The 275,337-nt window shown below is 46.0% G+C and overlaps 16 protein-coding genes, 1 long non-coding RNA gene, 1 other non-coding gene and 4 pseudogenes across 44 annotated transcripts; 14 read left to right on the top strand and 8 right to left on the bottom strand.

The window, feature by feature from the left end:
- Nucleotides 1–8,331: 8,331 nt before the first annotated feature.
- On the bottom strand, nucleotides 8,332–10,870 carry LOC105873547 (uncharacterized). The gene is made up of 2 exons (XR_001155104.2): nucleotides 10,785–10,870; nucleotides 8,332–8,521 (listed from the first exon to the last, which is right to left on the bottom strand). It is a non-coding gene; the product is annotated as an uncharacterized LOC105873547 (long non-coding RNA).
- Nucleotides 10,871–11,037: 167 nt separating this feature from the next.
- On the top strand, nucleotides 11,038–17,130 carry B4GALT3 (beta-1,4-galactosyltransferase 3). Of its 5 annotated transcripts, none has more exons than XM_012768548.3 (8): nucleotides 11,038–11,160; nucleotides 12,075–12,149; nucleotides 12,507–12,781; nucleotides 13,330–13,565; nucleotides 14,195–14,385; nucleotides 14,514–14,636; nucleotides 16,182–16,286; nucleotides 16,602–17,130. In XM_012768548.3, the coding sequence occupies exons 3-8, from the start codon at nucleotides 12,520–12,522 to the stop codon at nucleotides 16,921–16,923; spliced, it is 1,239 nt and encodes a 412-aa protein (XP_012624002.1). In that variant the 5' UTR covers nucleotides 11,038–11,160; nucleotides 12,075–12,149; nucleotides 12,507–12,519; the 3' UTR covers nucleotides 16,924–17,130. The 5 variants fall into 5 exon arrangements, with proteins under 5 accessions (XP_012624002.1, XP_012623998.1, XP_012624005.1 ...); XM_012768544.3 differs by having other exon boundaries at nucleotides 12,484–12,781; XM_012768551.3 differs by lacking the exon at nucleotides 11,038–11,160 and adding an exon at nucleotides 11,255–11,415.
- A 449-nt stretch (nucleotides 17,131–17,579) lies between these two features.
- PPOX (protoporphyrinogen oxidase) lies at nucleotides 17,580–21,901 on the bottom strand. 6 transcript variants are annotated; one of them, XM_076000314.1, is made up of 13 exons: nucleotides 21,502–21,512; nucleotides 21,234–21,315; nucleotides 20,934–21,068; nucleotides 20,678–20,793; nucleotides 20,368–20,500; nucleotides 19,925–20,069; nucleotides 19,266–19,456; nucleotides 18,760–18,820; nucleotides 18,463–18,581; nucleotides 18,273–18,383; nucleotides 18,025–18,174; nucleotides 17,849–17,891; nucleotides 17,580–17,764 (listed from the first exon to the last, which is right to left on the bottom strand). In XM_076000314.1, the coding sequence occupies exons 3-13, from the start codon at nucleotides 20,934–20,936 to the stop codon at nucleotides 17,622–17,624; spliced, it is 1,215 nt and encodes a 404-aa protein (XP_075856429.1). In that variant the 5' UTR covers nucleotides 20,937–21,068; nucleotides 21,234–21,315; nucleotides 21,502–21,512; the 3' UTR covers nucleotides 17,580–17,621. The 6 variants fall into 6 exon arrangements, with proteins under 6 accessions (XP_075856429.1, XP_012623995.2, XP_075856426.1 ...); XM_012768541.3 differs by having other exon boundaries at nucleotides 21,234–21,859; XM_076000311.1 differs by lacking the exons at nucleotides 20,368–20,500; nucleotides 20,678–20,793; nucleotides 20,934–21,068 and adding an exon at nucleotides 20,544–20,598 and having other exon boundaries at nucleotides 21,502–21,854.
- A 602-nt stretch (nucleotides 21,902–22,503) lies between these two features.
- On the bottom strand, nucleotides 22,504–28,686 carry USP21 (ubiquitin specific peptidase 21). 2 transcript variants are annotated; one of them, XM_012768538.3, is made up of 13 exons: nucleotides 28,510–28,686; nucleotides 27,079–27,699; nucleotides 26,214–26,273; nucleotides 25,920–26,040; nucleotides 25,585–25,696; nucleotides 25,239–25,394; nucleotides 24,650–24,714; nucleotides 24,287–24,390; nucleotides 24,018–24,104; nucleotides 23,644–23,722; nucleotides 23,294–23,401; nucleotides 23,077–23,191; nucleotides 22,504–22,871 (listed from the first exon to the last, which is right to left on the bottom strand). In XM_012768538.3, exons 2-13 carry the CDS (start codon nucleotides 27,676–27,678, stop codon nucleotides 22,781–22,783), a joined length of 1,698 nt encoding a protein of 565 aa, XP_012623992.1. In that variant the 5' UTR covers nucleotides 27,679–27,699; nucleotides 28,510–28,686; the 3' UTR covers nucleotides 22,504–22,780. The 2 variants fall into 2 exon arrangements, with proteins under 2 accessions (XP_012623992.1, XP_075856424.1); XM_076000309.1 differs by lacking the exons at nucleotides 27,079–27,699; nucleotides 28,510–28,686 and adding an exon at nucleotides 26,432–26,513.
- Nucleotides 28,687–29,337: 651 nt separating this feature from the next.
- UFC1 (ubiquitin-fold modifier conjugating enzyme 1) lies at nucleotides 29,338–33,247 on the bottom strand. The gene is made up of 6 exons (XM_012768570.2): nucleotides 33,055–33,247; nucleotides 31,105–31,172; nucleotides 30,806–30,869; nucleotides 30,429–30,505; nucleotides 30,106–30,196; nucleotides 29,338–29,789 (listed from the first exon to the last, which is right to left on the bottom strand). Exons 1-6 carry the CDS (start codon nucleotides 33,175–33,177, stop codon nucleotides 29,709–29,711), a joined length of 504 nt encoding a protein of 167 aa, XP_012624024.1. The 5' UTR covers nucleotides 33,178–33,247; the 3' UTR covers nucleotides 29,338–29,708.
- A 12,784-nt stretch (nucleotides 33,248–46,031) lies between these two features.
- On the top strand, nucleotides 46,032–59,898 carry DEDD (death effector domain containing). 4 transcript variants are annotated; one of them, XM_012768566.2, is made up of 6 exons: nucleotides 46,032–46,438; nucleotides 48,155–48,187; nucleotides 56,994–57,382; nucleotides 57,587–57,694; nucleotides 58,007–58,153; nucleotides 58,695–59,898. In XM_012768566.2, the coding sequence occupies exons 3-6, from the start codon at nucleotides 57,058–57,060 to the stop codon at nucleotides 59,069–59,071; spliced, it is 957 nt and encodes a 318-aa protein (XP_012624020.1). In that variant the 5' UTR covers nucleotides 46,032–46,438; nucleotides 48,155–48,187; nucleotides 56,994–57,057; the 3' UTR covers nucleotides 59,072–59,898. The 4 variants fall into 4 exon arrangements, with proteins under 4 accessions (XP_012624020.1, XP_012624019.1, XP_012624022.1 ...); XM_012768567.2 differs by lacking the exon at nucleotides 46,032–46,438 and adding an exon at nucleotides 46,542–46,598; XM_012768565.2 differs by lacking the exon at nucleotides 48,155–48,187 and having other exon boundaries at nucleotides 46,033–46,438.
- A 275-nt stretch (nucleotides 59,899–60,173) lies between these two features.
- On the bottom strand, nucleotides 60,174–63,156 carry NIT1 (nitrilase 1). 3 transcript variants are annotated; one of them, XM_012768561.3, is made up of 7 exons: nucleotides 63,038–63,156; nucleotides 62,360–62,458; nucleotides 61,842–62,093; nucleotides 61,627–61,730; nucleotides 61,270–61,403; nucleotides 60,979–61,104; nucleotides 60,174–60,717 (listed from the first exon to the last, which is right to left on the bottom strand). In XM_012768561.3, the coding sequence occupies exons 1-7, from the start codon at nucleotides 63,097–63,099 to the stop codon at nucleotides 60,451–60,453; spliced, it is 1,044 nt and encodes a 347-aa protein (XP_012624015.2). In that variant the 5' UTR covers nucleotides 63,100–63,156; the 3' UTR covers nucleotides 60,174–60,450. The 3 variants fall into 3 exon arrangements, with proteins under 3 accessions (XP_012624015.2, XP_075856423.1, XP_012624018.2); XM_076000308.1 differs by lacking the exon at nucleotides 63,038–63,156 and adding an exon at nucleotides 62,951–63,032; XM_012768564.2 differs by lacking the exons at nucleotides 62,360–62,458; nucleotides 63,038–63,156 and adding an exon at nucleotides 62,707–62,900.
- PFDN2 (prefoldin subunit 2) lies at nucleotides 63,156–73,756 on the top strand. Its single transcript, XM_012768571.3, has 4 exons — nucleotides 63,156–63,293; nucleotides 72,205–72,293; nucleotides 72,733–72,856; nucleotides 73,458–73,756. The coding sequence occupies exons 1-4, from the start codon at nucleotides 63,219–63,221 to the stop codon at nucleotides 73,632–73,634; spliced, it is 465 nt and encodes a 154-aa protein (XP_012624025.1). The 5' UTR covers nucleotides 63,156–63,218; the 3' UTR covers nucleotides 73,635–73,756.
- On the top strand, nucleotides 63,308–67,815 carry LOC105873544 (ADP/ATP translocase 2 pseudogene; annotated as a pseudogene).
- A 124-nt stretch (nucleotides 73,757–73,880) lies between the features above and the next one.
- KLHDC9 (kelch domain containing 9) lies at nucleotides 73,881–76,566 on the bottom strand. Of its 4 annotated transcripts, none has more exons than XM_076000306.1 (5): nucleotides 76,434–76,566; nucleotides 75,857–75,955; nucleotides 75,121–75,280; nucleotides 74,831–75,029; nucleotides 73,970–74,238 (listed from the first exon to the last, which is right to left on the bottom strand). In XM_076000306.1, exons 1-5 carry the CDS (start codon nucleotides 76,496–76,498, stop codon nucleotides 74,072–74,074), a joined length of 690 nt encoding a protein of 229 aa, XP_075856421.1. In that variant the 5' UTR covers nucleotides 76,499–76,566; the 3' UTR covers nucleotides 73,970–74,071. The 4 variants fall into 4 exon arrangements, with proteins under 4 accessions (XP_012624011.1, XP_075856421.1, XP_075856422.1 ...); XM_076000307.1 differs by having other exon boundaries at nucleotides 73,972–74,238; nucleotides 76,455–76,566; XM_012768557.3 differs by having other exon boundaries at nucleotides 73,881–74,238; nucleotides 75,857–76,541.
- A 10,465-nt stretch (nucleotides 76,567–87,031) lies between these two features.
- NECTIN4 (nectin cell adhesion molecule 4) lies at nucleotides 87,032–105,642 on the top strand. 2 transcript variants are annotated; one of them, XM_012768534.2, is made up of 9 exons: nucleotides 87,032–87,378; nucleotides 96,918–97,277; nucleotides 99,367–99,657; nucleotides 100,707–100,827; nucleotides 102,110–102,258; nucleotides 102,507–102,663; nucleotides 103,079–103,154; nucleotides 103,555–103,629; nucleotides 103,966–105,642. In XM_012768534.2, exons 1-9 carry the CDS (start codon nucleotides 87,294–87,296, stop codon nucleotides 104,188–104,190), a joined length of 1,539 nt encoding a protein of 512 aa, XP_012623988.2. In that variant the 5' UTR covers nucleotides 87,032–87,293; the 3' UTR covers nucleotides 104,191–105,642. The 2 variants fall into 2 exon arrangements, with proteins under 2 accessions (XP_012623988.2, XP_012623990.2); XM_012768536.2 differs by lacking the exon at nucleotides 103,555–103,629.
- Nucleotides 98,869–98,975, top strand: LOC142869686 (U6 spliceosomal RNA). The gene has a single exon (XR_012918260.1). It is a non-coding gene; the product is annotated as a U6 spliceosomal RNA (small nuclear RNA).
- Nucleotides 105,643–106,413: 771 nt separating the features above from the next.
- Nucleotides 106,414–124,901, top strand: ARHGAP30 (Rho GTPase activating protein 30). Of its 4 annotated transcripts, none has more exons than XM_076000301.1 (12): nucleotides 106,414–106,770; nucleotides 112,941–113,043; nucleotides 116,018–116,162; nucleotides 117,085–117,167; nucleotides 117,357–117,464; nucleotides 118,078–118,205; nucleotides 118,704–118,875; nucleotides 118,956–119,059; nucleotides 119,136–119,213; nucleotides 120,036–120,437; nucleotides 122,144–122,409; nucleotides 122,502–124,901. In XM_076000301.1, the coding sequence occupies exons 1-12, from the start codon at nucleotides 106,674–106,676 to the stop codon at nucleotides 124,131–124,133; spliced, it is 3,318 nt and encodes a 1,105-aa protein (XP_075856416.1). In that variant the 5' UTR covers nucleotides 106,414–106,673; the 3' UTR covers nucleotides 124,134–124,901. The 4 variants fall into 4 exon arrangements, with proteins under 4 accessions (XP_075856416.1, XP_075856418.1, XP_075856417.1 ...); XM_076000302.1 differs by having other exon boundaries at nucleotides 106,418–106,770; nucleotides 122,144–122,238; XM_076000303.1 differs by lacking the exon at nucleotides 116,018–116,162.
- A 1,253-nt stretch (nucleotides 124,902–126,154) lies between these two features.
- Nucleotides 126,155–132,349, top strand: USF1 (upstream transcription factor 1). 4 transcript variants are annotated; one of them, XM_012768526.3, is made up of 11 exons: nucleotides 126,155–126,292; nucleotides 128,188–128,280; nucleotides 128,683–128,732; nucleotides 128,890–128,974; nucleotides 129,413–129,514; nucleotides 129,749–129,944; nucleotides 130,502–130,589; nucleotides 130,723–130,781; nucleotides 130,931–131,025; nucleotides 131,272–131,400; nucleotides 131,589–132,349. In XM_012768526.3, exons 5-11 carry the CDS (start codon nucleotides 129,416–129,418, stop codon nucleotides 131,676–131,678), a joined length of 756 nt encoding a protein of 251 aa, XP_012623980.1. In that variant the 5' UTR covers nucleotides 126,155–126,292; nucleotides 128,188–128,280; nucleotides 128,683–128,732; nucleotides 128,890–128,974; nucleotides 129,413–129,415; the 3' UTR covers nucleotides 131,679–132,349. The 4 variants fall into 4 exon arrangements, with proteins under 4 accessions (XP_012623980.1, XP_012623977.1, XP_012623978.1 ...); XM_012768523.3 differs by having other exon boundaries at nucleotides 128,890–129,005; XM_012768524.2 differs by having other exon boundaries at nucleotides 126,180–126,236; nucleotides 128,890–129,005.
- A 255-nt stretch (nucleotides 132,350–132,604) lies between these two features.
- On the top strand, nucleotides 132,605–134,076 carry TSTD1 (thiosulfate sulfurtransferase like domain containing 1). The gene is made up of 4 exons (XM_012768528.3): nucleotides 132,605–132,712; nucleotides 132,920–133,042; nucleotides 133,615–133,777; nucleotides 133,866–134,076. The coding sequence occupies exons 1-4, from the start codon at nucleotides 132,643–132,645 to the stop codon at nucleotides 133,921–133,923; spliced, it is 414 nt and encodes a 137-aa protein (XP_012623982.2). The 5' UTR covers nucleotides 132,605–132,642; the 3' UTR covers nucleotides 133,924–134,076.
- A 13,852-nt stretch (nucleotides 134,077–147,928) lies between these two features.
- F11R (F11 receptor) lies at nucleotides 147,929–170,224 on the top strand. The gene is made up of 10 exons (XM_012768522.2): nucleotides 147,929–148,104; nucleotides 165,730–165,792; nucleotides 165,963–166,070; nucleotides 166,255–166,401; nucleotides 166,689–166,891; nucleotides 167,047–167,149; nucleotides 167,253–167,360; nucleotides 167,572–167,584; nucleotides 167,880–167,928; nucleotides 168,063–170,224. Exons 1-10 carry the CDS (start codon nucleotides 148,044–148,046, stop codon nucleotides 168,096–168,098), a joined length of 891 nt encoding a protein of 296 aa, XP_012623976.1. The 5' UTR covers nucleotides 147,929–148,043; the 3' UTR covers nucleotides 168,099–170,224.
- Nucleotides 170,225–183,161: 12,937 nt separating this feature from the next.
- LOC105870430 (intelectin-1) lies at nucleotides 183,162–216,937 on the top strand. Its single transcript, XM_076010430.1, has 8 exons — nucleotides 183,162–183,194; nucleotides 207,177–207,240; nucleotides 210,818–210,896; nucleotides 211,767–212,037; nucleotides 212,372–212,530; nucleotides 213,270–213,390; nucleotides 215,453–215,556; nucleotides 216,670–216,937. Exons 1-8 carry the CDS (start codon nucleotides 183,162–183,164, stop codon nucleotides 216,820–216,822), a joined length of 984 nt encoding a protein of 327 aa, XP_075866545.1. The 3' UTR covers nucleotides 216,823–216,937.
- LOC142869793 (uncharacterized) lies at nucleotides 193,254–193,443 on the top strand (annotated as a pseudogene).
- A 17,908-nt stretch (nucleotides 216,938–234,845) lies between the features above and the next one.
- Nucleotides 234,846–241,446, top strand: LOC105873588 (intelectin-1-like). Its single transcript, XM_076000300.1, has 7 exons — nucleotides 234,846–234,899; nucleotides 235,072–235,135; nucleotides 237,274–237,521; nucleotides 237,861–238,019; nucleotides 238,710–238,830; nucleotides 239,731–239,834; nucleotides 241,258–241,446. Exons 1-7 carry the CDS (start codon nucleotides 234,894–234,896, stop codon nucleotides 241,408–241,410), a joined length of 855 nt encoding a protein of 284 aa, XP_075856415.1. The 5' UTR covers nucleotides 234,846–234,893; the 3' UTR covers nucleotides 241,411–241,446.
- Nucleotides 241,447–243,006: 1,560 nt separating this feature from the next.
- LOC105862674 (stress-associated endoplasmic reticulum protein 1 pseudogene) lies at nucleotides 243,007–243,701 on the bottom strand (annotated as a pseudogene). Its single transcript, XR_001150136.3, has one exon. The product of XR_001150136.3 is annotated as a stress-associated endoplasmic reticulum protein 1 pseudogene (transcript).
- A 19,959-nt stretch (nucleotides 243,702–263,660) lies between these two features.
- Nucleotides 263,661–268,114, top strand: LOC105862670 (intelectin-1-like). Its single transcript, XM_075993338.1, has 7 exons — nucleotides 263,661–263,763; nucleotides 264,874–265,121; nucleotides 265,457–265,615; nucleotides 266,366–266,486; nucleotides 267,492–267,629; nucleotides 267,726–267,857; nucleotides 267,975–268,114. The coding sequence occupies exons 1-7, from the start codon at nucleotides 263,661–263,663 to the stop codon at nucleotides 268,112–268,114; spliced, it is 1,041 nt and encodes a 346-aa protein (XP_075849453.1).
- Nucleotides 268,115–270,293: 2,179 nt separating this feature from the next.
- Nucleotides 270,294–272,912, bottom strand: LOC105862671 (non-selective voltage-gated ion channel VDAC2 pseudogene; annotated as a pseudogene).
- Nucleotides 272,913–275,337: the final 2,425 nt, after the last annotated feature.

Below are 275,337 nucleotides of genomic sequence, written 5' to 3'. Positions count from 1 at the left end.
CCAGCACTTAGCAAGTGCTCAAGAAATGGCAGCTGCCGTTACTTATTATTACATTCTGTGTGCATCCATCCTCCATAGGGTCTGCGATGCACTCGCAAGTGTCAACGATCCGTGCCAATGGTGCCTGCCTTGCCCCCAGGTTCCATTCCCTTAGTTGGCAGAACCCTATCTTGGAATCCAAGGGACTATCAGAGAAAGGACGATTCTGTCTCTCACCTCTGGTGGCTCCTAATCACATGAAGGAGACATGATAAACTCTTGGTGCTGGGTATAGTGGCATGGCACCCATAGTCCAAGTTACCTGGGAGGCTGAGGCGGGATGATGGCTTGAGCTCAGGTGTTCAAGCCTTCGGTGATGTATCTGGAACAAAGAGTAATCACAACAAAAAAGGCCGGGCGTGGTGGCTCACGCCTGTAATCCTAGCACTCTGGGAGGCTGAGGTGGGCGGAATGCTCGAGGTCAGGAGTTCGAAACCAGCCTGAGCAAGAGCAAGACCCCATCTCTACTATAAATAGAAAGAAATTAATTGGACAACTAACATATATAGAAAAAACTAGCCGGGCATGGTGGCGCATGCCTGTAGTCCAAGCTACTTGGGAGGCTGAGGCAGGAGGATCGCTTGAGCCCAGGAGTTTGAGGTTGCTGTGAGCTAGGCTGACGCCATGGCACTCACTCTAGCCTGGGCAACAAAGCGAGACTCTGTCTCAAAAAAAAACAACAAACAACAACAACAACAACAACAAAGGCTTCAGTGAGCTATGATTGCAGCTGTGACTAGCCACTGCACTCCAGCCTGGATGACACAGTGAGACCCCCATCTCTAAAATAAATAAATAAATAAACACTTGGCCACAAGTACAATTGACAAGAACATGAAGGTGCAAAAATAACAAGAAAAACAATAACATACATCAACATGAGCACAGACTTGATTGTAAGAGTGATAGTTGAGTGGCTTGGGGGAACTGTTATAGTGGAAAGAGCACCAAAGTGGGAGCCGAAGGTCTGAGCTTGAGTTGGGGTTCAGCAGCTCATTAGCTGGGTGATGTTGGGTCAGCCACTGGTGCTGAGCCTTAGATTGCTCATATGTGGAATCAAACTAATGATCCCTATTTCCACAGATTTGTTCTAGGAACAAATGTTAAAAAATTTTCAAAACAGTAAAGGCTCTAGCCACATGAGAGTTTCCCCTTATGACTGAGTGACTGGGACAAGGTCTCCTGAATCATCCATTGTAAACTGAGCCAACTTCTTTGGGGATGTGAAGTTAGAATGGAATTTCATAAAAATGAACGGGACATAGTTTGGTAGGAAATAGGCAGGAAGGCAGAAAGAGTAACATGGAGAAGGACCTGGGGGTGCAGGTGTGCAGTGGTGACAGAATACTTGAGGAGAGGTAGGGTACTGCAGACAGCTCTGCTCTTCCTTCTGAGCAAGGAAGAAAGAACTTGGGCAGTCCCGTGTGTGTCAGGGATGGAATGCGGATGGCAGGTAGCCCCAGCAAGAATTTGGAGTTTCGAATGGCAGAAGCAGGACTGCTAGGGATTGGGGAAGGGAGGGGCTGGATATGGAGTAAGGGAGGAACTGTAGGGAACGAAGACACTGAGGTGGGGGTACAAGAGGAGAGGATGGGGAGCCAAGGGCACTTGACTGTGCCATAGCAGGCCCGAGCTGGCTGCTAGACATTGCTTGGGGTATGGAGCGGGGAGTACGGGGTTGAGGCAGGCCATGGAGGGTTGTGGTAGGAATGGATGCTGTGCTCACTGGGGCTGGGCTCTGCTAACCGAGTTCTGTGCCAGGCAGTGCCTTCCACAGCACCCTGTGCTTTACACAACCCAGCACAGCGCCTGCTCCCTGTGCAGCAACGAGAGAAGGGCCACCCACACTCTCTTCTCTCTGGTAAACATGGCTCCCCGCTGCTGTGCCTGGCCCACTGGCCTTTCTTCTGGTCCTCCTACCAACCAGGCTGGAGAAGGTAGAAACAGGACAACGGGACAAGGCCAGAGTAATCTTCACTTGTTTCATCTAGTTAGTAAAATTGGATCACCAATGTTATGTTTATGAAGCTTAAATACTGTGAGCCCATGGTACAATGAGCAGAGCTCTGTGAGTATATGTGAGGTACAAACACAAACAATATATGACCTTGCCCTAAAGGAGTTCACACTGCATTGTGAGCCAGGGAGATGGTGTACTAAACCTCTACAAGACAAACAATGGGACCTTACAAGGAACTGTCCCATTGTAAGATAAGGTCCCAGTGAACTATGCAGAGACTGAGCTCCAACTTAATGGGCTATGAGGGTTAAGGAAGGTGAGTGTTGGGCTGGGCTCAGGATAGCAGGAAATCACAATAGTCTTTCTTACCTTTCTGCAAAGCTAATGGCGATTTACACTTTGTAAATCACTTTCATGTGTGTTATTTGAAGAGGAAGCCCTTTACTCACTAAGTGGAGTTCTCACTGGCAAAAAGAAATTTTTCTGAGAACGGGACTAAGCTTAAGGGGTCCACTTCTGTGATTGGGTGGGAGCTAGAGTGAAAGGGGCACAGAGAGAGCTAGCCCCATAAAAACAAGTGATTTGCATCATAGCCCACAATTCCAGGCAAGACCTGGCCCCATTCTGGGATGGTCTCCATGCTGGGAGGCGCTGTGAACCTCCCATATCACCCCTCCCAGACCCAGGTTGTATGCAGGCTCTACCTAATATTCTGAAACCAGGAGTCCAACAAATTCTTGCGGGGCACATTCCTCCCGGTAAGAGCCAAGATGATATTGCTCTCATGGGCCTGAGCTGGGGTGTGAATATACAAGCTGGAGCAAAAACAGGAATAACATGAAAGAGTCACTGAGACAGTTTAAGTATCTGGTCCTGGCAGTGGAAAGAGGGAATAACGTGGAGATGGAAAAAGAAGAGGCAGTGACTGACAAGGGAGTGAGCACCCTGTTCCTAGAGAAGTTCAAACAAAAATTGGACAACCATTTTATGGGATGGCAAGTGTGGTATGTAACTATGTGTTTGAGGTAGGGGAAGAGGCTGAAGCAATAACTGAGTTGGGCCAATTTCTTTTAAGTTTCTTCTGCCCCTGAGGTTCTCTGCTTCTGTGGTTAGAGCAGAAGAAATCTGGGCATTTGTTCAACCACTATTTTCATGATGGAGGTGGGAAAGCCAGAGTTTCTGGAGGGTGCTATGGAATGGGCACTTCTACTCCATCTCTAGCCCCACCTCTTTAACCTCCACATGGTATTATAGTATTTCGTTTTCTAAAATACAGGACTGACAGTAAGTGACAAAGCCACCATCTCATTGGTCAGGGCTTGGGGTGGGGGAGGAAGGAGGAAGAAAATTGATTTCAATGTATTAACATTTTATTGGCTAAGAGGATGTTGCTGAACCAATTGAATATCTTCTCCATTGACTGTTGCTGGGGGGAAGCCAAAATCATTGGCAGCAAGAGCAACCAGATGATAGCTGGAGGAAACCACCAGTTCTAAAAATGCTCAGAAGGAGGGGGGGTTGGGGAGGTGGGGGAGCAACAGTACTGAACAACTTCCCCAGACAGGACCTTATATGGGGACAGACCCAGAGTACTTAAGTAGCCATAGGAAGGAAAGGGAGGGGAGGAAGTAGTGCATCCTCACAGTTTTTGGGCAACCAGCAACAGGCCCCACAAACCCATGTAAACAGTGACACATGCTGACATGCACACACACACACACATCCAACTTCATAGAGATACACTATCACATTCTCCTGATAATGTAGATGCAAATAAGCAGTAGGAAACTAAAAATGTAAGAATTTTGGCCTGAAAATAAGTCTGAAGAGTAAAATATACTAATTGGCCTAATCTCTCATTGAGAATTAACTATTTATCCCATTTATTTGTTTGATAAATAAGTCATTGGATTGTGAACTGTTGTAATCATGCCCTCATAGCATCTGGAAAGGACACAGATTTTTGGAGGAAAACCAAATCCAAGCCTTGCTACATGCATATAATGATGTGGCCTTAAATTAGTTGATCTCTATGAACCTCAGTTTCCTTGTCTGTAAAATGGGTATACTATCTGCCTTATGGAAAGGTTGTTAGAACTTAATATAATAATGTAAATGTTTAACACTATGTCTGGCTTCTAGTAAGTGATCAATACATGCTGACTCTCCTTCCCTTGAATCTCTTCCTTTGCCTTCCCCCTGCCCCCAAACTCCTGCATTAGCACGAGAAAATAATTATACTAAAGAACCATCTAGGCCAGATCTAAAATGGGCTATTGTAGAATTTGTGCCAAAGTCCCGGGTTGTATTCAGGGAATGACAAAAGGGAAAACATGGTCCCTAGTCTCAGAGATTTCACAATCTGTTTTTTTTTCTTTTTATTATTTTTTTGAGACAGAGTCTCGCTTTGGTGCCCAGGCTAGAGTGAGTGTCATGGCATTGGCCTAGCTCACAGCAACCTCAAACTCCTGGGCTCAAGCAATCCTGCTGCCTCAGCCTCCTGAGTAGCTGAGACTACAGGCATGCGCCACCATGCCCGGCTAATTTTTTCTATATATTAGCTGGCCAATTAATTTCTTTCTATTTATAGTAGAGATGGGGTCTCGCCCTTGCTCAGGCTGGTTTTGAACTCCTGACCTTGAGCAATCCACCCACCTCAGCCTCCCAGAGTGCTAGGATTACAGGCGTGAGCCACCTTGCCCGGCCGAGAGTTCACAATCTGATGTCTGAGACAGTCAGGTAGCACAAAAATTCCAGTCTTGTGTGATAGGTACCATGATAGAGGAGGGGCACCTAGCCCAGAATGTGCAGTCACAGAAGTGTTCCTGGAGGAGGTGTCTGCCTCCCTGTCTACAGTAAGCTGAAAGACTGCAGGAACCACATGAAGAGCTGGGGAGAAGGAAGGATTTCTGTTTTCTAGGCCAGTTCCAGGGCTCTTCCATGTTATGCAAAACCAAAGTGAAGTAAAGAGAACAGCCCTGAAGCTGGAGGGTAAGATAAAGAGCTGAGTGGGGAGAGGTCTGGGAAAACTGTGTGGGGTCAGGGGGTGGGGAGGGATCGTTTTGGGGATAAGCTATCGTCCAGGTGGAAAACGTTAAATGAGAGAGAAGAGGATTTTTTTTTTTTTTTTTTTTTTTTGAGACAGAGTCTCACTTTGTTGTCCAGGCTAGAGTGAGTGCCGTGGCGTCAGCCTAGCTCACAGCAACCTCAAACTCCTGGGCTCAAGCAATCCTGCTGTCTCAGCCTCCCGAGTAGCTGGGACTACAGGCATGCACCACTATGCCCGGCTAATTTTTTATATATATATATCAGTTGGCCAATTAATTTCTTTCTGTTTATAGTAGAGACGGGGTCTCGCTCTTGCTCAGGCTGGTTTTGAACTCCTGACCTTGAGCAATCCGCCCGCCTCGGCCTCCCAAGAGCTAGGATTACAGGCGTGAGCCACAGCGCCCAGCCGAGAAGAGGATTTTTAAGGACTTTGGGCTGTACATTAAAATGTGCTCCTGCGCCACTCCCCCTCTCAGCTGCCTCTGAGGTTTCCTTGAGAAACTAAGTAGAGATTTAAATTAGTTTTGGATTACTAGACTGGCTTTCTTTTATATGTGGTATGTGTCATGACTGGGCCACTAGAGGCCCTAGGGCTTATTCAGAATATGGAAAGACAGGATGTTGTGCTGGAAACCAGCATATTAGAATTTAAACTTTCAGAAATGTAGCAATTGTAGATGATGCCTTAGTCCAGGGTGTGGCCAGGGTGAAATGGAGTGGAAGTGAAGGTTCTTGAGAACAGGGAGCTTAGAAATGAATGCAGGGGAGTAGTCAAAAGATGGCAGATAGACAAGGGAAGCTGGGTGTGGTGGTGTGTGCCTACAGCCCCAGCTACTCTGGAGGCTGAGGTGAGAGGCTCACTTGAGGAGTGCTGTATCCAGGAGCTTGAGGAAAGAGGGGGTACAGAAAGTGAAGGTCAGTTCTACATGAACAAAACACCATGGAGGTGGTGCATGCCTGTAGTCCCAGCTACTCGGGAGACTAAGGCAGGAGGATCGTTTGAGCCCAGGAGTTTGAGGTTGCTGTGAGCTAGGATGATGCCACGGCACTCTAAGCTGGGCAGTACAGTGAGACTGTCTCAAAAAAACAAAACAAAACAAAAAACAAACAACAACAACAACAACAACAAAAACACCATGGAAGAGCAGAGGCTTAGAGGAAGGGTCCTCTAGGAGAACCGCATTTCACTTATCTGCATAAGTCTGTCTTTTCCACTACACAGTGAGCGCCTTAAAGGAAAATCAGGGCTTTTACTTGGCTCTTATTTGTGCTCAAAATTCAGATGTATTGATTATTTTGTCTGCTGACATTTTCCCATAGTTCTTACTAACAATCACGAAACCTCTTAAGATGGGGTTCAATTTATAGATGAAACCCAGAGAATGTATTGCTCAGTCACACAGTCTATGGGTTTCAAAACTGGTGTTGTATTCAAACACAGTATTATCTTATTTTAAACCTCCATAGGTACCTCAAACTCATTAAGTCCAAAGTTTGTCATCTCTACTCCTCCCCACAAATGTTCTTCCTAAAATTTGTTTCTCATTAAATGGCACCACCCAGTGGTCCACATTAGAAATCCAGGAGTCATCTTGAACTCCCTGACTTGGCCCATCCAGTCAACTACCAAGTCCCGTTTGCCTCCTGAAAGATTCACAAAGATACTTTCTTCCCTCCAGTCCCACTGATATTACCTTACTTTGCAGGAGCTCCATCCTACTCCTGGATTCCTGCAGAACATTCTAGTCTCCCTGCCTCCAGCCTTGACCACTTCAATTTTGACCACATTTCCACCAAAGTAAAGTTCCTAAAGTTCTCATCATAGCACTCTCTGTTTGGAGCAGTTTAATGCCTTCTGCTTGCCCTCAGGATAAAACCCAAACTCTTTTAATATAGTTTATGGAGTCTTTTATTATCTGGCATCTGCTTACCCCTCCAGTCTTATATCTCAACATTCCCTTCAATCTATTGTCTAACCTTTCTGAATCATTTTTAATTTCCCAGACTTCCTAATTTCTTCCTCATTTCCAGACTTTTGCACTTCTATTTTCCTCTGCCTGGAACACTGTTCGTCTGTTAAAAGATAATTTTCAGGCCGGGCGCAGTGGCTCACGCCTGTAATCCTAGCTCTCTGGGAGGCCGAGGCGGGTGGATTGCTCGAGGTCAGGAGTTCGAAACCAGCCTGAGCAAGAGTGAGACCCCGTCTCTACTATAAATAGAAATAAGTTAATTGGCCAACTAATATATATAGAAAAAATTAGCCGGGCATGGTGGCGCATGCCTGCAGTCCCAGCTACTCAGGAGGCTGAGGCAGGAGGATTGCTTGAGCCCAGGAGTTTGAGGTTGCTGTGAGCTAGGCTGATGCCACGGCACTCACTGTAGCCTGGGCAACAAAGATAATAAAGATAATAAAAAAAGATAATTTTCAGAAAAGGTAAAATTATGACTCTCCTACTGTTAAAGAAAAAAATTATTCTGACACTTGTTAAAACAGTAAGGAAGACTTTATTCAGGACTATCGTATTAGGTGAAAAGTCTATCCCAAAAATGGAGACAGAGAGATTGGGGTCAAATTCCAATACAGCAAGGACAAGTAAGGATTAACAGTCAATAACTCAGTTTGCACAGTGACTTTTGGGTTAAAAAAAGAAAAAAAACATAATCAATGAGCAGAATGAGGGAGTCAGTGGATGGATGGAAAATTACACAAAAGGGGGATTTTTTTTTTTTTTTTGAGACAGAGTCTCACTTTGTTGCCCAGGCTAGAGTGAGTGCCGTGGCGTCAGTCTAGCTCACAGCAACCTCAAACTCCTGGGCTCAGGCAATCCTACTGCCTCAGCCTCCAGAGTAGCTGGGACTACAGGCATGTGCCACCATGCCCGGCTAATTTTTTGTGTATATATATATATATTAGTTGGCCAACTAATTTCTTTCTATTTATAGTAGAGACGGGGTTTTCCGCTCTTGCTCAGGCTGGTTTTGAACTCCTGACCTCAAGCAATCTGCCCGCCTCGGCCTTCCAGAATGCTAGGATTACAGGCCCGGCCTAAAGCGGGATTCTTGCTAAACCGATTTAACAGGATTGTTGCTGAAGGCAGGTGAGGATGATCAGATATCAAGGATGCGGGGGTGGGGATTCCCCTTAAACTTACTTGGCAGGATCCTGGCTAAAACTGGCTAGGCAGGCCCCACACAGGGCCCAAGGACAAGACCTAGTCACAAAGAGGGCCCAGAGGAGCCTATTTAAAGTTTGGTTAAGGAGAGAGTCTTTGTCAATAGCCATATAAAAATGAACACATGTTGATTTTATTTAACTCATGAAGGAACTGGGAGATGTTGAAACTGGTACAAGAGAAAATCTAGAGAACAGACACATTTACAGAGCAGCAATACAGAAGTGGGCACTTTTTCTTGCTGGTGTATGAGGATGCTGCTGAGGCACTGACACGGCACAGCCATGGCCGCTTGGAGCTCCTGCTGGCAGAGAACATCAAGTCGTGGAGGAACCACCAGGTCATCGGCCCCTTCAGGAGGTTCACCTGCACCATCAGCCCCGACGGGCACAGTAACTGGGCATTGCCCGTTGGGTGGGACCGGAAAGCCTCCACTCGCTGCAGCCAGGCGGCACTTTGCCTGAGGGGACTTGAGGGGGACCACGTGGCCTGGACTGTGGGCGGCTGCTTAGGTGCCAGCCCAGACTTCTCCCGTCCCAGGCCTGGACCCCAGGCCTAGACCCCGGCCCTCGACCTCCACCCCACCTCATCTTGGACTCAACCCTCCACCCCAAAACCCGGGTTCTGCTCTGGGCCCTCTTCTCCTTGCCCGCTCCTCCTGCTTTAGGGGCTTTCTCTCTTGCTCTTCCTCCTCTCTATCCCCTCTACTTCTCATCCAGAGATTGAGAGGAAGATTGGGGGAGGTTATTGGTTCCAAGGAGCCTGAACAACCATTTGGATCCAGGGAAACTTTGACCCAGGAATATAGTGATAATGGCTCTGTTTATTGAGCTTTTACTAAGTTCCTGGCACCACTATTTTTTTTGAGACAGAGTCTCACTCTGTTGCCTGAGCTAGAGTGCCGTGGCATCGGCCTAGCTCACAGCAACCTCAAATTCTTGGGCTCAAGTGATCCTTCTGCCTCAGCCTCCCGAGTAGCTGGGACTACAGGCATGCACCACCATGCCTGGCTAATTTTTTCTATTTTTGGTAGAGACAGGGTCTCCCTCTTGCTCAGGTTGTTCTCCAACTCCTGAGCTCAAAGGATCCGCCGGCCTCGGCCTCCCAGAGTGCCAGGATTACAGGCATGAGCCACGGCAACTGGCCTGGCACCACTATTTTTCTTTAACGCTAAAGGATGGGTATTTGCCCATTTTATAGCCAAGAAAACTGAGGTCCAGAGAGGCCAGATGACTTACCAAGGTCACCTAGTAAGTGGAGAGCCTGGCAGGTTCCCCTCCATGCAATGTTGCACCATGAGAGGAGCAAGGCCCCAGCAGATGGAGTAGGGCCCAAAGTGGCAGTTACCTCCCTGTCTCTCCTTTTGGTTCTCTCAGCTCAGGATATTCCTTTCTTAGCTCAGAAACTAGATTCAAATTGAAAGTTAACTGTTGCCTCAATAAACTAATTTATTTGACAGATAAGAATAGAACAGTTAAATATATGCTGTCCTGGCACAGGAAAAAAAAAAAACCAAAAAGAATACAGAAATGATTATGAAAATGGAGGCAAAAACTGTTTTTCCCCCCACAATATGGGAAGTAGTAGGTTAACTGAATCTCCACCAGACAGCACAGAATTTGCATACGGATCAGTTACCCACACTGAGTTGTGAAATAAGTCCCATGAAAACAGAATCTTTAGGCTGGGCGTGGTGGCTCACGCCTGTAACCCTAGCACTTTGGGAGGCCGAGGCGGGTGGATTGCTCAAGGTCAGGAGTTCGAAACCAGCCTGAGCGAGACCCCCCCCCCTGTCTCTACCAAAAATAGAAATAAATTAATTGACCAACTAAAAATATATATACAAAAAATTAGCCGGGCATGGTGGCACATGCCTGTAGTCCCAGCTACTCGGGAGGCTGAGGCAGTAGGATCGCTGAGCCCCGGAGATTGAGGTTGCTGTGAGCTAGGCTAATGCCACGGCACTCACTCTAGCCTGGGCAACAAAGTGAGACTCTGTCTCAAAAAAAAAACAACAAAAAAAAAAACAGAATCTTTAAAGCAGAAGGATATGCTATAGACGGGTCCTTCAGGTTTTCTCACTAGCCATCACTTCTGGAAAGCCTTTCTGGAATCTCCACGTGTGAACGAGGTGCCATTTCTGGGCTAGCATATTTATCATGCTGTATTGTTTACATCTCTCCCTCCCCCAATACACGCACAGAAGACCATGAGCTTTTTGAGGCAGATTCTGTGAGTTATTCAAGTCTCTTACTGTTTCCTGAGCGTGAACATCTGCTTCTAAGAAGCGCGGTATGTCCGGGGATAGTGGAAGCCCCAAGATCAACATACTGCATATATGAGAAAACAGATTTTTACATTAAAGCAGACGCTGCCTTCCCCTCCTTCATTGTTTTATTAACTAACCATTTCTATTTCGAGGCCTGCGGGATATACCATGGGAATACAAAAATGCGGTAGAGCGGTCTGCAACGCTCTGGCCTGCGCGAGAAACAGTTTCGATACTAAATGGCACTGGGCTGCAGGGGGCGCCGCTGACACGCTGGGAGAGGGGCTCAGCTTACCCCGGGGTGACAGTGAGGTCACCGGACGCCCCAGAAGCTGTCCCACTGGCCTCTTGGTAAGTCTCGGCCCTGAGGAAAAAGAAGAGCTTGAGCTGCTGCTTTTACAAATCTGAGGGGTGGGAAATGGAACCCCGCTAGCAGTCTGCGAGGTGGGGATGAGCCCCCGCGCCCGCTGCCCGCGGGGTCGTGTCCCTTCCGGCCTCCAGCCTACGCCGCAGCGGACCCCGGCCGGCCGGGGGCGGCGCTGGGACCCTGCGCTCGGCCGGCCTGGGCGGCTCCGCCCGAGGCCCCGCCCCCCGCGCCCGCTTCCAAGATGGCGACAGCGATGCTTGCCCGGCTGCCGGGGTGGCGGTGACGACGGGCAGCAAAAGACCAGGTATGTGGGCCAGGGATGATGCAGAGAGAGGCCCGGAAGAAAGGTTCGGGCGGTCGGAAGGGCGAGAAGTTTGGGTAACGCCTGGAGACAAGCTTGAGCAGTGACGGGGTCCCAGGTGGAAGTAGGGACGGGGGCCGGGCGGGCTCATATTGCAAGGTAGGGCAAACGCAAGAAGAGATTGGGACGGAATGGGCGTGCTTCGAAAGAACTGGGTTTTAACCTCCTGCACAGCGTACCAGGACCACACCCCTCCAGGTGAGCCTGCCCAGGTACCCCCGACCGTCTGTGCTCCAGCCCCCTCTCTGCGCTTCTCACTTCAGCAGTAATCCTCTTCCCCACCCCCGCTAGGACTGGGGAAAGGTAGGAAAGGTAGAGGACGCCACCCCCACCCTTCTCCCCGCCGCGCTCCGCGGCTGTTAGCTTGCAGCTCCCAGGTGGTCACACTCCCTGCACTTGCGGAGCTAGCTCCCAGGCACGTGAGGAACTGAAGGAGACTGTTTCCTACTTCAGCCTGGGTACTCCTGAGGCCACTCCACGGTCCTGTCATGACTGTCTCACCCTTTGAACAGGCTCTCGATCTGGGAGAATACAATGTCTACATTAGCGGACCTGTCCCCACTCAAACAAGTTCGTCCTGTTGGAGTGGGGGTAAGGGGGTTTAAATAGAAATCTGACACTATCACGCCTGGGTAGCCTGAGAGAGAGGCCAGGGACTTAGCATCTGCTGCTCCTCCTCTTTTCTCTCCAACCACTTTCCTTCATTTCCCCTGCTGGGAAACTGGCTTCCCCCTGATCCTGATCTCTGTGCAGGTAGTTAGTTATCCTTTACCACTTCTGTTCCAGCTGGTCCCAGATTCGCTGCTGGAGTGCTGGATTGAACTTTTCTCTGTCCTATGTGACATTTCCAATTTTAGATAATGCCTCACATCTCTGTCCCCCCGGGACCCCCTGAAGCCCCCATGATCCCGAAGAAGACAGCTTGAGCCTAGGTGAGTCTGTCTCTTTTCCTCTAAAATTGGAAGAGGGGTTCTCCAGAGACTCTACTGAAATGAACATGGGACTTGAATGATGTAAGCATTCTTGGGGGTGGGGACTTGAGAGTAGATGGCGGGTGTGGTTTGGGGGGAGGTGGAGGAGAGTGGAACTTGGGCTGAAGTGACAGGTGGTAGGGCTGCTAGTGGTTACATTCTATTTTGCTTCCTAGCGCAACTGTACACCTGTGTGCTCCCTTCTGTGACTTTGTTCTCTGCCTGTTTTTCTTCTTTACCCCTGGCACTACCTTCATCCCTACCTGCTGCTCGCTCTCTTCCTGCCTACCCCCAGAACCCCCCTCTCTCCCTCCCCAGACCTCACCCCAGGATGTTGCGGAGGCTGCTGGAGCGGCCCTGCACGTTGGCCCTGCTTGTGGGCTCCCAGCTGGCTGTCATGATGTATCTGTCACTGGGGGGCTTCCGAAGCCTCAGTGCCCTATTTGGCCGAGATCAGGGGCCGACATTTGACTATTCTCATCCCCGTGATGTCTACAGTAACCTCAGTCATCTGCCTGGGGCCCCTGTTGCCCCAGGGGGTCCTCCAGCTCCTCAAGGTCTGCCTTACTGTCCAGAAAGATCTCCTCTCTTAGGTGAGTGCAGGAGAAAGAAGGTGAAGGAAAGGACAAAGTAGTAGGGCAGGGAGGCTTGGGAAGGCATGGAGTGGGACTCAGAAGAGGAGAATAATGTACCCTGAAGTTGGGCTGAGGTTGAGATAGACTCTGAATTTGGAATTTAGACTAGGCTCTTGGGTTGGGCCACAACTTTTCATTGCCTGCCCATTTATGGGCTTTTCCTGCCCCAGGTTAGGAATTGTTTTCCTTGTAGATGAGCCCTGGTTTAATTAGCTGGAAGTCCTGTTCTCTCCATCCCCCAACTATAGCTTCCAACCTTGTGAGACAGGAGGAGATTATGGTACTCTAAAATAAAAAAGTAGGCTAGGTAAGGAGCCTGCACCTTCCAGGCTTTGTAGAGCTGTCCCAATGATGGGGACCCCAAGGCTTGTGAGATTTCTGGTTGAGCCCTTGGGGGACTGAGTCCCAGAACCAGACTGCAAGGGTCGGAGGTATTCCTAGGCCATGGTGTTCATTCGTTTTTCTTTGCCCCTCTGATCCCTGAACTTGCCATTCCTTTCCAACAGTGGGTCCTGTGTCAGTATCCTTTAGCCCAGTGCCATCACTGGCAGAGATTGTGGAGAGGAATCCCCGGGTGGAACCAGGGGGCCGATACCGCCCTGCAGGATGTGAGCCACGCTCTCGAACAGCCATCATTGTGCCCCATCGTGCCCGGGAGCACCACCTGCGCTTGCTGCTCTACCACCTGCACCCCTTCTTACAGCGCCAGCAGCTTGCTTATGGCATCTATGTCATCCACCAGGTACCCGCAATCCCCACCTCACTCTTTCTTATATGGAAGCTTCAAGCAAATGCCATTCCAGTCTCAACTGATGGGTCCGTAGAGTAATTTTAAGAAGGCCAGACTGTTGAATGTGAAGAAGCACCTGGCCCTGTTCTTCCAAACTTGTTAGTCCCATTCTTCTCATTCTGTTTAGGGTATTCCACTGTCATACTCTTCCATGATTTTTCCTTTGTTGAGTGGCTTGTGCAAATTTGGAATTGCACACATTTCTAAAATTCTAGTTCTAGAATTCTAAACTAAAATTCTAGTTCTGCCATTTGTTACATGTGTGACATGTAACAAATAGAGGGCAAGATACTTAACCCTCCAAAATGAGGCAGATATTAGATAACTAATGTGCTATCTGTTTCACATGGTTGTTGGTTGTCAGGATTAAATGCTAAACAGGAACATGTAAGTATCAGGCACTGATATGCAAGAAAAACTTGAATGACTAAATGAAAAAACAAAAAAGGCAGTTTGTTTTTCTCTTCATTTTCTTTGACCTGCATCACACTTTGATTTACTTCTTTTCACTTTTATCCTTTAGCCCTCTCTTCTCCATGCTACCTATAAATGTAGTCTGGTCTGCCTCCATTATCTTCCAGGCTGGAAATGGAACATTTAACAGGGCAAAGCTGCTGAATGTAGGGGTGCGGGAGGCTCTGCGTGATGAAGAGTGGGACTGCCTGTTCTTGCATGATGTGGACCTCTTGCCAGAAAATGACCACAATCTGTATGTGTGTGACCCTCGGGGACCCCGCCACGTTGCTGTTGCCATGAACAAGTTTGGATACAGGTACAGGGCATGGAAGGATGCTGGGAAGGAGGGAAACCCACCATCCAGTGAAAGGAGAGCCAGGGGGCTTGTGGCTGGGGATGTCTCCCCAGAAGACTTGTGGAATGCAAAGATCTTTCTCTCCCTAGCCTCCCGTACCCCCAGTACTTTGGAGGGGTCTCAGCGCTCACTCCTGACCAGTACCTGAAGATGAATGGCTTCCCCAATGAATACTGGGGCTGGGGTGGTGAGGATGACGACATTGCTACCAGGTCAGACTTCCTGCTACCACCTCCCTCCCCACCCCAGCCTGGAACCTTGTCTTCTAAGACCATCCATTGCCATAGACTTCAACACTAACTTTAGCTCCCTGGTCCTGCACTGAGCCCATTCCTTTCCTTTAATCTTTTCAGTATACCAAGTCAGGCTCTGCACGCTACTGCCTATTCAGTCATCCTTCAGTCTCCTAGATCTGGTTAGTTATATTCCTAGGAAAGGAGATAGACCAATAGGAAATAGTATCATGGGATCCTAGAGCTGGAAAGGGGCCTAGAGATGGTTTAGTCCCATCTTCTGCTAGGGTCGCATCAAGACTACTTCCTGTGGGGATGGGGAAGGGGCTCCACTCCATGTAGCCCAGAATCACTTTATGTTAAAAAAAAAAAAAAAAAAAGAAAGAAAGATCTATGCCATTGGCATGATGCCAGATATGTTTTAGCATGAGAAACATTCTGACCTTCAGCCTCAGCTGACCCAATTTCATGTCTGGTGTGAGTATTTGGGCTTGGTATGCTGGACCAATTTCCTCCCATCCCCCTTGTGTCCTCTGGGATGACATTACTATGTGAATTCTCATCCTCTGTATGTGTGTAAAGCACCCAGCAAATTCTAAATGTACATCTTGCAATTCCTTCCCAAGCCATCTTTATTCCATGTTTGTGGGTATCAGAGTTGGGGTTTATTTCTTTCAAAGTCCTCAGTACCTGGTTCTACCCTTTTCTTAACACAGGAGCAGGGAGAGAGAAATTGGGGGAGCTCAGCCACTATTCTAAATAAGAATCGCTGAGCTTTGGGCTGCAACTCCCAGTCTTATCCTTTTGACAAAATATCCTATCTCCCTTGTCCTTCCCAGACTGCAAGGGCAGCTCCTGGGAGCCATTTAGGAAGCAAAGGGAGGAGGCACAAACCTACCCCTGCCAATTGTTTTTTTGTTTTGTTTTTTTTTGAGACAGAGTCTCACTTTGTTGTCCAGGCTACAGTGCCGTGGTGTCAGCCTAGTTCACAGCAACCTCAAACTCCTGGGCTGAAGCAATCTTGCTGCCCCAGCCTCCCGAGTAGCTGGGACTACAGGCATGCACCACCATGCCCGGCTAATTTTTTCTATATATTTTAGTTGGCCAATTAATTTCTTTCTATTTATAGTAGAAACAGGGTCTCACTCTTGCTCAGGCTGATTTCGAACTCCTGACCTTGAGCAATCTGCCTGCCTCGGCCTCCCAGAGTGCTAGGATTACAGGCATGAGCCACCGCGCCCAGCCTTCTGCCAATTGTTTAAAGGCCCCAGGGTGCTGGCACTGGGCCCTGGGGATTTGGATATATCCAGCTTTCACATTCTCTTTAGCCATTTCTGTCTTTCTCTTTGGCTCCACCTCCCTCCCTCCCTGGTACTTGGCACGTTTTTTGCCTAACTAGTAATAATTGTTCTTTGTGTATGGAAACATGCAATCCCTTACTTTCTGGCCTTAGCTCTTCTTGTTCACCTGTGAACCCCTTTCCTTGACTCTGGATCCTCCAAGATTCCCTCCTTTTTCTCATAGGGTGCGCCTGGCTGGGATGAAGATCTCTCGCCCCCCCACATCTGTGGGACACTACAAGATGGTGAAACACCGAGGAGATAAGGGCAATGAGGAAAATCCCCACAGGTAGGAAGGAAGGACTGCCTGCAAATCGTTACTGGATCCTCAGGGTTTTGTTCCCCTAGCCAGGAAACTCCTAAAGGTCCCTAAATTCCTGGCTATTCCTTTCTGGGTCTCAGTCTCCAACCTCTAACCCTCAGATTTGACCTCCTGGTCCGTACCCAGAATTCCTGGACACAAGATGGGATGAACTCACTGACATACCGATTGCTGGCTCGAGAGCTGGGTCCTCTTTATACCAACGTCACGGCAGACATTGGGACTGACCCTCGGGGTCCCCGGGCTCCCTCTGGTCCCCGTTACCCACCCGGTTCTTCCCAGGCCTTCCGTCAAGAGATGCTGCAGCGGCGGCCCCCAGCCAGGCCTGGCCCTCCACCTACTGCCAACCACACAGCCCTCCGTGGTTCACGCTGACTCCTCCTTCCTGCCCACCTTAATCATGAAACTGAATTTGAGGGGTTGTATTGTCCCCACTCCCCAGCTCCTCACTGCTCTTAGAGGGATGTGGGGGGAACTGAACTCTAGTGCTATACTGGGGGGGCAGGGGCCTCTCCTCACTGCTGGACTGGAGCTGGGCTCCTCTAGACCTGGGGGGTCCCTCTTTCTAGGGTCTCCTGCAGGGCTTATGACTGTGAATCCTTGATGTCATGATTTTATGTGACGGGCTGGACCCCAAGCCCCTTCTTCTTCCATGGAGAGAAGAGTGATCTGACTTCTCCTGGGAAGTTGTTTGGTGAAGGAAGCCCCTCCCTGGGTACTTTCTGCCAGTGCTGGAGTAGCTCCCTCTCTGGTCCTGGCTCAGGGGGGTAGGATTTTGATATATTTTCTAATAAAGGACTTTGTCGTCTTGCCTCTGCTCCTGCTTTCTGCATCCCAGGCACACTTTGTCTTTTTTTTTTTTTTTTTTTTTTTTTTTGAGACAGAGTCTAGCTTTGTTGCCCAGGCTAGAGTGAGTGCTATGGCGTTAGCCTAGCTCACGGCAACCTCAAACTCCTGGGCCCAGCCAATCTTTCTGCCTCAGCCTCCTGAGTAGCTGGAACTACAGGCATGCACCACCATGCCTGGCTAATTTTTTCTATATATATTAGTTACCCAATTAATTTCTTTCTATTTATAGTAGAGACGGGGTCTCACTCTTGCTCAGGCTGGTTTCGAATTCCTGACCTTGAGCAATCCGCCTGCCTCGGCCTCCCAGAACGCTAGGATTACAGGCGTGAGCCACCGCGCCCGGCCACACTTTGTCTCTCTTTACTCCCCTCCACTCTTATGCCCATAGGTGACAGAACAGCCAGACCAAGCCAAGCTCCAGCAATTTTTATTTTCATGATTGAGAGTTGGAGATCAGCTTTGAGGTTCTGTGCCCAGGACACTGACTGCTGCCTGGCGCCCACTCTCTATACAATCATTAACAGCAACCCCCTCATATGAGGCTCCAGCCAGAGTTAAAGGCAACCTTTGAGCAGCCAGGAACTGCCTAGCTGACTCTGGAAGGAAAAGATGAAAGGACTGTTATAGCTGGGGGTCTGATTTCCTTGACCTTCCTCCACCCAGCTGCTTTCCCAACTTACCCAGTTTTTGCCAGTGACCTAGTGTATACTGGGGGATGCAGTTCTGGGGAGAAAGGAGAGGATGCAAGGAATAGTTTATTATTGATGTCCCAGGCCTTGACATACAATGACAAATATACCAGTCCTTGCCTTCAAGGCTTTCAGTGAAGAGCTGAGGGGAGTTTACCCCAACTCACCTTGTGTAGATGGACCAAGCAGTAACTTGGTGGCTCCTTCAGTCCTAATTGTGTGGCAGCTGCTTTCTGTGCCTGGTGTTGGAACAGCTCCTGAGATAAGACACAGCCACTGGCCTCCAGTGTCTGTAACCAGGAACCTCCCATCATTACCTAGGGAGGGAATATAACACCAACCAGTCTTGGCTTTGCCTATACTGGGGCACAGAGGAGCCCTTTGGAAACCCCACTAAGTTGTTTCCTCCTCTCACAGTCACTCTGAGGTCAGAGGAGCTCCCATTCTGCTCAGGGAAAGCAACTGAGTCATACACAATTCCCAGGATGCCTGGGTCTTCTGAGGATGGCACCAAATGTCCAAATCCCTGGGGAAAAGGAAATCCACAGGTCAGGAGGGAAGAGCTCCAGCTAAGCCCATGTCTCCTCTTCCCCTCTGTATCATACCTGGACAGGCAGACGAGCTCCTCGGTACTGCAGATTCACCACAGCTACAGACACAGCAGTGATGGCACTCAGGGCACAAGCCACAGGAGCAGCCTCAGCAGGGAGCAGCTTGCTGAGCACTGGAAGAGATCAGGCAGAGGCCTGATTCAGGAGGCATTGATGCTGCAATTTCATCAATCCTCTTTGGGATTAGACTGCTATAGGGATGACCAGTTCAGGGGCATAATGTGGTCCTGCTGGCCCGGGGAGGTATTGCTATTGCCTCACACTGGTTGAGGAAGGTGGCTACTCCATTACCTGAAGCTGGAATGGCACTAATAACGTGGTCAGCCTCCAGACTGCTGTCCCCTAGAGACACCTGAGAGGATGAAAACATGAGAGACACAGATAAAGAGAATTTTATGGATAAAGTGAGACTTGCTGCTTCAGTCTCAGTTTCCCAGGCACCCAAGTGGCAGGAGAGACTGGGTGACTATGTAGACTGCACAAAAATTACTCTTCTATATACTCTAGGAAGCAGGTCACACAGAAGTCAGTGTGGCTGCTCTGAAATATTCAGTGAAGCTGGGTGGTTCTTTCCCCTATCCCTGAGCCACTTGTAAGCGCTACTTCTATCCACAGATTTGTATCAAAGGGGTCTTTGAAGAAGATCCACAAATAAGGCCTAGGACCCTGGGGTAGCCCATGTCTAAATAGCTTCTATAACAGGAAAACAATGAGTAACTCCAGTCCTATCAGCCCTGGCATGGTTAAGCCACTTAGACAAATACAGAAACAATGACAGGTTCATTGGACTCTCCTACCTTCCAGCGCCCTTCTGCCTGGAGACTGAGCCCAGAGACTGGATGGCCTTTGAGAACAATGACCCCCCTACTAGTCAGGTGGGTTTCAAGGGCCTGGGGTAACATCTCTAGACCTCCACGGAGTGACCACTGGCTCCAGCGCTCAGCCTGGGCCTGGCGAATGAGTGCTGAGTCCAGCTGTGGGCTCTGCCCTGCAGAGGAGGAAAAGAAGAATCATCAACAAGCCATGATTTTTGAGTGTATAAAAATCTTAAAGAAAAAAAGTGAAATAAAATTTAAAAGAAAAGAAGAATCATCAAAATAGCACCCCTTAGGCCCCCAGCACTCTGGGAAACTGAGGCAGGAGGATTGCTTGAGCTCAGGAGTTCGAGACCAGCCTGAGCAAGAGCAAGACCCCATCTCTACTAAAAATAGAAAAAATTAGCTGTGTGTGGTGGTGTGGGCCTATAGTCCCAGCTACTGGGAGGCTGAGGCAGGATGATCACTTGAGCACAGGAGTTTGAGGTTGCGGTGAGCTATGATGATGCCACTGCATTCTACTCAGGGTAACAGAGCAAGACCCTGTCTCAAAAACAGAGAGAAAAAAAGCACCCCTTGCCCCAAGTCCCTCACTTTGGTAGTCCTTAAGATCTTCACCTTTGAACCAATCCCCTCCTCACCTGCTCCCAGCAGCATCCCCAGTAATATGGAACGATGGGTTTGCTCAGCTTGAAAGAGACTGGGAAAGCAGGACCTGATGCTGAGCTCACGGCTGTTGCCTGCAAACACTCCACGGCAGAGACTGTCCATGGCTAGAGACGCCACCTTAAGGGTAAAACAGGGACTGAGAGGCCAAGGAATAAGCTGCACCGATTTCTACTGCCCCTGCTTGATAGAGAATGGGGGTGGGTAGAATTTGGTTTTGGGGGCATTCCCACTTTAACAGGAAGATGAGAAGAAAGTGAAGGCATTCACCCCCAATACTGAGTTTTGGGAATTATGGAAGAGGCAATGAAGACAAGAGTATCTACAAATGATACAGAAGAGCCCCTAGGTGGAAGGTTTAAGTAGAGGGCTTTGAAGCTGGTTCAGGAGGATGTTTGGGGCCTTTGAGCAGTGTCACCTCAGGTCCAAGGCGGCGCTGGGCAAAACTGTGCACAGTCTCATCAGGCTCTTTGCCCCGGGGCTTGGTCAGATCCCTCAGCCCAGCCCAAAACAGTGGTTTGGAGAAGGGGGGTGAAGGGCGGAGGAGCCCCCTGCATGGAGGAAGGCATAGTGAGGAGGGAATTTCCGATTTACCTCTCCAGATCCAGGGGGTCATTTCCATTCATTTGGCCCCCTTTTGCTGAAAGGGCTGACAAGGGGAGGAAAATGGAAAAGATGTGAGGATGATGGCAAAGTAGAAACGTGCAGTAAGGAGGTGATGGTGTTACCTGAGACCAGTGGGTAAGGCATGCAGAACACCGCCTACATACAGGAACCTGTTCTGGGCCGCTGGATGGTCTCCCCGGACGGGCAACACTTCTGAGTCCAAGCCAAGTTCAGAAACCTACTCTCCATGAGCCCTCAGGAAGAGGAGAAACTAAGGAAAGGTCTGACCCACCAAAATATACTTCCTCCCCTAAACTCTATCCCCTAGTGAAAGCCCCCTCTCCACAACCTCTCCTAGACATTCCACAAGCCTCTCACCATGAGCAAAGTTCGGGCTCCCAAGGCTCCCGCGGGCCTAATTCCCCGAGGTCCAAGTTCAAAAATAGCACCATCGCTCCCTCGGACTGAGCGAATCCAGCCTCCCAGACGCTCGCTGCCCTCCACCAGAACCACCTGGCGACAAAAGGGAGGAGACACTGCAGCACCATCTGTAGCCTCGGGCGAGAGGTCAGGGGAAGAAGAGGTGGCGTATTTGGGAGCCACGATCCATCCCGCTTTCAATGGGAATGGGAGAAGAGTATTAAATGAGGCTCCCTCCGTCACTGGTGGGAAACTCACCTTAGGGGGGTAAGGGGCCCGGCTCAGGTGGTAACTGGCAGCCAAGCCGCTGATGCCTCCGCCCAGCACGACCACGGTCCGGCTCATTGGGAAACGTGGGGGAAAGGGGACGGTATGGACAGGCAGACCGGGGGACACCCTGCGCTCCAGAAGCCCGGCTGGTTCTGTGTTCCACGCCCGGCTGCTCACTGCTTTAGGGGAAACTTAGGCAGTGCGCGCGGATGGACTAGTGGAACAGTGAGGTCCCTGCCCAGGGGCCAGGACTCACCCACGAGAGGTAGGAAGAAATGAGAGAAAATGTGGAAGAAAAAGGTTTAGTTGCTAAGACCTCACTCCACAGGCACTTCGCTGGGTGCAGATAAGGGGCACACCCACACTATCTGCCCCCGCAGGGCTCAGGCGGCAGGCTGGCTGCGGCACTTCTGAGGCGTTTGGCCTCCCCATTCCTCAGTAGGCCAACAAGCGCTTCAAACCCGCTTCTCCTGCCCCTAACCCTTTCGGTCGCTCCGACTTTCCGTCCATTCTATTCTCGCGGCATGCGCATGTCCGTATCCTTCCTGCTTCTGGATTGGTGGGTCTTGGAAGGCCCCGGATCACGTTCACCAATGAAAACACTGAACTGGCAGGGGCAGTGACTCTGCCAGGCGGAGGGAAGGCGCGGTCAAAAGCTGTTCTGTAGGACTGCAGGTTAACCGCTTCAGTGCCAAGTAGGAGTAAGCGGTCGTAGATGGTGCTGCCCTCCCTAGGGCCGAGGCTGCGAGAGCGTAATCCTGGAGTTAGCATTCCCCAGCTCAAGCTTCCCAGGCCCGGCAAGGGTGAGAACCCTGGAGGGAGGGCCCCAGGAGCTTTGGTTGTAGGGAGAGTAAATAGTGACACTGGAGGCCGGTCCGCTGGGAAGCGGCTCCATAAACAGCTCCTTGGTTAGCAACAGACAGGGCCTACGGGAGCTAGGGCCGCCCGGCAACGTATCCAGTGTTTGTCAACAGGGGTTCTTGGGTGTCTTGCTCTCGAGGGGCAGCCCCCGTCGTCGGCAAAACCCCGTCGCCCCAGTGCCTGAACTCAAATCTCAAATTTGCCTTCCTCTCTTTCCTCCCAGTACTAAACCTTCACTGTTAGGGCGCACATGTCCGGATGCAGCACCATCCTGGAAACCTTCCCCCTTGCTCTAAGAGCGCCCCCACCTGTTCAGAAAGGAAACTGGGTCCCAGAAAGACTCCAGCCCAGCTCTAAGTCATCACCCCCTAAGCATAAATACAAATAAACACATCACTTTTTCTTAATAAATTTATTCACAAAAAGTGAGATTGCAGAGGGTGTGGGGCTGTACATGGGCAGGGGCCTGGTGAGCTCTATACATGAGACTGGGAGACAAGGGAGCTTCCAGGTGGAAGGGTACTTTTTAATAAAAAAAATAATGGGAGCTACAACCACCCCTCCCCCCTCCCCGATTAAAAAGACACAAAAATAGACGTCTCTGAGGTAAATGGGGAGCCTGGGGATTAAGGGTGTTGAAAGGGTTTCACAGGTGCCAAGGTTTAAAGGGGGTGTCACAGGCACCGGGGTGGTTCCTGCATCAGTTGGTAGAACAGCACGTAGCCCTCACTGGATGCCACCTGGTTTTCACTGACAGGGGAGACACTAGGAAGAAGGGAGATGGGGAAAGGGTTGTGGTCATTCCTGTGTATTCCCTCCTCCCCACAAGACTCAACCTCAGAGCATCTAGGAAGAGATCAGGAGAGCCTCCACCTCTCCTTATACCTGACACTCTGCTCTCCTGGGGCTTTACTGAAGGGAAGGGCTGCGGTGGGAATGGGGTAGGAGTTGAATAGGAGGCTGTTCTCACCGAGAGTCATTGTAGACATGCCAGCCAGTCTGGCACCGGCACAGGGCTGTGTAGTGGCCATAGTGGACACTGCCAGAGTGGTTGCAAAGGGCATACAGCTGGTATACAGGGCTTCCTGTGAAGTTAGAGATGATTAGGTTCTACAATTAGAGCTGTGCCCCGCCCACACCCCCGCCCCCATCCCAGGGCTCCTTAGGACCTTCCCCACCAGACTCACCGGCTTTGTCACTGGCAAAGTCTCCTAGGCTCAGTCGCTGCAGCGGGAAGTCTACACCTACTGAACTTTTCTTGATGGAGCCTCGGGAGGCGGAAAAGCGATTCAGATCTAAGCCCTAGTTAAGGAGCATTTGGGAGGCAGAGGACCTCTGAAGGAGACTTTAGTCCTGAAGGCTGTCCTCTCCCCTCCCTCAACACACACTGGGAGCAGTGTGGGGAAAGGTGGGGTGGCAGACCTTTCCTAAGGAAAATTCAATTTTCAAGTGGCCAGCCTTTGCAAACATGGAAAGTGAGGAAAGAATATTTATGGGAGCTATCCTAAGAGAGGTAAGAATTTGAGGATTAGGATATGGAGCACGAGGATTCGGGGGAATCTTTGCACTGTCAACTTTTTGGTACTTCGTGTTTTCTGCCGACATCGATCACACACCTGAATAAATACCAAATAGTGTTAGGTTTATGTGCTCCTCACCACAATGGACTTTTCTGACACTCTGATCCACATACAAATTTATTAGATAGTATTCTCCCCATTACTTCTGGGGCCACTCCCCTTTGGGCCATTCCCCTTTGCCCTAGGAGTACTAGGACATATCTGAGACTCCAACACAAACCCAGACAGAAATATTATTTCTCATCCTAAGGCATCACGCAACCCCTTTTATCCATATGGAGTTTCCCCAGCTTTCCTGCCCTTACTATATCCCTTGTGAACTCCCACATACTGGGGCATTCTCGGATTCTAGCTCTTCTTCCTTGGTGAAAAGGCTGAAACAATCCCGCAGAGAAACCTTGCCCCCAGCAAATCCTTTCTGGGGGGAAAGAGAAAAGAAGGGTCAGTATGTTCAGAATTTCCTTTTCCAACTATTCTCAATCAATCTAGGCTTCAGTTCTGCTCCAGACCCACAGGGTTCCCTCCCACACTCTGGGGGTGGGTAGGGTTGGGTCGCAGAACCCATGTTCCATCCACCCCTGGAATACTCTGGAATCCCACCTTGGGGATGGGCAGGGACAGGTCACAAAAAACCTCGAAGGTCGTGGAGCGATACCCACAGGCCTGGCACTTGAGACAACTTTTCAACTGGCCCACAAACAGGTCTAGACAGAAGCAAAGGAGCAGGAGAAAAAAAGTCATTGTTGCATGGCTGATTTCTTGGATTTCCATCTCTTCCCACCCCTTGGCCTGACCCTTCCTGTCTCACTACCAACAATCCCAACAAACTTCATACTATTTCATGTTTTTATCATTCAGTCCTATTCCCAAACCCCTTGAGAGTATCAACTTTTTTCTCGAAAGCCTATACCCCTCCCCCCCACATGCACTAATTTTCCTTCATTCTTTTGCTCCATTCCATACCCACAATCTTGCTGTCCTCTCGCTCCAGGTAACGCTTCCACATTAGGTTGGCTCGGTCATCATCACTACCACAGATCAGGGGAAGTGGGAAGCACCCATGAGACAGCAGGAACACCAGGCACCTCCACTACCCACTGAAATGATCCATAGAGCCCTGTACCCCACCCACACCCCAGCTCTTTCCCTAAATTAAAATGAAAAGTCAAAAGAATAATGTTTTAGGGAACTTTCTGGGGAAATATAAGGTGAGGGGAAAAGAAAGGAATATACACAAGGGAAGAAGATGCTATCTTCCTTCACCTGTGAATTAATTATCCCCTCTTCCCTCGATTTGGTGACATCCGTAGAATAGAGCATGAGGATTCTGGGGAATCTTTGTACTGTCAAATTCTGCCTCCATCTGCTCCCCTTAGCCTCCCTCCTCCTCCTCCTTTCCTTCCTTCTACTTCCACACTGCTTCTCAAACCATTTTCTACACTAAAGTGTTTCCCTGGACCCTACATCCTCAATCTTAACTAGCTCAGTTCTGTGAAGTATAAATGCTGCTGACACACTACTTGGGAGAGGAGGTAGGGGGAGCAACCCTTACCTTAACTCAGGTTCTTCTAGCAGAGCCCCTCCTCGGCGAGGTGGAGCAGGAGCTGGGCCGTTGGCAAGGATTGGTGGAGCCCGCCGGCCTCGTCGGTTGATTTCAAGGTGTAGCCGTTCCATAAGGAGCTTCAGGAACTCTTGGGCATCCTGCTGGCTACAGCCAGACAGAGAGTATGGGTAACTGACCTTTCCTTGTCCACAGACACTACCCCCTACCTGGATATTGGTCCCCACTTCCTGGATGAAGAATACCTCAAGGCTCAAAACAATGCTGCGGGGGCCCTTGCTTGACCCTACTCCCAGAACCAACCCCTGAGAAATCCCATGCCCTCTAGCTCTCCCACCTGTATCCAGAGAAGGAGGGAACATATTTCTGGAAGACAGCTCGGAATCGAGTAGGATTCACAGCTTCGCAGGAGTCGGGGTGCCAGAGGGCACCAATCACATCTGCAAAGGCTGTTGGAGTGGGGTAGGTAAGGGAAACAAAGGTTAATGTCTAGAAGAGGCATACAAGAGGTGGCTCAGAGGGTAGAAAACCACCTCTAGGAAAGTAGGCACTGGAAAAAACGGATACAACTGCCACATTTAAGGGTTGGGGGCCACCAGCACTGACAGATGGACCTCCAAGGAGTTGGGGAAAAAGGGACTTGAATGGAGGGAGCAGAAGTTGTTAGCCCACCTTCAGTGAGTTCTTGAGCTCGGCCTCCTCCAGGCACTTCTTGCCGAAAGTCCCTTCTCAGACAAAAGTCCCGAAGAGGTCGAGTGCTGCTCAAACACTGTAGCACAGCATTCAGGAAGCACTGAGGAGCAGTAGGGACACTGGTGTTTATCTCTCCAGACCAGTGTTCAGGAAGCCTTAGAAAAGCTTCAGTCTACTCTTTCTACACACTTTCCCCAAGCCTGCAGGTTCTCTCCGCCCCCAGCAACGTTTCATATTCCTTTTAGAAAAGAAGGACAGGAGAATGGCTCTCACCGTGTTTCCCAGATTTCGGAGGCCAACATGACCAGAACCCAGAAGCAGTGTGTGATGAGCCTGGAAGGTCAGAGTATAATCAGGAAGTTCCCATATATCTCTTTATATGGGCACTTTAACCTTTCAACAGCATGCTGCCCACTGCCTCCCCCACCCCATATGTGCTTCACCCTCAAACTCTACCCTCTTCCCCTCACTGGGTATTCTGGTCTCCCTACCTCACTGGTCATGAGCAGTAAGCCCATCACAGCTGAGTGTACCACGGACTCAGCCATGGCTGTCCCACATGTTCCCCACTTACTCCTCTGCCAAGCTAGTCGACGTTGCAGCTCCTGGGGCAACTCCCCAAGCACTGGCATGGTTGCCCAGCTGCTCCCCACCCCCACCCTGCTGCCCCCAAAGCCCCCTCCTGCCCCCGTGGCCTCTTCCTGCACCCTCTCCGGCTGGCTCCAACTGCAATCAACCTAGCTCACTTAGCTCAGGAAATGGGCAACCACATTAGCTCAGATGTTCTGAACCCGCCCCTCTTCAGCTCCAGAGATTAATTAGACCTAGGCAGAGTCCTAGGAGAGAAGGTGCAGCAAGGGAAAGGAAGAGCCTGGGGATCCAAAGAAGAATTCTAAATAGTTGGGCTAATTCCCTGGGGGCCAAAAGGGCACACCGTGCTAGAGAGTCACAGACAATCCAGAAAAGGGTCTAGGAGACTCAAGGGTACTTAAGTAAGAGAGAGGAGAGAGTCCAAACTGCAGTGATGAGGGCTTAAGAAAGGAACCTGGAGAAAAGGGGGAGAGGAAAGCCATAGGATGGCAAGAAAGCATACAGGAACATGGGCATGGAAGCCTGGCAAGTCCTGGCAAGTCCTCACCATCTTGTCATCAGAGTAGAAAGGCTCAGAGGACCGGGCAGATATCACGTGGAAGGAGCCATGGGAAGTAGGGGGCTCTGTCCGTATGGTGAGCAAGGTGGGAGGTCCAGGAAAGCCCCCCAGGCGGCGGAGAGAGGTGCTACGTCTCAAGGTGGGTGGCTCAGGCCTGAGGGCCAAGCGGCTCAGTGCAGCCCCCAGCTCTCCAGTGCCACGGGGCCCTCCCAAGGCAATCCCCATTGGACGCAAGTCCCCACTGCTCACAGACTTGGACCGGGCTAAGTTGCTCCTGGATGGGAGAGGCAGAGCCACAGCTGGGGGTGGTGAGCCAGGCAGGGGAACCCCATGATCTGCCCGAAGGGGGCCTCTGGGACGAGGGCCTGAGGTCCGTCCCCGTCCCAGCTCCAGTTTCTTGAGCCGTTCATCAGGGGGACCTGGCCGGGGAGGCAGAGGTCGTAACATGGGGTTTGGCCCAGGGGCTGGGTTGCGGCGCTCCTTGCTGCGGGCCCTGGGAGCAAATGGTAGCTTGGATCCCACTCGGGGCTGGACAGTAACAGGTGGCTCTCGCGTCCGGCCCAGGCGGTGCTCAGAGGCCTGGGGCATTGTGGATACCACAGGCTGGACCTGGGAGGAAAAGAGAGCATCAACATTTGAGTAAGGAGGGAGATGGGAACCTAAGCTACCATACTAGCTTTTACATGCACTGAGGGCAGGAACCAGGTCTATCAAATCAGCCACTGTATCCTAGTACCCAGCATAGTGTTTGGCACAAGTAACTACTTAATATCTGTTGAGCAAACGAATGAATGATAGCAACCCTTTATATGTATCCTCCCACTTCCTCCCTACAGAATACACCTTTATTGAAAAACCAGTTATAATTCTTGTCTTGGCTATCTTTATAAGCTCATAGCAAGGGCCCCCATACCTGGCTAGTCAAGTGGGATTCGCCCTGGGTCACTTAGGACCTCTGGTCAAATGGCAGTGTGAATGCTAGGATAATAGCCCCAAAGACAGCATTCCATCCTCACATCCCTACCCCTCCGGGCTGCAAATGAAGCAGCCTAAATGGGTGACTTGTGATCCATTCCCTCCCCCACCTCCGAGCTCCGACATAGTGTTGGAGGGCTCAGGGAACAGTGGTCGGGGATGTAGGACAAATAACTCCTTGACCCCTAATCTCTGCACTTCCACCACAGCAGGGCTTTAGCCGGATCCGCCCCCCTTGAGGGCAGAAAGGCCGAAGCCGCTGATTGGCTACGGGATCCGACGGCGTATTCCCAGCGGTCCGCGGATGCTGTCCCTCCAGCCCAGTTCTCCCAGGCCCTGCCGGGCCCCCAGCGCCTCTGCCTTTGTGGAGAGTGCCCTCTCGGGTCTGGAGCAGTCTTCCCTCAGCACCCCCACCTCCCCATGCCATAACGCCCCGGCCCGTACCTGTCCCCCGGTGAGGCGGCGGGGGAGGCCAGCTGGGGGCCAGGCCCCAGCTCAGGGCCACCCCCTACTGCCCCTGTGCAGCCCCCCCGCGGGCCTGGCTGCAGCTTTAGCTGCAGCTGTTTCCCAGATCGCTCCCGCCGCAGGGGCCGCCGCCATCTTTGTTGGTCCCGCCCGGCCACCGGCTTCACCGTCTTTCAAAGCGCCTGCGCACCCACACTCGAACTCCTCCCACCCAGTCCCGTAGCGCTCGTGTGAGCCCGCCTTCACAGCGCCGCGGCCGGCAACTGGGAAACGCAGCCAACTTTAGGACCGCTAGTTCTCAGTCCTGCCCAGAGTGATCTTTAAACCACGGCTCCACAGCAAGTCCCTCAGGTATAGAGTACCGTCGCCCCATCCTGTGGCCCATAGGGATATACATCTGACAATCGTAGTATAGCTCCAGGCTTGCAGCATAGATCCTACCCAGACAGCAAGGGTGCCAGTGTGGCAAGCTGCAAGCCTACGTCCAGCCTGCAGACCAGTGGAGAAGCATCTAGCACTTCACATAGGGACGAGAGGATCCCTGGCGGGCGGGGAATGCTGGCCCTGCAAAACCATTCTTCAAGCTCCTTTCAGGCCAAAGCAGTAGGGTGAAGCATGGCTCAGCAATGAAGGACAAAGGCAGATCTCAGCAGCAAGGAGGGTAGTCACATTTCCTTTCATTCCCCAGCTCCTGATCAGAGCATCCTCCATTTACCCCCCTCCCTCCCAATGTAGCATAGCTGTTCATGTGCCTCAGGTTTTAGCCTGCTCACCCTCTGTTAACAGCCACCAATGAGAATCACAGGCTAGCAGAGGAAGCAGCTTTTATTGGGTTATCTCCAGAAACCAGAAAGGCTATGTACTCACTTTAAGTTACCCTCTATGCCTCCAGGATCTCACATAGTTCCACCTGGGGAGAGGATACAAATTGCCTCTTGGTTTCCAAGGCCCAGTCCTTCTCATCTCTGTGCAGCCTTAGAAATTCAGTGGCAATACTGTTGGGTGATTTTGTTGTTGTTGTTGTTGTTGCTGTTTTTCTTTCCAGCAATGTCTTCTGTAGCTACTTAGTAACAACTAATGGTGGAGGGTGTGGAGGGAAGCAGGTAAGTAAGATGCACAGGAAAATAGGAATGTAGCCTATCAAAGGTCCCTCTGCCCTGCCTCAGTGGCTTGATCCTTCATTGGTTGCATTTCTCTTTGTGCTGGATCACGCCCTTCTGAATCAGATCAGGGATTTCCACTGCCAGCCATGGACCCAGCTGCAACACAAGGGAGACCCTGTGAAATTACTAACATCCAGTCAATGCCTTTTGTTCCATCAGAAGCTTCCCCCAGGTAGGCCCAGGTGGCTCACACCTGTAATCCCAGCACTCTGGGAGGCCCAGAGGGGGCAGATTGCTCAAGGTCAGGAGTTTGAAAGAAGCTCCCCCCTAGAGAGAGATTCTGGGGGAACATGCCCAAGGGACAACATTACTATTTCTTGTTTACTCTAAGGTAGTATCTTATACTGCTCAGGGCCTAAGCCCCTTCTCCCTCCCCCTTTTATACCCTTTTATACCAAATACACCAACTTACCCCCAGAGCCATGAGATGAGCTAGTCCAAACTTGGGCACATTCCTGGCCCACAAAGGTTTGAAGTGATCAGTCAGGCATATTTTGCCACCCCTATGAGAGGGACAAGAGGAAGGTATTCACATGCAAAATTTACCATAAAACATAACAACCACTTAGGAGCACAAGAAGACTATCAGTGATCAGAATTCAGCTAAGTACTTTGTCTATGCTTGGCAGAGGGAGGCTGGTGCCCCTGTAGGCCAGCAGACCCTGGGAAAATCTCCCTCCTGAGTTCTTCTCTGAGTTCTTCTTTGACCCTTTTCCATCTCCTATTCAGTCCTACCTGTACATCTTTGCTGTCTTTCCATCCAGTTCAGGGACTGCAATTTCTGGAGCAGTAGCAGGATATGTGACAGGAATCTGGAGGAATTATAAAGCCTTAATATAACAGAAAATCAGGACTAAAAGGAACTAATCTAATTAGACATACATGTATCTTGGTTGAACTGAAATATTCAGTGAACTCCTCCAGCAGCATGTACATACCAGGATTCTGAACATAGAGATGACTGGCTGTAATTTATGCTTGCTTGAAACCTCAGCTTTCCCCTCCCATTTTAAAAGTTTTCTTTGGTCCCTCCAAGAAAGGTTAGCTTATTAACAATCACCCAATACCTCCCCTTCTACTAACCTTCTTATTTCCCACTCTATCACACTCACGTCAAACTCGATGTCAAACTCATATTTGAGGAGGTCATGGATGTACCAGCATTTTCCAAACCACCTGTAACAAAGACCAAACCTCAGTCCAATTTGCCCATTCTTCTCATACTAAAATGACATCTTGGCTTAGGTCAGCAGCCTGGCAAACTCATGGGATGGGAACTGGGGAACTCTGGAGCTGTGGGAGTAGAGACAGATAATATGAGGCAGGGCAGCTCTGGCAGTGGGCACTGGGATACCAAATTGCTTAAGTCACATAGACTTCCACCCCACACCTCCCAAGAAGGTCTGCTTACCGAGTCCCTTCCTTGTTGGACTCCAGTCGGAACCAGTCATTGTCTGCATTCTTGTTGTTCTCCACATACTAAAAGCAGAGAATGAAGTCTTTGAGGAGGGAGTTAGGGCCAAATGCCAAAGGCAGTCCCCCTCCCCTCAAAAGAAAAGTATGTGGTTACTTTCTATTAGTATGTTTATCTTATTTTTCTGACAAGCAAAGTTGAAGACAAGGCTACACTGGTAAGTAGGGGGCTTGCCTAGAGCAAAGAATAGAAAGCTTGTGTTCCATTTAATTTAGCAAACACAAAAGACTTGAAGATATCAACCAAGGCTCTCTTCTCACTCTTGATAGTGTCTGCCCTCAGCTGACAACTCATTTCAGGGTATACTCCTACCTCGGGTGACTTCCTCCCTTCCAGCCTCATATAGTCCTGGTTTTGACTAGCACCCACAGACTGATGATTCCCAAATCTTTATCTTTATTCCTGACCTTTCCTCAGAGCTTCAGACTCCAGTATCCAACTAGATGTTGAAATATCTACCTTCATTTCACAGGCACCTCAAACTCAGCATTTCTACCTGGAATTTATAATATTCCTTCAGACCTGTTTCTCTTGCTGAATTCTCAATCTCTGGTGGTAGTGTCAGCATCCACCCAATTCCCAAACCTAGGAATCGTCTTTGACCTCCCCTATCCTTTACTCCACCAATCCATGATGTCATGCTGATTTCACCTTCTGAATATTCTAGCCTACTTTCCTATCTTCACCACAACTGCCTAGTTTAGAACATCTTTCTTTTGCTTGGATTAATGGCTGCTTCCTAACTTTTCTTCTATCTTCAATTTTATCCCTGTCAATTATATTTTCCTCTCTACTGCCACTGTGATTGAGCTAAACTCAAATCTATTCCTCAGCTTAAAATCTTTAAAGGCTTATTAATGCCTCCAAGATAAAATCCAAGTGCTCAAACCTATCACCCTAGCCTTGTCTACCACTCTGCCTCACATCTGATGCTCTAACAACTCTGAACTATTTGTTTCTTCACATACAGCTGCCATTTCTAGCTTCTATACCATTGCTCATGCTGTCCCTTTTACCTTGAATGTCTTTCTCCTACTCTTATGTTTTATCAAGCTAACTTATATTTACTCTTTAACTTTCAGTTTAAGCATTACCTTTTTCAGGAAGCTTTCCTTGACCAAATCCAAGCTGGATATGGTCTCTCTCCTTATGCTTTCAAAACATCCTAGCCATTTATTTCTATATATCTGTCTCTCTCTCCACTAAACACTGTATTCTATGATCTGTTTTTGTCTGCCTTAGTGGGCTCCACCTTATTTGGCTTTGTATCCCCTCCCTAGGTTCTAGATGCACAATAAATGTCTTTTTAGTGAATGAATACATGCAGTGGAACTACTGGTCTTTGAAGCTGAGAGAGACAATGCAAAGAAGACAAAAACTTTCTTGTCTTTTACAGTAGAGAGATTAGCTGAGGAGATGGCCTGTTTCTAACTACGAGCCCAGCTCCACAACCCTCTGCAACTAACACCTACTTGAATTTTCAGTCCTAACGTACCTTCCTACCTCAAGAAGCGTGAAGGAGGGAGCAGAGAAATGCGGACTGGGACTTAGGACCCCCAAGAAGTACTTTCGGTCACCTACCTCTCCTACATCCAGGAGAGCAAACACCTGGAACCGGAGAGACACGTCGCCTTCTGGGGAGGCGTATCCCTAAATTAACTGCCACTTTTAGTCACAAGGTCTGGCCTCACAGTACTCCTAACCGGAGTATCTTCTGCCCCCTCCCCACCAACCTCGTTACTCCCCCAGCCCCGCAAACGTCCCATTTCTATTAAATTGAGAGCTAAACTTAAGAACCGGAAGCGGCTTCCACACGGAGCCTATTATTGAGGACACTTAATTATCCGCAACCTCTGAGATGCGTTCCGCTGTAGAAAAACAACTGACCCGGATAAGAGATTGATATTCCTCTTTCAGTCGCTGCACCCACAACTCTCGATCTCGGGGTCCAGCGTTAGTCTTCAGCACCGGGATCTCGGACACCACACGCCGAGTGGCTTCGTCCGCCATCTTGGACCAAGGCACAAGAGAAACACGGAAGTGATGTTGCAGGCAGTGTACACTCAGGGCGCCGCCATCTTTACTATGGGAAGAGGAGGCGTAAGGTTGCCTTAAGACCTCTCTGAATGCTATCTTTATTTTCTTGTCACCAGGTTACCGGCTAGTGGGTGCAGCGGAAAGAACAGAACGGAAACAGATTACTCTGTCCTGAATATGGTACCTATCATTAAAGTCCCCGCAGAGGGCTCAAAGGGTGACTTCCGTTCATGCTCAGAGACGTATTCTCAGAAAACCCTTCTGGACACCGTCCCAAACTTGGAGAGTTGTTAGAATTTCAGGCTGTTCTAGGCACTCTTCAAGGCAGTGTCTTCCAAAAACGCGCGATTCTTGTGTTTCCTCTTCGAAGAAGTTTTCTTAGCTTATATGTAGTTTGGCTGAGGTAGCAGTTACCCAATAAAAGAGTGTTTCACTCCTTATAATTATGAGAAACCATCCAGAATCAAATAAAAATATACAGTCTCTTCTCTGAACAATTAACACAATTAAATTAGACAATTCTTAATAAATGACAAAAGAGTTTAGAGGGCATAGGAAGATTTGCTTTAGGCTAGCCATTCACTAAGTCTTAACATTTTTTTTTGTCTGAAATTAACTCATCTAGGAAGGAATTGTCAACAAGAAGCCAAACTGTAAATTAATTTAAAGAGGTTTATTCTGAGCCAAATTTGAAGACCATGGCCCAGAGCCATGCCCAAGAAGCCTTGAGCAAGTGGACTGGCTGTTGTTGGGTTACAGTTTGGTTTTTATAGATTTCAGGAAGAAAGGAATTACGATAAAGTCATAAATCAATACACGGAAGGAATACATTGGTTTGGCCCAAAAACGTGGGCCATCTCAAAGAGGGAGTTTACAAGTCATAGATGGGTTTAGGAATTCTTTAGTTGACAGCTGGCTGAAAGAGTAAAGCTTTTCAGGAGTCAGCTGAAAGGAATGCTTAAGATAAGGGTCTTTTATCTTTCCTGTGATGCTATACCAGAATCAGGTTGGGAAATAAACCACATTATTTAGGTTAACAAAACCTGTTTAGTGAGATTTTATCATTTATAGGCTTGACTCACCAGGTCCCCTTAGAAAGGAATCTGGCCAAAAGAAAAAGATCAGAGTTTAGTCCTCAGAATAATATCTCTTTATCCCCAGTGGATGGCACATAGTAGGTACCCAGTAATCCTTTTGCAAAATTTTGTATCTTCCTGTTGGTTTTAAAACTTAAACACATTAATTTTGGCTTTTTGTTGTTGTTGTTTTGAGACAGAGTCTCACTCTGTTGCCTGGGCTAGAGTGCCATGGCATCAGCCTAGCTCACAGCAACCTCAAACTCCTGGGCTCAAGTGATCCCACCATGCTTGACATATATATGTGTGTGTGTGTGTGTGTGTGTGTGTGTGTGTGTGTGTGTGTGTGTGTGTGTGTGTTCGTTGTCCAGCTAATTTCTACTTTTTTAGTAGAGATGGGGTCTCACTTTTGCTCAGGTTGGTCTTGAACTCCTGAACTCTAATGATCCACCCACCTTGGCCTCCCGGAGTGCTAGGATTACAGGCGTGAGCCACCACGCCCAGCCTAATTTTGTCTTTAATTTAAATATCTTGTTTATTCAGTGAATCATTCTAGTCTGTGGCAGTAATTTTGGATCTGGTTCTAGCAATCATCAAATTTTATGGTCCATCTACAAATTTGATAAGCATGCTATATCTTGTCTAATTGCCCTGGCTGAAATTTCCAGTACAGTATTGAGTAAAAGTATTGTGAGCAGACATCTTGTCTTGTTCTGATTTTAGGGGGAAAATCAGTCAGTCTTTCTCCATTAAGTATGATGTAGGTTTTGAAGAAGTTCCCTTCTAATCCCAGTGTGTTGAGGGTTTTTATCATAAATGGATGTTGGAATTTTTTTCAAATGCTTTTTCTGTGTTGATTGAAATGATAGTGTGGTTATTATCTTTTATTAGCACATTATCTATTTTATTAAAATACTGGACATTGGATAAGGCTAAGACAAAGCTTTGCTGTATTTCTCAATAGAGATTTCTCTCTTAAGGGAAATAGAGATTTATTCTCTTTTGTATGTAGGCACTGTAGTGTGGTACAGAGAGCAGAGATTTGGAATGAGGCTTTACAATTTAATTGTCATAAGACTTTAGAGAGTTATGTTAACTGAACTGGATTTTCTCACCTATAAAAGGAGGATAATAATGCTTATATAGTTAGTTTAACTATATATGCAATGTCCCTTCATTCATTCATATAATAGGCTTTCAGGATGAAAGTCAGATAAATTAGATAAAGGGTAGTAGTTTTCAAACTTTTATGTAGTAGTGAAGCTAGGGTTACAAATAAAATCTTAACTTGGAGTCTCAAAATACAAGTGATCAAATTCAGAGCTGCTCTTGTTCAAGTGCAGGCAGAAGACCTCTATACCTGAGAATACTTCCCCTATGATAACCACTCATCACACTTTATTGTTTAATTGTTTTGATAGCCTGGAAGCTCAATGAAGATAGGGATTGTGTATTTCTTATTCAATGCTGTATTTCTAAAACCTAATACGTACCTGGCACAGATTAAGTGTCCAATCAATATTTTTAAAATAAATGAATATCTTGATACATAAAGTAAGCACCAGAAAAGCTGTATTTTTAAAGCTGCATGTTATTTTGTTTCATTATTTTGGAAAATCATCTTATTAAACCACTTAGTAAGGCAGAGCTCCTAATATGTATGATTATACAAAGGGCTGTCTCTATTATAAACATAGGGCTGTCTCTATTATAGGTAGTACAGTTGCTTCTCTGTAGACTATATCTGTTTTAGAGAAATGTTTCTTTTTAAATTATGTACATAGCTTATTCTTGCTTAAATAAAGAGATCAGAAATTAAAATTGAGGAGACTGAAGGAATAGTATGTAGGCGTGAACCTCACCTTTTTTCAGAGGAAGAACTCATTCATGAGCAAATGATCATGGAGTTCCTAATTTGTTCCAGGCATTGGAAATCCAATAGTGCATGAGATAGGCAGAGTCCCTGTCTTCATGGAAATTATCTTAAAGCTATAAAAAGAAATTGGACAGGATTGGTTGAATAGCTCAGTTCTAGGAAATGCACTGATGGCAGACTATTGTTTTGGTGGGATAGTACAGTTAGGTACATTGTGTACATGGGAGAGCCCCTGAAAGTAGCTGAAAGTCTCATTGTCAGTCATCATGGGAAAAGGCAGCTCCTGGGACAGAGGGAGAAACAAATATTGAATTAGAGAAAAAAACTTTGGATTAGGGGGAGAAAAAGAGAAACTTTTCTTCTCTCTGGTACTTAAGGCATTGGTCTGGACTCTAATATGCTGAAAGATACCTCAGAATGGTGAAAGGAATGCTGGCTCTACTTACAGGGAGGAAGCTACCCTATAGAGGATCAGTGTAGATGAGTAGCCAGTTCTGGAAATTTTTGTCTCCTTATTGCCTTTTCTTTTTCTTTTTATTTTATTTTATTTTTATTTTCATGTAACCAAGATGTTTGTACTTATTGCCTTTAATTATCCTGGAGACTTCAGCAAAGAATCATTGTAAATTATAGCTTGTCTCTGTTACGCTATGGAAAATTGGGTTCATGCTTAAAATCATTTGGTAAAGAGAATGGTAATATTAAACTAACATTTATACAATGTTTATTATGTGCTAGGCACTGTCCTAACCATTTTAGAAACATTAGCTAATTTAATTTGGCAACAACCCTAGGGTGGGAACTCTCATTATCATTTACATCTGAAGAAACTGAAGCAGTGAGGGTCCATGAAAGAAAGCCCTATCATGCAGCAGTTAAAAGGTAGACCTGGAATTCAACCCAAGACACAGTCACACTCTAGAAGTCACAGACTTAACCAATTGATATGCCTTTCTACTATCTCTAGGCCAATGTGAAATTAGCAGCAGGGATCTGAGGGGTTTGGGGCAGAAGCAGGGGACACCAATAGCCCTAAAATGGCAGATAGTGATCAGTAATGAACCTGTTTCTAAAAACACAAGGAGAACCTGGTGGTTCTGAATTAAGCAGAGTAGAACTGCAGGAACACACATGAGACAACCACCCCTTCCTTGAATGGGCTGAGGTGTGCACAGGACCCTCTGAGATGTTATCACTCATAGGGACACTGGAACTATGGATTTTGAGTTTATCTATTAATGTGACTTCATCTCTACCAACTAGCTAGTAAGATGTGGACAAGGATTGGGGGTGCCAAAGGATTTGGTTAACAAAGATGAAACAACTTAGTCTTTGTGGAGGAGAAACTAATATGCAGACAATTACCATAAAATAAGAAATTCCTATTCTGGAGGTATTCAAAGTACTGTCTGAGTAACTATGCCTGAGAGAATCAGATAAGGCTAGCATTTGAAATGGAACTCTTAGAATGAGTACATTAAATATACAGGTAATAATTTTTAAGTTGATTCTCATGAATTACCTATGTAAACAAGCTACTACCTGCCACAATAACTGCATTATTTTGATTATGTAAAAACATGTATGAGTAGCTAAAGCTTAGATGAAAACAAGAAGAAATGAGATAATATGAAGATTTTGAAAAATCCATTTTGATTAAGTATAGTAATGATTAAAATGACAGGATTCTTGGCATTTTAAATGAGTTAAAGATCCTAGGTTTGGACACATAGTATTCCAGAAATCAGAAATATTATGTAAGTGAACTTGTGTCCCCTTTAAGTAATCTGAGAACTCACAATATTACAAATGCCCACATTTTCAAACAGGAATATTCTAGATGGTGAATTCTGGAAACCAAAAGAGCTAAGATGATCAATTCTTACTAAATTTATAGAATAGTTAGTAATAGTTAGTAAAGAATGATGAATAGTTAGTAAAGAATTATGAACAATTAGATTAAAAAGCAGTGATCCCCAGAAACCTGGAATGGTTCATCATGTGATTCATTCCCCCAAGTTGTCAGCTCTTCCTTGCCTCCAGGCCTTTTGCAGGTATCCTTTTCTCAACCTAGGATATTCCTCCCCATTCTCCACAAAATGGCTGGTTCTTTCGTGTCTTTTTTGGTTGTAGCTTCCACCTTACCTCCTTAAAGAGAGGCTTTCACTGGTCATTCATTTTTCTATCATAACGTTCACTTCTTTTCCTTTATAGAACCTATCTCTATTTAGAATTATGTATTTATTTCCTAAGTGTCTGTCTACCCATGTAAATGGTGAGCTCCACGAAGCAATGGACCCTGTTTTGTTATCTAATCCTATATGTCTATCACAGTACCTGACATTAATAAATGCTTAAGATATAGATATAAAATAAATGACTGAATGACTTTCCTTTCTTGCCAGCGTTACTAGATTAACAGATTAGGAGAATATCATAGAGGCAGGGTATCTTGTTTTTAGAAAAATATTAAGTTTCCTGATATGTTATTTGAAAAAGAGAAGAATGGGCTAGAATATAAGAGCATTTGTATTTATTTGAACAACCAATCAAAGAAAAATTGCTAATTCTCTAATTAACTGGCCATGTTGGTAAAACAGCTCTTTTTTGCCATGGCTTTTAGAATAATCAATGACTTGGAAAAAGTCATCCCCATGGGGGCAGCAGAGAGTCAATGAAAAAGAGCCTGTTAAAACTTGTTATGTATACAATATTTGGTATCATTTAGCACTAGGCCCTGTGCTAACAACACTTCATATATAATATTTAATATAATCATTACAATGACCTATGAGGTGGTTGTTATATTTCTCTCTTTTACATATAAGAAAACAAGCTTAGAGAGGTTAAGGAACTTGCTTGGTCATATTGGTGAGGGTCAGAGCTGGGGAATGAAGAAAAGGGAACAGGTTGGGGAGACTTTTGGACAGCAGCTCATTAGGACTCAGCAAGTGATTGTGGTCCCTACTCTTCTATATTTAGGAGCCAAGAGATACAAGAATTATAGCTAAGGGCTTACAGCTAGTTTGAAGCTTAACTGAAATTAGGAGCCAGTAGTATAATGCTTGGGTGAAAATGAGTACCTGGAGTTAATCAGGAACCAATAACTAGAGCAGATTAACAGGTCAGCAAGTCCCTGCTGGATAAAGTTCAAGCCCAGGCAGGGACACAGGGATCAGAGTGGTCCTGGAAGAGTCAAGAAGATACTTGTGACAATAGGCTGCTAACAAGATATAGATTTCTTTAAAGGAGTATTTGGTTTGAAAAGATTAGTTTTGGCACAGGTGGGAAACAGCATGGACTGGGAAGAACAGCTTTAATAGTACTCAGATCAAGAAAGATAAAAGGTGCTTTACTTAGGATAATGGCCTCTAGAAAAAGAAAAAAAAGGCCGGGCGCGTTGGCTCACGCCTGTAATCCTAGCTCTCTGGGAGGCTGAGGTGGGCGGATTGCTCGAGGTCAGGAGTTCGAAACCAGCCTGAGCAAGAGCGAGACCCTGTCTCTACTATAAATAGAAAGAAATTAATTGGCCAAATAATATATATAGAAAAAATTAGCCGGGCATGGTGGCGCATGCCTGTAGTCCCAGCCACTTGGGAGGCTGAGGCAGAAGGATTGCTTGAGCCCAGGAGTTTGAGGTTGCTGTGAGCTAGGCTGACGCCACGGCACTCACTCTAGCCTGGACAACAAAGTGAGACTCTGTCTCAAAAAAAAAAAAAAAGAAAGAAAAATTAAGAAAAACTCTTCCCTCCTTGATTTTTAGAAAAGAAATAAAAAATTAAAAAAAAAAAATTAAGAAAAAAAAAAAAAAAAGAAAGAAAGATAAGAGGCCAGGCACAGTGGCTCATGCCTGCAATCCTAGCATTCTGGGAGGCAGAGGCAGGAGGATTGCTTGAGCTCAGGGGTTCGAGACCAGCCTGAGCAAGAGCGAGACTCCATCTCTACAAAAAATAGAAAAAATTAGCTGGGCGAGGTGATGTATGCCTTTAGTCCCAGCTATTTAGGAGGCTGAGGCAGGAGGATCACTTGAGCCCAGGAGTTTGAGGTTGATATGAGCTAGGCTGACTCCATGGCACTTGCCTGGGCAACAGAGTAAGACTGATCTACTGTATTCTGATTTGGTACTACCATTGACTTGTAAAAAAAATATTTAGTGGGGACATGGTTAACTATTTGAAAAGCTGACATTCAGCTATGATGTGTTGATCCAGAGAGGAAAAAACAGGACCAATAAGTGGAATTTACAGAGAGAGGTTTCTCTAAGTATAGAAAAAGGCCTTTCTTCTGATCATTGAGAATTACAAGGGAGTTGAGAGGTATACTGCAGGACATAGTAGAAATGGGAGCAGGTAGAAAGGTGCCAGGTTAAAGACTCTAGTGAAGAAAAAAATAATTGTGGGAATAGTTGTTGAGAAGCAGAAAAGGATAGGTATCAGGGTAGAGCTGAAGGGGCTAGTCTTTTTTTTTATTTATTTCGGCATATTATGGGGGTACAGATTTTAAGGTTTCAATAAATGTCCTTTCCCCCCCTCCCCCCACAAGTCTGAGTCTCCAGCATGACCATCCCCCGGGGCTAGTCTTTGAAAGCTAGAGGGATGTTTTCCTAGCTGAGGAAGAGACAGGAACTGATGTAAAGGGAGGGATATAACAAGTAGAGAACTTGCACAAGAGAATACTACATAGGGTTCTCAATCGTCTCTGGAGAGTTTCCCCAAGTTTTTGGTTGAAGCAAGGAGAGGATGGAAAAAGAACATAAGGCAAGAGATGAAGTTTTTTTCTTTTGAGATACAGTCTCACTCTGTTGCTCAGGCTAGAGTGCCATGGGGTCAGCCTAGCTCACAGCAACCTCAAACTCCTGGGCTCAAGCGATCCTCCTGCCTCAGCCTCCCAGGTAGCTGGGACTACAGGGATGTGTGACCATGTCTGGCTAATATATATATATATATATATATAGTTAGTTAGTTAGTTGTCCAGCTAATTTCTATTTTTTTAGTAGAGATGGGGTCTCACTCTTGCTCCAGCTGCTCTCAAACTCCTGAGCTCAAATGATCCTCCTGCCTCAGCCTCCCAGAGTGCTAGGATTACAGGCGTGCCGGGCCAAGAGATGAAGTTTTAACTGTACAGATGACATACAGTTTAAGCCAAGGAGGGACTATTAGCTATGGCTAATAAAAAATTCTAAACTGTTTGAAATATATATATAGGGTCTTGCTCTGTCACCCAGGCTAGAGTGCAGTGCCATCATCATAGCTCACTGCAACCTCAAACTCCTGGGCTCAAGCAATCCTCCTGCCTCAGCCTCCCTCGTAGCTGGGACTACAGGTACACACAACCATGCCCAGCTATTTTTTCTTCTCTGTGGAGATGGGGTCTCTCACCCTTACTCAGGCTGTTCTCAAACTCCTGGCCTCAAGCAATCCTCCCACCTTGGTCTCCCAAAGTGCTAGGATTACAGGTGTGAGCCACCACACCCAGCCTGAATTTTGTTTTTGTTTTGAGACAAGTCTCACTCTGTTGCTGGCTAGAGTGCTGTGGTGTCAGCCTAGCTCACAGCAACCTCAAACGCTTGGGCTCAGGCGATCCTTCTGCCTCAGCCTCCCGAGTTGCTGGGACTACAGGCATGAGCCACCATGCTTGGCTAAGTTTTTCTATATATTTTTAGTTGGCCAATTAATTTCTTTCTATTTTTAGTAGAGACGGGGGGGGGGGGGGCGGGGGGGGCGGGGTCTCACCCTTGCTCAGGCTGGTTTCGAACTCCTGACCTTGAGCGATCCTCCTGCCTGGTCCTCCCAGAGTGCTAGGATTACAGACGTGAGTCACCACACCGGTCAATTTTTGTTTTTTATTAGCGATAGGCATGAGAATGCCCATCTCTACACAGGTTCCTTTTGGTTTAGCTAGTATTTTACTCCATTCGAGCTCAGGAAAACTGCTTAGCTCTCTTTATTGGCATTAGGATCTCTAGGCTTCATATTGAAAGAGTGAACTTCCAAGGCTCCCCAAACAGAAAACATCCCTCCAAACGGATGACAAGCTTAGAAACGGCTGGCCGGGCAACTGTCCCAATGTTTGGAATTTGGAAAATTTGGTTGTTAATGTCTGGCCCCACGGAAGAGGACTTAGTCTATGAGTCCTGTAGAGGAAGAGGGATTAACTTGGAAGGTCTAGTGAAGACAAATCCTAGCTCTTCCTTCAGTTTTCCATTCTGAGCGAAGAAAGCAAAGGTTTTTTCCCCCATAGGCTGCAATGAGCAGAACGGACACCATACTATCACTAGAGAAGACAGTCCTTAGCATGGACTCTCTTCTCTAATCCTCTAAATGGGGTTGGGTTAGGTTTGGAGAGGAGAGGTGGGCTCATGGAAAGGAATTACCAACACAATGCCAAAACTGCTAAGTGTCAAACCACTTCAGGGTATGGATATGAAGGGAAAACATGATTCTACTTTAGGTGGTGGCTGTGTCTGCCTCTTTTGTGGGCTTATGTGGGGCACATCCCCATTCCATACATCACAGCTACTTCTGTCCTGATGACTATTCTTCTAGGAAAAGCTAAGGAGCAATCTGGGAAGAAAATGAGGATATAGTTGAGGTTGTCTACAATGGAACGAGGGTTCCAGGGAGTATAGAGGGAAAAAATGGTCAGAGGTGGGATAGAAATTTTTGGCTTTTTCTGATGAATACTTCTTTCCTTCAGTCTACTAAAGTAGAGGCTGTTTACTCTTCCACTGCTGCAGAAAGAGACAGCAAGGCATCAGCCTTCTCTTTGCTACTCACTGCTTCCAGACCATTGTGCTTCCATGCCCTTGCAAAAATGCTTCCCCCTTTGAAGCTTATGCCATCTGGCTCTGCTACCTTTTAGCCCTCATACTTACTGAAGTCTTCAGCACCTATCAAATAACCTCTTTTTGCCAACTCTTACTATCATCCTTTGAGGTTTTAGAAAAACCCATGAAATACAGTTAATTCTTGACCTTTTCAACTTTGACTTTACTCCTACTTTCAATTCCATAATGTCGCCATTTCTAGAAAAACAAGTTTTCTTTCTTTCTTTTTTTGAGACAATCTCATTCTGTTGCCTGGGCTAGAGTGCTGTGGCGTTAGCCTAGTTCAGAGCAACCTCAAACCCCTGGGCTTAAGCAATTCTTCTGCCTCAGCCTCCTGAGTAGCTGGGACTACAAGCATGTGCCACCATGCCCGGTTAATTTTTTCTATATATTTCTACTTGTCCAGCTAATTTCTTTTTTTTTTAGTAGAGATGGGGTCTCACTCTTGCTCAGGCTGATCTCTAACTCCCGAGCTCAAATGATCCTCCTGCCTCGGCCTTCCAGAGTGCTAGGATTATAGGCATGAGCTACCGCGCCCGGCCAAAACAAGCTTTCTTGATGGCAGCTTCAGGGTCATAGTAAGAATTGGAGAGGGTAGCATTCTTGAGTGTGTTAAGATTGGTGGTGCCAGAGCCAGCTGGTGTGGACTTCAAAATCCTCTGAAACACTGGGCCTGGCAGCCATGATGCATAAAGACAGAATAGCATGGGGGCTAGAATGCCCCAGTGACACCTGGGGTGAAGGTTCACAATGTGGATTTGACTCTTGTGCCAAGCTTCCAAGAAACCTGGGACTAGAGCTAAAAGCACCTTTTGTATTGCCTCTTTGGGGATATCTGACACTTTTGACAATTTCCACTCCCTTGAAACATTCTTCTCTCTGATTCTGTGACAAATATCTCCCAGTTTTTGTTCTTCTTCACTTGCTGTCCCTTTTCAAAGATTCTCCAAGGACTTTTCCATTTGTGCTTAAATGTTGGAATTACACAGAACACTCTTCTTAGTCCTCTGCTCTTTTCTAGGGAGCGAAGCCAAATCTATGGTTTCAACTACCACTGGTATGTTGATGTTTCAGAATTTCCGGCCTATACATCACAAGAGTTTTTAAAAAAGTCTTTTTTGATGAAAGTAATATATGTACACAATAAAACAAATTCAAGCAGTAAATATGGGTTTAAAATGAAAAATATAAGTCTCATCCTTTCTAGGCCCACTCTTCAGAGTTAGTTTTTTAACGTGTGTATAAATGTGTCATATTTATTCTTCTGCACTTGCTTTTTTCCCCACTTAATATATTATCCTACTAAGTTTTAGATCTGTATATTAACTGTCATTAGGCCATATCCATCTACCTATCCCACCGGTACCTGAAACTCTTTCCTTTTCTTTGGAATTCTCCCTCATGCAACATCCTACTGCTAACCTTTTTACAGTCAAGACTATAAAAAAAATTGTCTTTATACACTGTGCTTTTCCAGTTCAATCTAGTTTCTATCCACCATATCTATGAAACAGTTTTCTCCAAACTACTACATGTCCTCCTTGTTGCAAAATCTAAGAGAAACATTTTAGTCCCCATCTTACCTGACCTCTGTTACATTTAACACTTTTACTAGTTTCCTTGATACTTCTCACCTAGTCTTCGTCTTTCCTTTCTTTTGGCCCTTCTCATTATCCTCTTTTCAGCTTCTTTCCCTCATCCCATGCCTCAATTGCAGGTATCCCTCCTCTAGGACACCTTACCCTCTTTATGACTTCTATCTATTTCTATCTGCATTCCCAGACAGACCATCATCTCTTGCCTGCATATGAGCTTCCCAGTTGTTCTCCCTACTTCTAACTTTGTCCCCTCAATCCACTTCATAAAAAATGATCTTTGTTTTTTTTTTTTTTTTTTTTTAGAGTCTCACTTGTTGCCCAGGCTAGAGTGAGTGCCGTGGCGTCAGCCTAGCTCACAGCAACCTCAAACTCCTGGGCTCAAGCGATCCTCCTGCCTCAGCCTCCCGAGCAGCTGGGAGTACAGGCATGCGCCACCATGCCCGGCTAATTTTTTCTATATATATTAGTTGGCCAATTAATTTCTTTCTATTTATAGTAGAGACGAGGTCTCGCTCTTGCTCAGGCTGGTTTCGAACTCCTGACCTTGAGCAATCCGCCCGTCTCGGCCTCCCAGAGAGCTAGGATTACAGGCGTGAGCCACCGCGCCCGGCCTGATCTTTGTTTTTTTGAGACAGAGTTTCACTCTGTTGCCGGGGCTAGAGTGCCATGGCGTCAGCCTAGCTCACAGCAAACTCAAACTCCTGGGCTCAAGCGATCTTTCTGTCTCAGCCTCCCAAGTAGCTGGGAATACAGGCATGCGCCACAATACCTGGCTAATTTTTTCTATATATTTTAGTTGGCTAATTAATTTCTTTCTATTTTTAGTAATGACGGGGTCTCGCACTTGGTCAGGCTGGTTCGAACTCCTAACCTTGAGCAATCCGCCCGCCTCGGCCTCCCTGAGTGCTAGGATTACAGACAGGCAGGAGCCACCGCGCCCGGCCCAGCACTGATCTTTCAAAAATGCAAATATCGTTGTTCACACCTCTGCTAAGACCCTTCAAAGCCTCTTCGTTGCCCTTAGGATAAAAATCAATTAATTAATTTACAAGGCCTTGAGTAATCTGGTCCCTCTCTATTACCTCTTTCTCAAACCATACTAGGCTGTTGGCATCTCCAGGACCCCACACCTCACGCTCGTCCCCATTCCCAACAGTCCTTCACGATTCAGCTGAGGCGACACTTCCTAGGGATAACAGGCGCTCAAAAAAGCAAACTGAAAAAATGAATTCCGAGAGGGAATGTGAACAGCGCTTTCAGGTCCGGCTCCGGGTTTACGGAACGTCCGGGTTAGCAGGAAACTCAGAGCAAAGGTCAACTCCAGATCTTGACCTTTCACCCAAGTTCGCGAGGCAATCCGTCCCCCGTGCTATTCCGCCCTTATGCGTCATGGCTGCCAGGCCCAGTGATTCAATGGGTCTTGAAGTTGGCACCAGCCAGCCCTGGCGCCATCAGTATTTCCACATTCAGGAATGCTATCTTCTCCCCTCCTTACTACCGCCCTAAGACGAGCCTGCGTTGCCAGCTTGCCCCAAAGCAAGATGGCTGCCAATCTCTATTCTGTCCTCCCAAATTGAAGCTATTCACTCCTCGCTTAATGCCGCTGCCAGGCTGCCCTCACCTAGTATGGCTACCTCGGCTCATGCCTCACTATGGTCTCGAAGCCGCCGCTAACCGGCCAGGTTCCGGGAGGCGCTGTTCAGGACGCAGCCACCTCCGCCCGCCTCTCCCCTCCCCCACGCCCGCGGCGGCGGCGGCGGCGGCGGCGGCAGCTGGAGCCCGGATGCGGCGCCGTGAGACTGGCCCGGGAGAGCGGCGCGGATGGATCCAACATGGCGGCGCCGAGCCTGAGCCGAGAGTGAGGCGGCGGGGCGGCCGGAGTGGGGAGGGGGAGTAGAGCGGGACGGGGCGGGGCCGGGCGGGGCCGCAAAGGGCTTGGGGAAGGAAAGTGGAGGGGGAGGCGGTGGCGACGTCCAGCCTGAGAACCTCAAGAGAGGGAGGTGACGGGACGCTGCGAGGTGGGGGAGGGGAGCAGCCGAGGGGGGCGTGCAGGGGTGATGGCAACTGTGGGAGAGGGCAGGGGTCGAGGCGGAGGAGTGGGGGCATTGGGAGGGGCGTAAACAAGGGCTGAGACTGGGCCAGGCCAGGGGTATTAGAGAGGCCGAGGAGAGGAGTGGGGCTGCGATCCGGCCGTACTGAAGGGGTAGGAGCAGGAAGGAGAGACTAGGGGTGTGAAGGGGAAGGGGGCTTGTGGCATGTGGTTGGAGGGAGGACCGGACTCTGTGAGGGGTGTTGTGAGGTGGTGGGAAAAGGTGAGATTGGACTTAAGACGTTTTGGGGGAAGAGTTGAAAGTGAGTGTTAAATTGGAGGTGGGAGGGGGAAGGGCCCAGAGGAGAATTTGGGTGGAAAAGGAGAGAACAGAGGTTTGGGGGATAGAGAGAGTGTCGGTGTGACGAGGTAATAGAGAAAGTGAGAGACTGGGAGGAAAGTTTAGGAGGAAGGAGAATGGGATGGGAGATAGGACAGTGGAGCAACACGGGTTATAGAGGTTCGGGGGTTTCCCTTTCCCTGTGGAAAGGAAGAGAGCAGAGTTAAGCAGCATCACTTGCAGCCAATTCTAATTGCCAGGTCCTTAGCTTTTAATAGGGTGGGAAGGGCAGAAGGGAATGGTCATGTGGGTTTGGAGAATTGGGGTTGGATGAGGATTCGACTGGATTTGCTTTCCAAAAGGCTCCTTAGCTTTCTGCTCCCTTGTTTTTCAAGCTGGTGTTGCCTAAGTGTGGAGGAGCTAAGGACTTTTGTAGTTTTCAGAAATTAGCAATACAGGAGTAGGGAAACAGACATGACCATATTGGAACCCTATATGCTAAAGTGAAGGCTCTGGAAGTCTGATGAGGGAAACAGAAAAGACAGGATGGCATCTAGGCAGCCAGGCTAATTAAATGAGTGCTTTAATTTCCAGACCCTTCTTTTGCTGTTTAAGTGCTAGGAGGGAGGGGGTCAGTATGCAATACTGTATATAGAAAAACTTTCCCTGGTGAAACATAGATGTATGAGTGGATGCTGCCCCAGTGGATATTTTGTTCTTATTGTGTGCTAGTTAAGGGAAAGGGCTGAAAATAGAATTTGGAGGATAGTTGTGGTCTGATAAGTGAAGTGATGGGAAGAAAATGCCATTTTTGTCTGTAACCACTTTCCTCTCAGTTCTCTCTAAAGATGGAAGTTAATATTGTAACAAAATAGGTGGAATAAAGAATTAAGTTTTCCCAGAAGTTGTGGAATTTGAGACCTTTCTTACTATGAACCATTGAGACTGGAAATTCTTGGAGTTGGTATTGGTTTGTGAATTGACTAGCAGAGAGTTAGGGGAGCCTGGAGGCTTTGTTGGGGGTGAGTTCTCTCCTTCAACTTTTGAGTGGATCATCTCAATCAAAATGGCTTCAGGCTTGTCTGTGTATTTTTACAACTGAAATTGACCAACTCTATGGGCCTTTGAGGTTCAAAATAAAGCTTGAAAATTGACCCCCGCCCCATTTGTTTTTGTTTTGCTGCTGGCTTTGAAACTTGTGCTAGGAAGAGACCTGGGAAATTAAGTTTCTTGCAGAGGTAAGTGCGTAACTTTCTACTGTTTTCAAACAATGGAAGGGAATGGAAATGACATGAGAAGTATATTATTGGGGCTGGGCCCAGTAATAGGGTAGATGCCAGGGAAAATGAATTTTTACTCAAGTGGGTGCATGAGATCTGTTGCAATCACCATCTCTTTAGTTAACTGGAGATATAGGAGAAGAGGGGAAATTAAATATCTTGAGACAAGCCCTCAGCTTTGGTTTATTGCCTGGTTGTCTTGTCTTGGTCAGCTCTGAGAGAAATATTTTTTAATATGTAGAATGCTGTACTAGTCCCACCAGCAAGAAAGCGCTTTATGTACTCTTAGCTATCCTTAACATTTTCCATTTTCACTTCAAGTTTCAAGACACCACTCTTTTTTAGTTCTTTTGCATGACTTTTCTTTCTTTTTTTTTTTTTCTTTTTGAGACAGAGTCTCACTCTGTTGCCCAGGCTAGAGTGAGTGCTGTGGCGTCAGCCTAGCTCACAGCAACCTCAAACTCCTGGGCTCAAGCAATCCTACTGCCTCAGCCTCCCGAGTAGCTGGGACTACAGGCATGTGCCACCATGCCCGGCTAATTTTTTCCTTTTTTGGTGTAGAGAGGGTCTTGCTCTTGCTCAGGCTGGTCTCCAACTCCTGAGCTCAAATGATCAGCCCGCCTTGGCCTCCCAGAGTGCTAGGATTAGAGGCATGAGCCACTGCGCCTGGCCCTACATGACTTTCTTCTAAGGACTTCTAAGAGAATCAAATAGTTCTAGTTCTTCTGTGAAAATACAGATATCATTCCTGTTGTGAAGAGACTAGACTATTGATTTCAGTCTTTTTTTTTTTGGAGACAGAGTTTCGCTTTGTTGCCCAGGCTAGAGTGAGTGCCGTGGCATCAGCCTAGCTCACAGCAACCTCAAACTCTTGGGCTCAAGCAATCCTCCCACCTCAGCCTCCCGAGTAGCTGGGACTACAGGCATGCGCCACCATGCCTGGCTAATTTTTTCTATATATTTTTAGTTGGCCAATTAATTTCTTTCTATTTATAGTAGAGACGGGGTCTCGCTCTTGCTCAGGCTGGTTTTGAACTCCTGACCTCGAGCAGTCCACCCGCATCGGCCTCCAAGAGTGCTAGGATTACAGGCTTGAGCCACTGCACCCGGCCTTCATTTCAGTCTTGAGTGACTTCAAGACGTCACTCTTTTTTTATTTCTTCTACATGGCTTTCCCCTAAGGGCTTTTGAGAGAGTCAAGTATCTCAAAAAGTACAAATACCATCTCTGGTTGGGATGAGACTATGTCTTTCATGGAAGGGAAACCTAATAGAGAATGACCACTCAGGAGGAAATCCTATAGATACATAGAGACTGTCAGTTGGTCCTTGACTGACTTGGACTTCCCTAAAGAAAAAACAAACAAAAAAACTAGAACTCCAGGAAATACAGCAGTTCATTGGAATCAAGAATTATTCTTGGGAAATTGTATGGGGGAAACTCATATGCTACTATTGCAAATGGACCCAAACCAGTCCAATGGGATCCGGACTCTGTTTACTGGAGTGTTTGTCTTTGGGTATGTGGCAGTGTTTCAGATACCAAGATTCAGGTACTTTCTAATCTTCTGCTTAGTGGGATATATTCTCCTCACCACTCTGATACCTCTCATCTAGGACTGCTGTACATTTTAGGCTGAGCTCCCTTGCTTCACTGCCACAGAAAGCTGAATATATTTTATTTTAAGAGGAAATTGGTCATGTTCTTTTATTTTATTTTTTTGAGACAGTCTTACTCTGTGGCCCAGGCTAGCGTGCCATGGCTTTAGCCTAGCTCACAGCAACCTCAAACTCCTGGGTTCGAGCAATTCTCCTGCCTCAGCTGGGACTACAGGCATTTGCCCATGCCTGGCTAATTTTTTATATATATATTTTAATTGTCCAGCTAATTTCTTTCTATTTTTTTAGTAGAGACGGGGTCTTGCTCTTGCTCAGGCTGGTCTCGAACTCCTGAGCTCAAACTATCTGCCTGCCTCAGCCTCCCAGAGTGTTAGGATTAAAGGCGTGAGCCACCATGCCCAGCCAGTCACATTCTTTTAATGCTTAAGTTAGATTCATGCCTAGGACCCACATATGGGTTGCACAGTAAGTGAACTCACCATCCTAGATGATAATTAAGGAGGGAGGACTGCCTATTAGTCTGCATGTCAGTCTCCTGACATTTTTCCCAAAGACATAGCTTTGGGAAACTTATATACTACTGCTATATTTTGCTTCACTGAATAAGCAATATATATCTGATCAGTGGCCTAACTAATAGAGTCTGCTACTGGTCTAGTTGAGGACTTAAAAGATGGCCCTGAGGCTTATGACCAGGATTTTTTGTGTCTGTCTTGTAGATGATTGCATTTCTCTTTTCACAGAACTCTAGATTGAACTAGGTCAAAGTAGACCTCCTGGGATGGGGTAGAAGGGAGTGTAGCCCTAGCACCTACTGTGCACCTGAATGACAACAGCAGGTGATAGAGGGGGCCAAGGTTGGAGTGGGATGAAACACCTTAGTGCTAGTTGGACTTAAAAGTTAAATGAGCATATATCTGACAAGACTTTCTTCTAGAATATTGTTTGATGGGTTTGGGTTTGAGAAACAAAATGACTTCTTCCTCCAGATCTAGTGTGAAAAGTGACATCCATTCTTTTTTTTTTTTTTTTTTTTGAGACAGAGTCTTGCTTTGTTGCCCAGGTTAGAGTGAGTGCTGTGGCATCAGCCTAGCTCACAGCAACCTCAAACTCCTGGGCTCAGGTGATCCTTTTGCCTCAGCCTCCCGAGTTGCTGGGATTACAGGCATGCGTCACCAGGCTAATTTTTTCTATATATATTAGTTGGTCAATTAATTTCTTTCTATTTATGGTAGAGACAGGGTCTCGCTCTTGCTAAGGCTGGTCTCCAACTCCTGACCTTGAGCAATCTGCCCTCCTAGACCTCCCAGAGTGCTAGGATTACGGGCGTGAGCCACCGCGCCCAGCCGATATGCATTCTTTTGCCCCTTCATCCTGCTCCACCTAGAACAGAGTTTCTCATCCTCAGCATTATTGACATTTTGGGCCAAGTAAATCTTTGTTGTGGGGGACTGTCATGTGCATTATAGGAAGTTTTTTTCTTTGTTTTGAGACAGAGTCTCACTTTTTCTTGCCCGGGCTAGAGTGCCGTGGCAGTCAGCTTAGCTCACAGCAACCTCAAACTCCTGGGCTCAAGCGATCCTTCTGCCTCAGCCTCCCGAGTAGCTGGGACAAGAGGCATGCACCACTATGCCTGGCTAATTAATATATATATGTGTGTTGGCCAATTAATTTCTATTTATAGTAGAGATGGGGTCTCGCTCTTCCTCAGGCTGGTTTTGAACTCCTGACCTTGAGCAATCCACATGCCTTGGCCTCCCAGAGTACTAGGATTATAGGCGTGAGCCACCACGCCTGGCCGTTATTGGATTGTTTTAAAGTATCCCTGGCTTCTACTCATTCCATGCTGGTAGCAATCCCACTTCCCCACCAGGCATGACAATCAAAAATGTCTCCAGACAATGCCAAATGTCCCCTGGGAAGCAAATTTGCCCCTGGTTAAGAACCACTGATCTAGAAGCTGTGAAGTGATAATTCCTAGTACCTTGGATGATCCAATCTGGAGGCCAGGACTTAAAGGTGACTTTCCTGCTCCCCACCCTTCTCAGGTGTAGGGAGATAACCCTCTGGATATTGAGGCCTATTATAGAATTGTATCTATTGATGCATAATTAGGATCATTGTGCTTTCCCATATTTTCTAGTGGCCGGGTACTTGGGAGTAATATTTTTTCATTTTCTGGGGCTTAAGGATGCTTTGAGGAGTGGGGGAGATTATAACAACCGTTTCAAGCCTTGGTCTGAGTGGACTGTCCCACAGAGACTCCAAGTGAGGAACTTGGTAATAGCTATTTAGAAGAGATTTTGAAAAGCATTCCTGCCTCCCTCCAAAAAGGATGATTTGAATTAGAAGCTGTGGAGCAACCTGCTCTTTTGACTGGTTGAATATGAAACATGCCCATTTGCTTTCTGAGGTCCTCATAATCAACAGCTGGTCAAGGGGAACAGGTGGGATAGGGAACAAGAAGAAGTTGCTTGGGCTCTAAGGAAGCTCACTTTTCTTGTGTTGCCTGCTATGAGTAAGAACTTATTTTCCTGGCCAGGCATGGTGGCTCATGCCTGTAGTCCCAGCTACTCAGGAGGCTGAGGTCGGAGTATTGCTTGAGCCCAAGAGTTCTGTGCGGCATGAGCTATGATCATACCACTGTACTTGAGTTTGGGTGACAAAATGAGACATCATCTCAAAAAAAGAATACAAAAAAACCTTATTTTCCTTTAACACCTTCGTTCATACCCAGTGACAGCAGCAAGTGAAATGAAAGGGAGAGACAAGGAAAACCAGTCTGTAGTTGAATAGCTATTTTCCCAGCTGTTTCCCATGTTTTGGGTGGAGCATCTGGACTCTCAAAACTATATATTGTTTGTATTTCCTTTCCTCATATTAGAACCCATGGTATAGGGTTAAGTGATTCCAGGGTTTACCTTGTCTTCTCTTTTTCTTTCCTTTCTTTTTTGAGGTAGGGTTTCACTCTGTTGCCTAGGATAGAGTACATCATCATAGCCCACTGCAGCCTCAGCCTCCTGAGTAGCAGGGACTACAGGCACATGCCACCACATCCAGCTAATTTTTCTTTTTCTTTTTTTTTTTTTTTGAGACAGAGTTTCACTCTGTTGCCCTGGCTAGAGTGCTGTGGTATCAGCTTAGCTCACAGCAACCTCAAACTCCTGGGCTCAAGCAATCCTTCTGCCTCAGCCTCCCGAGTAGCTGGGACTACAGGCATGTACCACCATGCCTGGCTAATTTTATATATATATATTTTATTTTATTTTATTTTAGTTGGCCAGCTAATTTCTTTATATTTTTTTAGTAGAGACAGGGTCTCGCTCTTGCTCAGGCTGGTCTCGAACTCCTGAGCTCAAACAATCCTCCCACCTTGGCCTCACAGAGTGCTAAGATTACAGGCGTAAGCCACCATGCCTCACCTAATTTTTCTATTTTTTGTAGAGATGGCATTTTGTTATGTTGCTCAGGTTGGTCTCCAACTCCTGGCCTCAAGTCATCCTCCTGTCTCAGCCTCCCAAAGTGTTAAGATTACAGGCGTGAGCCACTGTACTTGGCGTACTTCGCCTTTTCTTAAGGGGCTGAGTTTCTCTGTGCTTCCATCTCAGGTTTACTGAGGAAGAGAACCAGGTCCTACTTGGCTGTCTTAGCTTTCTGAGTTCCCATCTTCTGAAGTAGTCTATTATTTTATTCTCTTTCTGAATCTAGCCTCAGTTTCCTGGTGTATAAAATGGACAGAACAACCTATCTTATTGTTGAGTAGGGTGGTGTGGTGTGAGTAGTTCTGCAGTGTCGAGGAGCCAGAATATATGCATGGTAACTGAATTACCTTTGTCTGTTCTTAATGGGGTCCGCACTCTTGGACTTTGGTGAGTTTGTTTCTGCCTTAGTATTGCTTGTGGTGATCTCTTGGAGATTAAGTTCAACAACAGGTTGCTCCTACTATATGCCAGGGTCTGTCTGTTAAAAGGTACTAGGGATATAAAGATAAATGTGACTTAGTCTCTCTCTCTCCATGAGTTGAGTAGGATCTAATGGGATAATAAATACACAAATAATTTTAGTACACTGCGATAAATGGTATAAAGGAAATATGCATAGTGTTCCATAAGAGCACAGAAGAGGACTACTTATCCCAGCATGGGGGTGTAAAGAATGCATTTTGAAGATGGCATCTGAGCTGACTCTTAAAGGATGAGTAGGAGTTAGCCATCTGAAAAAGGGTGGTGATGGGGGTGTGTGGAATAGAGAAGGGAGAGGGGCATTCAGGCAAAGGGAACAGCCTAAAGTATAGTATAGAGAAATTAATTGTTTGATGTACATGAACTATAAGCAAACTGATAATATTAGAGAATAAAAAGTGGGACATGGTGGGAGATGAGGTTGGAAAGGTAGTAAGCCTGCTCTTAGAAGGCTTGATGTGCTGTGTAAGGAATTTTGAGTGGTCTTATAGATAAGGAGGGGGCTGTCGATGGGTCTTAAGCAGAAAAGTGATATGGTCAGTTGTGTATTTTATTTTATTTTATAATGAGGCAGGATCTTACTCTTGCTAAGGTGATCCTCCTGCCTCAGCCTCCCAGAGTGCTAGGATTACAGGTGTGGGCCACTGTGCCTGGCTTGTGCATTTTAGATGGCTAACTCAACTAGATGTGGGGGATGGATTTAGGTGGGTTAAGATTGGTGATGGGGCCGGGAGTGGTGGCTCACACCTGTAATCCTAGCACTCTGGGAGGCCAAGGTGGGAGGATCGCTCAAGGTCAGGAGTTCAAAACCAGCCTGAGCAAGAGTGAGACCCTGTCTCTACTAAAAATAGAAATAAATTAATTGGCCAACTAAAAATATATAGAAAAAATTAGCCAGGCATGGTGGTGCCTGCCTGTAGTCCCAGCTACTCAGGAGGCTGCGGCAGTAGGATCGCTTGAGCCCAGGAGTTTGAGGTTGCTGTGAGCTAGGCTGATACCATGGCACTCTAGCCGAGGCAACAGAGTGAGACTCTGTCTCAAAAAAAAAAAAAAAAGATTGGTGATGGGGAAAACCTTTAAAGAGGCAGTTGCAGTAGTCCATGTGAGAGATTATAGGGATCTGAACTGGGGCAGTGGCAGTGGAGGTAGAAAGGTGGGGCAGATTTAAGAAATATTTAGAAGTATCATCAACAGGAATTTAGAATTGAGTGACTGGAGGTTGTGGTCAGAGGGAGGACCAGTACTTCCTCTGCACTCCGTCAGTACGCCCAGATGGTACTGTCTGGTGGGGCAGTAAGTTTGAGTGACTAGAGAGGAGTGAAACTTGTTGGACTTGAGGATTGGCTGGGTCATTGTTGTTAATCAGGATGATGGAGGACTTTTGTGAATCAAATGCTAAACTATATCATGAATGTAGGGCAGTCATTGGGCATTGACAAGGGATTGGCAAATGACATCCATGAGGAAAGGTTAGAAGTTGGTATATCCAAATGGTGTGAAGATCAAGGGAATACAAAGGAGCATAGAAGAATTACAAGAATGCTCATTTTGGGAACTTAATAAATATTAATTTAAATCTGCAAGTTTTGGTGAATATTATTGATTAGCCTTCTGAGCAGTTATGCATCTGGACTTAGATTGTAGGAAAAATGGGGATAGGTTTCAAGAGAGATGAGTCTGGGCTGCAGAGGTCAAGGATGCCTATTTCTTTGAAATTTCTTTCATGGCCATTTATATAAGGGTTACAAAGTGATCTCACATGTATTTTCTCATTGGATTCTTAACTCTTGAGGAATAGGTTCTTTTATCGGCATTTTATATATGAGGGTACTAAGACTTCAAGTGATTTGCTTAAGGTCACACAGCTATACAGCTTGTTAATGGTATAGTCAGAATTTAAACTAGTTTTTTTTTTTTTTTTTTTGAGACAGAGTCTCGCTTTGTTGTCCAGGCTAGAGTGAGTGCCGTGGCGTCAGCCTAGCTCACAGCAACCTCACACTCCTGGGCTCGAGCGATCCTTCTGCCTCAGCCTCCCAAGTAGCTGGGACTACAGGCATGCGCCACCATGCCCGGCTAATTTTTTATATACATATCAGTTGGCCAATTAATTTATTTCTATTTTATAGTAGAGACGGGGTCTCACTCTTGCTCAGGCTGGTTTTGAACTCCTGACCTTGAGCAATCCGCCCGCCTCGGCCTCCCAGAGAGCTAGGATTACAGGCGTGATAAACTAGTTTTAACTCTAAAGATTTTCAGTTTCCCTATTGGCAGTCCCTGAGTTCATGTGGTGCAGCTTCCATATTAGAGTTAGGAATGAATTCTTGGCTGGTCTAAATGCAGTGGTGTTTACAACTAATTGATCACAACCAGTTATGGATTTCTTTTTTTTGAGACAGAGTCTTGCTTTGTTGCTCAGGCTAGAGTGAGTACCATGGCGTCAGCCTAGCTCACAGCAACCTCAAACTCCTGGGCTCAAGCGATGCTACTGCCTCAGCCTCCCAAGTAGCTGGGACTACAGGAATGAGCCACCATGCCCGGCTAATTTTTTCTATATATATTAGTTGGCCAATTAATTTCTTTTTATTTATAGTAGAGACAGGGTCTCACTCTTGCTCAGGCTGGTTTCGAACTCCTGACCTCGAGCACTCTGCCCACCTCGGCCTCCCAGAGTGCTAGGATTACAGGCCTAAGCCACCCCGCCTGGCCAGTTACGGATTTTTTTGCTCTTTCTCCACTCCCACCTTTTCACTTGACTAGCTTTTAAAAAAAAAAGTGAATTCTCTACTTCTTCCCAATTTTGTCTATATTTAAGAGGTGAACTGGTTAGGGGGTGAAAGGAGCAGTTTTCAAGGGACCAAAAGCAGTGTTTTGGAGGCAAGAGGAACAATCACAGGATAATATCTAAAAGCAACCTTTGCCAAATATGTAGCATCAAAATTATATACAAGATTCTCATGTAGAGGAAGTGACTATATTTTTCCAGAAGTGTCTAGACTTAGGGCAGCATCTCTTAAGCATGGATAACTCTAGAGTTTACTTTTTAACAAATAACTTAAAAATTTAATAAACATATATTAAGCACTATGCTGTGCCAGGCATTGTGTTAGGCATTAGGAATATAGGAATGAATAAGACTAGTTCCTGCCATTGAGTGACTCACAGGTTCTTTCCTTGTCCTTACAGTACGGTGGGAATTGCAGCTGCTGAGCAGGGATTCTGGAAAGTATTGCGTACCTGAGCCCCCAGCATGGCGGGCCTAAAGCGGCGGGCAAGCCAGGTGTGGCCAGAAGAACATGGTGAGCAAGAGCATGGGCTGTACAGCCTGCACCGCATGTTTGACATCGTGGGCACCCATCTGACACACAGAGATGTGCGCGTGCTTTCCTTCCTCTTTGTGGATGTCATTGATGACCACGAGCGCGGACTCATCCGGAATGGACGTGACTTCTTACTGGCATTGGAGCGCCAGGGCCGCTGTGATGAGAGTAACTTTCGCCAGGTGCTGCAGCTGCTGCGCATCATCACTCGCCATGACCTGCTGCCCTACGTCACCCTCAAGAGGAGACGGGCTGGTGAGGGTGTATTGGGGGCTGGGGACACTGGAATCTGGGAAGAGTTGTGGGAAGCCAGGAATGAACAGTATAGGGGCCTAAGGGGGAGAGGAGGCATTGACCCTGGCGAGTACCTAGGAGAATAAGTTATAAGGCCCATTGGAAGTTTGGACTGGGAGAAGGGAGGGGTGTATCTTTTCCTGAATGACTTATTCTCCCCTATAGTGTGCCCTGATCTTGTAGACAAGTATCTGGAGGAGACATCAATTCGCTATGTGACCCCCAGAGCCCTCAGCGATCCAGAACCGAGGCCTCCCCAGCCCCCTAAAACAGGTGAGAAGATACTAACTCCCCCTGATTTCCATTATCAAATAAGAGGACACAGATCCCATTACATTCCAGCTTTGCCAGAGTAAATGAAAGGATGCTGTCTCCCCACATCTAGCCCCATAAAAAAAACCAGTTGAGGTGTTAATGCTTCACCTAGGTCCTGTATTTGCTCCCATGTTGTGTCTTCCTTTCAGGTCACGTTATTGACGCTGCTTTTAGTGCTAAGTCTAAATGATTCCTTCTTCATTTCAAGAGAAGTGTTTGAATTTCTGCTTTTACCCTACTGTGTTTTCTTCCCTTTTACCTTCTTGTCAGTGCCTCCTCACTATCCTGTGGTGTGCTGCCCCACTTCGGGTCCTCAGATGTGTAGCAAGCGGCCAGCCCGAGGGAGAGCCACACTTGGGAGCCAGCGAAAACGCCGGAAGTCGGTGACCCCAGATCCCAAGGAAAAGCAGACATGTGGTGAGGAAGTTCAGGGTTCCAGAGGTGGAGCAGACGTGGGGGAAAATATAAAGAACTGCTGGGATACTGGGCAGTTTGTTGTTCAGTACAAGGCTCACTTTGATTGCCATTGCAAAGTGAGGGTGAACGGTTTAGTCTCTGGCAGGTGAACTCCTCTTTATATTTGTGGCAGGGTACATTTCAACTCTCTTTAGTTACTAGTAGAGCAAAGGGATGCCATTATGACATCCTTATTGTAGGATGAACCAAATCCAGATGGAGTATTAAATGAACTTCTGTGCCTATTAATTAAGAAAATATCTCCTATAAACAAGGTGCTGCTTGTGAGTTGGGGACAGTGTTGACGTGGTTATGTCCCATTTAAGAGAATCTCCTGCATTCAGGCAAGGATTTCAGAAAACATAGAAAGAACTAGTCCTAGGAAAGAAGTAGAGAAGTTGTCAGGTGATGGTCCCTCCTTTCCTGTTCTGCTATTCTTTTCAGCTTTTCAAACTTGGGTTGTAAACTCCATCCCTCACTGTAACCTCTTCTCTTCCCACAGACATCAGACTACGGGTTCGGGCTGAATACTGCCAGCACGAGACTGCTCTGCAGGGCAACGTCTTCTCTAACAAGCAGGACCCACTTGAGCGCCAGTTTGAGCGCTTTAACCAGGCCAACACCATCCTCAAGTCCCGGGACCTGGGCTCCATCATCTGTGACATCAAGTTCTCTGAGCTCACCTACCTCGACGCATTCTGGCGCGACTACATCAATGGCTCATTACTAGAGGCACTTAAAGGTGTCTTTATCACAGACTCCCTCAAGCAAGCTGTGGGCCACGAAGCCATCAAACTGCTGGTGAATGTGGATGAGGAGGACTATGAGCTGGGCCGACAGAAACTCCTGAGGAACTTGATGCTGCAAGCGTTGCCCTGACCTCTTTCCCTTCTCACTTCTCTGGGGACTGTTCCCACCACCCACCTCTGGAGCTTACATACTGTTCTGGGGTTTGTTCTCTACCCTTCCAACCAATCACAACCCCCTCTTTTTTTTTTTTTTTTTTTTTTTAAGAAAAGACAAAGGAAAGTGGAAGTGGTGTTCCCTACCCCTCCTTGCACCCATGTGCCTGGGCTTCCCCTTTGTTTCCCTCTTCCACTTACCCCCTAATGTATGTCTCTACAGCCACCTTACCACTGAGCCGTAAGACAAATGTGTAGGGAGAAGCAAAGTCTATAGAACATAGTCTTTGTGAGGGATTGAAGTGAACACTGCTTTTGGGTGCATTGAGGGGTTATCAATACTTCTGGCTTTATGAGGGCTCTTAAATTTTGTCTAAAAAACCAAAGGGCTGTGAGTAAGGGAGCTATGTGGAAGGTGGGACTCTGAAGTGTATTTTGGAAATTAATCAACACCCTCTTCCAAATTATAGAATTTTTAAAAAACAAAGAAGCTGTGGCCCTTTCCACTCTCTCCTGGCATCTGGTGCTGCTCCTCTCTGCCTTCTTTCCTCCATTCCATGGCTTGAAATCTCTGCCTGATTTGGCTCCTTCCTTTTTCCCATTTATCAGACCCTCTTCAAGGGAGTAGATAAAAGGACTGGGTCAGCCTATTCCCCCCCCCAGCTGTGGTGTGTGTGCATACACACATACACAGGGTGGATGGAGAAGAGGTTGCTGATTAAAATACACTCCCCCTATAAAGGGGAAGGGGGAGTGTGACACTTTCCTTCCATGTTCAAGTGAAAATAAATAATGTACCCTGCAGCCCTTTCCCCCTTTGCTTTCTTCTGGCTTGGGCAAAGGGCATCATCATAGGTGAAAGTGAAGTAATTCAGTATGAACTCCTTTTTCCTTCTCCCTCCTCTTACCCCTATTCCCACTCCCATGCTTGGGAGAATGGGGCTGGAACATGCACTGAGTGTTGCACTTTTATTTAGGTAGGGAGGCATGTTGAATGAGCCAGGAGGCCTAGAAGTGGAACCTAGTCCAGCTGGTACAATACCACCTCCCCTTCCAGCTCCCAAAGATGTCCAGGCACAGACTTTATGATTATTATATTTTTTTCAATGCCAGTGCTGCTCAGCCCTCAGCATAACTTCAGTTTTCATGAAATAAACAATGACTGTATAAAATTCCATCTTTCTGAAACTGAAATCTGAGCTCAGGTGAAAGTTTCTTCTTTCCCAGTAAGCTGAGCCTGTGTTCCATCAAAAGAGTCAAGGTTCTCCAAGTGAGGGGAGCTGTGCCTGCGTCCTGCCTACAAGTCACAGCAGCACCAGCTCACAATGGGTGTCTCAACTCACAGAAGTCAAAGTCTTAAGACAGCGGATGACCCAGATTGCCATAGAGATCAGGTCTGCGGTGCTGGAATACAGGCAGGTGTTGGCGCAACTGTCGGAGATAGTTGAGGTCGATCCGGGCAAGGCAGAGACCTGGTCCCTCAGAGCAGCGGGCCACCACTGTTCCCCAGGGGTCTACCACCATGCTGTGGCCATAACTTGCTCTCTTCTCATGGTGCCGTCCACACTGTGCTGCTGCCACTACATAGCACTGAGTTTCAATGGCACGGGCCCGCAATAACACCTGGAGATGAGATGTGTGTGGCAGCTAATGGGGAAGTGACAGGAGATGGACATTTCAGGCCAATCTTCCCGCTGTGACCATTCTAATAATTGCATAGGAATGATTTACTGTGTTAACTATTCTGTACCACATGAGAGACAACTATCTGGGGAATGAATTTTCTCAGCAGGTGGGAAGGAGAAGAAAATCTTTTAACTGGTAGGGCCAAGGGAGGAGAATGAGGTGAAGAGGCCCTTATGTTTTGAAGAGGTATCTTCTTACCTCCCAGTGGGCTGGGCCTGTAACAGATCCAAAAGCTGAAGGGTAGGTAAGTATTTCTGCTCCAGCCTGAGCCAATGCCAGAGAGAGTTCAGGGAACCGCATGTCATAGCAGACAGCTAGACCAATCTGGAATGAAAAACAGCCTACTTAGCCTCCCTGTCCTGTTTGTCACATCATCTAGTCATACCCCCATTATCCCACTCCTTAGGGCTTTCTATACTACTACTTCAAAGTATTCCTAATTCCTTCCCTCATATTTCTCTCCCACCCTCATCCTCTCACAACTCCCACCTTGCCTGCCGGTGTGTCGACAGGTGACTCAAGACTGGGCCCGGGCATGGTAGAGTTGCTTTCACGCATAGGCCCCTGCCCTGGAATTTCTACATCACACAGATGCGTCTTCCTGTAAGTGGCCACTACTGATCCTAGGGTAAGAGGGAGAAGAAATACTCAGTGCTTTAGAATCCCAGCCTAGTTCCTCTCCTCCCAAGGAGGAGGAGAGGCTAGAGTTTATAGGCTAGAAACAGAAGTACAAACTCCCCTAAAACCTTGGGCCAAGGAAATAGAATTGAAAAACAAAATTCTGGAGAATCTAATTTAGGTAGAAGAACCTGGGAAGAGGCAGGCTAAAGGGTTATGAAGTCTCACCCTTGCTGTTCAGAATCACATGACAATTGTAGATTTTCTGAGTCTGCTCCCAGTCTTGGCCACGCTCATGGAAACCACCCAAGGACAGCCAGAGTCCACATTCCCTGGGGGGAGGGGACACTGACAACTCTTTTCAAGGCTCTACCCTCATATCTGGCAATCCAGGGGCACTGCCCAACAAAGATTCTACCTCTCCCTCCCCCTTTCCCTGATACCTGGCAAGCTGGGTATATTCTCCCAAAAGGTTCCCACCCAGTGGCTCAGACAGGTGCAGCGTCTCCGCAGGGTCCCGTGCAATGAAGTCAAATGCCTCAGGCAGGAAAGCTAGGCAAGCACCCAGTCTGGCAGCTTCTCGAACCAGCTCAGCACACGTTTTAAAGTTCTGTTGCTTGTCTGGTGTCGATGTTACCTGGCACACAGCGACCAGGGGCAGTTCCCAGGAAGAAGAGCTAGCCATGGCTCTGGGCCTGTGAATGGCACGGGCAGGATTCTCAGATTTCCTAGCATGGGGAAACCCAAGTTTAATGATCAGGGGCTCAAATGGGTAGGCAGGAAGGTGGAACTTCCTTTTGATTCTGCTCTTACAGGCCACACTGACCCAGGGCTAATGGGGCTCATTAATCAAATGTTCTGAGGATGGTTGACATGCATATGTCTTCTGCTATCCATTTAACAAACATTTACTGAGCATCTACTATGTGCCAGGCACTGAGGACACAACGAAACATGTTACCTGGGCTGAGCACAATGTACTGACTGTCGAAGTATCCGGAGTCCGGGACACAGAAGAAGGGACAGGAGTTGGTGAGGAGGCCTGGTGATGAAGCCCAGCCTGAGGAAGGTGAGAAATCAGGACACCAACCCCTTCCCTTAAGCAATACATTTATAGGATTCTCTGACTTCTCCTTACATACTGTGAGGCTGAATCTGGGCCCTGCCAGTAAAAAAAAAAAAAAAAACCCAAGTCTTCAAAAACACTCTTTATTATAATTATAGGCTACAGGAAGAGATCATAAAGTGGGAAGATGGAGGAAGGGGGTCTGCTTGGCGCCCGAATACCTCAACTTCCAGCGATCTCACATTAGACTGAAGCCCTTTTCCTCTGCCAAACGTTTCGGCAGTTCAAAAGTCATCTCCCGGAAACTTCCTTGTTTTTCCCAAGCCTCTCTTCTTAACTATACACTTGCACAGCTTACTGACTCAAAGCATATTTTCCCCTCTTACATCAGAATCTCTGAGGGAAAGTTCACCCTCCCTCGTCTGCCACCACCCCAACCAAGGTGGGCAGGAAGCACAGCAACCCAGACCCAACCCGCGCTCCCACCCTCCAGTTAGCCCGTCCTTCCGGAACAGCCTCTCCCAGGGGCAGCATTTCTGTTGCACAAGTTAAAGCACCGCAGGTGAAATTCACCGCGGCCGACGGAATAGAGAGTAGGTCCTACATGAAGGTACAGCCGACACCATTCGCAGCATCCGATCCGAAGAGCGGCCTGGAGCCAAGGGCGCCGGGGCGAGTGGGCGGTAACTCCCAGACAGGACGTGACGCAAGGCGGGGCTGAGTGCGCAGGCCGGAAACCCAGCAGGCGGCAAAGATGGCGGAGAACAGCGGTCGCGCCGGCAAGAGCAGCGGGAGCGGTGCGGGGAAGGGGGCGGTGTCGGCAGAGCAGGTGAGAAGCCGAGAGCGCGAAGGAGGGCACCTCGCTCTGGGTCCGGAGTCCATGAGAGAAGTGGGAGCCCGTGGCTTACGCAGACCTTTCCGCCAGTCCCACATTTGCGTGGCTGCCTAGAGAGGAGAGGGTCCCTGGAGAAGCTAGCCCAGCCCCCAGGGAGAGAGTAGGTGGTTGGGTAGGTGAGAGCCACGCCTCCCTGGGGTACTGAGTGAGCCTGGCGAAAGGGAAAGCCCTGAGATTCAGGGTGTGGGAGGATGGGGAGATGGTAGTCTGAGGGGAGATGGTGGTCGCTTTCCCCATCCCTCCTCAACACCTCCCAACCAGGATATGGCTGCGCAAGGCAGCTCGAAATGAATCCCAGAGGATTGGTCAATGGGGTGGTTGTGTAGTCTGTTACCTGACTCTGAACCCACGTTGACAGTCGCCGTCACGCTTCATGCCACGTGACTCACATACTCAAACAGTGTAGTTGTATACTGTTTTGACTGGGGAGTTCATTATTAGGTTGAATTTCTTTCGAGACCAGAAACCCTTTTCTAATCCTAGTTTGTATTTCCCCCAGTGGCTAGCATTGGGACACGTTGGATAAATTAATCAGGAAGCCCTTTGTGGTTTAGGAACAGTGATTTGCTAATAGTGGGGCTAGTGTCTAGTGGGAGTGGGAAGAAATCTACACAGTAGAATTGAAAGCAGTTAAACAACTATTTTAATTATAGATTCAGTTATCAGTTTTTTGTTGAACAATAAATACAGGAAAATGCAGGCATAAAGATTTTAAAGACTGTCCTCTGCCATCAAAGAGCATAGTCTGGTGGGGTAAAAAAGATATGCAGGCCGGGTACGGTGGCTCACACCTGTAATCCTAGCACTCTGGGAGGCCAGGTGGGAGGATTGCTTGAGCTCAGGAGTTTGAGACCAGCCGGAGCAAGAGCAAGACCCTGTCTCTACTATAAATAGAAAGAAATTAGCCAAACAACTAAAAATAGAAAAAGTTAGCTGGGTACCGTGGTGTGGTGGGTGCCTGTGGTCCCAGCTACCTGGGAGGCTGAGGCAGTGGGATCGCTTGAGCTCACGAGTATGAGGTTGCTGTGAGCTAGGCTGACGCCATGGTACTTTAGCCCAGGCAAGAGAGTGAGACTCTGTCTCAGAAAAAAAAAAAAAAAAAAAGATATGCAAAATGCTAATAAGAAGCAGAATATGGGTCCTAAGAGAGGTATAAAGTGCCATAGGATAGAGATAATTTCTGATGTGGGGGAAAAGGCGGGAAGAAGGGACCTAATACTTTTTGATGGTCTACCATGTGCTAGGCATTCTGCTGGGTACAGGGAAACAGGTACAGTAGTTCCCCACTACCCGTGGGTGATACATTCCAAGACGCCCAGTGGTTGCCTGAAAACCACTGGATAGAACTGAACCCTAAATATACTATGTCCTTTCCTATACATACATACATACCTATGATAAAGTTTAACCTATAAATTAGGCACAGTTAAGAGATTAACAATAACTAATAATAAAACAGGTCAATTATAACAATATACGGAAATAAAAGTCATGTGAATGTGGTTTCTTTCTCAAAATATCTTGCTGTACTGTACTCACCTTTCTTGTGATAATACGAGATGATAAAATGATGAGATATCAAAGGTTGGAAGTCAGGAGCAGATAATGTCAATGACTAATGGTGTTGGTTGGTAGTTTATATAGCATGGCTACAATGGACAAAGGGATGATTCGTGTCCTTGGCAGAATGGAGCGGGATGGAGTGAGATTTTATTACAATACTCAGAATGGTGTGCAATTTAAAACATACGGAGCCAGGCACGGTGGCTCACACCTGTAATCCTGGCACTCTGGGAGGCCCAGGCGGAAGGATTGCTCAAGGTCAGGAGTTGGAGACCAGCCTGAGCAAGAGTGAGACCCTGTCTCTACTAAAAATAGAAAGAAATTAATTGGCCAACTAAAAATATATAGAAAAAATTAGCCAGGCATAGTGGCACATGCCTGTAGTCCCAGCTACTTGGGAGGCTGAGGCAGAAGGATTGCTTGAGCCCAGGAGTTGGAGGTTGCTGTGAGTTAGGCTGATGCCACGGCACTCTAGCCTGGGTAACAGAGTGAGAATAGAGGTCTTTGAGTCTATGGCAAGGAATTTGGGACTTTTTAACATAAGCACTGAGGGAATCATAGAAGCATATATGTTATATTATTAATTTATTTTCCTATTATAGAAAATAATGCATGTTTATTGTAGGAAATGTAGAAAATAGTAAAAAGTTCAAACCAGGAAATAAATTATCCATAATTCTATCCAGAGATAATAACTATTCTTACCATTTTCGAGTATATTCTTTGAGAGAGTTTTTTCCCACCTCCTTTATCTTTTTGTATATATGCATGTGGACAGAAAGGGAGGGCATGTTTTTTATATTTACACATTTTATTTTACAAAATTAGGATTATACAGTATGTACTATTTTATAATCTGCTTTTGTAGCCTAATAATACATCATGAACACTTTTCTGTGTCATCCAAGTGTTAGGAAGATTAAATTAGCAACAGTGTGTAGGATGGATTTGGAGAGACCAAAAATAGGGAGATCATTTAGAAGACTTTTGCAGTAGTTTAGACAAGAGGGTAATGAAGGCCTGAACTATGGTGATGTCAGTGAGCCTAAGAGAAATCAGCTGAGGTAAGTGCAGAAAGTTTGGCAGTTGATGGGATTACTGTGTGTTCAAAGATGAAATGAGTGTTTCCTACCTGGAGGGCTAGAGTGATATCATTAGCAGAAATAGAGGAAACAAGATTAGTTCAGCTTTGAATGATCTGAGTTTAAGGTATCCATGGGACATTTAGGCAGAGATGATCTGTAATAATAGCAGCTACTATTTATTGACAACTTGTAAAGGCAATTGTTGAAACTATAGAAGTTGCTTGACAGCCACGGAGTCAAAGCTGGTTCCCAGCTCAGTTTTGTCCCACAGTCACCTGCCTCCTCTTTCGCTTCAACATGACAGATGCCGATGTGTCCTTCCTCATGGACTTCCTGGCAGGTGGAGTGGCCGCGGCCATCTCCAAGACTGCGGTAGTGCCCATCAAGTGGGTCAAGCTGCTGCTGCAGGTGCAGCATGCCAGCAAGCAAATCACTGCAGATAAGCAATACAAGGGCATTAAAGACTGCTTGGTCCGTATCCCCAAGGAGCAGGAGTCCTGTCCTTGACATGGTAACCTGGCCAATGTCATCAGATACTTCCCCACCCAGGCTCTCAACTTTGCCTTCAAAGATAAATACAAGCAGATCATCCTGGGTGATGTGGACAAGAAGACCCAGTTTTGGCACTACTTTGCAGGGAATCTGGCATCAGGTGGTGCCGCTGGGGCCACATCCTTGTGCTTTGTGTACCCTCTTGATTTTGCCTGTACCTGTCTAGCAGCTGATGTGGGTAAAGCCAGAGCCGAAAGAGAATTCGGAGGCCTCAGTGACTGCCTGGTTAAGATCTACAAATCTGATGGGATTAGGGGCCTGTACCAAGGCTCTAATGTGTCTGTGCAGGGTATTATCATCTTCCGTGCTGCCTACTTTGGTATCTGTGACACTGCAAAGGGAATGCTTCCAGATCCCAAGAATACTCATATCATCAGTTGGATGATTGCACAGTCTGTCACTGCTGTTGCTGGGTTGACTTCCTATCCGTTTGACACTGTTAGTCGCCGTATGATGATGCAGTCAGGGTGCAAAGGAACTGACATCATGTACACAGGCATGATTGAGTGCTGGAGGAAGATTGCTTGTGATGAAGGAGGCAAAGCTTTTTTCCAGGGTGCATGGTTCAGTGTTCTCAGAGGCATGGGCGGTGCTTTTGTGCTTGTCTTGTATGATGAAATCAAGAAGTACACATAAGTTATTTCCTAGTTTCTGCCTGTGAACAGGCATGTTGTATTATATAACATGTCTTGAACATTCTTGACAGACTCGTGGCTGTCTATTTATCAATGGCAACTATTTACTGGTTGAAAATGGGAAGCAATAATATTCATCTGACCAGTTTTCTCTTAAAGCCATTTCCATGATCATGATGAGACTCAATTATATTTTTATTTCAGTCACTCCTGATGAATAACAAATTTGAAGAAATAAAAACATCTGAAATACAAAATAAATAAATAAATAAAAAGAAATTGCTGGCCGGGCGCTGTGGCTCACGCCTGTAATCCTAGCTCTTGGGAGGCTGAGGCGGGCAGATTGCTCAAGGTCAGGAGTTCAAAACCAGCCTGAGCAAGAGCGAGACCCTGTCTCTACTATATAGAAAGAAATTAATTGGCCAACTGATATATATATATATATATATAAAATTAGCCGGGCATGGTGGCACATGCCTGTAGTCCCAGCTACTCGGGAGGCTGAGGCAGAAGGATCACTCGAGCCCAGGAGTTTGAGGTTGCTGTGAGCTAGGCTGACGCCACGGCACTCACTCTAGCCTGGACAACAAAGCGAGACTCTGTCTCAAAAAAAAAAAAAAAAAGAAATTGCTAAGAATGACAATCGAAATAGTACAGGTAGGGCAGCCATGGTACACACCTGTAATCCTAGCATTTTAGGAGGCTAAAGCAGGAGGATTGCTTGAGCCCAGGAGTTGAGGTTGCTGTGAGCTAAGCTGATGCCATGGCACTCTAGCCTGGGCAACAGAGTATGAGACTCTGTCTCAAAAGGAAAAAAAAAATTAAAAACCCAAAACATATTATCTCAGTTTAGTTCTCATTGTTACCCTATAATAGTGGTTTTCAACCTGTGTGATTTCCCCTAGGAGATATTTGGCAATGCTTAGAGAAATTTTTGGCTTTTAATGGGTAAAGTCCAGGGATGTTGCTAAACATCCTACAATGCTAAAACAGCCCCCACAACAACAAATTATCTGGGCAATGTTGAGAAACCCTGCCCTATGGTAAATTAGCTCCATTTTATAAATGAATAAACAAGAGAAGTAACTCAGTCACATAGCATGTAAATGGCAAAACTGGGATTTGTACCCAGCTCAAACTCTAGTTTGGGCTTTTTCCACTATACCATGTTGCTGCTCAAAGAGTTTCAAGAAGCAGATTGAAAACTGAGAATAGGTGGTTGGAGTGTGCAATTAGGTAGAAGGCTATTCAAGGTCTTTGAGAAGATAGTTTGACAACTAATAATAGTTTAATAACTAATATAGATAGAAGACAATTAGAAGGCAATTTAAAGTGAGTTGGGAGTGAATGGGAGGTGAGGAAGTGGAGGCTGTGAGTATAGACTAGTCCTAAAAAAATTTGATGAAGAGAAGGGATGAATGTCATTATTTAATGAAATAGTAAGGTCAAAAATGTTTTCTTTGATAGTTTAGTATGTTTGTAAGAAAAGGGGGCACTGAAGTGAAAAGAAGGTACTTAGTGGAGCAATAGCCCAGAAAATGCTTTTCCAGATGCATACAATCATAATTCTCTACCTCTTCTATTGTTCCATTGAATCCAGTAAGAGTAAATGTTGGCTGGGAACAGTGGCTTATGACTGTAATCCTAGCATTCTGGGAGGCCAAGGTGGGAGGATAGCTTGAGCTCAGAAATTTGAGAACAGCCTAAGCAAGAGTGAGACCCCATCTTTACCAAAAATAGAAAAATTGGCCTGGCATGGTGGTGCATACCTGTAGTCTCAGCTACTCGGGACTGAGGCAGAAGGATTGCTTGAGCCCAGGAGTTTGAGGTTGCTGTGAGCTAGACTGATGCCACGGCACTCTAGCCCGGGCACCAAAGTGAGACTCTCTCTCAAATAAATAAATAAATAAAGGCTGGGATCATTGGCTTATACCTATAATCCTAGCACTTTGGGAGGCTGAAGTGGGAGAATCACTTCAGTTTAGGAGTTTGAGACCAGCCTGAGCAAGAGCAAGACCCTGTGTCTACAAAAAATAGAAAAATTTAGCTGGGCATGGTGGCAGTGCCTGTAGTCCTAGCTACTCAGGAAGCTGAGGTGGGGGAGTTGCTTGAGCTCAGGAATTTGAGGTTGCAGTGAGCTATGATGATGCCACTGTACTCTAGTTGGGGCAACAGAGCGAGGGATTCTGTCTCAAAAAAAAAAAAAAAAAAAAAAGAAACAGAAAAAAGAAAAGTTGTAGTTTAAGAGTAAGAATGTGGGAGTAATGTGGAAGTAGAGGACACCCTCTCTGTTTTTATTACCTGATAGACTCCAGAGATGGCAGGTTAATATTGGCTTATTTTGCATTTACCTTACATTTAGGTTGCAATTAGCTGCTAAGAGATTTCATTTCCTGTAAATACACTCATGGCTGAAATGTTCCTTAATAACTGGATAACTCACACATTTAAATAGATTTTAGTTTGGTATTTGATTAAGTTCCTAAAATAGAACAAGAGATAACAGGTATGTTATTAGCAAGAATGTTGAAGATAAGTTGGAATTTAAAAAAATCTCTTTGCCTTTAGTTGTGTTAAATTGGTGGTTGAAAAGCAGATTCCTATTAATTATTACGGAAAATAAATTCAGGCCTCAGAAATTCTGGACACTTAAGCTAATTTCATTGGTTTATATTTAACAACATACATCCAGGCTGGGCTTGGTGGCTCATGCCTGTAACCCCAGCACTTTGGGAGCCCAGTGTGGGAGGATCCCTTGAGCCCTGGAGTTTGAGACCAGTTTGAACAACATAGCAAGATCCCATCTTTACAAAAAAAATAGAAAAATTAGCTATATGTGGTGGTGTGTTTCTGTAGTTCCAGCTACTTGGGAGGCTGAAGCAGGAGGATTGTTTGAGCCCAGGAGTTTGAGGCTGCAGTGAGCTATGATGATGCCATTGTATTCTAGCCAGGGCGACAGAGTGAAACCCTGTCTCAAAAAAAAAAATTCCAGAAGAATAGATCATTTGGGTCCTAGGGGGACATCTAGAATCTGCTTTAGTCATGTTGTTTTCTTAGATGAAATTATTTTGATCTGGCACATTAACAGTGGAGAAAAAGCTAACTATAAATGGAATGGTTTTGGTATAGGCAACAAAGGTGAAGGAAAAACAGCCTGTAAATGAGTTAGATTTCCAAGGTATTTGTTGAAATGAATGGATGAAATAGATTGACATGAAGGGGTGATGGATGGGAGAAGAGAACAAACTGCTGGATTGACAAGTTATTGGTCAAATATTCCTTAGTGTATTGGTAGTACAAGGGATCTGTAGGGGTGGTGCAGTTCAGCCATTTGGGTTATAGTAGCTGAATATGAACCTTGCAGAGAAATAAGGGACCCTAGTAGCTAGAGATAAGAGGCCCTAGTAAAGATGAAATGGTTAATCATCAATACCAGGGCAAGGTTTCTGGCAGTGTGATTATAATTTATGTAAATGGGAGTGAGAGATTTGGCAGTGGTTTGAATGGACTGGGTTCATTGCTTTCACATGACCAGGAGGGTCCAAGAGAGCACTTCTGGATTTTGGGAGAAGGCCATGATAGTAATTAATGTACTTTACTGTTTACAAAGCTGTTTCATATTTATTGGTTCACATGCTACAACAACCTTATGAAGTATTTATCATTGTTATCTGCATTTTGCAGGTAAGAAAAGTAAGGCTCAAAGAAGCTAACCCAGTCGTTCTCAATTCTGGCTTCATGTTAGAATTCTGTGGGAGATCTTTTTAAAAATAGTGAGGCCTAGGCCTTACCCTCAGTGATTGTGTAGTTGTTCTGAAGCTCCACTGTTCAGGCTTTTAAAATGCTCCACAGGTGATCCTAACATGTCGCCATGCTTGAGAACTGTAGTGTTAAATGTCTGTCCCAGGCTATAGAGCCAGTAAGTGGCAGAGGCAGAACTTGAGACCTTGTCTTTTGTCTCTGAGCCTCATGTTTTTCATTTTTTCCCCAACACTGCGCAACCTACCCATTTACTTTCCTCATTACATCTCTAATCAGAGCCCCATACTGGAAGTGATGGTGAGGATAGTATTAGTACCCACTCTGGTTTTCACGGTTTTTATTCTCTGCTCGGTTTCTGGGCATCTAGGAGGTGGTAGTAATCACTTCTTTGTGCCTTTACATATGTTATTTCTTGTGCTGCTTTTGAGCCCGTTCCCCTCCCCCTGGTTTCTCAGGTTTCAGTTAAGACATTATCAGTTAGGGTTTATAGGCTATAGAAACTGACTCTGGCCAACTTACAATTTTTTAAAAATGAGTATTTTTGAAGAATAGTGGGTAGTTCACAGAATTTAACACAATGAAAAGAAAGGCCAAATAACTAGACTGTCAAAGTTTAATTACTAGGGCAGCTGTGGGGAACTCAGGAATAGGAATGGAGGGTCACCTCTACAGCACCACTAGGTGTCTTAGCTCCAACTGCCTTCTCTATCTGTTTGTCTCTACCCCAAATTAAATCCCTGTAGAGAACTTCGGCATAAATAGGTCAGTGGCCCTGGGTAAAGGGTCCTATGATCAATGGTCCCACAAGAACCCTACCAAGTTAAGGAGGAGCAGTTCCCCAGTGAATAGCATACTAGGCAGACCCAAACAAGAGTCACTTGTTACAAAGCTCTTCCTGATAGCCCTCTTTAACCTGCAAGTCTGAGCTCCGCTGTAGGTACTCCAGTAGCTCTCCACCCCATCCCTATATTATAAGTGCCTATTTCCCACGAAATTATAAACTACAAGAAGCCAGAGGCCAAATCTATTCTGTTATATCCCCCAGATCTTAGCATGTAGTAGGCTCTCAGTGTTTGGTGAATGAAATTCCAGAAAGATTTAAATTAGAAATAGTAAACTTGAGTTGTCTTTTTCCAAGGTAGGTATCCACTATTGCATCTTTGTAAAGTCTCCACCGTATGTACTGTCTTGACCCTCTGCCATTTTGACTGTCCCCTCTCTCATCTGTTCTCCCTCTCATCTTCTTAGGTAATTGCTGGCTTCAACCGCCTCAGGCAGGAACAGCGGGGCCTGGCATCCAAAGCAGCTGAACTGGAGATGGAGTTGAATGAGCACAGGTGAGAAAGTCAGGGAGAAGCAAACAATAGGACAGTAGCATGGGCCATTTTGTAAGAGAGGGCCCTGGCATGGTGGTCATGCCTGTAGTCCTAGCACTCTGGGAGGCCCAGGTGGGAGGATCGCTCAAGGTCAGGAGTTCAAAATCAGCCTGAGCAAGAACAAGACCCCGTCTCTACTAAAAATAGAAAAAATTAATTGGCCAACTAAAAATATATAAAAAAAAATTAGCCGGGCATGGTGGCGTGTGCCTGTATTCCCAGCTACTCTGGAGGCTGAGGCAGAAAGATTGCTTGAGCCTGGGAGTTGGAGGTTGCTGTGAGCTAAGCTGACGCCACGGCACTCTAGCCCAGGCAACAGAGTGAGACTGTCTCAAAAAAAAGAGAGAGGGTTGCAGTAGAGTAGGATTGAATTCTCAGGTCCTGCCTTGTCCTACCCCAGCCTAGTGATCGATACACTGAAGGAGGTAGATGAAACCCGGAAGTGCTACCGCATGGTTGGAGGAGTGCTGGTGGAACGGACTGTCAAAGAGGTGCTGCCTGCTTTGGAGAACAACAAGGAGCAGGTAAGCAAGAATCCCTGAGTATAAACTTTAGGCAACAAAGGGATAAGACAAATGGGGAGGCCATAGATTTAGGGAATATGGTGAAGGAAAGTCTAGGTAGAAACTCATGTTGAAGACAGCATACATAGCCTGTTAGCCTATGCTCTTTATGCTATGGTAAGTCTGGCTCCTTAGGCAGGAGGAGTTGCTGACTGTATGCCCTTTGCATGGGCTCTGTGACCTGGCTAAATTGGGTCAGGGGTTAGAGTAGGGCTTCTTACAGTTTAGTCCATGGATACCTGCATCAGAGTCACCTAATGGACAGATTTGAAATGTAGCTTCCTGGACCCTCTCCTGGACCTACTGGATCAGAACCTTTGGGAATGCCATGAAGTGACATTTTAAAAATCAGCAGATGAGGCAATTCTTATATACATTAAGGTTTATAGACCACTGTGTTTGAGAAAGGAATAATTTCAGTGCCTGGGCTCCTCCATTAATACTTGGTTAAAGGTAAAGGTAGAAGTATCATCTCTCCTTCACTTTCCCTGATCATAGTCCATTCCAGGTGGGGGAAGACAGTCCTGAAATCCTTATATAATCTCTGTTGCTTGCCCTCTAGATACAGAAGATCATTGAGACGTTGACACAGCAGCTTCAGGCAAAGGGAAAAGAACTAAATGAATTCCGGGAAAAGCACAACATTCGTCTCATGGGGGAAGATGAGAAGCCAGCGGCCAAGGAAAACTCAGAAGGGGCTGGGGCTAAGGCCAGCTCAGCTGGAGTGTTGGTCTCCTAGAGACCAAGGCCTTTGCATTTTTTTCTACCCTGACTCCCACTTCTTCTAATTTCTCTTTATTGTTATTATTATTTTCTCTGCTATTGTAATATTTTTTTGTTAATTAAATGTTTTGGTCAGAATGCTTAGCTGTATCCTGAAGCTTTCTCCCAATTAGGGCTGGAAATTGTATGGGGCAGGAGACAGCATATGATTTATGGTTCCATCAGGTTAATGCTCACAATATCAGAGTAGGACCCATATTTTATCCCTTCCCTTGCAAATAAAGACATCTACATATTTACTGCCCTCCCCCCCAAAAAAAGATTCAGAAACAAACGTTGACTCTAAGATTGAAATTTAATAAGCATTTTAATTAAAGTAGATAGCTCTGGTGATAATGCTTTATGGGTTTGCAAGAAAACAGGGGCTTGGTGGGTGTGTTTTGGCACTATTCTTTAGATAAAGAGGTCCAGGATGCACACCTGTGGACTAGCTGTCCTGCCATCCTCACCAAAACCCCCAAACAGGTAAAGCTGATCATTCCAAAGGCAGGTACGATGGCCCACACGTTTCAGCCCGCGGTCTGCACAGGGAAAGTGGAACCACAGAGGAGGAGTCTTGCCTGTTGGGTAGGGGCAGAGGGTGGTTACTGAGGCAGAAGCACTTTGTCACCCACGGAATTCTTTTTTTTTTTTTTTGAGACAGAGTCTCACTCTGTTGCCCTGGCTAGAGTGAGTGCCATGGCGTCAGCCTAGCTCACAGCAACCTCAAACTCCTGGGCTCAAGCAATCCTCCTGCCTCAGCCTCCCGAGTAGCTGGGACTACAGGCATGTGCCACCATGCCCGGCTAATATTTTCTGTATGTATTACTTGGCCAATTAATTTCTTCCTATTTATAGTAGAGATGGGGTCTCGCTCTTGCTCAGGCTGGTTTCGAACTCCTGACCTCGAGCAATCCGCCTGCCTCGGCCTCCCAGAGTGCTAGGATTACAGGCGTGAGCCACCGCGCCCGGCCTTACCCACGGAATTCTTAACCAAAGTTTTGCCCATTATTTTTCTCTTCACTTGATTCGTGGGTTCTTCAAATGTTTGATATTCTGTGTACTTTAACTTTTGTCAACTAATTCTTCCTTCTCCCTGTTCCATCCTCCGTAATCTTTAGATTCTCCTATCTTCCCACCTTTTTCCCCTTCAACCATTAGTCTGGCTCTCACGGGTATCATAGATGTAGAGGTCATTGCAGATGGTGTCTCTAGCTCTGGTTAGAGTTTCTCCACCAAACAGCACAGCAAAGGGCCCCACCACAGAACACGAGTGATGCCGGAGTCCATGAGGTCCATTCAGGGACCCCTGCCCACTGCTCACAAGCCTTGCAAGCTGTTCCATCAAATGAGGGGTAACAGGTGGTTCCTCCTTGGGGGAGAAAGAAGGGACTGTCTGAAGGGATTTGGGCATCACAATTTTAGCCCCCTTCTACCCTAAGCAAGATATGAGGAGATAATACCTTAATCTTCCCATGACTCCAACGCCCAGCTACTTCTGGTTCACCTGAGTTGCAACCCCCAAAGAGCAATAGCTGATGACCTGGGTGGGGCCCAGGAGATGGGAGCAGGGCAGCACAGTGACCTGAGCGTGAGGCTGTGTGGCATCCTTCTTCCTTGTAGCTGTGGATATGCAGAAATTCAGGCCTGAGTGGGGTTTTCTGGAAAATCTAAGTGCCACTGCCCTTGCCAAGGATAGAAAGGAGGTGTGGGGCAGTGCTGTAGGTCTGATGAGAGGGAGGGCAATGCTGTAGAGCAGCATTCCCCACGTTTTTTGGCACCAGGGACCATTTTATGGAAGACAGTTTTCCCATGGATGGGGGCCAGAGCTCAGGTGGTGATGTGAGCCATGGGGAGTGGCTGTAAATACAAATGAAGCTTTGCTTGCTTGCCCACCGCCCCATCTCCTTCCGGCCCCCAGTTCTCAAGTTTCGTGGAAGACAATTTTTCCACAGAAGGGGGCGAAGCGTGGCGGCAGAGCTCTTTGGCCTGTTCCTTAACAGACCACTGACTGGCACTGGGTCTGCAGCCTGGGGTTGGGGACCGCTCCTGTACAGGGAGTTCGGGGGGTTTTAGGGTAGGTGCCAATGGAATGAAGGTGCTAAGGTAAGCTTGTGGATAAGTTGCCTGAGAATTTAGCTTTTGTTTTTCCCGAGTAGATGAAAATAGCGTGAAAGGTTTTGGGAAAGGGGGCCATACCAATAGGTGCGAGCGCGGGGGTCCAGCCTTAACGTGTAGATGCTTCCATATCGGCGCTGAGTGCGGGTGCCTCCCTCTCGGCCAGCCACCCGCAGCTCTCTATCGGAGAGGCGGGTGCAGGTGTGACTACTGAGGCCGGCAGGAGGGCAATCGCCAGGGGTCGCTGTCCACGCCTCCCATACTCCACGCTCTGTGTCCAGCGCAGTCACTGCGGCCAGGCGGCGCGACCCGTCCCAGCCGCCCACCACGCAGAGCCAACGCCCGCCCACCGCTGCCGCGTCGTGGTGACTGCGCTGGGGGCTGCCTCTGGCTCCCAGTCGCACGGCCTGGCCCCCAGCCGGGTCGAAGACCACGGTATCACTGCTGGGCTCTCTCGCTCCTCCTACTAGGAGACCTCCCACCAGATAGAACCGTCCCCGCAGTTCAGTGCACGAATGGAAGGCGCGAGCCAAAAGCGCATCCCGCGCCACCGGCCGCCAGGCCCAGCCCGAGCTCCCCGCCCGATTCGGGGGCATAGCCACCGCCATGGGCTCGAGGGAGGGGAAGGGCGGCAGGGTCTGCGGCTTGGAGCGCGCACCTACATGGGAGGGACAGGCACCTCGCTTTCCGTGGGCTTCCCCGGAACGTCCCCCTACCGGACATCGGTCCTGGTTCCCACCTCAAGCGTCTGCCTTCTCTCCGTTGTCGCCCAGCAACCACTGCACCGGCTGCAGGGCGACCGCTGCAAACTGAAGGTCGCAAAGCACCGGTTACCGTGGATACAAGAGCTACCGGGGACCGTACAGTGGTGTCACCAAGGCGACAGGAGCTGTGCCAGATCAATAAAAATCCTGATGGATTGTTTACCTCAGAAAGTCAGGGAACAGCCAATTCCTCCGAAGAACCCCAGTTATCTGCGAACTGACTTGTAATTAGGGCATTTGAGGTTCAGGTGTTGCTTCACTGGGGTGGGGAGGGACCGTGTCCTTTTGGCTTTGGGGGTTTAACTGGTACTGACCTCCCCTGGGATAAAGCTAGGAAGGGGAAACAAAAGTCAGAGGGCGAGGAAGTGAAAATAGACTGAGCACTGGCCTGGGAGTCATGAGACTTAGATTCTAGTCCCAGCTCTGCCCCTGACTATCAAGCGGAATATTTCAATCTAGGCCTCCTCAGCTTTCTCATTTATAAAACGAGCTGTTGATTTATCCCTTACAACATTCTGTGGTAAAAGTCTTGAAGATTCTGACTGATTGGGTGGGGGAGTCCTTTCAGCTCTGGCCGCTAGAGGGAACCAGAACCCACTCTCGCAGGGCGCACTGTTAAGAGAGCGTGTGCGCGCGCGCGCCGTGAGTGTACGCACGCGTGTGCACGCACGCTTGGTTGGGGTAAGAGAGGGAAAATACCTTAGGCGTACTTGAGCCTTGGTTGGACAACTTTTCGCTTCTGAGTCCTGGGAAGAGTAATTCTGTATTTCATCTTGCCTCATCAGGCTCATACAACACAAGGAAGCTGAAGCACTGGCATCTGGAACTCAGGATTAAGGACCGGGAGTTTCTCCTGATGAGATCCAGGGCAGAAGCTGCCCAGCCTTGGAAGCTGGATGGGGGTTAAATGGGGCAGGGGTGAGAAAAACAGACTCTTCTTTCTCCCTGATATCTTCCTTTTATTTAAGCCAGGTTCCTGATCATTTTTTTAATAATTTTTTTTTTGAAACTTATTTTACTCCCTTGTATTTTATTTTTTGGGCTGTAAAGTTGCATCATGTAGGAAGATGTTGAATGGGAGACTGTCCCTGTTAGTGCGGATGAGGCCTAAGCCACTGGCTCTCACACAGGTTCCTGATCTTAACTCTGTCCTCCCCAGGACCCAGTGAAAAATGAAGAGGCCCAGATGCAAGCAGATTAGTTTCAGGTGCAGGAGGAGGAAATGCAGACACATTTCTACTCCCAGCACAGCTGGGGTGGGATGGAAACAGGATCTGTCTCCTTTGGGGCTGGGCTCTAAGTGGAAATGCTGACTGCTACTTTTTGCCTTTGGTTTTTCACATCAACTTCCTCCCCATGGTCAAGAAACTGAGGCCATAGAGGGTGGCCAGGGCTGCAGTAGGGGTGTGCGGGGCATAGCAGGGCTTTCCTGTCCTGATCCCAACTGTTGGTCCTCAGAGAAAACAGCAGGGGAGGGCATGAGCAGAAAGGTACAGCTAGGGAGACTGGAAGGTTACCAGGACCTGTTCCCCACCTGTACCTTAAAGCTAAGATTCAACAATAGATTTGAAAATCTCTGCCCTCCCAACTATAGTGTTCCCTGAGTATGACAAGCAGGATCCAAGATCATGGTAAAAATTTCTAAAAAATTACAAACTTCTACCATCCTTGGCTGAAATCTGAAAGTTAGTCTTCTCCCTAAGGCTCATCACTGGCTAACCTCCCAACAGCTGGATTCAGATCTGTCACACTCCTAGGATTAGGCAAGGGCCTGCCTGGGGGGTGGGGTGGTTTTGCTTATTGGCCTATATGTTCATTTTAGGATCTTGCTTTTGCCCAAGTCTTTGCTGCTCTGTCAGGCTCTTATTTTCTGCCTCTCCTGGGTAGAAGTGGGAACTCCCCACCCCAGGGGCCTTTACAGTTCCTCTCTCACAGCTTTGTTTTATTTTTCCTCCCAGCTTCCACTCTGATTCTGAGTCCTTAGCAGTAGGCATCTCCCTTACACATTTCACACACTCCTTGGCTGTACCCCCTCCAGTTGTGCACCTCCTCCAGTTAGTTCTGCCTAGTAGCTAGAAGCATCTACCCATTGCTGAGCCAACCCTGGACCCCAGGAGAGGAACTGCCCAGGACTCCTACCTCCTTTGGTAAGTTTGGACTAAGCCCATATTTTGGAGAGAGAGAGAAGAGAAGAAAGAAAACTAGCCAATTTACATTTGTATGGCACATACTTTACACCCCAGGACAGCATCTGAAATGGTCTATAATGACCCTGCCAATGATACACAAACTGAAAGGGCATTCAGATAAAGTGAAGGGGCCAAGTACAGGGGCTCTGGCCTGTAATCCCCGGCACTCTGGGAGGCCGAGGCGGGAGGATCGCTTGAGGTCAGAAGTTTGAAACCAACCCGAGCAAGAGCAAGACCCCATCTCTACAAAAAATAGAAAGATAGCCTGGGTGTGGTGGCATGCCTGTAGTCCCAGCTACTTGGGAAGCTGAAGCACGAGGATCGCTTGAGCCCAGGAGTTTGAGGTTGTAGCAACCTATGATGATGCCACTGCACTCTATCCCAGGCAACTGAGTGAGAACTTGTCCTCCCTCCCCCACCCCCCAAATAAAGATAAAATGAAGGTAGGAGGTCTGAGAGAAAATCATGAGAGGTAAGGAGAAGGGCAGCCTGGGCTCTTTGTTCTCTGGGCCTGCTTTCACCTGCTAATAATATCCGGGACAACCTCTGTCCAGGAGCAAGGGTGGGGACAGAACATCTTGAACAGCTCATAATCCTGATGTGATCCTATGATTTTGGTTTGTCTCAGTTATCCAAGAGTCTAGTTGATCTCTAGCAAGCGAGCATCCCTAGAGCCCAGCTTCCCAGCCTTAGGTGTCTGTCCTAGCCCCAAATCCATGCCTCTTGTCTCAAACCTTCACAAAGCTCTTACTCTATCTTCTCCCTCCCTTAACCCCATTTTCTGACCCTGAAGTTATCCAGTTCTAAGCATTGTTCCTATATACACAAATCCAACGATTGCACCATGGGGTCTTAGATACATGCTCAAGACTCCCACAATTCCCTCTGCCTTTGTCTCCCAAGCTGTCCCATCCTTCAGGCCCTCTCTGTGGCTCTTTCTCTACTATCCTCTGACCCTTCTATATTTCTCCGACAGCTCACTCTGGCCACTTGACTTCCTGGATGGACCCAGGCTATCCTGGCCCCAATTCTGGTGCTTTGCTTTCAGCTCAGCTAGAATAAGGACATGGACAAACAAAAGGACAGAGGAATGACCAGGAGAAGAGATTGTAGAAGGCCAGATCTTTTTTTTTTTTTTGAGACAGTCTTTCTCTGTCACCTGGGCTAGAGTGCCATGGTGTCAGCCTAGCTCACAGCAACCTCAAACTCCTGGGCTCAAGCTATCCTCCTGCCTCAGCCTCCTGAGCAGCTGGGACTACAGGCACGCACCACCACACCCAGCTAATTTTTTCTATTTTTCAGTAGAGATAAGGGTCTCACTCTTGCTCAGGCTGGTCTCGAACTCCTGACCTCAAGCAATCCTCCCACCTCAGCCTCCCAGAGTGCTAGGATTACAGGCATGAACCACTGCACCTGGCTAGGAGGCCAGATCTTGAGAGTTCCTTTGATTGGATGTGAGCTAGAAGGAGTTTGAGAGAAAGGTGGAATCGTAAGCAGACGTGGAGTGGAGAGGAGTGGGAACCAGCCAAGTTAGAGAATGATGGAGAGATGGGATAAGGACGGAGAAGAACTTGTGTTGTTGGGGGACTAGGCAGTGTTGAGTAGGAAAGTATCACTGAGTTATTGTTGAGTGGTGGGAATTAGGGGCAGAATAAGGAAGTACCTGAGTGATCCTAGCAGTGAACAAATAGGCATCCAGAAATTTCTCTGGTCTTTCTGTTTCAGATTTTGTCTTAGCCGCTTTGTCTCTTTGAATTCCCCCCTTCAATAACTTGTGTGTGTGTGTGTGTGTGTGTGTGTGTGTGTGTGTGCTTCTCCTCCTCTCTCTCAATATAGATGGTCCCCGACTTATGATGGTTTATTTTTTTGACTTTACGATGGTGGGGAAAGGATATGCGTTCAGTAGAAACCATACTTCAAATTTTGAATTTTAATCTTTTCCCGGGCTAGTGATAGGTGTATTAAATGCATTTTTTACTTACGATATTATCAATTTATGATGGGTTTATTGGGCCATGATTCCATCATAAGCCAAGAAGCATCTGTCTATCTTTTTGTTCCTAAGTTTTTGTCTGTCTCACTTGAAATCTGTCTCTCACTGTTTCCACTTTTGTGTTTCTCTCTCTGGGTTGCTGCCCCTTTTTTTCTGCTGAATGAAGCCAGCCATCTGACTTTTCTGCCAGGAGCTTTGGGACTTTCCAAAAGTGGCCAGACTTCTTCCCTTTGGCTGCATTCTAGAACTGTGGCATCAGTTTGAGGTCCCCGGGCACAGTTATAAGGTCTTGATTATCGATGAGGACCTGAATGAGTTTCAATGTGTATGGCCCACTCTAGCCCAGGCAACAAAGTGAGACTCTGTCTCAAAAAAAAAATAATAATAATAAAAAAAATATATATATATATATATATATATATATATATATATATGGCCTTCTCAGGGAGTGGGATTTCCCCCAGAAGACCTTAGTAGTGAAAGGGCCTGAACCCATGGTGGAAAGCAGACTGGCAAGGGAGGTTAGACTCCAGTCTTTGTTCTCTACCCTTTCCTTATAGCTCATGGGCCAGTGTTTCCAAACTTGCTAATTATCACTGGCAAGGGACTTGCTCTGTTTCTTGATTCCTAGCTCTTCCTTTATGTCACTTCTGGAACTGAAGGACAAGTTGAGGTTCAAGAAGCCTTCAAGGTGGGGCTGGAGGGCAGTTACTTGGGGTTCCTGCAAGGAAGGCATGAGTTATGTTTGAGGGGTGTGGTGGCAGGTGTTCAGAGGGGAGTCAGGGGCATACCTGCTTGGCTTCCACCCCCAGCTCCTCCCACAGACTGGGACTCACATCCTCCATCCTCAGCTCAAAGGCTCTCAACCTTACTGTCTTTTGGACTGAAAACTGGTGTAGGACACGGTCCAAGTCTCCAGATGCCTGGCAGCAAGGCCAAGAGCTAGTCTTGCTGCAGCAGGGCCTTGAGGGTGCCATGGAACCGGGAGATCTGGCCCCTGCTTTCCAGGACCAGGCAGAGATGGAGCCTTGGGCACCTGGGATGAGGGCTCGTCTATAGCTGCACCAGATCCTGGCCTCTAACCAAGGCGACTACACCTGCCCACTGAGCCCCGAGCACTGCCGACAGAAACAGGGTGGAGCTGCAGGTCTAGGTGACTTTGGAGTCCCAGTGGGAAGAGCAAAGAGGGCATTAGGGCTTACAAGATGGAGAGATGGATACTCCTGGGACATATAGAAGGGAGATTATGCTAAGAAACTTCAAAAGAAAAATCTACCTTCAAATCACAGGAATCCCTAGTTCCTATTCCATCCTCAACTCCCCACCTCTCCCTGTGTCCTCTCAGCTTCTGCCCCCTCTCCTCTCATGCCTTGCAGCTCCTTCTTTTCTCCCCCCAGGCTCCTTGGAATACCTGCCTTCTGTTCTCAGGGTCTTCCCCACACTTCCCCTAAGTGCCCATCCCTTCCAGTCTCCTCACAGGCCCTGGGTCCCATGGTCTCCTTCCTGACCCACAGCCCCATGTGCCACTCTGCAGCTGTCCTGTTGTCCCAGTGCCTGGTCCAAGGGTGAGGTTTGATTGTAGGGCCTCTGGAGGCTTTCCCCTGGGGAAGCCAAGTTGCATGGTAGCAGGAGCTCAGGCAGTCTTTGGTTTGGAGATAAACCACACCCTCAGCATCCAAGCTGGACGCTTGGAGACTGGAGTGTGAGAAGCTACAGAGGACTAGTGTCACCTGAAGATGTCCCTGGTGGTGTAGACTCTGCAGGTCAGGCTGGCCCCTGAGGGTGCTTCCATGTTGCCCAACAGGTAAGCTCCCTGGGAGGAGCCTAGCTCTTTCTTGGGTGTGAGGACAGGGGGAGAATGCAGGGAGCACACCTGGGGTCCTCACTAGGACCCATTCTCTCACCAAATTCTCAGGACCCTTCTAACCTTTTGCTCTTACCTCCTCTACTCTGCTACATCTTTTGCTGCTATTTTCACCACCTGGACGTCTCTGATTTCCATGAGGTTTCCTACTCTCATTTGTGGCAGCCAGGACGTATTCCAAGAGCTTTCTAAAAGTGCCAGCTCATTCAGAGTCACAGGGTCAAAAAATAAAAGTGTGTGTCTCTTAACCCATATTCTGGTCCCTGATTTTGTGGTAGCATGTTTATAGAAGCTTGGGAAGTTCATGGGGTGAGAGCAAGGAGGCAGGGGCTCTGTTCACAACTGGGCCTACTGAGAAACAGGACCCAAACGTGCCTTGTGTTCAGCCACCTCCTCCCCTGGGTGGCACACTCCAGCTTTAGGGCCCTTGAAGAACAAGCAAATCCAGCCCCCTGAGCTCCAAGGGGTGTTGTTGCAACCAGGAAATGCTGTCATTAAAGGATGGGGCTGGGTATTGGGGAATCAATGGGCTTGCAGGATAGGCAGATAAGAACAACGCAGCACATGGCAACGTTTAGATGGAATCTCCTGGAAAACAGGATGCCATCATCCTAATATGGGGCAGAGTGAAGCTCCAGCTGGAGGGGAACAAATATGTTTTCCAGTGGATGACAGGCTGCTGAAGCCCCTGTGTTCTGTATGGGGATCCCTCCTTACACCTCCCTGGAGGGTGGGGGGGCATCCTAGGGAGGAGTGGGAGTGACATTGGAACCTCTGTCCTAAGGGATGGGACAAGTGCCATATTGGTTATCTTCCGCTGCATCAATCAACTCCCCAACTCCATTCTGTACAAAGTGTGCAGAAGCTAAGGCAATGAGCAGATTAGGAGTAGCTTATCACACTGAGAGACAAAGCCGCACAGAAATGATCAAAAACATTTTATCCACGCCCACGCTTCCAACTGGTTCCACTCTGATTTATTATTCACGCTGTTCTCTCCTAAAGCCCAAGGGTCTGCCCCTCCAGCCTCTGACTCTTCTCTGACCTGGGATCACACTGCAGACAGACAGGAAATTACTCAATGAGGAGCTCTCTCATCTGTCCCTACCCCCAACCCATCCTCCTGCCAGGCCACCCCAAGCCCTTCCCACCTTAGCCCACTCCCTCCCTCCCCCACTCCCTCAACCTGACCCTCACTCTCACTCTTTTTCTCCTACACACCACTCCACCCATCGTTGTCCCTCCCTGACTCACCTCAAGTCCCATTGACACAAACAAAAATTTCAGCACAACCCACTCCAACCGGTTTGGCTTAGGCGTGCAGCCTGTCATGAGGGCAGAGATGGGTATAAGTGGATGCCTGGACACATGCAGATCATGACATTCACTGCTACACACAGAGACAGCCCCACATGTGCGCGTGGCACGTACACACACAGAGACACATAGGGAACGCATGATGGAGGGATATAGGGTGTTATCGTTGTTCATGTGTCTGTCTCCTGATTGGGTGCTCCTTGAGGGTGGGGACTGTGTGCTATGTGTCTCTGTCTCCTCCCTTGAGCCTGCCACAGAGTGGTACTCACTAAGTGTCTGTTGAATGAATGCGTGTGCGCAGGCGTGCGCGCAGTGATGCCACGCATGCAGGCACAAATACACATTATAAAGATGCTACCGAGGCTTGAATTGTTCCCATTCTTAGGACCCAGAATGTGGGTGGGAGGAGGGTAGGTAGCGAAGCATGAGGAGAATGGGATTCAGTGTGGAAGAAAGAACCGAACCCAGGATGCCAGGCCTTGGTCTTGAAATTTTTCCCCAACCGATATTTTCTTCCAGTCCCAAGCTCGGTATAATCCTTCCCCAGGTCTCATTCCAGAAGAGAGTGAGAAAAGCTTAAGGATGAGGGCATATTCCCAAGAGCCTGGCCCTTGTGAGACATACAGGATCGAGGAAGGAGGAGACAGAGGGATTGGGAGATTGATGTTTGTGAAATGAGGAGAGAGAGATCCCTGCCTCCATCAAAGGCTGGAGTAGCTGCCTGGCTCTGGCGCTCCCTCGGGCCCTGCGGTGCCCTCAGCCCTCTTGAAGGCTGCATCTGGTGCTTATTAGGGCCTGAACAGACCCATGAACAAATGGGTATGGCCATACCTTAACACCACCTCTGGAAAGTTCTGCCTCCTTTCAGTGCCCCATATGGTTGGAATTGGGGGTGAGTGGATGAGGGTCCCGACCAGGGGCTCACAGCCATCCTGACTGGCAGCACTTCGGAGGGAGGGGTATGTCATGAATGGAAAGGCTGAAGGAGAGTGGATACTCACTTGTGATCTAACTGCTTTCCCACTCCCATGCCTCAGTTCCCCCTGTGGTTTCCTGTACCTGGAGGGGCGAATCCGTGGGAAGGGAAGGAGCTCCTCTGAAAGCATGCGATAGGATCCAAGGTGTGATAATTATAACACAGGATGCTCCCTCCTCCCATTCCCCCGGCCCTACCCCACCCCTGCCACGGTGGATCTCAAAGCAGCATCTGGGTGGGGCTGCTCCCCTGGCACAGGTGGGGACCCGAGGCCTGAAGAGGGGAAGGGGTTTGCCAAGGTGGAGGTGGAGAGAAACTGAGGAGTTTTGGCATCCAGCCTGGCCCTTGAGGCTACTTGTGACCTGCAGGAAATAATCCTTGATGAAGAGGTCTCTGCCATGGTCACTGCGGAGAGTTGGGATCTAGAGCCAGAGTTGGGGCTCCAGGGTCAAGTCCAGGTCACGGGCCAGATGCAGGATGATAACTCACGCTCAGTCAGGAACTCGGCTTTTCAGACCCTGCCTCACCAACTTTCCCATCCTGACGCTCAGAAAGTCATGCCTTCAACAAAAATATATTCCGTTCCCGTTAAGTGCCGTGGACTGTCCTATCGTGGATGACTGAGACAAGATTATAGAACAAGCCCAACTTTCAAGGGGTTCGCAGACTACAGCTCTCATTCTGCCCCTCGAGTTTACACATTTCCTGAATCCCTGACACACAACAGGCCTCAACCAATGTTTCTTGACTTGAAGCTTACAATTTAGTTAAGGAGATAAGATGTGCACAAATTATGAGCACATAAGCTATAATAAAGGGACTAGCAAAGGCTGAGGAAGAATAGGGGCAAGATTAATTCGGGGTGGGAGGAGCTGAGAAGGCTTCATGGGAGATGTGGCATTTGAGGTCAGCTTTGAAAGATGAGTAAGATCTTGACAGGTAGAATTGGTGGGGGAAGGGGTGTGTGTGAAAAATATTCCACGTGAAGTAGCCCTCCCTTACTGCTTCTAGATTCCTCCTTCCTGCTCCCTTCTAGACAGAAGGGTCCTGCTGTAAGATTTTAACTTGTTACTTTTTCCTTCATTCAGGTCTATCTCTATGTTTACCTGTTGTTTTTGCCCTTGCCTGGGAGCCATCTGCCCTTCTTCTTCCCTAAATGTTCAGGGGCCTCAGAATATGCCCCCTTCCTCTGGCCATCCTAGCTTGGCCAGTGAGGTTTTGTGTAACTTGGCAGTCATATTTTATGCATCCCAAAAGGAAACACACGCTCTGAGAAGTATGAGTATACTTATAGGAATACAGGGACAAAGGTTTGAAATCAAGATTGTCCTTGCAAAGTCTAGATGTGTGGTCTTGTCCAGTGACCATGGGATACAATGGATAAAATGACCATGGAGACGGTAAAAAGGAACCACTTTCTACTCAAGCTGTGCTGATGCCCTTTCAGGACTCGTGGCCATGAAACAAGGTGCTGAAGCAGAGAGAGGGCCCTGCCAGAGAAGCCAGGCATCTCTAGGGCTCATTCCTTTGTCAGTCCCTTGACTTCTTCTATGGGGCCAGGGCAGTCACTTAAGCTCTTTCTCAGGGGGCTTTGAACTAGCTCCTTGCCTCAGGGATAGAGGTGACTGAGCAAATGGTGATACTAAGCCATTTGTCCTCTGTCCCTTCCCCTGGCTGGGCCTCAGTTTTCTCACCGAAGAATGAAGTATACAGGCCAGCACTGGCAGAATCCTGCTCAGCTCTGGTCTGCTCTGAATCTGCGCTCCAAAGCTGAGCCCCTCCAGATTGGGGTCAAGGTCCCCAGGAGGCAGCAAGGCTCGCTGCGGGTGGGATGCTTGGGTTCCTTTCCACCCACAGGGCCTTGCCCCTGTTGTCCTGGCCTGGTGCCTCCCTCTTTGAGACAACCTGGGCCTCCCCTCTGCCACCTTCGCCTCTCCTGTCACAGCCCCTTCCACACACGTGCAGGTAAAGCCAGCAGCTGAGGACGGGACCCCACTGTCCGCACCCAGGCCCTTCCCTCCTTCCCTCCCTCCCTGGCGCCCATTAGCCAGCCCAGGCCATGGGGGCGGTGGCTGCTGAGTCTCCGTGCCAGGCCCGCCCCCGGAGACGCACCTGTTCTGACCTGCTGAGCAGGTTCCCAGGTTTCTGCCGTCGTTGTTGGCCACGGCGTGGGAAGCAGCTCTGGGGGAGCTCCGAGCTCCCGATCACGGCTTTTTGGGGGTAGCTACGGCTGGGTGGGCAGCACGGGGTCGGGTCCCCGAGTGGAGACCCAACTGGGATAGGCAGGTGCGTCAGTGCCTCGGGATTCCACGGCTTCCTGCCTTCTAGGTCGGTGCCTCATCCAGCTCTAGAGCCGGCTCCCAGGGAGAAGTCGGTGGAACTTCGGAAACGCCGGGCAGATCTGCCTTCCGACCAATGCCCCTGTCCCTGGGAGCCGAGATGTGGGGGCCTGAGTCCCCGTTGCTGCTGCTGCTGCTGCTGCTGCTGGCATCATTTCCAGGTAGGAGTTGCCTGAGCCATCAGGACCCTTGCTTCCAAGCCTGGCCTGGCACAGACTCGCACGCACAAACACACACGCATGCACGTACACAAACATTCTCTTTCCTTTAACTCTGAACTGAGGAACTGATCTCTCTCTCCCACATGCAGCTGCCAGCAGTGCCCCCAAAAGAGCCAGCATAGCTATTCCCCTTCATGTCCCCTCCCACCCCCCAGGCCAGGTCACCATGTCTGGGATCCTGACGATCTCTGCCAAAGCCTTGCCGAGGCCTGAGCTGTCTCAGAGGGAATAGATGCGGCGACTCAGTGCAGGTGGGCAGGGAGGTGAAACTTGTGAGGACCCTGGTCACCCCAGGGGTTCCCTGAGGCTCCTTGGCCTACCCCCCGGGCTCCAAGACTGCTGTCTGGAACTAGGGCCGACTCAGGGCTGTGCTGGTCTCAGTAATCATCAGAGTGGGTACACGAAGCCCGATGCCCAGAGAGTGGACAGGGCATTTCTATCCCCTTCTCTTCTCTCCATGATGTTCTGGAGTGCCAGGGCCGGGGCACCTGTCGGGGCCTATAGGAGAGCTGGGAACTCCTCTCCCTCTGGCCCTCTCTTTCCCTGGGCACAGCCGTAAGTGCCAGGGTGGTAATAAGGGGATTCAGATGAGCAGGGTCTAGGGTAGGGTGCCTTCTACATAGGGTGTGGTCCCCTTTTGTTCACCTCCTGTCCCCCCATTTTCTCAACTAGATATTCTGCATTACTCTTCACCTCCTGCCTGTCTAATGTATGCAGAGCAGATTCAAATTATAGGAGTTTATAATCTTCAGAGTGGAAGAGAGAGAGAAAGAGAGAGAGAAAGTGTATGCACGCACAATGAGACTGCAATGGGATTCCATAGGCTGTTCCCAGGGTAATGAGTAAATGAGAAATCTTTCTTTTTGGAAAGATGGGGCCCTATTCAGATAGGATAGTTTGATTATCAGCCCCAGGGGCAGTAGCAAGGGAGCCTCCGTTGTCCAACCACGGGAAGTGGCAGTGATTCCCCCACCCCATCCCCTGCTGAGGCTCTAAGGAGGAGAACAAGGCCTAGATGTGTAGATTGGTGAGGGTGGGGGCTGCTCCCACTATGGTATTGTAATCGAAGGGTCATTGGCCCAGCCTCCAGTCACAGGATATTGAGCTCCTACCCCTGCCATCCCCCTACCACCAGCCCCGTGTCTTAATTCCCATCTTCCAGACAACCCTTCTCATTTGTTTAGGCCAAGGGTGGCGGCCCAGTTGCTGGGGTCAGGAAACCCCAAAGTCACTTTCCTATAGGGTCTACTCACACCTAAAGAGTGGAGCCATGCGGTCTCAGGACTTGGAAGGGATCAAAGAATACACTACTCCACCCCCCTTGTTTCACAGATGGGAAACTGAGAGAAACAGATAGGCGAGTGAGATCTGCAAGATTCCTCAGTGTTAGAAGCATAACCAGGGTGAGTGTCTTGGTCTCCTGACTCCTAGTTCAGTACAGCATAGTACATTTGAGTGCACACTGGGTACAGCCGGAGTGCTAGATGGTGGAGCTGTAATGGTAAGACACGGTTCCTGCCTTGCTTTTCCATGATGCAAAACTGTTCTCTCTAAGAGAAGCCCAGGGAAGGGGAATGGAGACTCCCTTCTAGTTAGGAAACTACCCCTGGCCTCACCCAGGGCCTGCTTAGGAGGTGCTGCAGTGAGGGAGGAAGCCTGGCTCCCAGATTGCTAGGAGGAGACCACTCTGCTGCTGTTGCTGTCGCCACCACAAGCCTCCACAGAGATGCAGGTTGCTCTGAAGGCCAGAGACTCAGGCCCCAGGTTCCTAGCCTGAGGATTATATGGTCCCACCTCCACTGCCACCCCCATTCTTCTCCTCTGTGTGTAGGTATCTCCTTAATGATCCCCCCAAAACTGGACTGTTACATGCTTCTGAAAAGTCTTTGCACTGGGAGGTCAGGAGCCTTCGGTCCAGACCCCCTTTTTGCTATTAATTTGTTGGATGGCCTTGGGCAACCAAGAAACTAGACTTCAGTGGAGCAAAGCTAGGATCAGATGATCTCTATGGACTGTCCAGCTCTGAAATACTATGACTGTGTGATTGTCCAGGCTCTAGCTGAAGGCAGATGCTGGGGTGTGAGAAGAGTCACTCAGACTGCAGAGATAGAAGGGGAAGGGTCCTGGCCCCGTCTCTCAGAGGGGACTAGAGTACCTTTTCCCAGGATACTGCTTTCCTGGCCCCACTGCAAAGTCACCCCCCCACCCCAAACTCCTGGGCCATTAGAGCTCTGAGCCCCAGGGCCCTGCCCCACCCCTGACAGGGAGAGGAGCCCAGGCTTGGGAGGCGCCTGACACCACAGCTCTTTGTTTCTCCTTAATGGGATGAGTTTCCGGGTGAGGTCCTCTCCCTTCTCCCTCCCCCATCTCCTGCCCTGAGGCTCGGGGACCCAAATCTACAAGATTCTCCCCCCTACACACCCCAGGATCCCAGTCCCTAGCTCTTTGTCTGGGCCCAGCAGGCCCTGCAAGACCAGAGGGTGAGTGGTTCTCTGAATTCCAGGTCTGTCTTCTGAAGGCTAGGATCGGCTTCTGTCTGAGGTTAGTTTCCTAGAAAGGGAGGGGCCCATCCCTGCTTTTCTGCTCCTATTTACAGAGGGGGGCAGGCCCTTTCCTGTAGGACCAACCCAAGCCCAGGGAAGCCAGCAAAGGAGGCTAGCTTCCCCGCCCAAGGTGGCGAGAGACTAGGAGAATCCCAGGGAAGCCCTGTGGCCCCAGTGACCTGGGTCCCACCCTACTGTTTAAGGGGGCTGGGTTAAGGAGACCCCATCCACAGAGATGGAGGTGAGGAGCTTAGAGTCCACAGTCCCGTTGTGTGGACCACAGCCTAAGGACCCTGGGGTCCTCCAGGCACAGTGAAAGTGGCTCAGCACTGAGGGGAGGAGTCCGGTGAGGAGGGAACACCTGGGTCTCCAGCCTCCAGAACTCGCCCTGGCACTGGCCAAAGTCTAGGCAGAAGGAAGTGATGGAGGTGACCTGGGGTCAGGAGGGAAGGGAGTGGAGGAACCTGGGGTCTGGATCTGGGAGCAGGATCTAAAATGAGGAGGTGAGGTTCAGAACCGGGAGTGGCCACCATGCCTCCTGGGGGGACGGCTGCGAAGAAGGCAGCTGGGATCCCTCTTTTGCTGGAACCAGGAACCTCTGGTCTCAGGAGCTTTTCCTATACTTTTCTGGTCACCCCCCACCCCCTTCCCTCTAAAGCTGTTGTGTCTTGAGAGCTGGGGTTGAGACTGTGATCTGGGGCGGGGCAGAGCTGGCCATAGTGGGTGGAGGGGCGGCATGAGGGAGGTGGGATCTCAGGAGTTTGGGAGAAGGCAAATTCTGGGTCTCCCACCCACAGTGTGGCTGTCGTGGTGACTCAGCCGGGCTCAGACTCTGGCTCCGGGGGGTTTAGGGGACTTATCTGTGCTGGGAGCTGTGTCTGGGCCAGGGCTGGGGCTGCCTCAAGGCCTGTCCTCCCCCATTGTTCTCATCTCCCTTTGTGATTGGGGTGGCCCCCCTCCCCAGCCACTAATCTGCAGGTGGGCACTCTGCCCGGGTTGGGAAGCTCTCACTAAGCTGGGGGGCTTAGGACAATGGGGGGTAAGTGAGGGAGGTGAATGAAGGTGGAGGGAGAATCTTCTTTCTGGTTTTTAAAAGTCCTTAGTGCTCCTAGGCCAAGGTTATGGGGGAAAGGCTGGATGAGATGGGGCTCTTTGGGTTGTTCATGTCACCTGTCCTGGATGGGGAACTTCACTGCTCCCCTCCCAGGCCCTTTCTTCTCCCAGACTCGCCCACAGACTCCAGCTCTGTCTGGTGGAGGCTGTTGAAAGGGGAGGCAAGAGTTAACAAAGGAGAATGAGACCCTAGACAACCTGGACCCCTCCCCCCAGCCCCAGGCGGGATCCCCCCCCTTTCCCACCAAACCCACACCAGACAACCTTACCCCAGGCCTGAGCCAGAGCTGGTTTTTCTGGTGGTGGCAGCAGCAGAGCCCTGACAGAGATTCCCAGGGAGAGAGGCCTCCTTGGGGGGCCAGAGGTGCTGGGGGGCCCAGCGGAGTGGGGGTGGTGGTTGGTGAGAAGGCCAGGAGTCCCTTTAGTGAGAACCTGAGGAGCAAGGGCAAAGGGAGCTTTTGTTTTGTTCTACTGGGGAGCCCTTGATGGCAATTTCCCATCACCTGGAGGGACAGTGACCTCATCTCTGGGTACCTCCACCTTGAGCCTCAGATGAATCTGCCCTCAAGTCTTGGGGTGAGGTGGGGAGAGATGCCGGGGGTGACATTCCAGACAGGATCCAGAGGCGAAGGCTCAGAGCCACACACCACTGACCAAGGGCAGCCGGGATGAATAGAGATGCAGAAGCCAAGATAAACCGACATCAAAATATTTACTATGTGTGCAGAGTTCCACGAGACAGGAAAGCACGCCATGCACAGAGGGTGTGAGACACACATGGAATGGTGTGTGCACACATGTTCACGCCACCAACACATAGCTCTTCCCTCCGGACACAGACAATTAGTGCATATACTTCCCCGAAGATAAGACGTGAACTCACATATGTGCCAAACACCCCCAAATTTATGCAAGGAGACAGCCTTGAATGCATGTGAACCAGCACTAAGACTGGCCAGGCCCTCACCCAGAGATCCCCATACATTTAAACACAAATGCCAGGCCAGGTGTGGTGGCTCACGTCTGTAATCCTAGCACTCTGGGAGGCCGAGGCGGGAGGATTGCTCAAGGCCAGGAGTTTGAAACCAGCCTGAGCAAGTGTGAGACCCTCATCTCTACTAAAAATAGAAAGAAATTAGCCGGACAACTAAAAATATATATAGAAAAAATTAGCTGGGCATGGTGGTGCATGCCTGTAGTCCCAGCTACTCTGGAGGCTGAGCTAGGAGGATCGCTTGAGCCCAGGAGTTTAAAGTTGCTGTGAGCTAGGCTGATGCCACTGCACTCTAGCTGGGGCAACAGAGCGAGACTGTCTCAAAAATAAAAAACAAACAAACAAAAAAACCCCACAAATGCCTCATGCCTATTCCCTTCCTCCTTCTCGCAGACCCACCTCTAGGACCCCCACAAGCATGTCCGTAAGTACCGGCAGGGGATGCTGGTGGAGGAAGGCCCCTCAGAAATAAAAGATGCTTCCTCAAAGATGCTGTAAATAGCTGGATATCTGCAGGTGCCACCTCAGTTTCACCCCAGCCCTCACACAGAAAGGAAAGCCGGGACCCAGGCACAGGGTGGGGAGCAGCCAGCCAGCCCAAGCCAGGAATGGAGGGCCTGTCTGGGAGCGGGCGGGGTACACAAAGGGCTGGGCTCCGAAGAGGCCCGTGGGGGCCTGGCCAGGGGTGGGGGAGGCCAAGGGCAGGGATCCCGTCTGGCCAGTTGGGCCTGTTCTCTCCCTTGCGCAAGGTGGTGGCGGCTGTGGCTAGGCTTGCTGCTGTGTAGCAGCTTCTGAGTCACCAAGGCTCCTGACCAGCGTCCTGGTGCTCCCTGGAGGAGGGGTGGGAGGGTCGAGGGAGGAGTGCCCAACTAGCCAGAGTCCACCAGCTTCGGCAAACAATTTGCAGCAGAAGGGTCTGTGGGCTTGGCTTGGCCTGGCTACCACATGTCCGCAGGGTGACCTCACCAGGGAGGCAGTGTGTCTCCCTTAGTATGGTGACATCATCATGCTGACGCCAAGCTGGCACTGGGTGGGGGAGAGAAGGAGGAGGCAGTCCTGGCCTGCCCTGGCCTGGCAGCCTGGCCTCCCAGGTCTCTTTAGCTAGGGACAGGGATTCTAGGGCCCCAGTTCTATTTTCTCTTCTCTTGCAGCCTAGGGGGCTGGGGGGAGGTACTCAGCTAGAGAAGGGCCTTGCTCCAGGCTGAGATACTCATACTAAATGGTAGATTTAGCATAATGGGGGGCTATGGAGGACATCCAGAAGGGATGTTCCTGTTTTACTGGGTTCCTCATTCTGCAAAGCTTGGGCTTGTCCCTTGAGAGTGGGTATCTTGGACTCACAGGTAGGAAGGAAGATGGAGGATTGGGATTCAGGCATACACTGGGTACTCAGTGCCTGCTGTGCCCTAAAGAGGTAAATACCTAAAAGAGGTATTTTTTGAGGGAAATATGGGTGGAGTTCAAGACCAGCCTGAGCAAGAGTGAGACCCCATCTCTATGAAAAGTAGAAAAATTAGCCAGGTGTGGTGGCACATGCCTGTAGTCCCAGCTACTTGGGAAGCTGAGGCAGGGGGATCGCTTGAGCCCAGGAGTTGGAGGTTGCAAAGAGCTATGATGATGCCACGGCACTCTACCTGGGGCGACAGAGTGAGACTCTGTCTCAGGAAAAAAAAAAGGAAGAAAAAAAATAATCTTTAGAAGGGTTTGAGTGTCCCAGTAGGGCAGGGCTTGGGATCCCTATGACCTGCACAGATGCTAATGTTTGAAGCAGAGGATGTGCTGGGGCTCCCCTACCCCAAGCCCACTCCTAGCCCTTCCTTGGCAGCTCTGCTCTCTCCAGTGCCAGGAGGAGGGGCCTGGGAGGGGTGCCGGTGTTTAGCTGGACTCCTAGGCTGGGCTGGGTGGAACTAACATCAGCTTAGGCAGGTCAGGGCCTTGGTATCTGGCCCTGCAGGTCTGTCCTGTCCCAGCCAGGCCCTCCCAGTTCCCAATAGCATCCTCCCTCCCTCTACCCCCTGCCAGCAGGGCCACAGGACCCCCTTCCTCTGCCCCATGCTTTGCCTCACGGGAACCCTCTGGTCCATTCCAGGGAGGCTTCACCTCCCTCCATACCTCCTTCCCCTCCATCCTGCCTTTCTTCCTCTGTCCAGTCTGGAGGTGTCCCCTTTTGCAGGGAACCCAACCAGCAAGCCGATCCTGCCTCCACCCCAAGATTGCCATGTCAACGCCCTCCCTGCCCAGCCCAACCAAGGACTGCTCGCTCCTCCACATTCTATTATTTCCTTCCTTTGCCTGATTCTCTCATTCATTCACCCATTCATTCATTTGGTCAGTCCATAAATGTTAATTGAGTACCCATTATGCGCCAGGAATGGAGGCCACATGCCAATGAGCACGAAATCAGAAACCACAGTTACTGAGACTCAGTTTCTGTTCTTGAGCTCAATCTGGCAAGGGAGGCAGACAAGGAAATAGCAAATACAAACTGTGGGGTAAAGTGCTGTGGCAGGGGTGAAGGCAGGGAGCTGGCAGGTACAAAGGAAGGGCACCTAAGGCTGCCTGAGGTGGGGGTGGGGAGGGAGGGCTCCGGGAGGAAGCGATGCCTAAGCGGAGTCTTACAGGGTGAGTAGGAGTTACCCAGACAGTGATGAGTAGGAGCTCCAGACGCAGGGAGGAGGGCATTCCAGGCAGAGGGAACAGTGTGAGCAAAGGTGAAGAGCACCAGGGTGTGTGAAATGCCAGGCAGAGGCAGGGACTGCTCACTGTTGGGAGTTGCTGGGGTACACGACTAAGGCAAGGAGCTCTTGCCATCCCAGAGTGCCCTTCCACTCTGCCCCAGGCCCCAATCCCTGTATTTCACTTTTTATTCCATGACTCTGAATTTATTTCTACCCAATCATGAGCTTCCTCAGGCCCTGCCTTCCTCATAAGCTACTCATCCTGGAAATTTAGGAGCTGTGTGTGTCTTTTCTCTCCCTCATCACTCCTTATGGTCAGTGACCAAATCCCTGTCAAATTTCCCCCAGGAACTGTCGTCTCCTCTCCACGGTGGCTCCACGGTGGCACCACGGTGCCAGGGCTGCAGCCGCAGCCTCCTGGTGAATGTCAGTGTTCAGTCTCCCCACTTTCTAGTCACACTGCACAGCACCACCTGCCTCGCGACACTCCCTGGCTAAGAAAGCTTCTGTGACTCCTCATTTCCTCTTGACCAAGTCTGACCAGGTTCCTTTGCCTGGCATGGAAGGTCCTGGGTGATCTGGCCCCACCCTACCCCAACCATACTTTCCAGTCCTGCTCAACTCACACACCCTGCCCCAGCTCAGTCCTCTCCTCTCTGCTTCCCGAAGCAGCCAGCCTCTCCACCTCCTCAGTGTTTGCTCACCTTGGTCCCTCACCTGGAATGCCTTTCTAGGTCCTTCCTTCTTCTAATTCCTACCCAACTCATGCATGAGGTCCTTCCACGTGACTTGGTCCCACGGAGACCGCCCCGTCCCACAACTGGCCTGCAACACACCACTGAGCACTAAATCAGGAACCATCATCACGTGTTTCCCTATGTGTCTCCATGTACATATATATCTTTTTTCTTTGAGACAGAGTCTCACTTTGTTGCCCAGGCTAGAGTGAGTGCCGTGGCGTCAGCCTAGCTCACAGCAACCTCAAACTCCTGGGCTTAAGCGATCCTTCTGCCTCAGCCTCCCGAGTAGCTGGGACTACAGGCATGCGCCACCATGCCCGGCTAATTTTTTTTTCTATATATATTAGTTGGCCAATTAATTTCTTTCTATTTTTAGTAGAGACGGGGTCTCGCTCTTGCTCAGGCTGGTTTCGAACTCCTGACCTTGAGCAATCTGCCCGCCTCGGCCTCCCAGAGTGCTAGGATTACAGGTGAGCTACCACCGCGCCCGGCCTGTACATATATATCTTGCTCCTGAACAGACCTCAGGTTCCATGAGGGCAGGGAACGATCCTTATCTGCAAATAAGGTTACGTGATGGATATCTCTAATTCCAGAATCCTGGAGTGCTTCTCTCAGTCCTGAAAACACTAGTCCTTTGTCCCTGGTCCTTTGATTCTGGCTCAGTATTCTAAACCTGTCGCTGTGTGTCTATCTTGACCTCATCTCTCGGAGCCTCTGACCTGGGCCCTTTCTGTCTTCGGTGACTTGCTCATTCCTGCCTTCGAGCCTCGGGTCATGCCATTCCTCCCACATGGAATACCTTCTGTTCTCTGGGAATTCAGGTCTTTCATCTTCAAGCCATGAAAAGAATGTTCCAACATTCTTCCCACCCTACACGTCCCATCCCAGACACCAGTGGCTTCTGGACCCTTGCTGTGGTTCCGGCCACACTTCCTGAAAGCATTCACTTTTGCCCTGTTGGTAGATTGACCCTTTTGTGAAAGTTTGTTCATTCCTGGCTTTCCCCGTTTCTGTGTGCATAAAAATTCCATTTCCCTGATGACGGTGAACTCCCTGAGGGCAGGGGGCCGTGTCACTGGTCCTGTTACAGCCTCCCACATTGCAATTGCTCAGGATACAATCTTAGTCTGCAAGAGGGTGTTAGTCTTCCATAAATCATCTGTATGGCCTTAGGCAAACCACTTCCTCTCTCTGGGTCTCAGTTTCCTCATCTGTTAAATGGTGATAATAACGCCTACCTCTTGGGAATGTTTTGTGGCTCTAATGAGGTAATGAACAGAACGCGCTTTGCAAGCACAAAAGGCTGCAGAGGAGTTCCGGCTGCCTTTGCTGTCATTATCATTATGACTGTGTTCCCCGGGCTCTGGCAGCGCCCCTAATCTTGGCTGCTCCTGTCTGCCCCCTGCAGGTCGGTGCCCCGCGGGTGAGCTGGAGACCTCGGAAGTGGTGACCGTGGTGCTGGGCCAGGACGCAAAGCTGCCCTGCTTCTACCGAGGGGACCCCGACGAGCAGGTGGGGCAGGTGGCATGGGCTCGGGTGGACGCCGGCGAGGGCGCCCAGGAGCTGGCGGTGCTGCACTCCAAATACGGGCTACATGTGAGCCCTGCCTACGAGGGCCGCGTGGAACAGCCGCCACCCCCACGGAACCCCCTGGACGGCTCCGTGCTCCTGCGAAACGCTGTGCAGGCGGATGAGGGAGAGTACGAGTGCCATGTCAGCACCTTCCCCGCCGGCAGCTTCCAGGCGCGGCTGCGGCTCCGAGTGCTGGGTAAGTGGGGCTGGCTGGGCATGGTCAGAGGCTGCTGTGTGTGTGCAGAGGGCCGGGGGGACCCCCAGGCCAGGCGTCTCAGAGGGGAGACGCAGGAGGCAGGGGGAAGCAGAGATGGATACAGCAGAGGTAGAACAGGAATAAAAGGTGGGGTCCTATAGGGGTAAGGGACTTCATCTAGCCCGTGCATCCTTGCACTCAATCCAGAAATTCTCTCCAAGTAACCCCCAAAGCTGGGGAAGAATCATTTATTAGGAAGTTCTTCCTTCCAATGCCTTGAAATGTCCCCCCCTCTGTTACTATTGCTCTGTGGAACGCAATATGGCAAGGGCTTATTCTCTTTTCTGCACAATTGCTTCTCAGAGAGCTGAGATTCTTTGTCATGCCCTGCCTAAAGCTACTCTTCTCCAAGCTAAACTTACTGGTTCCTGCCACAGTGCCACCCAAAGACACTGACCCCAAGCTTCCCTTTGACAACCTGGGCTCCATGGTTTTTAAAACGTGGGCCTGGGGCCAGGCAGTGGCTCACACCTGTAATCCTAGCACTCTGGGAGGCCAAGGCGGACAGATTGCTCGAGGTCAGGAGTTCGAAACCAGCCTGAGCAAAAGGGAGACCCCCATCTCTATTATAAATAGAAAGAAATTGATTGGCCAACTAAAAATATATAGAAAAAATTAGCCGGGCATGGTGGCGCATGCCTGTAGTCCCAGCTACTCGGGAGGCTGAGGCAGAAGGATCGCTTGAGCCCAGGAGTTGGAGGTTGCTGTGAGCTAGGCTGACGCCATGGCACTATAGCCCCGGTGACAGAGTGAGACTGTCTCAAAAAAAAAAAAAACAAACAAAAAGCGTGAAACGTGGGCCTGGGTGAGGACCCACAGACCCAGCTTTATGGCCATACCTGACCAGTGGGGCTAAAACTGTCCTTGATCTGGATCTTTGGTGAATGTGGTCTGAGATCATAATCACCCTTTTTTTTTTTTTTTTTTTGAGACAGAGTCTCACTTTGTTGCCCAGGCTAGAGTGAGTGCCGTGGCGTCAGCCTGGCTCACAGCAACCTCAATCTCCTGGGCTCAGCGATCCTACTGCCTCAGCCTCCCGAGTAGCTGGGACTACAGGCATGCGCCACCATGCCCGGCTAATTTTTTGTATATATATTTTTAGTTGGTCAATTAGTTTCTTTCTATTTTTGGTAGAGACGGGGTCTCGCTCAGGCTGGTTTCGAACTCCTGACCTTGAGCGATCCGCCCGCCTCGGCCTCCCAAAGTGCTAGGATTACAGGCGTGAGCCACCACGCCCGGCCTCATAATCACCCTTTAAACCACCACTTTGCACTATGGGCACTTGGGGTCAACCCTGGACCTATGGTCAAGTTAAGTCTTTTCCATTCTGTGCTTGGTCTGTTAATATTTTGAAGATGAAAATAAAAGCCTTTATAGTAAGCAGTTTCCCTTTATTCACATGGAAGTTCCTAACATCAGCCTTAGAGTAGAAAAACCTTGGTGTGAATCTCGGCTTTTCACCCAATAGTTAGAACAAGTCATTTAACCTCCCTGAGCTTCAGTTTCTTCACCTATAAAATAAGGATAATATGTGCTCGCTTCGGCAGCACATATACTAAAATTGGAACGATACAGAGAAGATTAGCATGGCCCCTGCGCAAGGATGACACGCAAATTCGTGAAGCGTTCCATATTTTGATTTAAAAAAATAAGGATAATAATACCTACCTCACTGGCTTGTTGACAGAATTAAATGAGATAACGTTTAAAAGTGTTTAGCATAATAGTTGGCACATAGTAAGTGCTTACTAAATGGTGGCTATTATTATTATAATTATTATATAGATGATATCTGGTTAGTTTTTAAATTACTCCATTATTTTTATTTAAACAAATGACCCATGTTCACTGTAAAAAATTCAGACAATGAAGAAAGATACAGAGTCACCTGAAATTCTGCTACTCATCTGGCATCTTGGTGAAATAAGAGAAGGAAAGTTTGCACTTGTGGGAGATTGAGATGGGATGGGGCGGGGCCTCCTGAGAGGGCTTGTGCAGCCCTGTGACTCCTGCCTCCCCCCCTCTGCAGTGCCTCCCCTGCCCTCACTGAATCCTGGTCCAGCGCTAGAAGAGGGCCAGGGCCTGACGCTGGCAGCCTCCTGCACGGCCGAGGGCAGCCCAGCCCCCAGCGTGACCTGGGACACAGAGGTCAAAGGCACAACCTCCAGCCGCTCCTTCAAGTACTCCCGCTCTGCTGCTGTGACTTCAGAGTTCCACCTGGTGCCTAGCCGCAGCATGAATGGGCAGCCACTTACCTGCGTGGTGTCCCACCCTGGCCTGCTCCAAGACCAAAGGATCGCCCATGTCCTCCATGTGGCCTGTAAGTACTTGGACGATTGAGTAGGGAGGCCCCTTGGGTTCCAAGAGGATTGTGAGACGCTGTGAGGCCCTGAGCCACACCAGGCTGGGCAGCCTGGGTCCTGGAGGCTGCAGTGTGTGAGAGAGCACTAGTCCAAAGGTAGAAGATCTGAAACCCGATCACAGATGACCTTGGCGAATCACTTAGACCTCGCAGAGCTTCAGTGCCCTTGTCTTTACGAAAGAGATTGCCCTGCTTCCCGGGGTTGTTGGGAGAATCAATTATAAACATGGAGTTGAAAGCACTTTGTAAAATTATAGTTTGAGGTTTGGAGACAGATGGACTTAGGAGAAGCCCTAGTTCTTCTATTTACCAGCTGTTATTTAATCTTGTCGGGCTTCACTTTCTTCATCAGCAAAATGAGTCTAATTATACCAAATTTACAGGGTTTTGATGAGAATTAGAAACCATGAATGCAAAGCAACTCGCGCAGTGCTTAATGTATAGTGCACTGAAGGCTGTCAGTAAATGGTAGATATTGTTTTCCCAGGATAAGATTTCAAGCCTCTGGGGGGGGGGAGGGGTGCAGGGGGGATAAGACTATTGTCAGCATTTTGTACAAAGTAGGTTGTCAAGTGTGTTGGTGGTATGGCAGTGAGCATAGCTGCCTTCCAAAGTAGGTTGTCAACAAATGTTTGTTAAAGAAGTGAACTAGTAGGATTATTAAGCCTTTGAAGAATCAGGCAGCATTTATGGAGCACCTGTTCTGTGACTGGCACTATGCTAGGCACCACAGGATAGCCAGAAAAAGTGTGACACATCACTACCCTGAGGGGCTTAAGGGCTCACGGCACAGGTAAACCAACACGGGCTCTGAGCTTAGGGAGGGGAGGGAACTGTGTGGCCAGGAGTGAGGTGGGGCGCAGCTAGGTTTGGCAGCAGATGAGTAGGATGGAGGAAGGCAGGGGGAGGCTATTCCAGGCAGGGTGGGGCAGGGGTGGTGTCCCTTAGAGGTACCATACAATCAAAGGCATCATTCCCATTCTTTCTCCTCCCACCTCCCATTCCAGTCCTTGCCGAGGCCTCTGTGAGGGGCCTTGAAGACCAAAAGCTGTGGCAAGTTGGCAGAGAAGGAGCGATGCTCAAGTGCCTGAGTGAAGGGCAGCCCCCTCCCTCGTACAACTGGACACGGTGAGTGCCTGGGCCTCAGGGAGGGCCTAGCGTGGGACCCAGTACCTTCCTTCTCAAGGCCAGGATGTACTAATCATGGGCTGGGACAATATAATCTGAACCCCAAATAAATTGGGGGACATGTTCAGACCAATATAAGAATATGCACAGTCACCAAACATTATTATTGGCTTACCCAGGGAATCTAGGACATGTGGTCATTGGTAGGGAGTAAATTGATAAGCTCTTAGATTATTTTTTCTAACTTGTTTTGGGGGTCAGGGGAGAGTCTCACTCTATCGCCCTGGGTAGAGTGCAGTGGTGTCATCACAGCTCACTAAAATCTCAAACTCCTGGGCTCAGCGATTCTCCTGCCTCAGCCTCCCAAGTATCTGGGATTACAGGCACGTGCCACCATGCCCAGCTATTTTTTTCTATTTTTGGTAGAGACGGGGTCTTGCTCTTGCTCAGGCTCAGGCTGGTCTTGAACTCCTGACCTCAAGCAATCCTTCTGCTTCAGCTTCCCAGAGTGCTAGAATTATAGGCGTGAGCCACCACACCAGCTTTTTTCTAGCTTTTAAATTGTGGAATATAACACAGCATTTGAATATTAATATTTTATATATTTATGTGAGTTCATAAAGTGCCTAAGATAAAAAGACACAGCTGAATTTGTAACTGTTGTTAAACCAACACTACTGTAAACACCACGATCTTGCCAGAACCTTGAAAATACCCACGTACCTCCGCCAATTCCCTCAAGGAGTTGTTGGCTTTTTTCCCAGGGTTTGAGATGTCCAGAGAATTGGGGAGGGGTCAGGCACACACATATGTGAGCCCCTGACAAGCATGTTCTCACATGTGGGCATGGGAGCGATGTATGTGGCCTTGTGCCTGGAGCTGTGTTCATGTACCTTGCCATATAACATCATGGGTGTTGGAGCGTGCAGTCACATTTTCCAGTTGCCTCCAAGCGCAGCTAGGAGTGGAGTGTCCTGCTGTGTGGACTTTATAACATGTGTCCCTGGTACCCAGTGCTGGGTGACGTGATGCCTGTGGGAGCATGTGGGATGGCACACATGTGGATCTTCCCGAGTGTGTGGGGGGTGCCCGGGTCAGGCTGGGCAGCAGGGAGAAGGGACCTCTGCCTGGACCTGCCTAGGGGAGGGAGGGGCACCGTGGGAACAGCCGGCGGCTCTGGGTGACGTCATGGGGGAGAGGGGTGGAGAGCTGCCTGGGCACGTTGGGTGGTGGCAGCCTCTGCCCTCCCCAGCCAGCACCCTTAAGCTTCCCTGTCCTCCAGGCTGGACGGGCCTCTGCCCAGTGGGGTACGAGCGGAAGGGGACACCCTGGGCTTTCCCCGGCTGACCGCTGAGCACAGTGGCATCTACGTTTGCCACGTCAGCAACGAGCTCTTCTCGAGGGATTCTCGGGTCACTGTGGATGTTCTTGGTAAGCACAGGGGGCAGAGACGAGGGACCTGGGCTGAGGGCCTGGTGGGGGCACCAGGAAGCAAGACAAAGAGAGTGAATGGGGGAAGTATGTATTTGGAGGCGGCTGACTGTGTGTATTTTGCAGAGGGCCAAGCTGAGGGGGAGGTTTTGGATGTGTTTTGTGATCGGAGGCGGGGGGGCGCTGTGTGTTCCGGGGTGGGTCATGGATCTGGGCATCCCCCTCAGCCAGTGGCCTGTCTCCAGCAGACCCTCAGGAGGACACGGGGAAACAGGTGGACCTGGTGTCGGCCTCGGTGGTGGTGGTGGGTGTGATCGCCGCACTCTTGTTCTGCCTCCTGGTGGTGGTGGTGGTGCTCATGTCCCGATACCATCGGCGCAAAGCCCAGCAGATGACCCAGAAATAGTGAGTACTGGCCGCTCCTGGGCGGTGGAACTAAGCTGGGAACAGAAAGGAGGCAAGCAGGAGGTGGGCCAGGTGGGAAGAGAGGAGACTGGGTGGCCTGACAGCTGGGGGGCTTACGGACAAGGGGTTGTGGGGTCTCTTGGGAAGTGAGGAGACACTTGGGGTCTGGAGCACAGCTGGATGTGGGGAGCCCTGCTGCCTGAGTGAGGATCAGATGCACTTGCCAGGGCATCACCAAGTATGTGCACACATGCTCGGCACACACATACGCTCTTCAGCCACACTGCCCCCTGCAGCCACACACTCATGCTTGCAGGGCTAGCATAGCACCCACACCCTCCAGCCCGTCTTGCATAGGCTCACCCTGGGAGGCTGCCACTACCCTCAGCTCCTGACAAGGGGGTGTCTTTCTCAGTGAGGAGGAGCTAACCCTGACCAGGGAGAACTCTATCCGGAGGCTGCATTCCCATCACTCGGACCCCAGGAGCCAGGTGTGTGCCAAGGCTGGTGCATGCATGGGGTGTGGCTGCACTGGGGTCTGCTTGTGCCTGGGCCCCCTCTGCAGAGCGGGAGCACAGCCCTCTGCCCGGTCCGACCCTGACTCGGAGCTGGGCTGGGGGCAGGGTTGAGGGGGCGTAGCTGCTTTGTGCCTGCTAGGGCTGCTCCAGAAGGCCCATCAACACTGGCCTAGGGGCTGCTCTGGGAAGCCACCATCAGCACTGGTTCCAGGTGGGCGTGGGGTGGCAGCAAGGGAATGCGGATGTTTGTGTCCAGGAGAAAATGGACCTGTGCGGGAACGGCGATTAGGGAGGAGGCTGGTGGAGGACAAGAGGGGAAGACTGAGGAGGCTGAGCTCTGTTCTAACTCCTCCCCCATGTCTGGGCCCTGCAGCCGGAGGAGAGTGTAGGGCTGAGAGCCGAGGGCCACCCTGATAGTCTCAAGGACAACAGTAGCTGCTCTGTGATGGTGAGGCCCCCGGCCCCACCGGTGTCCCCACCACTCTCCTCAGGCCCCTGTCCTGGTCCCAGACGTGATGCGTCAGCAGCTCCCTTACCAGTCCCTCCGGCCTCAGCCCTGGCTCACCTTGCCCAAGACCGCTTGTCTGCTATGCCTTTGTTCTCCCGCCTCCCCTCCCCATGCCTGACACTTGGTCCTGGCCTCTGACCTCTGAGCCCCTGTGCCTCAGAGAAAACCATTACCCCTGCTTGTGCCTGACCTCTGAGCCCACCGTGACCCGACCGTACCCCACTCTGTCTGGCTGCCCGGCCTGGTCCTGACGTGCCCTCTGCCCTTGGCCTGCAGAGTGAAGAGCCAGAGGGCCGCAGTTACTCCACGCTGACCACAGTGAGGGAGATCGAAACACAGACTGAACTGCTGTCGCCCGGCTCTGGGCGGGCAGAGGAGGAGGAAGATCGGGATGAAGGCATCAAGCAGGCCATGAACCATTTTGTCCAGGAGAATGGGACTCTGCGGGCCAAGCCCACGGGCAACGGCATCTACATCAATGGGCGGGGGCACCTGGTCTGACCCAGGCCTGCCTCCCTCCCCTAGGCCTGGCTCCTTCTGCTGACACGGGGGATTTCAGCTCATCTTGGGGGTCTCCTTAAAAGACCCCACTTCTTGAGGAAGATGCTCCCCACCCCACTGACTGCTCGACCTTTTCCTCCAACCCGTCTGTTCATCGGGAGGGCTCCACTGACTGAGCCCCTCCCACCTTGTGTGCAGGTCACTGTGTGTGTGTATTTGTGCTGTGTGAGTTTCATCGACTGTGTGTGCCTGGAGGGACTGTGGTGCGTGTTTGTGGTGCGTGTCACGCGGTCATGTCAGAGTCCAAGTGAAACACGGTGTGTGTGCCGTGGGTGTGGTTTGTGTGTTGCGTGGCTGTGTGTGACCTCTGCCTGTAGAGGCAGGCATTGTCCTCAGACCCCGGAGCAGTATTAATGAGGCAGAGGTTGGAGGTGAAAGGTGGAGACTGTGGGTCAGATCCAGATATGCGGGCGTAGCTGGAGCTGGAATCTGGCCTCTGGAGGGGGGCAGCACGTCCCCTGTCACTGGGAGCTGTCAGGACAAGTGTGAAGCAGCCGCCCAGGGGGCTGCCAGAGGCTCGAACTGTTACAGAAGAAGCCCTCTGCCCTCTGGTGGCCCCTGGGCCTGCTGCATGTACATATTTTCTGTAAATAAACCTGCACAGGGGAGCGTCTTTCAGAAATACTGCTCTGAATCCTTTAATAAGAGGAAAAACTGTTAAAATAGTTTTTGATTAACCCAATGCTTGTCCCTGGGTTTGCTTAAAGTGAGGCTAGACCTCACTCAGACCCCACCCCAGGAGGTTAATTCCTGTGGTTCTGAAAGGTGCTCCTTCTAAGGCATCTTCATCTAGTCGGCCCCTTGGGAGCGAGCCCGAGAGCTGGTGGAGTCTGGTCACTGGCTAAGGGAGGGTCCTTGACCCTACTGGCCCCTCACCTCTCCCCTAGCCTTGTCTCTTTTTTCCGGTTGTATCCACAGTCATTTGTGGTCCCTTGGGGAGTTGCGGAGACTTGGTGGTAAGGGCTCCTGGTTCAGTGGTGGTGTAGGGGAGAGGGAGTGGTGATTATAGACTGAGGGAGGGTGGGAGTTCAGGTGAGGTGCCGGAGGTGCCGAGGGTGAGAATGTTGCCTTTTCCCCCAGGGGTTTCTGGGTCACTAATTCAAGGCTTTTCCAGCAGTTTCTCTGGGTGGGGGCAGGGGTTAGATGAGGTTTATTTTTATGTAGCCCACCCAACACACTCAGCCAGAATACCTAGATTTAGTGCCCAAACCCTTTTTGCCCCCAAATCTGCTGGATTTCTGGATTAAAGGAGAGGTTCCCGACCCCTGTTCCTCAGCCAGCCCAGGACTTTGAAAGTGGGGTCTAAAGTTCTAAGACCCTAATATGTACATTTTGTGTAAATATGTGCATATTTGTACATAAAATGATATTCTGTTTTTAAATAAACAGGCAAACTTGTTCTGTCTGGTTCCTGTCTTGCCCCCTGAACTGTGTGAGCCCTGAATTCCCTAACTGCTGTCTCAGTGCCATCCTTCTCGAAGTCCCAGGTAGGGTAGGAGTTAGGATGCCTGTCGCTGGGAGGGAAAGGTCAAAGATTGGCCTCCACAAGAGCTTCAGCCATCTCTGAGGGTTCCAGGTAGGACAGTGGAGCTAAGAACCCATTCTAGGATAGCCGATGCTTTAGTTTGCACAATATTTCAGATTCTTTGTTTTACTGGAGACTCACAAACAGCTGTGTGAAATACCCTTTATACAGAAAAAGCAACTGAAACTCAAGTTAAATGAGTTTTACAGACTGTTGGAGGATTTAAAGATCACCTTCATTTTCATATGAGTGGGAAATGAGGCTCAGTGAAGTAATACGACTTACTGAGGTGACAGGCCCCTCAAAGGTGGAGCCGGGACATCCTCCCTCCCGGGTGTGCTTTGCACAGCTCTGTGTCGCCTCGCTCCCAGGCACGCTTCATGTCTCCACCTCGGACCCAAGAAGTCTGGTCTCTGAGGATGTCAGTCACCTGCTCACACCCCAGGCGCCATCACCCCACCCCAGGGCTCTGACATCACCTCCCCTTGACCAATAAGTGAAGTCTCAGCAATGGGTGAGGATGTGAATGTCAGCTACCTCCCCCACCCCAGGCCCTGTGGTTGCAGAGATGCTCTATCAGGAAGTGGGTTTGAGGAGCTGCACAGCTTCCTGCCCCCCCACCCAGAGCTGAGCAGGGCGAGTGCCAGTCTGGGCCACGAGACACAGCTTCTTGCCGGGGTCCTCGCAGCTTCCTCTTCCCCAGCCACTTCCGTGAGGCCGGGGCCCCAGTGGCAGGAGCCGCTGCCCGTTGCCCAGGCCACCCTCCACCCCTAGTTTGGAGCCCTGCCCCTCTGGGGCTGGGCCAAGCCCAGTGGCCAGCTGGGATCCCATGGGGGACTGGTAGGGCAAAGGTCTTGGGGGACAGAGGTGGCCGGGCCAGAGTCCTGGGGCTCCGGCCATGAAGTCTCGGCAGAAAGGAAAGAAGAAGGGCAGCTCGAAGGAGCGGGTGTTTGGGTGTGACCTGCAGGAGCACCTGCAGCACTCAGGCCAGGAGGGTAAGGACCCAACTCAGAGCTGCTGTGGGGTGGGTGGGGAGGCACAGGGCGTCTCCAGCCCGATCCAGTCTAAGGGGCAGAAGCAGCTTCCGGTGCTCCTAGGGAAGGGGCAGTGGCCGGGGGTCACCACTCAAGAGACCTTATGAGCAGGCAAGACAGGAAACGTGGCCCAGTGAAGAAGATAGGGTGGCTTCCTTGTGTAACTTTCTGGAAATGTTGGCTGAGGGGATGCGAGCACCGGGAGGATGGAGAGATTGGGAACCTAGGAAGAAGCAGAGGCGAAGGACCAGTGATCCAGGACAGGAGAGGGAGGCTGAGCCAACAGGGTCAAGAAAGGAGTGGCTTGAAGGGGTAATGTTTGTCCTAGTGTCTGAATGAAAGGACGGGAGATGGGCTCCTGGGGAGTCTGAGGATGGCGCTGGTGGAGGAAGGGGGTTTCCTGGCTGGAGGAGAGCCCCGGGGCAAGGTTGTGGGCTCTGGGCCCGCTGCAGCCTCGCTGGGCCTCAGGTGAGGATGTGGGGTGGGCACAGCCTCCTCCCGCAGGCTCTGTGACTCTCCCACTCTCGCTGTGCAAAGGAGAAACATGTTGGAAGTGAGGGCTTAGAGGAGAACTGCTGAAATGGGGAAGAGTGAAAGAGATGGCCATGGCCCAAGACCTGTTTGAAGCTGGAGGGGAGGGGAGCGTGCAAAGGAGGGTGGGTGTGGGGGCTGTCCGTGGAGCTCACCCAGATCCATCCCTGGGTTACCTTGGAGAGGGCTTTGAAGCCAGCAGGACCAGGGACAACACTGGGCTCGCAACTGGGCCCCACATGGAGTGTCCACTCAAAACCCCACTTCTTGCTTTGATTTGAAATTGAAGCCAGGTATCCTGGCGGCCCTGCCCAGCTTGTTTTTGGCACTTCAAGCTCCTCCCAGCGAAGAGCACAAGTCTTTACCCCCCCCATCCTACCCCACCCCAATCTGTCATTTCCTCTTTGTGCCCTCCTCTGCTCTGAGCTGAGGCGCCTGCAGTGGAGGGAGGGTGATGGCGGTTCTGGTTCGCAGCTCATTTCCTGCTGTCAGCCCCGCCCCTGCATCCCCAGACACCTCCTTCCCCTTTTCTCCTCCCCCAGAGGCCCCCATCCCCACCCGCCTCTGTGAAGGGAAAGCCAGGCCCCAGGGAAGAGTGTTGAACAGCTGAAGTGAGCTTCTCTGCGCCTTCCTCTCTTGCTGTGTGGAGTGGATGCGGCACGGTGGTCAGCACAGGGCTTACTCCTTCACGAGAGATTCCTCTCAAGAGTGGTGATTCTTGGCCAAGGACCACACGATTTAATTGGGGGTGATGTTCTTCTCCTAGCTCTCTGCAAACCTTCAGTGCAAGCTCTCCTGGCGCTGCCCTTTCCTGTGGCTCACAAACCAGCCCTATCCTGAAACACTCAACCCACAGCCAGCCCAGACCCTCCTGGCTTCCATTCCCTCTGCATTCCCATCGTTGAGAGGCATGCTCTCCAGAGAGGATAGACAGCTGGTTGCTGGATCCCGAGCCTGGGTGAATCCCAGAGCAGGAGAGAAGCACCTCCTGCCCCTCACCAGCACCTGCCTCCTCACCTGAGCCCAAGGGTGGAGTGATCTTGGGCACCAGAGCAGCAGTGGTGGCCCCTCACCTAGCCCCAGCTCTTCCCAGTACAGAGTGGGGGAAAGTGGAAGGACAGACAGAGGCTGGTGATGGCTCCTCTTTTTAACCCAAGACCCAGCAAAAAAAAAAAAAAAAGAGAGAGAGAGAGAAAGCCCAGGCCAGAGAGATCTGTGTTTCTGGTAAATTATCCTCCCTGGTCATTCCGGTTTCCCCCACCCTCACAGCCTTGCTCCATCTCAGCCCTGTCTCCCAGCTCTTTGCCCCCTTTTAGGTTTCTTCCTTCCCCAAACCCTCTATGTACTGAATTCTTCCTTTCCCTAATTTTTATTTCTTGTTTATTTTCTTTTCTTCTTTATTTCTTTTTACTTTCTGTTCAGGTTTCTGATTCTTCCAAGTCCCTAAGCTTTAGGCCCTCCATCCTGATTCTACCCCCATTTCTTTCATGTATCCTTCCCTTTGACACCATCATTTCAACATTGTCTCTGGCTTTTATCTCTGACCTCATATCTCTGATATATATATATATATATTTTTTAGACAGAGTCTCACTCTGTTGCCTGGGCTAGAGTGCTGTGGCGTCAGCCTAGCTCACAGCAACCTCAAACTCCTGGGCTCAAGCAATCCTTCTGCCTCAGCCTCCCGAGTAGCTGGGACTACAGGCATGCGCCACCATGCCCGGCTAATTTTTTCTATATATTTTTAGTTGGCCAATTAATTTCTTTCTGTTTTTAGTAGAGACAGGGCCTCACTCTTGCTTAGGCTGGTCTCAAACTCCTGACCTTGAGCGATCCTCCCACCTCGGCCTCCCAGAGTGCTAGGATTACAGGCCTGAGCCACCACACCTGGCCTGTCTCTTTATCTTCCTAACTCTCCCATCTCTCTGATCCTGTTGTCTCTTCCTGTTGTCTCATCTCCTTGACCCATTTCCTCTATGGCTCTGACTCCTTAGCCTCTTGAATGTCCTCTTTTAAGGCCTTCTCTGGAGGTTCAAAATCAACAGAGAAGGACAGGATGGAGAAGACCTGTTTTGGTTGCTGTTCACATGACAGCAGACTACCATGGGTTAACCGAGTAATGGGGTGGCCAAAAGGGTTGACATAGCATGAGGCACCCAAGAGTAGAGTGGCAGCTTGAATGAGGACCTGCCCCATCTCTGCATTCAGTGCTAGGAACCTGAGGTCAGGAGGATCCTGGTCAAAGGGATCAGGTACTGAAGGCGTGGACTGTGAATGGCTGGGCTGAGCCTAGGGTGAGGCAAGAGAGATGGCTAGGGTGCAAAATTTAAGGAAAAACTCACTCTCGGGGTCGTGCAAGTGCCTGAGATGCCTCATTCTAAAGGAGGTACTCACTCTCAAGACTGTGCAAGAGGCCAGACGCGGTGGCTCATGCCTGTAATCCTAGCACTCTGGGAGGCTGAGGCAGGAGGATCGCTCAAGGTCAGGAGTTCAAAACCAGCCTGAGCAAGGCCCTGTCTCTACTAAAAATAGAAAGAAAATAATTGACCAACTAAAAAAATATATTAAAAAAATTAGCCGGGCATGGTGGCAAATGCCTGTAGTCCCAGCTAGTCGGGAGACTGAGGCAGAAGGATCGCCTGCGCCCAGGAGATTGAGGTTGCTGTGAGCTAGGCTGACGCCACGACACTCACTCTAGCCTGAGCAACAGAGTGAGACTCTGTCTCAAAAAAAAAAAAAAGACTGTCCAAGGGAACTGTTTGGCACTTGCACAGCCCTGAGAGTAAGTGCTTCCTTAAATTTTGCACCCTAGATGCCTCCCTTGTCCCACCAAAGTCCTGGCTGTGGTGTGCAGGAGGGCAAAGATCTGGAAACCAGGTGACCAGGTTATACGAGGACAGTGAAAATACTGTGGTTGGTGGATTTATTGATTGCTTCCTTCATCCTATACTTTTAGCATACTTTATTCCACAAAAAGCTTGGGATGCAAAACTTCACAAAAATATAGAATAAATGATTAAAGGAATTGGGTTGAAGAGAAAACAATAGGAAAAGGAAGATCAACTCCCAGAAATGCAAATCAGATGGTTCTATATGGTTCCTAAAGGTAGGCTCTGAGCTTCCTAGTGGTTAAAGAGATAAATATAATCAGGCACAAAACCCATAAGGCCCCTAAGAAAAAATAAATAGGTGGCTTAGGAGAAATACAGGTTTTTCTGACACTGGCACAAGAGAGATTTCTCTGGTGAGTCCTAGTTAATAGGACTCATTGCTTTGTCATAGGCAATATTATCTATTCAATCTCCAAGAGATGTCACCAATTCTCATAATTGATTGATTAATTCACTGAGGCATTTGACAAACATTTATTGAGTATCTGCCCTGTTTCAACATTGTGGTAGATGCTGGGAGGATGTTACTAATTGTCAGGAGGCATAAATACAAAACAAACTAATGATAACAAAGTACAATAAGTATTATTATACAGATATGAACAAAAGACCGCAGGAACTATGCTATAGATATAAGCAAAAGGTATAGAACTGGAAGTGATGTTTGAGATGTATTTTGAGGAATGCATAGGAGTTTACCAGGCAGAGTGAGAGGGTAGGGTATTTCCAGATAAAGGAATAACATGAGTAATGGTACCAAGGCTTGTTCATAGACTAGCAAAGAGCTAGATCATAGATTTTTTTTTTTTTTTTTTTTTTTTTTTTTTTTGTGAGACAGAGTCTCACTTTGTTGCTCAGGCTAGAGTGAGTGCCGTGGCGTCAGCCTAGCTCACAGCAACCTCAAACTCCTGGGCTCAAGCGATCCTCCTGCCTCAGCCTCCCGAGTAGCTGGGACTACAGGCATGTGCCACTATGCCCAGCTAATTTTTTCTATATATATATATATATTAGTTGGCCAGTTAATTACTTTCTATTTATAGTAGAGACGGGGTCTCGCTCTTGCTCCGGCTGGTTTTGAACTCCTGACCTTGAGCAATCCGCCCGCCTCAGCCTCCCAGAGTGCCAGGATTACAGGCGTGAGCCACCGTGCCCGGCTAGATCATAGGATTTTTAAGGGAATTGGCTGGAGTCAGGAAGGAATGGTGGCTGGACCTGGTTTGTGAAGGGTCTTATACACCATGCTGAGAAGTTTACATTTTATTCTGTTCCTGTAAGGTAAGCAAGGGGATTAAGGTGGGGTGGAGCAGGGTGTAGGTGGAGCAAAGGATCTAAAGTAGGGAAGTGCTTTGAAAAGATAACTCCATGGCATTGAGAAGATGGAATCCAACACATGATTTTTAAGGCTCTATCACCTCTGAGACGCCATGTCAGGTGATATGAGGAATACCAAGGTAGATCACAATTAGACCTTGTCCTTAAGGAGCTTACAGTCTAATAACAGGAGGGGACCCAGGGTTGAGAAGGATAATATATTAATAGCTTTTTGCACTCTTTGATTTGAATCCTGCCTCTAGCTGGGTGCTGCTGGGCACTTGTTACGTCTTTGATTCTCAGTTTTCTTATCTGTAAAATGGGAGCTAAAATGCCTAATTTATAAGACTTAATGATAGAACATGTATAAAGCAGGCAGTGCAGTGCTTGGCATATAGGTGCTTCTCTCCTGAATTGGCCTATTTGAAGGTCTGTCACTAATTTTTTTTACTTTCCTACGACAGAACTAATAGCCGTGAGCTTTATTATCAGAAGGTGTGCTTCAAAATAATCCCCATCAGCCCTGTTCCATTTTGGTTGAGACAACTAATGATCCTTTATCTTCTGTTGAGTGTTATGTAAACTCACTCTAAAGATGAGTCCTTGACTCTGCCTCCCCTACCAACCGGATTGCTGCCCCTTTAAACATTCTGGCATACATAGCAACTAGTAATTACAGAGAGATAAATTTCAGGTCAACAAACGCAGAACTTTCTAGCAAAGGACTGACTGGGTAGTCTGGAGAGGCAGTGAGCTCTGCACCCCAACCCAAGACTTTATGCCCAGGCTCTAAGACCCAATGGGCAGAGACACTGTAGAGCGGTTGGAGCCGATGACCTGTAAGAATCTTTCTCACAGGGCCGGGCCCGGGGGCCGGTGGATGTATCTGGAGCAAAGAGTAATAACAACAAAAAAGGCTGGGCGCGGTGGCTCACGCCTGTAATCCTAGCACTCTGGGAGGCCGAGGCGGGCAGATTGCTTGAGGTCGGGAGTTCGAAACCAGCCTGAGCGAGACCCTGTCTCTACTAAAAAAAATAGAAAGAAATTAATTGACCAACTAAAAATATATATACAAAAATTTAGCCGGGCATGGTGGCGCATGCCTGTAGTCCCAGCTACTTGGGAGGCTGAGGCAGAAGGATCGCTTGAGCGCAGGAGTTTGAGGTTGCTGTGAGCTAGGCTGACGCCATGGCACTCACTCTACCCTGGGCAACAAAGTGAGACTCTGTCTCAAAAAGAAAAAAAAAAAAAAAGAATCTTTCTCACAATATTTTATTCCATGAGCTTTGCCCTCAATCTCCCCAAACCCCCTTCCCCAGTGCTTCCATTTCTCAACCCCCCTGGAGTCTCTGACCTCTCAGACCTGATTTCTCCTTCTCTGTCCCGTCTGTGTCCCAGTGCCCCAGGTACTAAGGAGCTGTGCAGAGTTTGTAGAGGAGTATGGAGTGGTGGATGGGATCTACCGCCTCTCAGGGGTCTCCTCCAACATCCAGAAGCTCCGGTGAGTCAGACAGAGCGGGAGGCCTCTGCAGCCCAGAGGCCAGGGAGCCAGAGGGCCGTGGTGACAGTTGCTGTGGAGAACAGAGAGGGTAGGCGAGGGGATGTGGGGAGAAGGAAGCACAGATGCTAGGCACTGACTTACCGAGGAGCTCTAATGTCTCTTCAGGAAGGTGGGGACCACCGGCCCCCTCCCCCATCATTGCATGTGTACCCGTATGCGTGCGCGCGCACGCACGCACACACACACACACACACACATTTCCACTTCTACATACACCATTCCCACATACACCCACCCAGATTTTTAAAAATTCAGATATTATTTACATACCATAAAATTCGCCACTTAAAAATGTATAATTCAGTGGTCTTTAGTATGTTCACAAGGTTGTGCAATCATCGTCACCATCTAATTCCAGAACATTTCATCATCCCCCAAAGAAACTCTGTACCCATCAGCAGTCACTCCACAGTTCCCCTTCACCCAGCCCCTGGCAACCACTAATATACTTTCTGTCTCTATGGATTTGCCTATTTTGGATATTTCATATAAATAGAATCATATAATGTGTGACTTTGTGTGTCTGGCTCTTTTCACTTAGAGTGTTTTCAAGGTTCATGCAAGTCGTAGCATGTACCAGTACTTCATTCCTTTCTATGGAATAATATTCCATTGTATGGAATTTCTGTGGAATAGTATTCCATTGTATGGTTATATCACATTTTGTTTGTCCATTCATCAGTTGATGGCTATTTGGGTTGTTTCTACCTTCTGGCTATTATGAATAATTCTGCTATAAACATTTACATACAAATTTTTGTATGGACATATATTTTCTTTTCTTTTTTTTTTTTTTTTTTTGAGACAGAGTCTCGCTCTGTTGCCTCAGCTAGAGTGCCATGACATCAGCCTAGCTCACAGAAACCTCAAACTCTTGGGCTCAGGCAATCCTTCTGCCTCAGCCTCCCGAGTAGCTGGGACTACAGGCATGCACCACCACGCCTGGCTAATTTTTTTCTATATATATTTTTAGTTGTCAAGCTAATTTCTTTCTATTTTTTTTTAGTAGAGATGGGGTCTCGGTCTTGCTCAGGCTGGTGTTGAACTCCTAAGTTCAAACCATCTGCCCACCTTGGCCTCCCAGAGTGCTAGGATTACAGGCGTGAGCCACTGCGCCCAGCCTGGACATATATTTTCAATTCTTTTGAGTACATATCTAGGAGTGGAATTGCTGGGTCATATGGTAACTTTGTGTTGAACTTTTTAAGGAAATCCCAAATTGTTTTTCATAGCAGCTGTATCATTTTACATTCCCACCGGCAATGTATGAGGGTTCCAATTACTACATATCCTTGCCAACAATTGTTACTGTGTGTCTTTTTTTATTATAGACATTGTGGTGAGTGTGAACTGATATTTCACTGTGATTTACATTTGCATTTCTCTAGTAGCTAATGATGTTGAACATCTTTTCATGTGCTGATTGGCCATTTGCATATCTTCTGTGGAGAAATGTCTATTAAAATCTTTTGCTCATTTAAAAAAATTATTAATTAATTAAATTTTTTTTTTTTTAGAGAGGAGGGTCTCCCTATGTTGCCCAGGCAGTCCTCAAACTCCTGGGCTCAAGCAATCCTCCTGCCTTGGCCTCCCAAGTAGCTGAGACTACAGGCATGTGCCACCACTCCCAGCAGCCTATTTTTTAATTGGGTTATTTGTCTTTTTATAATTAATTTGTGAGACTTCTTTATATGTTCTGAGTACTAGCCCCTTATCAGATATATGATTTGGAAATATCATCTCCCGTTCGGTGAGTTGTCCTCGCTTTTTTTGTTGTTTTTTGAGACAGAGTCTCACTCTGTTGCCCCAGCTAGAGTGCCATGGCATCAGCCTAAGTCACAGCAACCTCAAACTCCTGGGCTCAAGCATCCTGCCTCAGCCTCCTGAGTAGCTGGGACTACAGGCATGTGCCACCATGCCCAGCTAATTTTTTCTATATATTTTTAGTTGGCCAATTAATTTCTTTCTATTTTTAGTAGAGACAGGGGTCTCACTCTTGCTCAGGCTGGTTTTGAACTCCTGACCTTGAGCGATCCTCCCACCTGGGCCTCTCAGAATGCTAGGATTACAGGTGTGAGCCACTGAGCCAGCAGTCCTCACTTTTTTGATAGTGTCCTTTGACATACAAAAATTTTAGATATGGGGCCAGGCGTGGTGGCTCACACCTGTAATCCTACCACTCTGGGAGGCTGGGACGGGTCACTTGAGGTCAAGAGTTCAAGACCAGCCCGATAAAGAGTGAGACCCCGTCTCTACTAAAAATAGAAAAATTAGCCAGGTGCAGTGGCATGCGCCTCTAGTCCCAACTACTCATAAGGCTCAGGTAAGAGGATTGCCTGCGCCCAGGAGTTCAAGGTTGTACTGAGCAACGATGATGCCACTGCACTCTAGCCCAGTTGATGGAGCAAGATTCTGTCTCAAAGAAAAAAAAAGTTTTAAATTTTGATGTTCAATTTATCTATTTTTTCTTTGGTTGCTTGTGGTTTGAGTGTCATACATAAGAAATTGTTGCCTAATCCAAGGTCTTGAAGATTTCCATTATGTTTCTTTCTAAGAGTTACACTTACTCATTTTTATTATTACACATGTCCAGAGGCAGGTTCTGGGTCCCTTCCCTACTACTGCTGACTGCTACATACCCTTGCATTGCTACTCACATCTACAGCTACATCCCTAACAGACCCCTGTTCGTGCACAGATCCACTTACCCTCACATCCACATCTACACATCAGCACATACAACACCTTACACTTGTTGCCTCATATACATATATGTATATATACATGCCTCAACATTCTCCTTCCAAGTCCCACACATACTGACCCATGACCCTGCCTAGTGCCCATCTCCATAGCTCCCCCCTTTCCACATCACCCCAACCCCTACCCTCCTGACCACTCTGCACCTCCCCAGGCAGGAGTTTGAGGCAGAACGGAAGCCAGACCTGCGGCGGGATGTTTACCTCCAGGACATTCACTGCGTCTCCTCCCTGTGCAAGGCCTATTTCAGAGAGCTGCCAGATCCCCTCCTCACTTACCGGCTCTATGACAAGTTTGCTGTGAGTTGAGGGGTAGGGATGTGGAACACAGGGCTCATGGGTGGCTGCTCTGGTTGTGACAGCCCAGGTGTGTCACATGCCAGCCAGGGTCCTAGTGAGGCAGAATGGCAGAGACCACAGCGAAGCATTACTGGGGGAAAACCCACTCCTCCCTAAATCCCCCAGCCCCTGCTACCTCTGCCCTCCCCTGCCCCCTTCTCTTCAGTCTCCCCCCACTGTGTCCTCCCGCTAAGGCCTGCACACGCACACAGCACGCGGGAGACTTGGGAAGGCGAGGCCAGACTGTCAGAGCTGGAAGGCCCTGGGAAAGCATCTCAATCAGCACTTCCCTAAACTTAAGAGAATGGGAACACTTTTTAGAAGCCAAACATTTTTTAAGTGTGCCTTCCATTAACTGTAATTGATGCTGAACATCTTCTAAATGAGAAAACACATGGCAAAAATGCTATCCTGAATTAAGTAACACTTTGAAAATAAGTTGCATTTTATGGAGCACAACAGCATTGAGAAACCCTCAAGAGCAGTGGCACCCCTCTCAGTCCACACAGGCAACATGGGGTGGGTGTAGGCACACTGAAGTGACTCCACAGTCCCTGGGGCACCTACTGGGTGGGACCACTAATGTTTCCCAGTACCAGGACTTTACCGATGAGGATGCTAAGGCAGGGAGTGGCAGTGAGTTGCTCAAGTTCACAAAAATTATTAAGTGGCATAACCGAGATTCAGCTGCCATCTTTTGTGGGCCCCAGATTCTGAGCTCTCTCTACTATGTTAGTGTGTCTCAGAAGAACCAGGGTCAGGGCAGCACAGGGGCGCAGTGCAGATCGATACTGAGGGTTTGGTTCAGAGCTCTGGGGAGTAAGCAGGGGCATTTCTGGGTCACTGACTCCTGTTTCTTGTACCCTTCTTCTTCCCCAATCAGGAGGCTGTGGCAGTGCAATTGGAGCCTGAGCGCTTGGTCAAGATCCTAGAGGTGCTTCGAGAACTCCCTGTCCCAAACTACAGGTGTGTGGGACTCCCCCTCACAGCCCCACCCCCAGGAGTCCTGGCTCTGCATCTCTCTCTCCACCTAGAGCCTTGACTTGTCTGTCCCTCCTGGCTCTCAGGCCCCAGCCATGGAACACCCTCCCCTGGGTATTCCCTGTGTGATCCCTTCCCCCACTTTCTTTCCCCTTCCCCCTACACTTTCTGCAGGACGCTGGAGTTCCTCATGCGGCACTTGGTGCACATGGCCTCATTCAGTGCCCAGACCAACATGCACGCCCGCAACCTGGCCATCGTGTGGGCCCCCAACCTGCTGAGGTGGGTGTATGTGTGACGTCTCATGGGGATCCTGGGAGACACTAGCCTCTGGGAGGCTGCTCCGAGGATGGGGTGCAGCTGTGCGGGTGCACTGGAGAGGGGTGTAGGGCCTCATGAAGCCCAGTGAGAAAGAAATGTTCAGGATTGTGTTGAGTGTGATGGGGCCCACCTATTTGAGCCCCTTCTCTGAAATCAAATAAAGTCCCCTAAGGGCAGGGCCTTTGTGTTCTCCTACACTGTGTCACTGAGCTCAGGGACTGGAACATAGTCTTTGCCAAATGTTTTTTCAGCAAATCTCTTGCAGTCTATTGGAGAACTGGCCTACATATCACTCACTGTGGTAGCAGGCAGACTACGAGAAGTCCTCTAATTCATTATAATCAAGGCACCCTGGTATGCAAAGGAAATAGAGATTATATACCCAAGGAGAGTGTCCAAGAAGTCTTCCCAGAGGAACCTTGAAGGAATCATGCATACTGTTTAAGAGGTAGAAATGGGAAGAATGCAAGGGAATTAAGGGAATGCAAGGAAGAGAGTAGAAGATATTTTCAGGGAGAGTTTGGACAGGAAAATGTGGTAGGCCTGAGGGGAGAATAACTCCACATCTTTACAGGTCTAAGGACATAGAGGCCTCGGGCTTCAATGGGACAGCAGCCTTCATGGAGGTGCGTGTGCAGTCCATCGTCGTTGAGTTCATCCTCACACATGTGGACCAGCTCTTTGGGGGTGCTGCCCTTTCTGGTCAGTGTCCTTCCTGCCCTCCACATATCACCACTCTCTGTCTGGGAAGTCACGTCAGTTATAGAGGGCCTCAAAGATCAACTAGTTCAGTTTCCCCATTTTGCAGATGGGAAAACTGAGCCACATAGAGAGATGTTGGTGATAGTCACTGATATCTCTGGAGAACCCTGGAGAGATGACGGTGGGTGCAGTCAGGACTACAGCAGGCCCCTTCTGCTGTCCAGGACATAGTTTGACCTCTGAATCACCATCCTGGCTCCCAAGGCTAGTGATGGCTCATACTTACCTCCCATCCCACCCCAGTCAATGTCCTGGGATGTCCTGTGCCTCTTTGTCCATGAGGATATCTTCTTGAGGAGCTGGACATGGAGGTATTATCTCCAGGGGCCTCCGAGTGTATCCCTAGCCTGGTAGTTGATGAGGGTAATGAAGGGCTGGGTACTTGAGGTCCCTCTCTCAGCTCTGTTCTTGGCTGGCCAATTCCTTTTCTTTTCCCAGGTTGTCGGGTGGACAGTGGATGGCGACCACTTCCAGGGGCCCGGGCATCAGGCAGCCCTGAGGACCTTATGCCCAGGTCCCTGCCTTACCACCTGCCTAGCATCCTGCAGGCCGGCGATGGGCCCCCACAGATCCGGCCCTACCATACTATCATTGAGATTGCAGAGCACAAGTAAGCCCTCCTTCCTGGGCCCTCCTCCCCTGCACCAACCACCAGGCCCCAACCCCCAATGACTTCTCCATTCCTTGCAGGAGGAAGGGGTCTTTGAAGGTCAGGAAGTGGAGATCTATTTTCAATCTAGGTCGTTCTGGCCATGAGACAAAGCGTAAACTTCCACGGGGGGCTGATGACAGAGGTAAGTCTGGGAAGGTGGGGGGACCTCTGCTGAGGGTGTACAAGGCCCTGGCTCTACACACATCCCTGTCTTGCAGAGGACAAATCCAATAAGGGGACACTGCGGCCAGCCAAGAGCATGGACTCACTGAGTGCTGCGGCTGGGGCCAGTGATGGTGAGTACAGGTGTGCACTCCTTCATGTGTATGTGTGTGTGCTGTGTGACCAACAGCATGGGCCCATGAGTGTGTGTCCATGTGGCCAACTGGGTTAAATTATTTCAAAAAATATTTAAAGAGAACCTATTATACATCAGCCACAGTGCCGGATGCTAAATTTACACTGGTAAGCGTGTTGCCTAACCTATGGGTGTGTTGATGAATGTTTGTACATGAAGGGACAGCACGGTGTGTGTGTGTGTGTGTGTGTCTGTCTGTGTGTGTGTAATGGTGATGTCCAGTGACTGCATCTGCAGAGAAGGAAAAGAATTCCCTAGGTATACGTAGGAGGGGTAAACTTTGACCTACTGGCTGCTTGGAGAGTTTGCAGTAAAAGGCCCAAAGAGGCCGGGCATGTTGGCTCACACCTGTAATCCTAGCACCCTGGGAAGCCAAGGCAGATGGATTGCTCAAGGTCAGGAGTTCGAAACTAGCCTGAGCAAGAGCGAGACCCCATCTCTACCATAAATAGAAAGAAATTAATTGGCCAACTAATATATATAGAAAAAACTAGCCAGCATGGTGACACATGCCTGTAGTCCCAGCTACTCAGGAGGCTGAGGCAGGAGGATTGCTTGAGCCCAGGAGATTGAGGTTGCTGTGCCCTAGGCTGATGCCACGGCACTCACTCTAGCCTGGGCAACAAAGCGAGACTCTGTCTCAAAAAAAATTTAATAAAAGGCCCAAAGAAGTTGGGCCTGAGAAAGCAGAGAACATTCTCCAGAGCCTTTCTGAGGCATTTAGGCTATTGCCTACCTGGCTTTTCTCTCTCCTCCACAGAGCCAGAGGGGTTGGTGGGGCCCAGCGGTGCCCAGCCATGCCCACTGCTGCCTGAGAACTTGGAGAACGATTCTATGGAGGCAGCAGAGGGTGAACAGGAGCCCGAGGCGGAAGCACTGGGTGGCGCAAACTCTGAACCAGGCACACCACGAGCCGGGCGGTCGGCCGTCCGGGCTGGGGGCAGCAGCCGTGCAGAGCGCTGTGCTGGCGTACACATCTCAGACCCCTACAATGTCAACCTCCCGCTACACATCACCTCTATCCTCAGTGTGCCCCCGAACATCATCTCTAACGTTTCCCTGGCCAGGCTCACTCGTGGCCTTGAGTGCCCTGCTCTACAGAACCGGCCAAACCCTGCTTCTGGCCCTGGCCCTGGCCCTGGCCTTGGCCCTGGCCCCCCAGGTAAGGACTGAGAGATTGCCCAGGACTGGCTGAGGGGACGAGGGCTCTAGGTGGAAGTTATGATGCTGGATGATCCACTCTAGGAAGGGCAGAGGCCTCAGCCCTTGGGCTCTGAGGTGTTTACCTTCAGCTGCCTCCCTGGATTCACAGCCGGGGGGAATCCAGTAATATTATCAGGTTGTATAAAATCTATAGACTGGAGGCCGGGCGCGGTGGCTCACGCCTGTAATCCTAGCTCTTGGGAGGCCGAGGCGGGCGGATTGCTCAAGGTCAGGAGTTCAAAACCAGCCTGAGCAAGAGCGAGACCCCGTCTCTACTATAAATAGAAAGAAACTAATTGGCCAACTGATATATACATATAAAAAAAAATTAGCCGGGCATGGTGGCTCATGCCTGTAGTCCCAGCTACTCGGGAGGCTGAGGCAGAAGGATTGCTTGAGCCCAGGAGTTTGAGGTTGCTGTGAGCTAGGCTGACGCCACGGCACTCACTCTAGCCTGGACAACAAAGCGAGACTCTGTCTCAAAAAAAAAAAAAAAAAAAAAAAAATCTATAGACTGGAGATCTCTGGTAGCCTTCAGATCACTGATGTTCCCAAGAGTGGGGGTCTGTGATAGACATATACAGCAGAGATTACTAAGTACAAGTATGAGAATATATTATAGATGATCATCATAACAACAACAACATCATACTAAGAGCTAACATTCATCAAGAGCTTATTATGGGCGGGGCGCAGTGGCTCATGCCTGGAATCCTAGCACTCTGGGAGGCCGAGGCGGGCGGATTGCTCAAGGTCAGGAGGAAACCAGCCTGAGCGAGACCCCGTCTCTACTAAAAATAGAAAGAAAATAATTGACCAACTAAAAATATATATACAAAAAATTAGCCAGGCATGGTGGCACAGGCCTGTAGTCCCAGCTACTCAGGAGGCTGAGGCAGTAGGATTGCTTAAGCCCAGGAGTTTGAGGTTGCTGTGAGCTAGGCTAACGCCACAGTACTCACTCTAGCCTGGGCAACAAAGTGAGACTCTATCTCAACAAAAAAAAAAAAAAAGAAAGAAAGAAAGAAAAAAGAGCTTATTATGTGCCAACGGCATAAGTGTTTGCAGGCATTAGCTTGTTTCGTTTCCTCATAACCTTATGACAAAGGTGTTGTTATCCTTAATTTACAGCAGTGGAAACTGAGACTTAGGTTAAGCAATTTGCTATTGATTTAGGTAGAAAGTGGCAGAGCTGGGATCTGATCCTTGCTCTGACTCAGTTCCTGAAATGTCACTGGTGAGAAGCCCTGAGGCAGCATAGGATAGTGGGTAAGAACATGGGCTATAGAGTTAATTACACTTGGGTTCAAATTTTGTGCTACTTATTGGCTGGGTGACCTAGGACAAATTGCTTAATCTCTCTGAGCCTCAGTTTCTCATATGTTAACGGGGACTATACCCTCACATAATAATTTGTTTTGCAGAGAAAATAAGGCAATGCATTATAAATGTATGGCACAGTGCTTGGCCCTGATAAGCTTTCAATCAAGGTAGCTATAAGCCAATAATTAGGGATGTTGGTCTGAGAGGATCAGCTACGTGGAGTTATCTATGCAGAAAGTGTTGGGCCCTTACCATATCAATACTAGGAAGACCTATATTGAAAAGAGTCAGAGCTGGCCTTGCTTGACCATTGCATTCCTAGAACTACTTCTCTCCCAACAGATGAGAAGTCGGAGGCAAGTCCAGCCTCAGATTCCCTGGCTGACTCAGGCCCAGAAGACATGGCTCCTGCCCTGGAGGACTCCCTGTCCCAGGAGGTGCAGGATTCCTTCTCCTTCCTAGAGGACTCAAGCAGCTCAGAGCCTGAGTGGGTGGGGGCGGAGGATGGGGAGGTGGCCAAGGCAGAAGCAGCAGGAGCCGCCTTCTCCCCTGGGGAGGACGACCCTGGGATGGGCTACCTGGAGGAGCTCCTGGGAGTTGGGCCTCAGGTAAGGAGAAGCTGTGCTGGGTTTGAGGGTGGCATGGAGTCCAGAGGGTGAACAGGGCCTCCTGGTCCTGAGCCACAATGCTGTGCCTACAGGTGGAGGAGTTCTCTGTGGAGCCACCCCTGGATGACCTGTCTCTGGATGAGGCGCAGTTTGTCCTGGCTCCCAGCTGCTGTTCCCTGGACTCGGCTGGCCCCAGGCCTGAAATAGAGGAGGAAAATGGGGAAGAAGTCTTCCTGAGTGCCTATGATGACCTAAGTCCCCTTCTTGACCCCAAAACCCCAACCTGGGAGGCTGCAGAGAGTCTGGAGGAAGAGGCAGCAGGGTGCAGAAGGCAGGCTCCAGGACAGGCTGAGGAAGAGCAGGCATGCTGCGCAGTGGGAGAGGACAAGGAGGCTGAGCCTGGAAGCAGATGGGATATCAGGGAAGAGGCTGAAGGGAGTCCAGAGACTGAGGTGGAGGCTGGAAAGGGTGGTGAGGACAGAGGTGAGGCTGTAGGAAGCCAAGAGACAATGGCCAGTTTGAGAGAAGGGAGTGGGGAAGAGACAGAGGCCAAGGAAGAAAAGTCCAAAGGTCAGAAGGAGGCTGAAAGTACAGAAGAGATTAAGGGTGTGGAGGAACCAGGAGGAGAGCAGGATAAAGACAAAGAGAAGGAAAGAGAGATTGAGAAAGAAGAAGAGGCTGAGCAAGGAGAGAAAGCCCAGGTAGAAGATGGAAGGGACCCAGAGCACAGGACCCAGGAACATGAAGTTGCTGAGGAAAACTGGGAAGTTGTACACAAACAAGAAGCTAAGGGAGACAGAGAGGATGAAGTCAAAGAACAGAAGGGGAACAGGGACCCTGAGGCAAGAGAAGACCAAGGAGATGGTGAAGACAGCAGAAGTCCAGAAGCAGCTGAAGGAGGAGCAGGGGGAGTCAGCAAGGAAAGGGAGAGTGGGGATGGAGAAGCTGAGGGAGACCAAAGGGCTGGAGGTGACCATTTAGAAGAGGGTGCCCTCTCTGAAGGTTCAGATGTAGAATCCTTGGAGGCTGACTGTGCCAAAGATGGCAATGCCCAGTCTTCTGAGATGGAACAGGTAGCCCCACAGCCACCTCCTCCAGAGGAGATGGAACCTGAGAGGCAGCCCAGTCCAGAGAGCTGTAATCTGTGCCCCTGTCCCCTTGGCTCCACTGGTGGTGTGGGCATGCGCCTAGCTTCCACTCTGGTTCAGATCCAACAGGTCCGCTCTGTGCCTGTGGTGCCCCCCAAACCACAGTTTGCCAAGATGCCCAGTGCAATGTGTACCAAGATCCATGTAGCACCTGCAAACCCATGCCCAAGACCCGGCCGGCTTGATGGGACTCCTGGGGAAAGGGCTTGGGGGTCCCGGGCTTCTCGATCTTCTTGGAGGAATGGGGGCAGTCTTTCCTTTGATGCTGCTGTGGCCCTGGCCAGGGACCGCCAAAGGACTGAGGCTCAGGGAGTTCGGCGGACCCAGACCTGTACTGGGGGTGGGGACTATAGCCTCATCCCCAGAACCTCCCCCTGTAGCATGATGCCTGCCCATTCTCCTTGGCCCCTTAGCTGCATGGAGCTCCCATCTGAAGGCACAGAAGAGTCTGGACCCCGAAGTCGGCTTAGTCTGCCCCCCAGAGAACCTCAGCTTCCTGACCCTCTTTTGCCCCCCCAGCGCCGATCATATGCATTTGAAACACAGGCTAACCATGGGAAAGGTGAGGGACTGTGATTAAGATAAGAGCCCTGGGCAAAGGGGACCAGTATATTGTCTTGAATCTCCAGGGTCCCTGACTAGCTATCTCTTCTGCAGCCTGAGCAGCTGTAGTGCCCAACTCTATAGGCTCTGGCTCTCCTACTTTCTCTTTTGACTGTGGGAGGCACTGCCTTGGTTGGTTTATGTTAGGTTGTCTCAGACACAAAGTACTTATCTCTTAGGAGATTCCCAAGAAAGTCACCAAGATCCTGTTCCCAGGGAGTGGGGTCATTGGCCAAAGGGAACATAGGGTAGGCAAAAAACTTGGGTTTCTCAAAGTGAAGACCAGAGGGAGGATTCCAGCCAAGTTCCTGCCGTCTTCTGAGGCTGTGAATTTCTCTTCATTGGAGCCCAGGGTAGAGATGGAAAGGAGAGTTCCAGGTTAGAGTCTTCCATATACTTCTAGAGTTACCCAACCTTGTTCTATTCCTGAACTCTTAGATGCTTCCTGATCCTTTTAGCTCCAGGTTAGGAGGAACATATCCAGGGAGCTCTTTGAAGCCCTCAGTGTTTGCTGGAGGGATGGACCCCTCTCCAGCTCCCCTACCTTCTGCCCCCAGGGACCACATGGAAGAGAGGTTCTGTACAGATCTCTCTGGCCTCTCCTTTTCCCTTTGGAATAACTTTCACCTATTTCAGGAAAAGGGAATTGTGTCACTTAGGCTCTGGGACTGCATCCCCAGAAAGGCTGGGGCCATACACTCTAGTAAGGGCCAATGTCTCAGAATAAAATATGTATTTTTACATGTAGTGTGGGGTCTCATTATTCTTATTAAAGTCTTGGGTGACAGATGCCATATTTTCATATATTTGTACACATACTGTCTTTTCTTTCTTGCTGTTTAGGTGCTTGTCCTCAGTTGTTGTCATGGAGACCAGTGGCTAGAAACTAGAGCTGGGTTCATGGTGGTCAGGAAATAGGGAAGAGAAACTTACATTTACATAATGCTCATTATATGGCAGGAACTGGGCTAAGAATTCTATGCACCCTTGGCTGGGTGTGGTGGCTTATGCCTGTAATCCTAGCACTTTGAGAGCAGAGGTGGAAGGATCACTTGAGGCCAGGAGTTTGAGACCAGCCTAGGCAACATAACAAAACCTCATATCTACAAAATAAATAAATAAATAAATTAGCTGGACATGGTGGCCTGAGCCTGTGGTTCCAGCTACTTGGGAGGGTGAGGTACAAGAATTGCTTGAACCCAGGAGTTTGTGGTTGCTGCAAGCTGTGATCATACCACTGCACTCCAGCCTGGGCTACAGATGGTGACCCCATCTCTTAGACGGAGAAAAAAAATCTATGCCCTTGATCTTACTTAATTCACATAACAATTCTGTAAGGTTTGTATTGGTATCTCATTTTAAAGAGAAGGAAACTAAAATATAATTCAGTCAAAATGCTCGCAGAGATCAAAGATCTCAGGTAAGAAGTGGCAGCCGTAGGTTTGAGATCTGGGTTTGTGTGGCCCCAGAGTCTGAATTCTTATTATGCCACAGTGCTCCAAATCCATTAAGGGTAGGTCGGGACTGAGAAGAATGGGAGTCAAGATTCCTGTCACAGAAAGTGTGAGCCTCTGAAAAACCAGAAGCCTTGGGGTATTTGGGTGAGTGACTGCTGATCAAGGAGTATGGCAAGATCTGTGTATGCCGTTAATATCTACTAATCTCTAGTAGTAAACTCTTCAAAAAGATGCCCTGATCCAAGATGGCCTCCCAAATAGCCCTTGTTAAAGATGGCGCCTCCGTTGGTCGTCCCTCCCTTGGTCTCAACTAGCCTCCCTCTCTTCTTTTTCCTGGAACCAGAAAGGTCCATCCTAGCACAAAGATGGTAGTACATGTTAGTCGTCTTTCTCCTGTGCTAGGACTTCAAGTATATTCTCCAGGACAAAGCTTCTCTTGCGGCCCAGAGATAGCCCAAACCCCCTCTTCCTTCAGCCCTCAACAAGGTGGAGCAAACGGAAGTGGGGCGGCTCAGAATCTACGAGTAGACAGGGTGGGCCGAGAGCGACACTTCCGCCCCTCACCAACATGGCCGCGGGCTGGAAGTGCGCATGAGCAGCTGTCTATGGAGATACCCAGGTCGGGTGAGGGAGAACACGGTCGGGGAAAATCCGCGGCTCGGGCGGCCTTAGCCGGTGAGTGTAGGGCCGGATGGGAGTCTGAAGGCTCGGTGGACCGTCAAGGCAGGGCAGCTTTGATTTTGTTTCAGCTTTTCAGGTTAGGGAACTCCTGGGAAAGAAGCCTTTGTTTTGGGGGAGGGGGCCGTGCCTGGTTCTTTTATCTCCTACCGGGCTTTGTGGGCCGAACTGGCTCCCAGTCCCCCAGTGCGCGCGTCTCCGCCCTCCTGTGCTGTCCAGCCCCAGGCCGCAGCTGCGGACGCCGGGCCCCCGAGCCCCGGGCTCCCTTCCTGCCTCCTCCGCGGAGCAGCTGAGGCGCGGGGTGAGCGTGGCGAGGCCGGCCGGGTCACGGCGCGGGTTCTCGGGCTTTCGGGCTCGCGCCCGGTGGGCGCTCAGCTCCGTCAGCGCCTACTGGTTGGTGGGCCTGCAGGGAGACGCCGCATTCTCCCGCAAGGTCTAGGCACCTGACTTCTTTCGGTACTTGATTTTTCCTCCTTTGTGTCCAGGCTTAGGAGAAGCTTTTACTGCGCGGTCCTTGCCTGAGCGTGCACGCCACAACATCCCATCCCAGTTTCCTTGTCACATATCCTTAATGCTCAGGAAATGCTTCCGGATGTCCAACGAAGATTTGAATAAGTAGTCTGACCCGGTTGCTTGGTGTCCTCAGAGGCTACCCCTAGCTGACAGCTGTGGCCAATAGAGACGCCTCCTGTGCCCTGCCCTCTCTTCCATTGCCGCCGCCTGCAGTCTGCGAAGCAAGCCTTGGAGGGGCACTTCCTCCTCAGGTTTGAGGATGGAGACGTAGGTGGTCCCAAAACACTAGTGCTACTTCCCCTTTTGGACTGGGATCTCCTTGCGGCGCTGCTTCCTCCCTCCGAACAGTTTCACTTTCAGTTCCCCCCATTTTTCTTTTTGGTTAACATTTTCCTTGGACGTGGGCTTTACCATGCTTATCCGCCGAAGATTTTCCTTGGCTAGGAAAGGTTTGGAGAATCTTATGGGTAGAGAATTTACAAAAGTCTTGCCACTTTCGTGTTGGGATTATCTTACTGCTTCGTACTTACTGTGTAGCTGTTTCTTTCTAGATGCATCTGTCGGCTCAGCTCTTTGTTTTTCCTGTCCTCTGGCTGGATGTCAGGGTCCTAAGGCAGGCACCTTGTAGATGGATTCCTTTCCTATTGTCTCTTCCTCAAAAACATGGGCCTGGAGCTTTTTCCCTTCTTGCTGAGGCTCAATTGATTTGGAGTTGTCATAGCAACATTTTAGCAACTGTGTTGTTCTACAGGTAGGCTTGATGAATAAAACAGTAGGGGCTTGAAGATGATGCACTTGGACTTTAGGGTCTCTAACAGATTATATAAATCTAGACACCCCAAAACAAGAGCCCTGTCAGTATAATGGGGTGTAAGGGCCAAGTCTAGTCTTTGTGGTTAGGGAAGTTTTTCCAGTGGCAATGGGCTTCAGATTTCCCCTTTCTAAATTTGAGAACAGAAATTTCTTGGTGTACAGTATGTGGCTGAGAAGCTGAAAGAAGTATCAGTGTCTATGATCTTATGTTTTTTGATAGTAGTGGTCTATACATGGCTCTTCCTAATTCCCACGAAGCTGCCGTCATAGCAGGTCATAATAGCTTTGATAATAATACATCCAGAAATATGTTGTTTCTGTCTTCCAGTATAATTATCCCCTCTCTACGAGGGGTTGGAGTGATAATGGAGGGGCAAGGAACACTATTTATAGACTTGCCTTTTCAATCACTGTTTGCCAGTCCTCAGCTTCAAAATGGGGGAAGCTGATTGTCCCCTGCAGATGATTCGGTTATTTTCTGGGTTGTGTCTTCATGGAGCCTAAGTTCTAGAACCAGAGAGGCTGTTCTGTTTCCTAGACTCACTGCAAACTCTGATTTCTAACAGGAATTAGCACTCAGGCCTGTGAATCAGGAGACACCAATACTTCCAAAAGAGAACCAGTTCCTCGCATGTGCCCCCTCGCAGAGAGATGAAGGGGTAAGTGAAGAAGAGGTAGAGTCTGGAATGAAAGATGGGTGGTGGCCTGGGAGAATGCAAAATGGCTAAGAGCACTGGCTCTAGAGTCAGGTAGACCTGGATTCAGGCCCCACTCCATCACTTATTAGCTGTGTGATTTGGTTTCCCTGTCTATAAAATGGAAGTAGTGCTACCTATCTCATAGAGCTATTCTTAGTATTAAATAAGATAGTACATGTTATCTGCTTAGCTTAGTGCCTATATACATAGGAAACACTCAGTAAGTACCAGTTATTATTATTTTAAGTTAACCCAGTATCTGTTGGGAATGCCAACGAGTTTGGGAGTCATATGTTACTGGGCCAGTGAGCTTTTCATACACTTCTTCCCTTATTCTTTCTTCTGTCCTTTCACCACAAATAGGCAGCAGAAAACAGCTGAAACTGAAGAGGGGACAGTGCAGATTCAGGAAGGTAAGTGTTAGGAACAGAATCAAGATCCAGCCATCATGGCTCTCCTTCCTCCCTCACCAGGCCATCTCTTGTGTGTCCCTCCTTCAATGACATGCAAGTGGAAGAGAAGGAGAAAGGCAGTTAACTCACAGACCTTTCCTTTGCTCCTGTAATTCAGGTGCAGTGGCTACTGGGGAGGACCCAACCAGTGTGGCTATTGCCAGCATCCAGTCAGCTGCCACCTTCCCTGATCCCAACGTCAAGTACGTCTTCCGAACTGAGAATGGGGGCCAGGTAAGGGAGGGGGCCAGGTGGCTGCAGACGTTACCTGGGGTTGGGATTGAGGGAGGTAATTGAACATATTTTGGGTAAACCTGGCTTGGAAGATGAAGTGAAAATGTGGACTACAGTGGGTGGGGGGTGTTACAGTACTATAAGGTTTGGAGTAGAGATTGGTGTCAAGTAGGAGTATGCTGAATCCTCTGTATGGGGAAAGAAGGGAGAATGGCTGAATTTGTATCTGTGAAGGATTTTTATTTTGGGGCTGTATCCAAGGGGCTCAAAGCTTTATGACTGGAATTCTTAGTACTTATTCTTTTCTTTTTTTTTTTTTTTTTTTCTTTTTCTTTTGCGAGAACCTTAGTGTTGACTTATTCTTTTCTTCTTTCTTTCCCTCCCTCCCCCTTTCTCTCTGCTTCTAGGTGATGTACAGGGTGATCCAGGTGTCCGAGGGACAGCTGGATGGCCAGACTGAGGGTACTGGCGCCATCAGTGGCTACCCTGCTACTCAATCCATGACCCAGGTACAGGGGTATGAGCTGGGGAGGGGACTAAAGCTCTGAGAAGTAAGATGAAGAAGGGAACCAATAGGATGGGGGTGAAGCTAGGAACGGTGAGGCATCTAGGGCTGCCTTGTCTTAAGGCCCTAGGCTCCCTTTCTGGATGTTTCTCTTCCCCCAAGGATAGAAGCTGCAGAGTGGTACAGTGGGAAGAAGTATCTGACATCATGGACTCTGTTCTCTTGCTCTCCTTCCCAGGCAGTGATCCAGGGTGCTTTCACCAGCGATGATGCAGTTGACACAGAGGGCACAGCTGCTGAGACACACTATACTTACTTCCCCAGCACTGCAGTGGGAGATGGGGCAGGGGGTACCACGTCGGGGAGTACAGCTGCTGTTGTTACTACCCAGGGCTCAGAGGCACTACTGGGGCAGGCGACCCCTCCTGGCACTGGTGAGATACTGTGTGAGGATGTGGGCTGGAGGGGCTAGGATAGGCTGTGGGACATGACTGCTGGGCAGTGGGCCTTCACTCTCGACCCTTAGTAATTATTAAGACCTGAGCAGGTAGTGAATCTGGGGCTGTCTTTCTAGCAGGAGGAAATAAGTTCTTTTTATTTCATTTTATTATTATTATTTTTGAGATAGTCTCACACTGTTGCCCTGAGTAGAGTACAGTGGTGTCAGCCTAGCTCAAGCAACCTTAAACTCCTGTGCTCAAGCGATCCTGCTGTCTCAGCCTCCCCGGTAGCTGGGACTACAGGCATGATGCCAGGCTAGTTTTTCTATTTTTAGTAGAGATGGGGTCTCGCTCCTGCTCAGGCTGGTCTCGAACTCCTGAGCTCAAGTGATCCTCCCACCTCAGCCTCCCAGATTGCCAGGATTACAGGTGTGAGCCACTGTGCCCCGATAACATGTTCTTTTTAGAGGAGGGACCCAAGGTCTTTGCTTCAGGGATTGGTGAGGTTCCTAGTCGCATGTCCTGACAGAACCTACTCTGCATCTTCACAGGTCAATTTTTTGTGATGATGTCACCACAAGAAGTATTGCAGGGAGGAAGCCAGCGCTCGATTGCCCCTAGGACACACCCTTATTCCCCGTGAGTGACCCTTGTTTCTTAATTTCCATGAGTGCTCTTAATACCTGCTAAATCTTGTGTAATTTTTTACCCCAAATTTGTATTTTATTTTTTGTCCTTCCCTCACTCTGGCTACTCTGGGCTCTCTTGTCAGGAAGTCAGAAGCTCCCAGGACAACGCGGGATGAGAAACGCAGGGCTCAGCATAATGAAGGTAGGCATGATCCAGATGTGAAGCTAGGAGCTGTCTGGTAGGATTTGGGTCAGCAGTGATGTCTGAGGGGAAGTGGGGATAGGTAATTTTACTCTGGGGCTTATGGTGAGTCTTCACTAAGTTACCTTGTCCTCCACTTTGCTCCACAGTGGAGCGCCGCCGCAGGGACAAGATCAACAACTGGATTGTGCAGCTGTCCAAGATCATCCCAGACTGCTCGATGGAGAGCACCAAGTCTGGCCAGGTCATGGAAAGACCCTGGTAGTGGGCAGGATGCCTGAATTCTGTCTCCTGGTATTGTTTCCAGAAATGGTAGCGAGTGGGGCGTACACAGCCGTCATCTTTTCTTATCTTTCTGAGGTTCCTGTGTCCCTGGGAGAGCTTTATCACCATTCTTAGGGGAAAATGAAGTCCAAAGTGTGAACTACTTTTGGAAAGCAAGCTAGCTATCTGAAATCCTAGTCCTCATTTTGTTGGCCCTGTCTTGCAGAGCAAAGGTGGGATTCTATCCAAAGCTTGTGATTATATCCAGGAGCTTCGGCAGAGCAATCACCGCTTGTCTGAAGAACTGCAAGGGCTTGACCAACTGCAGCTGGACAATGATGTGCTTCGACAGCAGGTCAGACTCCTATCTACAGTATATGTCTCCTCAACTTTTGTGGCCACTGACCCAGTTTAGGACTCCCTACTTTTTTCTCCATAGAGAGGGCTTCACCTTTTTCTCTTGACCTGGGGATGTCTAAGTTCAGGGGCTTGGTAATGCCAACTTTTCTACCTATTCCTCTTACTCTCTCCTTCCCATGTCAGGTGGAAGATCTTAAAAACAAGAATCTGCTGCTACGAGCTCAGTTGCGGCACCATGGATTAGAGGTCGTCATCAAGAATGACAGCAACTAACTATGAGGATTCAAGGGCTTTGGGCCCAAGAACTGCAGATAGCCCAGGAGTAACAGCCTAATCCTATGCCCCTTTCCTTCACTGCCCACTTCTGGCATGGGACTGGGGGGAGTTCAGAAGGCGTGTCTCTGAACTGAGGCCCTGTGATACGGCATCCTGCAATGGTGTGAAACACACAATGTGGACGTGCACTGACAGCCCTGCCCACCTCCACCATGCAGCCCCTGGGCCCTTGTGCTCCTCTTGCACAACGCATGTGCTGTCTCCATGCTGGATACTAGACACACTAAACTGGGGGGCTTGCCCTGTGCCTGCTCAGAGTGCCCAGCAGAGAGTCTGCTGACAGGTGATGCTCTGGCTTGCCCCAGGACTCTGGCACTGCCATGGGTTCTTCCTTTCCCTGGAGCTGAGGTTTAGATGTGCACTTGGTGACTCAGGAGCAGGCTTAAGCAAGAAGTGGGGGGAAGGATGCTTAGCAGTGGCTGCTGCCCCATGAAGAGGAGATTGGCCAGCCAGTGGCTAAGGCTTATGCAGAAGTCTTTGGAGCCAGGGAGAACAACAGGCAGGGGCCCACTTGGGGCCTTCCCCCTTGTGGGGGTGTTTTTTTTTTTTTCTTCCTTTCTTTCCTCTCCTTTTTTTTTTTTAAAAGATAAAATCGTTCAGAGCCACAATTGTCTGTTTTTCCTCCTTTTGTGGGCCCCAGGGCGGGAGGGATGGGGCATAGGGCTCTTTGACCAGTAAGGGCTGGGCTGAGTTTAGGGTGGGGCGCTGCACCTGTACTCATTACCCTGAGTCCTGGTACCAGGGCCAAACCACTGTGTTTCCTGGCCATGCCGGGCAGTCTTAAGGACGTCTCCAGTGGGCTGGTATTAGAGGCACCAGAAACAGGTGCTGTAGGGGCGGTGCTGGAGGCCATGCCTTCGCTTCCGTTTCCGGTCTCGGCTGGGGCGGGAGCGAAGGGTAGATGCTGCGCTGGCAGAGGGGGTGGGCAGGGGCTGCGTTCCTGCCAGTCGCTAGACGCACCATGGCTGGAGGTACCTGCGGGGGAGACCTGGGACCTCGTCCCGTCCTCCACATGGCCCCTGGGTTGAGGTGTTCCGTGGCGGGAGCAGCGAAGGGGCGTGGCGGAGAGGTCCTTGTGGGTGCCCCCACCGGGTTGGGGCACTGTCAGGTGAGGGAACGCTATGACAGCGATGCCTTGGAGTCCCCCTCACCTGCCGGCTCTCGTGCTCCTTCCTCAGCGCCCACGGTCTCGCATCCTGAACTCCGTTCGCTCCTAGCCGCGGGCCGGGCCCGGCTCTTCGACGTGCGATCTCGGGAGGAGGCGGCAGCTGGGACCATCCCAGGGGCGCTCAACATCCCGGGTATGGGATTGAGAGGGGACGCCCCGGTGGTGGAGTAGAGACAGCTCAGGAGGGGCTTAGCTAAAGCGACCTCGCGTAGGATGGCGTGGGAAAGGCGCCGGTTACGGGGCCCTACGTTATCGTAAGCCAGCCCTCAGCTTCCCTAGAGAAGGGCTGATTGGACGCAGATCCTGGCTGCGGAACCCGCCCATCCAGTTTGAGGGGATAGCAGGCGGTGAGAGGGGCAGACCAGCTTCTCTGCGCTTGACCTCCCCGAGGCTGCTTGCCTGAGGCCGCCCGCCTGGTCCCCGCCCCCGCCCTCATCCCCATCCCCATCCCCACCCCACCCCACCTCCACCCAACCTCACGACTGACTCGGGGAAGTGCCTCACATTCAAAGGTTGTTTGGCTGACTCCCTGAAGGAGTAGGCTGTTTCTTGTCCTGGAGACTGGGGTGGGGGCAGTGACCACCATGTGTTGTTTGGAGTCCCCCGTAGCTTTGTTCGACCTCCAGCCCTTCCAGGCCCAACTTGCAAACCTGAGAGTGCCGAGCTGCCAGCTCTCCATTCTGTCCCCTCCACTCCTCCTCCCAGTGTCCGAGTTGGAAAGTGCCCTGCAGATGGAGCCAGCTGCTTTCCAGGCTTTGTACTCCGCTGAGAAGCCCAAGGTGGAAGATGAGAATCTCGTTTTCTTCTGTCAGATGGGCAAGCGGGGCTTCCAGGCCACGCAGCTGGCCCGGGGCCTCGGATACACAGGGTACGGGAAGGTGTGGCTTGCTAGCTGGGAAATGACTGGGGACTGCCTACTGGGCCTGTCCTTCCCTCACCCCTCTTTGTCTCCACAGGGCTCGAAACTACGCTGGGGCCTATAGAGAATGGTTGGAGAAAGAGGGTCAGAGGTAGAAAGTGGCTTATTGGTCCCTCCTCCGCCCCGGCCCCCAGTGGCCACCTTAACTAAGGGTGATCAAGGGGCTGACTTGCTGGGTTGGGCAACTGCTTATAGTGCTGTGCACATAAAAGCATCAAATAAAGAGCCGTTAATTAAAGTATTGGAAGCACTTAATTTTTCAGGTGGTCCAAAAGCGTTCTAATTTTAATCTAGACCTTAATTCAGCCCTGTGCCTTTTCTCCTAGTATTTACCTCTCCCCACCCCAAATTCTAGCAGTTTCCTGACAGGCTACAATGTATAATTCTTTCACCAGGCGTGCGGTTGCTCATGCCAGTAATCCTAGCTCTCTGGGAGGCTGAGGCAGTAGGATCACTTGAGCTCAGGCATTGAAGACCAGCCTGAGCAACAGTGAGATCCTGTGTTACTAAATATAGAAAAATTAGCTGGGTGTGGTGGTAGGTGCTTGTAGTCCCAGCTACTTGAGAGGCTGAGGCAGGAGGATCGCTTGAGCCCAGGGGTTTGAGGTTGCATTGAGCTACTATGATGCCACCATGGCACAGGGCGACAGAGACTGGTCTCCAAAAAAATTAACAAATAGAAAAATTTTTTGAAATGTACAATTCTTCTAAAATAGTTTTTTTCAGCCAAGATGCACATGAGAATCACTAGTAGCTTAAAAAAAATTCTTGATTTTTTTTTTTTTTTACCTCCAGATTTGGGCAATGGAATTTGGGCATTAGTGGTTTTATGAGTCCCTCTGGTGATTTCTATATGCAGCCAGAAGCAAGTGTAACTGCTCTAGATCAGAGGTCAGCAAACTATGGCCCCAACTGCCTAAGCTGTTGTGACCATTTGTTTATGTATTATCTATGGCTGCTTTTGTGCAAAAGTGGCATAATAGTTGCACTTTGTCCTTCAACACCTAATGTTTTTACTAACTGGCCCTTTACAGAAGAAGCTTGCCTAACGCAATAGACCTTCAACTCCTTAGCGTTGACCTCACTTCCCTCAGACTTTGTAACTGGGGTGAGGAAATGAAAGGGCAATTCCAGGCCTTTGCATGAGGGAATGGAAGGCACCCGTCATCCGTACTGATGTGTCACACACAGATTACAGGAGCCCTTCCTGTGCCACCAAAACCAGGTCCCTGTTTTTATCAGCACTGTTATTTTACACTGGATTTAACAACATTTAATTGGTTAAAAAAAAATGAAATAGCACATGCTTACTGAAACAAAATTCACTACACAGTAAGTGTATACCTTCCCTCTAGCATAATGCATAGTTTGATGAATATCCTTTAGGACATTAAATATTTTAGTGTCAGAGTTTTCAGTTCTTGGATTTTTAACCACTTCAGTACTGTGCTCACTTGAGGCCGAGAAACCTTGCCCACAGCCAGCACTCATAGTCCGCACAATAGTTTGTGCTATGCACTGTGCATTGACGACGAATCCGTTTTGCTCTTATGTGATGAGGAAAGCTTTTTTTTTTTTTTTTTTTTTTTTTTGAGACAGAGTCTCACTTTGTTGCCCAGGCTAGAGTGAGTGCCGTGGCGTCAGCCTAGCTCACAGCAACCTCCAACTCCTGGGCTCAAGCGATCCTCCTGCCTCAGCCTCCCCAAGTAGCTGGGACTACAGGCATGCGCCGCCATGCCCAGCTAATTATTTTCTATATATATTGGTTGCCCAATTAATTACTTTCTATTTATAGTAGAGATGGGGTCTCGCTCTTGCTTTGCTCAGGCTGGTTTCGAACTCCTGACCTTGAGCAATCTGCCTGCTTTGGCCTCCTTGAGTGCTGGGATTACAGGCGTTAGGCACCGCCCCTGGCCATAAGGAAAGCTTTAAAGCACTGAAAGCTTGTTTTACTTTACAGGCAGCTTTACTTGTAATGTAAATCAGAATAGGTAACATATACATACATGTTGTTATTACGTTATTTTTAAATGCTCACAATTTTATTTTGATAAATGAAAAATTAGAAAAGTCATATCACAGCTGTCAGCTAAAGTCGATGCTCGGCTGTGTGTCTTCATATCACGGCCGTCAGCTAAAGTCGCTGTGTGCGTTCATCTGTGGCTATCAACTATAGTCGACGCTCGTACCGAAGTAGTTAAAAAATTTATTTATCTGTGGCAGAGAAGGTTGGGTCACAGATGAACCCAATTTTCTGATTCTTCAAGTCTCTGAAGAAATTCAGATATTTCCTGCATTCCTTGCCTTTCTCTCACCTTCTTTTTTTCTTTTCTGCCTTCTCAACTATACCCTGCCCTACATTTTTATCTCACAGTATACACACCACATGGTTTAAAATCAACCATTCATCTGGGCTCTCCAGCTTCTCTGTAATAGAGCTATCTATCCCACTTTCTCTCTGGGCTAATCACACTACATTATCCTCTGAGTTTAGCCAGACATTGTTGGGTCTGGAAATAAAGTTGAAATATGTGAGTCTAGCCCAGGGTCTGGCAAATAGTAGGTGTCAGTTACCCTTTCCCCCAATACACAAATCCCTTTGATTGGCAGGTTGGGAAGGTTTTCCTAGGGTCTAATTTACCTTGGGTCTAATTTCTGTCTTTGTTTTGAGTCTTAACTGTTCCCCTCCCCAGGTCTTCATTATAATTTTGTTATAGCATTTCTTTATTGTTATTATGGAGGTACAATTTACCTATAATAAAATGCCCAGTTCTGTGGTCAATTCATTGAGTGGTCAATTCATTGAGTTCTCAGTATGCTAACTTGGAACCAACACTCTGAACAAGATCTAGAATGCTGAAATCCCCAGAATTTCTCTAGGTTCCACTTTCCAGTCAATTCTACCCCTACTCCCTTTCTAGGCAACCACATTTATCTTCTATCACCATAAATTAGTTTTCTAGCCCCCTTCCGGGCCTGCCAATTTATACGTTTGCTTTCTTTAGCTTTACAGCTGATGAGGGTTAGAGAGAATCCTGGATGTAACCTGACCTGGCCTACCACATAATCATACCCTCTGGCTTGATCTTTGTTGAGAGAACATTCTTCTTTCTCCATCTGTTGGGTTCCTAATCGTGATAGGCTGTTCCAAGCCATTAGCTTGCCTTTAAGTTCTCTTTCCCTCTCCTCAGAGCTACCATGTTTCCCCGAAAATAAGACCTACCCATAAAATAAGCCCTAGCAGGATTTCTAAGCATTTGTGCAATATGAGCCATACCCCAAAAATAAGACCTAGTGATGGGGGTGGCTGCGCAGCGTATCTGCACAACCCATGCATTTTGTTGGGAAGTGGTAAAGAAGACGAGCAGCCCTTCTCATCTACCCTATGAGAGCTCTATTGCTTGACATGAGAGATTGGGGCCAATGGTTCTAAAGGAAATAGAGTCGTGAGAAATTCAGGATGGAATTTGGGGTTTGGAGAGTTATGATGATGTTCCAGAAGAAGACAACTTACCTATATTTGAAAAAATGTAGATTGTTGTACTGTACTTAAAAAAAATAATACATCCCCTGAAAATAAGCCTTAGAGTGTCTTCTTGAGGAAAAATAAATATAAGGCCCTGTCTTATTTTCGGGGTAACATGGTATTTCAAGCAGGTGAGGCTAAAGCACTAGAGTTTACCAGCTATATGCACTTCTCTTGCCTTCTGCCCTCCTTTTCATACTAAATTAAACTCCCCCCTTTCAACCTACTTTGTCCCAGGTTTGTGTTTATCACATACTTGTGCTGTATCTATTACACTACATTTTTGTTCATTTGTCTCTCCCAGTTGATTGTGAACTTCTCAAAGGCAGAAACTGGCTTTCATTTTCTTACCCCCGTTTCTCCAATGTGAGTTTTCAGTGTTTGTTGAGCTTCACTAGCCTTCTGACCTTCAGAATATTCTAATTTCAGCCTTTATGAGGCACCACTGCCTGCCCAACTTTAAAATAACATTTTTATCTTACCAGAGTTGATAATTTACAATAGGTCCTTGTTGCCTAGTGGCTCACGCCCCTGTTTCAGCCTGGCCTTTTAAGCAATCTGTAGTTTAGATCTGGTATTACCTTGCCTTTCCAAAGGCAAACTTTCCCATCAAGCTGGTTTCCTTAGTAGCCTAAGCAGACCCTACTCCTTCCTGACCTTGACCTTTGCTCATTATTTTCCCTGTTTGGGAAGCTTCCAGTCTCCTTTGTACCACTCTGAATTTCATAAGAATTAGAAGAATGTATTTGGCAGGAGACTTGTTCTTATCAAGAGGGCTTTTAAACTGAAAGAGAAGGGAGAAAAATAACCAGGTAAGTTATATAACTGGATTCCATAAAGGATACAAGCCACAGGACCACAGGATAAAGTCCAACCCTCTACTATAGCGCTTATCACACTGTATTTAGCTTGCATGGTTCTTCCCCTTTTAATGAGCTCTTTAAAGAGCTCATTAAGGGGAGGGACTGGTTATTATTGCATGGCCAATGATGAAACCAGAACCTGGCATGTGGGAGGTACTCAGTAGATGTTGAATTTTTATTGAGGTATTTACTAATTCCCAGGGGAAGAAAAACCTGAGGAAGAACATGAATGGTACCATGTTATTGTGGAAAGAGCAAAGGTTATGAGTCAGAGAGTTCTGAATTCCAGTTCTGGCTTAGTGTAACTGAGTGGTCACCATAAGTAATTTTTAAATATTCCAACTCTCACTTTCCTTATTTGTAAGACGGGAGTTATAAGACTTATCTCCTTGGATTGTTGTGAGAGTTTAATGGGATAACGTAAGTAAAGTACCCCTATTATATAGGACACATAAATTTAGAGATGTATATACAATGATGCATAATAAACATGAGAAGGTAAATACAATAACATAGATATAATTGAAATTTGATGGAAAAGAACTTGTGCCTGGCAGTGGAAAAGCATGTCATATTAAAAAGAAAATATTTACCAGTCTGAGCAAGATCGAGACCTCATCACTACTTAAAGTAGCAAAAAATTAGCTGGGCATTATGGTGTGTGCCTGTAGTCCTAGCTACTTGGGAGGCTGAGGCAGGAGGATTGCTTTAGCCCAGGAGGTTGAGGTTGCTATGAGCTAGGCTGATGCCATGGCACTCTAGCCTGGGCAACAGAGCCAGACTCTGTCTCAAAAAAAAAAAATTTAGTAGAAGAGTCAGATATCATAAGTGTGCAGCTCAATAAATTTTTACAAAATGAACATACTCATTTAACCACTACGGTGAGGCCGGGCGCGGTGGCTCACACCTGTAATCCTAGCACTCTGGGAGGCCGAGGCTGATGGATTGCTCAAGGTCGGAGTTCGAAACCAGCCTGAGCAAGACCCTGTCTCTACTAAAAATAAAGAGAAATTAATTGGCCAACTAATATGTATAGAAAAAATTAGCTGGGCATGGTGGCGCATGCCTGTAGTCCCAGATACTCGTGAGGCTGAGGCAGTAGGATTGCTTGAGCCCAGGAGATTGAGGTTGCTGTGAGCTAGGCTGACGCCACGGCACTCACTCTAGCCTGGGCAACAAAGTGAGGCTCTGTCTCCAAAAAACACACACACACACACACACAAAAAAAAACAAAACCACTATGGTGAGCAGACAACACACTGTATGATTTGAATCATTTAAAATATGTCGAGACTTGCTTTATGGCCAAGTTTTGTAAATGTCCACAAACACTTGAAAAGAAAGTGTATTCTTTACAGTTTTGGGGTGCAGTGTTCTATATATGTCAATTAGGTCTAGTTTACTAATTACAGTGTTCAAACCTATATCTTTACTGGTTTTTTTGTGTTAGCTTCCTTTATCAGCTACTTTCAGAGGCATGTTTAAATCTCTCACCATGATTTGGATTCGTCCATTTCTCTTTTTAGTTCTGTCAGTTTTACTTGATATATTTGGAGGATATGCTATCAGATGTATAAAAATTTAGAATTATTATGCTTCCCCCTGGATGGATCCCTTTCTCACTATGTCCCTCATTATCTCTGGTGATACTTCTATTTTGTCTGATATTAGTACAACTATAACAGCTTCATTTTGATTAGTGTTTACATGAGGGGTAGTGGAACATGCCTCCTGGAATTCATATTAACCAAAGAAAAGAACACTAAGCACAGTTAGACAAACAAGAAATGGACTATAGGAAAGCAGAGTTTTTTTTGTTTGTTTGTTTTTGTTTCTGAAACAGCGTCTCACTCTGCTGCCCTGGCTAGAGTGCCATGGCGTCAGCCTAGCTCACAGCAACCTCAAACTCCTGGGCTCAGACAATCCTTCTGCATCAGCCTCCCGAGTAGCTGGGACTACAGGCATGTGCCAAGAAAAGCAGATTTTTTACTATTTATTTATTTAGAGACAGAGTCTTGCTCTGTTGCCTGGGCTAGAGTGCCATTGTGTCATTATAGCTCACAACAACCTCAAACTCCTGCCTCAGCCTCCCAAGACTAGCTGGGACTACAGGTGTGGACGACCACACCTGGTTAATTTTTTCTGTTTGTAGGTGCTCACCTAATTTCTTTCTATTTTTAGTAGAGATGGATTCTCACTCTTGCAGAGGCTGGTTTCAAACTCTTGACTTCAAGTGATCCTCCCACCTTGGGCTCCCAGAGTGCTGGGATTATAGGCGTGAGACCTATGGGCCACCACACCCAGCCAAGAAAGAAGATTTTTTAAACTGAAAGAAAATATAGGTTGAGCTCATGGCCAGATACTTTACAGAGAACATGAGTCAAGAAAATGGAAAATCCTCAGAAACTAGATCTGATGGTATTTCCCAATGAGAAATCCTTCCAGCTCACTCTATATTACTAGTATTCCCATTCTTAATCATATGGAAATGATTCTATATCATATTCCTCAACCTATCATGTCCTCCAATTAATTGACCTTATCAAGTTTTTTACTATTTATTACTTTTCTCATGACCTTATTTTATTCCTAATCCAGTTTAGATGCTATGCATGATTCATAATTATCTTTATTCCTTTGCATAACTAAGAATACACTTATCAAGAAAGTTCAAGACCCATAATATAAGAAGAAAGTACTAAAACACAAAGAAAAGACCTTAAAAGAAGACATGTACAAATGAAAAGACTTAAAATGTTCTTGGATAAGAAAACTTCATAAATTTATCAGTTTAGTTGAAAACAAGAATTGACAGAAAAGCTTGAAAAAGACCATCATTAAAGGGAAGCAAGTAAATATAAAATAAATTAGGTGAGTGTAGTGGTGCATGCTTGTGGTTCCAGCTACTCGGGAGGCTGAGGCAGGAGGATCTCCTGAGCCCAAGTGTTCAAGGTTGCAGTGAGTTACAACTGCGCACCACTGTACTCCACCCAGGGAGCATTCTGTCTCTAAAAACAAAAGCAAAAACAAACAAACAAACCAACAAACCCAGGCACTTAAAAATAGATAAGAAAAACACAATTATCCCAATAGAAAAATGAGCAAAGCATATGAAGAGACAGTTCACAGAATACAAATGGCTTTTAAACCCATGGAGATGCTCAGTTCACTCATAATAAGAGATATGTAGATTAAAACTAAACTGAGGCCGGGCGCGGTGGCTCACACCTGTAATCCTAGCACTCTGGGAGGCCGAAGTGGGCGGATTGCTCGAGGTCAGGAGTTCAAAACCAGCCTGAGCAAGAGGGAGATCCCGTCTCTACTATAAATAGAAAGAAATTAATTGGACAACTAATATATATAGAAAAAAATTAGCAGGGCATGGTGGCGCATGCCTGTAGTCTCAGCTACTTGGGAGGCTGAGGCAGGAGGATTGCTTGAGCCCAGGAGTTTGAGGTTGCTGTGAGCTAGGCTGATGCCACAGCACTCACTCTAGCCTGGGCAACAAAGTGAGACTCTGTCTCAAAAAAAAAAAAAAAAAACTAAACTGAGTTATCAATTTACATTTATCAGATTGGCAGAGATTCAAATGTTTGATAAAACAGTCTTTTGGCAAGGCTGTGGGAAAACAGGCAGGCTAGTAGATTATGTAAATATAAATTGGTACAACACCTATGGAGGGCAATTTGTTAATATGAATGGAAATAATAACCAAATATACATTTTGACCCAGTATTTATATTTCTGGTGATTGATACCAAAAATAAGCTTGCATTCATGTGCTCTGACATAGATATGTGTTTATTCATTACATTATTTATATTAGCAAAAGACTGGAAGTAATTCAAGTGTCCACAAGTTAAAACTGGCTAAATAAACATTACAAGCATATAATAGAATATTATGTGGCTACAAAAAAGAATAAGGAAGCTCTTAGCATACTCATAAAAGATCTGCAAGACACATTGTTGGGTTAAAAAAAATGTAGTATTCTACCTTTTGTGTAAAAAAAAAAAGCAAGGTAACATGAATGTATATTTATATTTAATATAATTGCTTATATAATCAAGAAGGAAGCTCTGGAAGGACATGCAAAATTAGTCAAAAGTCACTCCCTTGCAAACCTCTTTAGTATTCTTGCTGCTCTCTCCATCACTTGCTTAGGCAAACCCCAACTTATCACTTACTCTAGCCCTGTGGTCAAACAGCTGGGGTAAAATTCATACCAATGTGACTGATATGTCTTTAAATCTATGTCCAGGATACCTAGCAGGCATTTAACACTGTTCACCAGTCCCAACACACTTCCTAGTGTGTTCTTCAGTCTCTACTTCTCCCTACTCTTCAGATCTCTTAAACTTCTTTTTTCCTCAGCACTCTCAGCTGATGACTTTACCTCATACTTCTCAAAGGAAATCAGACTGAACTGTCACCATCTTCCCACCAACAAGTCTACCAACTGCAAGCATGCTTCCTTCTTGTTGTGGTGGATAGTTGTCTCTGCTCTATTTTAACCCTCAACTTGGGCTCAAGATCCCACCTCTTTTCTCCTCTAGGACTTGGTACCACAACTCTCTTCTCTTTTTCATACATCATTTCTTCCTCATTCTTTTTTTTTTTTTTTTTTTTTTTGAGACAGAGTGTCACTGTCCTGCCTGGGCTAGAGTGCCATGGTGTCTGCCTAGCTCACAGCAACCTCAAACTCTTGGGCTCAAGCGATCCTCCTGCCTCAGCCTCCTGGGTAGCTGGGACTAGAGGCACATGCCACCATGCCCAGCTAATTTTTTCTATTTTTATTTATTTTGGCTAATTTTTTCTATTTATAGTAGAGATGGGTTCTTGCTCTTGCTTAGGGTGGTCTCGAACTCCTTAGCTCAAGCAATCCTCCTGCCTCAGCCTCTCAGAGTGCCAGGATTACAGGCGAGAGCCACTGTGCCTGGCCTCTTCCTCTTTCTTTTTCTTCTCTTTTTTTAAGGGAAGGGAAAGGAAGGGATTGGAGGAAAGGGGGAAGAGGAGGGAGGAGGGAGGAGTGGAGGAGGGGAAGGGCTAATTACTTTCTCATTACTGGATCATTTCCTTTAGCTTGCGTGCATTTCCATCTAAACAAAAATACCTACTCTGACTTTATCTAACAGCCCTTCCACCTGCTGCTCCTTTTCTCTGCTACCCTTCTCAGCAAAATCTCTACTGAACTGTCTACAGTCACAGTCTTTATTTTTTTATTTTATTTTATTTTTTTTTGAGACAGAGTCTCGCTTTGTTGCCCAGGCTAGAGTGAGTGCCGTGGCGTTAGCCTGGCTCACAGCAACCTCAATCTCCGGGGCTCAGCGATCCTACTGCCTCAGCCTCCCGAGTAGCTGGGACTACAGGCATGCGCCACCATGCCCGGCTAATTTTTTGTATATATATTTTTAGTTGGTCAATTAATTTATTTCTATTTTTGGTAGAGACGGGGTCTCGCTCAGGCTGGTTTCGAACTCCTGACCTTGAGCAATCCGCCCGCCTCGGCCTCCCAAAGTGCTAGGATTACAGGCGTGAGCCACCACGCCCGGCCCCACAGTCTTTATTTTTTTAATGGGGTGTTGAATAATCGCTACCAGAAGTTTCTACTTTGCAGACAAACTCACCAGCCTATAGTTTATTTTTTAATTTTTATTTTATATTTTTTTGAGACAGAGTCTCGCTTTGTTGCCCAGGCTAGAGTGAGTGCTATGGCATTAGCCTAGCTCACAGCAAGCTCAAACTCCTGGGCTCAAGCAATCCTTCTGCCTCAGCCTCCCGAGTGGCTGGGACTACAGGCATGCGCCACCATGCCCGGCTAATTTTTTTTTCTATATATATATTAGTTGGCCAATTAATTTCTTTCTATTTATAGTAGAGACGGGGTCTCACTCTTGCTCAGGCTGGTTTCGAACTCCTGACCTTGAGTGATCTGCCTGTCTCTCGGCCTCCCAGAGTGCTAGGATTACAGGCGTCAGCCACCACACCAGGCTGACCAGCCTATAGTTTATAAAATCTGGTGTTTTTTTTTTTTTTGAAATACTGCAGAAAACAAATGTTAATGACAATGAATTTTTTAAATTTCTTATACATTTTAGCACCTGAATGGGAAAGGAACTCAACAAACATCAAATTATTTGCATGCTCTAAAATTACTTGCATGCCTTGTTAATATATGCACAAATGTTTTACACAGTAATAACTGAGATGCATACTATTTGTAATAATTCTTTTCATTTACTATTAATTATTAACATTAATTCATGTATACTTGTCCATTATTAACAATGTTTTATTTTTAAAACAAAAAATATAAAATTGATTAGGGATAAATGCAAAATGTACTTTTAGGTTAAGAAAGACTGCACAAGGCAGGCATGGTGGTTCACGCCTGTAATCCTAGCACTCTGGGAGGCTGAGGCAGTTGGATTGCTTGAGCTCAAGAGTTTGAGACCAGCCTGAGCAAGAGCCAGACCCTGTCTCTACTAAAAATAGAAAAATTAGTCAGGTTTGGTGGCACATGCCTGAGTCCCTGCTACTTGGGAGGCTGAGGCAGTAGGATTGCTTGAGCCCAGGAGTTTGAGGTTGCTGTGAGCTAGGCTGATGCCACGGCACTCTAGCCTGGGCAACAGAGTGAGACTGTCTCCAAAAAAAAAAAAAAAAAAAAAAAGAAAGACTGCACAAGTATAAGATGCAGAAGACCAAATTTTTTTTTTTTTTTAGAAGACCAAATTTAATAGTAGTCTAAGTAAGAATAAAAGGCTTATGAATTTTAGTTTGCTGTAATTCTAATATAGCTCAATAGTGCAATATGGCTATTATATTTGTGGATGCATTCTTAGATCGTAAATAAGAGATGAAAATAGCTACTATTTCAGTGCTAAAATGTGCCAGGGCTTGTGCTAAGCATAGTGCTTGTATTGCATAATTTAATCTTTATTTTGCCACAAAGTAATTAATATTACTATCATCATAGCTACCTTCTGGATGCAGAAAGTTTCAGAGAGATGTGAGCTGGCCAAGAACAGAATGCTAGAAATTGGGGAACTCGGTTTGAATCGAGAGCTGCCCATTACATAGGGAGATGGCTTCTCCAGTGTCTGATTCAGTTCTTGCTCTTAAGTATTAATAACAAACAAGAGATTATTGAGAGGCGGAAGATTAATCTTGAAGGGAGGAGTCATTAAACTGTCATATGAAGACAACTTGAAGAATAGAAAGATGTTTAGCTTGGAGAAGAAATGACTTAGGAGGCTTATAATAAGTATCTTAAAATATTTGAAGGAAGTGCTGTCAATGGCAAAGACTAAGTAGATTTTGTGTAACTCCAGAGAGGAATGGCTGAAAGTTACTAGCCAATTTGTTGAAAGGATATTTTAACAATTAAGTGTTTTTAGCAGAGCATAGTGGCTCATGCCTATAATCCCAGCACTTTAGGAGGCCAAGGCAGGAGGATGGCTTGAAGCCAAGAGATGGAGATTAGCCTGAGCCACATAGCAAGACCGGTCTCTACAAAAAAAATGTTAAAAATTAGCTGGGTGTAGTGGTGCATGCCTGTAGTCCTAGCTACTCTAGAGGCTGAGGCAAGAGGATCCCTTCAGCTCAGGAGTTCAAGGCTGCAGTGAGCTAGGATCCAGCAACTGCACTCTAGCCTGGGCAAAAAGAGTGAGACCCTATCTCAAAAAAAAAAAAAAAAAAATGAGTATGGTCTGCCTTGAGAATTTTTAGGAGTTTAAGCAAAGCATGTATAAACTGTCAGTATCACTACAAATGACATTGTTGGGGGAAAAATAAACTGTCAATAATTATATGACCCTTCTTATATGGCCTGAGAGGTTGATCTAAATGACTTCTAAAGTGACTCCCTTCTAGCTACCCACTATGATCAGTCTTAGAGTTCCTTTAAGTCCCTACTCAAGGTATCCCATCTAGAAGTTTCCCCTGACAATCGCAGCCCACAGTGATTGATCCCTTCTCCAAGCTTTTCTTTCCCCTATTCTTTACTCTTATGCTTAACTTGCTGTATATGTTCCTCTTTAACTTTACATTTCTTTGAGGGAAAAGAACAGAGCTTTGTACTTGGCAGCCACCCACATACTTGTTTCAATTTAGTAATACAATGTTTCTCTTTGGGTTACATATTGTCTTATTTCCTGTATTAGTCTTGGAAGCAGATTGTAAACCATTTGAAGTCAGGGATTGTGGTTTATATTTATTTGTAATTTCCTATGACACCCGGTAGGTGTTTGTTAAACATTGTTTTGACTTGAGTGGAACCAAAAGTGGAGAGATATGGGCAAAGGAATGACAGCAAGAGTGAAAGAGGCAAAAGGTCAAAGAATATCATTCTTTTGGATACAAATGTAGAATTTTCACTTGCAATGAGATAATGTTCAGGAAGTTTTTTCCACAGGCAACCTGGATATATTTAGCACAGTTAAAATTAAATCATCATAAAATAGAAACTAAAAAGAGTAAAGGTGTTGAGTATGAGTTCCAATTAAAAATGATGTAACAATATTGGACCGGGCGCGGTGGCTCACGCCTGTCATCCTAGCACTCTGGGAGGCCGAGGCGGGCGGATTGCTCGAGATCAGGAGTTCGAAACCAGCCTGAGCAAGAGCGAGATCCCCCCCCCTACATACAAAGAAATTAATTGGCCAACTAATATATATAGAAAAAATTAGCCGGGCATGGTGGCGCATGCCTGTAGTCCCAGCTACTTGGGAGGCTGAGGCAGAAGGATCGCTTGAGCCCAGGAGTGTGAGTTTGCTGTGAGCCAGGCTGACGCCACGACACTCACTCTATCCTGGACAACAAAGCGAGACTCTGTCTCAAATAAAATAAAATAAAATAAAATAAAAAAATTAAAAATGATGTAACAGTATAAACAGAAAGCTTGGGTATCAACATAGTCTAGAGGAAAAAGAAGGCTTAGCACCCTACTATTAGTCACAGTGAGAAGATAAATAATTCTGAAGTGTAGGGTCCTGCTGACAGATCAAACACGTGTGAAGGACATATCTATCCACAGACACTCAGAGACGTTTTTAGAGCATCTGTAGGTCAGTTTGTATCACCTCGGTGTTTTTTGTGTACAAATCTGCTTAACGTTCTTGGGATAACGAGATTCCGCTTCTTTTTCCTCCTGTCCGCGCAGCTCATCTCTCAAAGCCCGTGAATACCGCCAGTGGGGTGGACAGAGGAAGAGGGTTTGGAGGCGGTGTCGAGATATCCATCCACTTGTCTCCCGGTCCTCTCCTCCCAACCTCCCAATATTAATGTGTTTTTCACCCGCCAAGGAACAGGACCCAGGTTCCTACAGCAATTTACATTCCAACAAACAAAAGAATCCCAAACCACGCCCGTCAGCTCCGCAGCCCGACTACTCTCCCTACCCCCTCCTTGAAGGCACTCCTTCAGACCTGCAGCTGCAACCCAGAACGCAGCCAGTCAGAAAGTCCCTACTTCAGGAACACCGCCCATTCCGGGGGCCCTCACCTGCCGCAGGTGAGGAATTCGTCTCCTTACGCGACAGTCTCCTGGGCCAATCAGAGGCGGCTCGGGCTGGGAAAGGCGCCAATCCGCCCCAGTGGGGAGTGGTGGGCGGGGTTGCACCTGGCTACGGTAAATCACTCAACGGAGTGGCGGCTCCTTTCGCCAATCGGAACGTGCAGGGGCGGGCGCCGGCCAATCGGGCGTGGAGGGAAGGGCCGGGCGGGGCCCAACCTGGCGGCCGGAGTTCAGTCCCGGCGCGGCAGTCCGCGGAGTTGCGTCTGTGCTCGGTGCTTCCCGCGGCGGCTGTGGGATCGGGGTCCTGGTCGTGATGGGGACAAAGGCGACAGCTGGGAGGAGACAGTTGCACCTCTTCACATTGGCTATCTTGTGTAAGTTCCCGGGGTTTCGGGAGAAATCGACGGGTCGGGTCAGAGGTTGGAGGAAGGCGCTCTCCACGCCCCTTGTCCACGGGAGGGGAGGAGTTCAGCCACCTGCCTTCCTCACCCTCTTTAATTTTTTCCACCCCTGCTGGTCCCTCTTTCCCCTCCCCCGCACTCTGGGGAGCGGCTGTCCCCCCCCCCCACTGGTGAGTTGTGGACCCACTGGAAGGGAGCCGAGCCTTCTGCCCACACCCCCAAAATAGCGGGGAGGGCAGGTTCCACTCTCCCCTATCCTCACACACTGGTGAGGGCCGGCGGGCGCGAGGACCCTTCCCACACGCATCTTCCCGCCGTCCCCCGCCACGCGCGCCAGGGAAGGCCATTCTGCCCCCAACACGCACCCAGCTTCACGGAAGACCCGGGAGAAGCCGTGAGCCTCTCACCTCCCGACTCCCTTGGCTCCGTAAGGGTCCTCAGAGAAAGTCTACTGGAGGTGGGCTGGGACGGAAGGCTCTTTACCTGGCTTTTGCTGAAGGGGTCTCTGGCCCCTCCGAGTCTTAGGATTGCCGTGGTTGCTAAGTGTCTGGATACGGAGTTTGAAAAGGAAATCTGAAATTTCTCAGAGCACAGCGTGGACTTTGGAGACCTGCACAGTACCTTTCTGGGATAACTACCGCAGGAGTCCTTAATAAATGTTGTTGACTGAGTGACTTGTTCCCAGGGGGAGGATGTGTCTGTTGGTTGGCTGGATTCTCCTCAGAGCCAGAATTCTGCCCTCCCCCTGGCTGTGTATGAGAGTTTTTGTTTCCTTTGTAAACTCCCTTTCCTGAGGAACAATGAGGCTTGCTTGCTGGGGCATGCCTCAGTCTCTAGTTGTGTTTGTGTGGGGCTGAGTGTGTAGTCACTTGGTTTGTGCGTTAGTCAACCTGTGTCAGCACCTGTATGTTTATCTGTCTGATTCCTGTGCTTGTGTGGATAGTTGTGTCAGTATGTGTTCCATAGGAGGCTCTTTTCCCCCTCAAGGTTCATGTTTTGGGAAGTGTGAAAGAAATGAATTATTACAATCAGCATTGGTGTCTTATAAAGGTAATTCATTTTGCTCAGTTTTTGAAGGGCAGAGATAGATTTCCCTGCCCTTAGGTCTATTGACCACTCATTTATTCCTTATCACAAAATATAAATCTTGGGGTGGATTAGACCAGAGGCAAGTCAAATCCTTTTTTTTTTTTTTTTTTTTTTAACAATATTTGTTCTTAACTTTTACAAAATTTCCGTTTTTCTCTTTTATTCCTGCTGCTTAGGAATCACATCCCTTTCTATTGTCTGGATAAGAAAACAGGTCCAAAGAGGGGAAATGACTTTTCCAGGTTGACAAGAGGGTGAGGGGTGGAAACTGGGAATAGAACTGAAGTCTCCTGATTGCTTTTCTACTCCTGGATCTAGCATATCAGGTACCTTATGACACAAGAACTGTTTGGGATACTGCTTCAGAATCTACTGTCTTTTAAATTTTTTCTTCTCCATTAAGTTCTTCTTTCTCTCACTTCTCCTTTTCTTTTGATTCTTCTATTTCCATATTTCTTCATTTTCCTTTCTTTTCCTACCCCTTCCCTATTCCACTTTTGCCTGTTTCTTAGAACTGCTAATGACACCCATAGTCATTTTTGGGTTCTATGTAGTACTCAGTACTAAAGACTTTACCAACCCTTGTACTGTACCAATACTTTCCCCCCTAAATCTAGACGTTTCTTCTGGGACAGTGACTGCATTTGTAACAGTTTTGTCAATGACAGTATTTGTCAGGCTTATAAACTTCCTGAGGCTACTTTGTCCCCACCGCCGCTCCTCCTTCCTTTCTTTTCTCTCCCCCTAATTTTCTATTTTATTTATGATACTCCCACAATAATCACATACTGGCACTGGAAGGGTTCTGAAAGCAGCATTCTGAGCTTGGGGGTGTCTTAGGGAAGCAGTGAGCAGTGGTTCAGAGGGAACCTGAGGTGATGTTGCATTAGCCTGACAAGACAGTGGGTTCTGGGAAGTAACATGTCCACGGGGTAGAGGAACTGACCTTGTAACTTTTAAAGCAGGCTTGACCTGGTGAGGAGTGATTTGGTTAGTGCAAATGAGGACAGAAATGGGAGCCAGGCCACCCCACTGGGGTTCTAGCTGGGCTCCCTCTCCGCCTTCTTTGTGATCTTAGGCTAGCAGCTTATGTCTTTTCATCTGGGGTGGGAGGTAAGGGGGTGTAGTAATACTTGTCCTAGCCTTGTCATGAAGATCTACCAGGATAATAGCTATACTACATATACACGAAGGGATTATTATTATTATTATTATTATTTTTTTGAGACAGAGTCTCGCTTTGTTGCCTAGGCTAGAGTGAGTGCTGTGGCGTCAGCCTAGCTCACAGCAACCTCAAACTCCTGGGCTCAAGCAATCCTTCTGCCTCAGCCTCCCAAGTAGCTGGGACTACAGGCATGTGCCACCATGCCCGGCTAATTTTTTCTATATATATTAGCTGGCCAATTAATTTCTTTCTATTTATGGTAGAGATGGGGTCTCGCTCTTGCTCAGGCTGGTTTCGAACTCCTGACCTCGAGCAATCTGCCCGCCTCGGCCTCTCAGAGTGCTGGGATTACAGGCGTGAGCCACCGCGCCCGGCCACGAAGGGATTATTGTTGGGCAGCTATTATCCCCTTCGGATTTCATGAGAGTGAAAGAATGCCAGTCAGTCTTCTGATTTTCAGTGGGTGAAACAAACAAAAAGGAAGAATGCCAGAACGCTGCTCCTAGTAGAGTAGGTCAAGGAAAGCAGAGAGATTCCAAATGGCAAGAGTCAAAAGGCAGGGGCTGTTTCTTGGGTGTCTAGTCCGTCCTCTGCCCCTGGGAGGCATGTATAGGTTGCCCACTTCCTCCAGGGCTGCTCCTCCTTGTGGGCCCTGCCATCAGGGCGGAAGAAGAAAGGGCAGGATACCATGGACAAGTCAAGTGAAGGCCCAGCCCCAGCCCCAGCCTGGGGAACCTAGTGGAGAGCAAGGGCTGACTCTGCTGGAGTGAGGTCCAGAGTACACACTGGGAGAACTGGGCTTGGGAAAAGTAAAAGTAGCGCGACCCAGAGTACCAGCCCCTCTTTCCCTGGAGGACCTGTCCTTAGAGAAAAGAAGGTTCAGCTGTCTCCCAGGTAGGGAGAGGTGTTTCTGCTTAGCACAGTGGAGTGTGGGTAGGTCAACTTTTGGTGTCACTTTAGGGGAGGAAGGGAAGCCTGGTTTGGAACGGTGGCTTTTGCTCCTCTCCCCTTTCTTTGAGAGAGTAGTATCACCACTAGAGTGTGGTATCACCTCTGAGGCATTTCTGGAAGGGCGAAACTGCTGCCCTGTGACTGGGTCATTCTGAGTTCTGCAGTTTACTGCTGATATTTCTGACTCAAGCCCGTGTAGCTTTGCTATTCAGGGACACATTTACCTCAGAATTGTAGATTGGTGAGTCACTCCTCCTTTCCCCTCCCTCTACTCCCAGGAAAGAATTCTTCCCTCTGAACTAGAAACTGGTGACTGGCAACAGCTGGAACTAGGAAATGAGTGGTAGTGGAATTCCAGGACCTTAATGTTTCCCTCCCGCCTCCAGAACACTTTCACTTCATGATGTTTCTCTTCAGTTCTTTGTGATCAGGGCTTCTCTGGAGTCTCTTGCACAGTTCTGATTAGGGGTAGAGCTACCATGATATAAAAAAAATGATTTATTTAGAATAAGTTAGTTGACACGGTTTGATAAACAAAATGATATCAAAGGGGTGGAGTATCTCATTCCCACTTTGTTCCTGTTGACCCCATATCCCCTGTGGTTTCTTATGTATCTTTCTAGTGTTTCATTATACAGATGCAAGTATATATAAATGTATATTTGTGTCTTCTCCCTTTTCTTTCTTTTTTAATTTTTTTATTTTGGCATATTATGGGGGTACAGATTTTAAGGTTTCAATAAATGCCCATTTCCCCCCCTCCCCCCACAAGTCTGAGTCTCCAGCGTGACCATCCCCCAGATGGTGCACATCTCACTCATTATATATGTATATACCCACCCCCCTCCCCCCTACCCCCTCCCCCCTGCCCAATACCCTATTACTATAGTACCTATGTGACCACTTAGGTGCTGTTCAGTTAATACCAATTTGCTGGTGAGTATATGTGGTGCTTGTTTTTCCATTCTTGGGATACTTCACTTAGTAGTATGGGTTCCAGCTCTAACCAGGAAAATATAAGATGTGCTATATCACCATTGTTTCTTAGAGCTGAATAGTACTCCATGGTATACATATACCACATTTTATTAGTCCATTCTTGGATTGATGGGCACTTTGGCTGTTTCCACAGCCTTGCAATTATGAATTGTGCTGCTATAAACATTCAAGTGCAGGTGTCTTTTTTGTAGAGTGTCATTGGATCTTTTGGGTAGCTGCCCAGTAATGGGATTGCTGGATCAAATGGTAGATTCGCTTGTATCACTTTAAGGTATCTCCATATTGCTTTCCACAGAGTCTTCTCCCTTTTCTAACACTAAGAGAATCATACATGTTCTACTGCATCTTGTTTGTATCCTGGGGATCTTTTCATATTGGTTTTATAAGGGTTGTGGCCTTGGCTGTTAGGGTCCACCCTGCCCTCCACCCCAAGTCAACTGAGCTCAAGAGGCACCTGTTCAATGGACACAGAAATGGCTGACATGCCCCCATCCCACCCCCCTCCACCCCAAGATAGATTTAAATGCAACACACATTGTATGTGACAGACTAGGAAATAATGGGGCTTGTTTTTCACATCTGTTAGCTTAGAGGAGAGACCCTGGAGATCCCTAAACTCAAACCTGCTTCCTTTTCAGAGGTTCAGGAAAGACCTGGGTGACCATGCCTCAAATGTAACTGAGGGTGAGGTTTCAGCCCTGTGAGAGGGTTGTGGAAAGCTGTGGGAGTGTATGCATAGTGGGGTTTTCCTAGCATGGAAAACCCGGAGTTCATCTGCCTGGACTCCCTGATAAGCAGGGTTTCTGTCTAAAGTCCAGCTGTGTCATGTGTTTTACAGTGTGGGGGTGGGACAGGAGGAAGCAGCTGCCCGACAGGAAGTTGATGCCAGGCCCTAGGAGTGAGTCCTGGGCGCCATGCCACTTTCCCTTGCGATGGGGAGATGGGTGGGGGAAGGGAGGGGATGGGCTGAGCAGGTAGAACTGGAAATTCTGCCGAGAGAGGGCAGGAAGGAGTGATGGAGTGAAAGCACTCCTGTCTGACACTGCCATCACCACTTTCTGCCCTCCTCAGAGGGCCAAGCCAGCTGATCCCAGCTGATCGATGTCACTGAAAGTGCAGCCAATGAGGGCTGTTTAGACGTAGCCCAGCCTTTGGTTGGGCTCACAGATCTCTTGCCCACGCATTCCTTATCTCATCCACCCAACCTCCAGAAAGGGCTTGGCAGCTGTGGATCTCCCCAGGCCCAGTGGTGCCTCCTGGTCTTTAGTGGGAAGGCAACCCTTATAGGAGTAAGTTTAGTCTCTACAGGGTGAGTGTTGGGGGAGAAAGGGCAAATTTCTTAATTTAACAAACATGGGTGTTTACCATTTTCTGAGTACTGTGCTAGAGATTAGGTGGAATGACTAATACCTGCTATTAAGAAGCTTTGAGGGAAGCCAGGATGTTGGTAAAATTTGCGTATATTAGGTAAACTAGGTAGCTGGTGGCTTTAGGAGGCCCTGATTCATCCCTCTCTATTCACGGGCTCTAGCTCCCTCGTAGCTGGAGGGTCCCTGTGAGTCTCATAAGCCCAGAGGGAAAGTTTGGATGAAGTTTTAGAAAAAACCACAGAGACTGGCTAGCTGGCCTCCCTGCTTTTCCTTCCTTCTTAAAAAAAGAAAAAATGAATTCAAACAAATTCATGGCCTAACAGCAACTTAGGGAAAATTCTAATAATTAACAGGATATATAGAGAAAAGGAGTTCTTCGTAAAACAGTGGGAAGTAGCTTTTTTGTTGTGGGTTTGACCCTTCATGTACAAGAGATGATTGTTGGTGGGTTCTGTCAAGGTTCTGGAGGACCCTTAGCACCCTCTGTGACCACCACCTCATCCCAGCAGTGCTTCTGTGTGGTTCCTGGAGGACCTCTTAGTACACAAACAGAACCCAGGAAACTCAGACGCATGGTGACTAAGTAGGGTACAGAGCAGAATGTGCCAGGGGCTGTCATCAAAGTACAAAGTGTTTTGGGAGTATTGAGGGGGAGAGAGTAACTTTTTAAAAAGATAAGCTTTTTATTAAAAAGTTGATATATGCCCAATGTAGAAAAATGGGAAAATACAGAGGACGCAGTAATACAAAATAAAGGATTTTCTCCTGTTATCTAGAGAAAAACACTATACTGGTGTTTCTAGTTTCTCTTCTATGAATTAATGTGTGTGGGGTGTGTGTGTCTATATATGGCAAAATATGCTTAAAACAAGTATATAGTATTCTTTTTTGTTTGTTTTTTAATAACTTTATTAAGATATAATTCATATACCATAAAATTTGCCATTTTTATTTCTTTTGAAACTTTCTCTTCCTTTATTTGGGAATCAGTTTGTTTACAGTTTTTTTCCTTTTTATTTATTTATTTATTTTATTTCAGCATATTATGGGGGTACAAATGTTAAGTTTACATATATTGTCCATGCCCCCCCTTCCCCCCCATAAGTATTCTAATGTATGGCTATACGATAATTTATTCAGCTGTTCATCTGTGCTGGGCACTTAGATTTTTGTTTTTCTTTGCTGTACTAAATAACATGAAATTGTCCTTGTACATAAATCTTTAAATTTACCTTTGGTTATTTTTTTTTCCTTTGATTATTATTATTTTTTTTTTTTTGAGACAGAGTCTCGCTTTGTTGTCCAGGCTAGAGTGAGTGCCGTGGCGTCAGCCTAGCTCACAGCAACCTCAAACTCCTGGGCTCAAGCAATCCTTCTGCCTCAGCCTCCCGAGTAGCTGGGACTACAGGCATGAGCCACCATGCCCTGCTAATTTTTTTTTATATATATATATCAGTTGGCCTATTAGTTTCTTTCTATTTATAGTAGAGACGGGGTCTCGCTCTTGCTCAGGCTGGTTTTGAACTCCTGACCTTGAGTAATCCGCCCGCCTCGGCCTCCCAAGAGCTAGGATTACAGGCGTGAGCCACTGCGCCCGGCCTCCTTTGATTATTTTCTTAGGCTATATTTCTTTTTTTTTTGAGACAGAGTCTCACTTTGTTGCCCAGGCTAGAGTGAGTGCCGTGGCGTCAGCCTAGCTTACAGCAACCTCAAACTCCTGGGCTCAAGCAATCCTACTGCCTCAGCCTCCCGAGTAGCTGGGACTTACAGGCATGCGCCACCATGCCCGGCTAATTTTTTCTATATATATTAGTTGGCCAATTAATTTCTTTTTATTTATAGTAGTAGAGACGGGGTCTCGCTCTTGCTCAGGCTGGTTTTGAACTCCTGACCTCGAGCAATCTGCCTCCCTCAGCCTCCTACGGTGCTAGGATTGCAGGCGTGAGCCACCACGCCCGGCCTTCTTAGGCTATATTTCTAGAAATTGGGGAGAGATTAATTTTGACTGGGGAAAGACATAATAGATCAAGGGACATTTGAACAGGACTTTGAAGGATGGATTGGACTTCCTTGCCTGTTCAATGGCAATGCAGTATAGCATAAACGTTTTGGAGCCTCAGAATTAGGCAGACTTGGGTTAGGATTCCCACCTTGCTATTTGTAGCCTCGTGGTTTGGGGACACTGTTCTAATCCTCAGTTTTCTCATCTGTAAAATGGAAGGTAACAATAGTACTTGCCTCATAGGGTTTTTGTGAGAATTTAGTGAGAAATTGCATATAAGGCCTGGCTTTAGTATGTCACTTCCACCATTACTTTTTTGGCAGCCACAGGACCCTGCCCAGATTCAAGGGGAGGGAATGTAAGACTCTACCTCAGTTACAATGTAAATAAAGCATGTGGGAAAGAGATACATGTATGGATAGATAGGTGTGGCCATTTTGGAAAATACAATTTGCTACAGTTGTTTTATTATGATTCAGATACATAGTGATTTCCAGAGATACGCTCAGTGTTAACGATTTACACAGCAACAACTGTCTAATGAAGTATGTGAACACATGTGGGGATTAATTTCGCTATTGATGCCTTGTAGCTATTTTGACCCCCCTCCCCTTCCCTTTGCCTAACTCACCTTCTCTTCCACTTGCTACCCCTGGGCCATCCCTCCTACCTACTTTCCTGTTTTCAGCCACTGTGTCTCCAGGTTACCTGAACTCTGGTTTCCTTTTGCCCTTTTTCTCTCCTTAGAATTTTTCAGACTCATACATGTACTCTCCAGGATCTTGATGGTGTAGTAATCTCATAGTTCTTACTCATTATTGTTACTTCGTTTCACCTTTGGAGTTTTATTTAAACATTCTTTGCTTCCTGGTGTGTACACTAATTGGATACATATTTCCTGTTATTCTTCTCCTTTTTTAGCCATTATGTTTGTCTGTTGTTTCTGGCTGTGCTTTATTTTTCTTTCCTTTTTGTCATCTCTATGACTTAATTTTTTAAAAAATGGATATATAATATTTGTACATATTTATGGGTACATGTGATTTTTTTTTTTTGAGTCAGAGTCTCACTGTGTTGCCTGGGCTAGAATACCATGGCGTCAGCCTAGCTCACAGCAACCTCAAACTCCTGGGCTCAAGCAATCCTTCTGCCTCAGCTTCCTGAGTAGCTGGGACTACAAGCATGTGCCACCATGCCCGGCTAATTTTTTCTATATATTTTTAGTTGGCCAATTAATTTCTTTCTATTTTTTTTTTTTTTTTTTTTGAGACAGAGTCTCACTTTGTTGCCTAGGCTAGAGTGAGTGCCGTGGCGTCAGCCTAGCTCACAGCAACCTCAAACTCCTGGGCTCAAGCAATCCTTCTGCCTCAGCTTCCTGAGTAGCTGGGACTACAAGCATGTGCCACCATGCCCGGCTAATTTTTTCTATATATTTTTAGTTGGCCAATTAATTTCTTTCTATTTTTTTTTTTTTTTTTGAGACAGAGTCTCACTTTGTTGCCTAGGCTAGAGTGAGTGCCGTGGCGTCAGCCTAGCTCACAGCAACCTCAAACTCCTGGGCTCAAGCGATCCTTCTGTCTCAGCCTCCCAAGTAGCTGGGACTACAGGCATGCGCCACCATGCCCGGCTAATTTTTTCTATATATATTAGTTGGCCAATTAGTTTCTTTCTATTTATAGTAGAGACGGGGTCTCGCTCTTGCTCAGGCTGGTTTTGAACTCCCGACCTGGAGCAATCCACCCGCCTCGGCCTCCCAGAGAGCTAGGATTACAGGCGTGAGCCACCGCGCCCGGCCTAATTTCTTTCTATTTTTAGTAGAGATGGGGTCTCACTCTTGCTCAGGCTCGTCTCGAACTCCTGACCTTGAGTGATCCTCTCGCCTGAGCCTCCCAGAGTGCTAGGATTACAGGCTTGAGCCATGGCACCCGGCCCATGTGTGATATTTTGATAGTGTATAGAATGTGTAATGATCAAGTCACAGTATTTAGGATATTCATCACCTCTAACATTTATCATCTCTTTTTGTTAGAAACATTTTAAATCTTCCCTTCTAGCTGTTTTGAAATATACAATATATTACCAGCTATAGTCAATTTACTGTGCTATTGAACACTAAAACTTATTCTTTCTAACTGTATGTTTGTACCCATGAATCTACCTCTCTTTGTCCACCCCAACTCGTCCCTGCCTCTGGTACCTATCATCCTACTCTCTATCTCCATGAGATAACTTTTTTAGCTTCCACACATGAATGAGAACATGGGCATATTTGTCTTTCTGTGCCTGCATTATTTCATTTAACATAATGACCTCCAGTTCCATCCATGTTGCTGCAAATGACAGGATTTCATTCTTTTTATGGCCTTTGTTTTTCTTTTTAATTCTTCTGTCCCACTTGCCTTTTCTCTAAATTATAATGCTTAATATATACTTGCTTATTACAGAAATGTAGAACATAGAAAGCAAAAGCTGCCTGTGTTCCCATCTCTCAAATAATATGCACTGTCTAGTGTTTAGAGTCTATTCTTTTGTTTGTTTTGTTTTTTGGAGACTGTCTCATTCTGTTGCTTGGGCTGGAGTGCAGTGGTATAATCACAGCCCACTGCATCCTTGAACACCTGGACTAAGTGATCCTCCTACTTCAGCTTCTGAGTAGCTGGGACTACAGGCATGTGCCACCATGCCTGGCTAATTTTTGTATTTTTTTTGTAGAGAGGAGATCTCCCTATGTTGCTCAAGCTGATCTCAAACTCCTGGTCTCAAGTGATCCTCCTGCCTCAGCCTCCCAAAGTGCTAGATTACATGTATGAACTACGGTGCCCAGCTTATTCTTAGAGATTTTTTCTTTTTAGGCTAGAAATTGGACGCATATAGGTGATTCTTAGAGATTTTTTTATGTATATACTGGGGTTTATTAATAAAAATAGGTTCATATTCTACATATTGCTTTTATATTTTGGACATATTTCTATGCAAGTTCAAATCAACCAACCTTGACTTTTGGGATGGCAATATGTATTTTTACATAGTTGTGGTAGTTTATGCAGTGTCATGAACTATAAACAGATTATCTGGGTTAAAACCTTAGCTCTGCCTATTACCTTTGTGATCTTGAGCAAACTAATTAATTTCTGTGCCCCAATTATCTCATATGTAAGATGAGAGCAATAGTATTAATAGTATCTATCTCATAGCATTATTGCAAGGATTAGTTAACCAGTAAAGGGCTTAGAAGAGTATCAGGCACTAGTAAGTATAATCTTTAATAAATGTTAGCTGCCATTATTATTTTATCTAGTGGTTTTCTTGGTCAAGCCCAGTTATTTATGTTTATTAATAGAATCCAGATAGGATGAATTAGGAGTATAGGACAAACCTTGTAAAGGCCTTCAGGGTTACGCTGATTCTTTCATTGTGCAGAAATGTCATAGTGCCTTTTTAAGTCAAGGCTGTAGTCACCTGATGGGGACTCCATCAAGTTGTCCACTGGTGATGCCCAGCGTAGACCATTGAATTAGTTTGCTAGGGCTGTATGACAAAACACCACAGACTGGGTGGCTTAAACAATAGAAATTTATTTTTTCACAGTTCTGGGGGTTGTAAGTCCAAGATCAAGGTACTGGTGGGGTTGGTTTCCTCTGAGGCCTCCCTCCTTGGCCTTGCAAGTGGCCTACCCTCTTGCTGTCTCTTCACCATGTCATCCCTCTCTGTGTGCACACCCCTGGTGTCTCTCTGTGTGTCCTAATCTCTTCTTTAAAAGGACACCAGTCAGATTTGATCAGGGCATACCCCAATGGCCTCATTTTAGCTTAATTACCTCTTTAATGGCCCTAGCTCCAAATACAATCACATTCTGAGGTACTGAGGATTAAGGCTTTAACATTTGTAAATTTTTGGGAAACAATTCTGTCCATTTTGAAGATTACTTCTGCAAAAAGAGCAGTGTTCTGGCCAGGGGGTCTTCTCTTGAGCTGACTTGGGCCTACTTGGAGTTTCTTGGTTGCTCTTGTGGTCATGAAGACAATGGGGTGTTTTAAATGGATTCACATCTTGTCCTCACTTCCTGATGCTATTTTAGACCTTGCATTAGAAGACTTCCTGGCACTTCTTCCACTTTTGGCTCTGCATGCCAGCCTCTACCACTGTGCATGCAAACACCTGCAGACACACTGCTGCCTGGGTACAGAAATCAGTCCTTTTGCAAAACAAGTAGGAATTGCCCATGTACAGAGAATGTTGATTCTGTTTGGAAATGATGAAGCAAATTTAAAAACACTTAAGTTATAAAACTAATTTTTTTTTTTGAGACAGAGTCTCACTTTATTGCCCAGGCTAGAGTGAGTGCCGTGGCGTCAGCCTAGCTCACAGCAACCTCAAAACTCCTGGGCTCAAGCAATCCTGCTGCCTCAGCCTCCCAAGTAGCTGGACTACAGGCATGCGCCACCATGCCCAGCTAATTTTTTCTATATATATTAGTTTGGCAATTAATTTCTTTTTATTTATAGTAGAGACAGAGTCTCTCTTGCTCAGGCTGGTCTCGAACTCCTGAGCTCAAACCATCCGCCCAACTCGGCCTCCTGGAGAGCTAGGATTATAGGTGTGAGCCTTATCAAACTAATTTTTAAAAAAGGTTTAATAGAGCCTTCATTATTTTCTGAGCTGAAAAGTTTTTAAAAACCTTGGATTATTATTATTATTATTATTTTTGTAGAGCCTGTGTTTATAGATCTCTGCCTGTCTCGTCTGTCCATCTGTCCTCGTAGTACTAAAATTTTTAAAAGATTGGGGTTTGGGTGGGGCGTGGTGGCTCACGCCTGTAATCCTGGCACTCTGGGAGGCTGAAGCAGGAGGATCACTCAAGGTCAGGAGTTCGAAACCAGCCTGAGCAAGAGGGAGACCCCGTCTCTACTATAAATAGAAAGAAATTAATTGGCCAACTACTATATATAGAAATAATTAGCCGGGCATGGTGGTGCATGCCTGTAGTCCCAGCTACTCGGGAGGCTGAGGCAGCAGGATTGCTTGAGCCCAGGAGTTTGAGATTGCTGTGAGCTAGGTTGACGCCATGGCATTCTAGCCCGGGCAACAAAGTTAGACTCTGTCTCAAAAAAAAAAAAAAAAAGCCCAAACAAACAGAAAGATTGGGGTTTGAATGAAGTTTGCTGTTTCTTCATTTGGGTTTACCCCTTCTCAACATTTTTTTTTTTCCTTCTCAACATTTTTAAAAAATGTTTTAAAAATGTATCTTTGTAGATAAACCTTCACAAGTAGGTATCTTACTGAATGGTCTGCTATGACCCAATTTGTTGATGCTCTAATGTGTTCAGCAAACACTTATTGAATGTCAGCTTGTACCAGGCATTATGCTAAGTGTTGGATACTGAGAATATTAAATAACACATGGTGTCTGCTCCTTGGGCATTTGCCATGGGAGACATACTTGTGCACAGATGATGTCATTATAATGCAGAAAGTGCTTTGACAGTGTTTTGCATGCGATAATGAAAACCTAGGAAAGAGGCCTAGGTAAGGCTCTGGTGAGGATTTGGAATGCGGTAGGTCATTTCACAGAAAATAATGTGGATGAATAGCTGTTGGCCAGATAAAGAGGGGATAAGGGTGTTCCACATAGCAAAAATAGCTGGAGCAAAGGCAGAGATTGTGAAACAGCCAGTCATTGCTGGAATTTTAAGTAGTTTTGTATTGCTGGGGGTAAATTGTAACAGTAGAGTGGGTGATGAAGATGATAAGCTTATCTGGGGGTCACATAGTGCTGGAACTTTCTTAGCTTGCTGAAAAATTTGGATTTTATCAGATAAGCAATGTGGAATCATCAAAAGCTTGAAGCATGTGGCAGATTTGCATTTTTAGGAAGGCTGTGTCGGATAGCGCAGCACAGCCTCTGCAATTGGACTGTGTTGGTTTGAATCTGCACCACCACTCACTGTGTGGCCTTGGGCAAGTTACTTAACTGATCTGGGTCTCAGTTTCCCCAGGTAGAAAATAGTGGTACTAACACAATCGCTCACCTCTGAAGGCTGTAGTAGGGATTAAATGACAGTACATGTAAAGTGCTTACAACAGTTCCTGGCGTATATTAAGTGCTCAATAAATATTAGCTCTTTGTCTGGCAGTGGGACAGAGGATGGATTTTCTGTACATGGGACCGAAACTTGAGCAGGCCAAAAATCTGTTGATGCATTTAACTCTGTGGCTTTTCTTGTGAACTTAGAGTAAATTAAACTTCACAGTGGAAGAGATGAAATTTCCTTCTGTTTTGGTTTACCATGTGCATCAGTAGGTCATTGTATGTATGTGTGTATTATGGCAAATATAGGCCCAAGGGGGACTGAGAGGAGGGAGGAGAAAATATAACAGATGAGAATGGGCTGACTGGCCTGATGGAGGTGGGATTTGGTGAGGGAAAGTTCCTAGCTCTGCTGGTCTATCCATGCAGGTTCTAGAAAGGAGGAGTCAGCTTTCTAAGGCAGTTGTAATGACAGAGGAGAGACGGTTTGCTGGGCTGGAGTGTAAGCACTTTTCAGTATTTATACTTATATTTATTTATATATGTTTTGGTGAAGAAAACGTTGAAGTCAGAAAGAAGTGTGTACAGAAGGACTTAAACGGGCAAATGATGGTAATAATAAGATATGATACTTATTTGGTGCTTCCTGTTGGTCAGACACTGTTCTAGGCACTTAATTTGTACAGTAATTAGCTTGTTTAACCCTCACAGCTGTCATTATCCCCATTTTAGAGATGGGTAAATTGAGGTGAAGAGAGGCTTGCCTGGGTCACATAGCCTAGTAAGTAACAGAGCTGGGATCTGAATGAATGCAGGCAGTCTGTTTCCAGAGGAATGTTCAGGAATGAGGGCCAGGATGGCTGAGGTGTTCTGTGGTGAATGGGAAGGGCCTGGAGGTAAGGCTGGACTTGACTCATGATGTGATATGCAGTCACAGTAGACTTCTGTCTCCTTTTTAAACAGAATTTTTTTTAAATAAAAATATTTTTATTCTTAATTTCCTTTTTTCTCTTCTCCCCTCCCCCACCCCCAGTCACCTCAGAGGGAACACAGTAGGCTTTTGAGTATTGGCACAGTCAGGCCACGGGTGACAGGCATTCCTGCAATAGAGGGAGGCAGGAGGACAATAGGTGAAGTTACCTGTATTTTAAACAAAAGAAGAGAAGCAAAGATTAGGTAATGCCAGTCAGGAATAATGAGGAAAAGAGGAAAATGCCTGTAGGCTAATGTGTTTGTGTCTATTTGTGGTACATTCCTGAATGTGTTTTAGATCTGATGATCTGAGAGGACTTAAAAAAGTCAGAAGTGATGGAGGAATAATCATCAAATTCATATATTGTGATTTGTGTGTGTGTCTTTATTTCAAAGGCTTGTTTAGTTTAATTAGATGCTGGCCATGCATGGTGGCTCATGCCTGTAATCCTAGCACTCTGGGAAGGTGAGGTGGGAAGATTGCTTGAGCTCAGGAGTTCCAGACTAGCCTGAGCAAGAGCAAGACCCTGTCTCTACCAAAAATAGAAAAAGTTGTTGTGGTGTGTGCCTGTAGTCCCAGCTACTCAGGAGGTTGAGGCAGGAGGAGGAATGCTTGAGCCCAGGAGTTTGAGGTTGCTGTGAGCTAGGCCGACACCATGGAACTCTCCAGAGCAAGACTCTGTCTCAGAAAAAAAAAAAAAAAGGTAATTAGATGCTTTCTTCATTTGGGTGGTGTTACAGGTTGAGTTCTTCAGAAGCTGACTCTGAGATGTCATTTATTGTACAAAACATTTATTAGGGAGTGTGCTTGGGATCCACACCCATGGAAAGGACTGGGAGAAAGCAAGATTGGGCAGAGGGAGGGGCCGAAAGAGGCCAAGTTGCTGAGGCCTCAGCCTATCCCAGGGAGCTCTGGTGTTGGAGTGGCTCTTCAGGGTTGCCCCTGGCTGGGGAGTTGGGTGGTGGAGCTAGGGCTTTTTGCCTCCCCCTGACCCCACTGGTGCTGCTACTCTTGTATCTGGTGGGAGGCAGATCATAGGGCAAGGCAGTTTCTGGGAATTTTCAAAGAGGGCTGAATTGCTAAGGACTTTCTGGCAGCACTCCCAGCAGCTGGGGTAGTAAGTCCTTCGTTCCTGAAGATAGATCTGGTTTGAGCATCGTGCATGTCACGGGTGCAAATTATAAAATTTAAGAATATTATTTTCTTTCTTTCTTTTTTTTGTTATACCTGCTAGAATAGGAAATTTAAGAATGTGGGAAAAAGTTTCCATCATAAAAGCAGCAAAGGCTGACTTGAGCAAAAATTAAGGCATTTCATTATCAGCCTTCTTAGTGACCGTTGAGTAAGAGACTTCCGTATCCTCAGAAATAGTTTTCAATAAAAGCTATTTGATTTAATTTCCATATCTGTTATTACATTTGAGTATAAATTTGACATTAAAAATGTTATAGCATTAAAAAAAATAAAATAAAAAAATAAAAAAGATTAATACAAATGTTTAAGTTACATAAAAAAATGTTATAGCAAATATAAAGATATCAAGTAATATTATTAGAAATATTTTTTAGAAAAAAAAGGACTAGACTTCAAAAAGAATGACATTTTAGTACATAGTTTGTCTTCATTAAACCAATAGCTTTTCTGAGAAACAGCCTGGTTTACAAAAATGAAGGGTACGATAAAAGAAAAAAAGGGATATAGGAGTAACCTGTATGCTAATTGTGCTCTGCCTTTTTCTTTCTATGAAACCTTGGGCCAGTCAGTTAATGTTTCAGGCATCTAATTTTCTTATCTGTAGAATGGGAGAGAATACTTACCTGGACTAATGCATAGTGTTGTTTATATTAGATTGAAATTCATGTATTTAAGTGTACTCTCTAATCATTAATGCCAAAAGAAAAAAAGAATCTGAGGATCTTACAGAACATCTAGTTCAAACCCCTCATATTTCGGATGAGGAAGGAGAGTCTCAGAGGTCAACAGACCATACTAAGTTATGTGAGCGATTAAATAAAGGAACAATTGAATTTAACAGATGTGCTTGCATTGCACAAGTCTTTATGCTTCTATCTAAGAAGGCAGAGCCCTGACTTGAAGCTGTAAATAAAAGCATACTTCTTGCATTTGAGCTTTGAAAACATGAATGAGAGTAATAGTGTAAGTGCAGGTTTGTAGCTGCATCCAGCGATTCCAGAATCCTCCATAATTTGGCATATTTGGGCCTCTCTTGTGAACCCTGGTGTGCCTCCCCATATTATTAATTAGCCTCATTACTCCTCATTCTCTCTACTTCCACCACACCCCACCTTTTCTTTCTCCATTTGGCAAGGAGGGGATTCTAATGAGGTGACATGAGCCCGATCCTAGTCCTTGCTCCATCTCAGAACCAGCTATGTGATCCTTCGCACGTTTCTTTACTTCTCGTGGTCTCAGTTCTCCATGTACAATTTGGATAATAATACTTGTCCTGCCTATCCCTCATGCTTGTTTCGAGGATCAAACGATGAAACGTGTCCTATAATGTATGTGAAAATGCATTAAAAAGCACCAAATACTCTACACATGTCGAGTATTGTTATTATCCTCATTACTCCTCCTCCCTCCCTTGCCTCCAGCTTTGTGCTGGCTTCCCTCCAGGACTGTCTTCACAAGTGGCTGCAACCATTTGTTGAGAAGCTTTCTCTGAACCGTGAAATGTCATTCTGGAAGCTGCCGTTGGGCTAGTAGGAATCTAATTAGATTATTGGGAGTCACAGAGGGAAAAATTAGAAATGAAAGAAATTGCACTTGGAAGATTCCATCGATTAATTGTTGGCCTGCGAGATTGTTGCATAAAGCAATTAAAGAAGATACTTAGGATGATGATGAGAAGGTGTCAGAGCTGGGAGGCGCTTGAGTCCCTTGAATCCCTTCACCTTAGGGTCAGCATGGAGAAGCCCCCATGGACGGGGTCTGCTCTAACCTCTCCACGGCCTTTTTCTGTTCACCCCTGATGAGGCCTATCTCTTTTCTTCTCCTCAGGCTCCTTGGGCAAGAGTAAAGTGTTCATTCCCGAATCTGAAGTCAAAGTTGCTGAGAATAATCGTGAGTTGGGAGGGGGCTGTGGAGGGTGGACAGGGGAGTGTGAGGGTGAGCAGTTGCCACGACCCTGGGGAACTGGGCAGCATCCAGCCCAGCCTGTGCCTGGGGGCTGTTCCCCATTGTGTGCATTTGCTGCTGCTCCTTTCCCTGTCTCATTTTGATCTTGTCTGCAGCTGTCACACTGTCCTGCTCCTACACGGGCTTTTCCTCTCCCCGTGTGGAGTGGAAGTTTGTCCGAGGTGAGACCACCAGCCTCGTTTGCTACAACAACAAGATCACCGGTGAGTTACTCCACCTCCTTCCTGACTGCCTGGATTCTAGGGGAGGGGCACATCGTGGGGCTCCAGCGTCCATGGCCTTCCCATCCTCCTTTCTGGGGGAAGAAGAGGGTGCCTGCATACCTCGTTGTAGGCCTGTCTTGATCTCCAGTTCACTCTGTCCCTACCCCTTCCTCTCTCCCTTCAGCTTCCTATGAGGACCGAGTTACCTTCTCGCCGAATGGCATCACCTTCCGTTCCGTGACCCGGAAAGACACTGGGACCTATACGTGTATGGTCTCTGAGGAAGGTGGCAACAACTACGGGGAGGGCAACGTCAAGCTCATTGTGCTTGGTACGTGCCTTGTGGCTTCTGGGTAGGCCTGGAGCCAATTGTTTCTCTAAACCCACAGGAGACTCTGATAAGCTTTGGAGCTGGTGGATGGTGAGAATGCCCATGGGTGGGGCTATTCAGGGTCACAGCACTGCCAGAGAGGAGATGAGCCTCTGGTTAGGTGGCAACTAAGGGAATGGGAAGGGTGGCAGGATCAGCTGATTGGATGGGGATCATCCTAGTTGGTTTCTTAGACTCCAGTAGCCCCTGCCCTGTGTTCAGCACCTTCTCTCTTCCTCCCTCCACAGTGCCTCCATCCAAGCCTACAGTCAACATCCCCTCCTCTGCCACCATTGGGAGCCGGGCAGTGCTGACTTGCTCAGAGTCAGACGGTTCCCCACCTTCTCAATACTACTGGTTCAAGGATGGGGTGCAGATGCCCACGGACCCCAAGACTAACCGTGCCTTCGTCAACTCTTCTTATGTCCTGGATCCCAAGTCAGGGGAGCTGGTATGAATGGGGTGGGGGTAAAAGATATGTGGGGGGGGCACAGTTATAGAACCTCTGGAGGTGGGGAGGAAGAACAAGCCACAGGGTGAAGTTGGAGTTGGGGACAGGTTTGGCTTCTTTAAGCAGGAACCAAATTGTTTTCTTCCCTTCTTCAGGTGTTTGAACCTGTATCAGCCTCTGATACTGGAGAATACACTTGTCAGGCACACAATGAGGTTAAGATGTCCGAGAGGTCAGATGCTGTGCGCATGGAAGCTGGTGAGTGAGTGTGACTCAGACCTGGGGTGGGGATCAGGGTCTGCTTTTCATCAGTACCGTGAGTGAGCATGCAAGTGCTTGACCTCTCGTTTCTGTCTTGCAGTGGAGCAGAATGTGGGGGGTATCGTGGCAGCCGTCCTTGTATCGCTGATTCTCCTGGGAGCCTTGATTTTTGGCATCTGGTTTGCCTATACCCGAGGCTACTTTGACAGTAAGTATCTGTCCTCAGGCTCTTCTTTGTATTGTGCCCGTGCCAGGGTCTGTCCATGGGTGTCATCTCAGTACTGACTCTGATACTGCGCCCACGTGTGTGGGCGCCATCTGAGGGATGCACTGGTTACCCACCTGACACATACCTGTCTTCCTGTGCCAAACTGTCTTCTCTCCCACTGACACTCATGATCCCATTTCTTCTCTTTCAGGAGCAAAGAAAGGGTGAGTGAGGTGCTGTCCTGGGGTTCTCTGAGGTTGAGGACATGGATGCATGTGGTTTGAAGCTGCGATGGGCCCAGGGGAATGGGTTGAAGGCAGCCAACCTGGAGGAAAGGCATCTGGATTTCTACCCCTGGTCACTGTGGCCCTGGGCTTGTCCTCTCCCCCTCCCCCCACCCCTCCCTACTGAGCGCTCTGTGATTTTGCAGAGTTCAAAGCTCTGGCCTCTAACGTGGGCAAGGAGAGATTAATGAGTGTCTAGGTGACTAAGCATTTCCATCTTCTGGGTTGTCCACAGGACTTCAAGTAAAAAGGTGATTTACAGCCAGCCTAGTGCTCGAAGTGAAGTGAGTATGCCTGCCCTGGGGAGGGGAGGGCCTCCCGGCTGGAGTGAGGGGGTTTCTAGCGTGCGTTTATATGTTTTGGGGATTGTCTGCTAAAGAAGACTATTGAGAGCCGGCTGGATGTTTTATTTCCCCAGGGAGAATTCAAACAGACCTCGTCATTCCTGGTGTGACCCTGCTCTGGCTCATCTCCTGTCATCTGTACTTGCCTTAACTCAGGTGCTACCAGACCCTGGCCCCTGATGTCTGTAGTTTCACAGGATGCCTTATTTGTCTTCTAGATGCCACAGGGCCCCACTTCTATCTTCGGATGTGTTTTTTAATAATGTCAGCTGTGTGTGCCTTCCTCCTTCATGCCTCCCCTCCTTTTCTTACCACTGCTCAGTGGCTTGGGACTTGTTTAAAGATTCCATTCCCCATCCCTATGAGAGATCAGGCAGGACTCCTGGGTATGCTGTTGATTTCCCTTCTAAGTAGACAGAGTGGCCGGGCTCTGGGGATCTGCTGTCACTACCCACCTGGCCCATAGTGGCTTTTGAATAGTGATCTTGAGCCAAGTCCTAGGCTCCTCCAGTGCTGAGGACTGGTGCCAGCTGTTGCAGAATGGAGACTGGAGACTGGAGCGGCTGCAGCCGGTATCTGGTGATGATGTCAAGTCTCTTCCATCTCTGGAGCTGACTCTCTTCTGTCTTCCTGCGGGAAATGCCACTCGGATCTCCTGCCCTGCCCTCCTCCTGAACACAGGCAGACTGAGGCTGACTGTGTCTATAGGAAATGGGAGCTCTTGTTGTGGAGAGCCTAGTAAACTTCCAGGGGATATGGAGCCAAAAAGATTTAAAACCACAGATCTAAAGAAAAGAAAGCTGAAGCTGGCAGCTCAAGCCATCACCCCATCACCCTTCCCTTGGCTGGAGCAACTGGACAGACCCTTTTAAGATTGTCTGTAGGGCTATGGGGATGAGTGTAGTAGTCTTAGCTCTTAGTTGAGCTTGCGTGTGTGTGCGTGCGAGCGTGTGGTCTTAGCTATAGGCTGACCTTGGATGTATGTTGGAGGGCTTCTTAGCTCTTTGGTGAGATTGTGTTTCTGTGTGCTTGCTTGTATTAGCTGGATGTTGCTGGAAATAAAACCTTGGTTTGTCAAAGCTTCTTTTTTGTTGGGGAGTACAGGAAATGAGGTCTTTGAGGGTCCCTTGTTTGTACAACAGGAAAATGCCTCAAAGCCCTGTTTCCTAGCATCCTGGGGCTGGTTCCCAGTGCCCTGTCCTGCCCCTTCCTGGTTCTAATCTCAAGGCAGAGCTTCTGAGCTTTACCCCTCATTCCAGAGCCCTCTTGTGGCCAGGCCTTCTGCTGGAGGAGGGTACCCAGGGTGGAGCTGATCCTGTGCTTGGGGTTGTACTTGGCCTGTTCCAGCGAGTGAGATGAGGAAGTGCCCAACTCGCACTCCCCCCCCCCACTAGGAGCATTAATGGACTTCCCGAAGGCTAAGGCAGGGGGATTTCTGAGGTCATTTGGAGAGGTACTTCTTTAGTAGTAGTTTAAAACAGTATCTACTACTTTATTTAGTTGGGTGGAGTTCAGGAGCAGATATTTTGAGACCTCATCGTGTGGCGGCCTGCATGTGAGTGAACAGGAATAGGCAGGATAGGCCTGGCTGTCGTCGTTGTCCTCCTCCCTGTGTGGACCCTTCTCTGCCCTTAGTCTATTTCCCTGTCTACCATAGTCCCCTCACCTATTTATTAACTTAGCAAGAGGGTAAATAAAGGGTCTTCCAGGGTTGATTTTGCTTATTTCTTTCTGTGGAGGACACTAAGTGCCACTTTGCCAGATTCTGTCCCCTCACCTGGAAATCCCTAGCACAATTGAGTTCTCTATCAAGGATCCCAAAAGAAAAGCAAAATACAAGTCAAGCCATCAGTTAAGGGTCATGTACCAATAAAAAAATAAATTTTCTGGAGGAAATAAAGTCCAACTAGACAATAAAAGTAGAGATTATGAAATAGTTCAGTTAAGGATGGGAGTTTCAAAGCATATTTCAGTTCTGCATCATGGTTGGGAGATAGGGTGGGGAGGGATGGGGAGAAAAGGCATGGGGAAGCAGAGGGGATTCATGTCTCCTGTAAATGTGAGCTGCGTGGTTCCTCACTCTAGGCCAGTTGTGATGAGTATGAGTCAGTTACTACCAGCCTTGGAATTTACCTCTAGCTTACAGCAGCCCTTTTGAGTTGGAAAACACCTTGTCTGCTTTCATTTTAGAATGTCAAAATTAAGTTTTGTAATAAACGTTTATTTTTCACATTGACGTCGTTTAAATCCTGAAGTTCTACTTTAAGTGAGTTGGGACTCCCACAGTGACGTGGACACTCAAAATCTTCCTCATGGTCTCGTTAATGAAAAGGTGAGGGATATTCTTCCATCACCCTGATAGCTGCATTTTAATTTATCTTTTTTCATTGGCCTGTGCTTGAATGGGAGTGGCCCCAAAATTGACATTTCCTATGTTAAAGGGAGATTTGGGGGATGGAGAATGGGGTCAATTCCATGGATGTTGGTGTTTCCCAGGAATCATGAACCCAGCATGATTTGGGATAAAATGATTGTTAAGGATGTATTTGTTGTTCCTATCATTTTTTTTTCCTTCAAAGTATACAACATGATGATTCGATATGTATATCCGTTATGTAATGATTACCACAATCGTCAAATTAATTAAAACATCCTTCACCACCCATGTTCTACCTTAGATACTCAGAACTTGTTCATTTTGTAACTGAAAGTTTGTACGCTTTGAGCAGCATCATCCTTCCTGTCTTTTATTTTCCTGTTGCCTGGGCTAGAGTGTGGTGGCATCAGCCTAGCTCACAGCAACCTCAAACTCCTGGGCTTCAGTGGTCCTCTTTCCTGAGCCTCCCCAGTAGCTGGGAGTACAGGCACTTGCCGCTACTCCCAGCTAATATTTTGTTTCTATTTTTAGTTGCCCAGCTAATTTCTTTTTATCTTTAGTAGAGATGGCATCTTCCTCTTGCTCCAGCTGGTCTCGAACTCCTGAGCTCAAGCAATCCTCCTGCCTCATCCTCCCAGAGTGCTAGGATTACAGGCATGAGCCACCGTGCCCGACCTCATTGTTCCTGTCTTAACAGGATATAAGATCAAGGACAGGAGGCTGGGTGTGGGGGAGGCCAAGGCAAGAGGATAGCTGGAGGTCAGGAGTTCAAGATCAGCCTGAGCAAGAGTGAGACGCCATCTCTACTAAAACTAGGAAGAAATTTGCTGGACAACTAAATATATATAGAAAAAAATAGCAGGACACGGTAGCACATGCCCGTGGTCCCAGCTGGGAGGCTGAGGCAAAAGGATTGCTTGAGCCCAGGAGTTTGAGGTTGCTGTGAGCTAGGCTCATTCTAGCCTGGGCATCAGAGTGAGACTGTATATAAAAAAAAAAAAAATCAATTACAGGGGAGGAGACAGTGGAGGAACATGGAGTTAGTCTATTTCTGAATGAGGGGACAATAAAGTCCATCAGGTATGGAAATAGCTTAATAAAGAGGAAAAAAGAAAAGGTATAATTTACATTTTAAAAAATTTCAAATTCTCTAGCTCTTCCAGTTTATTACCCCTTCTCTGGTGCCAGTTGTAAAAATCTGATATGGAACTTTATTTCTTATTACTATGATCCATTAACTTATTTACTAGATACTATTACTATCCCTACTTCACAGATGGGAAAAAGAGTGTGTACAGAGATGCTAGGGAACTTGCTGAAATTCACACAACCAGTACTAAGCAAGTGGTACATGTGGGATTAAGACACTGGGGAGGGGAGGTTGGATGACCTATGTCCTGCTCACAGTGACCCTGAATGGAAAAGACTGAGCTGAAAACAGAAATTACCTTTTTCTCTGGAGGGGGGTATGTCAGTGTTAGGAGAGAGAACCTTAAAAGTAATGATGTCCACCTGGGGTTTCCTCCAAAATGTGACCAAGTCTCACTTGAGTCTGCCATCCCAACAAGATCCACTAGACAGTGTGAGACATTAAGTGTGAGGCTCTTGATGAAATGAAGGCCTGTGAGTGCCACCTTCTGGAATAAAGTATAAAACTCAGTGCAGTTTTGCTAGTGACTCAGATCAAAAACAGAAGACATGCATATCACATTCGTGAATGGCAAGGAGTTAAAAGGGACAGCACAACAACTTGCAGAATGAGGATTCAGAAAGATTTCAATAGGCAGCAATGATAGACTCCATCTTTCCAATCAAAATTCAATAGTAAGTTAGCCTGGGCAACAAAAAAGCGAGACCCCATCTGTATAAAAAGTTTAAAAGAGTGGAGCATGGTGGCATGTGCCTGTAAGTCACCTGTAGTTCCAGCTACTCAGGAGGCTGAGGCAGCAGGATCCCTTAGGCCCAGGTTGCAGTGAGGTATGGTCACACCACTGCACTCCAGCCTGGGCAACAGAGTGAGACCCTATCTCTTAAAAAAGCTTTTGCCTTTAGGTTGAAACATGCATAAAGGAGGAGAGATGCAGAGTATCTAGAACTAGGAAGGCACTCTGTTGATGGCACTATACTGTATCAAGGTCTGCTTAGGTGCCAAACTTTAAAAGGATTATAGACAACTATGTTCATTGGAATGATCTGGATGGCAAAGGAACCTAAAAATGCCATACTGAAATTTCTAAAAGAATCAGTGTGAATCCTGGAGAATAAAAGACTCAGGCAAGACAAAGTTACAGTCCAGATATTTGAAGGTTACTGTGTAGGTGGCCTCATGGGATAAAATTAGGACCAATGGATGGATACCTGAAGGGGACCAGTTATAAATCTGAATATAGTGCCCCTCCAAGATTTAAAGAGGGGGTGTTGTATGGTGGAAAAGATACCAGTTATGGAGTCAGGCAGATCTTGTTTGATTCCAGATTCTTCTGTGACCTCGGCAAAGTTTTATCTCTCAGCTGTAGTTTGCTCATCTAACAAATGGTGATAATACTTATTCTATGAAGTTTTGAAATATAAATGAAGCAACATCTGTAAATCACTTTGTAGTACCTCATATATGAACTGTCTGTAGCCTATTTCAAACTGGATATTCTGGGACATGGGTTGGCAAACATTATGTAAAGGGCCAGAGAATGAATTTTTTAGGCTCTGCAGGCCCACGCAGTCTCTGTTCAGCTATGCAACTTTGCCATTGGGAAAGAAAACATCCACAGACAATGAGTGAATGTGGCTGTGTGCCAATAAAACTTCCTGTATCGGCACTGAAATGTGAATTTCATATAATTTTCATGTGTCATGAAATAATTATCTTGATTTTTTTCAATCATTTAAAAATGTAAGGCCGGACGTGGTGGCTCACGCCTGTAATCCTAGCACTCTGGGAGGCTGAGGTGGGCGGATTGCTCGAGGTCAGGAGTTCAAAACCAGCCTGGGCAAGATCCTGTCTCTACTAAAAATAGAAAGAAATTAATTGACCAACTAAAAACATATATACACAAAATTAGCCGGGTATGGTGGCGCATGCCTGTAGTCCCAGCTACTTGGGAGGCTGAGGCAGTAGGATCGCTTGAGCCCAGAAGTTTGAGGTTGCTGTGAGCTAGGCTGATGCCACGGCACTCACTCTAGCCTGGGCAACAAAATCAGACTCTGTCTCAAAAAAATAAAAAATAAATAAAAATGTAAAAGCTGTATTTAGATCCTGGGCTGTATAAAAACAGGCAACGGGGTTCAACTTACTTAGTTTCAACTTACTTAGTTGAAAGTAAGTTAAAGGAAAAAAAAAGCTAACCCCATTTGTTTTTATTTTATTTTTTAAATTTTTAATTGTTTCCCCCCCACCTCCGCCACCCCATTTGTCTTTTAATGCAGACTTTAAAATTCCTTTAGTTCTGGTCTGTAACATCCCTTGGGAGAAAGAGACTCGGAAGATGGTGAGTGGGAGCAACCAGAAAAGAATGAAGAGCGAAGAAAAAGGAATGAATGGGAAAACAGTCTCTGTTTCTAGTTGATTTTAGGGTAAACTGGCTGGTCTGAGTGCAGTGGTGTTTACAACTAATTGACCACAACCAGTTAAACAGATTCCTTTGGTCCTTCTCCACTTCCACTGCTTCACTTGACTAGCCTAAAAAAAAAAAATAGAATAAGCAATGTGGAAGTAACAATACAATAGCTTTCAGTAATCTATTATTTATAGCTTCTTAACTGCTGTCACCAACTTCCTTGAGGGCAAGGAGCTTGTGTTCATTGTATGTGCCCAGCACTGGGCACATTGTGCCAATCAATAAATGGTGAATGGTTAAGTATCAAGTCCCGAATCTGAATGAGGTAAGTTGAGATAACTGAGGAGCTGCTATGTTGGCCGTCACCAGCATTGTCACCTGTTATTTGTATGCAAGCCAAATAAAAATAAGCAGGAGGGACAGGATCCCAGGTCCTGAATTTTTATCTTTATTTTTTTATTTTTTATTTTTTTTTGAGACAGAGTCTCACTTTGTTGCCCAGGCTAGAATGAGTGCCATGGCATCAGCCTAGTTCACAGCAACCTCAAACTCCTGGGCTCAAGCAATCCTGCTGCTTCAGCCTCCCAAGTAGCTGGGACTACAGGCATGCGCCACCATGCCCGGCTAATTTTTTCTATATATATATTAGTTGGTCAATTAATTTCTTTTTATTTATAGTAGAGACGGGGTCTCCCTCTTGCTCAGGCTGGTTTCGAACTCCTGACCTTGAGTAATCCACCCGCCTCGGCCTCCCAGAGTGCTAGGATTACAGGCCTGAGCCACTGCACCCGGCCTTGAATTTTTAAAAGTTGTCACCACTAACACTTTGTTCTTGGTGTGTGGACAGTGAAGTCTGTTGAGCTGGCTGTAAGGCCAAGAAGAGAACAAAGTGGTCTCATTTCCTTGTCTCTGGTATGCTGAGGGGTTGGGCTCCTGAGTTAAGCGTTCCTTCTACCTCTGAACCCAGCTCATGGCCAAAAAAGAGCACATTGAAAGTTTCACCAGAAAGGCACCAACCTAGCTGAAGAAAAAGGTGAAATGCAGAGAATGAGGTCTCTTCTTCGCCCTAGGAAGGCGCCCTAGCAAGGGCAGTGTAGCCAGAGGGATAAAACGAGGAAGAAGACACCTCTGAGGGCCTCAGGCCTTTCTCTTCCCTCCTTTTCCACCAGTGTTTTGACAACATTCCCAAGAGGATTGTGACCTCTAATTTTGTTCACAGCCGGGATACCTGAAGCCAATGTCCCTGTCTTTTTTCAGGGATGGGGAGTGGAAAGGTATCACATGGAGGACAGGTTGAACTCCTCAAAGATGTCCAGAATGAGAAGGGATGGGATTAATGTTGTATAAACCATCAGAAATGAAGGAGACATGGGAAAGATGGGCACTCTTTAGGGCTTGAATAAACAGATCTGGGTGAAAAATGATTATATTTTCCCTTGGGGAGCTACAAGTTTAGGAAACACAGAAGAGCTGACATAGCAAAAGGTGTTCTACAGGGGACAGCACTCTTGTTGGTGGGTGGGAGCTAGAAGTTATATTTGCAGAGTGCTTTACATAATAGTTAACACTGAGTACTCATTATGTGGTAGGCATTGTTCTAAAAACTTTACATGTGCTAACTCACTTACTCTTCTGGACATATAAGGTAAGTTCTTTTATCTCATTTTCAGATGAGGAATGGAAGCCCAAAGAGATCAAGTACCTGGCCCAAACATGTAGCATATGAGTGCTGGGAGCCAGAATGCCAACCCAGATAACAGGCCTGAGTTCTAAACACCACTCCTAAGCTGCCTCTGACGAGGTTACAGAAAGCTATTGGGAATCTTCCCTAAACCATGCCCAGCACCATCACTCTACATAAAAGCTCTGGAAGGCTTCTCGGTAAATTTGTGAATAAGAGACTACATGTTGGGAGGCATAGGCTGAATCTGAGGTCTGAGTCAGTAAAGCATTTCTTTTGGAAGCAGGGGAAATTTCCATTTTCACTGAAAAATCTTTTTATTCACCTTTAGGCCTTTTAGGCATGTGGAAGAGAGAAGGATAAAAGGAAAAAAGACTTAGGTGAACAATAGCAGAGCTGGGTGAGGCAGGCTAAGAGAAATTGCAGCCATCTGGTGGCGCCAGAGAGCAGAAGGCCCGGTTCATGGCACAGGGGCATCACTATGGAGCTAGGCTGGGATCAATGTGTGGAGAAGCCAGGGAATCTCCTAGATTCCTACACTGAAAATTATCTCTCTAGCAGGTGGACTCTGTCACTCACACTACTCTTGCTGTCACCAGTCAGTTTGCCCAAACTGTACAGAAAGGAGGGCAGTAGGCCACCCCCTGGGAGAATGACAGCAAGGGACTTATTAAGCTGACTGAAGGGCCAGTGAGGGTGGGGGAGGTGGTCAACTCGTTGTCAGGTCAATGTCAGGCTGTTACTAGTCCACTGGTGCGAAAATGTAACAGACCAAATCTAAGAAGCGTGAAATTTATATATTTGGAATTCAGAAATTGCAAGTTCTATCACATCAGTTATTCAATAAATGTAAATTCTCTAAAAAAATTTTTTTTAAAGGGAAAAGGAAAGAAAGGGAGAACAGGATAAGGGAAAAGAATTGGGCTAGTGATGGAGGCAGGTGCTGAGAACCTCTAGGTCTTAACCTCAGAATAGAGTCAAGTTCCAGGTGGGCTGTAGGCTGCCATCCAAAACTTTAAAGTTCAATTGGTAGAAGGACTCTAAACTGGTGAAACTGTGACGACGTCAAGTTGATAAAAAGGTGAAGCCCAATGTCTGGCATAACAAAGGCCAATTCCCTTACCTTTCCCTGCCCAGAACTTAATGACCGGCACTTCTCTCTGTCTTATGTTCAATGCTGGTCCCCAAAAATACCTATCGGTTAGTTATCAAAGTAACTATCGGTGAGGCAAAACTGAATTTACTACTTACTGTAGTAAGGGAGGGAAATATACTTACTTTTAGCTAGTAATGTCTTGGAGTAGGGAAGGGCAAAGGCAGGGTATTTATAGGTTTTTTGGAATCAGTTTAAGGTAGATCTTTTAATGTGGGAGAAGGCAGAGGGTGTTGGTTGGGATTGGGAATAATTTGTGGCATAATAATTTAGGATTGGTGGAAAACAGTGAGGGTTTCCACACTACTCTTGTTTGATGAGCCATTTTACTCTAATGATGCTTACTTAGTTGGGATCTCTAGTTATGTGCAACTTCATCTTCTTGAGGAAGAGTTTCCTGGAATGGTGAGGTCTTAATGAAGACCTTCACATAGTAAAGTTATGTTAATGTAGACAGTAAATTGTGTGGGTGTGAATTGTTTTAGCACTCATCTCACTCAAAGTTTGGACTGTGGCATGTACTGCAACCCAAAGGAAAGGGGTTAGGATGTATGCATTTTCTTTTAAGGCAGAAGGAGCAAGTAATTTAGTAGGTATGTAAAAAGTTAAATACATGTAATCCTAGCACTCTGGGGGGCCGAGGCGGGAGGATCACTCAAGGTCAGGAGTTCAAGACCAGCCTAAGCAAGAGTGAGACCCCCCATCTCTACTAAAAATAGAAAGAAATTAATTGGCTAAATAAAAACATATAGAAAAAATTAGCCGGGCATGGTGGTGTGTGCCTGTAGTCCCAGCTACTTGGGAGACTGAATCAGGAGGATCGCTTGAGCCCAGGAGTTTGAGGTTGCTGTGAGCTAAGTTGACGTCATGGCTCTCTAGTCCCGGCAACAGAGTGAGACTCTGTCTCAAAAAACAAACAAACAAAAAAAAACGAGTGAGTACAAATAGCTGTGAAGTCAAGTACTTTTTCTGCAGGTAGATATGCTACCACCAGGTGGCGCTAGACCCTTCTGGCATGGCATGGACTTCACCTTTTTACCCACTTCTTCCAGTGAAGGTAAGTTACATGCACGATTTGCTGGAGATAAGGTTATGTGTAAGGGTTAAAAATATTAATAGTTAACGTCACCTATCTGATTGGCAACAATTCAAAAGCTTGACAACACACTCTTTTGGCAAGGCTATGGGGAAACAAGCACTCTCATGTATTGTTGGTGGGAATACAAAAAGGGGTGTAACTTTGATGGAGGGAAATTGACAACATCTTAACAAATACATATGTATTTAACACTTGGCCTGGCAACCCCATGTCTAGGAATTTACCCTGAAGACATACCTCTAACAATAGGAAAATATGTACAAAGTTATTTGATTACAACATTGTTTATACTTGCCAACACATTAGAAACTACTTCAAAATGCTCAAACATAGGAAATGGGTTCAATTATGGTATATTCACACAATGAAATACAATGCAACTGTAAAAATAATGAGGACAATCTCTACATACTAATTTGAAGTATATTTTAGGATATATTGTTAAATGAAAAAAAGCAAGGTTATCTTTTTGGTAAGAAAGAAGGGGACGTAAGGAAACATACTATATTTACTTTTGCAGAAACAACATAGGAAGGAAAATAAAAAAAACTAATGAAATTGGTTATTTACAAGAGGTAAATAGGTAGGATGATGATGAGAGAGATACATAATGGGGTATCACTCCTCTGAGCATATCATTTTATCTAGTTTTGGCTTTTGGAACCCTGTTAATGTTTTGCTCGTTAAAAAGATCAACAAGAAAAACTGTGCCAAACATGGGAGTGCTTCTCAAAGAGACTCCTGTAACAGTACAAAGAAGTTAGTAATTGATCATGTTTGAGCTATGATACTCATTGAAATAGTTCTAGAAAGACAAATGGGACGTAGTATGGCAAAGGCTCTCAAGTCAAAGCACTGCACATTTATGGGAACCATTTTTATTTTAATTGTTGTCGTTCCTTTTTTTGTCCTTTTTCCCCCCACACCAACAAAGCAAAGGCAAATAGGGACCTTTAAATGTGCCAGCTGAAGAATCAAACCTAAGAAGTTACTAGATGATTGAGTAAACAAAAAGCCTTTGGAAGCAGAAAACTAGAAAGTATTAAATAAGAAGGCTTGGCACAGGCTGGAAGCCTGAAAAATGGATGGGAAATAGTAAGATGGGGCTGAAAGGTCATTGAAGTAAGCTTAAAGGCATATCACAGAAATGTTAGGCTGGGCCCGGTGGCTCACGCCTGTAATCCTAGCACTTGGGAGGCCGAGGCGGGCAGATTGCTCAAGGTCAGGAGTTTGAAACCAGCCTGAGCAAGAGCGAGACCCCCGTCTCTACTATTAATAGAAAGAAATTAATTGACCAACCAAAAATATATAGAAAAAATTAGCCGGGCATGGTGGCACATGCCTGTAGTCCCAGCTGCTTGGGAGGCTGAAGCAGAAGGATTGCTTGAGCCCAGGAGTTTGAGGTTGCTGTGAGCTAGGCTGACCCCGCAGCTCTCTAGCCTGGGCAACAAAGTTAGACTCTGTGTCAAAAAACAAAACAAAACAACACAAAAACAAAGGACTACTAGGATTTGTCTAGACTAGAGAAACCTTCTGGCATTTTCTGATTCTCTAAGGGTCTGTATCCTTCTTTGTTCTTTACTATTTTGCAACTCTATAAACAAAAAAGTTGGGCTAGGCACGGTGCCTAGAGCCTGTAATCCTAGCACTCTGGGAGGCTGGACGATTGCTTCAGACCAGTCCTTTGAGAGCAGCCTTGATAGGGAAAAGCCCCCACCCAGGAGCCCTGAGGCCAAAATCCACTGCTGATTGGATACACGTGAAGTTTACGGCTGATCCTACTAATCCCACCGTTAATTGGATAATTTGCATGCTCATCGTTGATGGTTGTATGTGACCCAAGAAATGTATAAGACTAGAGAGAAATAAGGAAGCGGTGCTCAGAATTTGGTGGTATGCCCGTCTGAGCCCACCAGAGAAATAAAAGCTGATTCTCCTACCCTCTGTGTGCCACTTGGTTCTCTCCCTGGTCAATTGCTGTAACACTTGCTGGAACAGCAAGAGCAAGAGCAAGACCCTGTCTCTACAAAAAATATAAAAGTTACCTGGACGTGGTGGGACACACCTGTAGTCCAGGCTACATAGGAGGCTGAGGCAAGATGATCACTTGAGCCCAGGAGTTAGAGGTTTCAGTGTGCTTTGATGATGCCACTGCACTCTAGCTGGGGTAACAGAGTGAGACCCTGTTACTGAAAGTTCGGCACTTATCCCCAAGGCCACATAAGAATGAGGACAAGCCTGATTTGCTTATTCTACAGTGTATACAAGTATCAAAATATCACTTGTACCCTATAAATATGTATAATTAGTATTTGTCAATAAAAACAAAACTTAAGAAAGGGTAAAATCATGACTCCCATAGAAATATAAAATGAACATTTCATGAATATTAATGAGTATTAATAAAATGAATATTAACAAGATGATTGCTAACATACGATCACATTAATATTCATTTTATTAATACTCATTAATATTTGTGTTAACAGCTATCTCATTAATTAACTCCATAGAGTGTTTTTTTTTTTTTTTTTAAGACAGAGTCTCACTTTGTTGCCCAGGCTAGAGTGAGTGCCGTGGCATCAGCCTAGCTCACAGCAACCTCAAACTCCTGGACTCAAGCCATCCTGCTGCCTCAGCCTCCCGAGTAGCTGGGACTACAGGCATGTGCCACCATGCCTGGCTAATTTTTTCTATATATATTAGTTGGCCAATTAATTTCTTTCTATTTATAGTAGAGACAGGTCTCGCTCTTGCTCAGGTTGGGATTGAACTCCTGAGCTCAAATATTCCGCCCGCCTTGGCCTCCCAGAGTGATAGAATTACAGGTGTGAGCCACCGCGCCCAGCCCATAGAGTGTTAATAATTATCTCAATAGATCAAAAATTTCTTTGTGGTAATATTTGTGGCCAAGGTCCTCTGAAGTTTTGCTGAAAAATCATCTTGCAAAAAGCAGATTAATTAGAGAAAAAGCATACCAATTTATTTAATGTGTATGCACAGGAGTCTTCAGAATGAAGATACAAAGATGCAGGAGAAATTGTCCATTTTTATGCTTAGGTTCAACAAAGTATGGACAGACATGTAGAAATATGATTGGACAAAAAGGATATGACCTAATGCTAATAGACTGAGTGGGGAAACCCAGCAAGGCCTGTCTGTCTAGGTTCTTCTTGGCCTCTCTGAGCTTGCATTTCTTCCTTCTGGGTGTGGGGCAGGGCCCTCTCCGGAATAAGGAGTCTTATGACCTACAGACAAACAAGGTAAGTCAGGTAACTTCTTTATGGCCAGTGTTTACACAGAATAATTTTAGGTTTTATGTCTTGCTTTTGGGAACATGGGTTCTGGCATTTATGACTAGTTTTGGGGTAGAGGGATTCCAGTTTCTATGGCTAACCTCGGGAGAATGGGACTGAGAGAAGGGCAGAAGTTCAGAGGAAAACTTTTGTTTCAGAGGTTGCTTCTGAGGCCTTCATTTTGGGGTATTGTTTTCTGAGCCCCTACATACCTTGGTATGAAACTTTCCCAAGAAGTTTCATAGCCCAGAAATTGGGTTGGCGAATTGTCTTATTAGCTATTGAGCCAGTCTTTTGGTTCTGAGACAGGCCAGTATACTTAAACAGTGAATAGTGTGTTTCATTTCAAGCAGTAGTGCTGTAGATGGGCTTCCACCAATGTAAGGCTTCTTCTATATGATTTGAACAATCAGATATTTCATAAGGGGCGTTTTTATGGAAACAAAAGAAAAACAGAATTGTTAGGCTCCACTGAGTTATAACTCCGGAAGGAATGGTCTCTTCCTCTAGGACAAGGCAGAAAACTCAATTTGGCCAGGTGATGTTCCATGATCAGAAGTGGACAAATTATGTATGCTTTTTATAAAAAGAAAGGATGTTAGAAAGAGCATTGCCCAGAAGTTACAAAGGCCTCCAGAGAGTAAGAAGCCCCTAGGAGAGAAAAAGGTTTTTAAGTCCAGGACTCAGATGGCAAAGGACGGGGTCAGGGCCCCCTGCCTCCAAATATCCCCACAGGAGCCCTGGGAGAAAAATTCAATGCCCTGGGCATTTGATTGGTGCCAAGCCCCATGGACAGAAGCAGTCTGGGGCTCCTTCCTCCTGCTGCAGCCCTGACCCTGGCACCAGCCTCACCCAGCACTCAGCGTGCCAGGCAGAGAGTGGTGGGGAAGGGGCCGAACAGCAGTGAGGCAGCTATAGGCAGCTGTGGAACTTGAATGATATTCAGTAACGTTTAAATGACAGGATCCTGGGACTGGAGTGGCTTTACAGTGCTTTTAGACTGTGTTAGGAGTTTTAAAAAAAGGCTCGCCTGCTCTGTTTGAAAGCTTAGCAGGGGATTTGTGAACCTGCAATCAGACAGGTTTGTAAACTTACATTAACTTATTTGGGGTTCCTAGGAATGGTGTCTGGATCCCAGACTATGAAACCCTTTGTATGAGGCCCTGGAGGGAATAGTTTATGACTGCCCCACTCTGGGTTTGCCTGACTTGTAAATACTATGAAAAACAGGAATGAGCCTTACAGTCCTAGGACAGATGCTGAGAGACATCCCATGGCCAATGACTTGTTAAAGCCACTGAACAATACTGGGAGGAGATGACTTCCTTGATAAATTGCTTTTAAAGACTGTGTCTATGCTCAATCCTGCTGCCCTTTTGCCTTCACAACATGACTGTTTAGAGGTTCTGGAGCCTGTATTCTAGCAGGATGGATCTGTCAGATTAGCCAATGCCAGAACAAGATGGGATTTTTCTCACTGGTGGAACAGATTTATGAACAGTGAGAGACTGAATGTGTGGTGATCACAGCAGTGACACTGCCACCTGGGACTTCAGCCCAGGAAGCTGAGTTGCAGTTATCAAGAAGAAAAATGCTGGGAATGGAGAGAGCATCTAAAGCTCCAAGACGAGCTCCTACCAGGAGCTGCAGCCTGGGAGAGGGCCTTTGCCAAGTTCCTATACATATATGCCACCATGGAGCAGGAACAAGCCTCAGAGGATGATGGGGTGATGGACATCAGCAGTCAAGGGGAAAAGGCCAAGCAGATGGAAAATGGCAGGCTGATGATGGACCCCATGGCACCACAGCAGCATGGCTGAGCTATAGAAATCTGAGGCCAAGAAGGAAGGGACCTGGAAACCACCAGAAGCAGAGGAGGCTTAGACAGCCCCATTGTCAACAGGACCCAGAAACTCAGGGAGCCCTGGGCATTTCATGGGGTGACTGTGTCATGGCTGTGTTGCTTCCTGCAGTTTGCACCTGGATCTATTGGACAGTGTCCTGTGGTCGCCTATGAGCTTTGAGTGGAGCCTCAGTGGGAACCTGGTGAGTCTTCTCTACATGGACTCAGTGGTCCCACAGGTCTTCAAGATGTCCATAGGCTCCCCTCCTTGGACACGCTTCTGAATTGGAGAGAGTCCAACAAGTAAGAAAAGTCCTACATCTAGAATAAAAATTACTTACATTGTAAAATCAATGCAGAAAAGTAGAATAGGGTATTGCTGTTTTACCCCCTCTGAATAATGATAGCCCTCAGAAGCAGCCTTAAGTTAAGCTCCTAAGAAATAGTTTATGAGAGACCCTTCTAAGGTAAGTATGGTAATAGAACCATGAGTGGAAAACAGGGTAAAACAATACACCAAATGGGTGGGTCAGGTACTAACCACTATGTATGAGTTTGCCTCTTTCAGGTCTCTACTCCAGTTGGAAACGAAGAAGTGAAAGAGACTTAACAGCTCTAACAGCTCATACCCTGTTGAAATTGTCAGAAATGAAACCTTGGGTCCATCAAACCAGAGTAAAGAGGTGTCCCATGGAGGAAGAAAACCAAGCTCCTAGTGGAGGGGCCAGCTTTTAGGTGATCTAAGTAACTGTTTAAGGAAGGGGGAAAATGAAAATGTTAATTTTTTTTTTTTTTTTTTTTTTTGCTAACCTTTCATTATTTGTTCTGTCTATAGGATGGAGAGACAACTCCTTAGTGAGGGTTTTCCCGGGCTATTGCCTCTTCTGTTGATTTGTATTTGTCATCCTAAACCTTGTTCAGTGCTATGTATGGTTTCTGAATTTACAGAAGCCAGTACCTCAGATCACCGATGGAGTGCAACCAATAGCTCCAACCTCAGAGGTCCTGTGATGTCTCTTTCTAGTCCAGCGCTGTATCAGACATTGTGTACAAGGTGGTACACAATGTTGCTTTGTCAGTCCTCACTGTTACAGTTGTTGCTTATGCCTTTTGTTTTGCCTGGTAATCTGTTGTTATAAATATACTGCCAAAGCTTTGTAGTGACATACCTAAGTGTAAACCTTCCATCTGAGACCTCACCCCAAATCAGCAGGAAGTAGCTCGATGACTATGTCACCACCCCTCCCATAGATGTGGAAGGGGAGTATTGACAGTAGGGAATATTTTACAGAGGGAATGACCTGAGAAAAAGGCAAAAATATTTTCCATCTCTTTAAAACATCCTCCTCTTCTTTTTGAGAACTAAAACCTGCATCCCTGCCTCAGGCCAGTGGTTGGTAAGGGCAGGGTAACTCCTGTTATTTGTGCTAAAGGAGATGGCTCAGCCTCGACCTGCTAAAGTGAGGTCCTGGGTGGAGGTCACAAGATTGTCTTCAGCGGAGATGGGATGATCAGAATCACCAACTGTAGTTGGACAGTAATTGTCTGAAGCTGAGAACCCATCCTTTAAAAGCTCTGCATTTCTGCTTATTATTATATTAAGACAATGGCGGCCGGGCGTGGTGGCTCATGCCTATAATCCTAGCACTCTGGGAGGCCGAGGAGGGTGGATTGCTCAAGGTCAGGAGTTCGAGACCAGCCTGAGCAAGAGAGAGACCTGTCTCTACTATAAATAGAAAGAAATCAATTGGCTAACTAAATATATATATATATATATATATATATATATATATATATATATACACACACAAAAATTATCATAGCATGGTGGCACATGCCTATAGTCCCAGCTACTTGGGAAGCTGAGGCAGGAGGATTGCTTGAGCCCAGGAGTTTGAGGTTGCTGTGAGCTAAGCTGATGCCATGGCACTCTAGCCCAGGGAACAGAAGTGAGACTCTGTCTCAAAAAAAAAAAAAAAAAAAAAAAGACAATGGCATTTCAGACAGGAGTCTCCGTTCTCCTCCTTTGCTGGTAAAGTAATAAAATTTCTCTTTCCTTCCCCTTTCCTTCTTATTCTTCTGACATGGCCTTGAGGACAAGTGGCTGAGCCATGCAAGGAGAATGAGCAGCTAACAACTAAAACTCCAACTCCCTGATGGCTTACAAACTAGGGATTTTAAAGGCAGGGGTGCATTTCAGGCAGGCCTGGCCCCAAAAGGTGGGATATATCAAAGTGGGGGACATAAATGGATTTAGAGACTCTTGGATTAGCAGAAAGGAATGTTACAATGGGTGTGACAGGCTCCTCCAGGGGAAATTTAGAACAAAGAATGGTGATCAGAGTTCCATTCCTCAGTGCCCCCTTAACTGCATTTTCCATCTGGTGGAGGTTTCTGAAAAACAACTCAAGAACGTGTGTTAATGAAATCACCTATTTTAAAGTAATGTAAGGCTATAAAGCAAGAACCATGGTAGAAGTCTGATTTCTACAGAAGTACAGACGTAGCTAAAAGTTAATGAGCAATTGTTTCATAGCTTGCCTTCCTATAATTGCTTATTGCTTAAGAGTCGTGTATCCTTGACTGGTGTAAGACTTGTGACTGCCCCAGTGGCTTCTATAGGTAACATTGCTATTGTAAAACTCAAGATTGGTCTTGAGATATCTTCTAGCCTCTGCTTTTGGGGGGAACTGATTGATGTTGACCAGATCAGTGACTCAACAGGTTCTGTAATTCTCTACCTGAGAACTCTCTTAGCTTAAGAAGATGATTTCTGACTAAAGCATCTTGTGACTCTGGCTTGCTTGGATGGCCATTATTCTCACCAGGCTGAACATTCACTTTTCAAGGCTAGCCAGGTGCCTCAAACTTCCCATGAAGGAATTAAAGATTTTCTTTTATTTCCATCTTTGGGGGGCCCTGCTCAGTCTCAGCTGTCACACTTCATTTCCCCTCTTCCCACAGATCTAGGCAACCACTCATCTTTCTCTCGCTATGGATTTGTTTATTCTTGACATTTCATATAAATGGTTTATCCATTTTGTAGCATGTGTCAGTGCTTAATTGCAAAATAACCACCTGTTTTATTAGAGATGGGCTTCCTGCTCTCTCCTGTCTGTCTACCTTTAAGTCCACCATAACTAATCAGAGAAATATTGAGTCACTATACCTCTTTTGTTTTACCTTTGTTAATTGACAACTACCTCTTAGAAATTAGAAGCTTGCCCCTAATAGACTTTGTATCTGTTTGTTCACCTAGATACATTAGAAGCTCCTTGAGAGGACTTTTGACCCTAACCCACTACCTGTATCCCCTAGCAACTGCATTCCCTGATATGCAGATATGTTACCCTGACAACTGGTAATTGATGTCTGTGATTATAAAAACCTGTATGAATCTAACCATATTGCTGGCGGTTATGGAGATCCGCCAGTCCCCTAGGAACTTCCCATTGTGATATATCTGATCGATCAATCGATCCATCTGTCTGCCTATCTATCATCTATCTATCTATCTATCTATCTATCTATCTATCTATCTATCTATCTATCTATCTATCACTATAAACTATACCTTAATCTCTGTGTATTCTTTTATTTCTCTCTGTTGCCTATCAATTTCCTTATCCTTTGTGGCAATCCCTATCTTAGCGACTTGGGTCCATGGGGAGAAGCAGCTGATTTCCTCATGAGCCTGCCTCAACTACTCTCGCCCCGCAACTGAGCTGCTCTGTGGAAGACCCTGGAGAGTCACTCAGACCTGCTACAGAGTGTGCAAAAGCAAGCAATGAACCTCTGTTGTGTGAAGCCACTGGAAGTTTGTCAGGGTAGCATAACCAAGCCTACCTTGATGAAACCATATAGCTTATGTCCTCACCTTGCACCTAAACCTGACACTAATGCTGTCTTTGCAGCTCTGACTTCTGGCTCCCTGGCTCATCTGTTGAACTTGCTGCTTTATGTTGTTGCTTCTGACTTCTCTGGGTAAACTTTTGTCTAACATAGCTTGGCCCTGGGACCTTAAGGCCCTTCCCTGGTAGCTGGCGTGTCTGCCAGGTTGGCATTGGATTCCCCCAGGACCTGTCATGGAGAACAGAGGGAAGTTGCAGTCAGGTGATTGAAGGTTCTTGTGACTGAGTAGGCAAAGGGGAGCTACCAAGGTTTTTTTTCTTCTTTTTAATTTTAGCATATTGTGCGGGTACAAATGCTTAGGTTAGGTATATTGCCTTTGCCCTACTGGAGTCAGAGCTTCAAGCATGTCCATCCCCCAGATGGTGGGCACCACACCCATTAGCTGTGTATATACCCATCCCCTCCTCCCCCTGCCATCTGGCTGATGCCCGGTGAACGTTATTACTATATGTGCACTTAGGTGTTGATCAGTTAAAACCAATTTGATGGTGAGTACATGTGGTGCTTCTACCAAAGGTTTTTTTTTTTTTTTTTTTTTGAGACAGAGTCTCACTCTGTTGCCCTGGCTAGAGTGCCGTGGCATCAGCCTAACTGACGGCAACCTCAAACTCCTGGGCTCAAGCGATCCTCCTGCCTCAGCCTCCTGAGTAGCTGGGACTACAGGCATGTGCCACCAAGCTCGGCTAATTTTTTTCTACATATTTTTAGTTGGCCAATTAACTTCTTTCTATTTTTACTAGAGACAGGGTCTCACTCTTGCTCAGGCTGTTCTCGAACTCCTGAGCTCAAATGATATGCCCGCCTCGGCCTCCCATAGTGCTAGAATTACAGGCGTGAGCCACCGTGCCCGGCCTACCAAAGGTTTTTAATCCAACAAATGATGTGGGGAAAAAAAAGTATCTGAAGAAGAATTTCCTGATGAGAGCAGGTTACACGGCATAAGGGAGAGGTTGAAGACTGATTGGTTAGGAAAATGGTAGTGTAATTGTTCATGCCAAAGTTGATAATAATTAGATTTGTATAATGCTTTATAGTTGAACTTTTACTGACACCATTCCTTATTTATCCTTATAATCCTATAAGATAAGCGTTGTTCTCTCTTTGCAGCTTGAAAATCAAGGTTTACAGAGGCTGGTGATTTGTAGTTACTAAGTCAGAAAGCAAACACTTAGATTTCATTCATCACTTCATTCATATAATCTTATTTGATTTCACTTATAACATTTTTTTTGAATCCTGCTAGACTAGTGCTTCCAAATCTTTGCATTGTGGGACACGCATAAAAGGATAATCTTTGCCTGGCATTTCCTGGGGACAAGCTCCTTGGTGTAGCCAATAGAGAAAACTCTTGGGTGGTTGGCGTTATGCCTAAAGTCTTTCCCCAAGATAATAAGAACTGAATTTAGGAAGTATACAGAGGGAGTCATACAAATACTGTTTTTTTTTTTTTTTTTTTTTTTTTTTTGAGACAGAGTCTCACTTTGTCGTCCAGGCTAGAGTGAGTGCCATGGCGTCAGCCTAGCTCACAGCAACTTCAAACTCCTGGGCTCAGGCGATCCTCCTGTCTCAGCCTCCCAAGTAGCTGCGACTACAGGCATGTGCCACCATGCCCGGCTAATTTTTTGTATATATATTTTTAGTTGTCCAATTTCTTTCTATTTTTAGTAGAGACGGGGTCTTGCTCAGGCTGGTTTTGAACTCCTGAACTTGAGCAATCCACCCACCTCGGCCTCCCAGAGTGCTAGGATTACAGGCGTGAGCCACCGCACCCGGCCACAAATACTGTTTAAATATAATTTTAGCTGGAGTAAAAATTTAAATGGTTGTGAAAACATGATTGTGGGTTTTGCATCACTATAAAAAATGTACCATTATCAGCATCTCCTGGGACTCCTGTAACCCATCTATGCCATACCAGGGTCCTGTGATATGTGATTTCAAAAGCTCTGGGCTAGGCACTGTACTGTGAGCTGAGAATACAGAGATGAAGGAGACAGAATCCTTGCCCACCAGAACTAAGTCTAATAGCCAAAGACCAACAAAACAGTGGCATTTAATAAATCTGGTGATAGAAGTGTATTTAGGGTGCACCTACCTCGGTCTGTGGGGGTGGAGCTGCATTAACCATTCCTTTTTATTTTTATTTTTTTTGAGACAGAGTCTCACTCTGTTGCCTGGGCTAGAGTGCTGTGGCGTCAGCCTAGCTCACAGCAATCTCAAACTCCTGGGCTCAAGTGATCCTCCTGCCTCCTGAGTAGCTGGGACTATAGGCATGTGTCACCATGCCTGGCTAATTTTTTCTATATATTTTTAGCTGTTCAAGTAATTTCTTTCTATTTTTAGTAGAGATAGGGTCTCGCTCTTGCTCAGGCTGGTCTCTAACTCCTGTGCTCAAATCATCCACCCGCCTCGGCCTCCCAGAATGCTAGTATTACAGGCATGAGCCACCGTGCGGAGCCTAACCATTCCTTTTTTATTGTGGTAGTTTGACATCTTGGGGCCTTGCTGAACCTGCATGATTTAATTTGTTTATATTGCTTGTGCTTTCTTGAAACCATTTTAATTTATTTTGAGGAATAATTTTTTAAAAGTTTGGAACAAAGTTTTTTTTGTTTTTTTTTTTTGCAAGGAGGCAAAGTGCCAAAGTTTATTAAAGCATAGCTTGTTCTGGAGAAGGAATGGGTCAGCCACTTTGAGTGGAGGAAACTGGAACACAGCTTTGAAACACTTTTTGAAGTCCTGTTTAAAACATTTTTATTACCAGTGAGATACTGAAGTATTTTACTCCAACCTCAGTCTTGGGGAAGGGCTGGCATTAATTAGCAGACACAAGGATCCATAAGTGATTCCTGGAAACAGGAACTTTTCTGAACTACAAAAGAGATCCTAGGCCAGCTTCTCACCTGTGCCATCTCCCTCATGCTTCCTCCTCCTGAATTTACAGACCACTGGACACAACAAGGGTCGTTCAGGGGGAGTTTGGGTTGGCTGTGGATATCCCCTTTAATGCCCCGTTATCTGGGGAGCAGGCACCAGGGAGCAGATGGTATCCTCCACAACTCCAAAGGAGTTAATGTTATCTAGTTTAGCAGTGTTTTACAGTTTGTAAAGTGTTACACATAAACCGTCACATGTGATCCTCTTGATAAGCCTGGGAGATGTGTTAACATCCTCAATTTACAAATGAGGAAATGGTGCTTCCCCAAGGGAAGGGTTTGCTTTCCTAACCATCCTGCTATACTGTTGCTTCTGGCCCTTAGTCCTGGGTCTTTACCCTTGCTTGTGAGTGTGCCCAGAGGACCCTCATGGATTTGGGTCTTCCTTTGCTTGTTAGCCCAGAAATGGGTGCTTCTACTCTGTCATTCTAGCCCCCTCGTGCTGGATTAAGGCCCTTTGCCAGGTAGCTGCAAGCTCTGCTGTGCTCTGTGGATCGGATACATTTTGAGGATGTTTGGCTGAGAAAAGTCTCTTCTGACATGGAGTTGAAATAGGAACACTCCTACACTGCTGGTGGGACTGCAAACTAGTGCAACCTCTAAGGAATATGGAGCTACCTCAAAGAGCTACAAGTAGAATTACCATTTGATCAAGCAATCCTATTACTAGGCATCTACCCGAAGGAAAAAAAGACATTCTATAAAAATGACATCTTCACTAGAATGTTTATAACAGCACATTCACAATTGCAAAGGTGTGGAAACAACCCAAGTGCTCATCAATATGTGAGTGGATTAATAAAATGTGGTGCATGTATACCATGGAGTTCTACTCAGCCACAAAAAACAATGGTGATCTAGCACCCTCTTGTATTATCCTGGATGGAGCTGGAGTCCATTCTACTAAGTGAAGTAGCACAAGAATGGAAAAACAAGAACCATATGTACTCAACATCAAATTGGTATTCACTGATCAACACTTAAGTGCACATATAGTAGTAACAGTCATTGGGTGTTTGGCAGGTGGGAAAGGGGAGGAGGAGATGGGTATATACACACCTAACCAGTGTGGTATGCACCGTCTAGGGGATGGACACACTTGAAGCTCTGACTCGGGTGGGGCAAAGGCAATATGTGTAACCTATTGTACTCCCATAATATGCTGAAATAAAAGAAAAAGAATCTGAATAATTTGAGAGATGAAAAAAAAAAGCTACAGATTGTGTACACCAAGTAACTGGCCAATAGGGAGGAAGACTTCCACTGTTTACTCTTTTATACCTTCAGAATTTTGAGCCATGTTCATATAGCATATCTCCAAAACATAAGACATTTATAAAAAGAAAATATAAAGTTTCTTTTTGCTTCTAACATACTATTTTTTTCTTAAATCAAGAGTGGACATTGGATTTCTTAAAATTGATTTTTTTTTTTTTTTTTTTTTTTTTTTTTTTTTGAGACAGAGTCTCGCTTTGTTGCCCAGGCTAGAGTGAGTGCCGTGGCGTCAGCCTAGCTCACAGCAACCTCAAACTCCTGGGCTTCAGCGATCCTTCTGCCTCAGCCTCCCGAGTAGCTGGGACTACAGGCATGCGCCACCATGCCCAGCTAATTTTTTACATATATATATCAGTTGGCCAATTAATTTCTTTCTATTTATAGTAGAGACGGGGTCTCGCTCTTGCTCAGGCTGGTTTTGAACTCCTGACCTTGAGCAATCCGCCCGCCTCGGCCTCCCAAGAGCTAGGATTACAGGCGTGAGCCACCGCGCCCGGCCTTAAAATTGATTTTTATGTTATCTTTATTCATGATCATATATTCCCCTTTAATCTATTATTTAATGTTAAAATATATAATATCCTGAATTATATTATTAAGTTCTCTAATATTGAACTATTCTTATATTTTCTCAATAAGTCTATTTGGTAATATTAAATTGTTATATTAACACACACACACACACACACACACACACACACACACACACAGAAAATATGTCTCCCAAATGCACTATGATCTTTCTTGGGTAAGAGTAATAAGCATTCCTGGGATAGCAGATGAGAATACACATTGCTAAATGCCTGCCTTACCTATTTTATCCTTGTATAATAGATTACTCTTGCATTTTCTTCATCTTACTTTGGTTCTCATCAAACCCCTTGTCTCTATTTAACAGGTGAGAATAGTGTTACCTAGAGAAGTAAGGAGATTAGTCTGAGTTGACACAATTAATTAGAGGCAGGTATGAATTTTTTTCTCAAAGCTCTTTCCAGTCTAACAACCAGGGAAATGCACAAAAATTAGAAGTAGAATGAACTTTTATGGTGATTCTTTTTCTAGGGGAAATGGAGTGGGTTCTATTGCCTGAATTTTCAGGGCACATTTTCTAATTTAGTACAATTATGATTTCTCAACTTTTGTCACAGATAAATAAGTCAAATACTGGGGTGGTGCTGAAATATATTTACTAATAAATATATTTAACTGGGCTAGGTGAGGTGACTCATGCCTGTAATCCTAGCACGTTGGGAGGCCGAGTTGGAAGGATTGCTTGAGGAGACCAGGAATTCAAGACCAGCCTGAATAACATGGTGAGACCCCTATCTCTACAAAAAGTAAACAAAGTTAAGCAGGCATGGTGGCACTTACCTGTAGTTCCAGCTACTCTGGAGGCTGAGGTAGGAGGATCACTTGAGCCCAGGAGTTTGAAGTTGCACTGCGTTGATCGTGCCGCTGCATTCTAGCCTGAGTGACAGAGCAAGACCTTGTCATGAATAAATAAATAAAAGTTAATTGAAACTTATTTGCATGCTATAATAATTTTTACTCATGAAGTATTTGATATTGCAGAATAACTGCATGGAATTTTGAGTACTGTCAAAAAGTTTATTTTATTACCAGAGAAATATTTAGAAATTTGGACGGACATCACCATGATAATTTACAGTGATGGGAAGCCATTGACCATACGAACTTAAGGGACCAATTAGTGATTCCTGGAAAAGGGGTATTTTGTGACATTCAGACCAGACTTTGGCCAGCAGTGTTTTCCCTAGACCCTATTGGCATCTGGCCCCCTTCCTTCATCCAAAGCCCACGGGCCATGGGACACAAAAGGCATATTGAGGAGAGCTTGTTTTGGCTTTCCTTTGATGCCCCTCTATCTGGGGAGCAGGCATTAGGGAGCAGATTGTGAGTCCAACAATAATAAAGAAACCAGTACGATCTAATGTTTTCGTAATGTTTTATCAGTGTACAAAGTACATGCCTTTGCATTATCCCCACTTGAACCTTACAACAGTCCTATGAGCTCAGTACAAGTCCACAATTCCAAAATTCCAAAAGCATGTGGTACTGTATTTGATTATGAGGGTTGCCTTAGATTCTGCTGAAGATGTTAAGCTATATATGATATGTTTAACTTGTTTATCTTGAAAATCCTCAAAGTCTTTGTATTCTAAAACTCATCTGTCTGCCCCGTGACGTACAGTCCCTTTCCACAACGTTGGAGATAAAGCTGGGCTTTGTGTCTGCGCCTGCATATTCCTACGACTTCTCAGAGTCCTGTGGACAATGACTGGGGAGACAAACCATGCAGGAGACAGCTGTCTAGAGAAAAAAAAAAAAACAAAAAAACCACAAAAAACTCATCTGGTGCTGATTTTGGGATATGGAACTATGGACTTGAATTACTACCCATATTTTACCTATGAGGAAGCCGAGCTGTCTCAAAGGGACAGACTTCCCCGCTCCCTGCCCAACAGCGATCTTAGGCAGAGTGGGGGTGATGAACTGTAGGCCGGTGGTAGGGAAGGTTCCAAGTGGGGCGAACTTCTGTTCTCCTGCCTCTCTCCCTTCTTGTTTAACACAGCCTGTGGAGACCAAGGTGCCTGTAGTTTAGGCATCCCTGGGATACTTCATCTCCTAGTCTTTCCAACCATTTAACTTCTAGCAGGAATGGCTTGCATCTGCAGGTGTGGGTGCCTCCCAGGAATTTTGCATATATGTAAAGAAAAAGGGTTACAAACAGAGATTAAATAAATAAAGAGAAAAACAAAGTTTTATGGTAGGATAAACATTTGAAAATGACTATTGTTCCTAAATTATTTTCTAGGTTTAATGCAATTCAGATCAAAATTCCAAAAAAAATTAACACTGTTTAACTTCATTAATAACCAAGGAAATGAAGATTATAAGTTTGCTTTTTTTTTTTTTTTTTTTTTTTAGATTTCAAATTGACCAAAAAGTGATAAATCATAGTTTATACTAGTGGTCTCTGTTCATTCTAATCCCACTTTCTCCTTTCTTTCTTCTAATGTTGGTAGCAAAATACTCAAATTCCCAGCTTTCCTTATAGCAAGGGATGGCCATGTAACAAGTTTTAGTGAGCAGAAGCTTAATTCCTCTTTGCCTTTTACTCTCTCATATTCTTTCTCCCTGAAATATAGACGTGAAGCCTGGAGAGACAGTAGCTATCCTATGATCATGAGGCTGAAAATGACAAAGGATGGTGAAGGAGGAAGATCAGGGTAGACAAGTACCCTCTTGACATAGTTGAGGTTCACACCAGTCCTGGGTTGCCTACTCCTGCAGTTTTGTGATAAATCTTCCTCTTACCTATTTAAGCAGCTGTGATAAGATTTTCTATTATTTGCAGCCAAATATAATCCTTATTGACATACTGGCATTGGCTAGGGTATAAGAAATGGACTTTTAAATTCACTACTAGTGGAAATAATAATTGATACAAGTTATCAGGAAGGCAATATAGATAGCCTCCAAAATGTTCATGCTATTTTGCCCAGAAATTTCGCTTCTAGAAATTTATCCCTAGAAAAGAATTATAGGTGTAGGCCAGGCATGGTGGCTCAGTCCTGTAATTCCAGCACTCTGGGAGGCTGAGGTGGGAGGATTGCTTGAGCTCAGGAGTTGGAGACCACCCTGAACAAAAGTGAGACCCTTGGGCAACCAATCATTTTTAAGGTCAACGCATGATCCACGCGTGATCAGCTTGTGCGCAGCTTGTGCACCATGGGGATAAAAGGCATACCACTGTTCCGGTCGGGGTCCTTGCCTGCAAGGGTGGCCACTGCGCTGGTGCTCTGGGGCTTGGACCCTGGCTAGCCAGAAAAGAAACCTCCTCTTGTGTGATTAAAAAAAAAAAAAAAAGTGAGACCCTATCTCTACTAAAAATAGAAAAATTAGCTGGGTGTTTTGGCCTGTGCCTAGAGTCCCAGCTACTTGGGAGGCTGACGCAGGAGGATTGTTTGAGCCCAGGAGTTCGAGGTTGCTGTGAGCTAGGCATGGCACTCTAGCCCAGACAACAGAGCAAGACTCTGTCTCAAAAAATAATAATAATAAAAAAGCAAGCAAGCAAGAAAGAAAATAAGAAGTTAAAAAGAAAAAAATCACCCCCCCAAAATAATTATAGATATAAATAAAGACAAATGTATAAGAATCTTTAGTGCAGTGTTTATTATAGTGAAAACTTGGAAATAGCTTAATTGTTCAACACTAAGGAATAGTTAAATTTTTAAAAGTTTATGTAACTGAATATTTGGTTCTTAAAAATCTTGTTTTTGAAGAATATTTAATAATTCAGTAAAATGCTAAACAGTTTTGTGAAAGTAAATAACCCAGGATATATGTGTTTTTCATTCTGTTTCTCCATTTATATATAAAGATTGGAACTTAATAGGAGCTATTTTTGAGTGGTAGGCTAAAGAGAATTTTTTTTTCTATATATATTAGTTGACCAATTAATTTCTTTCTATTTATAGTAGAGATGGGGTCTTGCTCTTGCTCAGGCTGGTTTAGAACTCCTGACCTCAAGCAATCCACCCGCCTCGGCCTCCCAGAGTGTTAGGATTACAGGCGTGAGCCACCGCGCCTGGCCTAAAGAGAAATTTTTATATGATTTTTAGTTAGTATGAAATAAATATACAGGGAAGAATAGCAAATAAACATTTAATGAGAATTTACATTTAATAAACATTTTATGCATATGTGTAAATGTGGGCATTAGCCTTTCTTGCTATGAAAATATATCATTAAATTATTATAATTTAAACAGCATATTGAACATTAGAACACATGGAAGGTGTGAAGAAAAGAAAATAAAATCTAAAATATTAATATAATATAAAAAAAATAAAAAAAAACACAAGAAAACAGCATAGTACTAGTGCAAAAATAAATGACCCTAAATAAAAATGCATTTAGTGCCTAGTGAAGACAATAACTGTGGCTAAAAACAATTCATAAATAATGCTGGGAAGAGGAATTTGCAAGTTGAAAAAAAGATGAATTTTTTTTAAATTAAAAGAACATTTATTTATTTATTTTTAAGACAAGGTCTTGCTATGTTGTCTGGACTAGAGTGCAGTGGCTGGATCATAGCTCACTGCAACGTCGAACTCCTGGACTCATGGGATTCTGTCACCCCAACCTCCCAAAGTGCTAGGATTACAAATATGCACTGTACCTGGCCTATGTTTTTGTGTTTTTTTTGAGACAGAGCCTCACGCTATTGCCCAGGTTAGAGTGCAGTGGTGTCATTATAACTCACTGTAGCCTTCAATTCCTGGGCTAGAGGGATCCTCTTGGGTCAACCTTTGGAGTAGCTGGGACTACAGGCACGTGCCACCATACCCAGCTAATTTTCTATTTTTTGTAGAGATAGGGGTCTCCATATGTTGCTCGTGCTCGTCTTGAACTCCTGGCCTCAAGCCCCCCCCCCAGCCTCCCAAGGTGCTAGGATTTCTGGTGTGAGCTACCATGCTTGGCTAAAAAGATCAATTTAGATCTTACTTTGTAGTTGAAAATTAACACCAGAGACGTTAAAAAATGAAATTTAAAAATATCAGAATTTACAAAGAAATGTCCTAAGTGGATAATACACTTTATGAATATGCGATTCAAGCACAAGTTTTCCTTTCTTCCAGACTCTTTGGGCCACATTTTTCTTTAAATTCCAGTGGAATGGCAGGAGTCTTGTACTGTGGGAAACCTACCAGCACGCTACCCAGGGGGACTAAAGAGTCCCAGGGAGACTTGTGTCCCTCCCATGTGAATCTGCATTTCCACAGCTCCTTGGCTCTCATTTACTTATCATCAATCTGACTGTGGCTGCCATTGTTTTTCTCTGGCTTGCTTTGTTCCAAACAGGACACCACATCTCTTCCTTTAAATGCCCAAGCATTGGTAAACATCAGGCTGTTGTCTGCACTGGAACATTTATTGAATATTTGATGGTGGAAACATGGCGTACAGTAATTGCAACAAAGAGAAGAAAACGTTTAAATTTTGTGTTGGCCATTGTCATTCCTAGAACTTTTTTGGATTGGGGGTAGCGTTCGAATATGCTTTTTCCTTTTTCAACAGAGTCTCACTGTGTTGCCCGGGTTAGAGTGCCAAGGTGTCAGCCTAGCTCACAGCAACCTCAAACTCCTGGGCTCAAGCAATCCTCCTGCCTCAGCCTCCTGAGTAGCTGAGACTACAGGCATGCACCACCATGCCCGGCTAATGTTTTCTATATATTTTTAGTTGGCCAATTAATTTCTATTTTTAGTAAAGACGGGGTCTCGCTCTTGCTTAGGCTGGTTTCCAACTCCTGATCTTGAGCAATCCTCTCGCCTTGGCCTCCTAGAGTGCTAGGATTACAGGCATGAGCCACCGTGCCCAGCCATGGATGACATTGTGACACAGCTGTCCTCGGGCACTGGAGCTTCTGGTTGGGTGGGAGGGGGAGGATGCAGGGAAGGACTGTGAGGTCTGAGCTAGCCCGCCAATCTGCTATCACACCGTCACACTGTGTAGCCTGCCTCAACAAAGCAGGAGTCCCCTCCTCGAATGGTGAGGGTCACCTGTGTGACCAAGAACGCAGCCCCCTGCCCCTCCAGCCAGTCCCCCATCCCTTCTCACACCCAGAGGCCCTGGCTCAGGTACCCTCAAAGGGAAGGGGTCAGAGGGAGGGGCCCACAGGCTGGGCTGGGCAGGGCTGAGCTGGGCAGGGCTTGGGTGGTTTGGCTCTCCCCATAAAGGGCTCAGCCTTGTGCCCTGTTTCAGGATCCTCTGCAGAGAGAGCTCTGAGTTTCTCCCAGCAGGGACCTTTCAGCCCCTGGCACCTGTGAGGAAGGAAGGAGGGAGCTATCTGTGCTGGTGAGGAAGGTGTTTCTGAGGCTGAGATAAGATCCGTGTGTGTGTGTGGGCGCAATGATGCCAGCTCATGTCTGGTCTCAGACTCAGAAATGGAGAATTTTAGGGAAAGGAGCCTGTGGCTCCTCTGTAGAGTTGGATAGGGGTTGGGGATATTCCAGGAGGTTCCAGAATGCTCAGTAGCCCATCACTTTGCATTTGAGGTTTCCTGACTCAGAGCTGTCAGGGAGTAAGGACGGGAGGAACACAAGGATGGGCCAGTCAGTGACCTTGTGCATCTTGCTTCCCCGCAGAGCAGTGGTCCAGGAAATAGTTTCATGGAAGACAATTTTTCCACAGATCGGGGATGGGGCATCACTGCCTCAGCTCCACCTCAGATCACTGGGCATTAGATTCTCATAAGGAGCATGTAACCTACATCCCTCACATGTGCAGTTTACAGCAGGGTTTGTGCTCCTATGAAACTCTGATGCCACTGCTGATCTGACAGGAGTGGGCGCTCAGGCTGTGATGAGAGCTATGGGGAGTGTTTGTAAATACAGATGGAGCTTTGCTCACTCTCTCCCTGCTCACCTCCTGCTATGGGGCCTGGTTCATAACAGGATATAGACCAGTACATTTCTGTAGCCCAGGGGTTGGGGATCCAGCCTTAGAGGATAATGACCAGACTCTGCTTCCTGCTGTTCCTCTCCATGACCACCAGAGGGTGCAGTGCAGGTAACTCTCTCCTGGGAGAGCAGTTCCTTCTGCTCCCCTCTGGCTGGCCGGGGTGGCAGGGTGGGGGCCCTGGAGGGAGTAGAGCTGAGCTGGGTTCTAAGTCCTGGGCCAGAGGAGGACTCACGGAGATGCACGGAACTGACGGTGGGAGCCTGGGCAACATAGCAAGACTTCCTCTCTACAAAAAGTTAAAAAATTAGCCAGGCATGATGGCACACACCTGTAGTTCCAGCTACTGGGGAGGCTGAGGCAGTAGGATCGCTTCAGCCCAGGGGCTTGAGGCTGCAGTGAGCTCTGATGCCGCTGCACTGGAGCCCGGGGAACAAGGACCTGTCTCAAAAAAAAAAAAATTGTTCTAACAGAGTCTCCTAGAATATCAAACAATGAAGGCTTCTCTTTCAATCACTACATCCCCGGCAGACCCTGGTCTAGGATCTGATTAAGGTCTATTTTTACGGTTGTAGACATTTAAATGTTCTTTCTTTCAATAAATATCTTCTGAATCCTCTCCTAAGCACACAATGTTCTAGTATCCCTCCGTATGTAGCAGAGAGCCTTTCATAAAACACAGCCACTATGTACAGTTGTTGGCTGAGTTTTGGGTTTCCCGACTGAGGTGAGCTACAGGTGGCAATGGGAGAAAAAAGAAGGTTTTTGAAATCATCTTTCTTACTGATAATCATGCTTTTCATACATTTGCACACATTCTCATGTTCCTCCTCGCATTTCACTCCTTACGACAATCCTATGAGGGAGAGCTTGTTATTCACATTTTACTTATATGAAAACTGAAGTCCAGAAAGATGGAGTGGTTTGCTCAGTGTCACAGAGCTAACTAGGACCAGATCCTGGACAGGAGCTCAAGTCTCTGGGCTTGCAGGAAGTTCACATTCCAGTGTACCAACTATCTGTTGGTGTCAGAGCTAGGTTTTTTTTTTTTTTTTTTTAGCATATTATGGGGGTACAGATTTTAAGGTTTCAATAAATGCCCTTGCCCCCCTGCCCCCACAAGTCTGAGTTTCCAGCATGACCATCCCCCAGATGGTGCACATCTCACTCATTATAGAGCTAGGTTTTTCATCGAATCTAAGATGCAATTGATAAAATGCACCATTATTTTTTTCCACTCAAGTTGAAATACAAACTATCACATGCCATTGAATGAAGATGCATTCAATATCACAGATATAACGGTGTTAAATATAGTGTTATAGGAGGTATACATTTTATTTGAATATGTGTCTTGGCGTTGCATACAGTTCTATTTCCTTTAGTTAATGTGTCTGGAAATATGTAATTCAATACATTTTATTTTTAAATATACAAAGTGTTAGCTTAACAAATCTAGTGCCTCATAAACCTTTTCCTAAGAACTGCTGTGAAAGACATGTAAACAGTGAAGAGGTCTTACTACTGTGTTAAGATGTTAATAACACAATATAAGATTGAGGCAGTACCTAGGAGGAAGTAATCCATTCCACTGGTGAGGGAGGAGAGGAGTGAGTAACATTTATGCTTAGGGGACTGAGGAATGACACCAGGACTGGAATGATGGAGCACGTACTAAAGCATCAGAAGGAGTTTGTACTTGATCAGTGATTCAAAATGCAGTCTGAGGACCAGTGCTACCATAGAATGAGCCTTCTCTCAACCCCGAATGAGTTTGCATTGGTTTATAGCAAAATGAAAAAAATAATGAAAAATATCATTTCGCTTAAAACTAAATTTATTTATTTATTTATTTTGAAACAGAGTCTCACTCTGTTGCCCAGGCTAGAGTGCTATGGTGTCAGCCTAGCTCACAGCAACCTTAAACTCCTGGGCTCCAGCAATCCTCCTGCCTCAGCCTCCCAAGTAGTTGGGACTACAGGCATGTGCCACCATGGCCTGGCTAATTTTTTCTATATATTTTTTAGTTGGCCAATTAATTTCTTTCTATTTATAGTAGAGACGGGGGCTCGCTCTTGCTCAGGCTGGTTTAGAACTCTTGACCTTGAGCGATCCGCCCGCCTCTGCCTCCTAGAGTGCTAGGATTACAGGTGTGAGCCACCTTGCCCTGCCAAAACTAAATTTATTTACGCTAAAAATTTATATTTATTTTGAGACTATGTGTTTCATCTGCTGGAATTAACATATATTTTCTTTTGTGAAATCATTGTTGTAGTTGATTTAAAATATGTTTTCACTTGGCAAAAAAAAAAAAAAAAATATATATATATATATATTGGACCCATTCTCATTAAAAGAAACTTGGTAGGCCTGGAACGCCCAGTGTGCTCTCAGTGTTGTCGACTTCTGAGATTAATGGTGATGATGGTGACTTACAGTGTCCTTGAGCAGCTTCCTGAGAATTGCCCGTCCTTGTGCTGCAGAAAGCTGAGGTCACGGCTCCTTTGCTGTGTCTGTGCTTTGAGATTTCTTACAGGCAGCCTTCTGGGTGTTTTCCCTTCCTGCATTTCCAATGGTTGGAAGTCTTCATTGGGCTGCTAATAACCTAGTTATAAAGGGAGTTATTTTATATAATGAAGGATTAAATCCTCAGGAATATCACAATTCTATATTTCTATGTACCAAAAATATAGCCTCAAAGTAAAAAAAGCAAAAATTGTCAGAACTACAAGGAGAAATATACAAATCTAAAATCATAGTGGGAGATTTTAACACACTTCTCTCAGTAATTAATATAACAAGCAGACAAAAAGCCTGTACAGATGCAGCAGATTCAAATATTAATAGCATTATGAACAAACTTGACCCTAGTGGACATGCGTCGAACACTACCAAATATACATCCTTTTTGGACACTGATAGGACACTTATAAAATATTTTACTGTATACTGGGTCATAACAAGGCTTACCAGATATCAAATGATTGAAATCATTCAAAGAATGTTCTGTGATCACAATGTAATCATTCTAGGAATCAATGAAGAAAAGGAACTGCTTTTCTTCATTGTGAGGAAAATCCTCACACGCTTGAAAGCTAAGAAATGCAAATGCTACTTGACTTTAGATGGAATCATGTCCCAATAAACCCATCACAAGTTGAAAATAGTGTAAGTTGAAAATGCATTTAATATACCTAACCTACTGAACATCATGGCTTAGCCTGGTCTTAAACGTGCTCAGAATACTCACATTAGCCCACAGTTGGGTAAAATCAAGTAATATAAAGCCTATTTTATAATAAACATGCTCGAATGCTTACATCAGCCTACAGTTGGGCAAATCATGTAACACAAAGCCTATTTTATAATAAAGTGTGGAATATCTCATGTACTTTATTGCATACTGTATTAAAAATTAAAAATAGAATGGTTGTATGGGTAATTCAAGTATGGTTCCTACTGAATGCCATCATTATATTGATAAACAGAAACCTGAGCTATTGTAAGTTGGAGGTCATCTGTACTTTGTTACAGGGAGTTTTAATAAACATTTAAAGAAGACAGAACTCCAAATTTACTCAAATAAGCCTATTATATATTCACTTTATAAAGCTAGCATAATGTTCATAGCAAAACCTGACAAAGGAGTATGAGAAAGGAAAATAAAAGACCAATCTCATGCATGAATATAGATGCAAAGATTCTAAATAAATATTGTCAAACTGCATTCATATATAGATACATAAATCTGTGATTGTCAAGTTGAGTTTATCCCAAGAATGCAAGGTTGCTTTAACAGTAGAAAATCAGGCTAAGCCTGTTGGGTCTTGCCTATAAACCTTGGGAGGCTGAGATGGGAGGATTGCTTGAGGCCAGGGGCTCTAGACCAGCCTGAGTAACATAGTGAGAGACCACATTTTTACAAAAAATAGAATATTAGCCAGGTATAGTGGCATGTACCTGTAGTCCCAGCTACTCTTGAGGCTGAGAGGCAGGAGGATCCCTTGAGCCCAGGAGTTTGAGGTTGCAATGAGCTATGGTCGTGCCACTGCACTCTAGCCCAGGCATAAGAGTGAGAACCTGTCTCAACAAAGAAGCAAAGAAAGAAACAAACAAAAAAAACCCCATAAAGAACAAAACAGCAAAACATTAGAAAATCAATTAATAATTAATGTAACTTTCTTCAATAACAAGTAATAGGATAAAAAGAATACATGGATCATCTTGATACATGTAAAAAAGATGATAGATGAAATTTGACGTACATTTATGATAAAACATCCATTTATAAATATTTGAGCATTTGCTCATGATAAAAACTAATATAAGAAGAGAATTTCCTAATCTGATAAAGGTTATTCATAGAAAAGTACAGCAACATCATATTTAATTGTAATTGTATTTAATTGTAACATTGAAATCTTTCCCTTTGCAAAGAGAAAGGAAGACACCATTTTTCTTCTCTGATATTCCACATCACACTAAAGGTAACAGCAGTGCAGTAAGGCAAGAAACAAACCAAAAGGCATAGAAATTGATAAGGAGGAAATAATAGTTATAATTCTTCAAACGATATAGTTGCTGTGTAGAAAATCCAAAATAATCTACAGATCAACATTAGAATGAGTAAAAAAGAGAATGTTTGCTGGTTGCAAAGTCAACATGAAAATAAGTTGTATTTCTCTCTCTCTCTCTCCTTCTCTCTCTCTCTTTTTGATTTTCAGAGATACCGTCTTGCTTTGTTGCCTGGGCTCTGGAGTGCAGTGGAGCAGTCATGGCTCTAATGATCCTTCTGCCTCAGCCTCCCAAGTAGGCAGGACTACAGGTGCGCATCACCACACCTGGCGAATTTCTTTTTAATTTTTTTGTAGTGATGGGATCTCTGTATGTCGCTCATGCTGGTCTTTGAACTTCTAGCCTCAAGTGATCCTCTTGCGTTGGCCTCCCAAAGTGCTGGGATAACAGGCAAAAATCAGTTGTATTTCTGTATAGAAGTATCAAACAGTTAGAAAATGAAATTTTAAAAGATACCATTTACAGTTGCATCAAAAATGTCAAATACTTAGAAACAAATAGAACGAAAGATGCACAAAATCCCTACGGAAGCTGTAAGATAAAATTATGAGAAAACAATGAAAATCCAAATAAATAGGGAAACATGCCACATACAATATTTTAAAGGCATGAGTTCCTCCCAAAATGATGTATATATTCAATGTAATTCCAATAAAATCCAAAGAGAGAGAGAGTGTGTGTGTGTGTATAAGTAGATTTAAAGTAGATTTACAAATTTTATACAAAGGCAAAAGATCAAGAACAACTGAGATACTTTTGAAGAAGAACAAAGTAGAAGGCCTTGCTCTACTGAATATCAAGATGTTTTATAAATCTTTAAGACTTAAAACAATGTGGCACAGGCACAAGGAAGTGATGATTACCATAAGGTTAGTGATTACTTTAGGAGAAAGGGAGAGGTTTATGATGTGGATAGAACATATGGGAAGCTTCTGGGGTGCTCCCGAAGTTTTATTTCTTGACCAGGATGACAATTACATGGGTATTTGCCTTTTTGTAATTCATTAAACAGTATATTTAAGTCTTAAATCATTTTCAGTATGTGTGTTGATTTTTACAATAAGGCTTTCTTTGTTTTAAAGAACAGAACAAAACCAAGTGACTTGGAGATGCAGGTGCTGGGCTGGAGAGACGTGGTGGGGGAGGGGTTTCTTCCACACTGTTGTCTCTCAGGGTGCACATGTTCCACCAATTTCTTTAAGTTTTTGTTTCAGTTTTTTGCCTCAGGTACAATTTGAATTACTCTGACATGGACTGACCATTGATGATGAACCTAAATCCACAAAATGCAATACTCCATTAAAGGCAATTGTCTATTGCCTTTTTTTAATGTTCCTTTTTGTTGTTGTTGTTGAGTCAGAGTCTCACTCTGTTGCATGGAGTAGAGTACTGTGGTGTCAACCTAGCTCACAGTAACCTCACACTCCTGGGTTCAAGCAATCCTCCTGCCTCAGGCGCCCAAGTAGCTGGGACTACAGGCATGCGCCACCATGCCCGGCTAATTTTTTGTATATATATTTTTAGTTGGTCAATTAATTTCTTTCTATTTATAGTAGAGACGGGGTCTCGCTCTTGCTCGGGCTGGTTCTGAACTCCTGACCCTGAGCAATCTGACCTCCTCAGCCTCCCAGAGTGCTAGGATTATAGGCGTGAGCCACCACGCCCGGCCTTTAATGTTCTTATGAACACTCTCCCACCCCCCAACAATTTCCAGCTTGTCATTACACAAAACCCAACCTCAAACTCTGGTGCACCCCTCAATTCCAATTTAGGCTGCAGTATAGTGGAAACTTCAGTTGGCTGCAATTGCTGATTCCTAACATTTCTCTCATGTTCCTCCAGATCTCTTCACTGCCAACGCTGTAACATTCCTTGCCGGTTCTACAGTTATCCTCTCAATTCCTCTACCTGATTCCTATTATCAGGGAAGCTGATCTAAAACACATGAGGCCCAAAGAGGGGAAGAAAAAGGTGGAGAGGGCAAGTGCCAGGCAGCCATACAATTGCCCTGACCATGGGCAATGCGCTCGTCTTTGCTTTCAGACGTGCGAATAATCCAGCTCTAAAATGCACACAGAAAAGACCATGTGAGGGCACAGAGGGGAAGTGGCCATCTGTAAACCCAGGAGAGAGACCTGCCAACATGTTGATCTTGGACTTCTTTCTTCCAGAACTGTGAGAGAACAAATTTCTGGGTTTAAGCCACCCAGAGTGTGGTATTTGGTTATGGCAGCCCTGGCAAACTAGCACAGCACGTGACATCTCTGGCCAATAAGACATGAGGAAAAGTGTGCTGGAGGCCTGTGAGCCAAGCTTGCTCTCTCTGAAAAAGGAGCCACAGGAAGAGATGATCCCTCTTCTCCCTTGTAAGTGGTCCAGGAAGACCAATAACCATCTTGTCCTCAGACACAGGAGGAAGCCAAGGTAGAGAGGCCGAAAGAGCCTAGGTCCTTCAGACATTGAGTGGCTGCTGATCAACCAAGCCTGGAGCTGCCCTCTCTCTCGATTTCCTGTTTCATGGAGTGATGTGTTTGCTTTTTGGTTCAGCTACTTTGAGTTGGCTTTTCTCTCAGTCAGAGCTGAAGGCATCCAAACTGACCTAGACCTGAACTAACAAATGTGAAGGGCAGTGGATTTGGAGGAGGTGATGTGAGAACAGATTCAAGAGGAAGTGGGAGGTGGAATCACCCGGACACAGTCACTGATTTGGGATGACGGTGTTAGAAGGGGCAATGTCCCTAAAATAGATCTGCCATTTTTGTCTGTTAGATAGTGTCAATGTTATGTTGTTCCATGATTTATGTATTAATACCACTAAGGATGAGATGCATAGTGATATTAAAGATGTCACAATATGAAGAAAATGTGTCTTGGAATCAGTAAAAAGAAAGCACTAAAAGAGGTATAAATTTGTAGCTTTTCTTCTTGGGTGCTATTTTATTTTTTTCTGTCAATATATTTGAGTATTTTTTGTAAAACAGTACTTTGAAGCTACAAAGACACAAAATATCAGCTTCACCAAAAAGAAATTCACATTTTTTCCCTAAGAACTGCAATATTATTAGTGCTATACGACATCACTGAGGAGGACCTGATCAATTCTATTACAGCTGAAGGGACGATTTGAGAAGTGAAGGATGACATCAGGACAGGAATGATACAGGATATTTGAAGCATTTGATTTAAGCATCATTTGATTTAGTCCCAAATGCACTCTGTAGTAAATTTTCACTAATTTGTGGCAAAATGAGAAAATTAAGGACAATGTGGTGAGTCTTTCTGTGTAATGTATTTATTCAGTCTAAAGTTTTATATTTATTTTGAAATGATCTCTTTCGTATTTTGTGGTTAAACTTTCCTTTTTCTGTGAAATGATTATAGTAGATGTTTAGCTTTTTTAAAAAGTTTGATTTCGTAAGAAAGGAAGACACAAAAACTCCATGGCAACTCTAGTTACTCTCTTCATCTATTTTCTTTGGGAAATATATTGGTCCACAAAGTCCCCAAATCTGGGAACAACACCAGTAGGCTAGCAGGTGACCTTTAAGATTTGTCCTTTAGAGCCTGCTAATTCCATGAGTTATCACTGTGTAAAGAACCTGCCCTGAGTCCTCACCTGCACCAGGCATCGTGCCAGGGGAGGGTGCGCTGGCAGCCTGGGCCAGGCCCCGCTGGGCTTTCTCCATAAAGGGCCCAGCGCATCACCCACAGCAGGGGCCTCTGCAGAGAAAGCTCCACCCAGCGGGCAGCTGACTCTGAGCTCCTGGCTGCTGTGAGGGAGGAGGCAGCTCCCTGTGCTGGAGGGAACTCAGCTGAGCTTCGCACATGTCTGTGAGTGGGGGAATTCCTGGTTTGAGCTCAGGTCTGCTTTTGGTCCCAGAGATGTGTGGAATTTAAACAAAATGCAAAGGGCTTTGGAGTCTTTGTAGGATTAGACTGGGCGGGAGCAGGGATGTAGAGAAAACTGATGGTAAAGACAATGACCTTCTTGCTTTTCCTTAGATTATGATGAACCAACTTGGCTTCCTGCTGTTTCTCATTGTGGCCACCAGAGGGTGGAGTGAAGGTGAGTCTCTTGTCTGGGGGCAGCGGTTCCTCCACTCAGCTCCAGTGTTGAAGGAGAGCAGAACTGGCTGGGTGGTTCCCAGGATGCTGGTCTCTCCTGGGCTACAGGGAGTGTCTTTGAGATGCAGGAAGGTTGACTTGGATGTAGGTGAAGTGCTGATTTCTGGCCTCTTGTTGGAAGAATCTGGCCTGTAGCACTGAGGGTGTTGCCTGAGGGTTGAGCTCTGTGCCTCTGTGTGGCCCTCAGGGGACCTCTGGTCAGAACTGTGTTCCCTCCCAGCCACTCCCCACACGTGTGTCCTGGGCCATGGGATTTCCATGGCAATTGCTTGGTCTGCTTGGTGCCCAGAGGATATTCTTTCCTCATCTTCCTCTCTACAGCAGAAATAACAGGGGCATATTAAAATGTGTATTTCTCTTCATTTTTATGTGTCAATTTTTTAAAAAGTAAAGGCTGTTTCTCAATATCTTCTCACTTAATCTTCACAAAAATACTTCATTATCTTTGTTTTAGGTATGAGGAAACTGAGGTTCAGATGTGTTAAGTATCACTCCAAGGACACTCAGCTAGTAGACACTGAGTTACTCACAGGTGAATGAATACCTGTGACCTCAAAGCTTGTGATTACCGTCATTCCTCTCCCATTTGTTTTTCTTTTTTTTGAGACAGAGTCTCTCTTTGTTGCCCAGGCTAGAGTGAGTGCCGTGGCATCAGCTTAACTCACAGCAACCTCAAACTCCTGGGCTCAAGCTATCCTGCCACCTCTGCCTCCCAAGTAGCTGGGACTATGGGCATGTGCCACCATGCCCAGCTAATTTTTTCTATAAATATTAGTTGGTCAATTAATTTCTTTCTATTTATAGTAGAGATGGCGTCTCACTCTTGCTCAGGCTGGTTTTGAACTCCTGACCTTGAGCAATACACCCCCCTCAGCCTCCCAGAATGCTAGGATTACAGGCGTGAGCCAGTGCACAGGGCCCCTCTAGCCTTTTAGAGTATACTGCAGCCTCTTAAGCCTTAGGATTAGCATATAATGTTCTACATTTTCTGCCTCTGCTAAACTCTTGGCCATAGTGTCCCTACCGCTCCCTACCTCACATCCTATATTTCAGCCACATTAAGCTATTTTTTTTTTTTTTTTTGAGACGGAGTCTGGCTTTGTTGCCCAGGCTAGATGAGTGCCCTGGCCTCAGCCTAGCTCACAGCAACCTCAAACTCCTGGGCTCAAGAAATCCTTCTGCCTCAGCCTCCGGAGTAGCTGGGACTACAGGCATGCAATGCCCGGCTAATTTTTTCTATATATATTAGTTGGCCAATTAATTTCTTTCTAATTACAGTAAAGATGGGGTCTCCCTCTTGCTCAGGCTGGTTTCGAACTCCTGACCTTGATTAATCCACCCGCATCAGCCTCCCAGACTGCTAGGATTTTAGACGTGAGCCACCGCGCCCGGCCCACATTAAGCTATTTACATTTCTTCAGCAAGCCGGATTATGCTGTATTTTTTTTTTTTTTCTTTTGAGACAGAGTTTGCTTTGTTGCCTGGGCTAGAGTATGTGGCGTCAGCCTAGCTCACAGCAACCTCAAACTCCTGGGCTTAAGCAATCCTCCTGCCTCAGCCTCATGAGTAGCTGGAACTACAGGCATGTACCACTATGGCCGGCTAGTTTTTTCTATATATTTTTAGTTGTCCAACTAATTTCATTCCATTTTTAGTAGGGATCCGGGTCTCACTCTTGGTCAACCTGGTCAGGAACTCCTGACCTTGAACAATCCTCCTGACTCTGCCTCCCAGAGTGCTAGGATTACAGATGTGAGCCACCATGTGTGGCCTATGTTAGGGACCGACCTTCCACAGCCCCACCGGACAGAAAAGCAGAGACATCGAGGATGCAATCACACAAGAGGAGGTTTATTTTCTGGCTAGCCAGGGTCCAAGCCCCAGAGCACCAACGCAGTGGCCACTCTCGCAGGCAAGGACCCCGACTGGAACAACGGCATGCCTTTTATCCCCATGGTGCACAAGCTGCGCACAAGCTGACTACGCATGGATCATGTGTTGACCTTTAAAATGATTGGTTGCCCACTATTGCCTTTTTTTTTTTTTTTTTTTGAGACAGAGTCTCACTTTGTTGTCCAGGCTAGAGTGAGTGCCATGGCGTCAGCCTAGCTCACAGCAACCTCAAACTCCTGGGCTCAAGCGATCCTTCTGTCTCAGCCTCCCAAGTAGCTGGGACTACAGGCATGCGCCACCATGCCCGGCTAATTTTTTCTATATATATTAGTTGGCCAATTAGTTTCTTTCTATTTATAGTAGAGACGGGGTCTCGCTCTTGCTCAGGCTGGTTTCGAACTCCTGACCTCGAGCAATCCGCCCGCCTCGGCCTCCCAGAGAGCTAGGATTACAGGCGTGAGCCACCGCGCCCGGCCACTATTGCCTTTTGAAATAATTGGCGGGTTGGTTGCCCTCTATTGCCTGATGGGCCAGTTGCCCGTGCTTCAATGAACTCATTCCATAATTCCCCATACAGCGGTGTAGCAAGCAAGCAATGACCAGAAGCAAAAGTTTGCGGTTAGCTCATTGCCCCACCCAAGTAAATTCCTGACAACTGGAAAAATTCCTCTGCACTTCCTCTGTCCTACAGCCTATGCTGTATTTTTTTCCCCCAGGCTTTTGGACATGCTATTCTCCCTGCCTTGACTTCTCTTCTCTTTCTTCCTATTGATGAATCATGTTTGTTCTGTCAGAATAAATGATGGTGTCACCCGGACTAGGAGGCCTTCTGTGACTAAGACAAGAGACAATCCCTGCCCCCCACCTCCATCTCTGACTCCCAAACAACCACCCTGCCTCCCGTCTGGCCTCTCCATTCTGCACTCTCACCTCATGTTTGGTTCTCCTGAGCTTGTCTGTTTTTTTTTGAGACAGGCTCTTGCTCTGTCCCCTGGGATAGAGTGCATAGAGTGCAGTGGCATCATCATCGTTCACTGCAACCTCAAAGTCCTGAGCTCATGATCCTCCTGCCTCAGTCTCCCAAGTAGCTGGGACTACAGTTGTAAATTACCATGCCCAGCTAATTTTTCTATTTTTAGTAGAGATGGGGTCTCACTCTTGCTCAGGCTGGTCTCAAACTCCTGGCCTCAAGTGATCCTCCAGCCTTGGCCTCCCAAAGTGCTAGAACTATAGGTGTGAGCCCATGTGCTGGCCTTGCTTATCTTCTATCATTTTTTCTTGTTAATATAATTTTCTCTTGACTTATTAATAACTCCCTCTAGGAAAAAGCTCTTGGGGGGGGTGTTTAATTTCTATGACTGCCCAGTGCTTAGGGCAGGGCTGGGCACAGGGTGAGGTCATGTGGAGGCAGGCATGCATGAAGCCTGTGCTGGGTGTTGGGTCAAATGGGCTGAATGAATATGACACTGGGTATCTCTGGGCCTTACCACCCTGGCAGCGAGGCTCTGCTACCGTGGGGTGGAATCGTTTGGGACTGGTGACAATGAGAGGCTGGGTTTGTGACAAATCAGCAATGGAAATAAAACTGTGCATATTCTCTAGAGGTGGCCAATACACCCCTTCAGGAATCGACCTGCTCTTCTGCATCTCCATCTCTGCCCAGAAGCTGCAAGGAAATCAAAGCCAAGTGCCCCAGCGCGGGTGGTGAGTGATGAGACATTTAAACACAGCCCTCTCAGGGCAATCAGGATTTTTCCTCTAGGAGGTTTTTTTAAAGTTAAGAAAATATTGTAGTAAAATATATATTACATATTGGATAAAATTTGCCAGTTTAATTTTAAATGGAAAATTTATCTGCATTAATTACCTGCAAAGTTGTGTAACTATCACCACCATCCATCTCTGGAATTGTTCATCACCTCCGTACCCACTGAGCAACAACTCCACGTTGTCCTCTCCCCCAGCCCCTGGTAGCTGCTATTCTGCGTTCTGTCTCTGTGGATTTGCCTTTTCCAGTTACCTCATATAAGTAGAGTCATGTGATATTTGTCTCTTTGTGTCTGCCTTATTTCACTCAGCAAAGGTTTTCAAGGTCAATTCATGTTGTAGCATGGATATGTCATTGCCTTTTATCCACTGTGTGTACATATGTGCGCACACACACACATATCCTGCATTTTGTTTGTTCGTCTATTGATGAATATTTGGGTTGTTTCTCAATTCAACAATTCTTGTGACTCTTGTCACTCATGCTGCAATGAACACTGCTGCTCTAGCATCTGCTTGAGTCCCTTTCCCCAATTATTTTGGGTATTAAAAAATACCTATTAGTGGAGTTGCCGGGTTTTAGGATAATTTCATGTTTAACCTGATAGGAACGACACTGGCCACTGGGAGTTTGGTAACTCCATGTTCTGCCTCAGTCTCAGGAGCGTGATCTTCTGAACTCAGGGAGATTCCAGGCCCCCCGGGAACACTTAGTGGCAGGACCCAGGGAGGAGGCTTTAGGCCATGAGTCTGGTTCCTCGGGCCTCTGTGGTCGTGGGGCTGAGATGGCCGTGGGCTCTCAGACAGGCTCTGGCTGGTTCTGTCTGCAGATGGCGTGTATTTCCTCCGCACCAAGAATGGTGTCGTCTACCAGACCTTCTGTGACATGACCACTGTGGGTGGCGGCTGGACCCTGGTGGCCAGCGTGCACGAGAACAACATGTATGGGAAGTGCACGGTGGGCGATCGCTGGTCCAGTCAGCAGGGCAGCAGAGCAGACTACCCAGAGGGGGACAACAACTGGGCCAACTATAACACCTTTGGGTCTGCAGAAGCGGCCACAAGCGACGACTACAAGGTTGGTGGCACTTCCCACGCACTGGGAAAGGGTGAGGAGTGAGTGTGTGTGGCCACAGCACGCAGGAGGGAGGGTGGGATGGGGGACATGGACACAGGGCTGGAGAAGAGGAAGGAAATACACATCTTGCATCACAACTTCCTCCCCACAAGGTAGTTAGGGAGGTGGGTGGTGGGGAGTCCTCACCTGCTGGAAGTGGGGGTGTCTGAGCACAGGTGACCACCTGCCCCACCCCGGAGCCCAGAGCTGTGAGCTCAGCTGAGGGCTGCACGTGTGGGCCTTTGCCTCGTGGGACCCCCTGGCCCCGTGAGGCTGAGTGTGTGTTGCTGTGCAGAACCCTGGCTACTACGACATCCAGGCCCAGGACTTGAGCATCTGGCATGTGCCCAACAACTCCCCTCTGGAACATTGGAGGAACAGCTCCCTGCTGAGGTACCACACCGATATTGGCTTCCTTCAGAGACTGGGACACAATCTGTTTGGCCTCTACCAGGTACACAGGGCGCTGGCTGGGGCTGGTATCATGGGTGTGGGGAGAAGCAAGTGTCTGAAGTGGGCAGGAGCCGTCTTCAGTGGTCCAGTCTGCCATGGTCTCCTAACCTTGATTTCAGGTGGCTTGTGTCCTGCTTCTCTCAGGAATTCTGAGCCAGGCAAGAGAAAAGACCTACGGGAGAGGAGACTTGGGGCAGGAGAGGAGAGAGAGAGAGAGAGAGAGAATGGGAAGGAAGTGCTCTGGGCTGTTGGAGAAGTGACGCTCCTGAGTGACTAGTGGCAGCACACGGGAAAGATTTTTTTTTTTTTTTTTTATTACACTAGAACTCATGTTCTCAAGATTTTTTTTTTTTTAGTAAGAAGTTTCTATTTGCAAATTTGCTCAATAATGAAGTGATTATTTCATATTTTTCTAGTAAATTTCCTATATCCATTTTCCCAGAATATCAAGGAAACTATTATATAAACTCAAAGATGATAATCTCATGTTTTATTTAGGCTCATCATTTTTTATATATGTTCAAGAATAACTTGTTTTTACTTATTTTATTTATTTGCTTATCTATTTTCTTTCAGAATATTACGGGTGGGGGGAAGAGTCTCATTTTGAGTGGTTTTGAGATAATCTCAGTTGCTGAGAAGCCATCGTTTTCCCTGTGAGCAGCAGCATCCCTGGGAAGGAATGGCTGGTAAGGACAAACCCATTGTCCTTGCTCAGTGATGTTCTTTGTTCCCCATAGAAATTCCCTGTGAAATATGGAGAAGGAACATGTTGGAAGGACAATGGCCCTGCGATCCCCGTGGTCTATGATTTTGGCGATGCCCAGAAAACAGCGTCTTATTACTCACCCTATGGCCAGAGTGAGTCTTTAATGCCCCTCTGAACTCTTGGTAGGAAGAGTTTCATTCTTGATTGAATTCATTCAGTTAGGACTGGTAGCAGTTATTTTATTTTATTTATTTATTTATTTTTTTGAGACAGAGTCTTGCTTTGTTGCCCAGGCTAGAGTGACTGCCATGGCGTCAGCCTAGCTCACAGCAACCTCAAACTCCTGGGCTCAAGGGATCCTCCTGCCTCAGCCTCCCAAGTAGCTGGGACTACAGGCACCCGCCATCATGCCCGGCTAATTTTTTCTATATATATTAGTTGGCCAATTAATTTCTTTCTATTTATAGTAGAGACAGGGTCTCGCTCTTGCTCAGGCTGGTTTTGAACTCCTGACCTTGAGCAATCCACCCGCCTCGGCCTCCCAGAGTGCTAGTATTACAGGCGTGAGCCACCGCGCCCGGCCTATTTTATTTTTTTAATGATAAATGCTTTTCATTACATAATATTTAGTATTCATGCTCAATCAACAAGGTAAACAGAAACTTGTACATATTCTGCTAAATAATCCAGTACACTAATACATACATATTTTTTTAGAGCACTAATTAAAGTAATCCCTGTATCCTTTATTCATACAACTTTGCAAACTTGGGAATAACAAAAGATATAAACACACAAGAACATTTCTTAAAGCAGGTTAGGTTAACACAGGTTAAAATTATATTTATGGATAGGCCAAAGATTGGCCCTGACTCTAGTTAACACCAAACTCAAAAGTAGCTCTTGGTCAGAAAAGTACAGTAGCTGGTGCATGAAAGTGACACGCTGTGGTCTCTTTAGTGGTCTATTTGAGGTGACATATATTTTTAACTGCTAAACTATATTAACTCAAAAAGTAACTAGTCACAATTTAGAACATTCTGGTCAAAATGAGCCTGAACAGGGTAGCAGTTATTAATCAGTAACCACGGCCCGGATCTCTTCTATGCATGTTACTGGGGTTGTTCTACTTAGTCTGCTTGACGGCCTTACGGGCTGAGCTGTCATTAACCTCATTGCAGGAAACAGACGCACTGAGAGGTTGGGGAACTTGCTGAGATCACAGGGCATGTACACAGGGGAGCTCGCATCTGCACGAGGAAATTTGGCTCCAGAGTCTCTTGTCCTGACAACCCCACTGTCAGCCCCTGAGGAACTTGTTAGGACCAGGCCATGTTCATGTACACAGGACAGGACAACCAACAAAATGGGGAGGCCTTTTTTTCTTTTTTTAATTGTGAGGAGTAACCGTTAATTTATTTTGTGTGAATCTAAAGTTTGCAGCCTAGTATCTTTCACAGAGACTTAGCCTATGCTGTACAATTCAAAGCTGATAGCATTGCGATTTTTTTTTTTTGGAGACAGAGTCTCACATTTTTGCCCAGGCTAGAGTGAGTGCCATGGTGTCAGCTTAGCTCACAGCAACCTCAAACTCCTGGACTCGAGTGATCTTAGTGCCTCAGCCTCCTGAGTAGCTGGGACTACAGGCATGGGCCACCATGCCTAGCTACTTTTGTGTAGATATATTTTCAGTTGGTCAATTTTAATTTCTTTCTGTTTTTGGTAGAGACGGGGTCTTGCTCAGGCTGGTTTCGAACTCCTGACCTTGAGCGATCTGCCTTCTTTGGCCTCCCAGAGTGCTAGTTTTACAGGCGTGAGCCACCACGCCCGGCTGACATTTGAGATTTTAAAATAAAAGAGAGTAAGAAAATGCAACAAGGAACAGAGGGAATCTGCTTCCTAATTGCTGCCACCCTGCACTTGGAAGTGTTCAGTGTGATTTTCTTGCATAGCTGAATTTCTCTTCACAAGCCTCTGGCAGATGAGAGGCCCTCCCTGACGACAAGCTCCTGGTCCCTTGGCTGGGAAGATGTCCCTGACGTGAAGTTTGGGGCCAGGATGCACCATCCTTGCCCCAGAGGAGCTGAGCTCCAGCAGTGTGGCTGGAGAGTTGGGCTGTAGCCTGAGCTTCAGCATAGAGAATCTCTGGGCTGGCATAAAGAAGGCTATTTCTAGCATCTTCCTTGAATGCTGTTTCCTGTCTCTTGTTTTCAGAGGAATTCACTGCGGGATTTGTTCAGTTCAGGGTATTTAATAACGAGAGAGCAGCCAACGCCTTGTGTGCTGGAATGAAGGTCACCGGATGTAACACTGAGATTGTGAGTCTTTGTGGGGAACCAAAGGGGCTGTAAGGCTGAGTTTGTCACTGTGCGTTGGTATGTGTGTTGGGTGTGGTATGAGTGTGGTGTATGTGTATGTGTGTGGGAGTGTGACTTTCTCTTGCTCATTGTTGGGTTTCAGGGGCAGAGCTGCAGGACCCTTTGTCCAGGTACAGACATCCTGTACTTTTGAGGACTGAAATCGAGGGCTGAGGCTTCACAAGAGCCACTGCTGGATGCTCAGCCTTTGGGAAAAGCACTCAGTCTCCTGCAGCTGGGGTGAGGCTTCCATGCGGGAACATTCCTTGGAAGCCTTTTGAAGCCTCGATTCCTTGTCCTTCTTCATCTGTGCTTTAGCTTTCAGAGAAAACTGGTACTCCCAAACCCTGGCCTGGGCTTGCATAGCTACACAGTGTGTTGGGGGTTACCAGGAGGGTCCTGCACATCACGTTCTAGAACTTCACTCAGCCCATTCCCCCATGTGCCTGTGGGGATAAATGATAGGTATCTATGAATTTTCAGGATTTTAAATGGAATACCATTTGAACACAGAGGATGGGAAGGGAAGAAGTCTAGAATAGCTCATGGTTTTTGTTTGGGTGAATGAGTGTCATTTACTAAGTCAGGGTGTCTGGATGATGAGCAGTTTGGGGTCCATGGGGATATTTAACTCTGCGTTGGTTATATGGAGCTTGAGATTCCTGTGTGGAGATCCAGGTTGGATTCTGAGGTCTTCAGCACAAGTAACATGTGCACAGGAGATAGAGATTTGGGGGACAAGAGAATTGTTAGTAACTGAAGCCAAGATGGTCATGCAATAAGGGACAGGGAGAGGTGTCCTGTACTGAGGAGAAGCACCTTAAGGAATTCATGAAGCAAGAGTCCCGCCAGGGAATCCTAGAATGAGTGTTCAGAAAAGGTGGAGGACAGTGAGGAGCAGACAATGAGGTCACTAAAGCTAAAGGTATAGAGGTTTTCATGGGAGGAAAAGATCAACGCTGCCAGTGGTGAGTCTATTGAGGACCAAAGACTGCACTGGACTTGGCCGTTAGGCTGTCATTGGCCTCACCAGCAGATCTCTCATCTGTGTCCCTTCGTCTCTTTGTTTCCCAGCACTGCATCGGCGGAGGAGGGTTCTTCCCAGAGGGCAATCCCCGCCAGTGTGGGGATTTTTCTGCCTTTGATTGGAATGGATATGGAACTCACGTTGCTTACAGCAGCAGCCGGGAGATAACTGAGGCAGCTGTGCTTCTATTCTACAATTGAGAGGGGTGTGGTATGGGGCCCAGACCTCCTCTCTCAACCGTGGGATCCCAAGGATGGAGAACAACTCATCAACTGGATTGTTAATGGCAGAGGAGAAGAGAATAAATCCCATTAAATCAAAGCTTGGTGTGTCTGTGAATTATTTTCCTGCAGGCAGGGAAACACTGTCGCAGATCTCAAACGATTTCTATGGTTCTGGTCGGTTCTACTTCAAACACTTTTTTTTTTTTTTTTGAGACAGAGTCTCACTGTATTGCCCAGGCTAGAGTGAATGCACTGGTGTCAGCCTCGCTCACAGCAATCTCGAACCCCTGGGCTCAAGCTATCCTGCTCCCTCAGCCTCCCGAGTAGCTGGGACTACAGGCATGCGCCACCATGCCCGGCTAATTTTTTCTACATATATTAGTTGGCCAATCACTTTCTTTCTATTTTTGTTAGAGACGGGGTCTTGCTCTTGTTCAGCTGGTTTTGAACTCCTGAACTTGAGCAATCCGCCCGCCTCGGCCTCCCAGAGTGCTAGGATTACAGGCGTGAGCCACCGCCCCCGGCCTCAACCACTTTGTTATTGGAATGTCTGGGCTTATGAATCCTGATAGAGAAACATGGCCTCTCCATCCCCTACTAGGTAGCCCTTAAAATAGCCAGAGGAATGAAGGGCAGGAGGAAGCATTTTATCCTAACCCTTCCTACCACATGTGTGCTGAACAATTACATCCTCAACCTGAGGATCCTAAAGAAGAAAACAGTTCATCTGTGGGGGTGCACCAAAGAGGAACGAGATGCACCCAATGTCCCTATCTGGTATATTGTAGGCTTAGAGGTCGGGGCATTGTCTGTAGGGAAGCCCGAGGCTGGCAGTCTATGCTGAATGAGAGTGACTCTTCTTTCCTGGTGCCTTCACTGTTCCAGGGTTCTCATGTTTAGGTGCTTATTCAAAGGAGCCAAGTGACCAAATCATCCCCAATGTGTTATTGGTGCCAATTAAATGGTGATGACATCAGTTTTGACACATGACTAAATACTAGATATTTAATTGTTTCCTCTACAATGCAAATCTGATTATAACAAGCCCTTCCAATCTTCCCCTCCTCCAGTGTCAATTACTTCTCCTTCACTAAAAGGTGAAGTTCAAAATTCTTAGGCCTTAGGGAAATTAGAAGAAGAGGAAGCAGAGGAGAGGAAGAAGAAGGGAAATAGGAAGCTGAAGAAGTTTGCCTTAGAAATGTTTGGGAGGGTTCTCTTTGTTTAAACCAGGTTTATTTGGGCCTGGGTTAGAATTTGTCACTATTCTCTCTGTAGTATTTTACTTGCTTTCTGCTGCCTTCAGTCCTGTCTTCTCTTCCTGCCTCCTCTCTTATCCCTTGTCCCAATCCTAAATCACAGATGTCTGTGCCCCTCAGCTCCCCTCAGGAAACCTGAGTAAGGTTTCACCTCTCACCTGTGTTCCCCTGTGTGTGACTCACCTGTTGTGTCCCAGACAGTGTTGGCCGGGAGCGCACAGAACAGTGGTGGGACAGGCGAGTGACATTTTTTTTCTCTTTCACGCATTCTTTTTTTCAGTCATTCCAACAAAAATTACCGAATGTGTACTATCTCCTGGGGAAGGTGCTGGGATCACAGTGGTAGAGAAGACAGACGAGCCCAATTCTAAATCTGCAGGTGGCAGAGCCCATGGGTCCCCTTGGTGCACGGTGGGAAGGTCTCACAGGAGAGTCCCAGGGATCTGTGGGAGCACAGAGGAGCAGCCCCGAATCCAGTAAGGAAGGTTAGGGAGGACTTCTCTGAGAAGGCGACTTTACCTTCACTCTCCCTTCCACCCTGCAGTGAGCACAGAGATCTCTGAACTGGGAAAAATTCTACCTGTCATTATATGCATCGTGCCCCACATCTGTAGACTGAAGTTGTTCAAGGTCCAAGCTCTGGCATCACGTGGAATTTGTACAAATCTTGGATCCCTAAATCCAGCTGACTCTTGAAAGGATTTTTTTTTTTTTTTGAGACAGTCTCGCTTTGTTGCCCAGGCTAGAGTGAGTCCCGTGACGTCAGCCTAGCTCACAGCAACCTCAAACTCCTGGGCTCAAGTGATCCTTCTCTCTCAGCCTCCCAAGTAGCTGGGACTACAGGCATGCGCCACCATGCCCGGCTAATTTTTTCTATATATATTAGTTGGCCAATTAGTTTCTTTCTATTTTTATAGTAGAGACGGGGTCTCGCTCTTGCTCAGGCTGGTTTCGAACTCCTGACCTCGAGCAATCCGCCCGCCTCGGCCTCCCAGAGAGCTAGGATTACAGGCGTGAGCCACCGCGCCCGGCCTCTTGAAAGGATTTTTATGTATCAGCGTCTCAGTCTTTTTTATCCATAAAAACAGATAACAACAGTATAGTAGTAAAGTTTTCGTGTCCGGGTTTGTGGTTTTTTTTGAGACAGAGTCTCACACTGTTGCCCGGGCTAGAGTGCCATGGTGTCAGCCTAGCTCTCAGCAACCTCAAACTCCTGGGCTCATCCTATCCTCTTGCCTCAGCCTCCCGAGTAGCTGGGACTACAGGCATGCGCCACCCTACCCGGCTAAATTTTTCTATATATTTTTAGTTGTCCAATTAATTTCTTTCTATTTTTAGTAGAGATGGGGTCTAGCTCTAGCTCAGGCTGGTTTCGAACTCCTGACCTTGAGTGATGCGCCCGCCTCTGCCTCCCAGAGTTCTAGGAGTACAGGTATGAGCCATCATGCCCGGCCTACTCTCCAAGCCTCATTACCACACTTTTTCTCCATTGCTCCCTGTGGACTAGAACATTAGTTCTCATACGGGGTGGGAGATGAGAGAGGTAGGAGTAATTTTGCCTCTCAGGTAGGGTTGCCAGATTTAGCAAATAAATATATAGAAGGGCAACTTAAATTTGAATTTCAGATATACAATGAATAATGTTTTTAGTATAGGTATGTCCCATGCAATATTTTATCTGGCGACCCTAGCCCCAGGGAACACCTGGCAATGTCTAGAGACACTGTGACCACGGGAGTTTGTTTTGGGTAACCGGGTGCTATCAGTTAATTAAGACAGGGTGACAGGAGTGCTGCTGGCAACTAGTCAACAGAGTCCAGGAATGCTGTGAAACACCATACACTGGACAGGACATCCCTGCCCCACTACAGAGAATAATCTTATTTGAAATGTCGGGGTCTTGCTCTTGCTCAGGCTGGTCTGGAACTCCTAAACTCAAATAATCCGCCTGTCTCGGCTTCCCAGAGTGGTAGGATTACAGGTGCGAGCCACTGCTCCTGGCCTGGAAATATATTAAGAACAAATCTTGGCCCGGCGCGGTGGCTCACGCCTGTAATCCTAGCACTCAGGGAGGATGTGGCAGGCGGATTGTTCAAGGTCAGGAGTTCGAAACCAGCCTGAGCAAGAGCGAGATATAGAGAGAGTGGTTGAGAAAGCTCCAGCACCGCTTGTTAAGAACAGATGGCGCACTCGAAGCCCTTTTTCTTTGAGTATCTGATTGGTAGGACCCTTTTCCATAAATTTTGAAGCAGGCTGTCCTGAGTATCAGTTCCTTGTCAGGTTTGTAGAAACTGAAGGACAATGGTGAAGGTCTCTGTCTACTAGTACTAGAAACAAAAAGGCAAAGGTTAATGTAAGACAGGATATGAGAGTACCATCTCATATTTGGTTAAATAACTGTTGGAATAGCTTGGAAGTTTGAGCTTTAGGAGGAGGAACATGTATAGCTAAAGAGAGTCTGTGATAAAGATATAGAGGTAAATTGTACCTGTTCCAAATTACACCTTTGGCTATAGAACACGGGCAGTGATTCTGGATGCAAGTGCTAACAAAGCATTTTAGGAATAGGTTTAGTTGTATTTAGTGATTGTAACTGGCTGAGTAGAATGAAGGAGTCTGACATCATTTGCAAGTAGGGACAGAAGGGAAGCAGGGATGGAAGCAGGAATTTCTTGTGTGTCATAGTCATTGAAACAGCTGGTAATGCGTTGGAAATGTCGGAGAGGAAGATGCCATCTGTCTTCCAGAGAAGACTGCTGTTTGCTCCTGGCAGGTGCTCAGAGGCACTAGTACTTAGCAACCACCCTAATCCAATTACAAGAATTAAGATGATTCATGCTGGGCGTGGTGACTCACGACTGTAATCATAGCACTCTGAGAGGTCAAGGCTGGAAGATCACTTAAGGTCCGGAGTTCAAGGCCAGCCTGAGTAAGAGTGAGATCCAATCTCTACTAAAAATAGAAAGAAACTAGCTGGACAACTAAAAATTTATAGAAAAAATTAGCCAGGTATGGTGGTGCCTGCCTGTAGTCCCAGCTACTCGGGAGGCTGAGGCAGGAGGATGGCTTGAGCCCAGGAGTTGGAGGTTGCTGTGAGCTAGGCTCCCACTACGGCACTCTAGCTCAGGCAACAGAGTGAGACTCTGTCTCAAAAAAAAAAGTTAAGATGATTCAAAGTTAGGCGTTTGTTCCTGCAAGGGCTATTATGGTTTCTAGATATTTTAACAGTGTCTAACATTCCCTTAAATTGTTTCAGTTCTTTTCAAACACAGGGCCTTTGTGCACTAAAATCCCACATTCTAACATTACAATTTTAATAATATTTTTCAGTTCTTTGCCAAAATTTACGTCTTCTATTTTAGTGCTTTGAACATATTAAACATAAAGTCTATGTCTGATAACTATTGTCTGGATGTCTTGTAGGTTTGTTACTATTGTCTGCTGTTTTTCTAGGTTTTTGACTATGTTTTTTTTTCCTGAACATATGCTATATCATTTATGATTGGGTGTTTGTCCTATTCTGTTCAAGCTGCTAAAATAAAATGTCACAGACTCCTGGTTTATAAACAACAGAAGATCATCTCTCATTGTTCTGGAGGCTGGAAGTCCAAGATCAGGGTGCGGATTTGGGGTCCTGTGAGGGCCCACCTTCTAGACAGCTGTCTTCTCACTGTCACCTCCCCTGATGGAAGGTGTCCAGGATCCCTCTGGGGCCTCTTTTACAAGGGCACTAATCCCATTCATGAGGGTTCTGACCTCATGACCTAATCACCTCCCAAAGTCTCCACCTCCTAATACTCTCACATTGGGGATTAGGTTTTGACATAATAATTTTTGGAGGGACATATAATTCAGACCATGGCAGTGCTGGACATTGTATATGACAACTATAGACATAATTCAAGACCTAGGATGATGATTGCTTTTGTGGGTTGAATTGTGTTCCCCCAAATGCTTTGTTAAAGTCCTAATCTCAGGTACCTGTGAATGCGAGCTTATTTGTATATAGTTTTCCCAGACGTAATTAGTTAAGATGGGGTTATACTGGATTAGGGTGGGCCCTAAATCCAATATGATGGTGGCCTTTTAAGAAGAAAAGGGGCTCAGAGACAGACACACACGCAGGGAAGATGGCCATGTGAAGATGTTGACAGAGAATGGAGTTATGTTTTCCTCAAAAGATACCAAGGATTGCTAACAACTACTGGAAGCTAGGAAGAGACAAGAAAAAATCCTCTCCTAGAATACTTGGGCAAATCATGGCCCTGTTGACACCTTGATTTTGGATTTCTAACCTCCAGAATTGTGAGAGAAATCAATTTCTGTTGTTTCAAGCCACCCAGTTTGTGGCAATTTGTTATGGCAGCCCTAGGAAACGAATACAATTGTGTGAGTGTGTGTGTGTGTTTGTGTGTGTTTTGAGACGGAGTCTCACTCTGTCGCCTGGACTAGAGTGCCATGGCGTCAGCCTAGCTCACAGCAACCTCAAACTCCTGGGCTCAAGCAATCCTGCCACAGCTTTCCAAGTAGCTGGGACTACAAGCATGCACCACCATGCCCAGTTGATTTTTTGTATATGTTTTTAGTTGTCCAGCTAATTTCTTTCTATTTTTTAGTAGAGGAATTTTTCTCTTGCTCTGGCTGATTTCGAACTCCTACCTCGAGTAATCCTCCTGGCTCAGCCTCTCAGAGTGCTATGATCACAGGCGTGAGCTACCGCACCTAGCCCAATTGTGTTTTATTTTTCAGTTTTCACTCTCTACTAGTTTTAAAGTTACACACTCTGTTTCTCTTCTTCTAGTTAACAGAGAGCTAACAGCAGGCTTTATGAATATCTTCTAATCATTACTTCATGCATTCATTCTTTTTACAAGCATTAATTGAGAGCCTATTGTATGCCGGTACATATTCTAGATGCTAGAGATATAGCAACAAAAAGGCAAGGCTTTCTGCCTTTCTGGAGATTGAATTCTAGTACTGGGTATACTACATGTAAAAGTAAAGTAAATAGAATGTCACCCTTTGAAAAGTGCTCTGGAGAAAAAGAAAGAGTAGGGACACAGCTACATTGGGGGTGCTGGTGGTATGTAACCTTACTAGGTCTTTATAGAAAGGTTCATTGAGGGAGGGACATCTGAGGACAGATCTGAAGAAAGTGAGAGATTGAGCCAGAAAACACCCAGGGGTTGAATGTAACCACACAGAGACAATAGTGTAACAGAGTAATCAGCTCTCCTCCCATAGATATGGAAAGGAAATAGTGACAGAGGGGAATATGTAACATAGGGAATGTCCATAAAAATTGACAAAAACAGTTTCTGTTTCTTTAAAACATCCTTTACTCCTTTTTGAGGAGTAAGCCCCGCATCCCTGTCTCAGGCCAGTGGTTGGGTGGGGCAGGGGAAGCCCTTTGCTCTTTGAGCTACAGGGGATGGATCAGGCTCTAACCTGGTAGAAGGAGGTCCTGGGTCAAGGTCAGGCGACTGTCCTCAGCAGAGATGGGACAATCAGAATCAGCATCTATAGTTGAACAGCAATTGCCTGAAGCTGAGAACCCACCCTTTAAATCCTCTGTATTTCTGCTTATTGTTAGGATGATGGCATTGCAGGCAGGAGTCCCCAGCCTCCTCCTTTGCTGGCCAAGTAATAAATTTCCATTTTCTTCTCCTGAAAGCATTAGTTCTCGTTCTTCTCATGTGATCCTGAGGACAAGTGCCGAGCTTTTGGTACCAACAGCAGCAGCGAGTCCTCCAGGCGCGAGTGTGTTCTCTGTGTTGGCTCCAGTCGCAGAAACCGAATGAGCGTGGAGGAGAGTAGCAGGTGACGAGTAAGGTGGCGGCAGATTGGGGAGTGTCTTATGGGCCTTCTGGGCAAGCCAGGAAGCCCCACCCAGAGGGGTTTGGGTAGGAGAATAACCTGATGTAACAGGGCGTTTACACAACCCTTTGGCTGTTGTGTTGAGGATATATTGAAGATTGCCAAGGGCAGAAGCAGAGAGACCCGTGAGGAAGCAGCCCTGCAGCCAGCAGGCGATGCTAGTGGCTCGGATGAGGCTGACAGAGGTGGAGGTGTGAGCCGTGGTCAGGTTAGGATTCTTTTGAAGGTAGGGCCGACTAATCAGATGTGGGGTATGAGAGAGAGGCATCAAGGGGTGATTTACTCCCTCTCATTCCTATTTTTATTATCATTTTTTATTTTATTTTATCTTTTGAGACAAAGTCTTGCTCAGTTACCTAGGCTAGAGTACAATGGTGTCAGCCCAGCTCACAGCAACCTCAAACTCCTGGGCTCAAACAATCCTCCTGCCTCAGCCTCCCAAGGTGCTGGGACTCTAGGCGCTTAATTTTTCTATTTTTAGTAGAGATGGGGTCTCACTCTTTCTGAGGCTGATCTTGAACCCCTGACCTCAAACAATCCTCCTGCTTTGGCCTCCCAAGTGCTCCCATTAAAGGCATGCGTCACCTTGCCTGGCTTTTCCTATTTTTTTTTTACTTTTTTTTTGAGACAGAGTCTGGCTCTGTTGCCTGGGCTAGAGTGCCGTAGCGTAAACCTAGCTCACAGCAACCTCAAACTCCTGGGCTCAAGCAATCTTCCTGCCTCAGCCTCCTGAGCAGTTGGGACTACAGGCATGTGCCACCATGCCTGGCTAATTTTTTCTATATATATTAGTTGGCCGATTAATTTCTTTCTATTTATAGTAGAGATGGGGTCTCGCTCTTGCTCAGGCTGCTTTTGAACTCTTGACCTCGAGCAATCCACCTGCCTTGGCCTCCCAGAATGGTAGGATTATAGGTGTGAGCCACCGGTACTGGCCTATTTCTATTTTTAAAGTGATATCTGATCAAATAAACCCTTCTTATTATTTATGTGACATAATCTTAAATTTTCTCCCTTCTGCTCATATACCTTTTTTTTTTGAGACAGAGTCTCACTTTGTTGCCCAGGCTAGAGTGAGTGCCATGGTTTCAGTCTAGCTCACAGTAACCTCAAACTCCTGGGCTCAAGCAATCCTCCTGCCTCAGCCTCCCAAGTAGCTGGGACTACAGGCATGCACCACCAAGCTCGGCTAATTATATATATATTAGTTGGCCAATTAATTTCTTTTAGTAGAGATGGGGTCTCGCTCTTGCTCAGGCTGGTTTTGAACTCCTGACCTTGAGCAATCCTCCTGCCTTGGCCTCTCAGAGTGCTAGGATTACAGGTGTGAGCCACCAAGCCTGGCCTGCTCATATACCTTGATTTTTTAAAAGGTAGTTTACTCACCAAAGTTGAATGCATACGTTTATTTCAAACTATGCTACAATATATTTGCGGTAGTAGACAAAATGTGATGAATACATACCATGGAATAATATCCAGCAATAAAAAGGAATGAACAACTGATGCATGCAACAACTTGGAAGAATCACCGGAGAATTATGCCATAAAAAAGACAATCCCAAGGGCTACATCCTATATAATTTTACGTACACTCTCTCTCTCACACACACATATGTTTGTTTCTGAAAATGGAAAAGTTATAAAAGGAAGAACAGATGCGCAGCTGCAGCAGGAAGGAAGTATGTGCCTAAAGAAGATCGACAGGAGGGTCCTTGTGGGATGGAAAGTCCTATATCTTGACCTTATCAATGTCAACTTTCTGGCTGTGATATATTATATTTTGCAAGATACTACCATTGTGGGAAATTGTGTTAAGGGGATATTGGATCTCTCTGTATTGTTCTTAGCACTGCATATGAACCTACAATTATCCCCAAATAAATATTTTTTTTTTTTTTTTTTTGAGACAGAGTTTTGCTCTGTTGCCCAGGCTAGAGTGAGTGCCATGGCGTCAGCCTAGCTCACAGCAATCTCAATCTCCTGGCTCAAGCAATCCTTCTGCCTCAGCCTCCCAAGTAGCTGGGACTACAGGCATGCGCCACCATGCCCGGCTAATTATATATATTAGTTAGCCAATTAATTTCTTTCTATTTATAGTAGAGACGGGGTCTCGCTCTTGCTCAGGCTGGTTTCGAACTCCTGACCTCGAGTAATCCGCCCACCTCGGCCTCCCAGAGAGCTAGGATTACAGGCGTGAGCCACCACGCCCGGCCCCAAATAAATATTTTAATTAAAACAAATAGTGTCTCCAAAATAAGATATCTCTAGAAGTAGATTTGAGACTAGACTGGCTTTGGGAGAATGCAAATTAGTAGTGAACATAAAAGATGCTCTAACTGAGCCAGTTGTGGTGGCTCATGCCTGTAATCCCAGCACTTTAGGAGGCCAAGGCAGGAAGACAGCTTGAGACCAGGAACTTAAGACCAGCCTGGACAACAAAGTGAGACCTCATTTCTATAAAAAGTCGAAAAATTAGGCAGGTGCACACCTGGAGTCCCACCTACTCAGGAGGCTGAGGCAGGAGGATGGCTTGAGCCCAGGAGTGGGAGGCTCTTGGGAGCTATGATTGCCCGACTGCACTGTAGCCCAGGCAACAGAGTGAGACTCTCAAAAAACCAAAAACCAAAAACAACACCCTGAAAAACATGCTCTGTCTCACTATTCTACCAGTAAGTGGGAATTTAAACAAGAAGATACCCTAGAGGATTTTGAATAGCAGAAGGATGTAGCCAGTATGCCTGCTTTCCAAGGGAGTGCCCCTTTATTGAAAGTGAAACTTTAATGTAGCCCAAAGTCATTTGAAATGTCTCAACTTGTGAGTGATGAGGATTTCAAAATTAGGAGAAACCTGAACCAATGGAATTTTGATTTTGAAATTAGGTTCTAGTAGGGTCTCCTAGAATACCAAACACTGAAGACCTTTCTTTCAATCACTACATCCCCAGCAGACCCTGGTCTGGGATCTGATTAAGGTCTATTCTTGCAGTTGTAGACACTTAAGTGTTCTTTGTTTCAATAAATATCTTCTGAATCCTCTCCTAAGCATACAATGTGCTGTAAGCCTTGGTATGTGGCAGGGAGGGAGCCTTATATAAAATATGGGCATTATGCACAGTTGTTGATTGAGTTTTGGGTTTCCCAGTTGAGATGAGCTGCTGGTGGAAATGGCGGAAAAGAGAATTCAAGGTTTTTGAAATCATCTTTTTTACCGATAATCATGCTTTTCATACATCTGCACACATTCTCATGTTGCTCTTGGCATTTCACTCCTTACAACAATCCTGTGAGGTAGAGCTTGTTATCCACATTTTAATTACATGGAAACTGAAGTGCAAGAAGGATGGAGTGGTTTGCTCAGTGTCACAGAGCTAACTAGGACCAGATCCTGGACTGGAGCTCAAGTCTCTGGGCTCCCAGGAAGTTCTCATTCCAGTGTACCAACTATCTGGTGGTGTCAGAGCTGGATTTTTCATCAAATCTAAGATGCCATTGATCAAATACACCATTATTTTATGTGCCACTCAAGCTGAAACACAAACTGTGACATGCCATTAAATGAAGGTGCAGTCAACATCAGAGATATTACAGTGTTCAATATAGTGTTATAGGAGGTATAAATTTTATTTGAATATTTGTCTTGGACTTGGACACAGTTCCATTTCTTTTTTTAAATGTATCTGGAAATATGTATCAATAATTCAATACTTCTTATTTACAAATATATTATAGAAAGTATTAGCTTAAGAGATAGAGTGCTTTATAATCCTTTTCCTAAGAACTGATGTGAAAGACATGTAAACAGTGCAAAGTTTACACTATTATGTTAAGATAACACACTACAGGGTTGATGCAGCACCTAGGAGGAAGTGATCTATTCTCCTGGTGAGGGAGGAGTGAGTAACATTTATGCTCAGGAGCCTGGGAATGACACTGGGACTGGAATGATGGAGCAGGTATTGAAGCATCAGAAGGAGTTTGTGCTGGATCAGTGATTCAAAATGCAGCCCGGGGACCAGTGCTACCATAGAATGCGCCTCCTCCCGACCCTGAATGAGTTTGCACTGGTTTATAGCAAAATAAGAAAAATAATGAAAAATATTATTTCTCATAAAACTAAATTTCTTTAAACTAAACATTTACGTTTATTTTGAGACTATGTATTTCCTCTGCTGGAATTAACATATATTTTCTTTTGTGAAATTATTGTTGTAGCTGATTTAAAATATGTTTTCACCTGGCAAAAAAATATTGGACCTATCATAATTAAAAGAAAACTTGGTAGGCCTGGAACGCCCAGTGTGCTCTCAGTGTTGTCGACTTCTGAGATTAATGGTGATGATGGTGACTTACAGTGTCCCTGAGCAGCTTCCTGAGAATTGCCCGTCCTTGTGCTGCAGAAAGCTGAGGTCACGGCTCCTTTGCTGTGTCTGTGCTTTGAGATTTCTTATAAGCAGCCTTCCGAGTGTTTTCCCTTCCTGCATTTCCATGGTTGGAAGTCTTCATTGAGCTGCTAATAACCTAGTTATAAAGAGAGTTATTTCATACAATGAAAAATTAAATCCTCAGGAATATCACAATTCTACATTTCTGTGTACCAAAAACATAGCCTTAAAGTAAAAAAAGCAAAACTTGTCAGAACTACAAGAAGAGCTATACAAATCTAAAATCATGGTGGGAGATTTTAATATTCCTCTCAGTAACTGATATAACAAGCAGACAAAAAGCCTGTACAGATGCAGTAGACTCAAATATTAATAGTCCTTTTTTTTTTTTCAATTTTTTTTGTTTTTGTTTTGTGACAGAGTCTCGCTTTGTTGCCCAGGCTAGAGTGAGTGCCATGGTGTCAGCCTAGCTCACAGCAACCTCAAACTCCTGGGCTCAAGCGATCCTCCTGCCTCAGCCTCCCCAAGTAGCTGGGACTACAGGCATGCGCCACCATGCCCGGCTAATTTTTTCTCTATATATTAGTTGTCCAATTAATTTCTTTCTATTTATAGTAGAGACGGGGTCTCGCTCTTGCTCAGGCTGGTTTCGAACTCCTGACCTCGAGCAATCCGCCCGCCTCAGCCTCCCAGAGAGCTAGGATTACAGGCGTGAGCCACCGCGCCCGGCCTAATATTAATAGTCTATGAAGAAACTCGACCTAGTCAACATGCATAGAACACTACCAAATATACATCTTTTTGGACACTGATAGGACACTTACAATATATTTACTGTATACTGGGTCATAACAAGGCTTAATAGATATCAAATGATTGAAATCATTCAAAGTATATTCTGTGATCACAATGTGATGAAATCAATGAAGAAAAGTAACTCCTTTTCTTCGTTGTGAGGAAAATCCTCACATACTTGAAGGCTAAGAAATGCAGATGCTATTTGACTTTAGATGGAATCATATCCCAATAAACCCATCACAAGTTAAAAATAGTGTATGTTGAAAATGCATTTAATATACCTAAGCTACTGAACATCATAGCTTAGCCTGGCCTTAAAGGTGCTCAGAATACTCACATTAGCCCACAGTTGGGCAAAATCAAGTAATACAAAGCCTATTTTTATAATAAACATGCTCAGAATGCTTACATCAGCCTACAGTTGGGGAAATCACGTAACACAAAGCCTATTTGTAATAAAGTGTGGAATATCTCATGTACTTTATTGCATACTGTATCGAAAATTAAAAATAGAATGGTTATATGGGTCATCCAAATATGGTTTCTACTGAATGCCGTCATACACTTGAAAAACAGTAAGCTGAGCTATTGTAAGTTGGGGGTCATCTGCACTTTGTTATAGGGAGTTCTAACAAACATTTTAAGAAGACAGAACTCCAAATTTACTCAAATAAAGCCTATTATATATTCAGTTTATAAAGCTAGCATAATGTTCATAGCCAAACGTGACAAAAGAGTATGAGAAAGGAAAATAAAAGACCAATCTCATGCATGAATGTGTATGCACAGGTTATAAATAAATATTGTCAAACTGCATTCATATATATATATATATATATATATATATATATATATATATATATGAATCTGTGATTGCCAAGTTGAGTTTATCCCAAGAATGCAAGGTTGCTTTAACAGCAGAAATCAGGCTGAGCGTGTTGGGTCTTGCCTATAAATTTAGCACTTTGGGAGGCTGAGAGGGGAGGATTGCATGAGGTCAGGAGCTCTAGACCAGCCTGAGCAACATAGTGAGAGACCACATTTCTAGAAAAAAATAGAATATTATCCAGGTACAGTGGCATGCACCTGTAGTCCCAGCTATTCTTGAGGCTGAGAGGCAGGAGGATCCCTTGAGCCCAGGAGTTTGAGGTTGCAATGAACTATGGTCGTGCCACTGCACTCTATCCCGGGCAACAGAGTGAGGCCCTGTCTCAACAAACAAACAAACCAAAAGAAAACCCCCACAAGGAACAAAACAAGAAAACATTAGAAAATTAAGTAATAATTAATGTAACTTTCTTCAATAACAAGTAATAGGATAAAAAGAATATGTGGATCATCTTGATACATGTAAAAAAGACAATAGATGAAATTTGAAACACATTCATGATAAAACATCCATTTATGTATATTTAGAGCATTTGCTTATGATAAAAACTAGTATAGGAAGGAAATTTCTAAATGTGATAAAGGTTATTCATAGAAACATACAGCAACATCATATTTAATTATAACTGTATTTTATTGTAACATTGAAATCTTTTCCTTTGCAAAGGGAGAGGAATACTGATATTCCACATTACACTAAAGGTAGCAGTAGTGCAGTAAGGCAAGAAACAAACCAAAAGGCATAGAAATTGGTAAGGAGGAAATAATAGTTATGATTCTTCAGGTGATATAGTTGCTATGTAGAAAATCCAAAATAATCTACAGATCAACATTAGAATGAGTAAAAAGGAGAATATCTGCTCGTTGCAAAGTCAATATGAAAATAAGTTGTATTTCTTTTTCTTTTTCTTTTTTTTTTGGTTTTCAGAGATAGGGTCTTGCTTTGTTGCCTGGGCTCTGGAGTGCAGTGGAGCAGTCATGGCTCTAATGATCCTTCTGCCTCAGCCTCCCAAGTAGGCAGGGCCATAGGTGTGCATCTCCACACCTGGCGAATTTCTTTTAAATATTTTTGCAGCCATGGGATCTGCTTTTGAGGCTCAGGCTGGTCTTGAACTTCTAGCCTCAAGTGATTCTCCTGCCTTGGCCTCCCAAAGTGCTGGCATTATAGGCAAAATTTAGTTGTATTTCTATACAGAAGCATCAAACAATTAGAAAACGAATCTTTCCTTCCTTCCTTCCTTCCTTCCTTCCTTCCTTCCTTCCTTCCTTCCTTCCTTCCTTCCTTCCTTCCTTCCTCCCTTCCTCCCTTCCTCCCTTCCTCCCTTCCTCCCTTCCTCCCTTCCTCCCTTCCTCCCTTCCTCCCTTCCTCCCTTCCTCCCTTCCTCCCTTCCTCCCTTCCTCCCTTCCTCTCTCTCTCTCTCTCTCTCTCTCTCTCTCTCTCTCTCTCTCTCTCTCTCTTTCTCTCTTTCTTTCTTTCTCAGAGTCTCACTTTGTCGCCCAGGCTAGAGTGAGTGCCGCGGCATCAGCCTAGCTCACAGCAGCCTCAAACTCCTGGGCTCAAGTGATCCTCTTGCCTCAGCCTCCCGAGTAGCTGGGACTACAGGCATGCGCCACCATGCCCGGCTAATTTTTTTCTAGATATATTAGTTGGCCAATTAATTTCTTTCTATTTATTGTAGAGATGGGGTCTCACTCTTGCTCAGGCTGGTTTCTAAGTCCTGACCTCAAGCAACCTGCCTGCCTTGGCCTCCCAGAGAGCTAGGATTACAGGCGCGAGCCACCACGCCTGGCCTAGAAAACAAAATTTTAAAAGATAGCATTTACAGTTGCATCACAAATGTCAAATACTTAGAAATAAATAGAACAAATGATGCACAAAATACCTATGGAAGCTATAAGATATAATTATGAGAAAACAATGAAAATCCAAATAAATGGGGAAACATGCCACATACAATATTTTAAAGGCATGAATTCTTTCCAAAATGATCTATATATTCAATGTAATTCCAATAAAATTTCATGTGTTTGTGTGTGTGTATGTATGTACATATGTGTATAAGTAGATTTAACAAATTTTATATAAAGGCAAAAGACATATTATAACTTAGATATTTTGAAGAAGAACAAAGTAGCAGACTTGCTCTACTGGATGTCAAGACGTTTTATAAATCCGTAAGACTTAAAACACTATGGCACGGCACAAGGAAGTGATGATTACCATAAGGCTAGTGATTACTCTGGGAGAAAGGGAGAGCTTTGTGATGTGGATGGAACATATGGGAAGCTTCAGGGATGCTGGCAAAGTTTTATTTATTGACCAGGATGATAATTACATGGGTATTTGCCTTTTTGTAATTCATTAAACTGTATATTTAAGTCTTAATTCCTTTTCAATATGTGTGTTGAGTTTTACAATAAGGCTCTCTTTGTTTTGAAGAACAAAACAAAACCGAGTGACTTGCAGATGCAGGTGCTGGGCTGGAGTGAGGTGGTGGGGAGGGATTTCTTCCACACTGTTGTCTCTCAGGATGCACACATTCTGCCAAGTTGTTTTAGTTTTTCTTTTAATTTTTTGCCTCAGGTACAATTTGAATTACTCTGACATGGCCTGACCATTGATGATGAACCTAAATCCACAAAATGTAATACTCCATTAAAGGCTATTGTCTATCACCCTTTTTCAATGTTCTTATCAACACTCCCCCACCTCCCAACAATTTCCAGCTTGTCACTACACAAAACCCAACCTCAAACTCTGGTGCACCCCTCAATTCCAATGTAGGCTGCAGTATAGTGGAAACTTCAGTTGGCTGCAATTGCTGATTCCTAACATTTCTCTCACTTTCCTCCAGATCTCTTCACTGCCAACGCTGTAACATTCCTTGCTGGTTCTACAGTTATCCTCTCAATTCCTCTACCTGATTCCTATTATCAGGGAAGCTGATCTAAGACGCACATGAGACCCAAAGAGGGGAAGGGAAAGGTGGAGAGGGCAAGTGCCAGGCAGCCATACAATTGCCCTGACCATGGGCAATGGGCTCATCTTTGCTTTCAGACGTGTGAACAATCCAGCTCCAAAATGCACACAGAAAAGACCATGTGAGGACACAGAGGGGAAGTGGCCATCTGTAAGCCCAGGAGAGAGACCTGCCAACATGTTGATCTTGGACCTCTATCTTCCAGAACTGTGAGAGAACAAATTTCTGTTGTTTAAGCCACCCAGTGTGTGGTATTTTGTTATGGCAGCCCTGGCAAACTAGCACAGCATGTGACCATCTCTGGCCAATGAAACGTGAGGAAAAGTGTGCTGGAGGTCTGTGAGCAAAGCTTGCTCTCTCTGAAAAAGGAGCCACAGGAAGAGATGATCCCTCTTTTCCCTTGTAAGTGGTCCAGGAACACCAATAACCATCTCGTCCTCAGACACAGGAGGAAGCCAAGGTAGAGAGGCCGAAAGAGCCTAGGTCCTTGAGACATTGAGAGGCTGCTGATCAACCAAGCCTTGAGCTGTCCACTCTCTCCATTTCCAATCCATGGAGTGATGTGTTTGCTTTTCGGTTAGGCTACTTTGAGATGGGTTTTCTGTCAGTCAGAGCTGAAAGCATCCAAACTGACCTAGACCTGAACTAACAAATGTGAAGGGCAGTGGGATTTGGAGGAGGTGGTGTGAGAACAGATTCAAGAGGAAGTGGGAGGTGGAATCACCCGGACACAGTCACTGATTTGTGATGAAGGTGTTAGAAGGGGCAATGTCCCTAAAATAGATCCACCATTTTTGTCTGTTAGATACTGTCAATGGTAAGTTGTTCCAAGATTTATGTATTAGTACCACTATGAATGAGATGCATAGTGGTATTAAAGATGTCACAATATGAAAAAGATGTGTCTTAGAATCAGTCAAAGAAAGTACCAGAACAAGTATAAATTTGGAGCTTTGCTTCTTTGGTGCTATCTTATTTTCCTCTGTCAATATTTTTGAGTATTTTTTGTAAATCAGTACCTTGATGCTACAAAGATAGAAACTATTAGCTTCACAAAAAAGAGATTCACAGTTTTTTTCTAAAAACTGCAATATTATTAGTGCTGAGGAGGATCTGATCAGTTCTATTTCGGCTGAAGGGAGGACTTGAGAAGTGAAGGTTGACATCAGGATGGGAATGATACAGGAAGTTGGAAGCATCATTTGACTAAATCATTTGATTTAGTCTCAAATGCACTCTGTAGTAAATTTTCACTAATTTATGGCAAAATGAGAAAATTAAGGACAATGTAGTGAGTCTTTCTGTGAAATTAGATTTATTCAGTCTAAAGTTTTATATTTATTTTGAAATGATCTGTTTCCTATTTTGTTGGTAAAATTTTATTTTTCTGTGAAATGATTATGGTAGATGATTAATTTTTTAAAAAAGTTTTTTAAACATTTTAAAAAAAAGGAACACAAAAACTTCAAAACAACTCTAGTTAGTCTCTTCATGTATTTTTTTTTTTTTTTTTTTTGGAAAACGCACAGGTGCGTGAAATCCTGAATCAGGGTGAGTGCTCCGAGGCTAGCAGGTGACCTTTAAGATTTGTCCTTTAGAGCCTGCCAATAGCATGAGTTATCACTGTGTAAAGAACCTGCCCTGAGTCCTCACCTGCACCGGGCATCGTGCCAGGGGAGGGTGGGCTAGTGGCCTAGGCCAGGCCCCGCTGGGCTTTCTCCATAAAGGGCCCAGCGCATCACCCACAGCAGGGGCCTCTGCAGAGAAAGCTCCACCCAGCAGGCAGCTGACTCTGAGCTCCTGGCTGCTGTGAGGGAGGAGGCAGCTCCCTGTGCTGGAGGGAACTCAGCTGAGATTCGCACATGTCTGTGAGTGGGGGGATTCCTGGTTTGAGCTCAGGTCTGCCTTTGGTCCTAGCGATGTGTGGAATTTAAACAAAATGCAAAGGGCTTTGGAGTCATTATAGGATTGGACTGGGGCGGGAGCAGGGATGTAGAGAAAACAGATGATAAAGACAATGACCTTCTTGCTTTTCTTTAGACTATGATGAACCAACTTGGCTTCCTGCTGTTTCTCATTGTGGCCACCAGAGGGTGGAGTGAAGGTGAGTCTCTTGTCTGGGGGCAGTGGTTCCTCCACTCAGCTCCAGTGTTGAAGGAGAACAGAACTGGCTGGGTGGTTCCCAGGATGCTGGTCTCTCCTGGGCCACAGGGAGTGTCTTTGAGATGCGGGGAGGGTGACTTGGATGTAGGAAAAGTGCTGATTTGTGGCCTCTTGTTGGAAGAATCTGGCCTGTAGCACTGAGGGTGTTGCCTGAGGCATGTCCTGGGTCCAGCTTTGTGTCTCTGTGTGGTCCCTCCCAGCCAGTCCCCACACGTGTGGCCTTGGCCATGGGATTTCCATGGGAATTGTGTGGTCTGCTTGCTGCCCAGAGAATATTCTTTCCCCAGTCTTCCTGCTACAGCAGAAATAACAGTGGCATTTTAAAATTTATATTTGTCTTCATATTTATTTTTTGATTTTTACAAAAGTAAAGGCTGTTTCTAAATGTCTTCTCACTTAATCTTCATGAAAACACTTCATTAGCTCTGTTTTAGGTATGAGGAAACTGAGGCTCAGATATGTTAAGTACCACTCCAAGGACACTCAACTAGTAGGCACTGAGTTACTTACACGTGAATACCTGGAACCTTAAAGCTTGTCATTACTGTCATTGCCATAGCCTTGTAGAGTAGTCTGCAGACTCTTTAGCCTTAAGATTAGCATTTAAGGTTCTTCATTCTGTGCCTCTGCTAAACTCTTGCCCAGGCTGGTCTCAAACTCCTGGCCTCCAGTGATCCTACAGCCTGGCCTCCCAGAGTGCTAGAACTCTAGGTGTAAGCCCATGCCATGCTTATCTTTTATCATGTTTTCTTCTCAATATAATTTTCTGTTGACTTATCAACAATTCCCTCCAGCGCAAACTCTTGGGGGGATGTTTAATTTCTATGACTGCCCAGTGCTTAGGGCAGGGCTGGGCACAGGGTGAGGTCATGTGGAGGCAGGCATGCCTCAAGCCTGTGCTGGTTGTTGGGTAGATGAGCTGAATGAATAGTGGGTATCTCTGTGTCTGACCACTCCGCCAGGGAGGCTCTGCTACCGTGGGGTGGAATCGCTTGGAAATAGTGACCAGGAGAGGCTGGGTTTTGTGACAAATCAGCAGAGACAATAACAACATGCATATTCTCTAGAGGTGGCAAATACTTCCTCCCAGAAGGGGTCCTGCTCTTCTGCGTCTCCATCTCTGCCCAGAAGCTGCAAGGAAATCAAAGCCGAGTGCCCCAGCGCAGGTGGTGAGTGATGAGACATTCAAACACAGCCCTCTCACGGCAATCAGGGTTTTGTCCTCTGGGAGGTTTTTCTTTTTAAAGTTAAGAAAAAATTGTTGTAACATGTATATTACATATGGGATAAAATTAGCCACTTTACTTTCAAATGTACAACTTATCTGCAGTAATTACCTACACAACCTTGTGCAACCATCACCACCATCCATCTCTGGAACTGTTCATCACCTCTGTACCCACTGAGCAACAGCTCCACATTGTCCTCCCCCCCAGCCCCTGGTAGCTGCTATTCTGCTTTCTGTCTCTATGGATTTGCCTTTTCAAGTTACCTTTTATAAGTAGAGTCATGTGATATTTGTCTCTTTCTGTATGGCTTTTTTCACTCAGCAAAATGTTTTCAAGGTTGATCCTTGTTGTAGTATGGATATGTAGTTCCTTTTTATCCACTTGTGCAAGTATACATATGTAAACACACACTCACACACACACATATACCCTGCATTTTGTTTGTTCATTAGTGATGAATTTTTGGGTTGTTTCTCAACTCAAATATCGTTGTGACTCTTGTCACTCATGCTGCAATGAACACTGCTGCACTAGCATCTGCTTGAGTCCCTTTCCCCAATTCTTTTGCATATAAACCTAGCAGTGGAGTTGCAGGGTCATAGGATAATTCCATGTTTAACCTGATAGGAATGACACTGGCCACTGGGAGTTTTGTTGACTCTGTGTTCTGCCTCAGCCTCAGGAGCGGGATCTTCTGGACTCAGGGAGATTCCAGGCCTGCTAGGAACACTTAGTGGAAGGACTCAGGGAGGAGGCTTTAGGCCATGTGTCTGGTTCCTCGGGCCTCTGTGGTCGTGGGGCTGAGATGGCCGTGAGCTCTCAGACAGGCTCTGGCTGGTTCTGTCTGCAGATGGCGTGTATTTCCTCCGCACCGAGGATGGTGTCGTCTACCAGACCTTCTGTGACATGACTACAAGGGGTGGCGGCTGGACCCTGGTGGCCAGCGTGCACGAGAACAACATGTATGGGAAGTGCACGGTGGGCGATCGCTGGTCCAGTCAGCAGGGCAACAGAGCAGACTACCCAGAGGGGGACAACAACTGGGCCAACTACAACACCTTTGGGTCTGCAGAGGCGGCCACAAGCGACGACTACAAGGTTGGTGGCACTTCCCACGCACTGGGAAAGGGTGAGGAGTGAGTGTGTGTGGCCACAGCATGCAGGAGGGAGGGTGTGAAGGGGGACATGGACACAGGGCTGGAGAAGAGGAAGGAAATACTTAGACATCTTGCATCCCAACTTCCTCCCCACAAGGCGGTTAGGGACGTGGGTGGTGGTTAGTCCTCACCTGCTGGAAGTGGGGGTGTCTGAGCACAGGCGACCACCTGTCCCACTCCTGGAGCCCAGAGCTGTGAGCTCAGCTGAGGGCTGCACGTGTGGGCCTTTGCCTTGTGGGACCCCCTGGCCCCGTGAGGCTGAGTGTGTGTTGCTGTGCAGAACCCTGGCTACTACGACATCCAGGCCCAGGACTTGAGCATCTGGCATGTGCCCAACAAGTCCCCCTTGAAGCACTGGAGAAGCAGATCCCTGCTGAGGTACCACACCGAAACTGGCTTCCTCAAGGGACTGGGAGGCAATCTGTTTGGCCTCTACCAGGTACACAGGGCGCTGGCTGGGGCTGGTTTTATGGGTGTGGGGAGAAGCAAGTGTCTGAGATTGGGAAGGAACTGTTTTTAGTGGTCCAGTCTGCCATGGTCCCCTAACCTTGATTTCTGATGGCTTCTGTCCTGCTTCTCTCAGGAATTCTGAACCAGGCAAGAGAAAAGACCTACGGGAGAGGAGACTTGGGGCAGGAGAGGAGAGAGAGAGGGAATGGGAAGGAAGTGCCCTGGCCTTTGGAGAGGTGCAGCTCCTGAGTGACTAGTGGCCACACTTGGGAAAGATTTTTTTTTTTAGTAAGAAGTTTCTTATGAACAAATTGTGCTCAATAATGAAATGATTATTTCATAGTTTTCTAGTAAATTTTCTATATCCATTGTCCCAGAATATCAAGAAAAATGTTATATAAACTCAAAGATGTAATCCTATGTTTTATTTAGGCTCATCATTTATTTACATGTGTTTAAGAATAACCTGCTTTCATTTATTTTATTTATTTGTTTATTAATTTTTTATTTCAGAATATTATAGGTGGGGGTAAGAGTCTTATTTTGACTGGTTTTGAGATAATTTCAGTTGCTGAGAAGGCATCATTTTTCCCCAGTGAGCGGCAGCATCCCTGGGAAGGAATGGCTGGTAAGGACAAACCCATTGTCCTTGCTCAATGATGTACTTTGTTCCCCATAGAAATACCCTGTGAAATATGGAAAAGGAACATGTTGGAAGGACAACGGCCCTGCAATCCCTGTGGTCTACGATTTTGGCGATGCCAAGAAAACGGCGTCTTATTACTCACCTAATGGCCAGAGTGAGTCTTTAATGCCCCTCTGAACTCTTGGTAGGAAGAATTTCAGTCTTGATTGAATTCATTCACTTAGGACAGGTAGCAGTTATTAATCAGTAACCACGGCTCAAATCTCTTCTATGCATGTGACCCTTGTTGTTCCACTTAGTCTGCTTGACGGCCTTACGGGCTGAGCTGTCATTAACCTCATTGTAGAAACAGACGCACTGAGAGGTTGGGGAACTTGCTGAGATCTCAGGGCACGTACACAGGGGAGCTCGCATCTGCACTGAGGAAATCTGGCTCCAGACTCTCTATTCCTGCATCCCCACTGTCAGCCCCTCAGGAACTTGTTAGGTAGGACCAGGCCAGGTTCATGTACGCAGAACAGGACAAAGAACAAAATGGGAAGACCTTTTTTTTTCTAAATTATGAAGAGTAACCGTTAATTTATTTTGTGTGAATGTAAAGTTTGCAGCCTAGTATCTTTCACAGAGGCTGAGCCTATGCTATAAAATTCAAAGCTGATATCATTGAGATTTAGGATTTGAGATTTTAAAATAAAGGACAGTAAGAAAAATATAACGAGAACACAGTGAATCTGTCTCCTAATGGCTGGAACCCCGCGCTTGTAAGTGTTCAGTGTGATTATCCTGCATAGCTGAATTTCTCTTCACAAGCCTCTGGCAGATGAGAGACACCCCCTGAGGACAAGCTCTTGGTCTCTTGGCTGGGAAGATGTCCCTGACGTGAAGTTTGGGGCCAGGATGCACCATCCCTCGCCCCAGAGGAGCTGAGCTCCAGCAGTGTGGCTGGAGAGTTGGGCTGTAGCCTGAGCTTCAGCATAGAGAATCTCTGGGCTGACGTAAAGAAGGCTGTTTCTAGCATCTTCCTGGAATGCTGTTTTCTGTCTCTTGTTTTCAGATGAATTCACTGCGGGATTTGTTCAGTTCAGGGTATTTAATAACGAGAGAGCAGCCAATGCCTTGTGTGCTGGAATGAGGGTCACCGGATGTAACACTGAGCACGTGAGTTTTTTTTTTTTTAGCGTATTATGGGGGTACAAGTGTTAAGGTTACATATATTGCTCATGCCCCCCTCTCCCCAATATTTTTAATTTTTTTTTATTTCGGCATATTATGGAGTACAAATTTCAAGGTTTCAATAAATGCCCTTTCCCCCCTCCCCCCACAAGTCTGAGTTTCCAGCATGACCATCCCCCAGATGGTGCACATCTCACTCATTATTGTATGTATATACCTGCCCCCCTCCCCCTCCCACCTGCCCAATACCCTATTACTGTAGTACCTATGTGTCCACTTAGAGCATATGAGTTTTGTGGTGACCAAAGGGGCTGTGAGGTTGAGTTTGTCACTGTGTGTTGGTTGGTATGTGTGTTTGGTGTCGTATGAGTGCAGTGTATGTGTATGTGTGTGGGAGTGTGACTTTCTCTTGCTCATTGCTGGGTTTCAGGGGCAGAGCTGTGGGACCCTTTGTCCAGGTACAGACATCCTGTACCTTTGAGGACTGAAATCAAGGGCTGAAGCTTCACAAGAGCCACTGCTGGATGCTCAGCCATGGGATAAAGCACTCAGTCTCCTGCAGCTGGGGTGAGGCCTCCATGCGGGAACATTCCGTGGAAGCCTTTTGAAGCCTCGATTCCTTGTCCTTCTTCATCTGTTGTTTAGCTTTCAGCGGAAAACTGGTCCTCCCCAACCCTGGCCGGGGCTTGCATAGCTACACAGTGTGTTGGGGGTTACCAGGAGGGTCCTGGACATCACGTTCTAGAACTTCACTCAGGCCATTCCCCCATGTGCCTGTGGGGATAAATGATGGGTATCTATGAATTTTCAGGATTTTAAATGGAATACCAGTTAAACACAGAGGATGGGAAGGGAAGAAGTCTAGAATAGCTCATGGTTTTTGTTTGGGTGAATGAGTGTCATTTAGTAAGTCAGGGTGTCTGGATGAGGAACAGTTTGGGGTCCATGGGGGATATTTAACTCTGTTTTGGTCATATGGAGCTTGAGATTCCTGTGTAGAGACTCAGGTTGGATTTCGAGGTATTCAGCACCAGGAACATCTGCACAGGAGATAGAGATTTGGGGGTCATAGTGAATTGCTAGTAACTGAAGCCAAGGTGGTCATGCAATCTATAAGGGACAGGGAGATGTGTCCTGTACTGAGGAGAAGAACCTTAAGGAATTCATGAAGCAAGAGTCCTGCCAGGGAATCCAAGAATGAGTGTTCAGAAAAGTTGGAGGACAGTGAGGAGCAGACTATGAGGTCACTAAAGGTAAAGGTTTAGAGGTGTTTGTGGGAGGAACAGATCAACACTGCTAATGGTGAGTCTCTTGAGGACCAAAGACTGCACTGGATGTGGCCATAAGGCTGTCATTGGCCTCACCAGCAGATCTCTCATCTGTGTTTCTAACTCTCCTTGTTTCCCAGCACTGCATCGGCGGAGGAGGGTTCTTCCCGGAAAGCAATCCCCACCAGTGTGGGGATTTTTCTGCCTTTGATGCGAATGGATATGGAACTCATGTTTATTTTAGCAACAGCCGGGAGATAACTGAGGCAGCTGTGCTTCTATTCTACCGTTGAGAGGGGTGCGGTTCGGGTCCCAGACCTCTTCTCCCAACCGTGGGATTCCAAGGATGGAGAGCAACTTATCAACTGGATTGTTAATGGCAGAGGAGAAGAGAATAAATCCTATTAAATCAAAGCTTGGTGTGTCTGTGAATTATTTTCCTGCAGGGAGTGAAACACTCTAGCAGATTTCAAAGAATGTCTTATTGCACTGGTTGGTTCTACCTCAACTACTTTTTTATTGGAATGTCAGTGCTTAGGAATCCTATAGAGAAACATGTTCTCTTCATCCCCTTCTAGGTAGCTCTTAAATAGCTGGAAGAATAAGGGGCAGGAGGAAGCATTTTATCCTAACCCTTCCTAAGGCACATGGACTGAACAATTACATCCTCAACCTGAGGATCCTAAAGAAGAAAAGAGTTCATCTGTGGGGGTGCACCAAGAAGGAACGAGATGCACCCAATATTCCTCTGTGGTATATTTTAGCCTTAGTGGTTGGGGCATTGTCTGTAGGGAAGCACCGGTCTGGCAGCCTGTGATGAATGATAGTGTCACTCCTTGTGTGGTACCTTCACTGTTCCAGGGTTCTCATGTTTAGGTGCCTATTCAAAGGAGCCAAGTGACCAAATCATCCCCAATGTGTTATTCGTGCAGATTGGATGGGGATAACATCAGTTTTGACCCATGAGTAAATATTAGACATTTTATTGTTTCCTCTAGAATGCAAATCTGATTATAACAAGCCCTTCCAATTCTCCTCGCCTCGATTGTCAATTATTTTTCACTAACTAGAAGGTGAAGTTCAAAGTTGTTAGGCCTCAAGGAAATTAGAAGTGGAAGCAATTTTAATTATAAATCTAGAAAAAGCGTTTCCAAACTAAGCGTAACTTTTTAGTTGATGTGCCTTGTTGCTATTAAAAGTGCTATTAACATGCTAAGATGTCTTATGGCACATTGGACTCAACAGCATGTCCTGATGAGACATTCATTTTTAGTATTTTTCCCTAAAATTTTGTCTAGCATAGTAAATCCCTTTGATATATTGAAATAATTCGGGTAAAATCAATGTGACATAAATAAACCTTCCCAGACTGACTTCACTCCATCATAATAGCTTTTAGTGAAACTTCAGTGACTGATTAAGTTAGAAAATGCTCGACCAATTTTTTTTAATGGCATCTTAGGTTACTATACTCATGCAAAATCCAAGGTAGTACAATAGAAACTATATTGTTAAAATAGATGTTGTGGCTATAAGCATCTCCCTTTATATTAGGCATTTAGAAGCTTTTAAAAATCTTTAGATGCTGAAAGTTGTGGTAAAACTAGGCTAACTATGTAGTTGTTCCATTTATAAGCACCTTATTACAGGACAGTTACATGACCCTATAAGGGAGTGTGCTTTGAATTCAAGAGAGTAATAAAGTGCCTAGCTATATAAAAACCACAAGACTCTAAATTTTAAATTAAGCTAATTGCAGTTACACATTAGGGTTAACAAAATCTAGACACTGTCTACACAGATTTAATCTAATTGCCCATTTTGCATACTATTTCAATAACCACATAAAAATCTTACTCTTTACTGACTAAATAAGTAGGGTCCACTACTGTAGCTTAACAATCAAATTTTATTGCTTTATTCATGTGGTGTTTTTGCAAGGCACTGTGGTATGGACTAGAAAACTTGGAATGACTCATGAAGAAACCTTGGAATGACACATGAAGGATGATAGGAAAGTCATTCTGAGGCAGGATGCTTTACTGAATTGTTTTTAACCAGGGTACCAAACATCAGGAATGAGTTCAAGTTAAAATTTCACAGGAGAATGGAAACATCTTAAGGTCAGTCACTTCACATGCCCATCCTGATACTTTGAATAATCTGGAAAATTGCAGAGCCACAAACAACAAAAATGAAGAGAGCCAATAACCAGGGTCCTACAGACGCCTTCTCTTCGGGGGCATTTCTCGAGGTCTTGGCGACGTTGCCGCGCTGGGTGACGTTCTTGCTGTGCTTCTCGTTGGCCATACGGATCCGCTGTTTGGCGACCATTTTTCGCGGTGCCACCAGCTGCCCCGGCCACCCCTCACACTCGCACGCCCGCCGACCCTCGAGCCGCTGCGAGGCTCCGCTCCGGGTGCCCGCGCCGCCGGAGCGCTGAGGCTATCAGGCCGGGCACTACTAGGCCGAAGGGCCGGGGCGCGGGTTGCCGACTGACTGAGACGCCGGACTGACCAGCCGAGCTAGGAGGGTGCGCGGGAAGAAGAGAGCAGGCCGCCGGGACGCCCTCGCGCCGCTGCCGGGAGCCCCTAGATTTCTTTTTGTTTGTTTGTTTTTTTTTTTTTCTTCTTTTTTTATTTCGGCATATTATGGGGATACAAATTTTAAATGGATCCTTAGATTTCTGCTCCACAGGTAATCACTATTATTCCTTTTTGTTATTAAATTTCCTTGTTTTGTTTTGTTTTTTTGAGATAAGGTCTCACTTTGTTGCCTGGGGTAGAGTGCAGTGGCATCATCATAGCTCACTGCAACTCAACTCAAAATCCTCAAACTCCTGGGCTCAAGTGATTCTCCTGCCTCAACCTCCCACCATGTCTGGCTAATTTTTCTAGTTTTTTTTAGAGACAGGGTCTCACTATGTTGCTCAGGCTAGTCTCGAACCCCTGGCCTCAAGCAATCCTCCTGCCTCAGTCTCCAAAAGTGCTAGGATTACAGGAGTGAGCCACCACTCCTGGCCTGTTATATATTAAGTTTCTGAACTATGATAGCTCTTATGCACATTAAGTGACGTAGATTAAGTAGCAAAGGTCTGCTGAGAGAAGGTTCTGAGTGACTAGCTGGAACAAAATGTCATCTTGAATCTGAATACCTATTCCTCCTTCAAACAAACTTTTACTTGCAATCAAGACAAATGTGTTTGCTTGTCTTATGAAATTAAATTCATAGCCAACAGGTTACATCTCCCTGAAACTCTTGGGAATGTATCCTTGTTCAAAAATTACACTAACACATGTTCAACTACTTTTTTTATTTTGGAGAGTATCCTTTGCATTTCACTGAATTCTAGCATTTCTCAGTTTTTGCTCTTAGATAAGGAAAGAGTGAGAGCTCTTTGAACTATCTGGCAACATTTAAAATCTTGAAGTCAAGGTATCCATTGTACAAGGCCAATAAATCCTTCACCTTTAACCACCTAAGTTGAGGATTCTTAGTCAGGTGGAGGAAGGACAGTCAATGCCTTTTTTCCCATTATAATTTCATAATATGTTTTTTAAAGCAACGTATTTCATAATGGCAACCTCAGGCGGTAATTGCAACTCTTGTAGAAGACATACATAAGGACCATTGGTAAGTTTAGTTCCTCTACAAGTGAAGAAACCATGGTGTTCTCACAACTGCTATACTTATAAGCTACTTAGTGTACATTTTGAGACTAAACGGTGAACAAATTTTAGCAAATGTTTGGGAAACAAGGTTAAGTGCTTTTAGTAAGGGCAATATGCTCTGCACTTGGGAAGGATATAAAGAAAGCGATTGAGAAAGCTCTAGTACCTCTTGTTAAGAACAGATGACACACTCGAAGCCATTTTTCTTTGAGTACCTGATTGGTAGGACCCTTCGTTATAAATTTTGAAGCAGGGTGTCCTGAGTATGAGTTCTGGTTTTTGTCAGGTTTGTAGAAACTGAAGGACAATGGTGAAGGTCTCTGTCTACTAGCATTAGAAACAAAGAGGCAAAGGTTAATGTAAGACAGGATATGAGAGTATCATCTCATATTTGGTTAAATAACTGTTGGAATAGCTTGGAAGTTTGAGCTTTAGGAGGAGGAACATGTATAGCTAAAGAGAGTCTGTGATAAAGATATAGAGGTAAATTCTACCTGTTCCAAATTACATCTGTGGCTACAGAACACGGGCAGGGGGACCACTCAGCTGTCCTAAGGCCTGGAGAAGGGCTATGTTAAACAATAGTTCTTTGCTTGTGTCTATGACTTATCTCACTTAACTCAATTCTGTTCTTCTCATGACAAAAGAGGGAAAGCTCTTATCCTAATCAGGAAGACCTAACTAAGTCCTGTTTTAGGAGGAAAAATTATTGTTCTATTTCCAGAGCCAAGGTCAAGTCAATTGCATTTTAGGTCAACAGTTGAAGAATATCCCAATATTTATTGTTAACAATGGCTGGCCATGCCTCAAAAGGTACATAATGGTGAAATTGGAATTGTCTTTGGGAGTTTGAGAATTTTTTTATTCAGGAGGCATTGAGGTGATGCATGTGAAGATATGTCACAGGTAATAGACTTACGTCAAGGAAAACTGTTATTTTCCTTAGATGCCTTAACACCATTTTGAATAAGAGATGAGTAAAATTATTGAGCGTTGCTTGCAGACATCTATTTAGGAAGATGTTGGTAAGAGATCATGTACATACTCAACAAGCAAGGAGTACTGAGGCAGAAGAACACTATCCAAATCTTTTTTAAGGATTTGTAAACATAATTATGGGCTTTTAGTATCCAAGTATATAGGAGACTTTGACATTTAATGGCTAATGAAACAAGATTGGCAGGATAAGAAGGGGTAGAAAGAAGGCAAAAAAGCACAGCTACCTACCACTGGGGTATAGCAGAAGATGGAATGGATGATTGATTACATAGTGGTCAGATTGACAATAACCAGAACATCAACACCATTCCATTGACTGCTTAAATATCATGGCAAACATATTTGTTTTGATTTTTAGTTAAAAGAATTAGAAAATCTCTAAGGCATTAGGTGGAATTATAATTTCTTGTAGCAGTGACATATAGTGTGAATACCTACCTCTGATTCTGGATGCAAGGGATAATGAAGCATTTTAGGAATAGGTTTAGTTGTCTATTTATTTATTTTTGAGACAGAGTCTTGCTCTATTGCTGGGCTAGAGTGCCATGGTGTCAGCCTAGCTCACAGCAACCTCAATCTCCTGCACTCAAGCAATCCTTCTGCCTCAGCCTTCCGAATAGCTGGGACTACCAGCATGTGCCACCGTGCCTGGCTAATTTTCTCTATATATTTTTAGTTGTCCCGCTAATTTATTTCTATGTTTAATTGACATGGGGTCTCACTCTTGCTCAGGCTGGTCTCAAACTGCTGAGCTCAAAGGATCTGCCCGCCTCGGCCAGATACCAGAGTGCTAGGATTACAGCTTTGAGCCACCGCGCCCAACCCAGAATAGGTTTAGTTGTATTTAATGATTCTAACTGGTTGAGTAGAATGAAGGAATCTGACATCATTTGCATGTAGGGACAGAAAGGAAGGCGTGATGAAAGCAGGAATTTCTTGTGTGTCATAGTCATTGTAACAGCTGGTATTGAGTTAGAAATTTCAGAGAGGATGATGCCATCTGTCTTCCAGAGAAGATTTATGTTTACTCCTGGCAGGTGCTCATAGACACTAGTGTTTAGCAACCACCCTATTACAGTTACAAGAATTAAGATGATTCAAAGTTAGGTGTTTGTTTCTGGAAGGGCTATTATGGTTTTTAGACTTTTTAACAGCCTCTAACTTTCTCTTAAATTGTTTCAGTTCTGTTCCAACCCAGGGCCTTTTTGCACTAAAACCCCACGTTGTAACATTACAATTTTAATAATAATTTTCAGTTCTTTGCTAAAATTTCCATCTTCTATGTTATTGCTTTGAACATATTAAACATAAAGTCTATGTCTGATAACTATTGTCTGGATGTCTTGTAGGTTTGTTACTACTGTCTGCTGTTTCTCGGAGTTTGGGCCCATTGTTTATTCCTGCAATATGCTAGATTATTTATGATTAGGTGTCTGTCCTACTCTGTTCAAGCTGCTAAAACAAAATACCATAGACTCGGGGCTTATAAACAACAGAAGATTATCTCTCACAGTTCAAGAGTCTTGGAAGTCCAAATCAAGGAGCAGATTTGGGTTCTGGTGAGGGCCTACCTCCTCCTAGACAGCTGTCTTCTCACTGTAACCTCCCCTGATGGAAGGTGTCCAGGATCTCTCTGGGGCCTCTTTTACAAGGGCACTAATCCCATTCATGAGGGTTCTGACCTCATGACCTAATCACCTCCCAAAGGCTCCACCTCCTAATACTGTCACATTGGGGATTAGGTTTTGACATAAGAATTTTTGGAGGGACATAAAATTCAGACCATGGCAGTGCTGGACATTGTATATGACAAATACAGACATAATTCAAGACCTAGGATGATGATTGCTTTTGTGGGTTGAATTGTGTTCCCCCAAAGGTATGTTAAAGTCCCAATCTCAGGTGCCTGTGAATGAGAGCTTATTTGGAAATAGTTTTTGCAGATGTAATTAGTTAAGATGGGGTTATACTGGATTAAGGTGGGCCCTAAATCCAATATGATGGTGTCCTTTTAAGAAGAAAAGAGACACAGAGACAGACACAAACCGAGGGCACATGGCCATGTGAAGATGGAGACAGAGAATGGAGTTATGTTTTCCTCAAAAGATACCAAGGATTGCTGATAACTACTGGAAGCTAGGAAGAGACAAGAAAAAAATCCTTCCCCAGAATACTTGGGCAAATCATGGCCCTGTTGACACCTTGATTTTGGACTTCTAACCCCTAGAATTGTGAGAGAATCAATTTCTGTTGTTTCAAGCCACCCAGTTTGTGGTAGTTCGTTATGGCAGCCCTAGGAAATGAATACAATTGTGTTTCATTATTCAGTTTTTACTCTGTACTAGTTTTAAAGTTACACACGCTTTTTCTATTCTTCTTGTGGTTACCGGAGATCTAACAGCAGGCTTCATGAATGTTTTCTAATCATTACTTCATGCGTTCATTCTTCTTACAAGCATCAATTGAGAGCCTATTATATGCCAGAACATATTCTAGGTGCTAGAGATACAGCAACAAGAAGGCAAGACGTTTTGCGTTTTTGGAGATTGCATTCTAGTACCGGGAAATAGATAATATACTATACATAAAAGTAAACTAAATAGAATGTCACCTTTTGAAAAGTGCTCTGGAGAAAATGAAAGAGCAGGGACACAGCTATTTTGGGGGTGCTGGTGGTTTGTAACCTCAATAGGTCTTTAGAGAAGGGTTCATTGAGAGAGCGACATCTGAGGACAGATCTGAAGAAAGTGAGGGATTGAGCCAGGAAACACCCAGGGCTTGAATGTAACCACACAGAGACAATAGTGTAACAGAGTGGTCACCCCTCCTCCCACAGACATGGAAGGGAAATAGTGACAGTGGGGAATATGTAACACAAGGAATGTCCACAAAAAATTGCAAACACATTTCCTGTTTTTTTTTTAAAACATTGTCTACTCTTTTTTGAGAACTAAGCCTTGCATCCCTATCTCAGGCCAGTGGTTGGGAGGGGAAGGGTTAGCCTTTGTTCTTTGTGCTACAAGGGATGGCTCAGGCTCTAACCTGGTGGAGGGAGGTCCTGGGTGGAGGTCAGGGGATTGTCTTCAGTGGAGATGGGACAATGAGGATCATCAACTATAGCTGAACAGTAATTGCCTGAAGCTGAGAACCCACTCTTTGAAAGCTCTGTATTTCTGCTTATTATTAGCATGATGGCATTTCAGACAGGAGTCTCCATCATCCTACTTTGCCAGCAAAATAATAAACTTCATTTTTCTTCTTCTCTAACCATTTGTTCTTGTCCTTCTGATGTGATCTCGAGGACAAGTGCTGAGCTTTTGGTAACAGATTTTGGCGTCCCTCCACCGGCCATCAGCTTCCCAATAGAATGGCACTGTGTGACTGCCAGAAGGGGCAGGGAGCAGCTCTGGGTCAAACCATGGGCAGGAGCATCCTCTTTTTTGGCAAGAAAGAAAGGGATTCCCCCTGTTGGCTGCTGGGGCCAGTTGCAGCTTTAACCAACCTGAACTGAGTTAAGGAGAAGGAAACAGATTTGGGATTCAAAGGGAGAGACACGGCCTTTCGAATCTGTCTGAAGAGGAGGGTGAAAAGTGCAGATCATCATTTAGACATCTCTAAAATAGACTGAAACAGGAACCGCACTTTTCACGCAGCTTGGGCATGGCCACTTGCATCTCTGAGGAAAGCGGCCTGAGGGAAGGACGGACACAGGACCCCCACTTTCCCCCTCTCACAAAGGCCAGCTCCCAAAAATTATTCCTGAAAGGATGGTGAAAGGGGCTACCGTTCTTGAAGTAACGGTTATCCATGGGGAGATAATTCCTTAAAGAATGTTATTATAAAAGGCTCTAGGACCGACTGCTGGGAAACATCCCCTTAGCTAGACCTCGGCATGGAAATGTCTTGAGAATCATCTTAGGCTGAGAGCCCTGAAACCACTCTTCTAAAAATGCTGGTGAAATGCCCAGTGTCCCTAAGATGGTGAAGTAATGGTGAAATAACAATTAAAATAATGATTTTCTCAACACTGGTGCTAGCTGTTCCTCGTCACCCAGCTGCACCTGGTCACCCAGGTGACCAGCCCCAAGCATGGATTCGTCTGCCAGAACCGTTTTCCCTTTCGAGCTGAGCCATGGAATCAGTCTGAAGAGGATGGTGAAAAGTGCGGATCCTGTTTCAGTCTAAAATAGACTGAAAGAGGATTCCCACTTTTCAACAGGCGCGGGCAGGCGCACTTCCCATCTCTGAGGATAAGCGGCCCGAGGGAAGGCCGGACACAGGACCCGCACTTGTCACCTCTCACAAAGGCCAGCTCCAAAAAATTGTTCCTGAAAGGACGGCGAAAGGGGCTGCCGTTCTTGAAGTAACGGTGGTCCATGGGGAGACAATTCTTGAAAGAATGGTTATTTTAAAAGGCTCTGGGACAGATTTCTGAGAAACATCCCCTTAGCTAGTCCTCGGCATGGAAATGTCTGCGAGAATCATCTTAGGCTGTGAGCCGTGAAACCACTCCTCTACAAATGCAGGACAAATGCCCGCTGTCCTCGGAGATGGTGAAATAATGGTGAAATAACTCTTAAAATAATGATTTTCTCAACACTGGTGCTAGCTACTGCTCGAAAAACTCAGGTGACCGTGCCGCAGCGCAGATTCGTCTGCCAGCTCTGTTTTCAATGGCGGGCTGACTCATGGAACCAGTCTGAAGAGGAGAGTGATAAGTCTACTTTAGACTGAGACAGGATCCGCTCTTTTCACCCATCTCGCGCATGTACTCTTCTCATCTCTGATAGTAACCAGCTAGAGGGGAGGACTGACACAGGACCCGCACTTGCCACATGTCACAAACCCCAACTCCAAAAAGTTATGCGTGAAAGGATGTTGAAAGTGGTACCATTCTTGAAGTAATGGTGATCGATGGGGAGGTACTTCTTTAAATAGTGGTTATTTTAAAGGTTCTAGGACAGACTTCTTCGAAATATCCCCTTTGCTAGGCATCGACGTAGAAATCTCTGCGAGAATCATCTTAGGCTGTGGCCTCATGAAACGACTCCTCCAAAAATGCTTGTGAAATGCCTGGTGTCATTGAAGATGATAAAATAATGGTTTAATAAGTCTTAAAATAATGATTTTTTTCAACACTGGTTCTAGCTACTCCTCAGAAAACCTAGGTGACCGTGCCTAAGCATAGATTTGTCTGCCACAACCGTTTTCCATTCCGGGCTGAGTCATCAAACCAGTCTGAAGAGAAGGGTGAAAATTGTCTACTTTAGACTGAAACAGGATCTGCACTTTTCACCCGTCTCGCACATGCGCACTTCCTATCTCTTAGGATAAAGAGCTAGATGGAAGGACTGTCACAAGACAGGCACTGAACACCTCTCAACAGGGCCAGCTCCAACGAAGTTTTCTTGAATGAAGGGTGAAAAGGGCTACCCTTCTTGAAATAAATGTGAATAGATGGTGAGATAATTCCTTAATGAATGGTTATTTTAAGGGCTCTAGGACAGACTCCTAGGAAATATCCACTTAGCTGGGCCTCAACAAAGATTAGCGTGCCAGCTTCACCTTTGGCTCTGAGCGCATGAAACCAGTGCACTACGAATGCTGGTAAAAGTGCTCCAGTCCTTTAAAGATGGTGAAATAATGGCGAAATAAGTCTTAAAATAATGATTTTTCAACACTGGTGCTAGATACTCCTCGAAAAACCCAGGTGACTGTGCCTAATCATAGATTTGTCTGCCAGAACCGTTTTCCCTTCCGGGCTGAGCCATCAAGCCAGTCTGAAGAGGAGGGTGAAAAGTGCGGATCCTGTTTAGACTGAAATAGGATCCGCACTTTTCACCCGTATCGCACATGTGCACTTCCTATCTCTTAGGATAAGCAGCTAGATGGAAGGGCTGTGTGTGGTGTGTGGTGAGTGTGTGTGTGTGTGTGTGTGTGTGTGAGACAGAGAGAGAGAGAGAGAGAGAGAGGGATAGCACACCCACAGTACTTACAGTATATTGTTATAATTGCTGTATTATATTATTAGTTGCTTCGGTATGATCTGTAGTTTTAGGCATCCACTGGGGGGCTTGGAATGTATCCCCTGTGGAAAAGAGGGGACCACTCTACTCCTTTTTTTAAAATAAGAAATACGAGTAAAATTATAATGTTCACTTAAGGCTGATGATTAAGATATATAATAGAGTACAATTGCTTCATATTTTTGTCTAGTTTTCCATAAAATTTTGACTGGAAATATTGTGTAATGGGCTTACTTTTGAGGTTTTTATTCTAGTAGTCAGGGATTTTAGGTCTGTCTCTTTCTCATTCACACACACACACACACACACACCTGAGTCAGAAAGGAATTTATTTAAAAATCTCAGAGCTATTCTAGAAGCAATGGGAGGTGAGAAGGCTGGTGTCCTAGGCTTGGACAATGGGGTGGAACTTGGAGACGGATGAGCTCCAGGGAACACTGCCATGGCTGGTCACACTGCAAACCTTGTCAGGATGCTGTTGCTGGCACTGTGACTATCAGACTCCCTGAGGTTGTAGTTGGGCTGCTGATGCTGCCACCACTGCTGTGATTATTGGGTGACCCTGATTCTGCTTCTCTATCTCAAGGTCTAACATTCTGGGCTGCATCAGCTGATTGCAGCAAGCCTAGGTCATCTTCCTGCACCCTGGACTGGCAGAGGGGTACAAGGGAGAATCAGACACCTTCAACTTCCTTAGAGGTGGGGCTCTGTCTCCCTCCCATCTTACATGATGTAGGCTGAGGGAGAGATCCTCCAAAGGAGGAAAGGTGACCTGGTGTGGGGTAGACAGTAAAGGGACAAAGGTCCACTATACTCAGTCCCCAAAAAAGAAGGGTGCAGGCTTTCCATGAAGGAAATAATTTTTCAAATTAATATGGTAAATTATTAGACAAAATTTGATACATACATACCATGGAATAATATTCAGCAATAAAAAGGAATGAACAGGCCAGGCGTGGTGGCTCACGCCTGTAATCCTAACACTCTGGGAGGCCGAGGCGGTGGATTGCTCAAGGTCAGGAGTTCGAAACCAGCCTGAGCAAGAGCAAGACCCCATCTCTACCATAAATAGAAAGAAATTAATTGGCCAACTAATATATATATAGAAAAAGTTAGCTGGGCATGGTGGCTCATGCCTGTAGTCCCAGCTAGTCGGGAGGCTGACGCAGAAGGATTGCTTGAGCCCAGGAGTTTGAGGTTGCTGTGAGCTAGGCTGACGCCACAGCACTCACTCTAGCCTGGGCAACAAAGCGAGACTCTGTCTCAAAAAAAAAAAAAAAAAAAAAGGAATGAACAATTAATACATGCAACAACTTGGAAGAATCACCGGAGAATTATGCCATAGGAAAAAAGCCAATCCCAAGGGCTATATCTTATGTAATTTTACACACACACACACACTATCTCTCTCTCTCACACACACATATGTTTATTTCTGAAAATGAAAAAGTTATAAAAGGAAGAACAGATGCGCAGCTGCAGTAGGAAGGAAGTGTGTGTCTGTAGAAGATCGACAGGAGGGTCCTTGTGGGATGGAATGTCCTGTATCTTGACCTTATCAATGTCAACTTTCTGGCTGTGATATATTATATTTTGCAAGATAGTACCATGGTGGGAAATTGTGTGAAGGGGATATTGGATCTCTCTGTATTGTTCTTAGCACTGCATATGAATCTATAATTATTGAAAATAAATAGTTTAATTTTTTAAAAAATTGTGTCTCCAAAATAAGATATCTCTAGAAGTAGATTTGAGTCTAGACTGTCTCTGGGAGAATGCAAATTATTAGTGAACATAAAAGATGCTCTGACTCAGCCAGTTGTGGTGGCTCATGCCTATAATCCCAGCACTTTAGGAGGCCAAGGCAGGAAGACAGCTTGAGACCGGGAACCGAAGACCAGCCTGGACAACAGAGTAAGACCTCATTTGTATAAAAAATTAAAAAATTAGCCAGGCATGGTGGTGCATACCTGCAGTCCCAGCTACTCAGGAGGCTGAGGCAGGAGGATGGCTTGAGGCCAGGAGTGGGAGGCCACCGGGAGCTATGATTGCCCCACTGCACTGTAGCCCAGGCAACAGAGTGAGCATCTGTCTCAAAAAAAACAAAAGCAATAACAACACCCTGAAAAACAGACGCTCTATCTCACTATTCTACCAGTAAGTGGGAATTTAAACAAGAAGATACCCTAGAGGATTTTGAATAGCAGAAGGATGTAGCCAGTATGCCTGCTTTCCAAAGGTGTGCCCTTTTATTCAAAGTGAAACTTTAATGTAGCCCAACGTCATTTGAAATGTCTCAACTTGTGAGTGATGAGGATTTCAAAATTAAGAGAAACCAAAAGCAGTTGAATTTTGATTTTGAAATTTGGTTCTAGCAAACCTAGAATGGTCTCCTAGAATACCAGACACTGAAGACCTTTCTTTCAATCTCTACATCCCCAGCAGACCCTGGTCTGGGATCTGACTGAGGTCTATTCTTGCAGTTGTAGACACATAAGTGTTTTTTGTTTCAATAAATATCTTCTGAATCCTCTCCTAAGCACACAATGTGCTGGTGTGCCTTGGTATGTGGCAGAGAGTCATATATAAAATGTGGGCATTATGCACAGTTGTTGATTGAGTTTTGGGTTTCCCAGTTGAGGTGAGCTGCTGTTGGCAATGGTGGAAAAGAGAATTCAAGGTTTTTGAAATCATCTTCCTTACCGATAATCATGCATTTCACACATTTGCACACATTCTCATGTAGCTCCTGGCATTTCACTCCTTACAACAATCCTGTGAGGTAGAGCGTGTTATTCACGTTTTACTTATATGGAAAATGAAGTGCAGAAGGATGGAGTGGTTTGCTCACTGTCACAGATCTAAATAGGACCAGATCCTGGACTGGAGCTCAAGTGTCTGGGCTCTCAGGAAGTTCTCATTCCAGTGTACCAACTATCTTCTGGCATCAGAGCTAGATTTTTCATTACATCTAAGATGCCATTGATCAAATGCACCTTTATTTTATGTGCCACTCAAGCTGAAACACAAACTGTGACATGCCATTAAATGAAGGTGCAGTCAACATCAGAGATATTACAATGTTAAATATAGTGTTATAGGAGGTATATATTTTATTTGAATATTTGTCTTGGACTTGGACACAGTTTTATTTCCTTTTTTTAATGTATCCAGAAATATGTATTAATAATTCAATACTTTCTTTGAGAACAGAGAAAAACATTTTATTAACATAGAATATTAAAACTCAATTATAACCACGGTTAAAACTTTGATATACTGAGATAGGTAGTTAGGTAGGTAGATATGAAGATATAAAATAATAGAGATACTGAGATATTTTCTCTTTTTTTTTTTTTTTTTTTTTTGAGACAGGGTCTCGCTTTGTTGCCCAGGCTAGGTGAGTGCCATGGCATCAGCCTTGCTCACAGCAACCTCAAACTCCTGGGCTCAAGGGATCCTCCTGCCTCAGCCTCCCAAGTAGCTGGGACTACAGGCATGTGCCACCATGCCCGGCTAGTTTTCTCTATATTTATTAGTTGGCCAATTAATTTCTTTCTATTTATAGTAGAGACGGGGTCTCGCTCTTGCTCAGGCTGGTTTCGAACTCCTGACCTCAAGCAATCCGCCCGCCTCGGCCTCCCAGAGTGCTAGGATTACAGGCGTGAGCCACCGCGCCCGGCTTATTTTCTCTTTTTTTTCCAGCATATTATGGGGGTAAAAATGATAACGTTATGTATATTTCCCTTGCCCCCCTCCTCCCTCAAGTCAAAACTTCAATACTTTTTATTTACAAATATATTATAGAAAGTTTTAGCTTAACAGATAGTGCCTTTTAAACATTTTCCTAAGAACTGATGCGAAAGACATGTAAACAATGAAAAGTTTACACTATTATGTTAAGACAAAACACTACAGGGGTGATGCAATACCTAGGAGGAAGCGATCCATTCCACTGGTGAGGGAGGAGAGGAGTGAGTAACATTTATGCTCAGGAGCCTGGGAATGACACTGGGACTGGAATGATGGAGCAGGTACTGAAGCATCAGAAGGAGTTTGTACTGGGTCAGTGATTCAAAATGCAGCCCGGGGACCAGTGCTACCATAGAATGCGCCTCCTCCCGACCCTGAATGAGTTTGCATTGGTTTATAGCAAAATAAGAAAAATAATGAAAAATATTATTTCTCATAAAACTAAATTTCTTTAAACTAAAAATTATATATTTATTTTGAGACTATGTGTTTCCTCTGCTGGAATTAACATATATTTTCTTTTGTGAAATCATTGTTGTAGCTGATTTAAAATATGTTTTCACCTGGCGAAAAAAAAATGTTGGACCCATTCTCATTTTAAATAAACTTGGTAAACCTGGAACTCCCAGTGTGCTCTCAGTGTTGTCGACTTCTGAGATTAATGGTGATGATGGTGACTTACAGTGTCCCTGAGCAGCTTCCTGAGAATTGCCCGTCCTTGTGCTGCAGAAAGCTGAGGTCACGGCTCCTTTGCTGTGTCTGTGCTTTGAGATTTCTTACAGGCAGCCTTCTGGGTGTTTGCCCTTCCCGCATTTCTAATGGTTGGAAGTCTTCATTGAGCTGCTAATGACCTAGTTATAAAGAGAGTTATTTTATAGAATGAAGGATTAAATCCTCAGGAATATCACAATTCTACATTTCTATGTACCAAAAACATAGCCTCAAAGTAAAAAAAGCAAAAATTGTCAGAACTACAAGGAGAAATATACAAATCTAAAATCATAGTGAGAGATTTTAACACATTTCTGTCAGTAATTAATACCGCAAGCAGACAAAAAGCCTGTACAGATGTAGCAGATTCAAATATTGATAGCATTATGAACAAACTTGACCTTGTGGACATGCATAGAACACTACCAAATATACATCCTTTTGGACAGTGATAGGACACTTACAAAATATTTACTGTATACTGGATCATAACAAAGCTTAATAGATATCAAATGATGAAATTATTCAAAGAATGTTCTGTGATCACAATGTAATCATGCTAGGAATCAATGAAGAAAAGGAACTGCTTTTCTTCATTGTGAGGGAAATCCTCACATGCTTGAAAGCTAAGAAATGCAGATGCTCCTTGACTTACGATGGAATCATGTCCCAATAAACCCATCATAAGTTGAAAATAGTGTAAGTTGAAAATGCATTTAATATACCTAATCTACTGAACATCATAGCTTAGCCTGGTCTTAAACGTGCTCAGAATACTCACATAGCCCACAGTTGGGCAAAATCAAGTAACACAAAGCCTATTTTAAAATAAACATGCTCAGAATGCTTACATCAGCCTACAGTTGGGAAAAACATGAAACACAAAGGGTATTTTATAATAAAGTGTTGAATATGTCATGTAATTTATTGCATACTGTATCGAAAATTAAAAATAGTATGGTTGTATGGGTAATCCGAGTATGGTTTCTACTGAATGCCATCATGAAATTGAAAAACAGTAAGCTGAACCATTGCAAGTTGGGGTCATCTGCACTTTGTTACAGGCAGTTCTAATAAACATTTAAGAAGACAGAACTCCAAGTTTATTTAAATAAAGCCTATTATATATTCACTTTATAAAGCTACCGTAATGTTTATAGCAAAACCTAACAAAAGAGTATGAGAAAGGAAAATAAAAGACCAATCTCATGCATGAATGTAGATGCACAGGTTCTAAATAAATATTGTCAAACTGCATTCATATATATATATGAATCTGTGATTGCCAAGTTGAGTTTATCCCAAGAATGCAAGGTTGCTTTAACAGTAGAAAATCAGGCTGAGCGTGTTGGGTCTTGCCTGTAAACCTAGTACTTTGGGAGGCTGAGAGGGGAGGATTGCATGAGGTCAGGAGCTCTAGACTACCTGAGCAACATAGTGAGAGACCACATTTCTACAAAAAATAGAATATTATCCAGGTACAGTGGCATGCACCTGTAGTCCCAGCTACTCTTGAGGCTGAGAGGCAGGAGGATCCCTTGAGCCCAGGAGTTTGAGGTTGCAATGAGCTATGGTTGTGCCACTGCACTCTAGCCCAGGATAAGAGTGAGACCCTGTCTCAACAAACAAACAAACAAACAAACAAACCAAAAGAAAACACCCACAAAGAACAAAACAACAAAACATTAGAAAATCAATTAATAATTAATGCAACTTTCTATAATAACAAGTAATAGGATAAAAAGAATGCATGGATTATCTTGATACACGCAAAAAAGAAAATAGATGAAATTTAACATACATTCATGATAAAATATCGATTTATGAATATTTTGAGCATTTGCTCATGATAAAAACTAGTATAAGAAGGGAATTTCTTAATCTGATCAAGGTTATTCATGAAAAGTACAGCAACATCATATTTAATCGTAATTGTATTTAATTGTAACATTGAAATCTTTTCCTTTCTGAAGAGAAAGGAAGATACCATCTTTCTTCTCTGATATTCCAAATTATGCTGAAGGTAGCAGCAGTGCAGTAAGGCAAGAAACAAACCAAAAGGCATAGAAATTGATAAGGAGGAAACAATAGTTATAATTCTTCAGATGACATAGTTGCTATGTAGAAAATCCAAAATAATCTACAGATCAACATTAGAATGAGTAAAAAAGAGAATGTTTGCTGGTTGCAAAGTCAACATGAAAATAAGTTGTATTTCTTTTTCTCTCTCTCTCTCTCTTTCTTTTTTTGTTTTTTTTTTTGGTTTTTCAGAGATAGGGTCTTGCTTTGTTGCCTGGGCTCTGGAGTGCAGTGGAGCAGTCATAGCTCAAATGATCCTTCTGCCTCAGCCTCCCAAGTAGACAGGACTACAGGTGTGTATCACCACACCTGGCGAATTTCTTTTTAATTTTTTTGTAGAGATGGGATCTTGTTATGTTGCTCGGGCTGGTCTTGAATGTCTAGCCTCAAGTGATCCTCCTAAAGTGCTGGGATTACAGGCAAAAATTAGTTGTATTTCTGTATAGAAGCATTGAACAATTAGAAAATGAAATTTTAAAAGATGGTATTTACAGTTGTATCGAAAATGTCAAATACTTTGAAATAAATATAACAAAAGATGCACAAAATCCCTACGGAAACTATAAGATATAATTATGAGAAAACAATGCAAATCCAAATAAATGGGGAAACATGCCACATATAATATTTTAAAGGCATGAGTTCTTTCCAAAATGATCTATATATTCAATGTAATTCCAATAAAATCTCGAGCTTGTGTGTGCGTACATACGTGTATAAGTAGATTTAAAGTAGATTTACAAATTTTATAAAAAGGCAAAAGACCTAGAATAACTGAGATACTTTTGAAGAAGATCAAAGCAGAAGGCCTTGTTATACTGGATATCAAGACATTTTAAAACAATGCCGCCCGGCACAAAGAAGTGGCGATTACCATAAGGCTAATGATTACTTTAGGAGAAAGAGAGAGCTTTGTGATGTGGATGGAACATATGGGAAGCTTCTGGGGTGCTCCCAAAGTTTTATTTATTGATCAGGAGATAATTACACGGGTATTTGACTTTTTGTAATTCATTAAACTGTATATTTAAGTCTTAATTCTTTTTCAGTATGTATGTTGACTTTTACAATAAGGCTTTCTTTGTTTTAAAGAACAAAACAAAATAAATGGGTTGGAGATGCAGGTGCTGGGCTGGAGCGAGGTGGTGGGGAGGGGTTTCTTCCACACTGTTGTCTCTCAGGGCACACACATTCCGCCAAGTATTCTTAGTTTTTGTTTTAGTTCTTTTTTGCCTCAGGTACAATTTGAATTACTCTGACATGGCCTGACCATTGATGATGAACGTAAATCCACAAAATGCAATACTCCATTAAAAGCAATTGTCTTTTCCCTTTTTTGATGTTCTTATCAACACTCCCCCACCTCCCAACAATTTCTAGCTTGTCACTACACAAAACCCAACCTCAAACTCTGGTGCACCCCACCATTCCAATTTAAGCTGCAGTATAGTGGAAAGATCAGTTGGCTGCAATTGCTGATTCCTAACATTTCTCTCACTTTCCTCCAGATCTCTTCACTGCCAACGATGTAATATCCCTTGCTGGTTCTACAGTTATCCTCTCAATTCCTCTACCTGATTCCTATTATCAGGGAAGCTGATGTAAGACACACATGAGACCCAAAGAGGGGAAGGGAAAGGTGGAGAGGGCAAGTGCCAGGCAGCCATACAATTGCACTGGCCATGGGAAATGGGCTCATCTTTGCTTTCAGACGTGTGAACAATCCAGCTCCAAATGCATACAGCCAAGACCATGTGAGGACACAGAGGGGAAGTGGCCATCTGTAAGCCCAGGAGAGAGACCTGCCAACATGTTGATCTTGGACTTCTTTCTTCCAGAACTGTGAGAGAACAAATTTCTGTTGTTTAAGCCACCCAGTGTATAGTATTTTGTTGTGGCGGCCCTGACAAACTAGCACAGCACGTGACCATCTCTGGCCAATGAAACGTGAGGAAAAGTGTGCTGGAGGTCTGTGAGCCAAGCTTGCTCTCTCTGAAAAAGGAGCCACAGGAAGAGATGATCCCTCTTCTCCCTTGTAAGTGGTCCAGGAACACCAATAGCCATCTTGTCCTCAGACACAGGAGGAAGCCAAGGTAGAGAGGCTGAAAGAGCCTAGGTCCTTCAGACATTGAGAAGCTGCTGATCAACCAAGCCTGGAGCTGCCCTCTCTCTCGATTTCCTGTTTCATGGAGTGATGTGTTTGCTTTTTGGTTCAGCTACTTTGAGATGGGTTTTCTCTCAGTCAGAGCTGAGAGCATCCAAACTGACCTAGACCTGAACTAACAAATGTGAAGGGCAGTGGGATTTGGAGGAGGTGATGTGAGAACAGATTCAGGAGGAAGTGGGAGGTGAAATCACCCGGACACAGTCACTGATTTGGGATGATGGTGTTAGAAGGGGCAATGTCCCTAAAATAGATCTGCCATTTTTGTCTGTTATATACTGTCAATGGTAGGTTGTTTCATTATTTATGTATTAATACCTACCACTAAGGATGAGATGCATAGTCATATTAAAGATGTCAAAATATGAAGAAAATGTGTGTTGGAATCAGTAAAAGAAAGCACTAAAAGAAGTATAAATTTGTAGCTTTTCTTCTTGTGTGCTATTTTATTATCTTCTGTCAATATATTTGAGTATTTTGTGTCAATCAATACCGTGAAGCTACAAAGACACAAAATATCAGCTTCACAAAAAAGAGATTCACAATCTTTTCGTAAGAACTGCAATATTATTAGTGCTATAGGACATCACTGAGGAGGACCTGATCAATTCTATTTTGGCTGAAGGGAGGACTTGAGAAGGGAAGGATGACATCAGGATGGGAATGATACAGGAAGTTGGAAGCATCATTTGACTAAATCATTTGATTTAGTTTCAAATGCACTCTGTAGTAAATTTTCACTAATTTGTGACAAAATGAGAAAATTAAGGATAATGTATTGAGTCTTTCTGGTTAATTGGATTAATTCAGTATAAAGTTTTATATTTATTTTGAAACAATGTCTTTCCTATTTTGTTGTTAAAATTTCCTTTTTCTGTGAAATGATTATAGTAGATGTTTAGTTTTTTAAAAACGTTTTGACTTTGCAATAAATGAAGAAACAAAAACTCCAAACCAACTCTAGTTAGTCTCTTCATCTAGTTTCTTTATGGAAAATGCACAGGTACGTGAAATCCTGTATTGGGGTGAGTGATCCTAGGCTAGCAGGTGACTTTTAAGACTTGGCCTTTAGAGCCTGCTAATTCCATAAGTTATCACTGTGTAAAGCACCTGCCCTGAGTCCTCACCTGCACTGGGCATCATGCCAGGGGAGGGTGGGCTGGCGGCCTGGGCCAGGCCCCGCTGGGCTTTCTCCATAAAGGGCCCAGCACATCACCCACAGCAGGGGCCTCTGCAGAGAAAGCTCCACCCAGCGGGCAGCTGACTCTGAGCTCCTGGCTGCTGTGAGGGAGGAGGCAGCTCCCTGTGCTGGAGGGAACTCAGCTGAGATTAGCACATGTCTGTGAGTGGGGGGATTCCTGGTTTGAGCTCAGGTCTGCTTTTGGTCCCAGAGATGTATGAAATTTAAACAAAATGTAAATGGCTTTGAAGTCATTATAGGATTGTACTGGGGTGGAAGGAGGGATGTAGAGAAAACAGAGATGTGTGGAATTGAAAGCAAAGGCAAGGGGCTTTGGAGTCTTTGTAGGATTGGACAGGGGTGGGAGCAGGGATGTAGAGAAAACAGATGGTAAAGACAATGACCTTCTTGCTTTTCTTTAGATTATGATGAACCAACTTGGCTTCCTGCTGTTTGTCATTGTAGCCACCAGAGGATGGAGTGAAGGTGAGTCACTCTCTGGGGGCAGTGGTTTCTCCACTCAGCTCCGGTGTTGGAGGAGAGCAGAACTGGCTGGGTGGTTCCCAGGATGCTGGTCTCTCCTGGGCCACAGGGAGTGTCTTTGAGATGCAGGGAGGTTGACTTGGATGTAGGGAAAGTGCTGATTTCTCGCCTCTTGTTGGAAGAATCTGGCCTGTAGCAGTGAGGGTGTTGCCTGAGGCATGTCCTGGGTCCAGCTTTGTGTCTCTGTGTGGTCCCTCCCAGCCACTCCCCACACGTGTGGCCTTGGCCGTGGGATTTCCATGGGAATTGCGTGGTCTGCTTGCTGCCCAGAGAATATTCTTTCCCCAGTCTTCCTGCTACAGCAGAAATAACAGTGGCATTTTAAAATTTATATTTGTCTTCATATTTATTTTTTGATTTTTACAAAAGTAAAGGCTGTTTCTAAATGTCTTCTCACTTAATCTTCATGAAAACACTTCATTAGCTTTGTTTTAGGTATGAGGAAACTGAGGCTCAGATATGTTAAGTACCACTCCAAGGACACTCAGCTAGTAGGCACTGAGTTACTTACAGGTGAACACCTGTGACCTGAAAGCTTGTGAGTACTGTCATTCCTCTAGCCTTTTAGAGTAGTCTGCAGACTCTTTAGCCTTAAGATTGGCATATAACATTCTTTATTCTGTGCCTCTGTTAAACTCTTAGCCATAGTCGGACCACTGCTCCCTACCTCACACCCTATGTTTTGGCTACATTAAGCTGCTTATATTTCTTCAGCACGCCAGATTATGCTGTACTTTTTTCCCCAGGCTTTTGGACATGCTATTGTCCCTTTCTTGAATTCTCTTCTCTTTCTTCCTACTGATGAATCATGTTTGTTCTCTCAGAATAAATGATGGTGGCCTTGAGTAACTAAAACATAAGACACTCCCTGCCCCCCACCTCCACCTACAACTCCCAAACAACCACCCTGCCTCCAGTCTGGCCTCTCCGTTCTGCACTCTCACCTTTGTTTGTTCTCCTGAGCTTGTCTATCGTTTTGTTTGAGTTAGGTTCTTGGTTCATCAACCGGGATAGATATAATTCATAGAATGCAGTGGCATCATCATCGCTCATTGCAACCTCAAAGTCTTCGCCTCAAGTGATCCTCATGCCTCAGTCTCCAAAGTATCTGGGACTATAGTTGTGCATTATTATGACCAGCTAATTTTTCTATTTTTGTAGAGATGGGATCTCACTCTTGCTCAGGCTGGTCTCAAACTCCAGGCCTCAAGTGATCCTGTAGCCTTGGACTCCCAGAGTGCTACAACTGTAGACGTGAGCCCATGTGCTGGGCCTTGCTTATCTTTTATCATTTTTTCTTCTCAATGTAATTTTCTGTTGACTTATCAGCAACTCTTCTATGGATAAGCTCTTGGGGGGATGTTGAATTTCTTTGACTGCCCAGTGCTTAGGGCAGGGCTGGGCACAGGATGAGGTCATGTGGAGGCAGGCGTGCCTCAAGCCCGTGCTGGATGTTGGGTCAGATGGGCTGAATGAATATGACAGTGGGTATCTCTGCGTCTTACCACCCCAGCAGCCAGGTTCTGCTACCGTGGGGTGGAATCGCTTGGAAATAGTGACCAGGAGAGGCTGGGTTTTGTGACAAATCAGCAGAGAGAATAACACTGTGCATATTCTCTAGAGGTGGCAAATACTTCCTCCCAGAAGGGGTCCTGCTCTTCTGCGTCTCCCTCTCTGCCCAGAAGCTGCAAGGAAATCAAAGCCAAGTGCCCCAGCGCAGGTGGTGAGTGATGAGACATTCAAACAGAGCCCTCTCAGGGCAATCAGGGTTTTGTCCTCTGGGAGGTTTTTTTTCTTAAAGTTAAGAAAAAATTGTTGTAACATGTATATATATTACATATGGGATGATATTTGCCACTTTACTTTTAAATGTACAACTTATCTGCAGTAATTACCTACACAACCTTGTGCAACCATCACCACCATCCATCTCTGGAATTGTTCATCACCTCTGTACCCACTGAGCAACAGCTCTACATTGTCCTCTCCCCCAGCCCCTGGTGGCTGCTATTCTGCTTTCTGTCTCTATGGATTTGCCTTTTCCAGTTACCTCATATAAGTAGAGTCATGTGGTATTTGTCTCTTAGTATCTGGCTTATTTCACTCCGCAAAATGTTTTTAAGGTCGATCCATGTTGTAGCATGGATATGTCATTCTTTTTTATCCACTAATGTAAAGAAACTCACCCACACCCACACATATATACACCCTGCATTTTGTTTGTTCATGTGTTGATTAATTTTGGAATTGTTTCTCAACTGAAATATCGTTGTGACTCTTGTCACTCATGCTGCAATGAACACTGCTACACTAGCATCTGCTTGAGTCCCTTTCCCCAATTCTTTTGCATAACAACATAGCAGTGGAGTTGCTGGGTCATAGGATAATTCCATGTTTAACCTGATAGGAACGTCACTGGCCACTGGGAGTTTTGTTGACTCTGTGTTCTGCCTCAGCCTCAGGAGCATGATCTTCTGGACTCAGGGAGATTCCAGGCCCCCCGGGAACACTTAGTGGCAGGACCCAGGGAGGAGGCTTTAGGCCATGTGTCTGGTTCCTCGGGCCTCTGTGGTCGTGGGGCTGAGATGGCCGTGAGCTCTCAGACAGGCTCTGGCTGGTTCTGTCTGCAGATGGCCTGTATTTCCTCCGCACCAAGAATGGTCTCATCTACCAGACCTTCTGTGACATGATCACTGTGGGTGGTGGCTGGACCCTGGTGGCCAGCGTGCACGAGAACAACATGTATGGGAAATGCACGGTGGGCGATCGCTGGTCCAGTCAGCAGGGCAGCAGAGCAGACTACCCAGAGGGGGACAACAACTGGGCCAACTACAACACCTTTGGGTCTGCAGAGGCGGCCACGAGCGACGACTACAAGGTTGGTGGCACTTCCCACGCACTGGGAAAGGGTGAGGAGTGAGTGTGTGTGGCCACAGCATGCAGGAGGGAAGGTGGGAAGGGGGACATGGAAACAGGGCTGGAGAAGAGGAAGGAAATACACATCTTGCATCACAACTTCCTCCCCACAAGGTGGTTAGGGACGTGGGTGGTGGGGAGTCCTCACCTGCTGGAAGTGGGGGTGTCTGAGCACAGGCGACCACCTGTCCCACTCCTGGAGCCCAGAGCTGTGAGCTCAGCTGAGGGCTGCACATGTGGGCCTTTGCCTCGTGGGACCCTCTGGCCCTGTGAGGCTGAGTGTGTGTTGCTGTGCAGAACCCTGGCTACTACGACATCCAGGCCCAGGACTTGAGCATCTGGCATGTGCCCAACAACTCCCCCCTGGAACATTGGAGGAACAGCTCCCTGCTGAGGTACCACACGGATATTGGCTTCCTCCAGAGACTGGGACACAATCTGTTTGGCCTCTACCAGGTACACAGGGCGCTGGCTGGGGCTCGTTTCATGGGTGTGGGGAGAAGCAAGTGTCTGAGGTTGGTAGGAGCCGTCTTCAGTGGACCTGTCTCCCATGGTCTCCTAACCTTTATTTCTGGTGGCTTCTGTCCTGCTTCTCTCAGGAATTCTTTCTTTTTTTTTTTTTTTTCTTTTTGCTAACTACAGTGAAAATGAACTCTCTCAGGAATTCTGAGACAGGGAAGAGAAAAGACCTACGGGAGAGGAGACTTGGGGCAGGAGAGTAAAGAGAGAAGGAGAATGGGAAGGAAGTGCTCTGGGCTGTTGGAGAGGTGCAGCTCCTGAGTGACTAGCGGCGGCACATGGGAAAGATTTTTTGTTTTAGTAAGAAGTTTCTTATGAACAAATTGTGCTGAATAATGAAGTGATTATTTCATATTTTTCTAGTAAATTTGCTATATCCATTGTCCCAGAATAACAAGAAAAATGTTATATAAACTCAAAGACGATAATCCCATGTTTTTATTTAGGCTCATCATTTATTTACATGCATTCAAGAAAAACCTGTTTTTACTTATTTTATTTGTTTATTTATTTTTTGTTTCAGAATATTACGGGTGGGGGGAAGAGTCTCATTTTGACTGGTTTTGAGATAATCTCAGTTGCTGAGAAGCCATCGTTTTCCCTGTAAGCGGCAGCATCCCTGGGAAGGAATGGCTGGTAAGGACAAACCCATTGTCCTTGCTCTATGACGTTCTTTGTTCCCCATAGAAATTCCCTGTGAAATATGGAAAAGGAACGTGTTGGAAGGACAATGGCCCTGCGATCCCCGTGGTCTATGACTTTGGTGATGCCCAGAAAACAGCGTCTTATTACTCACCTAATGGCCAGAGTGAGTCTTTAATGCTCCTCTGAACTCTTGGTAGGAAGAGTTTCATTCTTGATTGAATTCATTCAGTTAGGACAAGTAGCAGTTATTAATCAGTAACCACGGCCCGGATCTCTTCTATGCATGTTACTGGGGTTGTTCTACTTAGTCTGCTTGACGGCCTTACGGGCTGAGCTGTCATTAACCTCATTGCAGGAAACAGACGCACTGAGAGGTTGGGGAACTTGCTGAGATCACAGGGCACGTACACAGGGGAGCTCGCATCTGCACGAGGAAATTTGGCTCCAGAGTCTCTAGTCCTGACAACCCCACTGTCAGCCCCTCAGGAACTTGTTAGGAGCAGGCCATGTTCATGTACACGGGACAGGACAACCAACAAAATGGGGAGGCCTTTTTTTCCTCTTTTTAATTGTGAGGAGTAACCGTTAATTTATTTTGTGTGAATCTAAAGTTTGCAGCCTAGTATCTTTCACAGAGGCTGAGCTTATGCTGTAAAATTCAAAGGTGACATCATTGAGATTTGAGATTTTTTTTTTTTTTTTTTGAGACAGAGTCTCACTTTTTTGCCAGGGTTAGAATGAGTGCCATGGTGTCAGCTTAGCTCACAGCAACCTCAAACTCCTGGACTTGAGTGATCCTACTGCCTCAGCCTCCTGAGTAGCTGGGACTACAGGCATGCGCCACCATGTCCGGCTACTTTTTTGTATATATATATTTCAGTTGGTCAATTCATTTCTTTCTGTTTTTGGTAGAGACGGTGTCTTGCTCAGGCTGGTTTCGAACTCCTGACCTTGAGCGATTCGCCTGCTTCAGCCTCCCAGGGTGCTAGGATTACAGGCATGAGCCACCACGCCCGGCCGACACTTGAGACTTTAAAATAAAAGAGAGTAAGAAAAATGTAACAAGGAACAGGGGGAACCTGCCTCCTAATCGCTGCAACCCTGCCCTTGGAGGTGTTCAGTGTGATTTTCCTGCATAGCTGAATTTCTCTTCACAAGCCTTTGGCAGACGAGAGGCCCTCCCTGATGACAAGCTCCTGGTCTCTTGGCTGGGAAGATGTCCCTGATGGGAAGTTTGGGGCCAGGATGCACCATCCATTGGCCCCAGAGGAGCTGAGCTCCAGCAGTGTGGCTGGAGAGTTGGGCTGTAGCCTGAGCTTCAGCATAGAGAATCTCTGGGCTGGAGTAAAGAGGCTATTTCTAGCATCTTCCTTAAATGCTGTTTTCTATGTTTTATTTTCAGGGGAATTCACTGCGGGATTTGTTCAGTTCAGGGTATTTAATAACGAGAGAGCAGCCAACGCCTTGTGTGCTGGAATGAGGGTCACCGGATGTAACACTGAGCATGTGAGTCTTTGTGGGAACCACAGGGGCTGTAAGGTTGAGCTTGTCACTGTGTGTTGGTATGTGTGTTGTGGCTGGTAGGAGTGTGGTGTGAGTGTGTGTATATGTGTGGGAATGTGACTTTCTCTTGCTCATTGTTGGGTTTCAGGGGCAGAGCTGTGGGACCCTTTGTCCAGGTACAGGCATCCTGTACCTTTGAGGACTGAAATCGGGGCTGAGGCTTCACAAGAGCCACTGCTGGATGCTCAGCCTTTGGGAAAAGCACTCAGTCTCCTGCAGCTGGGGTGAGGCTTCCATGCGGGAACATTCTGTGGAAGCCTATTGAAGCTGAGATTCCTTGTCCTTTTTCATCTGTGGTTTAGCTTTCAGAGAAAACCTGGTCCTCCCTAACCCTGGCCTGGGCTTTCATAGCTACGCAGTGTGTTGGGGTTACCAGGAGAGTCCTGGACATCATGTTCTAGAACCTCACTCAGGACATTCCCCGATGCGCCTGTGGGGATAAACAATGGGTATTGATGATTTCCAAAGTGTTTAAATTGAATACTAGTTGAACACAGAGGATGGGAAGAGAAAAAGAGCAGAACAACCTCAGTGTCATTTACTAAGTCAGGGTGTCTGGATGATGAGCAGTTTGGGGTCCATGGTGGATATTTAACTCTGCATTAGTCCTATGGAGCTTGAGATTCCTGTGTGGAGATCCAGGTTGGATTCTGAGGTCTTCAGCACAAGGAACATCTGCACGGGAGATAGAGATGTGGGAGTCATAGTGAATTGTTAGTAAATGAAGCCAAGGTGGTCATGCAATCTATAAGGGACAGGGAGAGGTGTCTTGACTGAGGAGAAGCACCTTAAGGGATTCATGAAGGAAGAGTCCCACCAGGGAATCCTAGAATGAGTGTTCAGAAAAGTTGGAGGACAATAAGGAGGAGACAATGAGGTCACTAAAGCTAAAGGTATAGAGGTTTTCATGGGAGGAACTGATCAACGCTGCCAATGGTGAGTCTCTTGAGGACCAAAGACTGCACTGGACTTGGCCATTAGGCTGTCATTGGCCTCACCAGCAGATCTCTCATCTCTGTCTCTTCCTCTCCCTGTTTCCCAGCACTGCATCGGCGGAGGAGGGTTCTTCCCAGAGGCCAATCCCCGCCAGTGTGGGGATTTCTCTTCCTTTGATTGGAATGGATATGGAACTCACGTTGGTTACAGCACCAGCCGGGAGATAACTGAGGCAGCTGTGCTTCTATTCTACCATTGAGAGGGGTGTGGTATGGGGCCCAGACCTCCTCTCTCAACCGTGGGATCCCAAGGATGGAGAACAACTCATCAACTGGATTGTTAATGGCAGAGGAGAAGAGAATAAATCCTATTAAATCAAAGCTTGGTGTGTCTGTGAATTATTTTCCTGCAGGTAGTGAAACACTGTAGCAGTTTTCAAAGTATGTCTATTGCTCTGGTCGGTTCTACTTCAACCACTTTTTTTTTTTTTTTTTTGAGACAGAGTCTTTTTGATGCCCAGGCTAGAGTGAGTGCTGTGGTGTCAGTCTAGCTCACAGCAACCTCAAACTCCTGGGCTTAAGTAATCCTCCTGCCTCAGTCTCCCGAGTAGCTGGGACTACAGGCATGCGCCACCATGCCTGGCTAATTTTTTCTAGATATATTAGTTGGCCAATTAATTTCTTTCTATTTTTGATAGAGATGGGGTCTCACTCTTGTTCAGGCTGGTTTTGAACTCCTGACCTTGAGTGATACGCCCGCCTCTGCCTCCCAGAGTTCTAGGAGTACAGGCGTGAGCCACCATGCCCGGCCTACTCTCCAAGCCTCATTACCACACTTTTTCTCCATTGCTCCCTGTGGACTAGAACATTACTTCTCATACAGGGTGGGAGATGGGAGAGGTAGGGGTAATTCTTCCTGTCAGGTTGGGTTGCCAGATTTAGCAAATAAATATGTAGAAGGCCAACTTAAATTTGAATTTCAGATATACAATGAATAATGTTTTTAGTATAGGTATGCCCCATGCAATATTTTATCTGGCGACCCTAGCCCCAGGGAACACCTGGCAATGTCTAGAGACACTGTGACCACGGGAATTTGTTTTGGGTAACTGGGTGCTATCAATTAATTAAGACAGGGTGACAGGAGTGCTGCTGACAACTAGTCAACAGAGTCCAGGAATGCTGTGAAACACCATACACTGCACAGGACATCCCTGCCCCACTACAAAGAATAAGCTCATTTGAAATGTCAGGGTCTTGCTCTTGCTCAGGCTGGTCTGGAACTCCTAAGCTCAAATAATCCGCCTGCCTCGGCTTCCCAGAGTGGTAGGATTACAGGCGCAAGCCACCGCTGCTGGCCTGGAAATATATTAAGAACAAATCTTCTGACATCTGGTTTCTCAGGTTTCTTCAGCTGGATTAAGCCTTCAACTTAGGTTGAAGTGTGTGGCTAAAGTTCGTGGCCTGCAGCATTAATGTTCTTCCCGTCTGCCACCAGGCCTCAGAGTCAGAGCAGAGCCTGCTCCAACTAAGCTAGACTTTTGACTTTTCTAGAAATAGAGGTAGTGGGTCCCGACTTATGTTTAGCTGCAATGCTGAAACAAGTGCAATTGGTACCTAATGTCCAAGTAAGCTGTACTGGTGTGTCAAGATCTCCAGGCATCTTCTGATAAATCGACCTTCCAAATTCTGTCCTATCATTGACATTCGTGTGCAGCTGGAAGCCCCCAGTCCTGTAGTCCCCAGCAAAGTTATTTCTTTGTCACCTGTCAAAGGTCATCTGGTACCCAGGAAGCCAGCCCACATGAAGCCAAACACAGCTGAACCCTGGATGGCAGGTCCAGCTAAAAGAAAGTCAACGTCACAACCAACATTTATACATTCCCTCTTGTGAAAAGACTTGATTTTGTTACTTTTCTTTCTAGTGTTTGAGGAGCAGAGAGTATCAAATATCGGTTTCAAACCTTGACAATTTTGGTCTTCAGTTGTGACTCAAGTCTGTTCCCAGAGTGTTTTCAGTTTTCCATTTTTTCTGTGAAACTCAGACGATACACTATTTGTGTTTGTTCTCAAGGTCCCAGTAACTTTACCAGTAACTGAACCACATGTTGAGGATCCCATGCCACTGTGCCCTCAGTATAACCTTATACAAAAATCTGACAAAGATATCACAAAACAGGATAACTACAAGCCAGTCACTCTCATGACCCTATGTGCAAGAATCCTAAATAAGATATTAAAAAATCTAATCCATACATTAAAAATACATCATAACAAAGTTGAGTTTATTTCAGGAATGCAAGGAGTCAATCAATGTAACTAACTCCATTGACGAAATGAAAGAAAGAAAAATCTTGTAGATGTGTAAAAAGAACCCGATGAAATTCAAAACTAATAAATGATGAAAGTTATTCCTATGGTAAATTGTATCTTCTAGAAAACAACAGCAAAGATCATACTTTATAAAGAAATTGAGTTTTCCTCCAAAGATTTGGAATAGGTAAAGATAGCTGATACCGCTGCTTCCAGACAACAGTCTGCTAGAGATCTCAGGCAGTGAAAGAAGGGGAGAAAAAGAAAATATGCAGTTTCATATGTAGAAAATCCAAAAGGGTTAACCTTTAGAATTAAGAAATGAATTTTGGAAGGTTACAAGATTAAATAAGAATATTAATACATCCCAGAAACAAACAACTAGAAAAGAAAAGAAAGTCTACCATTTACAACAAAAATAAATACCAAGAAATAAATTTAAGAAACAATGAGTAATACCTCTAAACACATCTATAAAACATTAGTAGGAGAAATTTAAGAAGAGCTAAATAAATGGAAGGATATACCATGCTCATGGATTGGAAATCTCATTATTATAATGATATTAATGCCACCAAATTGGTTTATGGACTCAATGACACCCAGTAAAAATCTGAGTAGATTTTAAAAATCTCAGCTAATTTTAAAATTTATATGGAAATGCAAAGAGCCAAGAATACTGAAGACAATTCTGAAGAAGAAAAATTTAGGGCACTTACACTACCAAATATCAAGATTTTTCTTAATTAGGCTTCCTTCAGAGGTGAATGCTCAGACAAGGCATCGGGTATAAATAATTTTTGTGGGGAGGTGGCCTGGGAAACTATGGTGAGGGAATGAGAAGCAAAATAGGGTAGGAAAGAAAGCCAATAAAATACATATTAACTTTAGGTGGTGTTGAATCTGCAGGTGTTGACAAACTCCCTTCATGATCTAGTCTACAGTATATAGTGTGTATTAGACTGTATTCACAGACAAATGTATCCCAATATGAGAACAAAATCTCTCTGATAGCTGTTGCTGATAGTAATGTGCTAGTGTTTTGTTAGGTATGCTTTTTACCCATTCTTAATATGTATGCACAACTACTCAAACATATTCATATGAATAATGTTGTGTTATTTAATACAATCAATATGAATGTTTATAATGGACTTCAAAGGTGGCAATGAACTGCCTTTCATTTTTAGCAGCTTGTTCTAAGCTACCCTAGAACATTTTTGGGTCAATCATTATTTTTACTATCTCAACATCTCTTTCTCTTACTTTTGTGTTTGCACCTCTCTTTATATTCCTGGAGCAATATGACAGAACTTATCTTTTGGCACCACCAAGTGGTCATCTGGGACACACCATGGACGATGTGCAGCAAGCATGGAATTGGATGGAGAATAGACAACCTGCTAGTCGCCAATAATTCCTTCTTGAGTATCTGGGCTTGATCTAGGAGAAGGGCAACATCATGTTGCAAGGAGAGTTAGTTGGAAAAAATTAAACATAGTTGCAACCTGGGACCTGGAATTGGTAGTTCTCAGCCAGTCTAATTTTAGTTTTGGGTAACATTATCAGCTGGTCTACTTTATTTTTTGAAACACATGGTTTGTTTAAAATTTTTTCATTTTTCCACCAGTTTATACATGCATATATTGCAATATTCCAAGGGCATAAAAAGATAACACCGTGAGGTGTTCTCTCAATTTTTTCTCTTCCTTTTCACCACTGACCCCAGATCCCTAGATTTCTGCTCCAGAGGTAATCACTATTACTTGTCTCTCCATTGTCATTTTCTTCATAGAATTTTTTTATTTCCGTCTTGATTTCTTCATTTATGAAGTAATCATTTAGTAGGAGGTTGTTTAATTTCCACGTTTTTGTGTATAAATGTGAGTTTCTGTTAGGGTTGATTTCTACTTTTATTCCACTGTGATCTGAGAAGGTACATGGTATGATTTCTATTTTTTTGTATTTCTTAAGATTTTCTTTGTGTCCTAGGATATGGTCAATCTTAGAGAATGTCCTGTGAGCTGATGAGAAGAACGTATATTCAGTGGATTTTGGGTAGAATGTTCTGTAAATGTCAGTCAGACCCAATTGTTCTAGAGTTTTGTTTAAGTCCATTATTTCTTTATTAATTTTCTGTTTGGAGGATCTGTCTCGTGCCGTCAGTGGGGTGTTGAAATCTCCGGCGATTATGGAGTTGCTATTAATCCATTTGCTTAGCTCCAGTAAGGTTTGCTTTATGAATCTGGGTGCACCTAAGTTGGGTGCATATATATTTAAAATTGTTATCTCTTCTTGTTGGACTGTGCCCTTCACCATTATATAATGACCCTCTTTGTCTTTCACTACTTTTGTTGGTTTAAAAACTAAATTGTCTGAAATTAGAACTGCCACACCAGCCTTCTTTTGGCTTCTATTTGCTTGGAATATTGATCTCCACCCTTTTATTTTTAGTCTATATGCATCCTTGCAGGTTAGATGTGTTTCCTGAAGACAGCATATACTTGGCCTGTATTTTCTTATCCATTCAGCCAGCCTATGTCTCTTGTGTTGAGAGTTTAAGCCATTCACATTTATTGACAGAACTGATAGGTAAGGTAGATTAGTGATCATCCTGTTGGGTTGGATGTTGTTGCTATGATTTCTGTCTTGAGCCATTGTAATATCTGGCCTTGAATATCTTTGGGTTTTGGTTGTTTTTATATTCTTGGGTTATTATTATGATGTTCCATGCGTAACGCTGTTTTAAGTACTTCTTGTAGGGCTGGTCTTGTCTTGGTGAATTCTCTGAGCCTTTGCTTGTCTGAGAATGTTTTTATTTCTCCTTCATATACGAAGCTTAGTTTTGCAGGGAATAATATTCTAGGCTGGGCATTGTTTTGTTTCAAAAGAGTGAGAATGGGGCCCCAGTCTCTCCTTGCTTGTAAAGTCTCATTAGAGAAGTCTGATGTTATTTTAATTGGCTTTCCCTTGTATTTTACTTGCTTCTTTTGTCTTACAGCTCTTAGAAGGGCCTCTTTAGTTGATACTTTGGTCAGTCTGATGACTGCATGTCGTGAGGTCTTCCTGTTTGCATTGAATCTCCCGGGGGTCCTCTGAGCTTCTTGAACTTGTATATCAAGATTTTGAGCAAGGCCTGGGAAATTTTCCTCTATTATATCTTCAAACAGCTTGTCCAATCCTTGAGTGTTGTCTTCTTCCCCTTCTGGTAAGCCTATGACCCTCACATTAGGTTTCTTCACGTAATCCCACAGCTTTTGTAGGCTTTGCTCTTTTCTCTTTTTTCTCTGCTCTATTTCTGTGACTGATTTATTTAATTGGAGGGTGTTATCTTCAAGCTCTGAGATTCTTTCTTCTGTTTGATCTACCCTGTTCTTGAGACTTTCCACTGTATTTTGTAGTTCCTTGAATTGATTCTTCATTTCCAGGAGTTCAGTTACACTTTTCTTCATTGTGTCTATTTCTTTTTCCATATCTTGGAGGCTTTTTGTGGTTTCTTTGTGTTGGTTATTGAGTTGTTGTTGCAGGTCAGTGAGTGTTCTTATGATCCACATACAAAATTCCTCTTCTGTCATATTGGTTGCCTGATTTTGGTTGGTGTCCGTTTCTAGGGGGCTGGTGCTCCTCTTTGGGGGTGTGTTTTCCGTTTGGTTCTTCATATTTCCTGAGTTCTTTTGCTGATTTCTTCCCATGTCAATCAGTTGTTGTTTCTTTCCTTAAGTTATTGTTTGGGTATTCACACACCTTGTTTAGTTTCTGAGGCGTTAGGTGGTGTCTGTGGGTGAAATTGGACTACTCCCTGTATATTGAGTCAGTGGGTGCCGTGGAAAGCCTGTGCAAGATGCCGTCCCTGTCAGCAGGTGGCGTTTGCTTGGAGGAACAGGCTATGCTGTTGATTTTGTGTCCTGTTATCAGCTCTTGTTCTGGGTGGAGCTGGGTTGGGTAAGCCTGCCCTCAGGCCGTTAGCAGGGGTCAAAGTTCTGTTCTCTGCTTCCAGGGAAAGCTGTCAGGGCGGGGCTGGAATGGTCCCACTCAGCCAGAAAGTCTCGGTGTGGGGGTGGGGCTGTATGAGACCCGCAGTCTGGAGTGGTCCTCACTTCTTTCCACCCTCCCCAAGTCCGCAGCTACTCCTGGGCCTCTGCCAGCAGGCCAGACCACAAGCCAGGAGGCCTCCCGTGACTGTGATGTCGGTGGGGAGGTTCC

This window comes from Microcebus murinus, chromosome 2, assembly GCF_040939455.1.
Source record: "Microcebus murinus isolate Inina chromosome 2, M.murinus_Inina_mat1.0, whole genome shotgun sequence".
Lineage (NCBI taxonomy): Eukaryota > Metazoa > Chordata > Mammalia > Primates > Cheirogaleidae > Microcebus > Microcebus murinus.
Note: the sequence above shows the minus strand (reverse complement) of the source record. Positions and strands in the feature narration are given on the sequence as shown.

Coding starts and splice junctions, on each gene's coding strand:
- UFC1 (XM_012768570.2), bottom strand. CDS start 33,177: ATGGCGGACGAAGCCACTCGGCGTGTGGTGTCCGAGATCCCGGTGCTG. Junction 30,870..31,104: donor TCCAACAAGGAAGGGACTCG/GTAAGCAGACCT, acceptor TCTTTGTTACAG/GTGGTTTGGAAAATGCTGGT. Junction 30,197..30,428: donor AAGACAGCAAAGATGTACAG/GTAGGACTGAAT, acceptor TCCCTCTCATAG/GGGTGGCAAAATATGCCTGA.
- DEDD (XM_012768566.2), top strand. CDS start 57,058: ATGGCGGGCCTAAAGCGGCGGGCAAGCCAGGTGTGGCCAGAAGAACAT. Junction 57,383..57,586: donor CCTCAAGAGGAGACGGGCTG/GTGAGGGTGTAT, acceptor TCTCCCCTATAG/TGTGCCCTGATCTTGTAGAC. Junction 58,154..58,694: donor CAAGGAAAAGCAGACATGTG/GTGAGGAAGTTC, acceptor CTCTTCCCACAG/ACATCAGACTACGGGTTCGG.
- TSTD1 (XM_012768528.3), top strand. CDS start 132,643: ATGCTGCGCTGGCAGAGGGGGTGGGCAGGGGCTGCGTTCCTGCCAGTC. Junction 132,713..132,919: donor TAGACGCACCATGGCTGGAG/GTACCTGCGGGG, acceptor CTCCTTCCTCAG/CGCCCACGGTCTCGCATCCT. Junction 133,043..133,614: donor AGGGGCGCTCAACATCCCGG/GTATGGGATTGA, acceptor TCCTCCTCCCAG/TGTCCGAGTTGGAAAGTGCC.
- B4GALT3 (XM_012768548.3), top strand. CDS start 12,520: ATGTTGCGGAGGCTGCTGGAGCGGCCCTGCACGTTGGCCCTGCTTGTG. Junction 14,637..16,181: donor GATGACGACATTGCTACCAG/GTCAGACTTCCT, acceptor TTTTTCTCATAG/GGTGCGCCTGGCTGGGATGA. Junction 16,287..16,601: donor AATGAGGAAAATCCCCACAG/GTAGGAAGGAAG, acceptor GGTTCTTCCCAG/GCCTTCCGTCAAGAGATGCT.
- PPOX (XM_012768541.3), bottom strand. CDS start 21,320: ATGAGCCGGACCGTGGTCGTGCTGGGCGGAGGCATCAGCGGCTTGGCT. Junction 19,457..19,924: donor GGGGATGCTGCTGGGAGCAG/GTGAGGAGGGGA, acceptor CCTCCTCTGCAG/GGCAGAGCCCACAGCTGGAC. Junction 18,821..19,265: donor AGGCAGAAGGGCGCTGGAAG/GTAGGAGAGTCC, acceptor TCATCCTCTCAG/GTGTCTCTAGGGGACAGCAG.
- NECTIN4 (XM_012768534.2), top strand. CDS start 87,294: ATGCCCCTGTCCCTGGGAGCCGAGATGTGGGGGCCTGAGTCCCCGTTG. Junction 97,278..99,366: donor GCTGCGGCTCCGAGTGCTGG/GTAAGTGGGGCT, acceptor CCCCCTCTGCAG/TGCCTCCCCTGCCCTCACTG. Junction 103,155..103,554: donor ACTCGGACCCCAGGAGCCAG/GTGTGTGCCAAG, acceptor TGGGCCCTGCAG/CCGGAGGAGAGTGTAGGGCT.
- ARHGAP30 (XM_076000301.1), top strand. CDS start 106,674: ATGAAGTCTCGGCAGAAAGGAAAGAAGAAGGGCAGCTCGAAGGAGCGG. Junction 117,465..118,077: donor TGGGCCCCCAACCTGCTGAG/GTGGGTGTATGT, acceptor ACATCTTTACAG/GTCTAAGGACATAGAGGCCT. Junction 119,214..120,035: donor TGCGGCTGGGGCCAGTGATG/GTGAGTACAGGT, acceptor TCTCCTCCACAG/AGCCAGAGGGGTTGGTGGGG.
- PFDN2 (XM_012768571.3), top strand. CDS start 63,219: ATGGCGGAGAACAGCGGTCGCGCCGGCAAGAGCAGCGGGAGCGGTGCG. Junction 63,294..72,204: donor GGGCGGTGTCGGCAGAGCAG/GTGAGAAGCCGA, acceptor TCATCTTCTTAG/GTAATTGCTGGCTTCAACCG. Junction 72,857..73,457: donor TGGAGAACAACAAGGAGCAG/GTAAGCAAGAAT, acceptor CTTGCCCTCTAG/ATACAGAAGATCATTGAGAC.
- LOC105862670 (XM_075993338.1), top strand. CDS start 263,661: ATGTGGAGGCAGGCGTGCCTCAAGCCCGTGCTGGATGTTGGGTCAGAT. Junction 265,616..266,365: donor ATCTGTTTGGCCTCTACCAG/GTACACAGGGCG, acceptor TGTTCCCCATAG/AAATTCCCTGTGAAATATGG. Junction 267,630..267,725: donor TGTGGCTGGAGAGTTGGGCT/GTAGCCTGAGCT, acceptor TTTTATTTTCAG/GGGAATTCACTGCGGGATTT.
- LOC105873588 (XM_076000300.1), top strand. Junction 238,020..238,709: donor ATCTGTTTGGCCTCTACCAG/GTACACAGGGCG, acceptor TGTTCCCCATAG/AAATACCCTGTGAAATATGG. Junction 238,831..239,730: donor TTACTCACCTAATGGCCAGA/GTGAGTCTTTAA, acceptor TCTTGTTTTCAG/ATGAATTCACTGCGGGATTT.
- KLHDC9 (XM_012768557.3), bottom strand. CDS start 76,383: ATGGCGGTGGCTATGCCCCCGAATCGGGCGGGGAGCTCGGGCTGGGCC. Junction 75,281..75,856: donor CCCCGCGCTCGCACCTATTG/GTATGGCCCCCT, acceptor GCATATCCACAG/CTACAAGGAAGAAGGATGCC. Junction 75,030..75,120: donor GGAGTCATGGGAAGATTAAG/GTATTATCTCCT, acceptor TTCTCCCCCAAG/GAGGAACCACCTGTTACCCC.
- USF1 (XM_012768523.3), top strand. Junction 129,515..129,748: donor CTACTCAATCCATGACCCAG/GTACAGGGGTAT, acceptor TCTCCTTCCCAG/GCAGTGATCCAGGGTGCTTT. Junction 130,782..130,930: donor CAGGGCTCAGCATAATGAAG/GTAGGCATGATC, acceptor TTTGCTCCACAG/TGGAGCGCCGCCGCAGGGAC.
- USP21 (XM_012768538.3), bottom strand. CDS start 27,678: ATGCCCCAGGCCTCTGAGCACCGCCTGGGCCGGACGCGAGAGCCACCT. Junction 25,697..25,919: donor AGCTCAAGAACTCACTGAAG/GTGGGCTAACAA, acceptor CCACTCCAACAG/CCTTTGCAGATGTGATTGGT. Junction 24,391..24,649: donor AGAGGACAGCAAGATTGTGG/GTATGGAATGGA, acceptor GCTTCTGTCTAG/ACCTGTTTGTGGGCCAGTTG.
- F11R (XM_012768522.2), top strand. CDS start 148,044: ATGGGGACAAAGGCGACAGCTGGGAGGAGACAGTTGCACCTCTTCACA. Junction 148,105..165,729: donor CTTCACATTGGCTATCTTGT/GTAAGTTCCCGG, acceptor TCTTCTCCTCAG/GCTCCTTGGGCAAGAGTAAA. Junction 167,150..167,252: donor TGCTGTGCGCATGGAAGCTG/GTGAGTGAGTGT, acceptor TCTGTCTTGCAG/TGGAGCAGAATGTGGGGGGT.
- NIT1 (XM_012768561.3), bottom strand. CDS start 63,099: ATGCTGCGAATGGTGTCGGCTGTACCTTCATGTAGGACCTACTCTCTA. Junction 61,404..61,626: donor TGTGATTCTGAACAGCAAGG/GTGAGACTTCAT, acceptor CTCTTACCCTAG/GATCAGTAGTGGCCACTTAC. Junction 61,105..61,269: donor TCGACACACCGGCAGGCAAG/GTGGGAGTTGTG, acceptor TTTTCATTCCAG/ATTGGTCTAGCTGTCTGCTA.
- LOC105870430 (XM_076010430.1), top strand. CDS start 183,162: ATGAGCTTTGAGTGGAGCCTCAGTGGGAACCTG. Junction 212,038..212,371: donor CCACAAGCGACGACTACAAG/GTTGGTGGCACT, acceptor GTTGCTGTGCAG/AACCCTGGCTACTACGACAT. Junction 215,557..216,669: donor CCGGATGTAACACTGAGATT/GTGAGTCTTTGT, acceptor TTTGTTTCCCAG/CACTGCATCGGCGGAGGAGG.